This window comes from Rhineura floridana, chromosome 9 (assembly GCF_030035675.1).
Source record: "Rhineura floridana isolate rRhiFlo1 chromosome 9, rRhiFlo1.hap2, whole genome shotgun sequence".
NCBI lineage: Eukaryota > Metazoa > Chordata > Lepidosauria > Squamata > Rhineuridae > Rhineura > Rhineura floridana.
Window position 1 is genome coordinate 6,293,952 of NC_084488.1, and position 243,793 is coordinate 6,537,744.

The 243,793-nt window shown below is 41.5% G+C and overlaps 1 protein-coding gene across 4 annotated transcripts; it reads left to right on the forward strand.

The window, feature by feature from the left end:
* Window positions 1–123,929: 123,929 nt before the first annotated feature.
* On the forward strand, window positions 123,930–236,320 carry CPEB2 (cytoplasmic polyadenylation element binding protein 2). Of its 4 annotated transcripts, none has more exons than XM_061583824.1 (11): window positions 123,930–126,288; window positions 132,676–132,966; window positions 158,235–158,325; window positions 166,542–166,592; window positions 191,318–191,341; window positions 199,758–199,928; window positions 204,475–204,564; window positions 213,623–213,741; window positions 215,367–215,481; window positions 217,959–218,140; window positions 232,090–236,320. In XM_061583824.1, exons 1-11 carry the CDS (start codon window positions 125,695–125,697, stop codon window positions 232,315–232,317), a joined length of 1,956 nt encoding a protein of 651 aa, XP_061439808.1. In that variant the 5' UTR covers window positions 123,930–125,694; the 3' UTR covers window positions 232,318–236,320. The 4 variants fall into 4 exon arrangements, with proteins under 4 accessions (XP_061439808.1, XP_061439810.1, XP_061439809.1 ...); XM_061583825.1 differs by having other exon boundaries at window positions 123,934–126,288; window positions 132,676–132,957; XM_061583826.1 differs by lacking the exon at window positions 191,318–191,341 and having other exon boundaries at window positions 123,933–126,288.
* Window positions 236,321–243,793: the final 7,473 nt, after the last annotated feature.

A 243,793-nucleotide genomic window follows, 5' to 3' on the forward strand; every position in this document is an offset into this window, starting at 1 on the left:
AAATCTTGGCATTGTCACAAACACATTAAAATGAAAACTAAACTAAAATAGACAATTTAATACAAGCTCTAATCCTGTACATGTTAAATTATTGGCATGGTATAGGTCAAGGGTTGCCAGGCTTTTTGGACCAGAGGGCACATTTCACATTTTGGTCTGTCCCCAGAGACTAATGGATCTGGATGGTTTCCAAAGGGCTCTGGGGAGTTTTCCAGCTGACAGGGCTGGTGCTCCTGTCGAAACCTTGGTTGAACTGTGGAATACAGAAATGACCTGGGCGGTTGACATGATTGCTCCTCAGCACCCTCTCCTGTGTAGAGTTTGCACAGCTCCATGGTATACTCCAGAGCTGAGAGCGATGAAACAATACAGGAGATGGTTGGAGCGCAGATGGAGACAAACTCCTGGTGGATGCAATTACCACTGATAAGTGCCTATGATAAGCTGTATTTAGGGGCAGTGAGGGCAGCAAAAAAACCCACAATATTTTGCTGCCACTATCAAATCATCAACCTGCCGCCCAGCAGAGCTCTTCAGAATTGTCTGGGGGCTATTACACGCTGGCCCCAAGGACATGGTAGAACCATTTGAGGCCCACTGTAATGAATTTGCTAGGCACTTCCAGGATAAAATCTTTAGCATCCACCAGGACGTAGACTCCAGTGTTATAGCAGGTGAATCAAGTGGGGTATCCAGAGCACAGTCTTGTCCTGAATTCTTGGATGAGTTTCAGTTGGTAACTTGAGGACGTTGACAAGGTGCTTGGACAGGTTCATGCAACCACTTCTGTGCTGGATCCTTGCCCTAGCAAATAAAAGCTAGCAGGGATGGAACAGCCGGCTGGGCCAAGGAAGTGATTAATGCCTCTCTGCGAGAGGGGGTGGTCCCTGGCTGCCTGAAAGAGGCAGTAGTGAGACCACTCCTGAAGAGACCTTCCCTGGACCCAGAAATGTTATCAAATTCTTGCAAGCTACACAGCAAGTGGATTGGACTGTGAAAGTCCAACCCAAATGGTGTTTGCATTTTGACAAATTTGTAGGGCAGTACAATATCTCAGAGAGGAGGTCTCGTATCCTGCTACCCTGGTGCATTCACTATAGCCGCCCAATTTCCCTGCTTTTTAAAGTTTGATAGAAATATCTGTGGGCTATAGGTTCTTAAGCCGCAAGGTTTTTTGCCTATTAGTGAATTTCCCTGCTATTTAATCCAGGAGGTAAGAAATGGTATCCTGTCCAAGTTTGCTGAGAATGGATTGATCATCTGCATGCTTATTGAGTTCAGTGGGATTTACTCCCCTGCAATCATGCTTAGGATAGGTGAAACTGACCACAGGGGAGGAGGAGGAGGGAGGAGAGGAAATGCAGAGAGGAGGACTAGGATGGGAGCTGACAGGAGGGGGAGGTATGATCATTTGCATATTTATTGAATTTGCACAATCATGCTTAGGATAGGTAAAACTGACTGGGGGGAGGGAGAGAGGGCTGGAGTGGTCAGGGGAGGTGGAAGAAGGAAGAGGGGAGGAGGAAGGTAGAGGAGAGGGGAAGCAGGGGGAAAGCAGGTCTGATCATTTGCATGATTATTGAGTTCAATGGGATTTACTCCTATGCAATCTTGGTTAGGACAGAAAAAACTGACCATGTGAGAAGAGGAGGGGGAGGGGGAAGGGGAAGGAACGTATTGGAGGGGGGCAAAGGAAGGGGAGGGGAGGGCAGGTTTGATCATTTGCATGCCTATAGAGTTCAATGGCATTTACTTCTGTGCAATCATGCTTAAGACAGGTAAAACTGACCATGGGGAGGAGGAAGGGGAGGGGGAGGAGGGGGAAGAAGAAGGAGGATATTGGGAGGGGATGGGGAGGGAGGGGCAAAGGAAGGGGATAGGAAGGGAACAGTATCATTGCTTGTCAGGGTTTCCCTCACCTTATTATTCTACAGCAGCCACATTTAGCCTTCCACCCAAATTTAAACCAAAGCTGTCCCTGGCCACATCCACGCCAGGCCTTTAGTTCACTTTGGACAGTCATGGCTTATCTCAAAGAATCCTGGGAAGTGTAGTTAGTGAAGGGTGCTGAGAGTTGCTAGGAGACGCCCTGTTCCCCTCACAGACCTTCAATCAGAGTGGCTGACTGTTAAACCACTCTGGCCACTGGAGCTGTCTCAGTGGAACAGGAGTCTCCTCTCAGCACCCTTCACAAACCACACTTCCCAGGATTCTCTGAGGGAAGCCATGACTGTCTCACGTGAAATCAAAGTCTGGTGTGGGGGTGGCCCCCTGATTAACCAAGCCCAGAAGCTGTGAGTCTGGCTTTTAGAACTCTGACAGTTGGTTCTTTCTGAGCATGCCCCGCATTATCATAGGGTGCCAGCCAAAATTTCTTAAATTAATTAAAAATCAGCCAGGCATTTTTTTACCCTTTAAACTGCAGAAGATGAAGGTCAGAGTATGGGGCAAGGCCACTATTAGGATTACAGGTACTCTGTGAACATGGCTGATTTTTAATTAATTTCAACAGATTATGAGAACTCTGAGAGAAAAAAGTCCAAAAGGGCTCTGGGGTTTTTTCCTCTCTTTTTAGACTTTGAATTCTCAATTCTATCTGACTGTTTTGTGTATCACCATGAAAATTGAGAGGGTTGTTAAGCAAGTGTTTCTGAGTTCAGGACTATAAGTTTTGTAAGGTTTTGTTTTGAAATAAGCTTATGGGAAGGATCAGAATGGCATAGGGGGTATTTTCAATTTAACATTGCGGAATGTGAAAAATCTATGCTGGCTATAGTATATGGCCACTCTTGTGGCTGTATAATAAACACAGAAATTCCTACTTGTATGGGAACAGGTAAAGCACATTAAATAAGGCAGTCAAGAGATACTGTAAGTAGTATTCAAAATACCTAAGTGGTATTTCAGGTAAGGCATCCTTGTGCAAATTCTCCAGCCCACCCCCCAGTGCCAATTCGTCTTTTTTTTCAGCAGGACTAGATGGCTGTGATGAAGACTGTTATTAAAATATGGCAGTTAAAAGCAACAGATATCACAGTAGGAAGGCAAGACATGGCACAAACATCTGGCAATGATTTTGTAGCTTTTTTTATCACACCCTTCAATTTCACAAAAGGAGTGCATTCCTCCCATTCTTGCCCCTCTAGTCATAGTGCACCAGTTTTTTGTGGCATTCTGGTTGGAACTAATAAAGATATTGCCTAACTCTCATTCTGGAGGGGTTTTTTTATATAGACCAACATGGCTGTCTTTTCTCTCTCTGTGTGTATTTCGGTTTCTCCCTAACCCAAGGACTCAGGGCAACTAACAAAGCTCAGTGGTAGAACATGCTTTACATGTAGAAGATTCCAGGCTCAGTCTCTAACAGCATTCCTAATAATAGCAAACTTGGTTGGCTGAGTGCCAATTAATTTGAAAGTCAAACACAGTCACATCCTTGGGGGCGATTCCTAGCTATTTCAGAGCAGGCATCCACATGGTATCTTCTTCTGCCCCCTTACTCTCAAGGCACTCTTAAAGAAGGTGTTAGATGGCTTGGGTGGTGGTGAGGGAAGATGAATCCAAGTGCTACAGCTGTAGGTATATGCATTTACCCATCTCACCTGTCACATTGCATGCTTGTGATCTCTTGGGATTCTCTGTGGGAAAGCAAAAGGAAAGATTTTACATTTACTCTTGACTTGGAGACATGCCATTTTTTTTAATCACAGAAGGAACAGAATTCCTTGATCTCTGGCTAAGAATGCACATGGATTTTCTCTAGGGGGGGAAAGCACTTTGTTTCAAATTTGGCCGACACTGAAGGAAAGAGATGACAATATTGCCCATTTGGACCATTAAGGGACCTGGATTTCCAGCTTTCACTAAAAACAAACAGCCTCTAACTATTATAGACCCAGAGTTATGACACAAAATGTGTAGGCAGTGTTCCATTGTCCTTAGCAAATGAAGGCTTTAAAATGCTGCAGTAGATGTTATTACCATCCTTTCTGTTTCTTGTTGGCTTGAATTTTCAGCTTGGCTCAGCTCACAACAAAGGCCAATCTAGTTCGGTCCAACCCATCCACCTCCAGCCCTCCCAGCTCAAACATAGCACTCAGGGGCACAAAGAAGCCCTGTGCTCCATTGATTTGTCTGCACATGTATGCTTTATATTTTTTTAAAAAAAATTAAGTACATTTTTTCATACAATGTCTGCGCTAGATGTGCCTAATTAGTGAACAATTTGTATAGCATGCAAATTAGGCTGCCCAGATTTGGAGAAGTAGAAAATGGCAACTCTATGGTGAGCTAATGCAAATTGCTATTCTGTGGAATACTAAACACAGTGATGCTGCTTTTTGCCTCACACAGTTTAATTTAAGATGCCATACAGTTAAATCAAACAAAGAAATGGAGAGGTTTGCTGTAGGGATAAGGTGTAAAGAATGTGTTCACTTGGCAGAAATCATCCCTCCTCCTCCAAGGCAAGAGTAGAGATCCTCTGACATACCGACAGCTAGTAATGCACAGCACTCTAGCAATTAAAGCCTGCATTTGGAAAATTAATTAATGTTTCCCAGAGCAGAACACTTTCTGCTATAAACAGCTCTATTGTAAACACCCAAAGGTCTAATATTATGAACAGAAAGAACATTTCTATGTTAATTATCAAATTAGCTAATCTGGACACATTTAGAACACAGTTGTGCTCCTTTGCTTTTTCTCTTCTTAGTTTAGAATTCTTTTTCCATGGATATTTTCTATTGACAAGAGGATCATTTCCCCTCAAATCCAAAAGGTGGCTGGTCAGGAGGGAAGGTAGTCAGTCTTGAACAAAATCATATGACAGTAGCAGATCACAGAAGCTTTCAACAGTGACACACAAAATATTTAAATATTGTTATGCTTGTCCTGTGGAGTTAGGTTCAATAGGTGAACATAGAGGCACTAGTGTGACTTTTTGAAAAGTCACTTCCTAGATATCTAAAAATGATATATAAACCTTGCACTTTTTAAAGGCAGAGATTCAGTGGAACTGTGAGTTCAATAAAATGTTCATTATTTTTATATAAACTCATCAGTATCAGGTCTTGAATCTCCTGGCATCCATCTTCCTAGGCTAGCTTCCTATCGGCGCTATTATAAGCTGATGATGCAGTATGTCTTTCCCAGTCACCCATAGGTCTGAAAAGAGCTTCACGTGACCTTGCCCAATGTTGTCACAATGAACGCTTGCAAATAAATTACCAGAAAACAGCTGTTATGGTTTTTCCTAAAACACCACAGTCGTATAGATGGTTGATAAATGGCCTCAAGATAGAACAGAGAAAATCTTCCAAATATCTGGGCATTGTCTTCCAGGCAAATGGTTGTTGGAAGGCACATTCAGAATAAGGTGCCCAGAATATGACAACCAGAGGAATGCCTCTGCCATTTCAAACTTTTTTCACACCAGAGCAGGCCACTATGTACCAGCTGCAACTACTCTGTCTGAGGCCACATCACTCATCCAGCTTGTATATGGTGCACAACTTGGTCCCCATCCAAGCTTTACTTCTTTGGAAGCACTCCAGTGCAATATCTTAGGGCTATTCTATAAGTACATTGCTGTGTTCTAAATGCCATCTTGCAGCTGGAGTCTGGACTTCAGAAGAAGAATCCAAGATTTGGCTTGCCACTTTCAATCTCTGGTTGAAGATAATTTTTTTCCAATTGTTCTAGCCCCTTTAATTCTACAATGTGACTTACATTCAGTATGGAAGCAAACTTTATCTTTAAAGCGCCAGCTACACAGATTCTCTTTGGAGCATCTTGTTTCTTTGAGATATACAACAGCCAGAGTGACTCTGTCAAATTTGCACTTTGCAGAACAATATGAGAACTGAAACACATTCGCATTTATTTGAATTTTTGCAATGCAGTTCGCTAACCAATTAATATTTACAAAAATGGATATGTTAGGGGAAAGTGTGCAGAAAAATAAATATATGAATGAAAATAAAATACAAAAATGCACTATATGACAAAGACAGTGCATGAAAACATGGGTACATTCATCAAAACCGCCTACGAAAATATGTTTATTGGGAGAAATTTGCACTAAAATGCTAGATAATTTTCATGAAATTTTTTTTAAAAAAAAAGATTGAAAATTGCTGCAGAAATGTGGAGAACTGAATTTAAGATTGGAAAAATGAGAAACTGAGAAAACTGATCTTTCTGTCGCTCTTTGAGATCCCAAGCCTCTATCACAGAATGATAGCTTCCACAGTAAATATGAGTGTATATATGTGCATGTGATACATACACTGACTTTTATCCAGTTGCTGGCAAAAGGCTCTTTTATCCAGTGGAAAGGGGAAAAGTGATTTTCACTTATTCCCCCCCCTTCCCTCTGCAGGCCCTGTGTGTACCCCAAAACCTACTCCAGACATTTAGACCTTTTGGAACAGCAGGTTTGGTGGTGCAGGGGACTGCAAGATAAAGAATTACTTTGTTAAAATCACTTCCTACCCGCCCCTTTCAAATCATAGAAGCCTCTGCTGGATCAAAGAGCCTTCCATCCTTGGAGGAATGTAACTGTATACAATCCATACACATACATGCCAATCTCTCATTTGGCACGTCATTTAAAATGAGTGTGGGTGGGTCCTTCATGGTTTTCCTTGCAGGTTCAAAAATATCTAAGACCTGCAATGAGTAGCGAGTTCATTTCCACAAGAGGAATTACTCAGCAGTGTCAGTGAAGTTAATTTCCCTAGTAATTAAATATTCCACAAGAAAAATTAAGAAAATTGGTCATGAAGAAACATATCATGATTTTAGATATACATCAATAACATTAACATTCCAGCCTCCCACATAATTGCTAGGTGGTAATTATTTGGCAACATCTTGGGAGTTTATCTACAGTCCAGGGTTAAACTGGGATTCCAATTGCTATTAGGTATCGCAGATATAGCTGAAATCAATATGTACAAATATTTTAAGTTTGCACTGCTGTATTCTTGAATGCACAATTTTAGGTTTGAAAATAAAATTTTAGGCTGGTTGCTTTGATTTTGACAAGCACTAAAGCTGAAATTGAGATTTTAAGTTAAGTGAAGATGACAGGTATGCAGAGAAGGGATTTGATAAATGCTTATTGTCCAATGAAATAACAGTGAGGTTAAGGCAGGTTTTCTGCAAGGATAAAGCCATCAAATTTGCAATGGCCATGCATTTCTTAATATGTATCCAAACTCAAAACTATTACTCATTGAGTTTAAATTGAGTTTTTGACCCTGTCTCATAATACTAGAACATGGGATCATCCAATAAAGCTGAATACAGCCTGACCACTGTTGTCCATGCACTGGTAACCTCCAGGTTGGATTACTGTAATGCACTCTATGTGGGGCTGCCCTTGAGATTGGTCCGGAAGCTGCAGTTGGTGCAAAATGCGGTGGAAAGACTGCTCACTGGGTCAGCGTATCACCAGCATGTTACCCAGCTGCTGAAAGAATTGCAATGGCTGCCCATTAGCTACAGGGCCAAGTTCAAGATTCTGGTTTTGGTGTAAAAAGCCCTATACAGCTTGGGACCAGGATACCTGAAAGATCGTCTTACTCCTTATATACCCAGTCAATCACTATGCTCTGCAGGCGAGGGCCTCCTGCAGATACTATCTTAACAACATAGGAAGTGGACCTTTACTGTTGTGGCACCTACCCTTTGGAATTCCCTCCCCTTTAACATTAGACAGGTCCCATCTCTGTTGTCTTTTTGGTGTCTACTGAAGACCTTCCTCTTTCAACAAGCCTTTTAAGTAAAGACCTTGTCCCAGTCTGTGTCTGTCTTGGAATTGCTTTTTAAGATGTTTTTAAAGCTTTTTTTAAAAAGATGTTTTTAAACATTTTTTGTTTTAATATGTTTTTAAAGATGTTTTGTTTTAATATATTTTAAATTTTGTTTTTATGATGTCTTACAGTGTTTTTAGTGTTTTTATTTGCCTCCCATGGCTCCCACTGGGAGGAACGGTGGGGTATAATGATGATGATGATGATGATGATGGAAGATTCAGGACAGACAAAAGAAAGTACTTCTTCACAGAATGCATAGTTAAACTATAGAATTTGCTCCTACAAAATGTAATGATGACTACTGTCATTACATGTAATGAGGACCAAGTTATTAATGATAACTTTAGTAGGTGAGACAAATTAATGGATAATAAGGCCATCAGTGGCTACTTGCCATGTTCTTCCACTGTCAGAGGGAATATATTTCTGAATATCAGTTGCTGGGAATCGCAAGTGAGGAGAGTGCTGTTGGACTGAGGCTCCATTTTCAGGCTTCCCATAGCATCTGGTTGACCTCTGTGAGAACAGAATGCTGGACTAGATAGGCCTTTGGCCTGATTCAGCAGAATTCAACTTTTGTTCTTATGGGTTTAATTTTTAAAAAAATACTGTTCACATATGAACACATCAAGAGGGTATCCCAATAGAACCCCCCCCTCTGATTTTTAGAAATCTTGAAAGGGGACAGTTTTGAGGAGATGTGTGCCATACTGAGAGAGGGTTTTCCTTTTCTCATTCTCCAGAAAGCTCCCCACTTCTATTATAGCAATAAAGTGCCCTGATTTGGGACTGGAACTTTAGCACTATAAAGTACACTGTATGAAAGTTTCAGGAGAGTGGGAAAGTAAACAAACAGAAAAAGTGCCCTTCTCTCTATCCCTCCCCTTGCCCCCTCCCTTTTTCTGCAAGCCTTGAACAGACACTACAAGGTGTTGGAAGTTTCACTTCAATCAATGCATTGTCCGGCTGTGTGCTCTGAATCTATTGACCATTAGGGACAATAGATGTAATTAATCAACTGAAAGGGGCCCTGCTTGAATTCTCTCCTTGTTACTTTCCTCAAGTTTAAGCATGCCTCTGATTGATTAGATTGATATTCTCAGGGCTATCATTTTATTTTTTTATTTATTAGATTTATATCCCACTCTTCATCCCAGTAGGAGCCCAGGGCAGCATCAATTCCAGTTCCTCCTGCTTCTTCCCACAATTCTCTTTCCCTTCCTTTTGAATTCAGCTAGTTTAGATGATTAGGCTTTCCTTTCCACATGCAATTTCTTAATAAAATGATTTCTTTATTTAAGATAAACACCACTTTCTTTCATATTCTTTTACATCACCAATGAACTCTGCTGCACAAAGCAACTCTCTTCACAAGGCTCCTGTTCTAGTCAGTGGCTGATAGAATTTCTAACTTCCAGTTTCTAAATTACACCTTCTTGGGTTGTCTAGGTGACAGACAAAGGAAAGCTCTTGAGAAGCAAGACAGGCTTTTTGACTGATTCCCAAAGTGGAGTTTGGTCTTTATAAAATGGCAGTAGCTTTATCAAGCAACTCAATCTCATTGCAAGGTCTTCATAAAATGCACAATAGACCTATGGAATTCTTTGCCACAGAATGTTGTGATGGATGTCACATAAATGGATTTATAAAAAGGATGAAGAAACTCTTGGAGGACAAATCTATCAGTGTCTATTGCTACAACTGCTAAAAATGGAATTTCTATGTTTAGTGACCATTTTTACTAAATTTATGTTGCTCAAGTCCTTCCAACAAGCTCCTTCAGGACGATGTACACATCTCCTCCCATTTTGGCCTGTCAGCAAACGTGTAAAATAGGTTAGGCTGAGAGACAGTGAGTAGTCCAAGGTCACAGAGTGAGCTGCATAGGTGAGAAAGGATTTGAACCAGGGACAGCATTCCCTAGTCCAAGCCCGATGCTATTTGCTACATCTCAAGTGCCAGAGATAACTACGACAACTCTTCCTCCTCCTCTCAGATTAAGTAATTCAGCAGTACCAGGTGCTCCCAGACCATTTACTCTGCCTACAGATTTCCTGTTCTTAAAGCTAGGGTGTGAGAAATAGCAATTGTGCATAATTTGATGTTCCATGTAAACAGAACACATTCCACCAGAGCCTACTTAGAGATTGTAGAAAAAGAAGCTTTTAGATACTAAAACAAGCTCATGCTCAAAGCATATCTGATGACCGTCAGTTTCAGTCTTTCAGTTCTATATCCTTTACTGGAATTGAGAAAACTTGGAAATATCACATGCAGGAGAAACCCTTCTTAAATTAGGGATTCATGTTTAATGCTTCCCACACTATGTAGAAAATTTAAACCTAGAATCCACTGGGGATGGGCAAATACGTCAATGTTGGTTTCTCTCCATTTCTGATTCTTCCAGTCTTAAGTTCTCCACATTTCCCCAGCAGTTTGTGATTTTTTAAAAAGTCCTCATAAAAAATTATCAGCATTTTACTACGAATTTCTCCTAATATAGATTTTTTGCAAAGTATATTTCCCTAACGTATATATTTTTCCTAATATAATGCATTCTAATATTATTTTCACTAATATATGCATTTTATCCTAGTAGATGCATTCTTGTATGCATTACTTGGGTTAAGAACTGGACTGCAAAATTTGAAGAAGTGTGAATTTCAATGGATGGCTGTGTTTTGGGTTGTGTATTATTTCAGAAAGTGTAAATTAGGTAAATTCACCTTTAAATGTGAAGTGAATTTAATTTCTCCCCCATCCCTGGGGAATCCACACATCCTTAATAGTGAATCTTGATGAGTACATTAAGTCAAGGCACTGGCAATAATTTATGTTGATGGACTCAGCATATTCACTCCTTCTCTCCCTCACTCTTTTAATACATCTGATATATTGCTTGAGATTAGCTAGAAACAAACAAAAACTTAAAAACTTCTCTGGGGAGAGTGAAATGCGGAGAAAATGCCCATACTTTAGTCAAATGTTATAATTGAACAGCATGTTATCTTCCAAGAGTCTTCCCCAGTGGCTATAGCATCCCCTGAATGAAAAATCACCTTCATGGAAATCCAAAATTGTTTACACTTTGAATTACAAATGAAGGTTTCTGTTCCAGATTGTGAGAGATTCTGTTCTGAACCATGCTGGGGGACTCCTCAGCACCGAGAGGGCTGAACTGACAGGACACCAAAGAGCAAATGAGCAACAAGACTTGTATTTTCCTTTGACAGGAACTTTGTGATGCTTGGAAACTTTTTGTGATGCTTAATTGAATGTTCTTGTCCTTCCATAACACTGAAATCAGAATCTGCTGACAGTCAGACAGGATTTGAACTGGGTGCTTTCTGGTCTGTGAACACAAGGGCTGGCGTCTCAAGACTGTAGAATGGAGGTAGAGGGCATAGCTCTCCCAGCTTGCACGGGACCACCTCAACCCACCCACACATTGGTTCCATTGGAATGGGCCTGACTAGAAATGCTTCACGATCAGGCTTTTGTTTTTGTCTGGGCTTAGTAACCTCTGTCTGTCCCCTCCCACTCCATCAGTTAAATTTTTTATATATTTATTTTCTTACACTTATTGGATCCCACTTTATTCCATCCAAAGCAGGGTGCATATGGTTCCCAGACCTGCTTAGCTTCAGGAAGGTGGTGGCCTCATGTGTCACCTGAACAGATTGCTAGAATTGCTTAGTACAAGACTGGTGAATCAGAACAGATTTACAGTTTAAGTTTCAACTGATCCTTAAACCGGAAATATATATTGGTCAAAGGCAACAAACTGACACTGCTGTTTTTAAAAACATTTATCCTATATCTTTCCATAGTGAGAGAAAGCTGCAAGTGGAACAAAGCAAATATTCCAAAACCTGGATGCAGTAGTAACAGATAAGCAAATTTGAGTTAAAAACAACCAAATATGTGAAAATCAGTTTGTACTGAGATTGTCTAGTATAAGTGTATAGATTTTCAAAATGCTGCAAAAACTGTAACCAGATTCCAGAAACAGACCATTTTCCTTGTCAACTTTGTCAGACTTGCTTTTGAAAGGCAACCTTTTCCATCAAGGTAGTACTCCAGATCTTAAGTTGCCTCTGGCTGGCAGACATAAGGGTTGACCAGTTATTCCAATTTGAAGCTGGGGCCATCCTGGCAGCCACTAGAAAATAATAATGATAATGATAATAACATTTATCTGGATAACCCTCAGGTAGGCCTGTCCCAATGCTCAATTCAACTCTGATCATAATCCTGCCAATAATAGACTTGGATTCCTATGTATTAGGATATGGGGATGCAGCGGGAGGGTGGCATCAGGAAAAATCAGACAAGCTGCCTTGCACGGCAACCCCCACTTCACATCCCAGCCATACCTGAAGGTCCCCCAACTCAACTCACCAGAGGCTTTTTGGGGATACAGGGAGATGCAGGACGGAGAAAGGATACAGAATTCTCCTGGCACAGCACTGGATGTCCAACGCACAGAACAAGAACACACAACATCAATCAAATCACAAATTTGAATTTGAGGTAGTTCTGACCAAACTATTCAGTCCAGTTTTTTTCTCCAATTTCAGAAGGGGGGGCAACAATGCTGAAAAATGATGTTATTTTGGGGTAGATGGCAATTTTTTTTAAAAGGGGGGAATGGGAGGAGGTTCCATTTTGAGAAGCAGCAGCAGAGGAGTCCATTTTCTGAAAAACTCAGAAAAACTCAGCTGCTGTTTCAGGTTTGATCCCACACCTGTAACCATGCCTCTACTGGCAACTGACAATAAAAATCCTCAATCCTATTAGCACCCAATTCTATAAATATTCTGCAGTTAGCTCTTTCAGGTTAAAAAAATGCATTAAAATAATCAGAACCATGGTAACAATAACACTGCCAAAGCCAAAATGTATTCAGGGATGGATAGATGGCTTGGGTTTCTAGAATAATTAAGCAATGTATGTCCTATAAATCCACGGTTGAAAACGAAATGGCTTTTTTGCAGAGAAAGGAAGAAGATCTGTTCGTTGTCCTCAGGGGTGCACCTTAGCTGCTACTGTTTGTTTCTATCAGTCCTCTTTCTACAAAAACATGTGTGCAATCAGAAGAGGCTGCCTTTGGTTGCTGCTGTGCTGAAGGGCACTGCCTGTTTGGCCGCTGTTTGGCTGGCTAGTGTTGATTCTGCCTAGAGGCAGGTCTGCTGATAGCCATGCAGTAGGGCCCCACTTTACAGCGCTTCCCTTTAGGGCGCTTCGCTAATGCAGAGGTCTCAAGTAGACAGAATTAGACTAAAGCCTCACTCATATGGCGCTTGTTCTGCTTTGACGGTGGTTTTCGGGCATTGCACGCCATTCTATTCAATGGGTTCCACTTTACAGTGGTTTTCGCTTTACAGTGGGGGTCCGGAACATAACCCGCCATATGAGTGGGGCCCTACTGTATAAAAAAGGTCCATTTCTACTACGCACAGGACCAGCAGGGGGCCCAAACTCTTTGGTTTCATTTTTAAAAAAGTTAAGTTTCTAAGTGCTCAGGGGAAAAAAAGTTATAGACCAAATGTGAGCCTTACCCCTCCTACAATTTATGTGAAATGAGCTACTTGACTGTTCCAATCCCCGCCCTTTCAAGTTTTTAGCCAATGAGTGAAGTCAGAGCTGTGATTCACAAGGGCCTTTTTGAACACCAGGCAATAGCTAGAAACCTTTGCAAGTGCTGAAAAGTGTGCATGTCCACATCACGTGAGTTGTGCATGTTTTTCCCTTTCACTGCATGGGTTGTGAATATGATGATATATTTGTACCTTGTTTTTCTTCCTGGGTCCTCCTCATCATTTTATGTTTGCAACAATCCTGTTAGGTAGGTTAGACTGAGAGTTGGTTCAGTCAACTACACAATATTTTTTTTACCTCCTCGTCTCTTTTTAATGTTATTTTAATGTTTAAATGTTATTTAATAATTATATGAAAATAATGCCTTATGAAGGCAGAAACTCTGAAAGGCAGATTAATAATCTGGTAAATAAACACATCTTAAATCAAGATGTGGATTCAAAGTAAGTGTTCATATTGGTAATATATGTATATAAGCAGCAGTTCTTGCCAATAGATTTCTGGGAAGTGGGGTTGGTGGGAATGTAGGGGGCCCAATCTGCATAGAGTGTACCAGGCCCAGGAAATCCTGTTGGCACCCCTGCCAGAGGAGAGGGGAAGTTTTCTGTTGAGCCTGGAGGTAGACAATCAAGACAGCAGGAGGAGAAGCTGACATCATTGCCCTGCCTGAGGAGGCCCTTTTCTTTTGTCAGCCAGTGGCTGCATTGGGTCCCTTTCTCCCCTGGTAACAGAAGAAAGAGTGGCTGCCTTTTTTCATCTAATGGATTTTGGAGAATAGACATTACGCACTCCTCAAAGCTTCTGATTTTGAGGATGTTCTATTTCATTGGACTGAGCCAAACTGGAGGCATTTCATAAATTCCTGACATTTGAGGAGATCAAAGCAAACACTGGTTGCTGGTTGCTGGGAATCACTGGTGGGGCGAACACTGTTGTGCTCATGTCTGCCTTTGGGCTTTTCAGAGGCATCTGGTTGACTACTGTGGGAAACAGAAGGTTGGACTAGATGAGTCTTTGATCTGATCAAGAAGGACTCTCCTTATGTTCTAAAGCTTTGTGAAAGTGTTAATATTATGATCTCTGGTTGGCTAAGCTATCTTATATGGGAAGCAATGCTTCCACTCTAAGGGGGCTTCCATATGGATATTGACCATGGGATGGGTGTGTTCTTCACAGTATCCACCCAACATCATTGACATCAAAATGACAGCCCATATTTTCCCCCAAATAATCTGGATTTTCCTTTTCCAGGAAAAACCTATAAGTTAAATAAAGAAAACCTGTTGGGACTGATTCATTTATAATCTTAAGTCCCTGTCTGGAAGCATCCAGAATGAGCTTCATTTGCCTTTAGTGATGTCAAATTATAACCAAATCTGATTTCTATAGTGGCGTAATTTCTTCTCTTCCAGTACATGAGCCCAGATTGGGTGAGACGTCTTGAGGAGAGATGGAACAGAGAATGAAATGGTCACTGAAACAGCAGTGGGGAACCGAAAGAGAAGACCTACAAGCACCTGTGGAAAAGGATAAAGGTTTTTTTCCCAGTGGAGAGCTGACCTTCCACAATAATTACTTTCAAGTCCAAAAATAAATCCAGAGAGCTTTCATGTCAGCCTAGCCAATAGTCAATCCAATCCTCCACTTCAATAACATTTGCTCTGAAATCTTTTCTGCTGATTACATAATTGTAACATTAAAGAGGATACTTGTGACGTGTCCTTGTGAATCATCCAATATCTGCTTCACAAAATAGAAGTTAAAGGTATCACTCTTTTTTTTATATCACTAGAGCACCAACATGGCAGACGTTTTCTGCTTTCAAGATTTTTTTCTTAAATTGGAAGAAAAAGGTTTCTTAACTACCAGAAAGGCTCATCTTCTTTCCCAATGGCATTTGCAAATTATACTTTCATGCTGCTTGCGGACTGTGGTATATTAAAGAGGATACAGTCAGACTTGGCTGATCAAGCTTAGTGTAGCCTTATGTTTGTGTTTCTGAAACATGGTAAACAATTTCCGAGCATGTACATGCTCACTGACTTTCAAACAAGGAACATTTTTCTGACTTGAATAAAAATGAAGTCTGCAAACTCATGATCTGCATATCTTGCGCTCTCTTTGCTAATGGATAAAGCACTTGGGGTTTTTTTTCCCCAGTAAGTAATTTTGGTTATATATCTACTTGGAAGCTTTCTTGCACAGCACTGCCCCAATTGAACTGAATGGAAGTTGTGTTACAGTATGCACAAAGATGGAAATGTGGGAGAAGACTCCCTGAGAAGCAGGTGCAATATGACACAGGAGATCCTATTCTATTCCTGCTACCACTTCCCTGCTGCCAATGGAAAAGCAGCCAATCACATTAATCCTTTCAGAATTCCCCCCCCCTCTCTTTCATGCACACATGCACACATGCACACATGCACACACACACCTTTTCCTAGCTCACTTGCATTCTTTCTCTCAATGGGGTGTTCGGACAATGTTGTCAACTGCAGCAGGACACTTTTTCCTCCTTCTCCAAATGTTGTTAGCTTCAGGGCAGCGCCTTTGTCCTCCTTCTCGCTAAGGTCAATGGCTTGCCTCTTGGGGTGGAGGAGAAACTTGATTCAGTTTGCATTTAATGCTGAAATTTGTACTTTCCAAAACAATGAGAACTGAAACACAGCCATCTTTCAAAATTCACACTTATCCAAATTTTGCAGTGCAGTTCTAGAACCAACCAATGTGCTTTATGGGGGGGGGAATGTGTACTTTAGGGGGAAAGTGTGCATAAAAATGAATACATCAATGAAAATAATATGCACCATGCATTATGTTCGGAAAAATTGCTTGCAAAAATGAGTACATTAGTCAAATAGACATATAAAACATATTAGGAGAAATTTGCACTAACATGCTGATTAAGTTGCTTGAGGATCTTTTTTTTAAAAAAAATAGCACATTGTTGCAGAAATGTGGAGCATTGAAAAATGAGAAACTGAGAGAACCAAAATGTACACATCCTTCCATCCTTATTTGCATCTTTCCAGCACATTCTCGCTATGGAATGTTCAAAGAATCCTATTGCTAGCCCTCGGCACTCTTGTCTCCTGCTATCTACTACCTCCTAGGCTTGTCCACCTGACTGCTTGCCAGACCAACATCTGCTACTCTGCCATTGCAAAGTCTGTTGCTTTAACCTGCCCCCTTTCCCAGCCTACTTGGTGATCTCTCTTCCATTTCAAAGTCTGCCACTGAGGCCTGTTTTCCAATACCCAATGACGTGCTTCTGCTATTGTAAGGATTTCCACTTGCATAACAGAACTTCTCCTTTCTCTCTTACTGTGATTCCCCTGCATCCTCCCCAAATCTGCTCTAGAGGGTCAGGAGAACCCGCCACAGGCTACAAGGGGAGAGAAGCGGGAGGGAGAGTTCCATTGCACAGCCCAAAATCCTTGCACTGGCAGAACCACTTTGCTGAATATCACCCAATAAGTTTAGATAGCAGTTGTCATGGGCCCCACCGAGAACATATGACAAAGGGAGCAGGAGGAAGAGGAGGACTGGGATCCTGCACTAGTGGTCTGCAGACAGAGAGGGTTAAGACCAGAGAGGACTTCAGTAGTCTGGCCAGCAACAGCCCTGCCTCAGAGGCACCTGTTGCCACCAAAGAGTTAAAGCTGGCTAAGGAAGGACCTGCTGCCACACCTCCTGACCCCGTATGCTCTCCTGAGCTGCCTCCATTACAGCTTTCAAGAGGGGAGTTGGAGGCGCAACCAGAGAATTCCATGCCATGTCATGACAATATCACAAAACAGATAATTGTGACTAAATATTACAGGGAGCACAGAAAACCCACTACTGGGATGCCATTTTTGGAGGCGGTCCAAAGTGTCTGGTACTTCAGCTCCCATTCTTTCATGTCACTATATTGCATTGTCTTCCTTCTTCTGAAGTGAATCTAGACACATATGCCTTTGTAAGGGCCAATAGTAAACACTGCAAATGTTCAGACAACATTATCTGCAGTGTTTTATCATTTGCTAAATATACTTTCATATTTATAAGGATTTTAGGAGGCACAGATGAGAAATATTTCTAACATATTGTACATTCCTTTTAATAATCTATTGCAGCATACTCAATTCTATTAAATGTTATACTTCGAATAAGTAGCATGTGTCTTTTTCTCTCTCCTGTCCATAGCTTCGTCACAGCACTTACAGCCTAAGGAGAAAATATTGAGAATCTCATTTGGACGTACTGTTCAGCAAGTGCCAGGTTTTCAACACAGTGAGATTAGGCACCATGGTATTTGCCAAGAATCAACACAAATTAATGACTTAAATTACTGTTCATCTCACTTTATAAAAATCACACCTGGAAGCATCTGAAAACCCCAGGGCTTTCACATAAACAGATGTAGGCAGGCTTCTTGCATTAAGTCCATCACATCTTGGTCTGCTTTTTCTTTTTCTTTTAATGGTTCTTTACATTGTGGATTTTCAATGGCTAACAATGAACCAGGCACACAACAGAAGGTGTGAGGACTTTCAGAGTTAAAAGCTCTCTGTGCCACATCTCAATACACTCCATTAGTTCTAGGAAACCGAGGCTACAGCAAATGTGGCAGATGTGCCCTTACTCTCCAGGCTGCAGACAAATGCAATTAAATCTATTTTAATCATCTATGAGATGCAAATAGGTTTCACTGGTGCACTCGCAGGAGCCATTGTCTGCCTTACTGGAGTGTAGTACAATGCCAATTAAACAGGGTTCCTAATGTGATAGGTATCCTAGTTGCTTATATAAAATTGCCTCTGTTTTTTTCTGGAAAGAAACCATGTGAGGTCCATGGGTTTGCCCACCTCTTACCTTTGTGCAGTGAGTTTTGGGACCAGCAGAACCCCAGGAGTGGGGGCTAATAGCAAATGCACACATGATTTGGGAACATGCTTTAGCTGGGCTGCCCAGTTGAGAAGTTTTGGAGGTCATGCCCCTACCTTTTTGGAGAGTTGTTAGCATGTCCATGTGGCTTAATCTTAAAGTTGCTAATTATGAGACTTTCAATATCATCCCTTTTTATTTATTGGCAGGTCTTACATTTGAAAGCTCTACTATAAAGCATATCTGTCAACATTTCGCAAATGAGAATAGGGATGCTTTATTCTCACAGCACTCCACCTACCCACCCACCATTGCTCTTCTCTGCTGGTGTATGCCGTATTAGTAAGCAAACCATAACAGCTTCCTTTAAAAGAAGTAGTTGTTTGATCTCATGCTGGCTTAACACATTCAGGCAACATTTATTATTTAGGTAGCTATCTCCTACTACACACACACAGACACACAAAGAGAGAGTTCAGAAGGGACTGAAACCTCTCTCTCGCATAAAAAAGGCTATATATGTGTGCTATAATGGATAGCAATGTCTCTGTGTATCCCTCCATGCTTCTTTGCTATGCATTTGACTTTAGAGTGTGTTCCCAACTCTTCCTTTGACATTGGAGACCAGACATCATATAAAATCAGGTAAATGACAGGTGGGCAGCCCTGCCAGCCCACCCCTGCGTTAGACAATATTAAGCCAGATGACTCAATGGCCTGACTTTGTATATGGCAGCTTCGTGAATTTCAATTGACTAGTGGCAGGGTAGCCTACCAGCACCACCATAATAATAAAGGTGAATCTCTGAGTTCAGAGATGCCAGTCTGTGGTTGAATCCCAAAGTTGGTTGTCTCCCCAGGAAATCAACCATTCCCAGTGGCAGCTAGTGCCCTCAAAAACTGGTGGGGCTGCTATGAGGTCACAGGGACGTGACCAAGGTCTAGTTTTCCCCCCATCCTCGTGTACTGAAAGATTCTTTGGATGCTTAACGATTGCAGTTTTACAAATAGAACATCAAGAAACTGAAAAGTATCTTACTTTGGTTTAGCAGGGGTCCACAAAAGACAATAAAATTATCAATAAAATGAAACTGAGCAGCATTGGACTAGAATCTGGAAGATCCCCACTCAGCCATGAACAACACTAGGAACTCTTTTAAGCCACTCTGTCCTTCTGCCTGCCCCCCCCCCCGGCCACTCTTTTCTTTCCAGCTGCATCTTGTTAGATGCAAAACATCAATCACACATACATAGAGCAATCCATTTGGGTCCTGCTTTTCCCTCCTCTCACTCCCCCTCCTCCTCTACTCAGCAATAGGCCCATCAGGATCAAGGCCACCCCCTCCGCCACTGCCATCCTCCTCCTCCTCTCCCTCCATCTCCAACAAGCAGCAAAACACCCATCAGGACCAAGGCATACCATCCCACACAACTCTGCTGTTTTTTCCCTTGCTCCCCAGGCAGTATCATATACCCACCCATCTACTCTGCACAATCCAATACTGAACTGAACTCACACAGAAATGTTGCTGCTACTTCCAAAGGCTGGCTGCAGAGAAATAATGGTGCTTCCTGCTGCTTTAGCCTGCTGCTTGCAAAAGCGAGGGAATCGCAATGCAAACTCAGAGAGGAGCCAATGCAGATTGCAAATGCAGGCATTTGATTGGCTCAAATTGAAACGCATTGGGGAAGCTCTTCATAGTCCTGCCCTAATGCTATGGAACTTCCAATGCATTTCCGAGGGGCTCCTCCAGATTGGTTAGAGTTTATTCTATGGGAAATAAAATCAAAATGGAGGTCCTCAAGGTGCTGAGGGGACTCCTGCCCTAGCCACTCCTACCAGAATTTTAACCCTGGAGACAGGGGTGGGACCATAGCAATGATTGTGATTGGCTGTGCTATTCAGAGATGATTGGCCAGAGTTGAAGATGGACAGAAACAAGTCCAAAGTGTCTCTAAATGTGAAGTCCTGTGTTTAATATGAATGTAAGGAACAGAGAAGGGAATGGGCAATAAGTTTGGGGCTTTAAGGTGGTTAGTGTGGGCAGTGCCCCATCTGCCCTTAATGAGGGGCCTCCACTGGCCATTCCTCTGATGTCCTGATTACCTATTATATTTATTCAACCAACACTCCTTTTGTCTAGATTTTCTGAATTTAGGACGTGATTCATATAGCACCAGGAGAAGGGGCAACAGCCTTGTCAAGAGCAGGGGAGAGGCATTAGCAAGCAACACCTGACTCCTCTACTCCTAAGGAGTGCTGGCTGCTGATGCTGGAACTGCAAGGACATCTTGAGAACTGTGCTAAGGAGTCAGGGACAGCTGGAGTGGCTAAACTGAAAGACCTGATCCTAGTTCCTCGTGACTGCCAACTCATTGGCTATCACTTGTGGCCGAGTAAGATTGTCTTCCAGGGTAAGTTCTTTAACAGTGGGTTCGTAAGTGACTGTGGAGGCCAATTCTGGATCCACACAGCCTCCCACAGTGAGGACATAGGTTTCCAGATGGAAGATGGTCGCGATGAGGATTTGCTTGACGTGCCTTCCGCTTAGCTCGTTTGTCCCTTTCGCCCTGTACTCGTGCTTCTTCAAAGTCCATAGCACCTTTGATAATGGCCAACCTCCAATTGGGATGCTCATGGGCCAAGGCTTCCCAGTTCTCGATGCTCATGTTACATTTTTTTAGATTACGTAGCTTTAAGAACATCTTTAAACCTCTTTTGCTGTCCACCAATATTCCATTTTCCATCCTTAAGTTGGGAGTAAAGTAGCTGCTTTGGAAGATGGTGATCAGGCATTCGAACAACATGGCCAGTCCAACGAAGTTGATGTTGGAGGATCATTGTTTCAACACTGGTAGCCTTTGCTTCTTCCAATACACTAACATTAGTCCGCCTATCTTCCCAAGTAATTTGCAGAATTTTCCGGAGGCAGCGTTGGTGGAAACTTTCAAGAAGTTGGGAATGGCATTTATAGATGGTCCATGTTTCACAGGCGTACAGTAAGGCCGGTAGTACAATGGCTTTGTAAATAATCATTTTGGTCTCCCTGTGAATATCCCGATCCTAGAACACTCTATGCTTCATTCAGGCGAATGCGGCACTCGCAGAGCTCCGACGATGCTGAATTTCAGTGTCGATGTGAGCTTTTGCAGAGAGATGGCTGCCAAGATAAGAAAAGTGATCGACATTCTCCAGCGTCACACCATTAAGCTGGATTGATGGCGCTACAGCGGGATTGGTATGCACCTGCTGATGAAGCACTTTGGGTTTTTTGATGTTAAGCAAGAGGCCAAGCTTTTCATATACTTCTGTGAAGATATTTAGGATAGTTTGAAGATCTTCCTGTGAATGTGCAGAGACTACATTATCATCGGCATATTGAAGTTCTACAACAGAGGTTGTAATTACCTTACTTTTTGCTTTCACCCTACTGAGATTAAAAAGCTTTCCATCTGTTCGATATGTGATTTCCACACCGATGGGAAGTTTCCCCTGAACAAGGTGTAGAATCATGGCAATGAAAATAGCAAATAAGGTCAGAGCAATGACGCATCCCTGTTTGACGCCTGATCCCACTTTGAATGGATTACTTTGAGAGCTATTGTTATCCAAAATTGTCGCCGTCATGTTGTCATGGAGGAGTCGCAAAATATTCACAAATTTAACAGGGCATCCAATTTTCAGAAGGATGGTCCAGAGAGCAGTTGGATTTACAGTATCAAAGGCCTTAGTCAGATCAATAAACGCCATATACAGAGGTCGATTTTGCTCCCTGCATTTTTCTTGAAGCTGTTGTGCAATGACGATCATGTCCACTGTCTCCCTGGAATGGCGGAAACCATTTTGAGATTCAAGGAGTACATCACGACGATCTCTGGCACAGCTGTTGGGGCAGGTAGAAATTAAATGGAATAAGCCTTTTTTGTATGAAAATACAATTATGGGAAAGCTTCACCTGTTAGCATTCTATCTGTCAAACATCTTATTACTTGTGTGTGCCCCCCTCCCCAGATTTATTTTTGATTTGTGAATGCCATGACCATTGCCATTCCCTCCCCTCACTTATCTTTGCAACAACCCTGTGAGGTAGCTTAGGCTGAGACAATATATGTACATAAGCGGCAGTTGGTAGTTGTAGTTGGTACAGCATTAATAAAGTATAGCCCCTGAAATGCAGAAATGTATTCTGGTGGAGACCAGTCCTATATATGTCTACTCCAAATTAAGCCTCATTACATTAATTTTATTTTATTTATTTCTTAAACTTATATACCGCCCGACTAGCAATAGCTCTCTGGGCGGTTAACATAAAATACAATAAAATTACAGAATCTGATACAACAAGCATATAAAAACTACACAATCTAAAACCAAGTTACAAACATTTAACTAAGATTAAAATGCCTCAGAGAAGAGAAAGGTTTTAACTTGGCGCAGAAAAGATTATAGTGTCGGCGCCAAGCATACTTCCTCGGGGAGACTGTTCCACAATTCGGGGGCCGCCACTGAGAAGGCCCTAGATCTCGTCACCACCCTCCGGGCCTCCCTATGCATCGGGACCCGGAGGAGGGCCTTCGTAGTAGACCGTAGTGTACGAGCTGGTTCATATCGGATAAGTATATAGGATTGCAGATTAATTTTTACCTCTGAAAGGAACACACTGTCAGACATAAATTTAAGAGGCATACTTTTCTGGATGTGTTTGAAACAGATGGGTAGGTGGGAAGGGAGTTGTGTTGATCTAATTGGGTCTTCAACATAGTGCCCTCTAAATGTTGTTGGACTACAACTCCCATCAGTCTCAGATAACATAACGATGCTGAAATTGGTTCCTAGTTCCCAGTTCCTTATTTGCTTGAAAGTTAAAACCACTAAAAAAAGACAAGTTCACAGCTAGAGTAACTCCAAGCCAAAGTTAACATGTCTCTGAACCCCAAAATATCTGTTCTATCACCCTTCTTGAAAAGAGTGATAATTATGGCATCCCTAAAGTCTTCTGGGATCTCCTCCCTCATCCAGATTTTTTTGATGAGCTTATGAAGTTGTTGTGTAAATTCAGGCCCACCTTCTTTAAAGACTTCAGCAGGAATCCCATCAGGTCCATTAGCTTTGTTATTCTTCATTTGATTGATGGCTTTACTGACTTCATCCAAATTAGGGGATACTGCAAGCTCATTTCTTTGTTGTTGAGGGATTTGCGAGAAGATCTCACCAGCCACATAAGATTAAGGAGGTCGTGGTAATGCTCTTTCCAATGCAGTGCAATAGATTCTTTATCCTTAAGAAGTTTGGTACCATCTATTGAACGTAAGGGATTTGTACCGTAATTTGTTGGCCTTTGTGGCATTAAAAAAGCCCCATGCATCGTGAGCATCTACAAAATGCTGGATTTCTTGAGCTTTCTTTGTCCAGCAGGCGTTCTTAAGTTCTCTAGTTTATTTATTTATTTATTTCTGCGATTTATTTACCGCCCATCTGGCTGGAAACCGAGCCACTCTGAGCGATGTACAAAGTCATAATATATAAGTATCACAACATCAAAACAGCAATAAAAACTAAAACAACAGGTAAAGGTCACCACAACAAAGTTCAACAAAGCTTCTTTGGACCTCAGCCTTTGCACTGGCATAGATGTTTTTCTTAACAGCACAGTTAATGTCTTTTTGCCATATCTGGAAAGCTTTCCTTTTCTTGTCGATGATATGTTCAATCTCACTATCATTCTCATCAAACCAGTCCTGATGTTTCTTAGTTTGGTATCCAATAGTTTGTTCACATGCTGCAATAATGGAAGTCTTCAGTCTAATCCAGTGTTCCTCGACATTTTCAGGGAGTTGCATAGGTAGATGTTTCTTGAGAGTTGTTTGAAAGCAGGCTCATTTAATAGGATCTTGAAGGGCATGGATGTTCGTTTTACACTTTGGTTTTCTTCCTTGGAGCCTTTGTTGAGGAACAATATTAATGGCCATAGTGGATCGAATTAATCAATGATCTGTCTGGCAGCCATCAGCACTCGTCATGGCCAGAGCTTGGAAAAGTTACTTTTTTGAACTACAACTCCCATCAGCCCACTCCAGTGGCCATGCTGGCTGGGGCTGATGGGAGTTGTAATTTTAAAAAGTAACTTTTCCAAGCTCTGGTCATGGCCCTAGTGGGGAGTACATCACGGCGATCTCTGGCACGAACAATTACGTAATCCAGGAGATGCCAGTGCTTCAACAGAGGGTGCTTCCATGATGTTTTAAATTTATCTTTCTGGTGAAAGAGTGTGTTTGTAATAACAAGATTATGCTCTGCACATCTAGTCAGAAGTAGAATGCCATTCAGGTTGCTACTGCCAAGTCCTTCTTTCCCAATGGTTTCTGGCCATAAATCAATATCACACCCAACTCTTGCATTGAAATCTCCCAGGAGGATAATTTCATCCTCCTTAGGTATCTCTGATAAGATGGTGTCCAGCTGCGTATAAATTTTTTCCTTGATGTCTTCATCAGCATCTAATGTTGCTGTATAAGCACTTAGAATAGTTGCCTGCTGGTTTTTGGCAAGTTTTAACCGGAGAGTTGAGACTCGTTCATTAATGCCAATAGGAACTTCTGACAAGAGCTTCACAAGATTATTTTTAATAGCAAAGCCTACTCCATGTATTCATCGTTCTTGTTCAGGCAGTCCTTTCCAGAAGAAGGTGTAACCTCCTTTTTCTTCCTTCAGCTGTCCTTCTCCTGCTCTTTGAGTTTCTTGGAGTGCTGCTATGTCAATATTAAAATGTCTCAACTCCCTCACGATGATGGCAGTTCTGCATTCAGGATGTTCACTATCTGTATTGTCCAGCAATGTCCGTATATTCCATGTTCCAAAATTGAATTGTCTTTTGCGACCACTAAGTGGTGACCCCACTGGATGCGGTAATCCAGTCAGGGAGAGAGATGAAGCAGACTATATTTAGGGCACCTTTTCTAGCCCCCTCCCCATACGGGGTGACAGAGTGGATTCTGAATAGGACTGCTCAGTCTTGGATATAGCTGCTGAACTACTCAACTGCCTCGGTCCTTGAGCCAGGACGACTGAGTCTGTCTCCACCGCCCACGTGCCAGTCCATGACTAGGGGCTTCTGGATTTCACAGTTCTGTCCCGGTCACCATTTGCCGATCGCCATGGGGCTTTTGTTTTGTTTTGGTTGGAAGACACCTGTGCTTGAATTTGTTTTATGTGGGGAGATCGGTGCACAACAATCAACATACAATCTTGACAGAAAAAGGCTTTGATCCAATGGCAAGGATACCACGACAATTGGAAGTCTTTTATCTGCTGCAGCCTTCATCTGCCTTCACAGCCGTTGTAACATATACATTGTTATCCTCTGCCTGTTCTGCCGTTGAGGACTTTCTTGGATCGTTCTTTGTCTGGTTCCTCTCCCTTGACCTGACCGCCATGGGTGAGCCTGCTGGGAGTACATGACTCCCGACGGCATCGCTCACAGGGTTCATTGGAACACACAAGCCCACTCACCACTACAAGGTGAGGATCCAGCGAGGGGGACTGCCAACTAGCTGGGTGGAGACAAATAAAAAGGGAGCCGGCTGTGGGTAGCAGATTGCCATCCAGTGAGTGAGCCCAGCCACTTGGGGAGAGATATGGGGACAAGGGCATGAACCCCTGGCATGTGTTTACAGTAGACAGCCTTAATGAGAGAGGGTTCAGGTAGAGCAGAGTGAAAGCCTGGAACTGCATATGGGATCTAAGTGAGACAGGACCTGAGTGCAGGTTAAAAGATTCCACTGGTGAGAAACAGGGAATGTTCCAGAGTATTTTCCCAGAGGCATAACTGGTGCTTGTGTTGAGGCCCTAGTCTTACTGTAGAATGGCGAGATGGAAAGAGACCACACAATCACTCCTAAGCGGCACCTTTGGCCATCCAGGAGGCACCTTGGTTTCCCAAGGAGCTCTGCACAATGAAGTTATCGTCTGACAGCTAGAGGACAGATGGTGCAAGTCTTGGCATGAATCTGACCAAACAGAAGTACGAGTACATTGGTAGTAGCATAGAGAGCATACCTCTAAGCCTCTGTTGTATTCTCAGTGAATTCCCCAGCAGAGCTGTTTAGAGTGGTAAACTGGCTGGTTCACAGTCCAGGGTGGTATCATTAACCATGGAGCACTCAATAGACTGCTGTGAGAGACTTATGAAACACTATGAAGGTAAAATCACTCAGGTGGATCCATGCCAGACTTGATGCCACAATTAGTTTAAGTTTGTTAGAGGTCTCTAGAGTATCATCTAGTTACAATCTGTAGGACTAGTTTCAGTTGTTGTGGCCTGCAGAAGTGAACAGGACATTTGCAGCAGCGAGATCAACTATACATTTTCTTGATTCCTGCTGGTCATGGCTGGTAAAATCTGGTAGGAGGTGATTGTCCAAGGTATGGTTAATGTCTCGCTATCTGAGGAAGTTATGCCCACCACCTTGAAAGAGGCAGTGGTGCAGCCCCTCCTGAAGAAGTTGTCTGTGGATCCAGAGGTTTTGCAAAACTACCATCCAGTTTCTAATATTCCCTTCCTGGGCAAGGATATTGAGAGGGTGGTGGTTGGCAAGCTCTAGGTGTGTCTAGAGAAAGCAGATTATGCTTTAGCACCATTTTGGTCTAGTTTCAGGCTTGGTTTTAGCACTGAAGCAGCCTTGGCTGCCATGACTGATGACCTTTATTGGGAGAGAAAAAGGGGGAGTGTGACTTCATTGGTTCTGCTTGATCTCTCGGTGACTTTCAGCTTCATTGGCCATGGTGTCCTTGTGAAATGACTCAGGAGGTTGGGAGTTGGAGGCAGTGTATTACAGAAGTTCTGTTCCTACCTGTGGGATTGTTACCAGAATGTGACACAAGGAGATTGTTACTCAGCCCCATGGCTTTTGGCTGTGGGGTCCCTTGGGGATCCATTCTGCTTCCTATCCTATTCAATATCTATACAAAATTGTTGGCAGGTGTCATCCCAGGAGCACAATGTCAGGATGCTGATGACAGGCCTGTATCTCCCCATTTCATCTGAATCAGAAGAAGCTGTGAAAGTGTTGGACTGGTGCCTGGAAGCAGGGATGGCTGGATAGTGCCCAATAAACTGAAGTTGAATCCCTCTGTCTGGGAATTACATGGATGGCCTGCACTGTGAGGGTGGGGCCGCGCTCCTGCTGAAAGAACAGATACATAGTCTGGAGGTATTCCTGAATTCTAACCAGTCACTGGAATCCCAAGTGGCTTCTGTGGCTAGCAGTATTTATGTCCAACTTAGGATGGTCTGTCAGCTGTAGCCTCAATAGCCCATGCTCTAGTGATCTCCCATATGGCCTACTGCAACATTCTCTACATGGGGCTGCCCTTTAAGACAGTCCAGAAACTGCAGCTCATGCAGAATATGGCTGCTAGCTTGGTGAGTGGGACAGCCCAATGGAACCATGTGTCACTGGTCCTGAAAGTGTTGCACTGACTGCCAACAAGCTACTGTACCTAACTCAAGGTGTCAGTACTAATATACAATGTCCTAAACAGCTTGGGAGCCATGTACCTAAAATAGCATCTCCTTCAGTGTCAACCATTTATTTATTTATTCGTTTGTTTTATTGCACTTGTATACCCCCCCATAGCCGAAGCTCTCTGGGCGGTTTACAGTAACTAAAAACATTAAAACAAATACAATTTAAAACAGATCTTATAAAAACAATTTAAAAATTTAAACGGTATAAAACACACGCTAACCATCTCATGCCTTTCACTCACCAGGGGATGCCCTGTTGGTACCATTGCCCCTGGGTGTTGCCCAGTTGATGCTGATACGTGACAGGGTCTTCTCAGCAGTAGTTCCCCATTTCTGGAATGTCCTCCCTGGTGACATGTATCTGCCTCCCTCATTACCAACATTCAAATGGAATTTTGAAATATTTGTGTTCACCTAGGTGTTTGATGGCTTACATATACTGTTCCTGGCAACCTTAAAATAATTCAGGTGTGAAGATATATTTTTTAAATGTACTATCTTGTTTTTTTCTTGTTTGCTGCCCTAGACTCCTTTGAGAGGAAGGGACAGAAATTGTATATATTAATCTATGTCCTACATGCTTATTTTTTCCATCAGCTTCTATCTTTCTGAGAAGCAGCATCTCCAGGAAAGTGGGCAGCTGTTGCAGGGGTGGTCAGGAGCAGCAAAGTATGGGTGAAATTTTGTTTTATTTAAGTACCTTCTTGAAGGATGGATGTTACCTCGAAGAGGGTCTTTTATTTTATTTTATTGCTTCTGGAACTAAATTAATACATGGTGCAAAATTATCCTTAAAACATTCAGTCCCCTGCAAATATTGATGGGTAACCCGTTACAGTTGTCAAGAGCTCAACAGTCTGCTTTCAGGTGCAGCTTAACTAATTGTGAAACTCAGGAAGATCAATGGGCCATATTCTGTTCTCACCTATGTTGGTATAAGTGATACTTCATTCCAATGTCCCTTGAAAACATTGTTATCACACTGATTAGACAGGGCAGGGTTCAGTGGGTACTCATGTGTGCTGATGGGCTACCTGCTTCTGCCCCAATCCACTGCTATGTTGGGGAGGTAGAACCTGATACTCTACTAGAAGATATTGCAGGATGGTGGTGGTGGATGCATGGTGGATGCTGCTTCAGCACCATGCCATGTGGCTTGCACTGAGCATCTCCCCCATGCAACAGTGCTCCAGACAAGCTGACACTGAGAGGGTCAGGGCTCAGCTGCAATGCCATTTGAGAAATTGTGTGGATATACACATCCCCAGAGCTTGGAAAAGGTACTTTTTTTGAACTACAACTCCCATCAGCCCAATCCAGTGGCCATGCTGGCTGGGGCTGATGGGAGTTGTAGTTCAAAAAAGTAACTTTTCCAAGCTCTGCCATGTACACTACTTGACTTGGACTCACTTGTTGCCTTTTTGCTGAATGTACACATTGACTCCATTTACTACACCTATAGGCAGTGGTCTCCCACAGAGTCAAATCTGCTTAGCTTCAGCAGTAGCACTACATCATGTGTCTGCAAACCCCTTTTTGGGTCACTGGCTCCATTAAAAAGTATTGCATCTGAGGTGTGCAATGGAAAAGCCCTATTTTTGTTGTTTATTTCATAAGTCCTTGTAATGAAACCACTTTTTGGGAACTTATTAAATGTGTTACAGGTTTGAAGGAGTTAATGGAATGTCTGGGAGCATGAGTGATGTAAGACTGCCAGATGGGAGAGGGTGTGTGTGTGAGATTTCTAAGGGAGGTTTCAATAAAAGAGTTGGTTTTTTCAGTTAGTAGGTTTTGTTGTTGGGATTTGGAGCGGACAGAGGGAGGTTGTGTTGTGGGAATGAGCTGGGTAGATTACATATTAGTTAAAGGGAGGGTAGGACAGGTAGGGAAGATAGGGCCTATACATCAATATACCATTTAATATCTTGTATTTTAATAAAGTTATTCTGCTCATTTAAATTTCCGTATGTCTGCCTGGCCAAGTGTGCTACCATATCAGGGTCCTATTCAGTTCCTGTACCTACATCCTATTGTGCTAACAGGGCACACCAATGGTCACCTTTTGGGTGGGACAAAAGGTGGAAAGGCTGAAGGGTGTGGTGCAGACAGCACATCTGATTCAGGCTGAGGCAACCATCCCATTGGGTGGGGATTTCCTGAACGAAGCGTGGGGTGGTTCGGGAGGGATAATCCCTGATGAAGGGCGGGTTCACAACAGTTGTCTATTAAACCCATTTTGCTTTCATGGCTTGGAGATTGCTGACTCCCATTGTGTGGGAAGGGCCTCTGGGGCATTTGAGGGCCTGATCTTGATGACTCAGGGCCAGCGTTTTTTAGAAAGAAAGAAAAAAGAAACTGAATTTTATAAGGCCTAGAGAAGTTACATGCTTGCTGAAGCTTATCAGTCAAATACGTGCTTGGAAGCCGCTGTTGTAATGGCTAACTTGGAATGCAGATAGGGGTGGAGAAATTAATGTGCCGTGTGCATAAGAAATGGTGGGCATAGTTAGAAGATCAACCAATGGAAAGGTGACAGGTTGGCATTAAGGGGCCAATTAGAACATGCTATGAATTTTTGCTTGCAATGTATAAAAGTGTGGCACCCCATAAGGGTGTGTGCTTGTTTTGCAAATTATCGCCTTGCACCTCTTTCTGGCCAGAACGAAATAAAGTTTGTTGGACCCTTCAACCTGGGTGTGGTCATTTGACTGTACTGCGCACCGGGCAACGGACCCATTTGGGGGACAACAATCTGATGAAGAAGCTGCATGTTTTGAAGATAAAGTTGCTCATCTTCAGAGTAACCTTGATTCTGCAGTTGTTGCATCAATTTCCGTTTATACAGGGATTGGTTTCAGTTCATGTAGCTGGATAATATGGACAAGGTGCTTTCAGCTATATGTCTGACCACATGCCCTCATGACTCCTGCCTTTCTTGGATTATTAAATCTAGCAGAGGGGGTTTGACTGGTTGGGTCCAGAATGTGGCTAATGCCTCGTTGTGTGAGGGGGTGGTACTGTTGCCTTGAAACTTCCACTTCTAAAGATACCAGCCCTGGACCTTTTGGTTTGGAATAACTACCAAAGTGGGCAAAGTGGGTTGTGGTGGGGTAGCTGCAAGCATTCTTGGATGACCCAGATTATTCAGACACCGTCCAATCTGGGTTCAGGACTGGCCATGGGACCAAGTCACCTTGGTCATCCTGATGGATAACCTTTACGGAGGGTAGGACAAGGAGAGTCCAATCTTGCTCCTCATTCTTGATCTCTCTGCAGCTTTGAATACCATTGACTGTGGTGCCCGCCTGGACTGCTATATAGGATGGATCCTGGGTGCTTGGATGCAGTGGAGGGATGGATGAGGGAAGATAAGATGAGTTTAAATCCTGGACAGAGGGAGATGCTGTGGGTGAGTTGTTCCTGTGTCCAAGATACTGGCCAATTGCCTGCCCTGGATTGGGTTGCACTCCCCCTGAAGGAGCAGGTACACAGTCTGGGGTTGCATCTGGATCTAGCTTTGTCACTGGAGACTCAGGTAGCCTCATTAACTAAGAGTGCCTTTTACTCCCTTCAACTGATACAGCTGTGGCCTTTCCTGGCCTGGCAGAGCTTAACTATAGTAGTCTAGGCATTGGTGACTTGAAGACTGTACTACTGCAATATATTCTATGTGGGGCTTCACTGTGTTTGGTCCAAAAACTACAGTTAGTGCAGATTGATGCCAGGGCTGGCCCCAGGCATGCCGGGGCCCTTGGGCACCAGCCTGCCCTGGGCCCCTCCACTCCCCTTCTGCGATCCGCGGCAGTAGCCGCAGATCGCAGGACAGGAGCTTCTGAGCCACCCGCCACCCCCCCCACTTCACCTACCTTTGTGGTTGTGCGCAGTGCGCACACAGGATTGCCATCAATCAAGATAGAGGCCGAGGTTTCCCGAAGGGGCTGAAGCCTTCGCCACCATCTTGGTTGATGGCACGCACGCACAACTGCTCGCGGGAGTGAGATTTTTCAGTTTTTTACACCTCTGCTCAGAGATCTGCACTGCAGCTGCCAATTTGTTACCAGGTACCAGTTTACTTGAGGGGCTGCCCCAAATATGCCCACCTGATCACTTCAATCTACAGAACTGGTGCTATTACAAGTGCCACATAATATTCGTTTTGCACTTACAAGGAATCAGTCCTTCAATGTGGTAGCACATACACTGTGGAACTCCCTGCCCATTGATATTAGGCAGGCCCCTTAATTGTACTCTTTTCAGTGCCTGCTAAAAATGTTTTATATAGGCAAACCCATAGGGTTATATAGTGTTGTTGTTATGAGTCTTCAAGTCAATTATGACTTATGGTGACCCTATGAATCAGCGACCTCCAATACCATCTGTTATAAACCACCCTGTTCAGATCTTGTAAGTTCAGGTCTGTGGCTTCCTTTATGGAATCAATCCATCTCTTGTTTGGCCTTCCTCTTGTTACCAAATTCTTCCAAGCTACTCAGGAAGTGGATTGGACTGTGAAAGGCTAACCCAAATTGTGTTTTGCATTTTGACAAATTTGTAGGGCAGTACAATATCTCAGAGAGGAGGTCAGGTCTCCTGCTCCCCTGGTGCATTAACTGTAGCTGCTCAATTTCCCTGCTTTTTAAAGTTTGATAGAAATATCAGTGGGCTATAGGTATGTTCTTAAACTGCAAGGTTTTTTGCCTATTAATGAATTTCATCTCGGTCAGTCAGTGTGTTCCCCTGTTGATTATTCAACATACCTACTCTTGTTTTAAATTTCCCTTTAATTTCTCTAATCTTTGGGAATAGAGCTATTCTACCTTTTTTGTTGTCCTCTTCTATTTCTATACAATAACTATTGTAATAGTTCTCTTTGTCCCTACATACTAGTTGCTGTATTACAGTAGGGCCCCATTTTTCAGTGTTCCACTTCTCGGCTTCTTGCTAATACGGCGGGAGCATGTGATCACGTGGCATCACGGTTCTCTTACTTTTGGCACGAACTGGAGCCATTTTTTCTCTTGTTATTTTAGGGGTTGTTTTTCCCCGTTTACCTTTGTTTATTTTTGGCGCAGATGGGCACCATTTTTTCTCCCTTCATTCTTTTAGGGGTTGTTTCTCCCATTTAGCTGCGGAGGGCCACACAGGGTGCACCCCCACCTCGCAGATACAGCTGCCAGCTGTTTCTGGGCTCCCATGGTGCTGGTCAGCCTGGCTTTGGAGATCCTTCCCCCCACAGCCATGCTGTGTTCTGCGGCAGGTGGCTGCGCAGTTGCCCCCCCTGCAGCTTCCCCCGCTACCTTCCCTGCCAGCCACTCCCTGAGTCGGGGCTGGTTGATCTAAGCTGCGCTGCGATCAGCTGTTCAGTGCAACCAGCTGTTTGGCGGTCATGCAGCTACTGTCCCCCCCATTGCCGTATTCTGCACTCTTGGGGCTGGAAGGAGGTTTTTTCCTCTCGCAGGCTTTTACTGCTCTGATTTTTCCTTTTAAAAAGGGGGGGAAGGCTGACCTTTACCTGCTGGGTCAGTGGCAGCAGTGAGTTTGAAGCTCGTGGCGGCAGCTTCAACTCACGTCCTACTTAACTGCGGGGTCCCACTTGCCTTGCTTTGGTAGTGCCTTTTCCCTTTGGCTGCTACTGTTACCGCTAGGATCTTGCGGCCGCAGCTCCCTGCTGTTGCTCCTGTGGCACGTTTGCTGCTCGCGGCGGTGTCTCTTTCCCTCTCATCCTTTCTATGCCCCCCCCCAGGAGGCTGTCTCCTCCACCGTGACGGCCACCATTGCACTCCTTTGACCTATTTTCTCTTAATCTCCGTGATGGCCACCATTTTGTTTTTGGATTCTCCCACCTTTTTCACTGCCATTTTGATGGAGTTCTGCTTTTTGGTGACTTCCGCTTTTCGGCGGAGGTCTGGTTCCCAACCTGCCGTATAAGTGGGGCCCTACTGTATTGCATTTAGGGTTCTGACCGTGTTTCCATCTCCTTATACTGTTGCTTTCCTTCTTTCTTTAACCATTTTTAGAGTTTCGTCAGTCATCCATTGAGGTCTTTCTCTCTTTTTAACTAGAGGTATTGTCTTTTTGCATTCTTCCCGGATAATGTCTCTGACTTCACTCCATAGTTTTTCTGGTTCTCTGTCAACTAAGTTTAAAGCCTCAAATCTCTTCCCTATCTGATCTTCATATTCTTCTGGGATGTTATTTAAATTGTATTTTGGCATTATGACTGCTTAGTTGTTCTTCTTTAGCTTTACTCTGATTTTCGATACGACCAGTTCATGATCTGTACCGCAGTCTGCTCCTGGTCTTGTTTTCACAGAAAGTATGGAACTTCTTCATCTTCTGCTACCAATCATATAATCAATTTGATTCCTATATTGACCATTTGGTGATGTTCACATGTACAGTCGTCTTTTTGTTTGCTCAAAAAATGTGTTTGCAAGAAACAAATTATTGGCTTCATAGAATTCAGTAAGTCTTTCTCCTGCTTCATTTCTATCTCTTAAGCCCCATTTCTCCACAATTTCTAGTTCTTCTCTGTTCCCTACTTTTGCATTCCAGTCCCCCATGATAATCAGAACGTCTTGTTTTGATGTATGATCAATTTCTTCCTGTTGCTGTTGTTATGTGCCTTCAAGTCGATTACTATTTATGGGGACCCTATGAATCAGTGAACTCCAGGAGCATCTGTCATAAACCACCCTGTTCAGATCCTGGAAATTCAGGTCTGTGGCTTCCTTTATGGAATCAATCCATCTCTTGTTTGACCTTCCTCTTTTTCTACCCCCTTCTGTTTTTCACAGCAATATTGTCATTTCTAGTGAATCATGTCTTCTCGTGATGTGTCTAAAGTATGATAACCTCAGTTTCATCATTTTAGCTTCTAGTGATAGTTCTGGTTTAATTTGTTCTAACACCCAATTAGTTGTTTTTTCGCTGTCCATGTAATCTCTCCTCCAACACCACATTTCAAATGAGTTGATTTTTCTCTTACCCACTTTTTTCACTGTCCAACTTTCACATCCGTACACAGAGATCGGGAATACCACGGTCTGAATGATCCTGACTTTAGTGTTCAGTGATACATCTGCATTTGAGGACCTTTTCTAGTTCTCTCAAAGCTGCCCTCCTCAGTCCTAGCCTTCTTCTGATTTCTTGACTATTGTCTCCATTTTGGCTAATGGCTGTGGCTAAGTATTGATAATCCTTGACAAGTTCAATGTCCTCATTGTCAACTTTAAAGTTACAACTTTAAAGTTCTTCCTGTACTTTTGCTTAAAATATCTACAAATCCTTTTTTCTGTGTTTGCTGTTGTATTGTAGACTTGGATGATGGTTATGTTAATAGGTTTCCCATTTAATCTCATTGATATCACTCACTCAGAGCATTATAAGAGTTATAAGCATTATAGCTCTTAACTGCTTTTGCTACATCACTTCTCACTATTAAAGCAGCCGCGTTTCTTCTTACTTTCTCATTTCCTGCATAAAATATTTCGTAGTTGCCTGATTGAAAGTGTTCCATTCCCGTCCATTTTAATTCACTGACATCAAGTATTGTAATGTTGATGTGTTGCATTTCTTGCTTGACAATTTCTAACCTGGTTCATGCTTCTCACATTCCATGTTCCTATTGTGTATGTAATACAACTCCAGACTCTCCTTTCGCATCTGTGTGCATCAGCCTCTGGGCTTTAACTCAGTGGCGTCATTACTCACAGTGCTACTAGTACTTGTCTGTTGTTCTTGTCCAGTAGCTTGCTGAGTACCATCTGACCTGGGGGTCTCATCTTCCAGCACTATCTCGTGTTGCATTTTGGATACTCTGTTCATAGGGTTTTCATGGTAAAAGGCATTCAGAGGTGGTTTACCATTGCCTTCCTCTGAGTTTGGATGCATCTTAGTCTGCTATCTCAGCTTTGACCATTCTGCCTTGGGTGCCCCTGCTAGGAGTCTAGCCTCTTGGTCTAGACTCCTGACGGCATTGCTCTCAGGTTCTTCAACACTTTCACACCCCCTCACCAGGTTAAGATGTGCATCCTAGAGGAGGTTATAAAGTGTACATGTATTTTAATATGCATGATTTTATAATGTATATTTTAACTGCTCATTTTATTTATATTTTGAAATGTTTTAGGTCCACTTCTTCTTAACTTCTGACTTTTTATTGATAATTTTAATGTATATTTTACATTTTATGTAAACTGCTTAGGTTTTTGTACAATTAAGCGGTATACAAATTTTGTTAAATTAACAAATAAAGTAAAGAGAGGCAGGCTATCAGAAGCCTTTGGACAAACATCTCACTTCCTCATCTTAATGACCCAATCTCTTTAAATCTCTTTGGTAGAGTCTCTACTAAACTAGACATTTTAATCCCACAAGGGAATCTCAGTTGGGGAGTCATTTAGCATATTATATGAAGGGTAGATTCTAAAAAATATACTCCCACGATGCCTTACATCATGATCTTTGTGAACATTGGACAAGGCTGAAATTAGCATCTTAAATTGGTTCCATCAGTATAGTTCCCCAGAGACTAACCCCCTCCTTTCTGAAATCCCTTTGGGGGAAAGGAAGGCTTCCACCTCTGGAAATTGTCAGAACGCATTTTATTTGGTCTGTGGTCAAACTTTATAATTTTGTCCAGTGCCAAATTTTTGCCCTTGCATGGGGGAAATCTGTTAATTTCAATATGTCAGCATGTTTGCATAGTTACTAAGCAAGCTTGTGCACTGGCTTATAAAACCATCCACTCTAGGGATGCACAGATCTGTCTATTTCTGGTCTGTGTCAGTTTTGCATAAGCCCATTAATAAATTCATTCCATCCTGTTTCCACAGTTATCCTGTTTCCACAGTTATCTGCATTTTTTAAAAAAATCCATATTAAAATTTGTAGTTAATTATATAATTTTATCACAAAATACATATTTAAATATGTGAGTTATCACCATGTACTAAAATATTAATTTTAATTCATTTTGGCATGTTTTGGAGCCAAGAAAAATATCACAAGTGCAAAATCCAAAGAAAAACTGCATTCTGATTTGCATGCTAGTTCAAGAGGTACAGATCAGGTCAGTTGGCGTTGGACAGAAGTCAAATTAATGAAGCATTCCTAATCCATGCAAACCTATATCTAGCTCTATTTAACCTTTTGATTTTTAAAATACAATTATCTGTGTTCTTTAATGTTCTCCTATTGCTCTGTATGTACCTGGACTCAATATCCACAGCAAAATTTCCAAGCTGCCTCCAAACACTACAGGCACTTCTAGATGACCTGTTTGTTGAGAATTCACAGGCACAACATTTTGGGGGGTGTTATATGATGTCATTTGTTTATTGAGCATTCACTCTGATTTGTTTGCAGTGAGGTAATAAAGTGTCATGTCAAGCAATTTTTATCCCAAATTTTCCCATGCATTTTCCATCACTTTCCTGGAAGAGTTGACTTTTTTTTTTTAAAAAAAGCATGTTTATTGTGCAAGAGTGCCAAATCCACTTCAATTGCACAGCCTGAATTTGTAGTCTGGAAGAGCCCTGTATTCCTCAAACATGTCTGCAGTGTCTTCTGCTTTGAGGAGAACCTAAACTTTCTATAGAATGCTGGTGGAAGAATAAGAAATAGATTGGGACAAGTGCAAGTGAATGAGGTGGATGAGAATGTACAAGACAACAAGGAGATGTTTCCACTCTCTTGGGTGAGCATCTCCCTGACAAAATGACATTGGGGAGATATGAAAGTTCTGGCTCTACTGATCAATCTGAGAGGGCTAAAATAACCTTTCCAAGCTCTGTGTGCAGGATACATCACTTTGTTGCTTTACCCACCCAACTACCACCACCAGGGCCCTTGCATTATCATAGGCTCCTACACATATGCACAGTGAAAACATTTTTGGTAGCATACTATAATTATTAGCTGTGATACAAGCACATAAGCTTTCTTACATACTGCTATGTTAGAAATTCTCAACCTCCACCATTGCTGAAATCACCTTCAGAGCCTGAAGTAGGAGCAGGTAATTTAGTTTCCATGGCAATGCAGTTCTGGACCATTCTTAGGCAGAAGCTGCCAACTATGACAAATGGAAGGCGCCTTTTTTTTCTTATGTGAACAGCTATTCTGCTGGAATTGAAATGAGATTGCCAAATTCACTTTCCTTGGGATCTGAACGAGGGTCAAAAGCTAGGGTTACAAACTATAGTCTTAAAAATGGAGCTTTAAACTATCCTATTACAGAATGCAAGGTATAGAATGTTATATTTTAACAAACTTCATATGAGACACATCAAATGCTGGGACAGATTTATATCAGGTACATCTAAAATGAGTTATAAGCATGAATTAATAGATATGTAGTATCAATTGTTCATCATTCCCTTATGAGGAAAGATGCAGTTTTAAAACATTGCTGACTTCCATACTTTTCCTTTTATACATCCTCTGTTACTAGAATAATAAGTATTAATTTCTACTTCTGGAGACAGGCTTACAATGTATGTTCCCTCCAGAGTGTGAAAAAGTGGAAATGGACCTTTCTACTGATGCTAAATATCAATGTTCTAACGACACAGAATTCTGCTGCTTCTCAGAAGTGGCTATGAAGGAAAGCCAGCTGGTTGCCGCCCATTGTCACATGTCTCTGATTTGCTCCTCCCCTATCCATATTACTGAATGTGATTTTTGTGTGTGTGTATGCTAGCCAATATGCATCAATGAGAAGCTGCGAGGGTGCTACTATACTTGGCCTACTGCTCCCACTAAACATCTAAGGAAACAGATTTCTAGCTTTTCATGTATCAGCTTGAAAGCCTGCTTAATTATTTCACAGTAGAAAGGAAGCATTACGTAATTTAACATTTTTAATAACTGCCAATATCATTTTGATTGCACCTGAGGGGGGGGAGGTGGCTGATTTTCATACCATCCTACCTTACATACTGCATTGCTTAGTAGAAGTGTACAAAGACTTACTGCACAGTTATGTTTACTCAAATGTATGTTCAGTGATCTTTAAGTCACTCAGAGACAGACTTTTTAATGTTGCCTTTTGTTTTAATGATGATTTATTTTAAATGTGAACTTTTAAAGTTTTTTTTAAAAAAACAAATAGGGAAGCTGCTTAAAAGTAAGTCTACATTTGTAAATAATATACAGTCAGATTTTGCATCCATAGGTCATCATTGCATAATGAGTTACAGTCATTACAGTAATTAGCTGGTCCATCAGAAATTGGCCAGTGATCAACTGCAGGATCATGATCTATCATAGAAGGTCCTTTTGTTCTATCTCCTTTCATTTCAAAAGCAGCAATAGGACAGTTGTGATCAAAATGGAAAGACATTTAACTGTTTGCATGTTATTTTGACAGCTGATCAAGAAGTAACATTCAAGCTTACAAGAGGACAGATGGGGAAGGAGGAGGCATCAGTCACAATATAACCAGCTGTATGCAAATTAACTACACCTATTTCCAAACCAATGCTGATTGAAAGCATCAATACAACCAATCAGTGTTTGATGGAAGCTTCCTGTGGTGGTTGTAATGAACTGGCAGCCAATTGGAAGCCTGCCTATGATAGCTACCTCTGGATCAGTTTCTGTTAATGAAAAATGTTAATGGGGAGAAAATGGGGGCAGAAATCCAGGGAACTAACGACAAACAGGGAATGGTTAGTATGTGTATTTTAAGAAACAATGCAAAATTACTTGACTAACAAATTAAATATTAATAAAACTAGAAACTGTAGCTCAGTGCCAAAAATACGGTGTAAGAATACAAGATAATTAAAACACACACACTTTGCTTTGACTTCCATTGGACCGCAATACACTTTTAAATATGAAGCACAGATACAAATCATGTTTGTGCCCAGCTGTATTCAGCATCAGGACTACCCAAATAGTCCACTGACATAAGGGTTCCAGGCATATATTGGATACCAGAATATCAATAATGCTGGTGATATCAGTTGGCTAGGTGTTTAAGGCTGCAATCCAATGCATGTCTACTCAGAAGTAAGCTCAACTGGGTTCAATGGGACTTAATCCAAGGTAAGTGTATATTGGATTGCAGCCCTACTCACATATTACCCAGTGTTACAGGCAGAACATCAATAGGGCTTTTGACCTTGTCAGCAGGATTCTCAAATTCTGCAAATGAGACTTCTGTTGGCAGTGACAAAATGTCTAGACAGTAATACCTCAGCTAACAAATCCTCCAGGAAAGAAGCTCCTTTTAACAAGGTCTTTTTTTGGCTGTGTGTGGGAGGGCACATACTCTGACATAGTCAGAATGCGGCTGCTTGTCTACTGGATTGTGGCTGCTGCAGGCAGCTCTCTCATGCGTGGCTGGAATGGCACTCCATGCCAGGCGGAGCAGGCACCTCCACAGTAAGCAGTGCTTCAGGTGCCCTGGAAGCACTATTTACTGCAGCTGTGTCTACGCCAGAGCTTGGAAGATGACTTTTAAAAAGTAATAAATTACAGTTACAATTACATGGCCCCAAAAAGTAGTAATTGCCGTTACAATTACAATTGCTCTGGAAGTAACTGATTACTTTACTTTTCCTCAAAAGTAATCACTACAATTACTCCTATTTTGTTTGGACCCATGAGTGCTGGTATGAGTGAGTGTGTGAGTGTGTATAGATTTTGTGTTTTGTTATTTATTTTATTTACTATGTGCCTGGGCAAGAGGATAGTATATTGGGAGGGAAGACCAGTGGGGGCCCCAGTCAGCGTAGTGATGGGTAATGGGAGGTATGGCGCTGTGAGGGGGACATGCCAACTTAGGGGAACTCGACCCAGACAATTGGTGGCTGTGTCGTGTTCCGGTCCTCCTCACACCCATAGGATTGCTGGTAGTTCTATCAGCCAACTCTCGGATCTCCAGTTGCTGCTTTTTAATGCCAGATCGGTAAATAATAAAACCTCCCTCATCCATGATTTGATTGTGGATGAGGTGGCCGATCTGGCATTTATTACCGAGACCTGGGTGAGCGATCTGGGAGGTATTAATCTTACCCAGCTGTGCCCACCTGGGTACTCGGTTCAGCATCTGGGTAGATCCGAGGGTCGGGGAGGGGGAATCGCTGTGATCCATAGAAATTCCATCCCTCTTGTTAGGCACCCCATCCAAGTGGCTAATGGCCTGGAGTGTCTTCATATTGTGCTGGGTCAGCGAGACAGACTGGGAATACTGTTGGTGTACCGTCCACCCTGCTGCCCAACAGCTTCCCTAACTGAGCTGACAGAGGTGGTCTCGGATTTATTGTTGCGATCCCCTAAACTCTTGGTATTGGGGGATCTCAACATTCATGCCAAGGCTGCTTTGTCTGGAGCTGCTCAGGACTTCATGACCGCCATGACAGCCATGGGGCTGTCTCAATTTGTTACTGGCCCTACGCATATGTCGGGGCACACTCTAGACTTGATTTTTGCCACTGGGATGGGGGAAGGTGATCTGGGAGTAAGGAATTTTACATCTATTCCTTTGTCATGGACAGATCACCGCCTATTGAGGTTCAGGCTCACAATGTGTTCTCCCCTCTGCAAGGGTGGAGGACCAATTAAGATGGTCCGTCCCCGGAGACTGATGGATCCTGAGGGTTTTCAAAAGGCTCTGGGGAATTTTCCGGCTGATAAAACTGACGCTCCTGTCGAAACCCTGGTCACTCTGTGGAATACAGAAATGACCCGGGCAGTTGACGCGATCGCCCCGGTGTGCCCTCTCCGCTGCAGAACTCAATTGGCTCCTTGGTATACCTCGGAGTTAAGAGTGATGAAGCAAGATAGGAGACGGCTTGAGTGCAAATGGAGACGAACTCCCGACGCCTGTAGTCTTGTACTTGTGAAGGCCTCTACCAAACTCTATGTGAAGGCAATGAGAGCAGCAAAGAAGCAGTACTTTGCTGCCTCCATTCAGTCATCTTCTAACCATCCAGCGGAACTTTATAAAGTTGTCCGGGGACTTTTACACTCTGGTCCTCGGGACGCAATGATACCATCAATAGCCCGCTGTAATGAGTTTGCGAGACACTTCCAAGACAATATTATTAACATCAGCCGGGACCTTGACTCCAATATTGCTGCAGTTGAATCCATTGAGGTGTCCGGAGCACACTCTTGTTCTGTTTTATTGGATGAGTTTCAGTTGGTACAGCTCGAGGATGTGGACAAGGTGCTTGGACAGGTGCGGGCGACCACTTCTGCTCTGGACCCTTGCCCCTCGTGGCTAATAAAAGCTAGCAGGAATGGAACAGCCGGATGGGCCAAGGAGGTGATCAATGCCTCATTACGAGAGGGAGTGGTACCACCCTGCCTGAAACAGGCGGTGGTGAGACTGCTCCTAAAAAAATCCTCCTTGGACCCTGAAAACCTTGACAACTATAGACCGGTAGCAAATGTTCCATTCCTGGGCAAGGTTTTAGAGCATGTGGTCGCTCGCCAGCTCCAGGCTCTCTTGGATGAAACTGATTATCTAGATCCATTTCAATCGGGCTTTCGGCTGGGGTTTGGTACAGAAACAGCCTTGGTCGCCCTGTATGATGACCTGTGCCGGGAGAAAGACAGAGGGAGTGTAACTCTATTGGTTCTCCTGGATCTCTCAGCGGCTTTTGATACCATCGACCATGGTATCCTTCTGGGGCGTCTTGCGGATTTGGGAGTTGGAGGCACTGCTTGGCAGTGGCTGCGCTCCTATCTCGAGAATCGTCTCCAGAAGTTGGTGCTTGGGGAGCATTACTCGAATCCCTGGGTACTCCAATATGGGGTCCCGCAGGGTTCAGTTCTGTCCCCCATGCTCTTTAATATCTATATGAAGCCGCTGGGTGAGGTCATAAGGAGATTTGGAGTGCGTTTCCAGCAATATGCTGATGATACGCAACTCTACTTCTCCTTTTCATCTTCTTCAGGTGAGGCTGTTGATGTACTAAACCGCTGCCTGGCTGCGATAATGGACTGGATGAGAGCTAACAAACTGAGACTCAATCCTGACAAGACTGAGATGCTGTTGGTGGAGGGGCTCTCTGCCCAGATGGTTGATGTCCGACCTGCCCTAGATGGGGTTACACTCCCCCTAAAGGAGCAGGTCCATAGTTTGGGGGTCTTATTAGATACGCTCCTGTCACTGGAGGCTCAGGTAGCCTCGGTGGCACGGAATGCGTTCTACCAGCTTCGGCTGGTAGCCCAACTACGACCCTATCTGGACAGGGAGAACCTTGCCTCAGTTATCCATGCTCTGGTAACCTCTAGACTGGATTACTGTAATGCACTCTACGTAGGGTTACCTTTGAAGACGGTTCGGAAACTCCAGCTGGTGCAGAATGCTGCGGCCAGAGTCCTCACTCGGACTAAAAGATCTGATCATATAACACCTGTCCTGGCCACACTGCACTGGCTACCAATACATTTCCGGGCCAGATTCAAAGTGTTGGTTCTTACCTATAAAGCCCTTAATGGCACCGGACCGCAATACCTGATGGAGCGCCTCTCCCACTACGAACCTACCCGTTCGCTGCGCTCGACATCGAAGGCCCTTCTCTGGGTTCCAACTCACAAGGAGGCCCGGAGAGCAACAACGAGATCTAGGGCCTTCTCGGTGGTGGCCCCCGAATTATGGAATGCCCTCCCTGACGAGATACGCCTGGCGCCTTCTTTGATATCTTTTCGGCGCCAGGTAAAGACCTACCTCTTTGCCCAGGCATTTTAGTTTTAGTTTTGGTTTTGTGTTTAATTTTAATGTTATCATTAATTAGTTGTATGTTCTATTTTTGTCTTAATCTGTTTTAATGTGTTTTTATATTGACATGTTTTATCCACATTCACTGGTTTTAAATGTGGTTTTATCATATTGTTCACCGCCCTGAGAGCCTGTTGCTATAGGGCGGTTTAAAAGTGTAATATAATAATAATAATAATAATAATAATAATAATAATAATAATACATTTCAGTTACTTTAAAAAAAACTGCCTGCAAGGTGCTGGCCTTGGCTGCTGCACATCCAAGTAGCCTAAAACAACATTAAACATAAACAAACACATACAGAGGTAGTAGAATAATTATTTTTATTCATAAGATAGCAATGGTGGTCTTTCCGCTGGTAAGGGAGGTGGGGAGGGAGGCTGAGGCCACTACTCAGATCTTTGCATGTCAAACCAATTGCAAACCTTCCCCCCCCCCAGCCAGCCAGCATAATCTCTCTCACTTAACCACATCCCGGACCCTGCCCTGCCACCAACTAAGGGACACTCACTCAAGCAAACATTTTCCCCAGAGATGCAAAAAAGTTAAAATACTACAAATGCAGCACAGTAGACAGAGAGGGTGGTGGAGGCCACTTTGTGTGCCAAAACATGTTGTCATCTTTCACCTCCACAGTTCTTTATCTCCATTCTGCTGCTGCCTCCTTCTCCTCCTTCATCCATGTTGTTGACCTCCAGATCTTTTCCCCCTCCACTCCATTCTTCACCACCACTATCCGCTTTTTAAATAATTGTTTTCTCCACTCTACCCCATCTCACTCTCCGCCTCCTCCCTCGTTGCCTCCTACCCATCCACAGAGCATGAGGAAAGAGCGACGCTGTACAGAAGCCCAGTTTGAGGCACATGATTTTCATCCACAAATCAGAGGACCAGAAGACTTCCCCTGCTCCCCCCCCGAGTAATGCCCAAAAGTAATTCTGGAAACATTACAATTACTCCACAAAAGTAGTAAAATTACTCCTAGTTCTATTACAATCAAAATGTAAAGGAATTACCCACTCGTTACTCAAAAAAGTAATGAATTACAAGTCATTCGTTACTTGTAACTAGTTACTTCCAAGCTCTGGTCTATGCGAGTGTAGGAGAGGATGGCAACAGAGAGAGATCAATCACAGGGTGGTGGTGGAGGCTGCCCCTTGTCTGCCTGCTCAAGAGTATGGAGCCTTCAAGTGGTCTGTATGCAAGGCTTACCTGACCTGGTTGTTTCATTTCAGACATGTTAGTTTTGAATAATTTTTGCTGAAATACTGTATGTTGAATTGCTCTTTTCTGTGGTGTAAGAACCTATCCCTATTCTTTTCATGTTTTTCCTACCTCTGGTACCAAAGTTTCTGTTAAAGAAGTGTCCAGGAACTCATCTACTTCATTAACTGAGGTATTACTGTAATCCGAGTCAGATGTGCCACCCTGTGCATTTTTAATATCCAAATAATTACCAGTGTCTGGTTCTGTATTCACAGTTAACAGGGGTGATGATCTTATTTATCAATAAGCATGTATTGAAATGTTGGGAGAAATATCCTCTTATCAAACTTACTGTAGTTAAATTCTGTGATGTATAACTTATGTGCATTGTGACCTTCAGTCCTATGCACACTTACCTGGAAGTTCTTTGTATTAAATGGATAATTAAATTGATAATTACAATTTAGGGAAGGAAATATATAGGCATTATGGCTATAAACAGATAATGTGGCCCTCTAATTTACAAATAATTCATTTAACAAAAAAAACTTCATTTAACATTTGATGAGGGCTTTCCAAGTTTACTCAAGCTCTAAAATGCCAGGAAATTGCAGCTGTCAAGGGCTGCACCCTTAACAGACATGTTATTTAGGCAATGTGGATATGTTATGGCAACCTATGTTTTAATTGGTTCAAGCTTCACCTCTACCTTGGAGATGGATGTCTGTTGGGGCAGACCTAAGTCCCAGGTTTGTCTGATTGCTGGAACAGACACATGGAGACTATGCAACTGAAGTTATCATGCCACTGATGTTACAAGTACCTAACTGGAAACCTAATACCATCCATAATAAGAGTTAGAAGGGATTTTGAAAGTCATCTAGTCCAACCCTCTGCTTGGTGCAGTATAGCTTCAGTTAGATTCTACATTCCAAATTTCATACTGACATGATGAGTTGTTTTAATTTTACAAAGAATACAATTTATAAAGAAAGCCAATGTGTCATAGTGGTTAGAGTGTTGGACTAGGATCTCAAAAACTGGGTGCCTTTACGGTTCAAAACCCTACTCAGCAGCCATGAAGCTCACTGGGTGATCTTGGGCCAGTCACTGTCTCTTACCCTAATCCACCTAACAGGGTTGTTGTGATGATGAAATGGGGAGGGGAGGACCATGTATGCTGCCTTGAGCTCATTGGAGGACAAATTGGAAATGGGATTTTCAGAATACAAAAAAAAGGAAGAAAAGAAAAGCTTTGCCTTAATTATATATATATGAATTGCATTCTACCATTATAACCAGATTGGGGGGGGGGGCAGTATCATATCAGATGCTCCTGGAGGCCACTGATTCATAGGGTTGCCATAAGTCATAGTCGACTTGGAGGCACATAACAACAACAAGTATCATATCACATGACTAGATTTCTGGAAAGTTCCACACAAGCTCTCAGGAGGCAATATCTCTGCTGGGCCCAACAGACATGATTTACAGACTGAACACGGTAGGGTAAAAGGCTCATGACCTCCAGACCAACTGAAATACAGTCAAGTATTTTGATAGGTTGGGGCCAGGGACTATATTCTACACAGCACTCTAAAATAATTGATAAGTTCCTTATCATAGGGAACAATTATGCACTTTTTGAGCAGCCAAATAACAAATGGGAAAATTTCACTCAATTAGAAATGGGAGAGAAATTCAATTCAGTTTGCATTTAAAGACAAATTACTTAATTTGCACTTTCCAAAATAATATGCGAATTTATCTGAATTTTGCAATGCAGTTCTCCAGCCAAGGAATATGTAAAAAAAATGAATATAACGGAGTGTGCACATAAATGCACATATTAGAAAAAATAAGACAAAATGCATTATATTAGGGAAAATTGTTTTAATGTGCATGAGAACTTTTTTTATATAAAATGCAAGCTGATGTGGAAATGTGGAGAACTGAACTTAAGAATGGAAAAATGGAAAAGTGAGAGAAACCAAAATTGACATATTTGTCCATCCCTACTCTACACTGTACCTTGGTCTTTCATTTCAACACTGGGCTTGGGGTATGTGTGTAGTGGGTATGTGTCCAGACAGAAATTCATCAGATGAATTTGTAGTAATTTGAAGTAAGTGTTTGTGGAAGGTGTGTCCGTAGAATTTCTGTGAAGACATTCACAACATATGGCTGTGATGAGGGAACACAGTACATTCTATGAATGCGTCAGGCAGAAATTCTTAGCTGTGTACATAGCAAGTTTGGGCAAGCTGCACCCGTAGAATTTCTCTCTGGACATTCACTACATGTTGCTGTGGTGAGGAAACACAGTAAGTTTAATGAATTAATTAGGCAGAAATTCTTAGCTGTTTACATACCAAGAGTTTCAGGAAGTTGCACCTGCAGAACTACAGGCTCCCTATTAAATACAGGCATTAGTTATGGATGTATTCTGTTTCTGCTCTCCATTTTAAGAAGAATTTGTTCTGTAAGTAGAGGGTGTTTTAGCTTTTTCCTTCCCTCACTCATGCCTCCCAAACTGTTTTTATTCATCTCTTGTAATGTCTCCTCCACTTCTCCTTTCATGCTTAGCTTGCATCTTGTCCCCTTCCCACAAACCACCACTTTGTCTCATCACTCTTGTTACATTCACTTCAGTTTACTTTAAACACACACTTTTATCTCTCATTCAACACCTTCTTTGGCCTTTTCTTCAGAGGAGGGAGACCTCCTTTATCTGCCTCCCCAAACCTCTCTAACTCTTAGCCACATTTACACAATCTGCAGGGAACTGCTGGCATAGGGTCTAACCAAATGACTACAACTCAACTGAGGGGTTCCATTCAAACCCCCCTCCTTCACAACAGGTTCATACTGAACATGTTCAAGTCACACTCTTATGAATTCACATTGATTAACATCAGCCATAAAAATGCCTTTTTAATTTTTTTTAAAACTGCAAATTTGTTACAGTACCATTAGACAAAGGCATATGCTGGATGTTCCCCTTGATCTAACATGACAGCCCATTTTCTGAAAGATGCAGTCCAAATTACCACCCCAAAATAGTCAATGGAAGAAAAATGCATACCACCTGTCAGCTTCACAAAGTCTCTTGTCAAATGTATAACTCAAAATGAGCCATTACCCCAAATTCAGTATGGACCATCCTCAGACTTATTTCCCCTACACTGCCAAGTTGCAAATTAATCAGTTGATCCATTTTCTCACCATAAACTGTAGAACCTACTTTGCCCCACCCCCATTTCTGATTATAATGGAAAAATACAATTCACCTGACTCACCTTTAACCATTGGGCTATAACTATGGTCCTATCATTAAAAATACAGGATCCATCCCTCACCTTCAGTCATCTTGGATATATTAAGTACTTTTTTGCCTGCTCCACTGTAGAAAACATCTACTGGAGAGCTGTATGCATGAATTTAGTTACAACTAGTAGCTAAATTTATGGTTTGTTAGTATGATATCGTTTTTTCAGTTGCTTTAGAAAGATGAATAGCTGACACTTATTCCAGCTACAGAATGTTAAAAGTTGATTTCTACTTTCTTCCACAAAATTTCAATTTTACATAGCAATCGCAAATAGCCTGCACCTGCTGTTTGAAGATGCCTGTGAAATATGGCTCCCTGGTGTGTCTCAATGAGTTGCATTTACTGTTGTATGCAGGCTACAGAATTTAGCTGCTCATGCATCACCTTTCACTCTGTGTAAATCCAAGGCACTGAAAACCTATTAAACTTATAACTTAATTAAAGTTTGGACATGCTTTTAGGCTTATATGAGAGCTGCAGAATATAACAGTGTTGCATATAATGTATGAAGGATGGCACGCAATCCATTCTTAAGCTTAAGTGAGATGAAAAAGCAAAAAAGGATAAAATGTGAGGGGTAAAGCAAAAAGTGGCATTCCATGCTGTGATGATTACCAGATTCAATGAGGAAAATTTCTGTTCTTGCAAATAGAGTACTTCCACAGTGCAACCAAGAGAAGCCTGATTGTGTATGCTTTTATAGTCAGGTTTAAGATGGTGTGTTGTTGAGGCAGTCAGGCCAGTATAACAGAGGCAACTTAACTCCCTCTTATCTCAATGTGATGTAAGCAAACTATGTGCAAGATTGCCACCACACATACCAGTTAAATGGCTTGTGGGAGGAAGGATGTCTACATGGGTGTAGTCGTCCAGGGATGCGGGGGGTCATAGATGTGTTACTTTTTTGGGAGCAGAGTCCCAGCCAGGTCCCTATGTGTTAGCTAAAACCAATGAAAAGGGAGCATGCTAGCCACTGAGAAGACTCCTTGTCCTTTTATACTGATTGGCTTGCGAGACAACAGGGAGAGCAAGGGAGACGAAGGAAAGTGGAAATGGGGCGTGGCTGTGAGAGGTGTGCGGCATGACTATATGAAGGGACCAAAACCAGCTGAACATTGGAATAAATTGCACATTTAGAAGCCCTGAACAAAATCCTTCCATAAAACCTTGAACATTAAAAACTTTGCCTGACTCTGAACATTATGATGGGCTACAAAAACATTTTTGGAATATTTATATTTTCTCTGCCAATAAGATATGTTACACATTTTCTTTGTTTGTTTCTTTGTTTATTTATTAGATTTATATCCCACCCTTCCTCCCAGTAGGAGCCCAGGGCGGCAAAAAAAAGCACTAAAAACACTCTTAAAACATAAAAACAGAGTTTAAAATATATTACAACAAAACACCCTTAAAAACATATTGAAACAAAACATCTTTAAAAACATCTTTAAAAAAAAATGCTTTAAAAACACCTTTTAAAAATCATCTTAAAAAGCAATTCCAACACAGATGCAAACTGGGATAAGGTCTCTACTTAAAAGGCTTGTTGAAAGAGGAAGGTCTTCAGTAGGCGCTGTAAAGATAACAGAGATGGCACCTGTCTAATATTTAAGGGGAGGAAATTCCAAAGGATAGGTGCCACTATACTAAATGTCCACTTCCTATGTTGTGCAGAATGGACCTCTGATAAGATGATATCTGCAGGAGGCCCTCATTTGCAGAGCGCAGTGATTGAATGGGTATATAGGTCAGGGGTCTTTTAAACTCTGGCCCCCAGGAGGGTAATATAGACAACTCAACAGCCCGCTGTCAAGAATTTGCACAGCACTTTGCAGATAAAGTCGCTCAGATTCGCTCCAACTTGGATGCTAAAATTGATACAGTCTCAGGGGATGTAACTTTGGTTCCTGCTTGTCCAATAATAATGGATTCCTTTCCATTTGTACAGCCTAAGGATGTGGACAAGATCCTTGGAGAGGCGAGAGCCACCACATGTCTGCTGGATCCTTGCCCTTCCTGGCTCATCAAAAGTGCCAGAGGGGGACTGGCCAAGTGGGTGAGTGGAGTAGTTAATGCCTCTTTACAACAAGGCAGAATTCCATCGTGCCTAAAAGAGGCAGTTGTATGGGCTTGGTTGAAAAAACCCTCCCTGGATCCCTCCATAATGGGAAATTATCGGCCAGTCTCCAACATTCCATTTTTGGGAAAGGTAATAGAGCGTGTGGTGGCCGCCCAGCTCCAAAGATTCTTGGATGAAACGGATTATCTGGATTCATTTTAGTCTGGTTTCAGGCCTGGTTACGGGACAGAGACAGCTTTGGTCGCCTTGGTGGATGACCTTCACAGAGAGCTGGACAGGGGGAGTGTGTCCCTGTTAGTTCTACTGGACCTCTCAGTGGCTTTTGATACCATAGACCATGGTATCCTTCTGGACCGCCTTGCTGGGATGGGACTTGGGGGCACCGTGTTACGATGGCTCCATTCCTTTCTGGACGGACGAACTCAGAAGGTGGTTATTGGAGGACTCCTGTTTGACTCCTTGGCAGTTGTCCTATGGGGTCCCTCAGGGTTCAGTTTTGTCCCCCATGTTATTTAACATCTATATGAAACCGCTGGGAGAGGTTGTCCGGGGGTTTGGGGTTCGGTGCCATCAGTATGCGGATGACACCCAACTCTATTTCTCCTTTCCACCTAAAGCCAAGGAAGCTGTCCTGGTCCTGAACCAGTGCCTGGCATCAGTGATGGACTGGATGTGGGCGAACAAATTGAAACTAAATCCAGACAAGACAGAGGTGCTCCTGGTCAGTCGAAGGGCAGATCAGGGAATAGGGATTCAGCCTGTGCTGGATGGGGTTACACTCCCCCTGAAGACACAGGTTCGCAGTTTGGGTGTGCTCCTGGACTCAGCTCTGAACTTGGAGGCCCAGGTCTCGGCTGTGGCCAGGAGTGCCTTTGCCCATTTAAGACTGGTGCGCCAGCTCCGCCCATTCCTGGAAATGCCTGATTTGACTATGGTGATGCATGCCTTAGTTACATCCCATTTAGACTACTGTAACTCGCTCTACGTGGGGCTGCCTTTGAAGACTGTTCGGAAACTTAAACTGGTACAAAGAGCTGCAGCCAGAGTGTTAACAGGGGCTGGTTACAGGGACCATACCACTCCCTTGTTACAACAGCTCCACTGGCTGCCAGTTTGTTTCCGGTCACAATTCAAAGTGCTGGTTTTGACCTTTAAAGCCCTATATGGCCCAGGTCCAGGCTATTTGTCAGACTGTATCTCTCTGTATAAGCCTGCCCAGGCCCTGAGATCTTCAGGAGAGGCCCTTCTCTCAGTCCCAACACCCTCACAAGTGTGATTGGTGGGGACGCGAGATAGGGCCTTCTGGGTGGCTGCTCCTAGGTTCTGGAACTCCCTTCCTAGGGAGGCACGAATGGCCCCCTCCTTGCCATCCTTCCATCGGCAAGTAAAGACTTTTTTATTCCAACGGGCTTTTGGGATAGAAGGTGTTTAGGATTGGGCTTTACAAGGCTTGTTTTATTGTTTTATATTATTATTTGTATTATTTTAAATTGTTTTTAGATTTTTAAGTGCCTTTTAAGGTTTTAAGGTTGTGCATAGTTTAATTGTATTTTAATTGTATGGGTTTTTTTTAATGTTTTTAACTACATGTAGTTCTATTTGTAAGCCGCCCTGAAGTCCAGTTTGGAAAAAGGGCGGGATAAAAATAAAGTTTCAATCAATCAATCAATTCAATAAGTATAAAATTGGGTTTTATAAAAAAAACTGGGTAAAATTGGGTTGCCACAGAAGTTTTGATACTTGCATTTTCACTACAAAAAGAAGTGGGAACCATACAATCAATGATTTGTGCAAAGTGATTTTATGGTGTTTCTCCTCGTTGACAGAATGATTGGAATAACACCACATTTGTTGACAAAACTGTGATGAAAGGCCTTTTGTGAATGCTATAGATTAAGAAGATTGACAAAATGCATTTTGGCGATGGGATGAAATAAAAGTTTAGACTAAATGAATCTTGTCTTTCTGCTGTGTAGACTCAGAACGATGTTTGGCATTTTACAAACCCACATTCTAAGTGAGTAGTTTTATAAAAATTATCTAGACCTACAGAGTTAAGGGACACACAAAAAAGCCAATGGTATAAGGTTTTGTACTAGAGTGTAAAACAACACACACACAAACACACAAACCTAGCACTGTTATAGAAAATCATTTTTGCTGCATCATAGTTGTCTTTTATGTAACTGTGATGTTTAACTTTGTCACTGTTCTACTTTTGTTATACTGCAGCTTGAACATTGAATAAACAAACAACAGAGAGAAATTGAAGTCAGGCCATTCAACCTATATTTCTTTTTTTTTTTCAAAATTCAAAAGAAATATCATCACTGATGAAGATTGCACTGAGAACGTGAAGAAAGAATAAGAAGCTAAAATCTGCCCCAAGTGGACTTTTGCAGTCTATACTCACAAGAGATAACCTATGAAAATAAGGGGTGCTTCCAGATGCATGCAAGTTTTTTGCAGCATCCACACATGTAATAAGCCCAGCAAAAGGAGGGGTGGAGCAGTGAGGTGGCAGAGGAGGAGGAGGACTTTGAATGGACAGATGCTTCCCCTGCTGCGCCACCAGGCGTGCAGGGCTCTGAGACCTCTCTCACTCTGGCCAGTGACAGTTCCGGCCCTGAAGCTCCAGTTATCCATGAGGAGGCTCAGCCCAGTCAGACAGCTGCCACTCCACCTGATGCACCTCCTCTACCCACACCTGCTGTGCCACCTCCCCTGTGCATCACCCCTCCCTCTGATGAGGAGGGTCCAGTTGAGGCAGAGTGGCCACCCTCTTCTGGCTCTCAGAGGAGCCAATACTAGCAAGAACAATGCGCCCTAATGGCTGCACTGGGGTGGAGCACTCGGGTGCTTGTGCATTCTCAACAGTGACACTCAGTTCACGCAAGTAGGGTGCCCGCCCAACGTTACTTAAGCTGGGTGAGGGGGCATGTCTAGGGCTGCGACAACATCTTGGTGCAGTATAGCCATGTCTAGCCTAGCCTAGTAATGATGCTGAATCCCGTGTAACCTGTAAGTTGATACATGAAGCACTCTGAACCAAAATCGTTTAATAAACCTATTAAAGAAAAGCTCCTTGTTTGTGACAGACTTCAAGGTGTTCGGGCAGGACAACACATTGCTGGCATCAAAATGCCAATCCATATTTTTACTCCATTTAATCCAGATTTAGCCTTTCTGAGGGATGGGGGGGGGTCCAATATGTATAAAAAACCTGTTGCCAAAGACCAGTTCATGATATCTCTATCACCCATCTGGAAGCACCCTAGAAATAGCTAGAATCTCAGTGCTAGATAACTAACTAAATCCTTCTGAGTGAGCACTCATTTTATACTAGCTATCTAATGTCTGTCAGTTTTCCTTAAATTGCTTAGTTTACAATGTTATTTGTCATTCTCAGACAATAGCATAAATTCAGTAGTAAACTGAGAAGCACTGAGATTCAAACTGACCTAAAATTCATGTATTCGGCCCCAAAGGTTCTAAACACTGATTTCAGATATGTCAGTCTTCATTGAGAAGAGCAAAGTCTATAGATCTTCTCCAGAGCCTCTCAGTCTCACTAACCCCTTTAAGGTGATTGGACCAACAGGTCTTCTTTGTCATATATTCAGTGTATGAGGGATATATGCATCTTCCCTGCCTTACCCAAAGTGAAAGGATCAGGAGGACCACAGTGGAGAAGCAGAACAAGGTAGTTTCAAAGAGCAATTAAGTCCACCTTTCAGGCTATGAAGCAGTGAGTTCACGTTTACAGAGAGACTGAGCTTAAGACTACAGTTCTATACACACTTACTTGACCATTGAACTCAGTGGGGTTTACTTCTGAGTATATATATATATATATATATGATACATGTATAAGATTCTATATATATATAGAATCTTATACATGTATCAGCACAATCCTAACCATGTCTGGCAAGAGTCCTATTGAATTCAATTATTGCCTGGTAAGTGGAGTTAGAATTGCAACCTGAAGCTGCATATGCATAACATTTTATTCTAGAATCAATGGAGACTGTGTACTTGTTTTTTTCTGCGTAGTCCACATGCAATCTAGATCTATTGCATAATTTTTGTTTTTAACAAACACTTCTTGAGAAACTGGTTTCATCCCAAAAATTAAAGTTCATTGCACATTGATTCTGCATTACCCCCAGTGTGTCCATTTGAAAACAGATGTAGGCAGTCCTGGCAATGAGGGGTGTATCCACACCTGCCCAGTAATGTTATGGGTGGGTGTGTATACCAAGATCACAACCATCGCTTCCTTCTTCATTCACCTGGGCCATGCACAGGGAAGAAAAGGCATGGATAACATAATCAAGATGAGGGTTTTCAGATGTGTATCAAGTGACCTATCCTTGTGGATGGCAGGATTTAGAATCTATCTAGACTGAAAGCAGCATGTGCAGGATGAACATGAACAATTTCAGATTGAGAAAAACTTTATTTCTATGCTAGAAACAGGTTAGTGTGTATGCTGTGTGAGTCTCTTGGTTCAGTATCCTCCAGATATGAAAAATTCAGTAAACAATAACACCAACAATTCAAAGCTAATGTACTCAGTTCCTGCTTGTAAACATCTCAGATGAATCTGATTGGCCACTAGAAGAACAAAATGCTGGACTAAATGGGTCTTGGTATGATCTAACATGGCTCCTATGTTCCTGTTTTTGAGTCTTTAACATTTCCTGGTGATGATTTATCATTCATTTATTGCAGCAGGCTAAACCAGGTGACCTCCTTTGTGCTTCCCAGCTCTGTAACCTTTTTATTCAAATTGAATAAACTGAAATATTTCAAGAGACACCCAAACAGTTTTGATAGGAAAGCAAAACTCTCAAGGAGGTTTTTCATACTTCTAGATTGTCCCTAGGTTTTTCCAAAAGAAAGAGTTAAAGGAGAGGAAAAACTTGAGACGAGCTGAAGTTTCCCCAGGGAAGCTCTCTATTAAATTGTGTCTCAACCTAAATTCAAACCAAATTTAGATATTCCTCTTGAGGTGAAACACCAGAGAAATTTTAAGGGAAGCCAAATCAATGTCAATATGACTGGTGAAATGTTTGAGGAAATTAATGTGTATATCAGGGAGGGGTCCTGATCATCACTGAGTATTGCCATATACATCAGCTACAAACATCCCAGTATCGGTGCCTTCTTTGACTCTTCAAAGGGAAGGTGCTACTTGGGAAATTTTTATCTCTTAACAAAAAAAAAAGTCAGGAAAAAGCAGTAAGATAACACTGAACATTATTTTGATTTTCAGTCTCCAAAATGCAGGGTTTTGCATGCAAAAAATTAATGACACAAAAAGAGGGGAAATGTTAAAAGGCAATCAGAATGATGTGTTATAAGTAAAATAACAAATTACATGCAAAAACTATGCTAATGGAACATTCAGGTTCAGATTCTAATTGCCCAAAGGCAGGAAACTGATTGTTATGGTTCTCATTGCAATCATTGCTCAGGCCCTTGAAGATATTTAGAATTCTGTCTTCAGGACTGTACAGCATACGAAATAATAAGCTGTGTGCTATTTGAAAAGAGAAATGCAGATGGGCTAAAAGAAACAGACCCAATGCCCCATTTATATTTTCTAAAGGCAATGTTTGTTATACCCACACATGCCATGATGTTAATTGGCACATAATTAAGTTATCCTAGCTCCTATGTTTGGATGTATAAAAGAAATAAGCATGATAAACTGGGTTAGAAGGAGCTGTTTGCTTATAAAAAGCCGACTGAAAACACACCCAGCTACCCACCACCCAGTCATCTTAGAATCATAGAATCATAGAATAGTAGAGTTGGAAGGGGCCTACGAGGCCATCCAGTCCAACCCCCTGCTCAATGCAGGAATCCAAATCAAAGCATTGCCGACAGATGGCTGTCCAGCTGCCTCTTGAATGCCTCCAGTGTCGGAGAGCCCACTACCTCGCTAGGTAATTGGTTCCATTGTTGTATGGCTCTAACAGTTAGGAAGTTTTTCCTGATATCCAGTCGAAATCTGGCTCCCTGCAACTTGAGCCCATTATTCCGCGTCGCTGCCACAAAGACCATAGAGTTGGCAGGACCAACTACAAAGTTTCATAGACAGGCATTGTCATTGCTTGTTACATAATCACAGAATTTCTTTCCTTGGGGGTTCACCCAGTTTTGAACAGGGTTGGAGTTCACGTGTTAGAGCCAATCTGAATCTCTTTTCACCAGACTTGCAGGCGGTCCAGTTCTGTTGGGATCTTTTTCCCATTTATTATATGTTTTCCGATCCATTTCCCCCCCCCTCAAAAAAGTTATGTAACTGCTACTGGTAATTTAACCAACGCTATTATTCTTTCTGCTGATGCTCTATTTATTCCGGTATTAAAATGTAAATGAGTCATTTAATTGCCCATCAAGTCTGTTTCTTGCCTCAGGTATACAAACTCCCCCGCCCATCCCACCACAAACGTACCCTTCTTCTGTTGAATTTATTTATTTATTTTATTTTCAATTATGTGGTTGAAAGTTGAAAATGGAAACGCTGTTGAGCTCGGCTTCTTCTCTTTACATTTAACCTGCATGAAGAGTTAAGCAACCAAGGTTAACCAACGAGAATTTGATGTTGCTGGTCTGGATCGCCCACACAGCAATGAAGAATGATCACTGTTTAACTTAAAATAAGAACAACCTCCTTTCACATCCATGCTGCCAGTTTTTCTTCTTTAAAAAAAAAAAGAGAGAAACAGACAGAGAATGAACTTCCCATCCCAAGCCCATTTTCTTTTCCCCAAATACTTAACATTTTGGGGCAGGGGGGTATACTTTTATCTTACTAAAACAGTGTCCATGACATCCTGAAGTGAAAAGGCATGGAACCAAGACTTCAGTTACTGACAGCACAGTCCTAACCATGCCTACTCATAAGTAAACCTATTGAATTCAATTGGGTTAACTGCCAGGTAAGTGGAGTTAGGATTGCAGCCTAAAGTCCCATTGAATTCAATATGACTTACTTATGAGTAGACAGGGTTGTAGCCTAACACCACTGGGTCAGATGGTTTATAATCTTAAATTAACCTCATTTCTCATCCTCAACATGATATTAAAGAAACGTTTTGTTAATAAAATGTTTCATGTACACTAGCATTTTCTTGTATTTGTTTCAGGACATGTTAAACAGATAAATTATTAAATGAGCAACTTTGTATTTTTTCAAAAAATGAATCAAAAATGCCTTTTACTATTTATATGTATATTTTAAAAGTGAATATAACTTTCTTTTGTTAATGAGTAAGCCTTCTTCTAAACCGATTCGTTAATTCCATTGTCATATTATTTCTGCCAATGAGTCTTATTTTTGTGCATTTAAATAAATTGTTAATTTCATTTTTATCCTATAGATGTTTGTTATTACATTAATTCACATGCATTGCATTACAAACCTGCCTTTCCCCCTCCCAAGTTAAATCAGCAAGCTTTAGAGAGACATCTTGCAATTGGTTCTGTGTGCGTGGGTCCTTTTCTGTGTGATATGGTGGCTTTTGGATTGCCTCAAAGAGTCAGGGTGGAAGCAACTTTTGGATGCTGATATCTCTCTTCTTTGTTGCGTGGCACTGTGGCTGGGTCAGGTTTGGGAGGGAACTAGGGCAGGGGGGCTGGGTGATTATAGATTGGTTTTTGAGAACAGTAAGAGGCAGAGAGCAAACAGCTCCAGCCAGTCCTCCTCCACTTAATCTTCACAACAGCCACAGATTTAGTGGCTCAGTGCCCCCCTTCCATTTTATGCCAACAACAACCCTATGGAGTAGGTCGACTGGCTTCACAACATGTGGGGTAGGCTAAAGAGAGAGTGACTCAGACCTGCCCTCCATTTTATTGTTAAAACATATCTGTGTGAGTGCAGTAGTAGGCTTAGCTAAGAGCTTCCACCGCTTATTCCACCCCCCAAACACCCATGTTTAATCAGGGTTTTAAAAATCCTCATTAAACATGCGAGGGGAGGCGGAGGAGGACAGAAGTCAGATAGCAGCAAGAGCAACTGGTGAAGCTTCATCTGCCACTTTGACCATGTTTGCCTCCCACCTGCAGGATCGGTAGCCTGAAGACCCAGGAGGGATGGGATGAGGCTGGGCAAGGCCAGGGGAGGAAAAAATGGGTTTCGAAGCAGCTGCATCTCCCCCCTCCCCCAGCTCGGGCTGAAGGCAGGCTGATCAAGAGAAGAACCCTTTGGCTCATTCCTCATAAGGAATGCCCTTCACATGCTCAATGATCACACTTCACGTGTCACCACAGTAAGCACCTTGGCTGCTTGGAATGTGATCCTTCAGCCTGGCCCTCACTTCATCCCCAAGCCGGAGGGGGAAAGGATGCAGACTCTCCTGCTAACGCCACAATTGCAGGATGCTTTGAAAAAAAGGTTCTCCCTGGGCAGGAACAGTAGCCCTCCTTGGCTTCACTTCAGTCCCATCACATCCATCCTGGGACTTCATGCTACCAATCCTGCAGATGGGGAGGGGGGGAGAGATGGTTAAAGCGGTAGACACTGCTGCAGCCTCCTGATCCGCATGTTTTAAAATCCTGATTAAGCATGTGGGGAGAGGGGGGAGAGATGGATCATCAAAATAAAAATCAAAGTGATTAAAATCGAGCTTTATGCATTATAACTCTAGGCAGAATATTATCTGCAAAGGCATGGGGGGGGAAACAGAAACCTAATACATTAGATCTGATAAGGAAGTTGTGGGAACAGCTGGACATTGTTAAATTAACTGCTATGCTCAAGGAAGGAAAAAGAGATTCAGAGAAAGTATGAATAAGTGGCTGACAGTATATAAGAGGGAACTGAGATTTTCAGGGCAGGGAATTGATTATATTTGTGAAGAAATGAAAATAGTACACCCAACAAAAGGAGGAAAAGTCCCAGGGCTGGCACCAGACTTCGGGGAGCCTTTAGCGGCAAGAGCAGCAGCTCCACCACCGCTAGGGGCTTAAATAGGCCTGGCTGCATCAGAGTGCTACACCTACCATCACCCAAGATAGGGGGGTGTTGACGCCCCTACCACCATCTTGGGTGATGGTAGGCATGTGCATGCAGTGCACTGACATGGCATCATGGGGTTTTTTTAAGCCCACACTGGTGGTAGGGGGGCTGTTGTCTGGTAGGGTGGTTCCCACTTCATGATCTGGGTCACAGGGCACATGCTCTGTGACCCGATGCTAGCGTGGGTTGGGGAGCAGGAGCGATACCTGTCCAGCCCCAGCTGAGGGACCCTCAACCAGCGCCCGCCCAGCTTGACTGCCCGCTGGTGCTGGGCCTGAAAAGTCCCACATTTACAAGTCTAACATAGCTAAGAGAGATGGAATATGAATCCTTTTTTAAAAAGAAAACAGGCAATATTGATAAATAAAACAACATTTTGTCTCGTCTCCATCCTTTTTCACTTCAGGAGGTCTGGCAATGTTTTAGTAAGATAAAAGAATAACCCTCCCCCAATGTTAAGCACTGGGGGGGGGCAGCTTTGCATTTCAACAAAGTGTGGTTAGATGCGAACTTTATTCTTGGGTGGGTTTTTTTAAAAGAAGAATGCAGTAGTTGCAGGAGGTGTTGAGACTGAACTCAGCAGTGCAGCGCTTCAGTTTCCAACTTGCAAAATTACTGAAAATGAAATAAATAAAATAAAAAGGTCAGTTTAATAGCAAGGTGGTGGTGGTGAGGTTGTTGATAATCTAGTCTGGACAGATAGTAAGAGTGAGGGAGAGATATAAATGGGAGGTTAAGCTGCAGAAGCATCCCTTAGCCTATCACACAGGGCTATTGAAAAGGGGGGATTACCCACTTACTATCTGTGTAGCCTACCCCGCAGGCTGTAAGATGATAAGCCTACGCTACAGGGTTGTTGTGTCATGCCTGTTAGATTAGATGAAATCTTAGCCCAGCCTACTCAAAAGTAATTCCCACTGAGTTCAGTGGGAATTACTCACTGGTAAATGGGGTTATGATCACAGCCCCATAGAACACTGGTAGGCAGGGTGATTGTATGTGAATTAATGTAATAATAAGTCATAAGCATATATAGGATGAATATGGAATTAACAATTTATTTAAATACACACGTTAACTCTGGCAGAAATAATATAAAAATGAAATTCACTGATCAGTTTACAATAAGGCTTTTTCATTACAAAAAATGTGTTAGGCTCAACATTTGGAATATACATACAAATCATAAAAGGTTTTTTTTACATTAAAGAGAAGAGACAAGAAAAATTACCTCAAGTATACTTTAAGCAAACCTGAGACAGACACTGATGCTGACTGTAGATGTTACTGCTGTAACTGTAAATAGTTTGTTTTGTTCTTTTAAAGGGAGAGACAATGAATGCTAGTGGCTATCCTTGCTGTGAATTAAAAAAAGGGGGAGGTACTTTAAGAACAAAACAATGAATGTTAATGGCTACCATTATCACCTCAGTGACACAGAAGTTAAAGGGAATATACATTTCAAAGTTTAGAGCGAGGCTATTTACCTTCACAATAACGTCAAATTAACAGCCGCACAGGTTTGCAGCAAGCAAAGTCAGTCTGAAAAGATTGTGGACGTGTGAAATACAGCATAATTCAATAGCAGGTCCAACTTTAGTGCAATTCTCCATCATCCCTAGTCCTGAACTTGGATATCCTCTGGAAACAGTGGAAGACATTTGTTCTTGGGCTGCTAGCCATACAGCTGGTATTACGACCTGGGAGACCAGGGTTCGAATCCCCATGCAGCTATGAAGTTCACTGGGTGACCTTGGGCCAGTCACTGCCTCTCAGTCTCAGAGGAAGGCAATGGATACCACTTACCATTAAAATCCTATTCATAGGGTCGCCATAAGTCAGAATCGACTTGCAGTACTACAGTAAAACAGTAAAACTGTGTTTTGCAGTCTAGTGCTGAAATAAGATACAGACACCAGCTATTGGGTTAAATTAATGGGCCACTTTATTAAACACAATCCATTTAGTGTAATGAACCTGTAGAGGGGACATTAAGTCTGGGAACATCCTGATGAACCAGGCAAAGCCTGCTTGCAGCTATAGGGCAACCAAATTCTGTCTGAGCCAGGGCCTGCCCCTGTGCCAGTCCCCAGCTCAGGCTGTACCCTGAAGGTGCATAGGGGGTCCAACCCACAACACCACTCCTTGGTGCCCTGAAACTCCAAGCGGATAAGGCACGTTGGCCCCAAAGGTGGCACGTATTCTGGCCCTGAGCCATATAGCCCTAAGCTGCAGGCCTCCAGAGCCGCCTATCACCCCCAAAGGTGCCTAAAAGTATCACCTAGCTGCCCTTCCCCTTCAACCTTTTCCCGCACTTCTTTGCCCAAGTGACCATTTAAACAACATCAAAGCCAAATGAACCAATTGACCTGTTAACCAAAGGGGCACCTGTGCTAACCCTTGACCAATCCGGCTAACCACAGTGTGGAGTAGGCAAAAGAAACCCCGCCGGCAAAACAAATGTTCCTAGTCAGAAATTTAATCACACTACAACAGAGGGATGGTTGGGTGGGCACCAAGAAATCAAAGGTGGGAGGGAACCAGGAGGTGTGGGCTTAAATCCCCTCGGCTGCCCCACCCCCTTGTGGCATGCCACGTCAGCGTGACGTCGCTACGTGCACATACACACCCACCCTTCCCCATGATGGCAACTCTGGCTTCAACTTCGGCCGCAAAGCTCGCCCCACATCCCAGTAAGTCCTGGGGAGTGGAGCGGGATTGTTGTCAGGTAATCAATAATGGAACATTGGAAAGCAAATTAACTCCAGATTCTGCCAGGCTTTACCCATGACTCTCTGGATAGCCCATCAGGTTCTGCTCTGGCTCCACCCAAGACTTGAAAAATTCTGCCTGTGTTTGATCACCTGCCCACTGGGTTCTCTCCTGCCTGTACTCCTGACCCTCAGGGTCAGTGGAGGACACTAAACCATCAGACCAGTTGTCAGTCTGGTCAGCTTTTGTACAGAGAACTAGGGGAGGGACACCTTGCCCTTTGCCTCAGGTAACAAAATGTCTTGGGCTGGCATTACTTTCCTCCCTCTGTTGAATGTGCAATATAAAGTCCTTAAGACAAGGAATTGTCTCTTTTATGCTCACATTGCTCTGTAAACTACCACATATATTAATGGAACTGTATGATATTAAAAGTAAAATAATATGTTGTTGGATTACAACTCCCGTGAATCCTGACAACTGGTGATGGGAGGTGGAGTCCAACAACACCTGCATTGTGAAATATTCTGGCATGAGCTCAAGGCCACTTCCTCAGATGCAAGGCTGACAGTAGTTTTAGGACTGACATGGGAAGGGACATCTTAAAACACTGCATTAACTTACGTCACAAGATATGATGGCAACAGACTTAGTAGACCTATAGAAAGTGCTGCCAGAGGTATACTGATGGCCACTCGCTTTAAAAAGGCATTAGAGAAATTCATGGAGGATAGGTGTATCAGTGGGTGTCAGTCATTATGGTTATATGAAACCTCCTTTTTCAGATCCGATTTACCTACTGTGAATAAGAACTGCCGGGGGACTCCTCCAGGCAACCGGTTTATTGAGCATTCATCCTAATTTGTTTGCACAAGGGGGGGAATGGAGGCACCCCCCTAAAACTATGCCCCCCAGGGGATTTGGGGGGGATGTCTTTTTTAATTTGTGACATGACAGACAATGGCAACCTCCATTTAAAGAATGGCAGCTTCTTTTAAGAACAGGAGCAATTTAAGAATAGGAATCTCTGAAAAATCCGGTAAATAAGGCACGGCAAGTGCACGACAAAAGCCTCATCCTGGGGATCTCTCAAAAAAGGGTGAGACAATTTCAAAGATTAAACTTGATTCGTGTCAGTTAACACACTCTCTGCATGGAGGAAGAATGAGAGGAAAAGTCACTACCCTTCCGTCCCCTGTCCTGGCCCTCACGCCCTCTCCACGAGTGGGGGAGGGGATTGGTTGGTGCCTCCCCTGGAAAAATCCCCACCTAGAAATGTGGCTGCCCCACCTAACATGGAAGGCTGTGGACTACATACACCCCTGTTCTTATATAGGGCTGGACATAAGTTCTGATATAGATTGGACATAAATTTTTATGATTAGTTGGTTTTAATTTCAAAAATATAAACAGGGATGTGTCAGATTTATATGCAATTCATGATTGCAGAAGTTCCTCCTTAAAAAAATCCCACAACCTTCATATTCATGCAATAAATTAGGAAACAAGCAAGTCGCTAGAAACGTGGCTGTCTCCTCAGTTGCTATATACCTGTAAAAACTATGAATCAGCAAAAGCAGCTCATCCTTTAAACTAGAAAATCAGGCTTTCCTACATTACAAGTATATGGGCAAGCATATACAGTAATTGCTATAAATACTATATTGGATGTTTTATTTTTAAAAATAAATATTGTGCATTCATCTTTTTAATTGATAGATCACATCGCTCCCATTATTTTATATATATATAAAGAGCCATTCAAAGAGGTGAATATTATGCAATAAAAAAAATTGGTTCATCTAGAAGCTTGAGTGACACAATAAATTTCCTGACAGGTTGTGCTACAATCCAAGCACACTGTGTGCTTTCCTTGAAATAATTCCAGATCCCTCTTGTGTTCTTTTCCAGCAGTAATAATAGTCTATTTGGTCTTTCCTAAACCTTAATCCTCCAAAAGCCATCTATTACGGCAAGCCTCAATATCCCATGAGTTCTGCTAGAATGCACTTGTTTATATGCTCTGTACCAGTGCCTGTAACAATTCCAACCATTCCAAAGCAAGCAAAAAATGCAAAATTTTGTGGATAAATGCTGTTGCTGATTCACATAAATATAACCCAGATTGGATATTATTTTCTCCCCACCCCACTCAGCAGTCCTATCCATCAAATGTTATATAGGACACAACATTTTAACAGGACATGTAAAATGCAACACGAGCAGATTAGAAAGTGCAATCAAGTCTCTCGTGCAATTAAGAAATTGACTACCCAAACTGAGCCTACAAGTCTTGGATTTTTTCACACATATGCGCCATACACAAGGGCGGCCATAGGATAAAAAGTGCCGTGGATGAAGAGTGCCCCCCTGGTCAGCTTTCCAGGGCTATTCAGAGGGTCTCTGGTGCAGGTGTGAAGTTGGGGGCTCTGCTGCTGCCCCTACAAAGGACCCAGGCAGGTGTGTACAAAGCTGGGGGCCACATGTGAGCATTACTGCAAGCATGAACGACATGTGAGAATTTTCACCTGCAGCTGTTCCTTGCCCTGGAATCAAGCAAAATGATGGATGTACTACATTTTTTCTTACATGGGGATAAGGGAATAGGGATTGAGCTGTGTTCCCCTTAGGCACCTCCTCCAAATTCCAAACACCTTCTTCCAGACCCCCTTTCTGCTTCCTGGGGCTCAGATATCCTGGTTCCGGCCTGCTGCTCGGCTTCTCTACTACTCATTCAGGAAGGATTCCTCCCATAAGGCCTGGCCTCACATCTTACGCCTTTCTCTGTAGTAACTGCCACAGGAAATTACTCTATAGTAGCACCTGGCCTGGAAATCTTAGGTGGCATTCACTCACTCATTCCTTTAACTCTTTCCCCAGCGGACCTGGAGTTCTTTCTGTGACAAGAATAGGCTGTCCACTCTACCACATAATCTCCCCTCAAAGCCTTCCCTGTTCCTTCTCCCCTTACAACAAACTCTCTAAGCAGGGCTACTTGGTCTGGGCCAATCATAAGCCTGCCTGATCGATCTTATCTCTATTGTTGCCCAGACATGAAGAAAGATCCTACCTTACCATGATTGGTTTAAACTCCCTCACAACTGGGCTGCAGGCCTAGTTAATAAGCTGGCCCCTCCCTTCCAGCCTTCCAAGGATACATTTTACAGCCAGCTTAAGCCTCAAATTAGCATCTATTCTATTTCGTACTATTTATAGTATTTGAAGTGTAAGTGATTGATAACATTGCCTCAAAGTGAAATTGTGTTCCCATGATTTTCACCTAGTGCAAATGGCGTCAAAGTGAAAATTGAAAAAGAAACATACTTTAAAGCTAATGGAAAGATCATTTTTGTAGTTAGTACCCAAACAAACTGTAGAAACCTGGAGGGAAAAAAGGTTACACACTTTTTTTTTTGCAACCCTAGCTCACTGCATACAGTACATTTTTTAAAAAAAAGCTACTGAGCTCAGCTTGCCTCCCCAACTCAGCGTCCCATGTGACTGCCCAGCTTGCCCACCCCTAAGGCTGGCCCTGTCCATATAAAGGAAAACAGCCCTGTTAAAAGGAGGAGGAGAGTAGATGGGGGGCCAGCTGTTTGCTTCCCCACTGCCATCTTAAGGAACTCTGTTGCCAGTATCAGAGTGGCAACAAAGAGAAAAAATTAGAGACCCACCTAAATTAAGTTCTTCCAGCCTCGTACGACAAAATATCTGCTCACTCAGTTTAACCCATTCCATAGCCACCTAAATGTCTTCAAAAATAGCAGAACAACACTGAATAGAACTGGAGGAATCCCTAAACAGCCGCAGCAGCTAAATGAAACTTCCAGGTTCAGGGCAGTATGCTACTGACAGCAGACACTGGAGACAAACAACAAAGGAGGCTGTCTCTCTCTTGCAGGCTTCCTTGAAGCACCTGGTGGTTGACTAGGCTGGACCTTTGGCCTGATCAAGCTGGATTCTAATGTTCTTCAGTTCCGGATGATACAAAGGACTCTCCAGAAACTTCGGAGATTTGATTTCCTTTCCTTCTGCTTTTTGTATGTGTCCTTTTTGGTTTTCAGGTCCTCTCTAAACTTTCTGTGAAGCCACATTGATGTCTTCTTCCCCCTTTATTCCTTGACAGAATTGTTTGCCATTGTGCCTTTAGAATTTCCTCTTTTCCCTTTCCTGCCTTTCCTGTAGGCATCCTGTCTCCTTGAATTCTCTGTCTGAGAGCAAGACCTGTGTTTTTATCTCACGTTCAGCACCCAGTTGCTGTAGATGCATTATTATTATTTATAAAGCACCTTAAATTTTCTAGGCACTGTACAGAGATTAAAAATACAAGAAAGTCCCTGCCTGCAGGCTCAACATCTAACAAAGAGAAAACAAAAAAGGAATGGTGTGGGAAGAGCAAATGTTGATACAAAAATTTAAGATTACAAAAAGTTCCATAAAATGGAGGGATTTTTGTTTTAAAAAACACCTTCCTTAATTGCATTTATATACCACCTTTCTCCTAAGGCAAGTAAGGCAATTTGCAATTTAAAATCTTAACACAAAAAAATAGTACAAACTATGTTCAGGCCAACATCTGGAACTGATAGCACTAGATGCCTGGCCTGGGCTGTCTTTGATCAGAGTACACAGATCTTAAGCAGCCCCAGGGAGGTTGGGCAAATAGGCTGCCCTAACAGATCTCTCAGGACATTAATGGTCCCTTCGAGAGCTGGTGGTGGTTATATGATCACTGGCCTGGGCCTCCTCACCTGTGTTATATAACATCTTGGACCTGGTCTGAAGCTTTAGCTGGTGCAAAATGTGATAGCCAGACTGGTGATGGGAGCACATGGCCAAAAACATGTGACACCACTCTTAAAACATCTGCACTGGCTGCCCATCCACTTGTGAGCCAGGTTCGAGGTCCTTATATTAATTTACAAAGCCCTAAACAACTCAGGTCCAGGGTATCTTAGGGACCTCCTGAATCCTTATATCCCTGCTCACTGAGATCATCTGCAGGAGCACCTTTGATCATCCCCCGAGTTGGCAAGGCTCATTTAACCTTGACACAAAATTGAGACTTCAATGTCATTGGCCCAGTTGTCTGGAATGCTCTGCCAACAGATATTCAGCAGACACCTTCTGTTTTAACCTTTACACCCGCTGAAAACCTTTCTGTTCCACTAGGCTTTTGCAAGTAATCAAGAACATGCTTTTTTCACAACAAGTGACCTTTGTTTTTACTATATTTTTAATGGGTTTTTGTATGTTTTTTTGTGTGAACTGCTTTGATTCTTTTAAAATAACGTTCACATTTTTGCAAGCATATAATGTATTTTTGTATGTTACTTTCACTCATATATTCATGTTTATGCACATTTTCCCCTAACATACACATTTTTGTAACCCTGGTTGGCAAACTGCATCGCAAAATTCAAATAAGTGTGAATTTCAACAGATGACTGTGTTGTGATTCTCATATTGTTTCAGAAAGTGCAAATTTGATAGATTAGGCTTGAAATGTGAACTGAATCAAATTTCTTGCCCATTCCTACCCCATATTGGTGAGATATATTATATTTCTATAAAAAGTATAATATTTATTGTTTCTCAATTTGCATTTATACATATAAATTAGCAGATGCAAATTTTATGTCCTCTTTTTTGGTGATGTCCTCTCCAACACTAGAGGCCTTTAAGAGGCAGCTGGACAGCCACCTGTCATGTATGCTTTAACTTAGATTCCTGCACCGAGCAGGGGGTTGGACTCAATGGCCTTATAGGCCCCTTCCAACTCTACTGTTCTATGATTCTGTGTATCAGTGGCCATCCTCAGAGCGTCTCAGTCAATTACTCCTACTGGATTCCATTAGAGAACAAAAATAGTCTGATTAAGGGGCAGGCTTAGCTCTATATCCCAAAGGTGTCCCTGTGTGCACCCCTTCACTGTTTCCCATGCACACAAATAGTGCCAATTTATTGGTGGTGTAAACATTCCATTTTGATGCAGAAGTGTACATACCCTTGATGATGGGTAACATAGCCCCTTGGGGAAATGTTCCACAGTCTTGCTTGCACCGTTAAATACTATATGTCTTTAATGCTGAAAGGTGTTGCAAACCGAGAGTTCACTTGGTGGAAATTTTTAAATAAAGGAAATTAGATAAACCTTTCCCTTACAGACTCTGCAAGATGGAGGGTTTCCTCCACACATACCCCACCGATCATAATGATGGGCATTTCGCTAGTAAAACAGTTTCTCCATACTCCTGATTATATGTTAAGAGGCCAGAAGTGGACTGCAGTCATGTGTTTGCCTCCAATTTGCACAAGAAGTGTGGATTGGTGAGCATTTGCAGGGGAGAAGGGATGGATAGAAGAGAGCATGCTTAATGTTCCCTCATCTCACCACTTTTCTACTGCAATGTGTCCCTCCATTGGTTGTTCCCACATGAGAAAGAAGCACAGCCTCAGAATCCAGCTGGAACAAAAGCCTGCACAGGAAAAGTTAACGCACCCCTCCTTACATTTCTCCACCGCAATTGCAGTGATAGAAGGATGCTGAATCCTTCCCCTGCCCTTCAGCTGACAGGTCAAAGGTAAACAGAAATGGGAGTCCCATGTTTTTTCATCCTGATTTGTTTGTGGGGAAGGTTATACAACATCACAGCAAGTGATTCTTATCCCACCCTTTGCGGTACGTTTTCCCATCACTTTCCTTCCCGCAAAAAGTCTGGAATGTGTGTGGGGGTGTTTTTTTTGGGGGGGGTTAAGCAACTTTGTTGCTCAAGAGCACCAAACTCACTTTAATTGCACAATGTGAATTTGCTGGTATGCAGTTGAATCCCACCCACAAAATACTGACACTCTGGAAGTGGCTGAAATGTATAGTTGCTCCCAAGAGAAGCAACAGATATGACAGGGTTTTCCAGGACTTGCATGCCAATTAATGATGCATGTACCATGTGTGAATTTGATACCATGTGTGAATTTGACTAATGGAAGTGAAACGGACATTATTTTAAATAACATGCAAACAGAGAGCAGCAAAAGGATGGTAAAATATGCATGTAGCAGATAAGAGCAAACTACCTGGCATACACTGTTATGGACATTGCATGGTTTATAACAAGCAGACTCTGACTCACTCCCAGCCTCCTACAAATGCTTTTTCATCCTTGCAGATCAATGCGGAGCTATCGTCTTTAATTACTGTCTTATGTGAAGACTTCCCAGGTGTGGTTACAGTTTCATTTTTCACAACATTTAAAGGAAGCATACCAGCAGAATATCCATGGATCAGCAAACCGCTACAAATAAAAGCACCCACCAACAAATGTGAATATGATGCAATGCATGCCAGTCAACATTAACGTGTAATATTCTCTTCATAGCACAGTCATAATACCACCTGAGACCCCGGACAACTACACCCCTGGATGTGCCTTGTGATGTAAAACACTGTGATAAATCTGTAACTGTGTGGTCAAATCCACTGCAAAGCATAGTATGGATGTACCTACCACTAGCCTACACTTCATATCTTCTGTACAAGCTCAAAACACAGATATTTTTCAGACAATCATCTTTAAATGCCTCATTGTACTTGTCATGTTTGTTCCAACGCAATAGCGGTGAAACAGTGTTGTTATATTATTCATTTTTTAATAGAGCAATGTGCTCATTTTACCTATTTTTTAAAGGATATTCTATTTTTCAAAAGAAAAGTGCACAGCAGCTCATTGCAACAAATCCATCAAAAAATGAGTACAGTAGGGCCCCGCATTACGGCGTTCCGCTGATGTGGCGCCTTTCATTTTCAATTTTAAAGGGTTTTTCCCCCTTTTGCGACGATTTGCACCGTTTTCACGTCATTTTCGCGCAACGCGGCCCATTAAAGTCAATGGGGTTCCGCTTTACGGCGTTTTCCGCTTTACAGCGGGGGTCCGGAACGGAACCCGCCGTATAAGCGGGGCCCTACTGTATCTGTCCTCAAAAAAAATGCATAAAAGGGTCAAAAGCAAACAAACAATGCCAGCCTAAACAAGAAGGCATTTCTTCCCTTCCACATGATGCTCTGGTGGGTACCAAGTCAGACCTGATAGGTTCTGATCTTATGCTGGAGTTCTGATGTGCTACTTCTATGGTAGGTCCCAAATACAGCAAGAGGTTCATCCCACAAAGTCCAAAACCCAATGATGTTATATTTGCTGCTGCAAACTTTATAAAAATATGCCTTAGAAGACTGAAGTGTGTAATACTGTAGGACTCTTACAGAAACTAAACTCAGTAGGTGACATCCAGTGTCATGCAAGCAGATTTCTGTTTGCACAATGGGACTTTCCCTTCCTCTTCTCCTGCCTGGAACCCCCTGTGTGCTCCTAAACTCTGTTGGAAGATCCAGAGTAAGTTAGTTGAGTTTAGTTTCCATTGAGATCAATTGGACAAGTCATGACTAAATTATCCTATTGATTTCAGTGGGACCTAAATTCAACTAACTTACTCTGGAATCCAACCCAGTATGCCTGCTGCCCTAGATTTCGGTTCTCTGCTGGTGTTTCCCAGGACTACCCCCTCTATGCATCCAATAATGTAACACTTTGGATCCTACTATGTATCTATTGCATTTGTATTCCACTATTCCTCCAAGGAACTCAGGGTAGCATACTTAGTTTTCTTCCCCCCCCCCCCATTTTATCAGTTCTCTGAGAGTTAGGGTGAGAGGTGACAATTGCTCAAGATCATTCAGTGAGTTTCATGTATAGGTGAAGATTTGAGTGTGAGCCTCTCCAACAGTACCCCTACACCAAATTGTGTGGCTATTAGGGCCAGAGAACTGGAAAAGACCCAACTTTCAAATAGAGTTGCAGGGAATTTAAAAGAGTAGGTCACTGGCATGACTTTTCATATTAAGCCCTCCAATTTTTTCCCATAGGAGCATCTCAGAACTGAACACTCTTGGCTGGTGGTTGGCCTGATTCAAAAGTTGGAGCTGCCCCTCCTGTATGAGAGAGGTAACCTATCATCCTCTTTAGAGTAGTCTTTGGGGAGCTTGACCTTAGATTGCAGATCCAGAGGCCAGAAGACCTTTTAAGCAGCTGAGGGCCACAGTGTGAGGAATCATTAGCAACACCCTGAGAAAGCCCTTCCTCAGAAATGAAAGCAAGTGTCTCATATGTCCACTGGCTCAGCCAATTCCACCAGGAAAGGTAAAGAGGATTGTTAGAAACCATCAGACTACGGCAAACACTGCAATTTTATGTCTATTCAAGCTAGAAATGGTGAAAAGATGCATTAAATATTCATTATCTTATTATGATGGGCCTAAGCATTTCCTGGAAGCTAACAACTCAGCAGTAATAGGATAGCAATTGGAATCTAACAGTCTAATACAAAAAACCACAAGTGATATTTGTAGTGGTTTGCCCTAGAAATATTTCTACTAAGGTATTATAGTACTAAATACTAAGGTATTTCCACATATATTATATGGAAAACAGCAGCAGAAATGCAAAATATGGATCACAGCAAAACATCTTTTTTCATTTTCTTAGCACTTCAGATGTTGCTCAGTTCAGTTTCAATAAAACTTCAGGTTGCATGTATTCACAGCAAATGGGAGTTTGCAAATAATACACCTCCCTAATAACAAATACCTTTCTGCAGTGCACCTTCTGTGCTATGACACAAGCAGTTTGGACTGTATAGGTCACAAGCCTGCACAATTTGTGACTCACCAACTGTTTCCGTCCTCAGCAGCACTACAACATTTGCTTCTGTGGGGAGGGGGGCAGAGAAGAGTGTATATGCATTCACTGCATTTTTTCCTGATTCTATCCCAGTGTCATACCTCCCCCCTAAAAAAAAAGCTGTAGATTTGTGTGGACTCTAAAGCAGTTAGAGATCTCTGCTTCCCCCCCCTCTACAAACACACAGATTTACAATTCCCAGAGTTCCTTGGAGAGAAAGCATGGTTGCTAAACCATGTTGTCTTCAGTGTAGATAGACATTGCTTGACAAAGAGGGATACACACAGGAATCCAAAAAAGCACAGTGGATGTCATGGCAACTGTTTCTCTCATGGTGAACATCCTTTCCACTTCTCTGATAGACATGAACCAGCTGATAAGGATGAGACTCAGGCAGGCTTTAAAGTTTGCCATTGCTTAGTTTATTAGCGCAAATTCTAAAGGTGTGCGGAGGCACAAGCAGCTGAGCAAGTCACCTGGAGCACTTGGGATCATTATCTTTGTTAATCAAAACTAGCAGAGATTCCAGGTTAAAAACAAAGGTGTAAGCATACTGGGCTAGACTCCCCTCCCCCTTTTGGTATTCAGTTAATCACAGTTCAGCTAGCAGTTTGTAGCATTAGAACTGAAAGTGTTAATTCAGTTTGAACTCTAACTGAAAAAACTTGCAAACTCAGGAAAGTAGGGACCAATGAATCTGTCAGTTATGGTTTCTCTCAGTTTCTCATTTTTCCAATAGTAAGTCCAGTTCATTTCCTTTTCCGCATCAGGTTGCAATTTAAACAAAAGTCTGCCTGCAAATTTGTACATATTTTCATGTGCATTTCTACAAACATTTTTGAAACCACTTTGTATGTTCTTTTCACTCATGTGTGTGTTTACAGTTTTCCCTAATGCATTTTTTTGGTATGCATTTTTGGTTGGAGAACTGCAATGCAAACTTCAGAGAAGTGCACATTTCAAAGGATGCCTACGTTTTGATCTGCAAATTGGTTTGAGAAGTGTGAATTACGTAGGTTCACATTTAAAATAACCAAATTAAATTATCCACCATCCCTGTGAAACAGCGAGAAGAAAAAGGCTAGGATGGAGCTAGATATTTGTCTCCCTTTCTTTGACAAGCTCAGATTAGCAGTTTAACAGAGCAAATCCTATATGCATCTTTATTTAGAAGTAAACCCCATGATGTTCATTGTGTCTGACGTGGCTCTACTACTGCCCTTAACGTAAATTAAGAGAATTTGCTTGACAGTGTTTCATTTTCCCACATTAAATCCTCTAGTATATGCAAGGCGCTGCAATCATTCAGCAGACTAAATGACATGAAGGTCTGTATATAATATATCCAAGCCAAGGGGAGGAGCTAGGAGGGTGGAATGATTGGGATGGTTTGAATTGAATGTTTTTCCATGTCATGCCTCAGACCTGTGAGGGAAGGGTTTTTCTTGTTTGTTTTTAATCTGAGTATCTCTGAAGACTCTGGAATATCCTCAGCCTGCCTGTTGGTGTTATATTTTTTTTAAGTGTTGTATTTAAAAAACACTAGAGGAAGGGGGATAGTTCAAAGGTAGTAGATCATCTGCTTTGCATGCAGATGGTCCCAGATTCATTCCCCAGCATATCTAGGTAGGGCTGGGAAAGACTCCCTGTCTGAAAGCCTGGAGAATCGCTGTATCGTTCAGTCAAGACAATACTCAGTTAAAGGAACCAGTGATCTGAATCAGTATAAGGGAGGTTCTCATGTTCCTGTTAGGAACCTATTAGGAAAAATTAATATGAAAACATAACAAAACAAATCAACCACTTCAAAATTCAATAATCAATATTACAATCAATATAAGTGTTTTAATACACCAGCATCTCAATCCAACTTAATATTACTATTTTTACTTCAATAGTGGAAAAATATTTAAAATCTCCATGTTGTTAATTAACCTACCTTCTCTATGTTAAACAAAGATATGTGAATTTTATGTAACTGATAATTCCCCAAAAATTGTTTCCCCATATATTTAGTTGATGGAATATCTTCTTCTTTTGACTGTAGTGAGTTATTGCTGTTATCAGCAAATGAAATATTAGTTCCATTTCTTCCTTTGTTACAGATTATTTTAAATACCCCCCCCCCAAAATGTATTATCTAGTGGCCTGTATTGCTTCTTGGCCTTGACTAAGATCAAGTGAAGTGCGGTACAGTGGGAGTGTAATTCTGGTTATTTCCTTGGTTTTACTAATGATCTCTTTCCAGAATACCTGTATATGTGGGCTTGTTGTTGTTATGTGCCTCCAAGTCTACTACGACTTATGGCGACCCTATGAATCAGTGACCTCCAAGAGCATCTGTCATGAACCACCCTGTTCAGATCTTGTAAGTTCAAGTCTGTGGCTTCCTTGATGGAATCAATCCGTCTCTTGTTTGGCCTTCCTCTTTTTCTACTCCTTTCTGTTTTTCCAAGCATTATTATCCTTTCTAATGAATCATGTCTTCTCATGATGTGTCCAAAATATGATAACCTCAGTTTCATCATTTTAGCTTCTAGTGATAGTTCTGGATTAATTTGTTCTAACACCCAACTATTTGTCTTTTTTGCAGTCCATGGTATCCGCAAAGCTCTTCTCCAACACCACATTTCAAATGCGTTGATTTTTCTCTTATCAGCTTTTTTCACTGTCCAACTTTCACATCCATACATAGAGATCGGGAATACCATGGTCTGAATGATCCTGACTTTAGTGTTCAGTGATACTTCTTTGCATTTGAGGACCTTTTCTAGTTCTCTCACAGCTGCCCTCCTCAGTCCTAGCCTTCTTCTGATTTCTTGACTATTGTCTCCATTTTGGTTAATGATTGTGCCGAGGTATTGATAATCCTTGACAAGTTCAATGTCCTCATTGTCAACTGTAAAGTTGCATAAATCTTCTGTTGTCATGACTTTAGTCTTTTTGACGTTGAGCTGTAGTCCTGCTTTTGTGCTTTGCTCTTTAACTTTCATCAGCATTTGTTTCAAATCATTACTGGTTTCTGCTAAGAGTATGGTATCATCTGCATATCTTAAATTATTGATATTTCTCCCTCCAATTTTCACACCTCCTTCTTCGTCCAGTCCTGCTTTCCATATGATATGTTCTGCATATAGATTAACCAAACAGGGTGATAAAATACAACCCTGTCTCACACCCTTTCTGATGGCGAACCAGTCAGTTTCTCCATATTCTGTCCTTAGAGTAGCCTGTTGTGCAGAGTATAGGTTGTGCATCAGGACAATCAGATGCTGTGGCACCCCCATTTCTTTTAAAGCATTCCATAGTTTTTCATGATCTACACAGTCAAAGGCTTTGCTGTAATCTATAAAGAACAGGGTGATTTTCTTCTGAAATTCCTTGGTCCGTTCCGTTATCCAACGTATGTTTGCGATATGATCACTGGTACCTCTTCCCTTTCTAAATCCAGCTTGGACATCTGGCATTTCCGCTCCATATATGGTGAGCGCCTTTGTTGTAGAATCTTGAGCATTACTTTACTTGCATGGGATATTAAGGCAATAGTTTGATAATTACTGCATTCCCTGGGATCCCCTTTCTTTGGAATTGGGATGTATATGGAACACTCCCAGTCTGTGGGCCATTGTTTAGTTTTCCATATTTCTTGACAGATTTTTGTCAAAATTTGGACTGATTCAGTCTAAGTAGCTTGTAGCAACTCTATTGGTATGCCATCTATTCCTGGTGATTTGTTTCTTCCAAGTATTTTAAGAGCAGCTTTCACCTCACATTCTAACATTTCTGGTTCTTCATCATACGGTTCCTCCGTGAATGAATCTGTCATCCTTGCATCTCTTTTATAGAGTTCTTCAGTGTATTGCTTCCATCTTCCTTTTATTTCATCTCGGTCAGTCAGTGTGTTCCCCTGTGGATTATTCAACATCCCTACTTGTGGTTTAAATTTCCCTTTCATTTCTCTAGTCTTTTGCAACAGGGCTCTTGTTCTACCCTTTTTGTTGTCCTCTTCTATTTCTATACAGTAACTACTGTAATAGTTCTCTTTGTCCCTACATACTAGTCACTTTATTTTTGCATTTAGGGTTCTGACTGTGTTTCTATCTCTTTTTGCTTTTGCTTTCCTTCTCTCTTTAACCATTTGAAGAGTTTCTTCAGTCATCCATTGGGGTCTTTCTCTCTTTTTAACTAGAGGTATTGTCTTTTTGCATTCTTCTCTGATGTCTCTGACTTCATTCCATAGTTCTTCTGGTTCTCTGTCAACTACGTTTAAAGCCTCAAACCTGTTCCTTATTTGATCTTTATATGCTTCTGGGATGTTATTTAAATTGTATTTTGGCATTATGATTGCTTTGTCATTCTTCTTTAGCTTTACTCTGATTTTCGATATGACCAGTTCATGATCTGTACCGCAGTCTGCTCCTGGTCTTGTTTTCGCACAAAGTATGGAACTTCTCCATCTTCTGCTACCAATTATATAATCAATTTGATTCCTATATTGACCATTTGGTGATGTCCATGTGTATAGTCGTCTTTTTGGTTGCTCAAAAAATGTGTTCGCAAGAAACAAATTATTGGCTTCACAGAATTCAATAAGTCTGTCTCCTGCTTCGTTTCTGTCTCCTAGGTCTCATTTGCCCACAATTCCTAATTCTTCTCTGTTCCCTACTTTTGCATTCCAATCCCCCATGATTATTATCATATCTTGTTTTGGTGTGTGATCAATTTCTTTCCGTACTTCTGCGTTAAATCTCTCCAATTCCTCTTCTGCATTTGCAGTTGTAGCGTAGACTTGGATGATGGTTATGTTGATAGGTTTCCCGTTTAATCTCATTGATATCACTTGCTCAGACCTTGCGTTGTAGCTCCTAATTGCTTTTGCTACATCACTTCTCACTATTAAAGCAACCCCACTTCTTCTTAATTTCTCATTTCCTGCATAAAATATTGTGTAGTTGCCTGATTGAAAATGTCCCATTCCCGTCCATTTTAGTTTGCTCACACCAAGTATTGTAATGTTGTTGCGTTCCATTTCTTGCTTGACAATTTCTAACTTTCCCTGGTTCATCCTTCTCACATTCCATGTTCTAATTGTGGGCTTTGTACAACTCCGGACTCTCCTTTCGCATCTGTGCGCCTCAGCCTCTGGGCTTCCTTTCGGCTTTGACCCAGCTGCGTCATTAGTCACCATGCTACTCGTACTTGTCCTTTGTTCTTCCCAGTAGCTCGGTGAGTGCCTTCTGACCTGGGGGTCTCATCTTCCAGCACTATCTCGTGTTGCATTTTGGATACTCTGTTCATAGGGTTTTTGTGGTAAGAGGTATTCAGAGGTGGTTTACCATTGCCTTCCTCTGAGTTTGGATGCATCTTAGTCTGGTGTTTCAGCTTTGACGATTCTGGCTTGGGTGCCCCTGCTAGGAGTCTAGCCTCTTGGTCTAGACTCCTGACGGCATTGCTCTCAGCTTCTTCAACACTCTCAAACCCCCTCACCACGTTAAGGTGTATATCCGAAGAGGAGGGTATGTGTGGTCATTGTTACTATAACTGTATCAGATCTCCTTTAGTGTGATTACAGCTGCAATCCTATTTGCACTTAACCATGTATAAGCCCATTGACTTCAATTACACTTGAGTAGACATGTATAGGATTGGGTGTATGTCGCCAGCAGGATTCATCCATATTAGAAATTTGTGTAGGTTTTTTGGAGCTTCCATGATGATTTCATTCCTTCAGTCTATAAATACTGCCACACATCTTCTGACAGCCTCCCCCCCCCCAAATCCTTGTTCCATTTTGTACAATAGCTATATTATCTACACAGTTTATCTTATTTGATAACTTACAACCAGACTGGAAATAACACGTTTATTTGAACCCTCAATTATTTTCTCAGAATTTGTTTGCCCTCTTGAAGCATTTCCATTTAGTTTTGCATTTCCATTGATATAAATGAAAATACTAGGAAGCAGTTCTTATTTCTTCTCCTGATAAAGAGAAATTTATTTATTTAATTGATTGATTGATTGAGCAAGGAGCATTGGTGGTATATCTGGAAAACTGGGGCCATCTCTCCACACATCCAAAAGTTCTCCGGGAAAAGCTGAAGCCTAACCATGAAGGTATAACCCTCCTATTGTCTGAATTTATTGGATATCTCATTTGAATAACCATTTCTTTTTGAATTATGGTCCTCCTAAGGGTGTGTGTACTTGTTGACTTATGTTGTTGTTGTTGCACTTATATACTGCCCCATAGCCAAAGCTCTCTGGGCGGTTTACAACAATTAAAAACATTAAAAACAAATATACAAATTTAAAAACACATTTTAAAAAGCAATTTAAAAACACAAATGATGAGAATGTCTTTATATTAATTAGAGTTAATTAAACTTTATAAAGTTAATCTAATCTGGGTTTCACATTTTGCTTGTCTAATGCAGGGATGGAGAATCTGTGGCCCATCAGATGTTGTCGGACCACAGCTCCCATCATCCCTGACTTTTGGCTATGCTGTCTGGGGCTGATGGGAGTTGGAGTTCAACAACATCTGGACGGCCACAGATTCCCCATTCCTGGACTAGTGTGTGAACAAAACACACAGCACTTTAGACGAGGGTCTCAAGCCACATTTTAATTCCCCATTTTGAACCTGACATCCTTTGCTGCTATGCATCTCACAGCATCAATATTATGTTTATCTGATAAATCCTGCTTCACATTTCTCAAAAATGCAGAGCTAGCCAAGCAACCATAGCATGCGTATCGAAAGACAAATGCTTTCAGATGTGAATGCTGAGATAAGTATCTGGTTAATTATGGGTGTAGCAAACTGGGGCTGATTTCATGCAACTTGAAAAGTACTTGTAGTTAAAGCATTAAAATAGTGTTATGTAATATTGTGTCTAATTAAAGACTTGAAAGTTTCAGTGACTGGAACTTGAATTACATCACAGAACTTTGTGTAAGACTATAACTCTACACAGAACCATGTAAATATGCCAAATGCTTTCCTACTCATATTTGATGGTACTCTGACCCAACAAAGCACATCATAATTATTCTCATTTTTCAGACTAGGGATTTCAGTCTTAAAAACAGTGACATCCATGATTACCAAATGGGTTCATGCATAAACTAGGATCTGAATTCAACACACCAACCTTAAAACATAGAGCTAGTGTAAACCCTATTGACTTCAGTGGAACTTGCGCTTTCAGCTAAGCGGTTAGCATCACAGCCCAAGTCTTGATTCTAGAAGGCAGACAGTGATGCTATGCATGCTTACCTGTAAAAATGGGGAGGGGCTGGGTTAGGTGTTATGCAATGAAGTAATGAGTTTGTTTCCTCTTTTCTTCCTGTTGATGACAAGAAGAGACTCGTGCCTTTAAATAAACTGGGGAGAGGCAAGAGAATGAGGAGCAAACACTCTTTGCAAATAGAAAGTCCCGTGTTTGATCAATATTTCTCCATGTAGAAGAATCTGTGGGAGCAAGACTGGGATGGACTTCTCCCGAAGGCCTTGGGAAGGTTCTGCTGGTTATAGTTGATAATTCTGGCTGCAACGGAGACTGCTTTACTTAAGTGTTAGTGGCATCTCCAGTATTACATCGGCACTACTTGCTGCTTTGTGGTAATTTTAGTGCCCATCATGCTGACATTACTGATACAATGTAGGGATTTGCGTACAAATTTGATAGATCTTGCTTGACCTGTAAAATTTCAAATACAGCATTCATACTATTAACAGAAACTGTAACAAAATTAACAAAGCAAGTTACCACTTCTGTGCTGCAAAACATCCACTCTCAATACTACTTTGCAGAGGAAAAGTTGACGAGTATCTGAGGAACAGTGATTGAAAGAAATGGACTGCCTTAAAGTCAATCCGACTTATGGGGACCCTATGAATAGGGTCTTCATGGTAAGCGGTATTCAGAGGGGGTTTGCCATTGCCTTCCTCTGAGGCTGAGAGGCAGTGACTGGCCCAAGGTCACCCAGGGAGCTTCAGAGCTGTGTGGGGATTTGAACCCTGGTCTCCCAGGTCGTAGTCCAACATCTTAACCACTATACCACTGAAGTGAAGAAACAGTGGACTGGAGGAAGGATGATTAGAAATAGTGAAGTGCCAGGTGGGAACAGTGCCAGCCCAAGACATTTATCTGCCTGAAATGGAGCCTAAATGCCCCATTTTAAAAGGTGTTGATGTATCATTTGGACACCAATTCCTGCACTCGTCCTGCCCCCCACGTTACTGTCTGAAGCAGAACACTTCAAACTGCTACACTGCAGAGCCCATCCTGAAAAGGTAAAGGTGTCCCCGCACTTGTAGTGCGAGTCGTTTCCGACTCTTAGGGTGCCGTCTTGCGACGTTTACTAGGCAGACCGTATATATGGGGTGGGATTGCCAGTTCCTTCCCCGGCCTTTCTTTACCCCCCAGCATATGCCGGGTACTCATTTTACCGACCACGGATGGATGGAAGGCTGAGTGGACCCCGACCCCTTTTACTGGAGATTCGACTTCCTCCTTCCGTTGGAATCGAACTCTGGCCGTGAGCAGAGCTTCGACTGCATTACCGCCGATTGGGAGGAAAGATGCTTATTCTTTCCTGAGCTTGCCACTTTCTCCCAGCATGTCCCACATGAGCTGTCCTTCATCTCAGCCAAACCTGAGTTTGGGGTCCAGCTAGGTGAAAGGTTGCTGGCTTTCACAGGTGGGGCTGGAAGTAGCAGCGGGGAAAACCTGGAGAGCAGGAAGGATTGCACTCCCCACTTCCTGCTTGCCATCTCTCTACTGCAGATCTGTTCTTCTCTTAATGCTATTCTGCAATAGCAGAGAACAAGCAGGGAGGTATTTGCATATATATGACTTGACCATAATTCAAGCCCAGAGTGTGGATAGGATATTCTGTTCACTATTTATATAACACCATCAATGTATCAACTTGGCTATATTAGAAGAGACACTTCTAATATTTCCTTGGAATTGTTGATTCAGTGTAATTATTTTTTGTTAAACCTCCCCCAAAATTCAAAAATCCTAGAGCCTGTATTCCAAACCCTCTACTGTAAATTAGTGCACCCCATCCATTACATGAAATTTAAACCAATTTAACTTCAGTTTGAATCTGAACTTCAATTTACTATTTATTTATTTACCCACCCGACCTTTAACTTTAATTGGGTACTCAAGGCAGCTTGCATTCAATCATAAAGATAAAAACAATTTCTATAAATTATGTAGACGAGCAGGGCTGTTTAGTATACCTGCTTTATTAGACCTGGCATACCCCCAAAATACAGCAATATCTTGGGGACTGTTTGTAATGAGATGTATTTTTAAATTGGTGTACAAACACAGAAGAACCTATAAATAGCCATTTATAACACCATGTTATCAGTCAAAATGCAAGAAGTAGTAAGGAAAGCCAATTATCATCTAATTTCCATGGCTACCATGCCTTTTAATCACAAATGAGGTTAGCATTTCTGAAAAACAATTAACTCCTTATATTCTCAACTGTCTACTAATTATCTTCCATAACTTTTCCAGAGTCTTTAGGATTCGCAGTATAATGTTTGAGAACATTTTTAATGATCTGTGCTTCTTGTTTATAAATTTCATAACATTTCAGTCCCACAAAATTAAATTATAAAAAGTTTAAATCAAAATGCAAGATTTTTTAAAATGACAACAACATGACATGCGTTAAAACTGGATTGAACAGTAGTATCTATATAAACGGATTACTTAATCTCAGGATATGAATGGATGATGGATATGTGTTCTTTCAACAGTATTTCTGTCAGCTGAAACACACAAACAGAAAAATCAAGCGCTGCAATTTTGCTGGGTTATTTCAGACTGTAGAAAAACCTAATAAGAGCCATCCATGCTGGTTCAAATCAGAAGTCCATCTAGGGTTTCTTTCAAAAGTGGCCAGTGTTATGCTTCTGGGAAGCCTGCAAGCAGAGCTTGACGACAACAACAATCTCCTGTGCTTGCCTCCCACCTCAGCAAACAATATACAGAGACATACTGCCTCCCAACCTGTAGGTTCCATGTGGCTATCATGATTAGTAGCCTATCTGTCATTTGTTGTTGTTGTTGTAATGTGCCTTCAAGTTGATTACGACTTACGGTGACCCTATGAATCAGTGACCTCCAAGAGCATCTGTCGTGAACCACCCTGTTCAGATCTTGTAAGTTCAGGTCTGTGGCTTCCTTTATGGAATCAATTCATCTCTTGTTTGGCCTTCCTCTTTTTCTACTCCCTTCTGTTTTTCCCAGCATTAGTGTCTTTTCTAGTGAATTATGTCTTCTCATTATGTGTCCAAAATATGATAATCTCAGTTTCATCATTTTATCTTCTAGTGATAGTTCTGGATTAATTTGTTCTAACACCCAATTATTTGTCTTTTTCGCGGTCCATGGTATGCTCAAAGCTCTCCTCCAACACCACATTTCAAATGAGTTGATTTTTCTCATATTTGCTTTTTTCACATCCATATATAGACATTGAGAATACCATGGTCTGAATGATCCTGACTTTAGTGTTCAGTGATACATCTTTGCATTTGAGGACCTTTTCTAATAGCTGCCCGCCCCAGTCCTAGCCTTCTTCTGATTTCTTGACTATTGTCTCCATTTTGGTTAATGATTGTGCCGAGGTATTGATAACCCTTGACAAGTTCAATGTCCTCATTGTCAACTGTAAAGTTGCATAAATCTTCTGTTATCATGACTTTAGTCTTTTTGACGTTGAGCTGTAGTCCTGCTTTTGTGCTTTGCTCTTTAACTTTCATCAGCATTTGTTTCAAATCATTACTGGTTTCTGCCAGTAGTATGGTATCATCTGCATATCTTAAATTACTGATATTTCTCCCTCCAATTTTCACACCTCCTTCTTCTTGGTCCAATCCCGCTTTCTGTATATGTTCTGCATATATATTAAACAAATAGAGTGATAAAATACACCCCTGTCTCACACCCTTTCTGATGGCGAACCAATCGGTTTCTCCATACTCTGTCCTTACAGTAGCCTCTTGTGCAGAGTATAGGTTGCACATCAGGACAATCAGATGCTGTGTCACCCCCATTTCTTTTAAAGCATTCCATAGTTTTTCATGATCTACACAGTCAAAGGCTTTGCTGTAATCTATAAAGCACAAGGTGATTTTCTTCTGAAATTCCTTGGTCCGTTCCGTTATCCAACGTATGTTTGTGATATGATGTCTGGTGCCTCTTCCCTTTCTAAATTCAGCTTGGACGTCTGGCATTTCTCGCTCCATAGCCTTGTGGTAGTGAATTACATAAGTAAATTCATTAGAATTACTCTTTTTTTGGTCAGTGCTGAATCTACTGTCAATCAGTTAATTAATGATTTTTAGTATTGCCATGGATCATGAATGGGAGAGTGTTATTGTATTGATGTCCTACTTCTGGGTTCCCCAGAGACATCTGGTTGGCTATTGTGGGAACAGGTTGCTGAACTAGATGGGCTTTTGGTCTGATCCACCAGGGATGTTCTTATGTTCTTAAAAAGGGGGAGAAATTCTCCACTTCCTCTATCCCATACATAATTTGATAAACCTCTATAATGTCTCCTTTTAGTCAACTTCTTCTAAATTAAAAAACCTTTCCCCATAGGGAAAGTATTCTAACCCCTTGATGCATGGTTGAATATTCCTTCATATTTCTTAAAAATTCTCTGAACATTTCTTTGTTTGTTTAAGGAATTTATATGCTGTCTTTGAAGGAAAAAACATCCCCAGGTGGCTTACAAAAACTGGTTAAAACAACACAAAATATAAAGTACATGAAAACAGTCCAATTCCAAACTAAAAAATAAGTAGTCTTAAAACCCAGCATGCTTCAATAAAACATAGACAGAAACAAAAAAATTGTAAACGTTCGTTTAAAAATAAACATACAAAAGGATCATACCTACCTCCTTGGGGAGAAAGTTCCAGTGATGTGGGATCACTATAGAGAAGGCTGTGTCTTTCATGCTTGCTAATCTACTGGATCCTGATGTTAATCCACTGAGCAGGACCTTTGAGACTTACATGGATACAAGTTTAGGGGTTTATTTTATATTTATTTTTGTATTACCTGTTTTATATACTGTCTTTCAGCACACAATTGTCCCTTCTAGGCATTATACACAATTCCATAAAGTACAATAGCAATAATTATGATAAAGCATAAAGTTCCAAAGCAGCACTTTAATTTGAGATCAGATGTGAACAGGTATCCAATGTAACTGGTAGAGTATCTGTGTAATATATTTGGAATGCCTGGTCCTACAAACATTATCGTGACTGAATTCTTTACCAGTAAGTCTTTATTCCCAATTTAAAGACAGCTCCACATGGAAGGTATTCCATTAGTCTACTTTGCTTGTTACCAAAGCATGTATAACTGAGGCAAGGTTTACTTTCTTCAGATAAGGTCACACCTGACAAACCAGCCTGAGCTGATAAAAGGCACTCCTGTCCACTAATGCCATCTGTGCTTCCACAGATGGTGGCAAGTTCAGGAGAACCTCAAAACTGTTAATTTGGTCTTTCAGGGAGAGCGCACACCCATTCAAAACTGTTTGCAGGGTTCCATCCAGTTCTATCCCAACTCAGTAATATGTCCCCCAACTGTCGCCACAGGAGCATCTGCAGTAGAACCATCTTGACCCAAGAGGAGAGGAGAAGAAGCTGAGGAACTGTCACCATCCATCTGCCATAGTGGCTCTCCCTCCTTCCCCCAACTGTCACCACAAGGGCATCTGCAGTATAAGCATCTTGACCAGAAGGGAGAGGAGAAGAAGCAGTAAACGATTCTTCTTAACCAAGCTGTCATCATCATCAATCTTTATTTACAGTCAACTGACCACAAACATAAAACATAATGCTGGGAGTTATAAAATAAGACTTCTTCGTAACACAGGGTACAGCGAACAGCAAACTGGATTATATAAACAACTCAAGTTATTTAATTACCGTTGACAATCACACAGGGTCTAGTCGGGATGGCCAAGTTCAGGAATTTTGCCACTCGCTCAGTAATTGCCTTATCTGAACCCTCAAGTAAAATAGTCAAAAGGGACTCAAAAGAACAGCCTGGAAAAGACTGCATAATGGGGTATATTAGGTCTTTTCTGGCCCCTTCGTAATAACTACAATTAAACAGGACGTGTGAAATAGACTCCACTTCGTCATTATCACAGGGGCAACATCTGTTGTTTCATGGAGTTTTTTTATATCTGCCATGCAAAAGTTTAGAGGGTAGGACATTAAATCAAGCCAAAGAGAATGCCCTCCTGTACTTGGGAATAAATAACCAGCTTAGGTAGGGCATCCCGTCTTTGCGAAGAAAACCTGATAGACCCAGTGACTGGGGAGAACAAGGACTGTGTGCGGCTGCAGAGAGCTCTTGGTTATCAATATCCACTAGCCTCTGTTTGACAATCCCTTTGATGCTTTCAAAATCCATAGGAAGCAGATCAGAAGGAGAGAGGCCTACTGAAATAACTTTTTTCACCATTGTCTTTGAAAAAGATGACCCCGCGAAATCTCTCATTGCCTGAGATGTAAGGGAGCTGTGAGTAAGCACCAGACAGCAGCAAAGCCAGAGATGAATAGCATAAGTCCAGGCAAAGCATTTTAGGGAATTGATGCCAGCCTCTAGATTAAGGGTGGCTCCAGAGACACATCTTGGGATGTCAAAGATGGACCTAAGGAAAAAGGATTGAACTCCTTCGAGTGAACCCTTGAAATACGGAAACCAAAGTGGTGCCCCCAAAAGAATCAGAGGAACTATTTTAATTTTAAAAACACGGATGGCCGCTGGCAGAAATTTTCCACCCTTTATAAAAAAGAAGCGTGCCAATGCGCCCATGTTTTTCTCAGCTTTGGCCTTAACAATTTTTTCGTGGGTTCTCCAGCTAACCAAGCGGTCTTTTCCATTTTATTGTAACTTTTTTAAAAAATTATTTATTGTTGTAATAATCTTATGTAAACTGCTTTGTGAGGTCCAAAAAAGCTGCGGAGAGGTTCAGGAGAACCAACAGGGTTGCACTTCCCCATCTGTTCTCCAATGCAAGTAATCCACCAGGGTAACCAAGGCTATCATCATGGCATAATGTCATTTGCATGGGGAATTGTGTCACAAAATACAAAGGGAATACCACCAGGCGTCTGAGGATAGCCAAGCCATCACTTGACATGGCAGGAAAGCTTTTCTTTCTGCTAAAGAAAAGAAAACACACCTTCATCCTAGTATTTAAAGGTAAGTTCATCCCCACTATGAAAGTTCCTAATATTAACCCATTCCCTGAAAGTCACCAAATATCCACCACTTTCACTGGGATGAATGGTCTTGTAAACATGGGGAGGATATTTGGCCATCCCGTATTTGAGTTCCTGTTGCCAGAAACGTTTATTCAAGTTTGGATAGGGTATCTGAGAAGGGAGGTGAATCTTTATGGACTATAGCAACCTCTTCTGCTGCTGTTGGTGCTGTTGCATGTTATCATGAGCATGTCAGAAAGAACGGTCCTTGCTTACCCATTTATCACTCTAGTTTGATGCATATGAAGTGTTTTTATACAGGAGAGTGTTAAAAATGTGATACCACCTCCAGTCCAAAATGGTACAGCCTAGATGTGCTACATGATCCTGATGTTTCAGTTCAAAGATGGTGCCACTTTCTATAGGAATAGCCCATTTACACTTGTATAGCACTTTTCCTTGGGTATAGTCAGAGTAACTTATATGGAACTCCTTACAGTTTCCATTGCTGATCAGGTCCATACCAACTTAGCTTCAACAATGCTAGAATTTTGGGTACTCTAGTATCATTCACTGGGCTCATTCCAGTAGCAGCAACATCTTAGTTGTAGTCTCTAGAAACAAGAAACAGCTTGTGTCACTCAGGAGCTACATCACTCACAAGAAGTTGTTTGGTTCTATCAGACAGATGAGACATTTTTACTTGGCAGCAGCCTCTGGATACCTTTCCCCATGTGGCATGCAAGGATAACTAGTTATATGAAAAGAACGCCATGATGAGTATAGATCTGCAGCATGTTCATAGCTGTCAGCATTTTCTCATACATGCCATAATTGGTACGCTGGCAATCGGAACCCACGGTAAAAGCTGGCCCAACCAGTTCACCATGTGCAATGAAGTCTGCATGGATTGAAAAACAAGTAGTTGCATCAATAAGGACTAAGTTAGGGTGTATGCTTCCCACCTCTTTTGTTTGTTTCATTTCCCTTTTACCTTTCCTCCTTATTTCATTGACCATTTGCATTTTTTTAGAAACGTTCACATGCACCCATTGATCTAACACACATGGGCTGTAGAGCAATCACCACAGAATGTAATTCAACTCTTCCATTACCATATGCATATTATACCGACAGCATGTCTTGGACTGTAGAGCAGAGGACTGTCAGGTAGAGTTGACCTGTATCCCACCAGCCAGCTCTGCGTTAAAAAAAAAAACCAAAACCCTGCAGGGAGACCAGCTAAGGAAGCCACCGTACACTAAAAGGCCAAAGGAGATGAAGTGATATTCTCCGATTCATAAAAAGTGTTTTATTATTAATGCTTTTATAAAACTGTGTTTTCATTGCTATTCTTATGTTTTGTAAACTATCCTCAGGATTTTCCATTGAAGGTGCATTATAGAAACCCCTAAGATAAATAAAATATAAATAAAATATGATCAGGAAGATTGCTCAGTGGTCTGAGCATTTAGGTGGTCTGTCCCTCCTGAATACAGATTATCTTTGTTCTGTTCTTGGCTTCAGAGGAGGAGAGTTTGGCAAGAATTTAATAACTGTTTATAATAACTGTTCCTATCTCACCCATCCCCTGTCTCCAAACTCAGTATCTTGCCTGTGGGACAAAAGAAGGGGTAGGTGGAGGCAGGCTCTCCCAGAGCTCTGGCCAAATGTTTTTTCTGCCAGGAACTGGGATTATCAATCCAAGAATCCCCATTGAGAAGTTAATGGTAGTTTCAAATTCCCAGTAAAAAAAATCAATCTGTCAAGGCCCTAGGAGGATCCCTGGCAGCCTCCTTCTGTCCCAGAATTCTTGGGTTTGGAAGAGACAGCTCCTAAAATTGTGGGGAGCACAGGCTGTGAGCAGGGCTGTGTTTGCCTAATCCTGCTCACAAGCATTCAACCAGAGATGCTCAGTTTTGCAAATGATCCTGATTGAATGCTCACAATATCCCTACTGGCTAGAGACCACAGTGGGGCAAAGAACCTGAGTGCTAGTACCACAGGCAAGAGTAGCTCCATCACAGCCTAAGCCTCTGAAAAACACTGCCTTCAGAAGCCCAATAATTGCGAACTTCTTAAGGTATCCTACATTCCTTATGCTTAATTTCTCTTTTGCATACAATAGCTGAAACTTGGGAGTAACCCAAGAAACTCAGTGCATCTTATATGACAATGATTTAATTAAAATCTTGATGTCTAAAATAAGATCCAGCACGGAGCCTCTCCCTATTCCTTGGCAGCCAGCAAGACTGGTTGAGCTGTCTGAAATGTTGGGTAAATACAGATCTATGGCCAAGTTAAGGGCTTCCTCAGAAACAAGTGAACTAACATGATATAATAGTCAAACATGACATGACAGGTTTATAGAAAATACATTGTCCAGTCATCAACTAAGTCAGTAGTTTTTAGCTTCTTGGACTCAGGCTCCACCTTTCACATGCAACCCAGTTTTCACCTTCATTGTTTATTTATTCCTTTTCTCTCTCTTTGTCATCCTTTGCATATACCAGAGCAAGAACTCAGTCATGTAAAGGATCACCAGTACCCATATGAACTCCCCAGTGCATAAGATCATTATTTCAGATGCTGGTCTCTGGTCACCCTTTAAATCAAACTCATTTTGGGGAGTATCAGAGGCAGGGCCTTGTCCATAGCAGCACGTGGATTGCAAAACCCCTTCCCTAAGGAATTCTTGCAAGCCTGCCCTTTCTCTCTGCACTTTTAAACGAACTTTGACCATTTTTTTAAAAAAATGAAGACCTTTTATTACTAGCTTTTTAAAAAAAAAATGTATTCGTGCACATTTTTATAAATGTTTAGCAGTGCTGTTTTAAGCTTTGCCAGGTTGTGATAATATCTTCTAAAAGGTGGAGTGTAATCAATGAAATTATACAACCACGAGAGCGTCAGCATGGATTTTTCGCATTCCGCAATGTTACATAGAACCCCCCATGCCATTCTGCTGCTTCCCATAAACTCATTTCAAAACAAACCCTTACAAATCTTATACTACAGAACTCAGAAATGCTTGCTTAACAACACTGTAAATTTTCATGGTGATACATAAAATAGTCAGAGAGAATAGAGATTTCAAAGTGTAAAAAGAGAGGAAAAAAACCAGACCCCTGTTGAACTTTTTTCGGTCAGTGTTCTCTTAAATTTGTTGGAATTAATTAAAAATCAGCCATATTCACAGAGTACCAGTAATCCTATTACTGACCTTGCCCCATAGTCTGACCTTCATCTTCTGCAGTTTAAAAGTTAAAATGTCTAGCCAGTTTTTAAGTAATTTAAGAAATTAAAGTCAATGATAGCCGGGGCATGCTCAGTAAGAACCAACGGTCAGTGTTCTAAAAGCCAAACTTGCCGCTGCTTTGCTTGGCTAATCAGGGGGCCACACCCACACCAAATCTTTATTTCACTTTAGACAGTCATGGCTTCTTCCAAAGAATCCTGAGAAATGTAGTTTATGAAGGGTGTTGAGAGGAGACTCCTATTCCCTTGACAGAACTCCAGTGGGCAGAGTAGTTTAACAGCCGCTCTGATTGGAGCTCTGTGAGGGGAACAGGGCATCGACTAGCAACTCTCAGCACCCTTCACTAACTATACTTCCCAGGATGCTTTGGGAGAAGCTATGACTGTCTAAAGTGAAATAAAGGACTTGTGTGGATGTGGCCAGGGACAGCATTGGTTTAAATTTGGGTGGGAGGCTACATGTGCCTGCTGTAGAATAAAAAGGTGGGGGAAACCCTGAAAAAGGATGATACTGTTCACAATGTTTTCCTTTTGGAAAGGAAATGGGATTCCCCCCTGCCCAGTGCCCACCCACCCAATCTCCTCCCCTCCCTCCTTCTTCCCCCTCCCTGCCCCTCCCCCAGGTCAGTTTCACCTATCCTAAGCATAATTGCACAGGAGTAAATCCCACTGAACTCAAAAAGAGCAGAAATGATCAAACCTCTCCCCTCCTCCTCCCTCCTATCCCTTTCCTTTTGCCACTTCCCTCCCCCTTCCTTCCCCCTTCCCCCTCCCCTTCCCATCCCCTCCTTCCACTCCCTGTCCCCTCCCTCCTTCTCCTTCCCCATGGTCAGTTTTACCTATCTTAAGCATGATTGCACAGGGGTATTTCCCACTGAACTCAATAAGCATGCAAATAAGAAAATCTCCTCCCTTCCATCACCTTCCTTTTACCCCTTCCCTCCCCCTTTCTTTGCCGCTCCCGTCCCCTTCGAATCCCCTCCTTCCCCCTCCTCCTCCTTTTGCTCCCCTCTCCCCACTTTCCTCCCTCCCACTCACCTCCCCGCCCTCCTTCCCCATGGTTAGTTTTACTTATCCTAACCATGATTGCATGAGAGTAAATCCCATTGAACTCAGTAAGCATGCAGATGATCAGACCTCCTTTTCCCCTCCTTCCCTCTTCTCTCCCTTCCTCCTCCCTTCTTCCTCCCCCCCTTCCTGCTTCTTCCTCCCCTGCCCACTCCAGTAAGGGTTTTTTTGCCTATTAGTGAATATGAAATAAATTTAAAGTGGCAGCCACTTTGGAAACCCTACTTCAGTTGTTCCTAGTACTCTTTTCTTACATTCCTAACAATAAGCAGCAAATAAAATGAAACAGCACACAAACAAAAATGGCAGCTTTTGTATTGTCAGCTGTCCAATGAACATGTGTTGATCGGCATACATCTAGTATGGTGTGTATAAATAAGTAAGCTCCACAGGAGTCACCCAGCTTAGGTTAATTTATGACCCACATTTTAGTCATAACCAGCTAAAGACCAATTCACTCATAGGCAAAAAACCTTGCGGTTTAAGAATGTACCTATAGCCCACAGATATTTCTATCAAACTTTAAAAAGCAGGGAAATTGGGCAGCTATAGTGAATGCACCAGGGGAGCAGGAGACCTGACCTCCTCTCTGAGATATTGGACTGCCCTACAAATTGGTCAAAATGCAAACACCATTTGGGTTGGTCTTTCACAGTCCAATCCACTTGCTGTGTAGCTTGGAAGAATTTGGTAACATGTGCCTCTGAGCATATGGTGAGCGGTGGCAACACCTGCCATCTCCAAAGATAGAGAATTATATCTTTGTATGTTTGTTGGTGTTCTTCTTACTTTGCTTCTTTCCTGTTTTACTAATGTTTCCACAGAGAATCTAAGCCAGAAAATTTTATTTCCCTCATTATTCATCCTAGAAATCTGTGTCAAATTTATTTTTATTAATTTGAAAGCCTTTTTATTGGTCAATGTCATATGATGGTGAAGATAGCCTTTTGTGTTTCAAATTGGAGATTATGTTTTATTTCTATTTTGGGTGCATTAACAGTTGAATCTGAAACTGCAGTTTGATATAAAATCAGACTGATTACAATATGTTGCTACTTTAGCAATGAATCTTAGCTGTTGAAAAAAAGAGGATGCATGTTTTCAGGCTGCTGTGTTTAAACCACTTTATTTAAGTCAAGGTGAGCATGGTCAATTAAAAACATAGAGCACACTGTCGGGATAAAAATTAAATTGATCATGATATAAAATAATGTCGGTTTATTTCCTAATGACCTGACCCTTTTGCATTCCAGTGGCTCAGTGAATAAAGGCCGGTTTAAGCTGGAAACCTCCCCTCCTTTAATCTTGTATCACATTCATGCTTATTACCTCGCTCATAGTTACAAAGCATAACATGCATAAAAGTGTTAAAGTTTTCCTTTGCCCCACAAAGGAAAACTTGTGAATCTTTGAAATGCAAGACCAGCAATATTAAACCTGTCGCCACTTGAGGGGCGCCCGGTTGCAGCTGGGCCCCCTCCTATGTATCTCCCTTTGTTCCTAGTTGCAGAGTGCTTATCTCAAGGACATGTGAAATATGCAGACCCAGAGTCTGAAAGATATTTTAATGTTTCTACTTATGTTCTTCCTCTGCACCCTTTACCTCCTTTACATATCTTTAGGCTGTATACAAGCAAAGTGTTTCTTTATAATTTATGACGCTGCTCCCCAATATTGTAACCTCGGGGAAAGGCTATATATTCTCTGACCTGTCAATAAATCGGGTTCCCATTCTGACCTGCCTTTGGGCTAGTAAGTATTGGGTTCCCCTTTGCAAAGGAATTGTGGTGTGCTTACTTGATCTCTGATAGTGGGTTAAATTTGCACTCACCTCCGCACCCCCTCCTGGGTGAATGTGAGCTGAGGTAGACAGAGACAGCTCGCGTGTTGGGTTTGGACCTAACAACACTGTGACGACCTTCCCTGGTTCTCCCTGTCAGGTTCCCACCTGCTTGTGGCTACTGCCTTTCACTAGGCACCACCAGGGAGACCACCAGTCAGGACCGTCCTTTATATGGTTTCTCACTCCTCTCTAGCACAGATCTCACTAGATCCCACTGCTAGGCAGCACCACCAGTCACGTCCTATAACCAATACTCCCAAAGACTTTGCCTGAGTCTCTCTCTAGCTGGTTACTTTTGTGACTGAGTGCTTATGCTGTTCCCAACCCCCTTGTATCTTTATATAAAAAGCATACAACTCTGGGTTGCTCTGGATACTTGACTTGTTACAATTTCTCCCTTCACCGCTGCCACCATTAGATACTGTTTCTGTTCAGCCTTGGTCATTACCTTGCCCTCCCTTCTGGTCTGTATATTCCCCCAGCCAAGGATCAGACCTTTGGTAAACCTGAATAAGTATTTATTTACTAATAACAGGAAATAACAAGATTACTTTAGGAATGTTTCACAAGCGTATGGTTTCATATATGGTTACTCTTTATGTTTCTGTTCATATATATCCTCTTTAAATATCAACCAAATCCAATCCAAACTTCCCTCAGAACTCTGCCAACCAACTCAACAACCTCTCTCCAACCGACTCTCTAACCGACTCTCTAACCGACTCTCTCTCCCTCCCCCTCCTCATCACTCACCAACCTCCATTTATACCTTCAGCCAGCCAGCCACTCAGCCAATCATCATCCAGCGCAGTTCAGCTTCTCACCCATGTACTTCCCCTTTCTCTCTCAGTCAATTACCATACATCACCCAATAGACCCGCACTTACCATATTTACAGATGCTAACTTACAGGAACATCACACACACCTACAATTTTGCTAGAATATATTTCACCTCACACTGTTTTATCTTGTGCAAACTGAGATACTCCTGAGGTCCACTGGAGACTATTCTGCAGAAGTCAGTACCATTATTCCACAATCATGTCTGGAGTTTTTTTAGTGTAAATTTTGCAAAGTGTTGCTGTACTTCACATATTCACAGAAACAAAAAGAAAATGATTTCCTATAGGAAACGTCACTAAAATTGCAAAGTAAATCAGACATATTTAAAGTGACCATCTGAACTATATCAACTGTCTTCATAATGTTGCTTCCTCCCTACTAAAACAAGATCAGCACAGCACATGTCTTCTTTCTATTATTTGAGCTGATTGCAAGTGTTGCCAAAACTCACCATATGCTCAAAGGCACATTACCAAATTCTTGCAAGCTACACAGCAAGTGGATTGGAATGTGAAAGACCAACCCAAATTGTGTTTACATTTTGACCAATTTGTAGGGCAGTACAATATCTCAGAGAGGAGGTCAGGTCTCCTGCTCCCCTGGTGCATTCACTATAGCTGCCCAATTTCCCTGCTTTTAAAAGTTTGAATAGTCTGTGGGCTATAGGAATGTTCTTAAACAGCAAAGTTTTTTGCCTATTAGTGAATTTCCTGGCTTTTTAATCCGGGAGGTAAGAAATGGGATCCTGTCCACGTTTGCTGAGAATGGATTGATCATTTGCATGCTTATTGAGTTCAGTGGAATTTACTCCCCTGCAATCATGCTTATGATAGGTGAAACCGACCACAGTGGATGGGGAGGGGAGGAGGAGGAGGAGGGAGGGGAGGAAAAGCAGAGGGGAGGACTGCGAGGGGAGCAGGCAGGACGGGGAAGGGAGGACAGGTTTGATCATTTGCATGTTTATTGAATTCGGTGTGATTTACTCCCATGCAATCATGCTTAGGATAGGTAAAACTGACCAGAGGGGGAGGGAGAGAGAGCTGGAGTGAGCAGGGGAGGAGGAAGGGAGAGGAGAGGGGAAAGAAGGGAAAAGAAGATCTGATCATTTGCATGCTTATTTAGTTCAATGGGATTTACTCCTATGTAATCATGGTTAGGATAGGAAAAACTGACCATGTGGGAAGAGGAGGGGAAGGTGGAAGGTGAAAGAGCATATTGGAGGGGGGCAAAGGAAGGGGGAGAGGAGGGCAGGTTTGATCATATGCATGCTTATAGAGTTCAGTGGTATTTACTTCCGTGCAATCATGCTTAAGATAGGTAAAACTGACCATGGGGAGGAGAAAGGGGAAGGGGAGGAGGGGAAGGGGAAGGAGGGTATTGGAAGGGGATGGGGATGGGGAGGGTGGGGCAAAGGAAGGGGGAGGGAAGGGGCAAGAGGGAGGGGATAGGAGGGAGGAGAGGAGAGGCTGGGTTTGATCATTTGCATACTTTTTGAGTTCAATAGGATGTATTTCTGAGTTTGAAAATGGAAATGGACTGCCTTCAAGTCGATCCGGACTTATGTTGACCCTATGGATAGGGTTTTCATGGTAAACGGTATTCAGGGGTGGTTTTACTATTGCCTTTCTTTGAGGGTGAGAGGCAGTGACTGGCCCAAGGTCACCAAGTGAGCTTCATGGCTGTGTTGGGATTCGAATCCTGGTCTCTCAGGTCCTAGTCCAACACTGACCTGGGGAAGGGGCAGGGAGAGGAGGGGGAGGAGATTGTGTGGATGGGCACTGGGCAGAACGGAAGCCCCTTTCCTTTCCAAAAGGAATACATTGTGAACATTATTGCTTTTCAGCATTTCCCCCACCTTTTTATTCTACAGCAGGCACATGTAGCCTCCCACCCAAATTTAAACCAAAGCTGTCCCTGGCCACATCCACACCAGGCCTTTATTTCACTTTGGACAGTCATGGCTTCTCTCAAAGAATCCTGGGAAGTGTAGTTAGTGAAGGGTGCTGAGTGTCGTGTCCAGGACTGGACTCAGGAACCAGACCAGTTGGTGAAAGCAATTCAGTCTTTATTAAAGTAATATCCAAACAGAAACTACGCCTTCTCATGAAGCAACACAATAACACGTGTCCAGCGACATGCAAGAGAGTTGACAGAACAGGGAATCCCTGCTCCCCCTGACTCTTATAAAGGGGGCTTTCTGGTGCGAATTCTCTCACTCCGCCTCAAGGTGCTCTCTTCCATACCCCTCCTCTCCCCCTTCCTCTTTTTTGTTTTCTCTGGGTTCGTGGTGAAGGGGGAAGCGCTGCCCCCTCCCCTTCTGAGGATTCTACCTCTGGTATTGGGGAAAGAGGGGGTGGACACCATGCCCATCAGGCGGGCTTTTCTCTGGCTGAGGAGGGAGTTGAATTCCTCCTCCTTCCGTTTCTAACTGCTCCGGCCTGGGAAGGGGGGTGAGCGTGGGAAGTTCCTGGGAAGAGTCTGTGTCTGTGTCTGTATCGGCTAGAGTTCCAAGGTCTTTACTGCTGGGCAACACTAACTCTGGGATTCCTCCCCCCTCCTCTGGTTCTTCTTCACACAACTCTGGGAAAATGATCTCCTCCCCCTCCTCATCCTCTGAAGTGCCAGGACCCCAATCCTGCATCCTGACACCATCCTCTCTCTCATGCTGTGCCCTCCCCCCACTGGTCAGCGTAGGGCGATGGGGAAACCGTTGATGGAATTCTTTCACTAAATCTGGGTCATGCACATCCCTCTCATTTTCCCATGATCTGTCAGCTAGCCCATAACCCTTCCAGTGAATTAAGTATTGTAATTGATTACACCTCCTTCTGGAATCAAGAATCTGTTCCACTTCGAATTCTGGTTGTCCATCCACTAGAATGGGTGCCCCCGGAACCTCCACTGGTCGTAAATCACTGGGAGGGGCTGCTTTCGTTAGCAAGGAGCGATGAAACACAGGATGTATTTTGAAAGTAGCTGGCAACTTCAGTCTATAAGCCACAGGATTGATTTGTGCCTCTACTTCAAAGGGCCCCACTCTCTTATCCTGCAGCTTCCTACACTTGCCCGGCATCTGAAGGAAGCGAGTGGACAACCACACCTGGTCTCCTGGTTGGAGGGGGGGGCTCTCTTCGATGCTGATCAGCAATTCATTTATACTCAATTTTGGCATCGTTTAATTGTTGTTTAAGTACCTGCTGCATGGCCTGTAGTTACTGCAGAAATTCCCCTGCTGCAGGCACAAGCACACTCTCTGTACTACTGGGGAAGGCTTTGGGATGGAATCCATAGTTAGCAAAGAAGGGTGTTTGCCCCATGCTGGTATGCAAGGAGTTATTATATGAAAACTCTGCGAAATGCAAATAGGAAACCCAGTCATTCTGTTGATAGGACACATAACAGCATAAATACCTCTCTAAAACAGTGTTCAGTCTCTCCGTCTGCCCGTCCGTCTGGGGGTGATGAGCCGAAGAAAGTTTTAACTCCATCTGCAACTGTCTCCAAACTGCCCTCCAAAACTTAGCTGTGAATTGAGTTCCCCGATCCGAGACTAAGCTATTTGGTAAACCATGCAGCCGGTAGATTTCCTTTATGAACAGCTTGGCTGGGCAAGGGAGGAAATGTGCCATCTTTGTAAGGGAGTCCACAACAACCAATATGGCCGTAATTTCTTGTGACTTCGGTAAATCAGTTATAAAATCCATGGAGAGGTCCTTCCAGGGTTCGTTCGGAATAGGGAGGGGCTCCAGCAGTCCAGGTGGTCTTCCCGTGTCTGTTTTCGCCCGCATACAGACAGAACAGGATTTTACATAATTCTCAATGTCTCTGCGCATTTGGGGCCACCAAAAGTCCTTGGCTACATTCTGAATGGTCTTAAAGATGCCAAAGTGCCCAGCTGTGATAGAGTCATGACATTGATGCAAGATTCTGAGTCTTAGATCCCCCTTTGGAACATATCTGGTGGCTTTAAACCACAACAGTCCATCTTTCCAATGGAAGTTTACTTCTGGGTCCTGACTCTGTCCCATCTCCTGAAGATACTGTTGCATGCATGGATCCTCCTTTTGAGCCTTTCTGAGCTCTTCTTCCCAAGAAGGCTGACATGATCCCAACATCAGCTTCTCTGGCAGAACAACGTACTGGGGTTGGTTGTCAGTTTCACCTCCTTTGTATTGCGGTTGCCTGGATAGAGCATCTGCTCTCTGGTTTTTGGCATGGGCATGGTAAGTAATCTTGAAGTTAAACCTGGTAAAGAACTGCGACCAGCGTATCTGTCTCTGGTTCAGCTTTCGGGCCGTCTGTAGACTCTCCAGGTTCTTGTGGTCTGAACGCACTTCTATCTGATGCTGAGCTCCCTCCAAATACTGTCTCCAATTCTCAAAAGAATCCTTGATGGCTAGTGTGACGCCCTTCCCTGGCTCTCCCTGTCAGGTTCCTACCTGCTCGTGGTTACTGCCTGTCACTAGGCACCACCAGGGACTCCACCAGTCCGGACTGTCCCTTTTTATGGTTTCTCTCCTCGCTCTAGCACAGATCTCAACAGATCCCCCTGCTAGGCAGCACCACCAGTCACGTCCTATAACCAGTATTTCCAGAGACTCTGTGTGAGTCTCTCTATCAGGTTACCTCTGTGACTGAGTGCTTAAGCTGTCCCACTCCCTTTGTATCAATGCAGATAATTCTGGTTTGCTCTGAATACTTGTGGTGTTATATTCTCCCCTTCACCGCTGCCACCATTTGTTTCCCTTCAGTCTTGGTATTTACCTTACCCTCCCTTCTGGTCTGTGAAACCCCAGCCAAGGATCAGGCCTTTGGTAAACCAAATATATTTATTAAATAACAAAGATAACAAGATTTCTTCATAAAGGCACTTAAGCATATGGTTACATCTATTCCTGAGGTACTGGTCTTAGTATTAATCCGAACTCCACACTCTCCACCCAATCTCCTTTCAAAAACCCACCAAAACAACCCACTCACGTTCACCATCCACCCAGATTTAACTGTCATCCTTCCATTTATACACTCAGCCATTCTAAACACTCAGCCAATCATCCAGCATTCTACTGCCCATTCACTCCCCCTCCTCTTTCATTCCACTTACCATGTATCTCCTATACAAACAGCACTTACCATATATACACTAATACATGAACATCACAGCTAGTAACTCCTTTCCCCATACTGTGTAATTCCTTTCAGCATCCTTTAGTTTTCTGGAAAAATACGCGCAGGGGTGTAGCTCCGTTCCTTCCCCATTCAGCTGCAAGAGAACCCCCCCGATGGCAAAATCCGAAGCATCCGCTTCCACGACGAAAGGACGGGTAGGGTCGGCAAAACGCAAAATGGGCTCAGAGGAAAACTTTCCCTTCAGCTCTTTAAAGGCGCTTGCAGCGTCCTCTGTCCATTGAAATTTCCTCTTTCCCCTTAAACAGTCAGTGAGAGGGGCTGTTAACTTGGAAAAGCCTGGAATGAACTTTCTGTAGTAGTTGGCAAATCCCAAAAAACGTTGTACATCCTTTTTAGTGGCCGGTTGCCCCCAATCCAATATACAACTCACTTTTTCTGGGTCCATTTCCACTCCTTCTGCTGAGATGCGATATCCAAGGAAGTCCAAAGACGATAGGTCAAACCCACATTTCTCTAACTTAGCATACAAATGGTTCTCTCTCAGTCTTCCCAACACAGTTTTCACATGCTGATCATGGTCTTCTTGGTTCTTTGAAAACACCAGAATATCATCTAAATAACAAATTACATACTTGTCCAGGAGGTCTCTAAACACTTCGTTCATGAACTTTTGAAACACGCCACGGCTTCCACAAAGTCCGAATGGCATTACCAAATATTCAAATTGACCATAAGAGGTCAGAAATCCTGTCTTCAATTCATGTCCCTCCTTCATTCTGATCAAATTGTATGCTCCTCTTAAGTCCAGTTTCGTGAAGATTTTTACAGAGAGCAGTCGGTCTAACTTCGAAATCAGGGGCAGTGGATAGCTGTTAGGAATAGTGATTTGATTTAAGGCACGGTAGTCATTACAGGGTCTGAGTTCACCTCCTTTCTTCTTCACGAACAACAGGGGCGCTCCAGCGGGGGACTGTGAGGGACGTATAAATCCTCGCTTCAGGTTTTTCTCCAGAAATTCCCTCAGTGCCTCTCTCTCTTTTTCTGTGAGAGAGTAAATTCTTCCTGATGGAATGCTCGCTCCTGGCACTAAATCAATTGCACAGCCATAAGGGCAGTGGGGGGGTAAGATTTCTGCCTCTTTTTCATCAAATACATCTTTAAATTCCACATACTTCGAGGGAAGGATCACTTGCTTGGCTTCCTGCACTGCCCCTGCCAGCGTGTTGGTGGTTCCTTCTGGCTGACAGTTTTCCTGGCAGTACTGAGAAGTGAACCACACCACCGCGTCCTTCCATGCTATCTTTGGGTCATGCTTGACTAACCAGGGCATTCCCAGGATCACATCAAAGTTCGAGAGGTCTGACACATACAGCAAAATGAACTCTTCGTGCCCCGGGATTTGTAGTTTCAATCCCTCCGTGGCTCGCATTACCCCTCCTGATTTCAAGGGTCTCCCATCTATGGTCTCCACTGACAAGGGGGTGACCAATTTCCATTGGGAAATTCTGTAACGCTTTGCTAGCTCTGCATCAATAAAATTTGTGGTTGCTCCACTGTCAACGCTGTGGAGTTAAACATTACTCCTTTGGGAGTTATAATCCAAATAGGTAGCACCAAGACTCCTTTTGAAGGAGGTTTTGCCACCGGAGGCCCTTTGTACAATGCGGCCCCCAGTCCACCGGCCTGTACGTGGACTGGGTTCTTTAGTTTCCCACCGGCTCTGTTTTTCCCCCTTTCAGTCCGCAATCCCGGGCCACGTGGCCCGGTTTTGAACAGTAGAAGCAGAGGCGTTCTCGACGTCGCCTCTCCTTTTCTTCTTCCGACAGCTTTGGCCTAGCCCCCCCCTGTCCTTCGGTCGCGTTGCCTGATGTTCCTGGGGTTGAAAGGGTCTTGCTGTGAGATGCTGAAACTGAGTATCTCTGGATCTCCTGTTTCTTTTCCAGGCGCCTTCCTTCCAACTGGTGATCGATCTGCAGGCACAGCCTAATCAGTCCAGGCAGATTATTTGGGGGGGTAGTTCTAGCCAAGTCATCCAAGATTTCAGAACTCAGTCCACTCCTATACATAAACATCAAGGCTGCATCATTATAACCAGTTTCCTGGGACAGAATTTTAAAGGCATTAGTGTACTCTGACATGGTTCCTTTCCCTTGCTTCAAGGTGCCCAACTGCCTAGCCACCATCTCAGCCCTTTGAGGGTCCTGGAACATCTCAGTCATGGCTTGCATAAATTCTCTATATCTTCCCAGAAGGCCATCCTTTCTGACCAGGTACGGAGTTACCCATTTGGCAGCTTCTCCTTCCAAGAGACTGATCACGAAGGCCACTTTGGCCACATCACTAGGAAACTGCATTCCTGATGTCCAAATACAATTCACATTGAGCCACGAAAGTAGAGAGCTGCTCACTCTGTCCCGCATATTTTGGTGGTAATCCTATAGGAATCTTCACCACAGCAGCCGGAGGGGCTGTTCGCATCTGATCGATCGTGGTTTTCAAGGTCTGATTGTCAGTCTTCAATGTCCTGACCGCCACTAACAAGGTTTGAACATCTGCATGTAGATCCGCCACATTAGTTCTCAGTTGTCTCACTTCCTCTGTCTCAGAAGTGGGATTTGTTCCCCCTGCTCCCTTCTCCATCTTGTCACGTTCAAGCGGTGGGAGCGTTGAGGGTGAAGTAGGTGGTTCTGTCAACCTGTCGTGTCCAGGACTGGACTCAGGAACCAGACCAGTTTATGAGAACTCAGAGAAAAAAGTCCAAAAAGTCTCTGGGCTTTCCCCCCCTCTTTTTAGACTTTGAACTCTCTTTTCTCTCTGTTTTGTGTATCACCATGAAAATTGAGAGTGTTGTTAAGCAAGCATTTCTGAGTTCAGGACTATAAGTTTTGTAAGGTTTTGTTTTGAAATGAGCTTATGGGAAGCATTAGAATGGCATGGGGATATTTTCAATTTAACATTGCGGAATGTGAAAAATCCACACTGGCTATAGTATACAGCCACTCTTGTGGCTGTATAAAACATAAAATAGAATAAATATAATAAGGTAGCATATCATAAAATAAAGTATTACTAAAGTAGTTGCAGAAATTTCGTTAAAATCACAAGCTCCAAAAAAGACGGTTATAAGATGGCTAAGATTAGTTCTTGACAGATTTTGCACACCGCAGCACAGAATTTAGCTACACAGAAATAGCTGCATTTTGATTGGAAGGAAGTAAAGAGACATAAAATGCATCCGATTGACCTGGCAGTTTCAGTAGTAGAGGTTCAATAAAAATTGTGTGTGAATTTCGGTAAAAAAGGCAATATAGAAGGACACGAGTCACTGGTTCAACCTTTCCAGAATCACAGGGATGCTTTTCACAGTAAGGAATTATTTGGTATCTTCCCTCCAGGACTGATGAAAGGAGAACATTTGGGCATGCCACTTTAAAGGCTCTATGATGCTGTTGGACTGAGAGCATATAAAAGTAGTTTCCTGGTTTATTGAGCTAGAGTGTATAGTTGGAAGTTGAACCTAGATCTTGCTGGTGTTCCACATTTCCAGATGTTGCCTAAGAGTCAGTAAGTAGTTATGTTTTAATGCTGCTGGTTTAAATCTGCTGATATGGGTTACAGAACTATTGTAACGATTACTGAACTAAAGTGATGTGATGAGCTCCGAACACGCAAAATTAACTATATAATTGCTATGGTTTGTCATTATTATTCTAACAATGAAACTTGGCAGGATGCATAGCATCATGTTATTAAGCATTATAATAATGCCGTCTGGAGGGGGGAGCCCCAGAGCAATGCTTTTTGCCAGATATATGTTGCATTCAAAATTTTGAGCAGCTCAGTGCTCTTCTTCAAGTAGGCATATTCTGCTTTCACAAAAAAGAACATTGCTACTGTGCTGCTCTTAAAGATGAAGGGCAAAGATTCCTTTTACTAGACCCATACCCATTAGTGAGAGATGCATTTTGACTTTTGATACCATAAAATATGTGAAAAATAGCTCTGTGACCCTCAAAAGATCACACATCTTCAGGAAGGATATAGTTCAGCAAAATGTATCATCTTATCTCCTTTGTGTGCCTTTGGAATGCACTATTAAAATGCACCCTTCTTTTATATTATAACTGCAGGGAGATATGCGAGAGATAAAAAAGAGACTCGCGTTAAAAGGACAGCAGATGTGACCAGCTAAGAGGTGCAGTTATTACTCCCTATCTTGAGCTTTTGATCACTTAGGTTTTCTTACCTCCACACCTGTTTAATATTTCAGACTTGAAATACTGTCTTTTATGTCCCCTTTTTCTGCCATCTGTTGACACCATTCAGTTTGTGTTGCCTGGGTAAAGTCCAGCTGGCAAACACAGAAGGTGAATACATTCAGATCCCCTGAAATTGCAGATTTGGGTGGTGGGGAAGAAGGGGGGTAGGGAGCAACAACCAAAAAAGACCTGTTCCTTCACACTAATAGCTCCTGAGTTGAGAAGCCTATAGTGCCAAATGTTCTCAATGCACAGGCATCCTTTTCTCCCCCCTCCCCGCCCCACTTGTATGTTGTAATCACAAACAATAGGAAATGCAGCATACCAATCACAAAGATAACAGCTGCACTCTAGGGTCAGGCTTTGCATATTCCTCTCTTAACAATAGCAATGTGTAACTTCATCTCAGCACCCAGCTCTGAATAATTTATTTATAGATGCCATATCTATTTTCTATGACATCAGAATGCCTTTTCATAAATGGAAGGTCATTGAAACCATTCTGCACAACAGCCGTAAAGGATTACAAGTATCTGTTCTTAACAGATAGAATTTAAAATTCTAGGGGGAAATATTGGCTAAAGAAAATGAAATGTCTTCTAACACCAGCTTGTTTTTAAAATGTTGACATTGTTTTGTAACAATAATATCCCCATTTCAGGGTAGAAAAACTAAACTGAGAAGAATCATGAAAATGTTTAACTTTTCTCTTGTGTTAGACTCTTCCTAAAGCTGCCAGTTTTTCTATGGACCTTTACACATTGTGCAATTTCTGGGAAATCCAGCTAATACAATAAAATAAATCATTTACCTTGTGTAAAAAAGTTGTGCAGAGGTTCACTGTAGCTCTCATAAAATGCTTTTACAAAATGTAAATGTGCAAATTCTACATTTTGATTGAAAACTATTATTTCAGATCTGGGACAATTTATTCTGTAGTAATATATTTTATAGTATTTTATTTTATTTTTCTTCCATTCTCTGGTTAAGCATGGAATATGGGTGATATCCAGCTTAGTCATAGTCAGAGTAGACCCACTGAAATCAAGTTACTTAAGCCATTGACTCCAGTGGGTCTCCTCCCCTCTGAGTATGACTAACATTAGACATCACCCTATGTTTGCAGTTTGATTAGTAGAGAGAGAAAATATATGCATGCTGCAATTCCATCACGCTTATCTAGGGCTGAATCCCATTGAACAGGTTTAATCCCCAGCATCTTAGGTAAGTCTGGGAAAAGACTCCTGCCTGAAACTTTGGAGAGCCACTCCCAGTCAGTGGTGACAGTGTTGAGTTAGATGGAATAATAATGTGATTTGGTATAAGGCAGCTTCCTATGACTGGTTTACTTCTGAGCAGACGGTTTCACTGTTAGACCATTGGTAGCAACTTAACTCATCAAGTGAACCACCAAGTTAATTCATTTTATGTCTACAATTTTGCGTGCTCAGTGGGAAGAGAAAGAAGCTGAAGTCACAGCCCCTAAGCCCATCAAGCTCCTTTCTTGCTCCCCCTCTTACAATCCCATGCTGATATCAGACAAAGCAAGACCCTGCTAGAGTGTGGGAAAGACATATATGCTTTCTACTACTCCCTAGCACACTATGCTCTCTAAAAATCCCTAGCATGGGGCTGGGGCATCTTTGGCCCTCCAGATGTTGCTGAACTACAAGTGAAACTCCCATCAGCCCCAGCAAGTATGGCCAATAGCCAGGAATTATGGGAGCTGAAATTCACCAATATCCAGAGGGCCAAAGGTTCCCCACACGTGCTGTAGCACAAGGGACATCAACCTTTTTCAGGCTCATGGACACATTTGGATTTTTGAGTGAGTGCCATGGACACCACCCCCTCTGGTCAGTTCTCCCCCCTCCCCCAGATCTCATGCTGGGTATTTGTGTCTGGAATTCCAAGGTAAGAAACCTGTTAGAGTTCTAGGCAGAGAACTGTTAGCACTGTGCACAAGTTCCCATGGATGTTGTGAAGCCAGGCTTTCCAAGGTTGAGCCAGGCTGTTCTGTGCAAAGTGTTCCCTTTGTGTGCATGTCTCCATGGCTTCCCATCACCAGAGTTTCCCCTTGTGAGCCCTAAGTGTGTTTCTCCCCTGTGCCACCCACATCCTATCCCTAACTCTGCCATGTTTTAGCCTTGCCAGCAGAATGGCTCTTAACTACCAAAGTGTTATGCCAGCATATTGGAGGAGTTATACTGGTGTATCTGATGTATTTTCTTTTTCATAGTGCATTTAATCTGTAGGGTCTAAAGAGCTGCTGGGGAGAGCTGAGTTACTAGTACCTGACCTGTCCTGCTGGGTGTTTATGTGGCTGGGTTAGAAGTGCTCTAGGGCACCAATATACAGACTACTCAGCACCCACGAAGAAAGGTTTACAGTTGCCTCTAACATGGGGCAGGGGTGGGGAGAGAAGCTAGAAAATGCAAGCAAAGAAGAAAATAATGGTGCCATGGACAACGGGGGATGTGCCCTTTCTTGAATGAACCTCCATATAAGATCAACCCTTCTGGAAGGCAAAGAGCGAAACCTTGCAAAACCTTAGGAAGCCCAAGAATGATTAGATGAGCTCCCATCCTCAGGTCATCCTGATGAGTAGGAACATTTGGATGCCTGACCAGTGGTGTAGTGGTGAATTCAGAAGTGCAGGGTCCCTCCATGACAGTCACACCATGCTCCCTCACAGCCATGCCCCCTTTTCCATTTTCCCTTGCCTCTGCGTTGTTCATGTTGTCTCTGAGTCCACATTCCACTACAACAGACTTCCCTAGGAGCCAATCATCATTCTCTTATGTACACTGCCCAGAGAGCCGTCTGGCTTAGGGCGGTATATAAATGAAATAAAATAAATAAATAAATAAATGAAAGGGGACACTGTGTGTTAGCTACTGAGAAGAGCCTTCTCAGTAGCTGACTAACCTCTGCTTACTAGAGTGACGTTGGCGGAAGACTCGGAGTGAAGCTGATCGATCTCGGTCTAGAGCCTATTTGAAGGCCTACTCCGAGGCAGTACGGGCTAAGAAGAAATCTTTCTTCTCGGCCTCCATTGCGTCTGCTGGGAGCCGTCCAGTGGAACTGTTTCGAGTGGTTAGGGGGCTTTTAAGTTCCAGCCCCCGTGAGGGTAATTCTGACCACTCAGCAGACCGCTGTCAAGAATTTGCACGGCACTTTGCGGACAAAGTCGCTCAGATTCGCTGTGACTTGGACGCTAAAATTGATACAGTCTCTGAGGATGTAACTCGGCGCCTCTTTGTCCAATTAACATGGATTTTTTTCAACTTGTTCTACCCGAGGATGTGGACAAGATCCTTGCAGCGGTGCGTGCCACCACGTGTGTACTGGACCCTTGCCCTTCCTGGCTCATTAGAAGTACCAGAGGGGGACTGGTCGATTGGGTTAGGGGAGTAGTTAATGCCTCTCTACAACAAGGCAGAATTCCATCATGCTTAAAGGAGGCAGTTATAAGACCACTGCTGAAAAAGCCCTCCCTGGATCCCTCTTTACTAGGTAACTACCGGCCAGTCTCCAATATTCCATTTTTAAGCAAGATAATAGAGCGTGTGGTGGTCGCCCAACTCCAGAGATTCCTGGATGATACGGATTATCTGGATCCATTTCAATCTGGTTTCAGGCCTGGCTATGGGACAGAGATGGCTTTGGTCGCCTTGGTGGATGACCTACGCAGAGAACTGGACAGGGGGAGTGTATCTCTGCTGGACCTCTCAGCGGCTTTCGATACCATCGATCATGGTATCCTTCTGGGCCGCCTTGCCGAGATGGGACTTGGGGGCACTGTGTTACACTGGCTCCAATCCTTCCTGGAGGACCAAACCCAGAAGGTGGTACTGGGGGACTCCTGCTCGACCCCTTGGCCATTGACCTATGGGGTCCCTCAGGGTTCTGTTTTGTCCCCCATGTTATTCAACATCTACATGAAACTGCTGGGAGAGGTTGTCTGGGGTTTTGGGGTTCGATGCCATCAGTATGCTGATGACACTCAACTCTATTTCTCTTTTCCACCTGAAGCCAAGGAAGCCGTACAGGTCCTAAACCAGTGTCTGGCATCAGTGATGGACTGGATGAGGGCAAACAAGTTGAGATTAAATCCTGACAAAACAGAGGTACTTCTGTTCAGTTGGAGGGCAGATCAGAGAATAGGGATTCAACCGGTGCTGGATGGGGTCGCACTCCCCCTGAAGTCTCAGGTTCACAGTTTGGGTGTACTCCTGGACTCAGCTTTGAATTTGGAGGCCCAGATTGCTGCTGTATCAAGGAGCGCATTTGCCCAATTAAAACTGGTGCACCAGCTGCACCCGTTCCTGGAGCTACCTGATCTGACTAGGGTGATGCATGCCTTGGTTACATCCCGCTTAGACTACTGCAACGCGCTCTATGTGGGGCTGCCTTTGAAGACTGTTTGGAAACTTAAATTGGTACAAAGAGCTGCAGCCAGAGTGCTAACCGGGGCTGGTTACAGGGACCATACAACTCCCCTGTTACAACAGCTCCACTGGCTGCCAATTGGTTTCCGGTCACAATTCAAAGTGCTGGTTTTGACCTACAAAGCCCTATACAGCTCAGGTCCAGACTATTTGACAGATCGTATCTCTCTACATGAACCTGTCCGGGATTTGAGATCTTCAGGTGAGGCCCTTCTTGTGTTCCCCACACCTTCTCAAGCACATATGACGCGGACACAAGATAGGGCCTTTTCGGTGGCTGCCCCTAGGCTGTGGAACTCCCTTCCGAGTGAGGTGCGATCAGCTCCCTCCTTGCCGTCTTTCCGGCGACAAGTAAAGACTGTTTTATTTCAACGGGCATTTGGGATGGAGAACGACCAGGATTAAGTGTCATAGGTTTGGTGATTACGTTATATGATTTTAATATTTTAAATTGTCCGCTCTTTTTAATCTATATTTTATGGTTTTAATTTTTCTCATAGTTTAATTCTATTTTAATTGTATATTTCTGTATGTTTTAATGGTGTTGTTTTTAGTTGTAAGCCGCTCTGAGTCCTATTGGAAAAAGGGCGGGGTAGAAATAAAGTTTATTATTATTATTATTATTATTATTACTCTGGCTCCAGTCAGCATGAAAGGACAAGGGCTCTTTTCAGTGGCTAACACTCCCCTTTCATGATGATTGGTTCATACATAGAGATCTAGCTGGGATTCTGCTCCCAAAAAGGTAAGGGGTCTATGACACCCCCCATGACCCCAGATAACTACGCCCCTGTGCCTGACCAGTAACAATCCAGGGCTGGAGCTGTATCCTCTCAGGTCCCTTTTTGCCCTGGATATGGGTGCCATCACAGTGGGTGGTGAGGAGAAACCTGTGGGAGGCTACTACAGAGAAGGTCCTTGGAGAGAAGAAAGGGGAGGAAGAAATGAAGGTGGACAAACTGCCTTTGCCTATGCCCTGCCAGACTCACAATGGCAAAGGGGAGGTGGCATGCTTTTTTGTTTTGTTTTGTTTTCTGTTCTGGGTTTGTTTTTTGTTTCTGAAAATGATTTCCCTCCCATTGGAAAGAGTGAGAGGAAAATAAGACAGGTTACCTCCAGGGCTGGCGTAGTTTGTTCCCCATTCCAAGGGAGTGGGGTGTCAAGGAAACTGGAGGACTGTGGATCCATAGCCTCCCCCAGCATGCCCACAACATGCTCCGGGAACAACGCCTCTTTGCTCTCTCTGATGTTGGAGGGGAACTAACTATGGACCTTTCCACAGCCTCGTAGAAAAGGCATCCGATAGTGAATTTCCCTTGATAAGGGTGGATTACTCTGGGAGAGAGAGAGGAACAGAATCCTATGGGATGCCTTCCCTGGGACCACAGGATTGAAGACTTAGGAGCTTTAAATGAGTTTTAAAATTATTTAGGAATTCTATAATTGTTGACATGAATGATATATCATTCATAAAATAACGTGGCCATAAAAAATAAAGAAATTTCATAATTCATCAAAAACCTGAACATTTAGAAGACCATTTAGCATATAGATAGAGGTGATCCAGTGGACATAGTGTACTTAGACTTTCAAAAAGCGTTTGACAAGGTACCTCACCAAAGGCTTCTGAGGAAGCTTAGCAGTCATGGAATAAGAGGAGAGGTCCTCTTGTGGATAACGAATTGGTTAAGAAGCAGAAAGCAGAGAGTAGGAATCAACGGACAGTTCTCCCAATGGAGGGCTGTAGAAAGTGGAGTCCCTCAAGGATCGGTATTGGGACCTGTACTTTTCAACTTGTTCATTAATGACCTAGAATTAGGAGTGAGCAGTGAAGTGGCCAAGTTTGCTGACAACACTAAATTGTTCAGGGTTGTTAAAACAAAAAGGGATTGTGAAGAGCTCCAAAAAGATCTCTCCAAACTGAGTGAATGGGCGGAAAAATGGCAAATGCAATTCAATATAAACAAGTGTAAAATTATGCATATTGGAGCAAAAAATCTTAATTTCACATATACGCTCATGGGGTCTGAACTGGCGGTGACCGACCAGGAGAGAGACCTCGGGGTTGTAGTGGACAGCACGATGAAAATGTCGACCCAGTGTGCGGCAGCTGTGAAAAAGGCAAATTCCATGCTAGCGATAATTAGGAAAGGTATTGAAAATAAAACAGCCGATATCATAATGCCGTTGTATAAATCTATGGTGCGGCCGCATTTGGAATACTGTGTACAGTTCTGGTCGCCTCATCTCAAAAAGGATATTATAGAGTTGGAAAAGGTTCAGAAGAGGGCAACCAGAATGATCAAGGGGATGGAGCGACTCCCTTACGAGGAAAGGTTGCAGCATTTGGGGCTTTTTAGTTTAGAGAAAAGGCGGGTCAGAGGAGACATGATAGAAGTGTATAAAATTATGCATGGCATTGAGAAAGTGGATAGAGAAAAGTTCTTCTCCCTCTCTCATAATACTAGAACTCGTGGACATTCAAAGAAGCTGAATGTTGGAAGATTCAGGACAGACAAAAGGAAGTACTTCTTTACTCAGCGCATAGTTAAACTATGGAATTTGCTCCCACAAGATGCAGTAATGGCCACCAGCTTGGACGGCTTTAAAAGAAGATTAGACAAATTCATGGAGGACAGGGCTATCAATGGCTACTAGCCGTGATGGCTGTGCTGTGCCACCCTAGTCAGAGGCAGCATGCTTCTGAAAACCAGTTGCCGGAAGCCTCAGGAGGAGAGAGTGTTCTTGCACTCGGGTCCTGCTTGCGGGCTTCCCCCAGGCACCTGGTTATCCACTGTGATAACAGGATGCTGGACTAGATGGGCCACTGGCCTGATCCAGCAGGCTCTTCTTATGTTCTTATGTTCATTTTCTGTATTTTCCTAAAAACATGTATTCCAATAGTCAACAAATGAATTTCAACACACAACCTGAGTTTTCTTGTATTAGCCCATATTTCTCAAAATCATAGTAGATTTGTGAATTTTACCATATACAATGTGTTCCAAACATTTAACCAATCATTCATGTATAAGCCATTTGTATTCTAGCTATAATACTAAAGTCTGACACCAGTTTTTGGTTTCCTTTTAGGTACCAATATATCTTCAATATATCTATAATAAATCTTAATTGTGACTCACACACAGCAATTCTCTTGATAATTTCAACAAACTCCTTCCAAAACTATTGAATAGTTTCACATGCCCACCACATGTGAAAAGTATCTGCTCTTGGAGCATATCTCTAACAGACGTGCCTCCTTGAGATATTTATTTTTTCTTAAATATAAAGAAATTATTTTCTCTCAGAGCTGCTGAGATTGCATTGTTTTTCACTCATTCAAAAAATAGCTCTCCACATATAATTGAACAAGAAATGAAAGAAGATTTGTGGATATCCTTTACTCCTCTTCCCACCCTCTGCCAATCTACCATAATCTAAAAGATAACGTCTCATGACTGGCAGCTGGCTGGTTCCTTATTATCTGTGTTTCCATCAAGTCTGGCTAATTACAGCCTATGATTACCAGTTGCTGAACATCACTGTCACCTGCCATAGTTTGACAGGATTGTACCATCTGTGCCACATGGTCACAGTATGGAAAGCAGGTAAGAGGTCACAGAGAGGGGCAAAGAATCCTTAGGTGGTAAATGTATGTTGCAGACATAAAAGCTGAGTGTTATTAGAGCATATATATTGGAAAGTATGTATTCACAGCTGAAGATGCTCTCCTGGGAAAGAGTTTGTCTCTGTAGCATGACTTAACCTGAGATTGTTCACTCTGTGTTCCTCAACAGAATGCAGTTCAGACATCACCCTTGTTTTTCTTAACTGTGAGCACCTGTGCATAACAATTAAATCATAAATTATGATTCTTAAATAAATTTATTTATTTATAAATTTATATCCCACCCTTCCTCCTCAAGGAGCCCTGAGTAACAGACTTATTTACATATGAATGGAAATCTCTGTCATGTCAATAATAAAGATGTGATTTGGATTAAAGTAGGTTGGAAGGGGACTGTAGTGTACTATAGTGTTCAAAACTTATATAAATCTTGGCCAGGGAACACATAGCTCAGATAATAGTGGAGGCATGGACCTACATCACTCTGAACTCATGCCTGGAAAACCTCTGAGCACATGGGAGACTTTGGCGATGGGAAAACTGGTGAATGAAAACTATGCACAAACAATAAACCAGTTGGCCTAATAACACAGGTAAATAAGAGTGTGTGTGTGGGAAGAGATTTCATGCCTTATTGCAAGAGTGGGGAACTGGACCTGGCCAGTGGACTGGATTGTTACCTCCCCTGCCTGCACACCAAGTTTGACAGGTAGGTGGGGCACTCACCTGTCAGCTGGTATTAAACTTGTGTCAGTTGATCCATTTTTGCATGCACGGTTAAAAGATACAGCCCACAAAAGAGATCATCAGGTCTTGCGAAGTACTGTGCTTGGTATTATGTGGGCCAAGTGGGAAGGCCTGACAATTAGGCTTATTGTACCACCTACAAATGCCTCCTGTTCCCTCTTCTACCACACAAACATGAGGAATAGTATGCTAGCTAAATAAGAATTCCTCCTCTAACATGTAGTAACAATGTCTCCCACATAAGGGGCACAGTGTAAGTATGCACTGTACAGAAAGAGGAAGAGCTTGTTGGCCATGAAATCCTACACAAAGGAAAACCTCTTAACATGCATCAGTGAGGACAACTGGGATCACAACCACCTTTCTGGGTGAATACAAAGCTGCTGCTCTCCAGCTACTATTGGACAAATACTTGTGACCCCTTTTGTCTTGCATAGTCAGAGCCTGGGCACATGGAAGAGTTCAATCTGTAACTGCAGAGTCCTGCTAAAACTCTCTACAGTGGGTAGGTGAATATGGTCTGAGTGATGACATATTAACTACAACAGGGGCTCTTCCAGGTGTAGACGTGAAGGGCACTACTAAGGCAGTGGGGTGACTCATAGGACCTGCAAGATCACCAGGTAGTGTGGCACTCTTTCAATTAACTTGATACTATGCCTACATGTCATGTAAGCACAGGAACTATCTGCTGAAGTTTCTGGTGGCCATTAGAAATATCTCCTGAGTCTCCGGCAATCTTCCGGCAGGTTTAGAGGCAAATATATTCCCCACTCCTAGTGCAACACAGACAAGGCTTACAGTAAGACTAGCAGAAGTGACCAGTGTGACTACAGCTCTTCCTCTGTGGGGTTGCCACCTTTATGTTTTAGCATAATGTATATTTCCTATACATTTGAGTGTAGCTTTATGCTGAATACATGAATATCTAGCATGTGGATGTAGCAATAGGGACTTCTGTCTTTGCCATCTATCAAACCTGTGCAGCTTTCAAAGGGACAGAAGCCCAAGTGGAACATCCTTATTCATCTGTATTGCTTATAGGCTATTACTAATGTTCAATATGTGTTACATTATGTTTGTCCACAGCTGTCTTCATGATGGGACTCTGAGCAGAAGAACATCCAGGGGTCTTGCTACCACCACACTAGGAATTTCATCCATACATTGGTCACTTGAGCATCATTAAGGGCACTGGGTAGGCTTTTAACAGCTCACAGCCCCCTGCTTACTGCTGCTATGATAAACCTTGCAGTTCAGGATGCATAAAGTGGAGGGCAATTAATATCAAGGTCTGCTGAGATAATAAGCAGCAGATGCTGGAAATTCATCATTTGAGCATCGGCATGGCAGACTTGGATCAGATGAAGGGGACTGATCAAAATGCCATGCATCCATTTCAGAGCCAGGTAGTTGGCAAAATGGTGCATGCACCACTCCCTCTGGGCTGTCACAGATGTGACACTTCTCCTAGCATTCTGTACCAGATTGACTGCCTGAAAAGTGCTATTCCACAGGTTTATGACTCCATCTACAGCTGGGCCTATGGACTGGGCCCCCAGGATATTATGTGGTTTTATTGAGTGCTTTTCTTGTAACTGTCCCTGTGGCTAGTGCTTAAAGAGCAGACTTATGAAGTGGGATGTACAGTATATGAGTTCTAACCTTACTTAATGTATGTTCAAATTAACCAGGTAAATGTAAATTTGGCTTATAATTTTTTCAAAAAAATAGATATAATGAATGATTGTGCCTTAGGATTAATAAGTTCCAGTTTGGAAAAAAGGGCGGGGTATAAATAAAGATTATTATTATTATTATTATTATTAATAATAATAATAATAATATAGTTGACAAGAGAAAAGGCGATGTCTGATTTGATTCTAAGTAGTGTTCAGGATCAAGGCAGAATCACTGTCGAACCTTTTCTAGTGACCATAGTGTCGTTTAACTAGATATTTGGATGCACAAAATTATATGCAACCACAATATTGTATATGCCACCATAACATAGTCCATAAAGTCCAATATAATTACATTGGTATAGGATTCATCATAACAATGCAGAAAGGGGGAAATGGCCACTACATGGACTTGAATATCAAAAGAGAATATATTATACTATATCTTGCAGAATTCAGTATTACTATGATCAAGTTCTTATTGCAGATTTTAGTAATTAGTTCATCTCAGTCCATTTTTAGTAAATAAGGTGCAGATGATGTTAAAAGTTTTGCTGTTTTGGTGGGTGGGGTTTCCTAAACTGAATTTTTTGATAACAGAAAATCCAGTGGGTTTGTACAACTCAACCAAGTCATATTCCATTGTGAAATTAAAAATGCACATTGTGAAAAGCTGGGGCAGATCATATTCCATGAGCAAAGTGTTACATTCAAGGTTTATTGGCCTGGTTCACACATAACAATGAAAGCCATGGTTTGTTTAGATAAAAGTATGTTTTGTTTGAATGTCCAAACCCAACTCAAGAAACCCAAGATATAAGTCATAGTTTGTTGTTCACTTACGAAAATGGCTTGTTTTAACTATGGTTTGCTACTACATCCAAACCCAACGTCTTGTTTAACCATGATTTATTTGACCACTCCAGCAACTGGAAAACAAATCAAGCTTGTTTGCTTTTCTGTGAGATGACATGTGATATGTTGAACAACTATGGTTAAAACAAACTACAGCTTAGCATTATGTGCAAACCCAGCCATTATTATCATAAGAGATATTTCAGATGGAGCTTTGCTGCAAGATTAACCAGCACAATGACTTGTGATGCATCAAGCCAAATGCAGCCCGCCACCCACAAATAGTGTCAGAGCTAGTTAAAAGGAAATATGCCTCCAAAGGGCTCAGTTTTACAAACACTGGCATGCAAAAACGGACAGCAGAACTCCTGTTGCTCTGCTAACTTCAAGATTGGATTACTGTAATGCGCTCTACGTAGGGCTGCCCTTGAAGACAGTTCGGAAGCTTCAGCTGGTGCAGAACGTGGTTGCCAGACTATTGACGAGGACCAGTCGGTCTTCGCATATAACACCTATTCTGGCGCGTCTGCACTGGCTCCCTATTTGCTTCCGGGCGAGATTCAAGGTGCTGGTTTTGACCTATAAAGCCTTACACGGCGTGGGACCTCAATACCTTGTGGAACGCCTCTCTCGCTATGAACCTACCCGTTCACTTCGTTCAGAATCTAAGGCCCTCCTCCGGGTACCAGCTCATCGGGAAGCCCGGAGGGTGGTTACTAGATCTAGGGCCTTTTCTGTGGTGGCCCCTGAGTTGTGGAACAGGCTCCCCGAAGAGGTACGCCTGGCGCCTACACTTCTATCTTTCCGGCGCCAGGTAAAGACCTTTTTATGCTCCCAGGCATTTTAATCTTTTAATTTTCTTAATCTTTCTACTTTTAACATGTATCCTTCTTAATTTGTGTTGTATTTCGTTTTTGTTGTGCTTTCTGTTGTTTGTTTGTACATGTTTTTGTGATTTTTTACTATGATATATTGTATTTTATCTTGTTTCTTCACCGCCCTGAGAGCTATTCTGCTAAGGGCGGTATATAAATTGAAATAATAAATAATAAATAAATAAACAGTTAGGTCCAAGAAACCAGAAAGTGCAGGTTTTTCCATTCAGAATTGCACCGCATCTCACCCCTGGAATAACATCCAAACTGTTATAGAAGACCAGTTTAATTTCAGAAAACTGTCAAATGCATTTTGAGTTTGCTACTCTTTTTCAAGTATACTCTTGAAAAAGAGCAGCAAGCTTGAAATGTGTTAGCTCAATTCACAAGCCACCCAAGCAGCCACTTCAGACAGCCATATTTCAATATGGTTGTCAACAGATGAAAAACTGTTTAATTGATTTATCACCTAGGGAAGACCAGGGAGCAAGTTGCTTTCACTTCTGCCATTGCTAAGAAAAAACATCACAATGAAATTTTAAAAAGATAAGCTGCCATCTACACACTGGCTTGCCCTAGGAGTTTATTAGGCAACTGTCACCTCTGCACCACTCTGACTGGAAAGAATATAGCTGAACATTAAAAATAAAATTGTCTACTGAACATGGGAATAGTTCTGTGTAGGTGCCATGAAATCCAGGAGTATGCAATATATGGAAGAAAAGGTGTGCCAGTTGGCCTTACTACCAATCTCTACGTGTTGACTGCGTCTTTTGTCAGAGCTTTAGTCACAGGTGAGGATCTACTTGCAAGTAGGCTGGATGCAGCTCTTGGAACTTTGCCCATCTACAGTCTCTGCTCCTCCCACAGCACTGCATTTACACTTCAAAATACCCACCTATTGACTCCAGTAGGAGGATATTTTGAAGTGTAGATGTAGTGCTGGGGACATTTGAGGGGTGTGTTGCAATTGACAAATGAAGGGTTAACTCTCCCATCCATAGCTGCAACACCCCCATGCCACATTGGGCTTTACCCCCCATTGATTCATTACCTAAATGCAGTGCAGGGTCCCATTTTTGAGGGGTCATAAGTGGGGAATTAAAGGCAAATCCTTCCCTCCACAGCTGCAACCCCTCCATGCAAGTAGGATCTCTCCACCAAGTGTGCAAAGAAAACATTGCAAACATGTAGCTTCTCACACAAGAGCCAGTCACATACCTATAGCCAACAGATATTTCTATCAAACTTTAAAAAGCAGGGAAATTGGGCAGCTGTAGTAAATGCACCAGGGGAGCAGGAGACCTGACCTCCTCTCTGAGATATTGGACTGCCCTACAAATTGGTCAAAATGCTAACACAATTTGGGGTGGTCTTTCACAGTCCAATTCACTTCCTGTGTAGCTTGGAAGAATTTGGTAACTTGTGCCTCTGAGCATATGGTGAGTAGTGGCAACACTTGCCACCTCCAAAGATGGAGAACTACATTTTTGTATGTTGGTTGGTATTATTCTTACTTTGCTTCATATCTGTATTACTACTGTTTCTATAGAGAATCTAACCTAGAAAGTTATATATCTCTTATTATTCAAATTTATTTTTATTAATCTCAAAGCCTTTTTATTGGTCAATGTCATATGATGGTGAAGACAGCCTTTTGTGTTTCAAATTGGAGGTTATGTTCTATTTCTATTTTGGGTGCATTAACAGTTGAATCTGAAACTGCAGTTTGATACAAAATCAGACTGATTACAATATGTTGCTACTTAGGCAATGACTCTAGCTGTTGGAAAAAACAAACTTGGCCTGCCCAAGATTCTTGTTTTCAGCCTGCTATGCTTAAACTACTCCACTTAAGGAAACGTGGGCATGGTCAATTAAAAACGCAGAGCACACCTAGAAATCTACTGGAATATATTTCACCTCCCACTGTTTTATCTTGTACAAACTGAGACGCTTCTCATGTCCATTGGAAACTGCAGAACAGTCAGTGCCATTATTACACGTATTCACAGAAAAGGAAGCAAAAGAGAATGATTTGCTATAGGAAACTTCACTAAAATTGCAAAGTATATCAAACATATTTAAAGTGACTATCTGAACTATATCAACTTTTAATTTTGTTGCTTCCTCCCTGCTAAAACAACATCAGCACAGCACATGTCTTCTTTCTGTTATTTGGGCTGATTGCAGGTGTTGTCAACACTCACCATAAGCTCAGAGGCATGTTACCAAATTCTTGCAAGCTACACAGCAAGTGGATTGGACTGTGAAAGAGCAACCCAAATTGTGTTTGCATTTTGACCAATTTGTAGGGCAGTCCAATATCTCAGAGAGGAGGTCAGGTCTCCTGCTCCCCTGGTGCATTCACTATAGCTGCCCAGTTTCCCTGCTTTTTAAAGTTTGATAGAAATATCTGTTGGCCATAGGTATTTTCTTAAACTGCAAGTTTTTTTGCCTATTAGTGAATTTCTATGCTTTTTAGTCTGGGAGGTAAGAAATGGAATCCTGTGCAAGGTTGCTGAGAATGGATTGATCATTTGCATGCTTATTGGGTTCAGTAGGATTTAGTCCCCTGCAATCATGCTTAGGATAGGTAAAAGTGACCATGGGGAGGGAGGCCTGGAGTGGGCAGGGGAGGAGGAAGAAGGAGGAGGGGAGGAGAGGAAGAAGAGAGGAGGAAGGGAGAGGAGAGGGGAAGGAGGAGAAAGGCAGGTCTGATTATTTGCATGCTTATTGAGTTCAGTGGGATTTACTCCCATGCAATCATGGCTAGGATAGGTAAAATTGACCATGGGGGAGGAGCAGGGGGAGGGGACAGTAGAGGAAAGGAGGAAGGGCAGAGAGGGGAGCAGAAGAAGTAGGAGGAGGAAGGAGGGAACTGGAAGGGGAGGGATGGAGGAAGGGGGAAGGGGGAAGGGGCAAAAAGGATGTGATGGGAGGAGGGAGGGAAGGCAGGTTTGATCATTTGCATGCTTTTTGAGTTCAATGGGATTTACTCCCGTGCAATCATGCTTAGGATAGGTAGAACTGACCATGGGGGAGGGCGAAGGAGGGGGAGGGGGAGGGAATTGGAAGGGGAGGGGTGGAGGAAGGGGGAAGGGGCAAAAAGTACATGATGGGAGGGAGAAAGAGGGAAGGCAGGTTTTATCACTCACATGCTTTTTGAGTTCAGTGGGATTTACCCCTGTGCAATCATGCTTAGGATAGGTGAAACTGACTTGGGGGAGGGGGACGGAGGGGAGGAGGAGGGCAGGAAGGGGAGGGGAGGGAAGGAAATTGGGTGGGTGGACACTGGGCAGAGGGGAAGCCCATCTTCTTTCCAAAAGGAAAACATTGGGAACAGTATCATCCTTTTTCAGGGTTTCCCCCACCTTTTTATTCTACAGCAGGCACATGTAGCCTCCCACTCAAATTTAAACCAAAACTGTCCCTGGCCACATCCACACCAGGCCTTTATTTCACTTTATACAGTCATAGCTTCTCCCAAAGAATCCTGGGAAGTGTAGTTAGTGAAGGTTGCTGAGAGATGCTAGGAGACACCCTGTTCCCCTCACAGAACTTCAATCAGAGCGGCTGACTGTTAAATCACTCTGGCCACTGGAGCTCTGTCGGTGGAATAGGAGTCTCCTCTCAGCTCCCATCACAAACTACACTTCCCAGGATTCTTTGGGGGAAGCCATTACTGTCTCAAGTGAAATCAAAGTCTGGTGTGGGTGTGGCCCCCTGATTAGGCAAGCTAAGCAGCTGGGAGTCTGGCTTTTAGAACACTGACAGTTGGTTCTTACTGAGCATGCCCGACACTATCATTGAGTTGAAGCCAAAATTTCTTAAATTAATTAAAAATCAGCCAGAATTTTTTAAAACTTTTAAACTTCAGAAGATGAAGGTCAGACTACGGGGCAAGGTCAATAATAGGATTACAAGTACCCTGTAAACATGGCTGATTTTTAATTAATTTCAACAAATTATGAGAAGTCTGATAGAAAGAAGTCCAAAAGGGGTCTGGCTTTTTTCTCTCTCTTTACATTTTGAACTCTTTATTCTCTCTTGTGGCTGTATAATATTGCTCTTTAATCCAGCTATTAGTTATAGAGAAGAAAACTCACACATGCATCCTATCTTTCCACAAATGCAGTATGAAATCTTTCAACGAAGGGATCTAACAGGCAAGCAGATACCTTGTTCCAAATATCCTATCAGTCTGCTTTCTTTTTACCAGGTATAGCAATCTAAGACACCTTAAAATCCATTTTAAAAACATAAATCAGTTTTACCTGTGGTCCACTGCCATCACATTTTGTAAATAACTTATTGAGTATGCCCTAAGAAAGTCTTGAGAAACACAATTTCCATATGAATTGGCCAGTCCTGGAAGAGTTCATCTGACAGCTATATGAAGGAGTATGCAATGAAAGAACCCTCATATATCTGCAATACAGAAAAATAAGGGAAATGTGGTTTATGTACGAAACTGCTAGATCATTCAGAGTGCTGCTGCGTATAAGCCTGCCAGAAAAAACACACTGGGTTTTATGACAGAAAGATTTAGAATCTCATCCCCATTTTAAATTACCTATTAACAGACTATTCCTATTTTCTGCTGGTTCCCCCTGTCCTTTTCCTTCAGGGATCAAAGTGCGTCCCCATGTGATTCACCAAGTGAAACAGCAGCCATTGGCACTGCTGCTGTTTTTTTCAAGTTGGGGAAAATTGTCAGAGAGGGGAAGGGAGCAAATAGATACTGGGACATCATCTTAGGGTCCTCAAACCTCTGTCAGGAAGGATTGAGCTTTGGTTAAAAGGAGAGAGTTGCACGACCATTCAAACGTAAACGGGCCACTTGAATGGGCCAGATCAGAGGAGCTCATACTCCCAGAAGCACTGTTTCATTTCATGCTATGAGCAGACAAGCAGAAGAGATCTTAAGAGCCAGTTACAGAATTGAGTATACACACCTCATGTGGAAACTCAGCCCAGGAGCACACAGAAATTATAAGGACAAGCGTCTCTGACTAAAAAGTAGATTTCACTCCTCACTGAATAACCACAGACCAGGCTTCCGGGTCAGATATTTTGTCAGACATTCTCCTGGCCTAACCCCCCCCCCCCGAAAAACCCTCTCACCATCACCAGTTTAAATCATCATCCCTTGTGCTACCCAGAGCTTGCTCTCAGTGCTAGAGCTCAACTCTGGATCTGGACTGACCATCTACTGGCAATAAAGTGCATGCCTCTGATTATTCTTAGTGTGCATGTCCCAACTGCGTAGATAGCTGTAGGAGGCAAACCTCCAGGTGAGGATGGAGTTTCCAGACACATTTCAGTTCTAACATTTCTTTCTTTAGAGCTTAGCCAGAGAAATGAGTGAGAGATGGATTTTGGAAGCAAATGGAACAGGAAGTACAAGTCCATGATTCCTCCTATTTCCTTCCTCACAGCATCACCGTCAAAATGGCCATTAGGCAGAAGCTTCAGCTCATTTGTCACCCCCCAACTAACACTTCATAAGAACATAAGAAGAGCCTACAGGATCAGACCAGTGGCCCATCTAGTCCAGCATCCTGTTCTCAGAGTGGCCAATCAGATGCTCATGGGAAATTTGCAAGCAGGACCTCAGCACAAAAGCACTCTCACCCCCTACAGTTTCTGGAAACTGGCATTCAGAAGCATACTGCCTCAGGCAGGAGCATAGCTATCATGGCTAGTAGTCTTTGATACCGTTATCCTCCATTTGTCTAATCCTCCTTTAAAGCCACCCAAGCCAAGTATCACTGACTCCTCTGGGAGTGAGTGACATAGTTTAAGTATGCACTGTGTTTTGAAGTACTTTCTTTCATCTGTTCTGAATCTTTCAGCATTCAACTTCATTGGATATCCACAAGTTCTAGTGTAATGAGAGAGGGAGAAAAACTTTTCTCTATCCACTTTCTCTATGCCAAGCATAATTGTATAAAGTTCTACCATGTCACCTTTTACCTGCCTTTTCTCTGAACTAAAAAGCCTCAAACACTGTAAACTTAAGTCTGATGCCAAAGACAGATTTTCAGCAAACATTTGAAAGTTCATACAGGGCTCATCTACATGATGGTTTACTGTGTGGTTGGTGCTACTCACGTCCTTTAAATTTGCATGGTTCACTTGATGTTACCGGCAAACAGGAGCTATCGTGCAGTTTCCCCCCTGTAAATTTGTACTAACCCAATCCGCTGATAATATAAAAAGGGGAGAAAAAAAGTCTCCACTCCGTTTCTCTAGTGGTTGCAGACATTTTGCTCCAATGCTTTTAGGTGGGTGTATCAATCGTTCCTCTCTCCATGCCCACTATCTCCTCTTCCTTTCATTTTGTTTCCTGTGGGCTGACAAGCTCTCCTCTATTCTGCTGGCCTTTTTTATGTTGCTGCAAATTGTGCCTTTATTTTCTTTCCCCCCTAACTTGTGCACAAAAGTGTGACACTGCTCAAACTAAGGTCTGCATTTCAGCTGTATTCTACCAACCATAGGCAGGGAAAACAGATATTTGCACTTCTGGGTTTTTTAAAAAGGAACCTACTGCAGCTGGTAGAACAGACTGAGCATGTTTGGTCACCTAGCAACCAGACGGAGTGGAAATGTATAATTAGGGGGCGGACCGCAAGGAAACAGACTAATCCTTCCCAGAGGAATGCCTACGCATGAAAGGGAATAACTGATTGGCAGCTAACATTGAGAAGAAACTGCAGACAGTGCAAAATCAATAACCAAGGTAAAAGAAGTGTATTTGCTATGAAGAAATGCTCCCATGTAAATGAGACCACAAAAGGTGGCTGCTGAATCTCTTTTCGAAGAGCATTTCTCAGGAGTGGGTCAGTAACACTGAAGGCTTGGTTTCCTGGTGATGTGAAGTGAGCCTCACCAACTTAGCAGACAACCAGTGATGCTCTTACAGGTGATGTCAGTGATTGACATGAGATACAAGTCTTTATACTAGCTTTTATTCCAAGTTGTACACTTGTGTAAGGAACTGTGTAAATGTGTTCAAGTCTCCTTCCATCAGCATTGTGAACATTTTCAATAGAGTTATAAGCTCTCATGCCTAACTGCACTTCCTTGAGAGTAAACCTCATTGAATTCAACAAGAATACATGGTTAGGATTTCACTGTTAATCAGGGGTGTAGTGCTCTAGGGTTTCTGGGGTTCTTAGGCCCCTTACTTTTTTTGGAGCAGGCCCCCCGCAGGGTCTCTGTATCTCCAGCATCCCATGAGCCAATCAGTATGAAAGGAGTGTGTGTTAGCCACTGAGAAAAGTCTTCTAACATGCGTCTTTGTCCTTTCCTGCTGATTGGAACCAATCAGAGTGAAAGGAGGTGAGTCAGCTACAGAGAAGACTCTTTTCAGTAGCTAACACTCTCCCCTTTCATGCTTATTGGCTTCTAGGAATGTCTGTTGTGGGAGAAGGCATTAACAAGGATCTCATGTTCAACCCCACAGCAAAAAAAGGGGGGGGTGGCTGTGATTATCATGAAGGGACCCTGCACTTCTGAATTTACCACTGCTGTTAATTCAGAAAAAGTTTGCACTGGAACTTGGGAAAGTGCTTGATGGTGTTTTAAAAATATTTTTATTTAGATTGCTACAGGTTGATAAGAAATGATAGGGGTGCAGCAGTCATCAGAGGCTGAGCTAGTTTCAAGCAACATCAATACAGACTCCTGAAATCCATGAGCCCACAACAAACCAGTTAAAAAGATGCCAGATGATACAATGACTGAGTTTCCATATTCTGAATTTATTTATTTGCCATATGAAACTTCATTAAATAGTCTCCTCACACCAGTTGAGACAAAGTGTAAGCAGGTGTCACTGCATTCGCTCAGGACTAGTGTGTGAAATAAGTGGGTAGTTTACCTGACCAGGATGGTTGTAGTCAACCTTTTCTGAATGACGTTGCACTCTCAATAACATATAAGGCTTGCACTTTAGGGCGCATTAAATCTGGCCTTAGCTTTGGAGGTCCAAGTGGCATCCATGGCACAAAATACCATTCACCAATGAAGGTGAAAATACCACCCGTGGCCCCTCCTGGGCAAAGATAGCCTGGGCACAATTATCCATGCTTTTATAACATCTTATTTAGATTACTGCAATGCATTACACATGGGCCTATATGTGAAAACTTCTCGGAAACTTCATTCAGTGGGTGCAAACCAATCCAGCTAATGCTATATTATAGATGGGTCTGAACAAATAGAAAAAAATATTTCCAGTCTCAATCAAGTGCACAGGTTTCTGGTCAGTTTCTGGGCACAATGTGTGATCACCTGTGGAAAAATTACAGGAAACAATACGCTGGGGTCTCACTTGACTCAAGTGGTCAAGGTTTCCTAAGCTGTGCCATTTTATATTCTAGGTTAGAGATATGAAGGCCTAGGAAAAACCTGGATAGAGAAAAACTTTTTCCTCCAATTTTTCAGTTTTTTCATAGGTTTCACATCACTACTCCAGACGAAGGACTGCATGTTTGAATTCTCACTCATAAAAAAATGCCTGCACATACAAACTATCCTAAGGGTATGCTTTGCTTTCTCCACACATGCTATTTTAAAAGTGTGTTTTATCTCTGGGATAGATATGCAACCTCCCCAAAACATACCAGAAAAAGTAAAGTCATTGCTTTTCTGGTAAAAAAAAAAAAAATGGTGCCAGTATTCATGTCTTGATAAAAGTGCTGTGGCTGCCAGGACATCATGGTTGCCATGGGCAGTAATACTGATAATACTAACACTAATGGCGGGGCTACTACTGGCACACACTCTGTAAAGTCCAGGGAAAGCTTTACCACTTGATTCTGAAATTATTAACTGGTATTTGGTTGTATGAGAAAGGGCTGAAGCAGATGGCATATTAGAGACATGAATGCACATCTTGCCAGCGGGAGATGAAAAACTCAATCTTTTTAATTCTTTCTTCCCTCAGGCTCCATCGCCCGCCCGGTTTCACTTTCCCGGCTTGCGAAAAATGACTGATGACGTTGCAAAGCGAATAACTAGGCTTGCCCCCACCCCCCTGTCGCGCTACCAGAGCCCAATGCGAACGAGGCTTCGGATGGTTGGTTTCCTCAGGGGCGCTGATTGTACAGTTCTGCGGGGGAGAGACTATTTCCCAACCGCCTACCAACGTAGTCGGATAAAATACATTTAACTTTCTCTGTGTCAGCTAATATATATTTTCTCCAGTTAAAACTGAAAGCTAATCAGGCAGTCGTTTTAACCCCAATTGTTCTGTGTGTATCAGAAATATTACATGGTATCGTCCAATTATAGGGCCGAAGACGAACCAGGAAGAGCCGACGTTTAAGGAGAGGAGATAAACGAATGGGGGTGAGGGGACTATATGAATTATTAAAAAGGAGGCGCGGCCTTATGAAGTGTCGGGTACGTTGACAGGCCTAGCAGTAGGGGTTGGATTGTGATGTGTGACGGCAGTGACGACAGTTCCGGGTTCTTATGTGACCGCTGCAGCAGGCCGGGGCGCTGCTAATGGGGAAGGTAGAGCCGTAAACCCGGCTCCAAAAATAGGGAATATTGTGTGAAACAGGAATAGCTTGGAGTCTCCATTCCTTTCGATCAGAGTGGGAGAGAACGCTCTGATATATAGGGCCTGGATACTAGAACATGGAGGCAGCGACGGAGGTTTTTTTATACGGACTGTTACCAAAATAGGGGGATTTAATTTTATACATACAGACAGTGAAATCTTTGATATTAGGAAGGATTTTTTCTTTTTAAAAGGGTTTAATTTCTTTAAAGTGGGGACTATTTTTAATATAGGGAATTTTTTGTCCCAAAGAATATTTTAGTAGCATGAGGAAATTTATTCTATGGGGTGACCATCTAGTACAAACAGCTGCAGAGCGTATTTGTTTTTTTTAATACACCATTTTTTAAATCCTGTATTCTGGATCTTTATTCTCTGAAGGGTGTCTTTTGTCCTGGACAGGTTTTTGTTTGTGAAAATCTTTTTTAAAAGACATTTTATCGACCAGAGAGGTCGGTTTTTGCCATCAGCGGGTACTATAGGCACTGAGGGAGATCAGCTTCTTCCTTTAAAAAAAATTGGGTGGGGGGAGAAGGACAGCCTTTGTTTTTATTGAGAGGAACTGAAAGATTTGGACTCTACAGACAGCAAATCTGAGCAGCGGCACCAGGAATCCTGTTTTGGTGCAGGAGGCGTTGCCCTTTGCTAGCTCCTTCCCTTCTCTCTTGGCATCGGTAGCAGCTTTTCCTCATTCTTGCCCTTTTAGCCACTTTAACCGGTTCTTCTAGAAGCAGCAGCCTCAGCAGCTCATCAAAGAGGGGTAAGGTGGTCGTTACTGCGGCTGCCGCCCCCCTCCTCCTCTCCTCCTGTTTCTGGTCTGCCTTCCTCGCGTCATCAAAACATGAGCCGCTTCTGGGGTTGACGCTCGCAAAAGCACCCGCCGGGGAAGGAAAGGCTTGAGCGGGCGGCCACACTAGCAACACCGCCGCCGCCGCCCCCTCTCTCCCGCTTCAGGGGTGCCAAGGGGGAAGCATCCCCGGCTGACTCTCAACCCGAGTCTCAACCCGGACTTTAAACAAGCAACGGCAACAAACAGCCTCTTCCAGCAGAAGCCGAAGGAAGCCAGACTTTTCGGCAGCTGTTGCCCAGACCAGAACCAGCCACCTCCTGAATAAATCTAACCACCACCCTGAAGACTCTCGCCACCGTTAGCAACGCCCTTTCTCCCTACACCGAAGCAGAAGTAGCACAGTCGCCCCATTGACAAGAAGCGGCAAGCTGCGGCGGCGTCTTCCCCGGCTCCTCCTTAAGCAGCCAGCCCGAGGGACTTCTGGTTGCCTGTCCCTGACTGAGGGAGAAGAGCACGGACTGGTGTAACTTTGCTCGCCAGTTCGCTCGGGCGGCGGACCCCAATGTGGTACCCGCTGCTGCTGTTGCCGCCGCCGCCGTCGCCGCCTCTTCAACCACCGCCTCCGGCTGCTAGGTGGTGAGCCGGCGGCCGCCTTCCCTTCCTTCCTCACACCTGCTGGCTTTAAAGGCCACAGGGAGGAGAGGCTGCTTTCCCCTTCCTTCTTCCGTATGGAGTCTCCCCCCAACAACAGCCACTTGCTGGGCAGCGCTGGGAATCTCTTGCCCGGCGGGCTGGGTTCCGGCTTCAGCAGCCTGCAGAATCCTGAGCTCGCCAGCCCTCATCACGGCGGGGGCGGCTCTTCTGCTTCGGCAGCGACGACTTCGCCGCCGCCGCTGCCCGGCTTCGGCACTCCTTGGTCGGTGCAGACTTCGTCGCCGCCGCCTCAGCAGCAACCGCCACCGGGGCAGCAACAGCCGCCTCCGGCCACCAGCGCCGCCATGGCCCCTCCACCTAGTCCAGAGTCGTCAGAGAGCAGCAGCAGCAGCTTCTACGCGGCGGGCGGCGGGATGCCGTCGTCTCTCAACCCGGCTTTCTTCCAGAGCTTCTCGCCAGTGACAACTCATGCCGCCTCCGTCGGGCCTTTCAACAGCCCCTTCTCGGCAGCGCCGCCGCCGCCTCAGATTAATTTACCTCAGCAGCAACAGCAGAACCGGCGATCCCCTGTGAGCCCTCAGCTGCAGCAACACCACCAACACCAGGCGGCTGCGGCGGCCGCGGCGGCCGCTTTCCTACAACAGAGGAACTCCTATAACCACCACCAGGTTAGTACTGCGGAAAACGGAAGCCCGGGGCAGGGGAAGCTTTGAGATGTGGGGAAGCCCAGGCGGGGGGTCGGTATTGAAAATAGTGTCTATATACGCGTGAGTGTGTATCGTTACTTTTGATAATTATTTGTTATTTCGCTTCCCAGAAAAAAATGATCCAAATCATCTTAACATCTACAATAAAACCACTTAGCGTTAAAATAAAATGAAATGAAGGAGGGTGTCAAAGGAAGATGTGCCTCTGTGAATCCACTTACTGGAAGATTTTTTTTTTAAACCCTTGCATTATTTATTTCTGTCAAAAAGCAAACCTACAAACCCTTATGCTTTCAACTGGAATTCATAATAATTGACAAAGCCATTATGGTGGCAAGCTATACTCATCTGCTTCCATGTTCTAATAGCTTTTCAATTTCTGACCCTGCGGTATAGGGTTATCGAAGAGTTGCCCTGTATCCTGCAGCAGAAATTTTTGAGGATAGGAAGTGTCTGTTCATATGTACTGACTGCAGGGAAATGAGGTTGGGGGCTAAAAAGAACTGTGAATCTATGGGATTATCAATCTACTAAGGCAGGGGTTATCAAATGCACATGTTGAAATGTCATAGTAGTGACACTGTACCAGCTGATGTGGGAACATAGGTGGGGGGTCTTGCTGCAGACAGCCTGAGTTTTCCTGCGGGTGAGAGTAGACAAGATGTGCCACATCAGGCCTCCCAAACCTATGTGCTCACAAGGGAGCACTTGTGACAATGTATATGGCTTTTCCAGCGAAGAGGTTACCTCAGTGTAGGTACAAGGAGGAACAATTGTGCAATGTAATCTTTGGGATAATTTTGCAAGTTACAAAATTCCAACATAGAAAATATGTCAGTGTTTTAAATAAATGAATCCCGTGTGTGGATTATCTTGGGTTTGTTTGCACAGCATGGGTACATTGAATAATCAACCATTGCTTCCTACGGGTGAATTGTATTTTTTTAAAATATGAAATGTAGTTGTCACTGTGATCTGTACTGGAGTTATGTTATGCAATACATTGAAGTGCTTTCCTTGTTGGAATTTGGTAATGTGTGAAGAGGTCATATGTGCATCTTTTCTTAACTTACATTATTTACCATTAGAAACGGGTTTTCACAGTGAATTATTAGCATTCAGTCTGCTGACCTCTCCTCTTAATCCTTTTGACCAAAGCTGCAACCCTAACCTCACTTGTGTAGGAGTAAGCTTTATTGAATTCAGTAAAACTTACTTCTGAGTAGACATGGTTAGGAGTATGCCATTAGTCATTTATTTCCTGTATATAATATGGCCTCAACATATCTGAGTGTGTTACATTTAACAGTGCAATCTTATTCATGTTTATTGAGAAGTGAGAATTCAGAGGAGCTTATTGTCAGGCTGCCAGTGCAATTTTATGCATGCTTGCGTGTACATGAACTGGAACTTCTCTGCTGAGATCTGCTGGATTTTATTACTAGCTTTTTATTGTCTAGTTTGCATTCGCATTTTGCATTAGTGTTATAGCTGAATATTTGTAAATGGTTTTATATTGTATTTGTATTTTTAGTAAAGATGCGAGCCACTTTGTGGAGCACGTGCTCAAAAGGCAGATTAGCAATCTTTTAAATAAAATTAATAAGTTCTACTATATTCAGTAGGCTTACACCTGGAGTAAGTATGAATAGGATTCCATTGTTAAGTCAGTAATGAAGGGCCTACATCTAGTTGTTTATGTTTAATAAATATTCACTGGATTGTTGCATTGGCTGTATGTAGACTTTACTTGCTTTCATTCAGTTTTTCAGTGAATGATGGCACCATCAACAACTTCCTAACTACATAATGAACAGAACAGGGTAGTTCTGAACAACTGTTTCAGACAAGTGTCTTAGCTTATTTTGATTTTTTTTTAAAAAAACGTTATACTTACTGAAAGTCTTGTTTTAATCCATAATCATCGGTAACTCAAAATCTGATAGCCCAATCTATCTAAAGCAGCTTAAACCCAAGTATCTCACCTTCCAGGATGTGAATAGATCAATGCACAAATTTCAGCTTACATTTTATTTTGCAACTTTGAGCTATGTGCTAAGCAGCTTGCATAAGCAGCCATAGATGCCAAGAAAAGTTTCAGTGTGGTATTTCAGGTTGTCCCAGTCTTCTTGCAAGCAGTACGTACTGCTACTTTGTAGGTGGGTTAAAATCCTTTTCTCCTATTGGTTGGAAGTATGCTTGAAAAAAAGCCCTACATACTGACAATACAATGTGAACAGTTTCATGTATTTTTCTATAAAGGATAGCTTTATACTTCCTGGTCCATAGGATAGAGTATTGTAGTTTGCTTATGTTCTAGTATTAAACATTTTCCTTCTGATCTCATTACTGATCCCTTTTGAAGCCTTTCATTATGAAAGGTCTCTTGTGTCTCCTTCAAACAACCTAAGTCCAGTAAATTGCTGCTGCTCCCATTTTACAGATGGTTGAGAGAGTCAGTGGCCGTGTAGGGGATCGAAAGTGGATTGAGGTCAAATGTCACCCACTATGATTGTGTCTGTAGAATCAATTGCATTTCTGTAATAGAGAACCACAATTGCAAAACATAAAAGTATAACAAGTTGTATTTAATGAAGAAACTCAAATAAGAAAACAGTTTTTAATTTCATCTCCTCTGTTTTAAGAATTATAGAAATATAGAAACTAAAGTATTTTCTGCCTTTTGCCTTTTTAAGCTTTATAACTAAGAAAATGCTGGCTGATAAACATCAAACTAACAGCTGTAAAGATGAAAATCTTGTTTAAATTAGTTTACTGTCACTGATTAGTTTACAGCACAATGCATGTTTCTTCTATAATTCCAACATGAAACATTCAAGACTGACCATATAATTAGCTATAATTATATACTTCAGTCAGTGTCAGCTTAATTATCGTACCAAAATGGTTTATATATCTTCTCCACCAAGAGGTAGTACACTTTTTTAATATTATACATTGCAACAATTGTATAGTGCGGTGGTTCCCAAACTTTATGTGTACAGGACCCCCTTTGTAACTTCAAGTTTTGCAACCCTCACATGCTAATCGTTCTTATTTTAGTCTCTGTTAATTAAAAAACTACATAATGAAGCATTAAATAATGTCACTTTTTATTCATCACAAAAACAAATATGATAATGATATTTATTACCTGCCCTTCACCAGAAGGTCCCAGGGCAAGTTACAGCAATATAAACAACGTTAACAAATTTTGAAGGAAATGAAAGGAAGGAGATAAAGGTCAATCACCCATAGTGGTGAACAGAGCCTGGTTGATGCCAGGGCATTTAGACTCTGGTTTTAAGTGTTCCACTTGTATGAAATGATGCATCCTCTTCAGCACTTGGCTCAGGAAGCTTCATATGACAACAATAATATGTCTAACAGACAGAATGTCAACAGGTGAAGCTTTCCCCATAATTGTATTTCCATACTAGAAAATGCTTAATTTAATTTCTGTTTAATATCTGCCTGCCACAAAGCTGTTAAAGGTACAAGAGCCCTCCTCTCCCCCAGTGCCAACCCTAAACCATGCAAAGAACTCAAGTCAAGAGTAAAACCAACAAAAGTAGGCAACTTAATATATTTTAAAATATTTAAAAACATAATGAACATATACAACTGTATAAAAACACACTCAAAGTCTTGATAAACAGCAACAAAAATACATTGAGCATGTGCAATTTGACATTTTTAAAATTTACTTTACCCATCTTTTTTTGCTCACTTACTGCCTTGGGTCAGCCACTAACTCTCAGCCCAACCTATCTCATGGCTGTTGCTCCACTGAATTCTATAGGACTTACTTCTGAGTAGACCTGGTTAGGATTGCAGCCTAAGTCCTTGTATTATAGACATTTTTTTTACTTCCTTTAACTAGTCAAACCCCATTCCCCCCCCCCCAAAAAAAGTAGTACAGCTTCAGAACTTCATCAGAATCTTAGGCTGGTCTGATTACTGCAATTTGATTTGCCTGGGAGAAAGCCCCATTAAATATGAAGAGAGACACTTCTGAGTAGACATGTATGCATTGTACTATAAGTTAACTATATAGTAAATGTTTAATGTGCCCAGGTGTGTATTCGAGGGGGAATGCTCCAGGATTCCATCCGGTTACTTTTTTGGCAGGCAGACCCTTCCCAGGGTCCCTCCGTCTCTACAGCCAAAGCGAATCAGCTCAATTGCTTTGCCCTCACTGCAGTTGACAAAAGAGGGGCGGGGAGAAGTGTTAGAGTTTAAATAAGTCCAACTGGTCCCTTGATGCACTTGCTCGAGGACTGCTCAGCTCTCTGTGTAGTGGGAACTGACTGTGCCAGCTGGAAGGAACGAAGGAAGGAAGAGGAGGTAGAAGCAAATGCACATTCCTGTGAGATGTTTGATTCACATAATCACTCAGGAGTTGGTGCCCTGTAGCCCTCCAGATGATGCTAGAGTACAACTCCTATTACTCCTGATCGTTAGCCATGATGGCTCTGGCTGATAGCTGTTGTCCAACAATATCTGGAGGACTACAAGTTACCCCTGTGCTGGGAATATGTTAACACACAATAACCTTAAAATGTGAGGTGTTTTTTTTAAAGCCAACTGTTAAATATTGCAGACTGACACATTGCACAGCAATAAATGACTTACACGTTGCACAGCTATAAGTGTTCCCATATCAGTGGTATTGTGAAGGTTTTACTTCATACTTTTTGACATTAATTATTGTACCAAAAGCTGAAAAATGTATTATGGATTTTTATTCTGTGCACCATTTTTGTGTCTTTCACCCTGAGAAATGGATCTCCCTCTACCTTTCCTAGTGCTGTTATTCTGCTAGTTGTTTATTGATTCATCAACTACTTACGCTTTTATTGTATTAAATGATACATTATGGCCTAGCTATTGCTGTTTGATAAAAATCTCAGGTCTAGCTATCTTAAGTTTGTAAAAAGTAACTGACTAGGTCAGCTGTGAGAAATAAGAGTGTCTTCCAGATAACTAGGCGGGAAACCTTTGAAAATTGGAACAATTGTTTTTTTTTCTTTCACACTTTTGGTGTGACAGAAAGGAGTATACATAAGTACTATGGACAGCTGAGCTAACAAACACTCAGTTACCTGGAAGGAACCCATAATACTTACTTCTGAGTAGACTTGTATAGGACTGCACTGTAAGTCTTGCATACTTTTGTAATCGTGAAGTAATTATCTCTCATTATTAAAGTAAATGTATCTAGCAAGATACCATCATTGAAATAGGAATAAATACCCTTTTCTGTGTTAAATCTTTAGTTGCAGGTATTAAGTGAATGTCACATATTTAATTTTAATTATTTTTTTAATAGTGTCAGAGATACAGAAGTGAGACACTGGGCTAAGTTCAATTGAACATTCCAAATTGAGGAACCTTAAATGTTTCCAGGAGAGCCAGTGGTATAGTGGTTAAGGTGTTACGGACTACGACCTGGGAGACCAGGGTTTGAATCCCCACATAGCCATGAAGCTCACTGGGTGACCTTGGGCCAGTCATTGCCTCTCAGCCTCATGAAAACCCTATTCATAGGGTCACCATAAGTCGGAATCGACTTGAAGGCAGTACAAATGTATCCTAATTCACAAGAGAACAAGCCCGGTTGCTTCAGGATATTAAAAATCTGGGGTGTAGTTAGTTTTGACATTTTCTTGGGAAAATGTTTAAAACCTGATGCATCAGTTTCTGTCTCTGTCCACAAATACTGCCTCAAGGAAAGTGTTGAAATAGATTCTACTAAATAAGAAAATATGATAATGGGTTTGTTATTCTTTTGAACAGCCACATCTTTGCTTTCATTAGTATAGGGCACTGAAATGTTTCCCTAGAAAGCCTGTATATGTATGAGAGAGGGACACAGATCACACTGAGTGGGAGATGAAAACAAAAAGAGAAAAAGGGGCTATATTTCCTTTGCTAATATCAGATTAGCACTTAAAGTGCAGGGGTTCACAACTTCTGTCCTAGAAAAATGCATACAAAATTTGGAATGGAAGTAAGTAGAGCTTGACCTTTCATAGCAATTTCCAGTGTGTACTCAGGGAGTTATCTGTATCATTCTCATGTTATCACTACAAATATACTGGATTTTTTGGGAAATTAATGATTCTGCTCTTGGCCTGATCTCACTCTGTTATTCTGAAAAAAAGCCCCTTTGAAAAGTTGTAATATTCAAACTTGCTTGCTTGGGAGTAAGCCCATGAATTTAACATAAAATTTCTGAACAATCATGCATACGTTTAGGCTGTGTTACCTGATCATCTCACCAAATTCATCAGAAATATTTTCAAGTAACTTAATCTTTCTCTTCCTGCCCCTTCCCCTCCCCAGCCTCTTCTGAAGACGTCACCTTGGAGCAACCATCAGAGTACTGGCTGGAGCACAGGAAATATGTCATGGGGAAGTGTGCATGGTAGAGACCATCGCAGAACTGGAAACATGGGAATTCCCGGAACTATGAACCAGATCTCTCCCTTAAAGAAGCCATTTTCTGGTAACGTCATAGCACCGCCTAAATTTACTCGTTCTACTCCATCGCTAACTCCAAAATCATGGATTGAAGATAATGTTTTCCGAACAGACAACAACAGTAACACGCTCTTACCCTTACAGGTAAGAATGGTATGTAACTACAGCCTTTTGATGTTGTTTGACTTTTAATGTTATAGATTGATAAGTTTTTGTCAACATAATTGTTTTAAATAATAAATGAAATGGCCAAGAATGTATTTTTCAGCTGAAGTTACATCTCCTTAATGGCTCATGTTATTTAGTTCTTTTTCTCTTTAGTCAGTGAATGAGAATACTCAAAAGTTCCTTAGTGTAAAACTTTTTAAAATGTGACTCCATAGCTACATGTATTGTCATTGCATTTTTTAAAATCAGACTCTGCTTATGTATCAAATCCACAAATGAGAGCAATGTTTCACACCATGAGACTTGCTGCAAAGGTGAATAATTAGTAGCATGGAATACCTAGCATTGCAAATCTTGATATTACACCAATATAGCAATGACTTTATGCTGCCATTGCAAAAAGGGCATTGCAAATGTTTAGAATTGGAACGCCAGACTCTCTCCTTTTTTTACAGGTTACTTTAGTCATATTGGCCTTGGACTCCTGCTGGGAGGAAGGGCAGGATATGAATCAAATAAATAAATAAATATATTTTCTATGTAAATTAACTCCGGTTTCCTTGTCCATTTTTCCTGCATTTCATACCACTGAAATGAGCAACTTGGTGCTTAAAGAGTTTGGTGCTATTTATGCTGTTCATTGTTTTCATTAATGGGCTGTATAGAAAAATACAGAACACATTTACACTAGTAGATGTTGCAACCAAGGCTAGGCATAGGGTATAATAAGATAGTATCAAAAGCAATGTTAAAGTATTGCATATAAGGAAAATCAAACAGAGAAAGCAATTGAGCTAATTGCCTAGACAGTACTGAGAAAAGAACTTGTGTATAAGATCACAAACTATAAAGCAACTGTGTTATGTTGTAGCAAAAGGGAATTTCATTGTAGATCGCCTCAGATCAAAGATAGAGGAAGTAACTGTTTTATTTGACTCTGATTAGACTTCTGGTGGGCTTTTGTGCTCCATATTTAGCTTGGAAACTTGCATCCTGCAGTGTAGAAATGTGTAGAAATTATGTGGAAGTAACCAGATATAACTGCAGCAAATTGCATTGGACAGAGTTGAAATTGCATAAAACCATTTACCCTACTTGCTGGGGCTCTTGCAAACCATCTTTCATACACTTGAGTTTTAGGTTCATTAGATACTGTATACTTAAACTTAATAATATTGTTTTTGTTAGACCAGCTGTCCTTTATGAGTTTGTGAAACTTTGAGTGACACAGAAGCTTGAGGTGTATGCCTGAAAGCGATGCATGTGCTGCTGCAGATAATTTGGTGGCTTTTGAAGAATTTTGTTAAGGTTTCACGTGTCATAGTTTACTTTGTTTACTGCTTTGGGAATGCAAATTGAAAAGTAATTTATACATTCTGTAATTTTTTTTTAGAAAAAGTGCTATGGTCAATATGGCTGTGGTGAGAAGCAACTTGGATATTGTGTGTTGGAAACTAGGTAAAATTGTCATTCAGGAATTGGAGATCATACTCCATTTCACCTTGGACACTTCACTGCTAAACCAGTATCCCATATATCAGCACATATTTTCCTCTGCATTGGCTTCCTCTGTTGCGAAGTATTCTCAAAATACCAAGAAACCTTAATTTTACAATGAGAGTAGTGGTTGGTATGATCAATATATTTAGCTTGTGAACGTGTAGTGCCATTGCATTTACTGTGAGGAATCCAGAGATTGCTCTCAAGGAAGTCCCAGAGAGCTTCGGCTATGGGGTGGTATATAAATGCAATAAAATTAAGTGTTGTTATTGAGAAGAAATTGAGAAATACAATTCTTTGCTGTTGGGAAAACATTAATTTATTCCTTCTACTTCACTACTTAGTGCTTGCTATGTGAAGTAAGATTCATAAATGTCATGATCACCTATCTGTGACATCACTGATAGGATGCATATTTTATACCTTGCTCACACCATTTTATATAGTTTTTGAAAGTAATTTTATCATACTGAGGCTCCCAGGCTATAACACTAAAACATGGGATTGTTCACGCAGTCATTTTAAAAAAAGGGGGGGGGGAGAAAGGGAGTAAGAAGAGGAGGAAAGACAGTATCTACCCAGCTAGTAGCATCCCCTGCCAGGATGCCATGCCATTTTAAGAACCTTTTAGCTTTCCCACCCTTTTTTTCTTTTATGTAGGCGGTCTGCTCCGGCAGTATATCTTATTTGGGAGAGTGCTAACTTTTTCTGCTTTGTTTGCATACCATGCTGGAAACATCTTGGAAATCAAAGTTTTTAAATGGAAAACATGAAGAAGGGGTGTTTAATCAAGAGAGGGTAGGGACATAAATTCAGATGATTGACTGTTTCTCCTAAGTAGAATGCTAGCTACGTGTTAAATGAAAATGCATGTAACAAAGTTCTGATAGCTCCTTCTGTTAGGACACAGCAGTTTTGCAATGGAGGAAGAAGGGTTTAACCCTTCCTCCCCCTTTTCTGCTGCATTTATTCCAAACACCCTTTCCCCGCAATTTCCAGGTTTCCCTTTTCCAGGTTTCTCTTTGCAAAACCACATGTGTTGAACCACATGGAAGAAAAGTAGCTGTACTAGAAGAGTTGTAACAGATAAGTACTTAGTAGAATGGTTAAACACCTCTTTCTCACTGCCATTTCTTTGATCCAGTTTTCCTTCTCTGAAGCCTTAGATGACCATTGAAGGTCTGTGGTATACATGTGCAGTTCCAGCTTTACTGCTTGTAGATGCTTGAAGGTGAACAAAGAATAGGTTTAAGCTGAAGAAGAAATCATTTAGATTGCAAGCATTACAGACAATGCATACTCTCACCCAACTTTGTAGAAACTGAGAGTCAATATATATTGAACATGTTAAGTATTTGTGCCAAGGTCCACTTCTTTTTTAAATAATTTTAATGAATTTTAATTTATGAGATTGATAGTTGAAATAATTTTGTTCTATAGATAGCATACAGTTGTCTTATTATTTATAAGCAAGAATTGGACAATACTCTTCAGGTGTAGCAAACAGTTTTTGTACAGTTATGAATAGGGAGATCGACAACTGTTGTGACTGAGACAGCACCAGAACAGTTCAGCTGTTCCTCTGAGCATGGTCTGTGTCGTGATTATTCCTCATTTCATCATGGACTTGGCTGCATTAAGTGGGAATGATCTACATAGGCACCTGTACAGTGCTATCTTACAGCTAATTCTCTGCCTTTGTTCCATGACACGAGTCGTGTGCCATCCTGCTATGTTCTTGGCTGCAGCTATTAATAGCAACAGTGCAATTGTAAGAACTTTTCCTATGAATGCAAAGTCTGATCTTGAGATAACTGAGGCTTGATACAGAATGTCAATGTCTGTATTAGACCCCATACTGATTTGCTGTCCCTCTGTTGTGCAGTGAGGTCTGATTCTCCTTGCCTGTATTCCTCTGACACATATACCTGACTCCAGCTCATGTTGATTTCACTTTAGCAGCTTTGGATCCCCCAACCCAATGCAGGCAGTCTACCCACTTAAACAGATATTTGACTTTAAAAACAACAATCCATTTATTTGGTTTTTAAACTCTGGGTGAGGGACTGGCTTTGCAACTCTCATAAAGGCTGGCCAACAAGCATTCAGCATAGCTGGCTTCTCCTGTAAACAAGAAAAAGCAGTTCTAGGCCTAATACAATTTGGATGTCAGTTCAAAAAACAAGGAGTGGGCTCTGTGCTCAAGGTATTCTGTACAGCACAATTCTTTCATGTTTCATGTGGGTGTTGTTGTTATTGTTATTATTAATAATAATAGTAGCAGTAGTAGCATTAATAGTAGTAGCATTAACATGGCTTATATGTACCTTAGGGCTCACAAACTGCCACATTTTAATCAAAGTGAACTGTTTCTTTTCAGTTATTAACACATTGCTGGGTCTTTCCCCCCATACATATTTACAGCAAGACAAGTGTATGGAGTAATATGGCCTAGTGCTACTTACTTTTCCTCAATATATATAAGCCTCATTGCCTCTGGTGCCTGAACATACTACCCAGAAGCTAATATATTAGAACCTCATCATCTTCATTATTTTTAACAGATGTACAGTATAACCTTCTTTTCAAGGGACATTCTTCACAAAGTGAGTGACAAAATGCACATAAAACATAACTAATAAAATAAAATTTAAAACCATTTAAACATTTATTTCCTAATATTACTAAAAGCCAGCTCCAAATCAAGTAGCCCAGTAACTTAAGCATACAAAATCAGACCACAACCTCATTTCTACAGCTCAATTCAATTAGCCACTAAAGGGTTTTTTAAAATTCCAATGTGATGCATCGTTCACTTGTGTTGCATAGTGGGAATAGGATTTCAGTAAAAATGAGTGGGGACTATAGGAATTGGTTTAGTAAACTCAATCACATTAAGTAAATTGCATGATAGAGCCAAAACTTCTACAGGTCATAGCTGCAATTTCACCATGCAGACCTAGCAATAGGCTTGCTCAGCTGCTTGCTATGTATTCCTGAACCCCAGCTTTATACTCCTGGAGCCCCTAACATCTCCTGTTGTGCACTGATAAGGTTTTTATAGCTCTTTTACATATAACGAAAGGTTATCCAGCTACTTTGTGCTAATAACAATTTTATCTAGATTTACACAACAGTGACATTGAATAGCAACCCCCTGCTTTAGTTAATGCACATTTACTTAATAAAATCATAATGCATAAAAGGCTTAGCAATGGCTCAGATGTCTTATTAATCTCATCTTAGGAAATTTGCCATGCATTATAATTATACTGCTTTCCCGTATACTGTTCCATAAGGTCAAACTACATGTGATACAGGGAATCTGTGATAGGATTTTCTGACATGTGTTTTGTTAAACGTTGTGTGCATTTGTGGGTGTGATTTAGATCAAGGTGGCCACGGGGGGGGGTAAACAGTTTCCCCTATTGCAGTTGCCTAGTGTAAGCCCCCCTGAACTTCCTCTCAGTACATTTTTGAATTGTTGCCTCTTTTCCTCAAACTCCACCTATGTTTCCAAAAGAAAACGAGTCTAAGAAAGTTTAACTTCACTTGGACCTAGTCAATGTTTTATTATCTATGCCCCTCTTTCCCTCCCCCCTGCCTTTGTCCATCCCTTTGTGGACATTTAGACTGTAAGCTCCTTGGGACAGACACAGAAAGCACTGGATATTCTCTTTTGTGTGTTATAAAGTGTGTTCAAATAAAATATTCATTAAAAAACTCTTACAAAACAATTTTTAACAACAAAATTCCAAATAACTAATTAAACAGGGTATGAGTGGTAAGCGGCGGTAACGCAGCCGAAACCTCTGCTCACAGCCAGAGTTCGATTCCAACGGGAGGAGGAAGTCGAATCTCCGGTAAAAGGGGTCTGGGTCCACTCAGCCTTCCATCCATCCGTGGTCGGTAAAATGAGTACCCGGCATATGCTGGGGGGTAAAGAAAGGCCGGGGAAGGAACTGGCAATCCCACCCCATATATATGGTCTGCCTAGTAAACGTCGCAAGACGTCACCCTAAGAGTCGGAAATGACTCGCACTACAAGTGCGGGGACACCTTTACCTTTATGGTTAATTAAAATGAGTAACATTTTATAAAACCATAATATATGGCTTAAATTAAACAGAACCTTATAATCGCCATTGCAAAGCACCTTAAAAAATTCCTCCCCCCCAATCTGCGTTTGAATTTTTGTTTAAGAAAACTCCAAGGGCCCCTTTTTTATGTGCTGCCAAAGATTCATAAGAGTGTTAATCCTCCCCCAGGTCATCCTATAGTTTCAGGCAATGATTCAATATTAGAACCATTATCTCAGTTCATTGATTATTTTTTAAAACCATTCATTCTATCTATGAGATCATATGTGCAGGATTCCACACATTTATTACAAAAAATAGGTCCCATTAAGATTCAGTCAGAAGACATGTTGGTCACCATGGATGTTAAATCTTTATACACAAGTATTCCACAAGAGCAGGCATTGGAAATAGTTGTTGATATTTTACAGAAACGAGAAGTACGGAATCCACCAACTCATTTTCTGATGTCCTTGGCCGATACAGCTTTACGGAAAAATTATTTTTCATTTAATAAAAAGTTCTTTTAGCAGACCAAGGGGGTCTTTGAACAACAGTTTATTTTTGCCAACAATCCATATGGTAGAAATATGATCTCATGGCTACGATATATAGATGATATATTCATGATTTGGTGAGGTACAAATGATGAGTTGAAGGATTTTTTCAATGGATTAACTTCAAGATTCTAAACTCAGTTCTGAGGCAACTTCTAGTATTGAACAGGTCAATGTTTTGGACATTATAGTTAAAAAAATCTATAAAGAGTTTAACAACCACCATTTATAACAAACCCACTGGTAGAAACACTTTCTTCAAGTATGACAGTTACCATCATGCTAATCTCAAGAATAACCTTCCATCTTGCCAATTCTTAAGAATAAAGCGCAATTGTTCAAGAAATCTAGATTACATCCAGGAATCCCAATCCTTAGCACAACGTTTCTATGACAGAGGATAGCCTGTTAAGGTGGTGAGAACAGCTATGAACAGAGCTAATGTCTGCAAATGTGACACTCTGTTATGTCCTCAAAAAAGAACAGTGCAGACTATAGACCTATAACTGATCTGCGACAAATCGGAAGTCAACATTTTATTTTGTTGTATTAGTTATTAATTTTTTTTGTTTTTTTTTTGTTTTGTTTTTTGAAACTTTGAATAAAAATTAATGATAAAAAAGAACAGTGCAGAACTGCATAGCTTGCATTCTTCCATTCAATCCGATCACTAAAAGACTTCAAACACATATTCGCTCCAATTGGCATATGGTCCAGGACTTGCCAGGCCTAACAACATGACCCATGGTAGCATTTAAAAGAATGAAAAATCTCAGGAATCAGTTTATCCATACAGAATATGCAAGGAGCGACAATAACAATAGTCAAATCAATGATTTTTCATACTACTAAGCCAACAGGACACCATCCATGTGGCCACTGCAAATATTGCAAGTTTAATCAAAACAAAACAAAATATTTGTTAATCTCAACACTGGAAAACATATTCAAATCCAGGATTTCTTCACTTGTAACTCTGCAGAAATGGTGTATCTGATCTCCTGTCCCTGTAATCTGATCTACATTGGAAAGACATCAAGACCATTAAAACTTAGAATTGGGGGACATCTCTGTAATCTAAGACACCAAAGAATGGGTGCCCCATTGGTCAGACACTTTACTGAGAAACAACATAAGCCAAATGATATTACATTCTGGGCCATTGGAAGAATTGTGGGTAATGATAGATTACTTAGTAAGAGAGAGTTATTTTGGATAATCTCTCTGAAAAGCTTGGGACCTCTAGGGTTAAATGAGGACTTGGATTTTTCTGAGTTTAAATAAAATAAGAAACATGGTTTCTATATGGAAATTGGTTTACTGTCTGCGACAATTGTATATGCAAGTTATTCACCGTAAGTACTAGCAGGATCAGTAAAATGCATAAATGCAGTGATTATAACCTAAATACGCAGTATGAACACTAGCAGCCTCTTGAGTTTGATTCATGTCCAGCATGGGGCTTTGGTTAAGAATGTTTTTTGCTTTGACAAAGCCAAGGAAATATAGCCCCACACGTTAGTACAGGGCAATATTTGTTTGTTTTTCTGGGGGGAGGAGTTTTTTAAGCTGCTTTGCAACGGCGATTATAAGGTTCTGTTTAATTGGTTTTGTAAAATGTTAGCTTAATGCTAGTGATCAGGGATGTATTGTGAATTGTTGCAAAAAAAATTAAATGTTTTTTAAATGAATGTGGTCTTTAAAAATATTATGCTTATGTTCATGACCATTGTGCTGTCTCCACCACACTAATTTGAGTTTGTTTGAATGTTTTTAGCTCCTGAGGAAGGAAAGTATTTCCGAAACGCATAGACCATTACAATAAATCTACATTTAACACCAGAGCCTCTCTCTCTTGTTTTTGATCTTCGTTTGGTTCTTTTTCCCCTTTTTGTTCCTGCCCCTCTTTACATCATGAACATCTCTGTCATGCAATTTTCTGGCTTTATTCCTCCTCCCCATACTTTTAAATATCAATGTTAACACTGGCTACTTTCCGTTAGAATTAAAAACAGCTTCAGATCATTTATTTATTTATTTATTAAACTTGTATACCGCCCCATAGCCGAAGCTCTCTGAGCTGTTTACAATAACTAAAAACAAATACAATTTAAAAATACATCTTTTAAAAAGCAATTTAAAACACAATTTAAAAATTTAAAACAATATAGAACACATGCTAAAATGCCTGGGAGAAGAGGAAAGTCTTGACCTGGCGCCGACAAGATAACAGTGTTGGCGCCAGGCGCACCTCGTCAAAAAGATCATTCCATAATTTGGGGCCCACCACTGAGAAGGCCCTCTCCCTTGTTGCCATTCTCCGAGCTTCCCTTGGTGTAGGCACCCGGAGGAGGGCCTTTGATCTTGAACGTAGTGATTGAGAAATCAAAGAAGGTTCTGATTTACCAATTTAAATATCTCATATTGGATGAGAGTAATTTGTATAAGAACATAAGAACTGGAGTTCTAGTATTATGGAAGAGAGAGAAAATGGTTAGTTTAGTGATATATGACTGAGCCTAGCCTCCTCCCAAGCCTATGCACTCCCTCTTTTCCACTCACATGGCCAAAAGAAGTTCAGAACATTCCATTTCCATTCTTAGTTATGGTTTGAAGTTGGTCATTTGGGAAGTGAGGGAGAGCACAAAGCCTAGGAGGAGGCTAGACTAATTTATGTTGCCCTGAACCATGGTTTAGCCTGATTTATTATTTATTTATTTAAAATATTTCTATCCTGCCCTTCTACCCTGTAATAGGGCACTCAGGGCGGCTTACAAAAATAAAATCAAACACGTACATAATAAAATTGTAAACAATAAAATCACAAAACATTAAAATACATAAAATACAATTAGAATACATAAAATTCGGGCTTAGGGCGGTATATAAATTAAATAAATAAATAAATATGTGTGTGTATATATATATATATGTGTATATATATACACATACACACACACACACACATAGGGAGTGGTACTAAAGGGGACTACAAGGGTAAAATTTAATGTAGGAGATATGAAATCAGTGTCAGGTTCTATCTTCTATACCTTCATGATGTCTGAATGCACCCAACGTTTCTCCACTCTGTCCACTCTGTGTATAATTTTAAAAACTTCTATCACATCCCTCCCTCAGTTGTCCTTTTTTCTATGCTAAACAACCCCAAATGCTATAGCTTTCCCTCATAGAGAAGATGTTTCATTACCTTTACCATTTTAGTAAAGTTGTCCTTTTCTGTACCTTTTCCAGCTCCACGCTGTCTTTTATGATATGGAGAGACCAACTGTTTTATTTTCAGTCCCCATATTAATAATTCCCAGCATGGAATTTTCTTTGCTTCCCCAAAAAGCCAAGAGTGAATCAGAAAATTATTTGATAATACAGAATAGCGGCACTGTAGTACTAAATCTACAATTGCACTGTCAGTCATCTAAGCCTGTATTTTTATTAGATTGGCTCAATGTTCATTGTGATCCATCTTGGTGATCCTGTGAACAAGTGAAACACTTTTATTATAAACTCTATATTCAAAACTTTGAGCAAATATCATACTAATTTAGCTCCAGAAACTTTAACCTCGGTAGTTTAGTAGATGTGAATTTCATCTTAGAAATTTCAGTGTTTGAGGAAAACAGGGTTTAGTCAGACATAAAGATTTGATAGTTAATTATAGGCAGATTGCAGTATCGTTTCAGCAAAACTGAATCCCAAGACTGATTGAACCAGCAGTTTCCATACCTTGTACTATAAATCTTATGAATTTTTCAGGGTGCCATTGAGTTGTATCTTAAAACAGTTTCCCCATAGTGTCCCACATTTTATTAGTGAATGTGATACTGAGATTCTTTTTCTACTTCATCATGTAGCTTTTATGTTGTTGTTTTATCATTGTTTAACAAAGATTGTAAAGCTCACATAGTCAATTGTGGTACATTGGTAGAGCTATTGGGGCCTGTGACCCTTGTTCAGTTATTTGTTACAACTTTAGAACAGCCAACACTTTGAAATCTACAATTCCAAAAAGCAAAATATTTGACCTGAGTGACATCTATTATTTTTTCTGCATCTTAGTTTTGTATTCAGGAAATCCCTATTATTGTTCTTTTCGCATTGCTTTGATCTTCCAGATAGTTATCTTACTTATTTGGAAACCATTTGATGGTAATCAGAGGTTCTGAACAACAGAGTGTGTAAATTTGATAAGGAATGACATATTAATGTATCGCACCAAAAATAACAAAGATAATGTGGCACCCAAAAAACAGATTTATTGTGGCATAACCTTTGATGGCTTAGAGACCACTTTATGAAGGTGATGAAGTGAGCTTCCATGAAAACTTACATCATCAGTCACCAGTGGCCTCTGAGGCTTAATGTTCCTTTCATCTGCTTTGGCTCATACACCAGTAGTAACCCCATCTGGGTGAACATAGCCTGACACCAGTTATTCATGCTCTGTTAACCTCCTGCTTAAACTATATAGGGGTCACCAAGATTTTGGGATCTGGTTGGGCACACTCACACAAACTGAGTAGAATTAAATTGAATCATATTGAATTTGCATTATGTTACATGGGAGTCCCGTCCCCCCCAAACAGTTAAACTAAACCTTGCAGTGGTAGATTCCACAGTAAAAATTGTAGATCCAGTGCTTGTCAGCATCACAGAAATATTAATTCGCAGTACAGATCCTCATGGATTTTTTTTAAATACAGAATGACAGTAAAACCACCAAGAAATCGCAGAACACTTCTGGGAACACAGGCGTGAGCTATGAATTGACTATGGTTTTAGGGGGATACTTTGTACACATTATAAGGATCCATAAGAATGTGTCATGTTTTTGTGCCATGGCAGCAGTGAGAAGCATCAGATCCCTGATTTTTATGGTTCAGTCAATGGAGACAGCTGGGATATGTGATTTGATAGAGGTGAGGGAACCTGTGAAGATATTAAGAAGTTTCAAGAGGATCCATTTCACTGGATCCAACTTCTCTGTGGGGGTATTCCTTCTTTCTCTCTGTCTCTCATACACTTCATTCTCCTTTTTCTGACTTCTGTGAAACTTCTCCCTAGTATTCCAGATTGTTTCCCTTTCCCTCCTTTCCTTCCCACCTTCTTGGTTACTCTGCAGGTGCCAGTCCGAGCCTTGAAAAGTACAGAAAGGTGAAAGACAAAGTTGGAAAACTGTTTCTCTTTCCCACTGGCTCTTTTAGCTCTATGTGCTTTTTAAAGATGAGATTAGCACTTGAGCTGCTGATCTGACCCTTGAAAAGCACACAGAACTGAAAGAAAAAGTGGGAGTGTCACTCTTCCTTCTTCATCATTATGTGCTTTTCAAGGGAAGCAGAGGTATCCCCCTTTGCCACCACATGATGGAGAGGGCAGTAGGTATATGTGTGTTTTGTGTGTGCATTAGGAATAGGCATGTGCTGTCTCAAAAGCATTCCATTGGCCAGCTGGTATCGATTTGAAATGGTCTTTGTCCACAAGCTGCTGCTTTTATCAATCTGTTTTTCCTCCTCAGAAAAATGTTGATATTTTAAAGGAAATGTCAATAAATTGAAGGAAATAATTGAAGGAAATAATTGATATTAATATCAATATTTTAGGTGTATTTTTAAAAAACCCATTTCCAAAAACAGCTGCAGAAAATCACTGCATAAAAGTCAGATCCACAATGACAGTGCATAAGCAGATTAATGGAAACTTCGGTACCAATTCCAAATTGGATGGAATTCTACCACATTCCGTGTGTGTGTGTGTGCATGCGTGCAAGTGCATGCTCAGGAGCTTTGCAGGTGCCAGAGGAAGTCCTCACAGGTGCAGTTGTGCACAAGAATACAACATTGGCAACCCCAGGATTATTGCAGTTCATTGTATGTTGTTTGCCTTTTAAAAATGGTCTGTAGACTGGAGTTGGTTCAAAATAGGGCTGCAAGATTGTTAACTGAGACTGGAAGATTCAGTTGTATTATGCCAGTTGTCTTATCAGCTACACTGGCTCCCAGTCTATTTTTTTTTTATTAATTTTTATTCAAATTTTCAAAAACAAAAAAACAACACAAAACAAAAACAATTATACCAAAAAAATAAAATGTTGACTTCCGATTTGTCACAGATCAACCATAGGTCTACAATATATAACAATCCTATCTCTAAAATTGTATTACAAAATCACTTTCCTCCAGTAGTTATCTTAATTAATCATCAAATCTCATAAACATTACTTTATTCTTTCCACAAAAAGTCCAAAAGAGATTTCAATTCCTTGAGAGATATATCTTTCAATTTTTCTCCAAATAAACATGTCGCTTAATCCATCTTGATTCAAATCTATTAGGTCCAGTAATTTAAATAGCCATTCCTCCATTATCTATATTAATTCCATCTTCCATCTTCAATAATCCTGTTAAATCCAGTAATTTCAGTAGCCATTCTTCCATTATCAGTATCCCATAATAATCTTGTTGTCATAGCCATAATCCAAATAAACATATCGATTAATCCATCTCGTCGAATCTATTAGGTCCAATAATTTCCATAACCATTCTTCCATTATCAATATTAATTCCATCTTCCATCTTCAGTAGTCCTGTTAAATCCAGTGGTTTCAGTATCCACTCATCCATTATCAGTATCTCATGATGATCTTGCTGTCATAGCCATAGTCATATAACAAGAGTCTGATGGGAATTTCCCCCTTCACAAATATGTCCTTGCCATCAATTCTAAATATGTTGCTGAAATATTGTTGTAAAATCACTTCTCTGCTCTTCTTTTTTACAAAATGCACTGGCTCATCTCTTAAGAGTTTTTCCATTGTCACATATTTGTAATTAATTCCATAGATTTTTTCTATGTCAAGCTCCATCACATCATTCCAGTCAAGAAAATTATCCAAGACGTTGATAACTTTATCACTAATATCTTCATTAGTTTCTTCAGAGACAACGTTGAATTCCAAACAGTAAACTTTATTTCTAACATCCGTAAACTCCAGATCTTTTTCCAATTCCTCATTTGTTCCAGTCTCCATGGCTTGTATCTTCCCTTTAATATTTCTTTTCTCATCTCTAATCCCATCAAAATCCTCTTTCACAAAATCCCCTATTTTTTTAAACTCCTGCATCATTTTGCTAAGTTCAATTTTCATCTCCTGTCTGCCCTGTCTCAGGGTTTGTTTCATTATCTCAATCTCACTCATTATTTTCTGAAACATAATTTCTTCCATGGTCTCAGTCACTTTCCTGGTTGTCATTCTTAAAACCACAAAAACAAAAAATTATTTCAGCCACAATTGGGTTAATGTTTCAGGCTTGCAGACATCAATACAGCCTGTCTTATCTCTTATATATTCAGGAAAACAAAACAAGTTTAGTTCCCAGCTTCAAGCAGTTAGTGGCGTCGTGAGTAAGCAGATTCGTCAAAATGAAATAGACCAAAAAAAAAAAAATAGTTCCAGACATGATACTCCAAAGTTCATAAATCAAATTTGTTTATTTTTTTTCCCTCCTCAAAATAAAAATCCCTCTTCCGTTAATATCTTTAGAATGCACTTCCAGGCCCGCTTTTTGCAATAAAAACAAAGATAAGCTTTTTTCGATTTCTTTCCTCCTTAGTTTCGTGAGTGAAAGAGAATTTTTTTAACTCACCCAGTTCCTTATAGCTGATTCATTGACAAATCTCTTTTTGGTGCAACAATTTAAACCAAGTAAAAAAAAAATGGAAAGAAGGATGCTTGCCTGTTAGTTCGTTTTTCTTTGAAGAAAAGATAAACGTGTCTCTTAATCAGCAAGAGCTTTGATGGAAGTCCGTCCGGCATTCGCTGGCTGAACTTTCTCTCATAAATTAATGAAATCCAGTCCTCCCAACAAAAACAGGCTTTGTGGTTAATCTCACGTTTCTCCCTGACCAGGAGAAAATCTTAACCAGTCAAAAAAAAAAAAACATTCTGACTGATTAAAGCTGAAAAAACTTCATCTAAGACAAGAGCTTGTCTCAGAGGCAGCACAGTCGAATCACCCTTCCTGGAAGTCCTGGCTCCCAGTCTATTTTAACCATTAAACCTTAATGGCTTAGGGCCAGGATATCTAAAAATTCATTTTCTCTCACATATGCCTACCCAATTTTTGAAATATTCTCCAAAATCTCTACTCCGGGTACCACTGCCAAATTCAAAGAGGTGGGTAGCTATCTGGAGAGGGCCTCCTCATTGGTAGGACCTCAGCTCTCCCCAGAGAGTCTTGCCTGGTGCCTGCTTTATTGTCATTTTGGAACCAGGCAAAGACTTTTTTTACACTCCTAGGCTGTGATCGTATAATTTTTGAATTGTAATTCACTTTTTATATGTTGTGTATTTTATGGATAGTGTGAAACTTGATTTATTTCCCTCTCTTCTGAGTGAATTTATGCAGTAATTTGTTGTTTTATAATATTGTCTGCTAATACAGTATATTTTATGTCACGTGAGCTGTCCAGAGAAGGGTGTTATTGGGCAGTCTATATACATGCTACAAACAAACAAATGGATGGTGCTACAAGATTTAGTGCCATCTTACACTCTATAAACTCATTTCCTCTTTTTATGAAAACTTTAAACAAAATACCAAGAACTCTGATGAGCAATGTGGCAGGATAAGGGTACAGGGATTAATGGCATGCACAGGAACTGAGGCAGGAGCCTCTAGCTTTGTGAGGGCCTGGGGCAAATTGCCCCAATTGCCTCCCCCGGGCAGCTTTGCAGTATTGTCAAGTTGTATGGATTCTGCAGGATAGGAAAACATAGTAGTAACAGCCCTGCTACTCCCAGCAATGATATAATAGGCTTTTGCCCAGCAATGCCTATGAAAAAGTCTAGAGTGATCTACGTCTTATTTGCTACTGTGCTTTCAGTACACTCCTGCTGCAGTTCTAGGATCCCAGTGACATCGGTGGCTCTCAAACAAATACTGTCATTGAGTTGTAGGCCTATATTCTGTTTGGTATTTTAAAAATATATGTGAAATAGGAACAGTTTTCATGGTCCTATTTCTTAGCAGAGATATAAATGCAAGCAGCGGGATGAGAATCAACCAGTCCACCCTTTCCCTCAGACACAAATAATTACAGGCACAATCTTCTTAAGTAAAAGATAAAGAATGTTTACTCATGACCCTTCTTATGTTCAGGAAACATAGGCTCTAGCTTAGATAGAAAAGTAGAAGTCTCAGTCCATGATAATGGTCATCTTGGAAGAGAAGCCATGTGGATGCTTCTCTCTCCTCAAGCTTAATGGAGAATATGCAAAAATCCCAGACAAAGGAAGAGGAAGAGAAAGCCAGGTAACCCCACCCTTTAGGAAGTTACATCACTGGTAAACAGGTACATGAGATTTCCCAAAATATCCCTTAAAAGGGAACATGCATGTTTGCTTATTCTAACACTCCTCAAATTTGCATGCAAGAACCCAACAGCCCCATCTTGACACGAAGTCTCTGGAAACAGTCTCTTGGCAATGGCTTTGTCAAGATGTCAGCTGTCATTTCTGTAGTTGGACAGTAATTCATCTTGATGAATCCTTTCTCTGTCAGCTCACACACAATATGGTATTTTATAGCTATATGTTTAGTACGTGGAGTGATTCAGTCTGAGAAAGTCTAATACAACTTTGGTTGTCTACCATCATCTGGATTGGTCTTTGTACTCTTATTCCAAAGTCCTTTAGTAGTCTGTTAAGCCAAATGGCTTCTTTGCATGCTTCTGCAGCAGCTATAGACTCAGATTCTGTAGAAGAAAATGCTATTATGGTTGCTTGTGACTAGCCCAGGAGATAGGTCCATCTCCATACATAAACAGGAAGCCACTAGTTGACTTGGAGTCTGTGCTATCTCCAGCCCAGTCAGTATCAGTGTAACGCACAAGCTTTGGATCACTATTAGCTGGCAATCTCAGCTTAAAGTCTATAGTCCCTTTCAAGTATCTAGCCATCGTTTTGACAGCAATCCAGTCCTTTTGTGTGGGTGTGCTAGTTTTCCTGCATAGGATCCCTACTGTACTTGCTATGTCAGGTCTGGTATTTGTGATTAAGTATAGAAGCTTTCCTATTGCTGTTCTATACTTGTTATTTGGCAAAGGTTTACCTATATCATTGTCTTTAAGAAAGTCTTTTGCCAAGGGCATTGCTACAGGATAGGCATCTTTGAGTTCTAGAGTCTCTAAAAGTTCAACCATCTTTTGCTTTTAGTTGAGTAGATAGGAGCCATCTGCTTCCCTTTCAATCTGGATGCCTAGGTAGTATGTTGCAGTGCCTAACTCTTTGATTTCAACTTCTTTGTTTAAATGATGTACAATTTCTTTGTAGTCTTGATCTCTTTGAGTCACCACAATCAAGTCATCAACATAAATCAGGATATAAGTCAAATGTTCCTCTTTGCTTCTGGTGTACAGGCATTGGTCTACCTCACATTGCTTGAAGCCTTGCTCCTGGAGCATTTTGTCCAGTTTCTCATTCCAGGCTCTTGCAGCTTGAGTCCATAAAGGCCCTTTTTAAGTTTGCATACAAGATGTGCTTGCTTCTGGTTCATGAAGCCTGGAGGTTATTGCATGTACAACTCTTCTGTTATTTCTCCATGCAGAAAAGCAGTCTTGACATTGAGGGGTCTGACGTGCATCTGTTTGGAGGATGCCACACTTAGTAGCATTCTTATTGTGCTGTGTCGGACAACAGGATCAAATATAGCATCATTGTCCTCTCCATATTTCTGCAGGAAACCTTTGGCAACTAGTCTTGCCTTGTAGCGTTCAATTTCTCCTCCTGCATCTTGCTTCACCTTGAACACTCATCTGCATCGTGTGGCTTTCTTGCCTGGTGGAAGCTCTGTCAGAGTCCACATCTTATTCTTGTGCAGTGCATCCATCTCCTGAGTGGCTTTTCTCCACTGAGCACCCTGGGATGCTGGCATCTGCTTGATCTCCTCCCAAGTCGATGGTTCTCTGGGTAGTGCCAACTTTGCAAGGTAGGATAGGCGTAGAGGTGGTACACCTTTTTTGGTTCATGATGAGCATCTAGGAGCTTGTTCTGGGATCTGGTCTGGCTCTGCAGTATCTTCCGGTCCAGTCATCTCATCATTCTCATCTGTGTCTGTACCTCTCTCAGCCTCATCATCACTTTCTGCAGTCTCTGCCACTTCCTCTTGCTTAAGGCTCGGTTCAGGTTGTGCAGATATCTGTGGTTCACTGGTATTTCGTATGTGGGTACTGGCATATCTATGAGAGATTGGACATGGTGTCCTTGCTCTTCTGAGAAATCTAGCACAGTCCCTCTTTTGTCAGCTCTGCTTCATTCATCGAAGTAGACAACGTGTCTTGTGCTGACTTCACCTGTCTTTAGGTTCATAACTCTGTAGCCTTTGCTACCAGGAGCATATCCTATCAAAATAGTCTGTTCTGTTCTAGCATCTAGCTTCTGCCTCTTTTGTTTTGCTATGTAGGCAAGAGCAATGCTTCCAAACACTCTGATATGTGCCAGGTTTGGAATTCTGCCATGCCCCAACTGGAATGGTGTGTGTGTGGTGCCCTTGGTTGGCAGTCTGTTCTGGATATACATTGCAGCCATAACTATCACCCCACAGTCTTTTAGGTAGATTAGCGTCAGCCAGCATGCATTTAGTCATTTCCAGAAGAGATCTAAATTTTCTTTCAGAAATCCCATTGACTGACAGAACTCCTGTGCAAAATGCTTTGTTCCTCCAGAAAATTTTGTGTTTGGTGCGATATAAACTCACCACCATTGTCCGTCTGTATCGCTTTTGGCCTCCTTTCAAATTTTGTGCTCACCATGGAGATGTATTTCTCCAGCATCTCACATGTTTGACTCTTGTCCTTTAATAAGTAAGTCACACAGTACCATGAAAAATCATCCACAAAAATTAGAATATATCTATTCTTCCCAAGTGAGGGTACATTAAATGGTCCACAGAGGTCACTGTGTATGAGATCTAGCACCTTGGTGCTTCCCTTTTCAGTTCTTGATGGAAATGAGTGCCTAACACCCTTTTCCTCAATGCAATTGACACACCTGCTTGTTTTATCATTGCACTCTTGGTTTACCCTGATACCTGTGGCAAGGTTTTGCTCTTGTATTTGTAGGATCACCTTTGTATCGCGATGTCCCAATCGCCTGTGCCAAAGTTCTAGGCTGGTCTCATCCTTGTCCACAAAAGCTGCATTTGCTTGTTCAGCTGAAAGACTTAGTTCATAAACACCATCATTTTCATAAGCTAGTGCAAACAAAGTATCTTTGGTTACTGTACACTTTCCATCCTGGAAATGTATTGCATATCCTTTCTTATCTAAAGCAGTAACGCTTAGCATATTGCAACTCAATTCAGGAACAAATAAAACATGATCTGCTACATTTTCTATGGTTTCATTAGGTAGCTTGCACTTTACAGCAACAGTTCCAGATCCATTAATATTGATATATTGACCATTGGCAGTCTGAATTCTTCCTTTAGTATCACTATTTATTTCATCAAATAAGTCTTCATTATAACAACTATGGTTTGTACATCCACTGTCTAAAACCCAATTGTTTGATTTTTGCTTATAATTATTTGCCACAAGACCTTTATGCAGTAAAAGGAAGTTGCTGAGATGCGTCTGACACCAACATTGTTCACTTTTTGAAGCTGGTTAAAAATGCACTTAATGGAGAATAAGTTTCATTGGAAGGAAATTGTGCCCACTTCAGGGTAAACATGTTTGGATTACACTATATGAGAGTGATTGGATGCCTGCAAATGTGCCAAGTACTTAGGGCATGTTTGGGAAAATAACTTTGAATTAACAAATGTGCTTTAAGTACATAATGGTATTTAAGTTCTGTACTGTTCACACTGAATGAAGAGTTAAAATGAGGAAGGAACAAGAGTACGGGCTGCTCTGAAAGAGAAGAGTAACATTTCTGGCTCCTTGATTGTTTTTTGAACATTACAGGAATAAGGTACCTCTGTTCCCTTTTGCAGGTAGCACTGTCTACCACAAAGATTGTGTCTTTTTGCACTGTAGGCAGTGGAAGAAAGCATGACGTAATTTCATTAAATGTGTTCCTCCTGTCCTGCCTGAACTCGAGGGACTCAGACTCAGACACAGCTGTAGTTTTTTCTTTTATTGAAGTAAGAGAAAGTTTCAGTTCAGTGTGCTTCATAAATCTACTTACTGCTTACTCAGAACTCAGCATCCCTCTCTAACTAATTAGGCTCAACTTGGGGGCATTAAGACGTTGACTCAGCAACTAATCCTCCGCCCTCACCCAGCTTAAGTAGTGCTGGGCGGTCCCCTGCTTGCCTGTACCCCGAGTCACAGTTGGAGACTTGTTGAATCTCCCGCTGTGCCTGCTTCCTGGACCTGGGCAAAGGCGGGGTCTCGGCATCAGTCCTGTCATCTTCCTCTGCGGGGGGGGGGGAACAGCTGTCTGTGGTGGTGGCAGCGGCAGAGTAGTAGTAAGGGGCCAGTTCGGGAGTTCCTGTTGGGGGGGTGTCTGGGATGGCTGAAGGTGGCCTATCAACACCCGGAGCAGAGTCTGCTTCAATGTGCCCCCCATCACTGGGTCCTTCCCCAGCCAGGACGTTGTAGTCCGTCCCATCCCCTCGTGTGCTGGTCCACCCCAGGCTAGCATGGCTCATGGCACCTCCTTTGGGAGAAACATAGTTTTATGTACTGTTATTATTAAAATGTCTGTGATTAGTACAAAATTGAGGTATATCTCCCCCCCAAATAATCCCCACATAGTTTATCTTGTGTTCACATGAACATTGTCAGAAGCCATTATAGGTGTGATTCAGTGAATACTCAGTGTGTTTGGACATTAGTTAACATACAATGCAACCCTAAACGCATTTGTGTGGTTTACTTCCTAGTAAGTGAGTTTTAGATTGCAGCCTACAGATCGTAAACATAGATCTGTAGAGCCCAACAGAAAGTGCACATTTGTACATCTTTTGTTTTACAGTGCACTGAACACTCGGGTCAAACTCAGATTCAGAGTTTGGTGATTATTATAAAGCCAGCATGGATTTTTCACATTCCACAATGTTAAATTGAAAATTTAACCATGCCATTCTGATGCTTCCCATAAGTTCATTTAAAAACAAAACCTTACAAAACTTATAGTCCTGAACTCAGAAACGCTTGCTTAACAACCCTCTAAATTTTCATGGTAGTACACAAAACAGTCAGAGGGAATCCAAAGTGTAAAAAGCCATGTTCACAGAGAACCTATAATCTATCACTGACCTTGCCCCATACTCTGACCTTCATCTTCTGCAATTTAAACGTTAAAAAAAATGCCTGGCTGATTTTTAATTAATTTAAGAAATTTAACATTAAAGTCAATGATAAGCCTGGGCATGCTCAATAAGAACCAAATGCCAGTGTTCTAAAAGCCAGACTCACAGCTGCTTGGCTTGGCTAATCCGGGCCACACCCATGCCAGACATTGATTTCATGTGAGACAGTCATGGCTGCCCCCAAAGAATCCTAGGAAGTGTAGTTTGTGGAGGGTGGTGAGAGGAGACTCCTATTCCCCTGACAGAACTCCAATGGCCTGAGTAGTTTAACAGTCAGCCACTCTGATTGAAGGTCTATGAGGGGAATAAGCACCCTTAACTAACTACACTTCCTAGGATTCTTTGGAAAAAGCCATGACTGTCTAAAGTGAAATAAAGGTCTGGTGTGGATGTGGCCAGGGACAGCTTTGGTTTAAATTTGAGTGGGAGACTATATGTACCTGCAGTAGAATAAAAAGGTGGGGAAACACTGAAAAACAATGATACTGTTCCTAATGTCTTCCTTTTGGAAAAGAAAGGGTCTTCCCCTCTGCCGAGTGCCCACCCACCCAATCTCTAACCCTCCCTTTCCTCTCCTTCCCTGCCCCTCCCCTTTCTGCCCATCTCCCCTCCCTGCCCCTCCCCGCCCCTCCCCCAGGTCAGTTTCACCTATCCTAACCATGATTGCACAGGAGTAAATCCCACTGAACTCAAAAGCATGCAAATGATCAAACCTGCCCTCCCCTCCTCCTCCCTTCCATCACCTGCCTTTTGCCCTTTCCATCCCCCTTCTTTCACCTCTCCTCCTTTCCCTCCCCCTCCTTCTCTTCCTCCTTCCCTCTCCTCTCCCCTCCCCCCCTTCCTGCTCCCCCATGGTCAGTTTTACCTATCCTAACCATGATTGCATGGGGATAAATTCTTCCAAGCTGCACAGCAAGTGGATTGGACTGTGAAACACCAATCCAAATTGTGGTTGCAATTTTACAAAATTGTAGGGCAGTACAGTATCTCGGAGAGGTCAGGTCTCCTGCTCCCCTGGTGCATTCACTATACTGCCCAGTTTTCCTGCTTTTTAATGTTTGATAGAAATATCTGTTGGCTATAGGTACTTTCTTAAACTGCAAGGGTTTTTTGCCTATTAGTGAATATATATATAGAATTAGACTTCAGTTGCTTGATATCCAAAGGTCTCCAAGCGACTTACAACACTATTTATTTATTAAATTTGTTAGTCACTTTTCTACATACGTATGTGTACTCAAAGCAACTTAGTTAATGAAACATTAAAATAAAGATTACAGAATATATTAAAAAGTTGAAAACAAACAGTACGTAAGGTGATGGAGCAACCTTTCTTAGAAAGGCTACAACAAATGTTTTTGCCTGGCACCTAAAGATGGATAATGATGGCGTCAGGTGTATCTCCTTGGGGAGAGTGTTCCACAGACAGGGCCACCACTGAGAAGCCCCATTCTCATGTTGCCACTCTCTTCATTTTTTTTTAATGAAGAGTCAGTGATGCCACACATTTTTAATAAACTAGGATAAACAAGCATATGATATAATTAAGCCCCTGTTTTCTACTGACACTGATCAATATTGTATTATTATTTTGCAATTAATGTATATGCTGCTTTAAAGCAGGAATGGGGAAACTGTGACCCTCCAAATGTTGCTGGACTACATCTGCCATAATCTCTGATCATTGGCCATGCTGGCTGGGGCTATGGGAGTCCAAACACATCTGGAGGGCCACAGGTTCCCCAACCTGCTGTAAAGCAAAGGAAGGCAAGCTCCTGTCCCAAGGAGGTTTCCTTCATTATGTTGATGTTAATTTAAAAGTGTGAAAGAACTTGCTCAAAATCGTAGCTCTCCTTTTCTTGATGTAGTAGCAATGTAGGAGGCATTATAATACAGTAGGGCCCCATTTCTTGCCGCCCCGCTTTTTGGCGTTCCGTTAATATGGCGCCAGCAGGGCAATCAGCTGGAGGGGGGGCTGGAGCTCCCCACACTCCAGCTGATCGCGCTGGAGGAGGGGAAGATCAGCTGTAGAGCACTACAGCTGATCTCCTCCTCTTCGGGCATGATCAGACTCCCGCGCTCGAGCTGATCGTGCCGGAGGAGGGGAAGATCAGCTGTAGCGCCCTACAGCTGATCTTCTCCTCCGGCACAATCAGCGGGTTAGGTTCCAGACTCCCCCCCGTGCTACAGCTGATCCGCTTTTTGGCGTTTTTTGCTTTTCAACGGGGGTCTGGAACCTAACCTGCCATATGAGTGGGGCCCTACTGTACAGTTTAAAGGGTATCTGCAAGAGAAGAAACAAGTACAATACCAGAAGACTTCTTTAAAAATATTTATTACACTATCATTCCCTTGCATGAGGCTCCAAGAGACTGATCAGGTGTAGAATTGCTTAACTCTGCATTTAGACCATATATTGGTCTCTTGTTCAGATGACTATCTTAAGAAATAAGGAAGGATTACACGGAAGCAAATTATAGGAGGGAAAACAGAATGCCTTAAAAAGTTAAAACTTCAGACAGTTTTTTTAAAAGTAACTTTATATTTACTTTATAACTCTACCCCCACAGAATGGTATACACTCCATCCCTTACTGCAAAATCAGTGCTAACTTCCTTGAGCTGTAGTGACAGCTTTGAGCTGTAAGTCAAACTTTGAAGTCTTATCAATCAGATTTTGTTTTTGCTTTATTTGAATCTGCATAAACATTAAATTGTTAGATAAATGGATGGGATTGGCTCTCTGCATAATGCAGAATATATCCTGAAATACTCTTAAGTAGGCTATATGTGTGTCTGTTTCATGTGTATCTGTTTTTTTAAGCAGAAGTAGATGTTCAACCATAAAGGAAAAACTACATGTATGTAATCTATAGTTTTCTTTTCACATGATGTGAAAAATCTAAATTATAATTATTGGAGAATTACAGTATGGTGTTCTAGATTTAAATTAGAAACCAGTCCCCTACTACTAGTGTTGAACTACTGCTTATATGATACAATTTTCTACAAGTGGTCCTCATGTTTATTTTTTAATTCCACCCTTTTAGGGTAGCCTTATTCCTCTGATTTATGCTGATGTAATATATTATGGCTATAGATGGCAAATTAAAAGTTATTTTAGGATAGTGAATGCCATATTTATTTAAAGATTTCTAGCCTGATCTCCAGTTACAATAACATTGTAATGCAAAGCATTGTCTCTTTGGTACAGTAACGAAAACAGATACTGCAGGAACATAATGAAGCCTCTCCCTAGCTCTCTAATATTTCTTCTTCTGCTGCTGCTGCTATTCTTATAGGGCCTGCAGCAAACCCATGCAACATACTCTATGTGCTTCCGTTGCATATCACTAGGGGATGGGGCTTCTCCTCATACAAGATGGAACGTGGCTACTGACTAATCTCTTCATAGTAGGGTGGCTAGAAAGGACAGTGGGTAGACATGATGTTAAAGCCTCTTTCTTGATCGCTGTTCCTGTTCCAGTCCTTAGGGACCCATGGTAAGCCACAGAATTGTTTAATATTGTGCAAATAGTAACTGTAATTTATCTTCTGGATAAATTAGAACCTTGAACTTGGTCCGGTAGCTAATAGCCAACCAGTGCAATTCTTTCAGCAGCGGGGTTGCTAACTGAAAGATCAGATACAATCTGAAGGTATAGTTTAATGCAGTATGGTATGTCTAAGTAAGTGTTCCACCACTGGAAGCACCTGTGCCTGATCTAGCCCACTGAGGGATGCCTACTTCTCCCACCTTCAAGAAGCCATCTAGGCAAATTAGATGTGAAAGAAGTGGCATCCGTGACAACAAATCTTTAGTGGGAAGAAGTTGATGGCCTATTTCTCTCTCTTGAAGTCTCCTAGAAAAAAACTATTTGCCAACCAGGAAAACAAGTGCTAGAACAATCTGGAGATCTATTATTTTGCTCCTGCCAAATTGTGGCTGACTTTACAAGAAAATGTAATAGAATTAAAGCAATTTCTTCATTCTGTTTCGTACCTATTCCCCATAGTGTCATTTCCAGAGTTGTTTGGGTGAGGAATAATATATTAGTAGGAGCGCTAGAAACATTATAATTAATTCTTCTTACTCTGGGCAGTGAAGAATTCTAGGGAATAAATAATAATTGTGCCATAATTCCCTTACCGATTTTACTTAGTTGGTTCTGGTCAGATCTCCTAGGAGTCATCCTGTGATTGTCTGCTGAATGTTCACCATAATCCTCATTACAACCCTAAGTCTACAGAAACAAATTGAATGTTCTTTCTGAATGTTCTGATCATTTAATAAATATATATTTTAATAGGAAAAACACAGTAACTGTTTGAACTGTCATGTAAACAGAGCAGGATGCTTCTCATCAGCCTAACCTTTATAGATTTGATTTGACTGTGTGTTTGGACATATTTACATACCAATTCATGTACGCTCGTGTCTCTAATCCCAAAATAACATCTGAGCTATTTAGTTAGCTGCTAAATACACTTGTATGTAAGCCAAACTGATTTCAGTGGCACTTGCTTCAAAGTCAGCATGGCTATGTTGATGTGCCAATCTGTGAGGAAAGCACTTATAGCAAGATATTTCATGCCTCTGAGAAACATCCAGGTCAGCTGGAAATGCTTTATGTAGAGGTCTTGTAAAAATGACTTTATTATAATGCTAAATGAAGACTAGTATAACAGTAGCACGTTATCACTTATTCCACCAGAAAACCTGTCCCTTTCTTGTTATATATAAAATAGGTGTAACTCTAATACTATAGTTTTGTTCTCTTCTAGGATCGAAACAGAATGTATGACAGTCTCAATATGCATTCATTGGAAAATTCCCTCATTGATATAATGAGAGCTGAACATGATCCTCTTAAAGGTATGTTACTACTCTAGGTTAATGCTTCAGTCTGTAGCAGATCTCTTTCTACATAATTGTATTTTAGTTACTTGGTAAATTCATATATGTGTTTAATTATATATTTACACTGAATAAAGCAAGACAGCATATTCAGATGCCACTGTTGGATGTTATATCCCCTTTCCTAAATTCTCCCCAAGAAAAGATCTGGAGAGAGCTTTGGACTTCAGTGTGCCTTTTTCTGCTCTCACTACCACAGGAAAATGAATGCTCAAACGAGGAAATCCTGCAGTCAAAAAAACAATTAAAATCAATTTATTCCAAAAATGATTGAGGCTGAAAAGAAACTATAAACAGGAAGCCATTCTTTTATTACTCAAGTGGTTTCTCTTCCAATAGTGGTCACACTATTATCTCTTTTTTTGGCATGCTGGTGTACTTCCATCATAACAAAGTACATTAATATTTGTCGCCTGTGAAACCACTCTTGCCACTATGTCACAATGAACCTGCAAAGATATTGCCAACAGATAACACAAACTAGAATTGTCCAGGCCATGCCATTATTTGATGATATTCATGACTAGCCTCATCTGAACCATGGCATCTCAGTCAGAGCAGATGCAAGCAGTCAGCTAGAACAAAGTTGCCAACATCTAACTTCCCAGAAAAAAAGCAGTCTGCTAGGCAGAAGCCTGAAGTTTCTCTGGATATTGGTTGCAAAGTTTATTTGCAATTAGTGTGTTAACAATAAGATGTACAGTTCTCCAGAAAAAAGCTAAGTAAAAGCAACATACTGTATCTCTTTAGTAAATCTAGCACTGCAATGGTAGAATGAAGCATATGGAATGGTAAGTACAATTCAGATTTAGCTTCTGGCCGTGTGTGGAGTATGGCTAAAGTAATCTACTGTTTTTGTTTGTTTTTAAAATATAGTTATAGTACTATTCGGTACAAATCTACAGAGAAGTAAATCCCATTGGTTTCAGTGGAACTTACTCCCACATAAATTCATATAGTATTGCACCTCAACACATGTATTGACTACAATCCTAACAACACTCACTAGGGAGTAAGCCCAATTGAGCTCAGTGGGGCTTACTTTGGAGTAAACATGCGTAAGATGGTGCTGTTAGTTTAGTTTTGAGAATTACATTCATGTCTGAAAACAAGGCATTAAAAATAAATTGGATTGCATAGATAGTTTCAGTAGATTGTAAGGACATGGATTAATCTGAAGTCTTTTAGCCTCCAAAAAAGATAAATACTTTGAAAATTTAACATTTAAAATGTGTAGTTAAAAAACTTTGTAAAGTGAACCTCTATGTTTTTTTTAAAAAAAGGTGTTAACCTTCATGATTTTGTCAGGATTTAGAAAAGCAACTTAACAGAATGTAATGCTATGAAGTAACAGCTTGTTGCCTTTTCATCATTTGGTATCTGTTAATCATCTTAAAATAGATATAATACTCCAACCTAGTAAATAAGCCCACACAATTTTACTAACTTGCAAAAGTTTTTATTAGTCTGCTGGGGACTGGTAGAGAAGAAATCAAAAGTCCAGTTCCTCTTCCACCAGTCTGTTGGGGAGAAAGGAGCTGCCCTCCTCCCACAGCCTACTTGTTTTCTGTATTAGGTGCAGAAGATGGATGGTGCGCTCCATCCTTCCTCCTCCAACTGCACTGCCTTGTGGCTTCTGACACATGCTTAAATAGATGGATGTAAAAGTCTTTAATCCTTTTTAGCGAATCATTTATTTTATGTACCTGTGGTATTGTACTACTAATGTTATAGCCAACACTATACATTTTTTAAAAAAAGTTTGAGCAAAATCATGATAGATGGCCAATAGCAGCTGACATTTCTCAAAATGGTGTGAGAGTAATACCTATAATTCTTGGAAATCCTTAACTTTGTATTAATAAATGGGGACTACCATGGGTTGTTACTGTCCTTTGAAAGTATCTGGCACTAGTCATTATTTAAACCATAAGTGACAGATTAAATGTTGATACAATCTAGCAAGTCTTAAATGGGGCAAGGAGCCTTTTCAATAATTTTTGTTCACAATGACTTGAGCAACTTCTCCCAAAGTGCTATCATCGCCAGAGTTCCAGTCTTTCATCGCTGTCTTGATAAATCTACAAATGTCATGGGAACATCATTTTGTAATGCTTGGGGGGGAACCCAGAGATGCATGCACTAAGCTGGAGCTGTTAGAGGCAAGAAGGCTTCCTTTAGAAAATGGAAGTCTTGTCTAAATGTGGTGAACAAACAGGAACACAAACTTTGGCAAATGAAATGCAAGTACAGTAAGGCCCCACTCATACAGCAGGTTAGGTTCCAGACCCCCGCCGGAAAGCGAAAACTGCGGAAAAGCGGATCAGCTGTAGCGTGGGGGTCTGGAACCTAACCCGCTGATCACACCAGAGGAGGAGGAGATCAGATCTTCCCCTCCTCAGGCGCGATCAGCTCGAGCGGGAGTCTGACCGCCCCTGAGGAGGATAAGATCAGCTGTAGCACGCTACAGCTGATCTTCCCTTCTTCTGGCGCGATCAGCTGGAGTTCAGCGAGCTCCAACACCCCCTCCAGCTGATTGCCCTGCTGGCACTGTATTAACAGAATGCTGAAAAGCGGGGTGCCGAGAAGCGGGGCCCTACTGTAGACAATGAAATGAAATGAACTGCTTTCACATTGCTAAAAACATAGACGAAAGACAAAAAAATCTTTAAATACATTGGTAGTAGGAGACCAGTTAGGGAGGTGGTTGTATCCTTGGAGTAAAAGGAATCAGTGCTAAAAGAAGATAAGGAGATAATAGAGAAGCAGAATGCTTTCTTCACATCTGTCTTCACAGTGGATGGAAGATACAGAACAGATCCCTGTACCTGAACTAACTTTTACAGGAAGGGAATCTGAGGAACTGAGGCACATAGTGTGACACAAGATGAAGTTCTAGGCCTTAGTGACAAAATAAAAATTGACAAATCACCAGGTACAGATGGCATCCACCCAAGAATTCTAAAAAAACCCCTCAAACATGAAATTATTGATCTTCTAACAAAAATATGCAACTTGTCCCTAAGATCAGCCTCTTGAGGACTGGGAAGTGGCCAATGTAACACAATTTTCAAAAATGGATCTGGGGGGATCATGGAAATTACAGATTGGTCATCTTAATGTCTCTTCTGGGAAAACTGGTGGGAAGCATTGTTAAAGATAAAATAACCAAGCATATAGAGCAACAAACCTTGCTGAAACAGAACCAGTTTCACTAACCTATTAGAGTTTCTTGAGAGTGTCAACAAGCATATAGATAGAAGTGATCCACTTGACATTGTGTACTTGACCTTTCAAAAAGTTTTCAACAAACTACCACAGCAAAGACTCCTGAATAAGCTTAGCAGTCATGAAATAAGTGGAGAAGTCCTCTTGTGGATCAGGAAGTGGTTAAAAAACAGGAAGTAGAGAAATGGTCAGTTCTCCCAATAGAGGGGTGTAGAAAGTGGAGTCCCCCACCCCCAAAAGGATTTGTTTTGGGACCTGTGTTTTTTAAGTTGTTCATAAACTATCTAGAGTCAGGATGAGCAGTGAGGTAGCCAAGTTTGCTAATGATACTAAATGGTTCAGAGTGGTTAAACCAAAAAGGGATTGCGAACAGCTCCAAAGGGATCTCTCCAAGTTGAGTGAATAGGCAGTAAAATGGCAAATACAATTTACTGTAAACAAATGTAAAGTGATGTATGTCTGGGCTCATGGGGTCTGAACTGGTAGTGAACGACCAGGAACAACCCCTTGGGGTCATAGTGGCTAGCTCGACGAAGACATCACTGCAATATGTGGCAGCTGTGAGAAAGGCAGATTCCATGCTATGAATCATTAGGAAAGAAACTGAAAATAAAACTGCCAAGGTCATAATGTAATTATACAAATTATTGTGTGACTGCACTTGGAGTACTGTGTACAGTTCTAGTTACCTCACCTCAAAAAGGATATTGTAGAGTTGGAAATGGTTCAGAAAAGATGAAGGGGATGGAACAACTCCCGTACAAGGAAATGTTGCAGCATTTGATGCTTTTTAGTTAAGAGAAAGGGTGAGTAAAAGGAGACATGATAGAGGTGTATAAAATTATGTGTGGTGTGGAGAAAGTGGTTAGGGAATGCTTTTTTCTCTCCCTCATAACACTAGAACTCGGGAAATTCAATGAAGCTAAATGTTGGAAGATTCAGGATAGACAAAACTAATTACTTCACACAGCATATACTGTAACTATGGAATTTACTCCCACAAGAGACAATGATGGCCACCAACTTGGATGATGGATTTAAAAGAGGATTAGACAAATTCGTGGAGAATAAGGCTATCAGTGGCTACTGTAAGAGGCAATATGCCTTTGAATACTAATTGCTGAAAGTAAGAGGAGAGAGTGCTGTTGCTTTCAGGTCCTGATTGTGGGTTTCCCACAGGTATCTGGTTGACCACTGTAAGAATAAGATGCTGCACTAGATGGACCATTGGCCTGATCCAGCAGACTCTTACGAGTGGGCAGTGCAGAACCTGCTCCAATTCATTTTAATGGGACTTATGCAGAGAACTTTTTTCGTGGGTTGTTTCCTAAGAGCCTAAACTGCGAACTTCCTATTTCAACATAAGTGCATTGGATGGAGCATATTAGTATCACAGCATCACACAGCATTGTCCTGTTCTGTTAGTTCAGTGAAATATATAGGTGTCTTGAAAGCACATATTCCACGTCAAGTATTTAAGATCAAGATGTCAGAATCCCAGGCTTAAATAGAATTGTGCCATTGTTGGTTCCATCCCTCCCCCTGCTGGTGCTTCCCAGAGATTAGATTAGAGGTGGCACCAGATTTGCCAAATCTAAGTATTGCAAATAAAACATAAAGCTAAGCAGTCAGATTAGGGTCTTTTCATCTAAAATAAGGGGGTCTCACTTCTGTATGGTCTGGACACTGATTTCACTCAGTAAGGGTCTTCCACTGCCAGGATCTAAAATTATTTTACAAGCTATAAAGGCTGAAAAGTAGCTTCTTTTTATATTTTTCTTTTTTTGAAAAAAGGAGATAAATCCAAATAGAGAGTGCATTTAATTAAATAGTAAAAATAGAAATTATTACTTTCATATGTTTTTAGGACACCTGTTTTGCTCAGTAGTATTTTATACATTCAGTTGATATAAATTCTGTATGCCCAGTCCTGCATGAATGAACCCTTCATGATTTGTCAGCAACTTCCTGAAGACAGAATAGGGATTCTGAAAGCCATAGTATATTACTACATATTTGGGGATTATAGTAAATTTACTTAGTGCTTGAGGTAAAAAGCCAGTGTTCCATAAAAGAATTTGAGGAGCACATTGCTAAGAACATAAAAACCAACAACAAAAAATTCTATAAATACATTCAAAGCAGGAGACCATCTAGGGAGACAATTGGACCCTTGGATGATAAGGGGGTCAAAGGTGTACTAAAGAATGATAAGGAGATTGCAGAGAAGCTAAATGAATTCTTTGCATCTGTCTTCACAGTGGAAGATATAGGGCAGATCCCTGAACCTGAACTAACATTTGCAGGAAGGGATTCTGAGGAACTGAGACAAATAGTGGTAACGAGAGAGGAAGTTCTAAGCTTAATGGACAATATAAAAACTGACAAATCACCGGGCCTGGATGGCATCCACCCGAGAGTTCTCAAAGAACTCAGATGTGAAATTGCTGATCTGCTAACTAAAATATGTAACTTGTCCCTCGGGTCCTCCTCCGTGCCTGAGGACTGGAAAGTGGCAAATGTAATGCCAATCTTCAAAAAGGGATCCAGAGGGGATCCCGGAAATTGCAGGCCAGTTAGCTTAACTTCTGTCCCTGGAAAACTGGTAGAAAGTATTATTAAAGCTAGATTAACTAAGCACATAGAAGAACAAGCCTTGCTGAAGCAGAGCCAGCATGGCTTCTGCAAGGGAAAGTCCTGTCTCAGTAACCTATTAGAATTCTTTGAGAGTGTCAACAAGCATATAGATAGAGGTGATCCAGTGGACATAGTGTACTTAGTCTTTCAAAAAGCGTTTGACAAGGTACCTCACCAAAGGCTTCTGAGGAAGCTTAGCAGTCATGGAATAAGAGGAGAGGTCCTCTTGTGGATAAGGAATTGGTTAAGAAGCAGAAAGCAGAGAGTAGGAATCAACAGACAGTTCTCCCAATGGAGGGCTGTAGAAAGTGGAGTCCCTCAAGGATCGGTATTGGGACCTGTACTTTTTAACTTGTTCATTAATGACCTAGAATTAGGAGTGAGCAGTGAAGTGGCCAAGTTTGCTGACGACACTAAATTGTTCAGGGTTGTTAAAACAAAAAGGGATTGCGAAGAGCTCCAAAAAGACCTCTCCAAACTGAGTGAATGGGCAGAAAAATGGCAAATGCAATTCAATATAAACAAGTGTAAAATTATGCATATTGGAGCAAAAAATCTTAATTTCACATATACGCTCATGGGGTTTCTTTTGCCAGAGTTTGTGTTCTTTTTTATTTTCTTCATTCGGACAAGACTTCCATTTTTTGAAGGAAGACTTTTTGCCTCTAAGAGCTTCCTTGACTTTGCTCGTTAACCATGCTGGCATCTTCTTGGCCCTGGCGGTACCTTTTCTGATCTGCGGTATGCACTCCAGTTGAGCTTCTAATATAGTGTTTTTAAACAACTTCCAAGCATTTTCGAGTGATGTGACCCTCTGGACTTTGTTTTTCAGCTTTCTTTTTACCAATCCCCTCATTTTTGTGAAGTTTCCTCTTTTGAAGTCAAATGTGACCGTGTTGGATTTTCTTGGCAATTGGCCAGTTACATGTATGTTTAATTTAATAGCACTGTGGTCACTGCTCCCGATAATTAGGAAAGGTATTGAAAATAAAACAGCCGATATCATAATGCCGTTGTATAAATCTATGGTGCGGCCGCATTTGGAATACTGTGTACAGTTCTGGTCGCCTCATCTCAAAAAGGATATTATAGAGTTGGAAAAGGTTCAGAAGAGGGCAACCAGAATGATCAAGGGGATGGAGCGACTCCCTTACGAGGAAAGGTTGCAGGATTTGGGGCTTTTTAGTTTAGAGAAAAGGCGGGTCAGAGGAGACATGATAGAAGTGTATAAAATTATGCATGGCATTGAGAAAGTGGATAGAGAAAAGTTCTTCTCCCTCTCTCATAATACTAGAACTCGTGGACATTCAAAGAAGCTGAATGTTGGAAGATTCAGGACAGACAAAAGGAAGTACTTCTTTACTCAGCGCATAGTTAAACTATGGAATTTGCTCCCACAAGATGCAGTAATGGCCACCAGCTTGGATGGCTTTAAAAGAAGATTAGACCAATTCATGGAGGACAGGGCTATCAATGGCTACTAGCCATGATGGCTGTGCTCTGCCACCCTAGTCAGAGGCAGCATGCTTCTGAAAACCAGTTGCCGGAAGCCTCAGGAGGGGAGAGTGTTCTTGCACTCTGGTCCTGCTTGCGGGCTTCCCCCAGGCACCTGGTTGGCCACTGTGAGAACAGGATGCTGGACTAGATGGGCCACTGGCCTGATCCAGCAGGCTCTTCTTATGTTCTTAATAAAATAGAAAGCTTTTTGCTATGTAGTTCTAAATATTTAGAACTAAATTATTTTGGAAGCTCCCTCCTTTTTATCTTTTCCCTAGTATTTTGTAACATACATTCTGAAGCTTACCAGCAGGAAAACATTTATAGAACTTGTATCATGTTAGGTTATCTTAAAATATTTTTAAATGTTCTGCTTAAATGAAAACCAAATATGCCAAAACAAGTGGCATAGTTGGAATGCAGCTTCAAAATATGTATTTGAGATTTCAGACACTTGATATCTTTCCAGTGTAACTGAGTTAAGCTTAAAATTTCATAATAAGAATGAAAAAGACTTTGAATAGTCAGCACTGTTTCTGGATTTCTGAAAACAAAGAGAACCTTTGTCCTCTTGGAACTGATCCCAAAGCACGCTGCAGATCTTATGACTAGAGAATTAAGGTTAAGAAGTTCAGTCTTTCAACTTTAAGTTGATTCAAGGTTGGTGTTGGGTAATCAAGTAAAATATTCACTGGTTTTACTCCTGAACAGACTGGAGCTATAGTGTATATTCAAACTTATAAATAAGTAGTTTAGGCCTATTTCTTTTTTTCTTTGAATATAATAGCTAAATCCTCTGTGTATCTGCTTAGGTCGTTTGAACTACCCACATCCAGGAACTGACAATCTTCTCCTGTTAAATGGTAAGAGCTAATCTTCTAGCAATTATAATTATCTATTATCATAATAAGTTTGATTTTTTTAAAGAAAATGTACCTCTCTGTTCTATTATTAAATAATAAACATCCAAAAAGAACAGGCCTTTCTTTTCTTTTTTAGAACCATGACCATCTTCCACTTCTAAAAAGTAGTAGCTAATTTTACAACAGGTTTTTTATATCATTCTGTCATTTCAGATATGTTTCCTTCCTTAGTCTGCTTTCTCTAGAGAATGTCTAATGTTAACATCAATTTTTATAAGACACTGGGTTACATTCATTCTGGGATTTTAGGTTTTTTTAAATTGTTTTTAATGTTGTGTTTTGAAATAGTTGTAATGCACTCTGGGACCTTTGGGTGAAAGTCAGGTAATTGATGACGACGACGACGAGAATATACTTAGAGTAGACCCATTAAAATTAATGAATCTAAGTTAGACATATCCAGTAACTTCAATAGGTCTGCTCTGAATAGGACTAGTGTTGAATACCACCCACTAGTTTGTACCAATATATAACAATTTTTACTTTGTGGGTTTGAAATAAATGGGCTTTTCTGTGATAAATTGTACTTGCTATTAAAAAGATTTAGATTTAAGATACTCTTTGAGTGCATAGGATTGCAGCCTTACTTGAAAATAAGCCCTATTAAAATCAGTGGAGCATACTTCTGAGTAAACCTGGTTTGTGCTGTTAGCAAATATAATGAGGGCATTTGTAGTTTGATAAAAGTAGAATTTTGTGGTCTGTTGAACTTCTGCCATTCATGCCTTTATGAATAGTGAAGGGGGCGAGTTTGAACATTTCATGTAAGTGCAAGAAATGCAAAAACAAATCAAAATTGCCTTAACCATACAGAGAGTACATAGCCCTGTTATTTCTTTATCAGATATTATGTGCTTTCAAGTCATTTCAGCTTATGGTGACCCTATGAATCAGCAACCTCCAAGAGCATCTGTTATAAGTCACCCTATTCAGATCTTGTAAGTTCAGGTCTGTGACTTCCTTTATGGAATCAATCCATCTCTCATTTGGCCTTCCTCTTTTTCTACTCCCTTCTGTTTTTCACAGCATTATTTTCTAGTGAATCATGTCTTCTCATTATGTGTCCAAAGTATGATAACCTCAATTTCAGCTTTTAGTGATAGTTCTGGTTTAATTTGTTCTAACACACAATTATTTGTCTTTTTTGTGGTCCATGGTTTGCACAAAGCTCTCCTCCAACACCACATTTCAAAGGAGTTGATTTTTCTCTTATCCATTTTTTTACTGTCCAACTTTCGCATCCATAAATAGAGATTGGAAATACCATGGTCTGAATGATCCTGACTCTGGTGTTCAGTGATACATCTTTGCATTTGAGGACCTTTTCTAGTTCTCTCACAGCTGCCCTCCCCAGTCCTAGCCTTCTTCTGATTTCTTGACTATTGTCTCCATTTTGGTTAATGACTGTGCCAAGGTATTTATAATCCTTGACAGGTTCAATGCCCTCATTGTCAACTTTAAAGTTACATAAATCTTCTGTTGTCATTCCTTTAGTCTTCTTGACATTCAGCTGTAGTCCTGCTTTTGTGCTTTCCTCTTTAACTTTCAATAGCATTCATTTCACATCATTACTAGTAGTATGGTATCATCTGCATATCTTAAATTATTGATATTTCTTCCTCCAATTTTCACATCTCCTTCATCTTGGTCCAATCCCGCTTTCCGTATGATATGTTCTGCTTATAGATTAAACAAATAGGAGGAGTCTTAGTACGGAGGAACATGGGTGATGCCACCCCAATTTCAGTGATGATGGGTAGAGGGAAATATAGCCATGGGGATGTGGTGAATTACCGTAGAAGACGAGGGCAAGGCTATCTGCGCCTTGTTCCTTGCTGCCGCTCCTCTCATGGATAGGTTCCGCGTTGCTCATCTGCTGTGCCCACTGGCCTGTGTGTGTTGTTGTTTAACACCAGATAGGTACACAATAAGACCACTCTTATCCATGATTTGATTGTGGATGAAAGTACCAACTTGGTGTGCATTACTGAGACCTGGGTGGGTGAGCTGGGAGGAGTTGATTTGACCCAGCTTTGCCCACCTGGATACTCAGTGCAACACCAGCACAGGGACAGGGGGGGAGGAGTTGCTGTGGTCTACAGAACTTCCATCTCTGTCACCAGGAAACCACTCTGTCTTGGAGCTGGCTGTGAGGGCCTGCACCTGGTGTCGGGCCGAGAAGATAGTAAACTAGGGTTGCTGCTGGTGTACCGTCCACCCCGCTGCCCAGCAGCTTCTCTGACTGAGCTGGCAGAGGCTGTCTCAGCTGTGGTGTTGGAGGAGCCCAGAACGATAGTGCTCAGTGACTTCAACGTCTATGCTGAGGCTGCCTCTAGTGTTCCGGCTTGGGACTTCATGGCCTCCATGACGACCATGGGGTTGTCTCAAGTTGTCACTGGCCCGACGCATAGGGCAGGACACACCCTTGACATGGTTTTTGCTCCAGATGGAGGAAGGGGTGGTCTGGAGATAGGGGGGGTGGATGTCACCCTATTGTCATGGTCAGATCACTTCCTGGTGAAGTTCAGACTTATGGCTCCGATCCTTCCCTGCAGGGGGGGTGGACAGATTAAGATGGTCCGCCCCCAGAGTGTAATGGAATCCACTGGATTCCTGAATGCCCTGGGGGAGTTCCCAGTAGATAGAGCAGGTAACCCTGTTGAAGCCCTTGTCACACTGTGGAACAGTGAGGCACATCGGGCTCTTGACACGGTTGCCCCCGAGCGCCCTCTCTGGCATTGTGGAGCCCGGTCTGCACCTTGGTACACCAGTGAGCTAAGGGCAATGAAACAGGCTGGACGACGGCTAGAGCACAAGTGGCGAAAGACGTGCTGTGAGGCTGATCAGGCACAAGTAAAACATCATAACCGTGCCTACTGTGTGGCGGTGAGGGCGGCAAAGAAGGCCCACTTCTCTGCCTCCATCACATCCTCAAGCAGATGTCCAGTGGAGCTTTTTCGTATTGTCAGGAGTCTGTTGACATCAACTTCAGGAAATGGAGTTTTATACCCTTCGGAGGCCCACTGTGAATTGTTTACTAGGCACTTTGAGGGTAAAGTTGCTTGCCTCTGTAGCAGTCTTTATGCCCCCTCTACATCTACTGTAGTCCCCAATGAAGTGTCCAGTGCAAAGTCTGCTGCAACTTCTTGGGAACGGTTTCAGTTGATGCGGCCTGATGATGAGGGCAAGGTGCTTGCGATGATGCAGCCAGCAACGTGTCCTCTCGACCCTTGTCCTTCTTGGCTTATTAAAGCTTGCTGAGGGGGGTTGACTGAGTGGATCTAGGGTGTGGTCAACAAATTATTGCGGGAGGGAGTGGTTCCGGGCACCTTGAAGGAGGCGGTGATCCGACCACTCCTGAAAAAGCCCACCCTGGACCCATTGGTTTATGACAACTACCGACCGGTTGCAAATACCCCCTTTTTAGGGAAAGTGATTGAGAGGGTTGTGGTGCAGCAATTTCAAATATTCTTGGATGAAACAGATTATCTTGACCCATCCCCGTCTGGGTTCAGGCCTGGTTATGGGACTGAATTGGCCTTGGTCACCCTGATGGATGACCTTTATCGGGAGAAGGACAGGGGGAGTGCGACCCTGTTATTCTTACTTGATCTGTCAGCGGCTTTTGATACCATTGGCCATGGTATCCTTCTGGGCCGACTTGGTGAGATGGGTATTGGAGGCACCGTTTTACAGTGGTTCCGATCCTATCTCCAAGGTCGCTCTCAGAGAATAGCATTGGGTCACTGTCTTTCGGCCCCCTGGCAATTGTGCTGTGGAGTGCCGCAGGGTACCATCTTATCCCCCATGCTGTTTAACATCTATATGAAGCCCTTGGGAGCGGTCATCAGGAGATTTGGGGCGAGGTGTCAGCAGTATGCTGACGACACCCAGCTCTATCTCTCCATAACATCTGAATCGGGAGAGGCCGTGCAAGCCCTGGACCGGTGCTTGGACTCGGTGGTGGGCTGGATGAGGGCCAATAAACTGAGTCTGAATCCTAGCAAGTCGGAGGCGCTGTGGGTTGGTGGTTCCCGAGTTCGGATAATTGGTCAGTTGCCTGCTTTGGATGGGCTTGTACTCCCTCTGAAAGAGCAGGTCCATAGTCTGGGGGTGCTCCTAGATCCATCTTTGTTGCTTGAGGCCCAGGTGACCTCTGTGGTTAGGAGTGCCTTTTACCAGCTTCAGCTAGTAAGACAGCTGCGGCAGTTTCTGGACCGGGATAGCCTGACCACTGTTGTCCACACACTGGTAACCTCCAGGCTGGATTACTGTAATGCGCTCTATGTGGGGCTGCCCTTGAGGTTGGTCTGGAAGCTTCAGCTAGTGCAAAATGCAGCGGCGAGACTGCTCACTGGAGCAGGATATCGCCAACATGTCACCCCGCTGCTGAAGGAACTGCAGTGGCTGCCCATTTGCTGCCGGGTCAAGTTCAAGGTTCTAGTTCTGGTGTACAAAGCCCTATACAGCTCGGGACCAGGATACCTGAAAGACCATCTTACCCCTTATATACCCAGCCGATCACTGCACTCTGCAGGTGAGGGCCTCCTGCAGATACCACCTTATCAGGAGGTTCATTCTGTACAATATAGGAAACGGACCTTTAGTGTGGCGGCACCTACCCTGTGGAATTTCCTCCCTTTAATTATTAGGCAGGTACCATCTCTGCTATCTTTTCAGCGCCTTTTGAAGACTTTCCTCTTCCAACAAGCCTTTTAAGTTGAGACCTATCCCAGTCTGCGTCTGTGTTAGAATTGTGTTTAATATGTCTTTTAATATCTTTAACCCTTTTTTAAAATATGTTTTAAAAGTTTTTTTAATGTTTTTAACATTGTTTTGTTTTTAATGTATTTTAAGGTCTTTTTATGACATTTTAAAGTGTTTTTAGTGTCTGTTTGCCACCCTGGGCTCCTGCTGGAATGAAGGGCGGAAAATAAATAAAATAATAAATAAATAAAATAAAATAAATAGGGTGATAAAATACACCCCTGTCTCACACCCTACCAATTCTGTCCTTACAATAGTCTCTTGTCCAGAATATAGGTTGTTGATCAGAACAATCAGATGCTGTGGGATCCCCATTTCTTTTAAAGCATTCCATAGTTTTTTATGATCTACAAAATCAAAGGCTTTGCTGTAATCTATAAAGCACAGAGTGATTTTCTTCTGAAATTCCTTGCTCCGTTCCATTATCCAACATATGCTCGCAATGTGATCTCTGGTGCCTCTCCCCTTTTTAAATCCAGCTTGGACAACTGGCATTTCTCGCTCCATATATGGTAAGAGCCTTTGTTATAGAATCTTTACTTTACTTGCATGGGATAGTAAGGCAATAGGTCTATAATTACTGCATTCCCTGGGATCCCCTTTCTTTGGAATTGAGATGTATATTGAGTGCTTCCAGTCTGTGGGCCATTGTTTTCTTTTCCATATTTGTTGACAAATATTTGTGAAAATTTGGACAGATTGTAGCAACCCTGTTGGTATGCTATCTTTTCCTGGTGGTTTGCTTCTTCCAAGCGTTTTAAGTGCAGCTTTCACCTCGCATTCTAAAATGCCCGGTTCTTCATAATACGGTTCCTCTGTGAATGAATATGTCATCCTTGCATCTCTTTTATATAATTCTTCAGTGCATTGGTTCCATCTTCCTTTTACTTTATCTTGGTCAGTCAGTGTGTTCCCCTGTTGATTATTCAACATCCCTACTCTTGTAAATTTCCCTTTGATTTTTCTCATCTTTTGGAATAGGGCTCTTGTTCTATCTTTTTATTATCCTCTTCTATTTCTGTACAATAATTATTGTAGTAGTTCTCTTTGTCCCTACAAACTAGTGACTGTATTATTGCATTTAGCGTTCTAACCATGTTTGTTTCCTTTTGCTTTTGCTTTCCTTCTATCTTTAACCATTTTAAGAGTTTTGTCCGTCATCCACTGAGGTCTTTCTCTCTTTTTAATTAGAGGTATTGTCTTTTTGTATTTCTCCCTGATAATGTCTCTGACTTCAGTCCGTAGTTCTTCTGGTTCTCTATCAGCTTGGTTTAAAGCCTCAAATCTGTTCTTTATTTGGTCTTTAAATTCTTCTGGGATGTTGTTTAAATTGTATTTTGGCGTTATGATTGCTTTGTTGTTTCTTCTTTAGCTTTACTCTGATTTTCAGTATTACCAGTTCATGATCTGTACCACAGTCTGCTTCTGGTCTTGTTTTCGCAGAAAGTATGGAACTTCTCCATCTTCTGCTACCAATTATATAATCAGTTTGATTCTTATATTGACCATTTGGTGATTTCCATGTATACAGTCATCTTCTTGGTTGCTCAAAAAATGTGTTTGCAAGAAACAAATTATTGGCTTCATAGAATTCAATAAGTCTCTCTCCTGCTTAATTTCTATCTCCTAAGCCCCATTTTCCCGTGATTCCTATTTCTTCTCTGTATACTACCTTTGCATTCCAGTCCCTCATGATTATCAGAGCATCCTGTTTTGGTGTGTGATCAATTTCTACCTGTACTTCTGTATAAAATCTTTCTAATTCCTCTTCTTCTGCATTTGCCATTGGAGCATAGACTTGGATGTTGTTTATGTTGATAGGTTTCCCGTTAAGTCTCATTTATATCACTTGCTCAGATTTTTCTGAACAGAATTTCTGTTGGGAATCTGGAGCATAGTATTCAGTGATTGTTTTACTTCTTGTTCAGCTGATTCCAAAAGGTGGTACTAGGGGAGTACAGCCCATCCCTTGCCATTTGCAATATGTAGTTTTGTGGAATTCAACATATAAACATAAGAAAGTGCCTTATACTGAGTCAGACAATTGGCCCATCTAGCTCAGTATTGTCTACAGTGTCTGGCAGCTACTTTCCAGAGTTTCAGAAAGAAGTTTTTCCCAGCCCTACCTGGAGATGCTAGGACTTGAATCTGGAATCTTCTGCATACAAAGTAGTTGATTTACCACTGTGCTATGGCCTTTCCACACCATGCTTGTCTCCATGCTCTTTAACATCTTCATTAAACAGTTTAGTGAGGTTGTCTGCGGGTTTGGAGTTGGATGCCATCAACTCCAATCAGTTCTTTCTCTCACGTTTTACCTTTATATTTAGCAGTGGAAGTGCTAAATTGGTACTTGGAATTACTAGTGGACTCCCAAATAAACTGAAGCTCAGTTCTCACAAGCTGGATGTCTTGTTGAGTGGTTCATCTGCACAGGGTAGTGGAGTTCAGTCTGTTCTGGGTGGGTTTGCTCTCCCTCTGAAGAATCAGCTTCACAGTTGGGAGAGCTCTTTGCGATTAGACACCCAAGTGACTTCAGCAGCTCAGAGCACCTTTCATTACTTGTGGCTGGTGCAACACCTATTATAATGACTGCCTTTCTCAGAGATTATCCATAGCCAGGGCCGGCTCCAGGCATGCAGGGGCCCTTGGACATCAGCTTGCCCTGGCCCCCCGGTGGGTCAGTGGGTGTGTGCGCACGTGCATACACACACACGTGGCCCTCCCACGTGCCCCCCCACGGCCCCCCTACCTGTCTGGTCTTTACCATTGCCCTTAATGAAGATGGCAGCCATGGTTTCCCTAAGGGGAATGAAGCCTCCGCCACCATCTTTGTTGATGGCACACGTGCATGCTACATGCACACACCTCTGCCATCAGCTAAGATGGCGGCAGCGGCTTCAGTACCTTAGGGAAGCTGCAGCCGCCATCTTCATTAAGGGCAATGCTAAAAAGCTGGCTGACAGGTAAGTGGGGGGCACGGATTGCGGAAGGGGAGTGGAGGGCCCCTCAGGGGCTCCTGTAGCTCCGGGGCCCTCGGGCCAGTGCCCAACCTGGCCGCCCTTTAGCACCGGCCCTGTCCATAGCCATGGTTATCCATCCCTGTTCATTTCCAGACTATACTACTACAGTGCCTTTGAAAGCTGACCAGAAACTGCAGTTTGTATAGAATGTAGCTGCTACATTACTAACTAGAACTAGATTTAAAGTTCATATCTTACTTTTGCCTAATGAGATATAGTAGCTTTTGGTCCATTTCCAAGCACAATTCAAAGTGCTGGTGCTTACCTTAAAGTCCTGCATGGTTTAGGACTTGAGTGACTCCATCCACATGAAGGAATGACTCCTGCTATATCAACCTGTCTATGTACTAAGATTATCTTCAGAGACCACCACCAAGGAGCCCCACCATGGTGACTGGAAAGAAGGCATTTCTGTTGTGGTGCTCCATTTATGGAACTCTTTCTAGGGAGGCTTGCCAATTTTAATGTTGTTTTGGTGCCAGGCAAAGACCTTTATATTTTCTTAAACTTTTACCGTCTGAAAGAGTTTTTATTGTAGACTTTCACTGCTACTTTTATCCTGCTCTTTTTATGATTTACTGTGTATTTATTCTGTTTTTAACTTTTGTAAACTGATAATGTTATAGAAGGATGGTATTAAATTTTGATAAAGGAAGTGTTTGCTTTAAAGGTTGGCTGTGAAGCCCAGACTAGTATTTTTGTCCCGTTTTAAATCTTGATGGGAACAGGATATTTTAATATAATTCTTACATTTTGATAGTCTTGCATTTTGTAAACATTTCAAACTGTACAAATTGCATTTAAAAATGCTACTATATGAAGATTATCTCCAAAACTAATTTAGACCAGCGTAAGTATTTTACAGATCAAATGAAAATTTACAAAACGTATCATCTGGATACTGGAATTCAAGAACTTAGGGAATGAGCAGCAGATGTTTGCTGCTGATTTTAAAAAAAATTGAGAAGGAAAGATCCTATAGATTAAACTATTTTTCCTGGAAAGTATGGTCTGATTTAAATTTACCATGTGGTAAGGTTTTCTACCACTGTTTTGTTTGGCTATATTAATAAAAATGTGGGGGGTTTTCTTGCCGTGTACTCTAATGTATGGTAAAAGGATGGAGGCCTTAATCAGTTACTAACACTTTTTCATTTTATGTGTGTTTATTTATATATATCTTCTCTTACCAAAGTAGCACTCCAGGCAGCTTTTCAGAATAACTGGTAAATTGATCATCTATATTAGTAATCTGTGGAAGGTAGGAATATATTTCCCTGAGCTATAGAGTTGCAAAGCTATAGTTGTCTTTTAAGGAACACCTTCTCTTCCTTAGTTTTTCTGCAGTTTTCAGATTTTAAATGTACAATTTATGATCCAAGAATATATATTTTAACAATTCCCAACAAGCCTTTTAAGCAAAGATCTTTACTAGTCTGCATCCATATTGGAATTGATTTTAGAAGTTTTAATTTTTTATCACTTGTGTTTTGCTGCCCTGGGCTCCTTTGGGAGGAATGGCAGGATATACATCTAATTATATTATTAATAATATGAAGGACAATTTAAACATTTGCAAATTTTGTGAGTTTTCTGTTTGGGTGCTTTTGTATAAGAACAGTCAGGGCACAATTCAACTGCTGTTTATGCTGGGCTAAGGGGAGTTAGATATTGCAGGCCCCTGGCTGAGCCAGCAGGGTCCCAGCTCTGCCATGCTCTGCTGGCAGAAGCCCCTCATCTTGGCTCAGCCACAGGAGAGCTGGGACCGTGCTGCGTCCGCCAGGGAGGCCTAGCCTGGCAGAAGGGGAGCTGGGAGATGGCAGAAAAAGGGATGTTCTGGGGGGGTGATGGAGGAGGGGCTGATGGGGGGACTTAGGCCACATCCAACTCATGTTCGGAGCGCTCCTGCAGGCCCCAATCCAGGCAAAAGTTATTCCAGGGGGGAAAATTTAATGACCTCTTTGAAATAACGCTATTATTAGTATGAATAAACTTTTTAAGATTGTGATGACATATTAACAAACTGCTTCTCTAAATAAGTATTTCAGCACACATTTAAGAAATAGACTTTCCTCAATTTACCACTTGGTAATCTGTGTTCACCCTGGATTGTTATAAAGTCCACAACAGTAATTTACTGTGCAAGTCAAATAAATTAAATATGGATACTGCTGACCTTATTCTTGCATTTATAAAGTAGTAACTATTTGCATTGACCTAAATATAGAATGGAAAATTCTATAACTGCTGCTGCATTGCAAGCAGATACCTGCAGCATTTTATTTCTGATAGAAAGTAGAATCATCTTTTCACATAGCACATGAAAGAGGAATACATAATGGAGGGGAGAGGGTTAAAACACAACTGTTGTTGTCGTCCTCCTACTTGCTTTCAACCTTTGCTGAGCAAGTGAGACACAGGATATGTCCCCTTGGCTGTTCCTGCTCAACCTTTGAAGAAAGTATGGCACACTGTGATCTCAGTACCTCTTATGAGACAACCAGGCCACTCAGTTGACTGAGTTGACCTTATTGCTTGAGCAACTGAGATTTATTTATTCATAGATTTTATATACGGTTTAACATAAATAAGTCTCTAAGCCATTTACACAAAAACATTCAGAAAAACATCAGTGACAGTTAGTGTAAAAATACTATAATAACATTCAAATGAGACTCTCTAACAACTAAGTAGAAACAGAATAAAAATATATATCATAACTAAAACTGAGCAGGACACAAAAGAAGAATTTAAAAATTAGAATTCAGAGTCCAGAAAAGCTTGGGTAAACATACATGTCTTTCAGAGGCATTTAAAGCTGGCAACTGTGTCCACCTCTCAAACCATGCAGGGGAGGGCATTTGAACAAGTAGGGGGTATTCGAAAAAGTGGGTGTTACCACCAAGAAGGCCCACTTCTTTTTTGTCACCAAATGACGATCAGTTGAATGTGAAATGATCAGTAGGATCTCTTCAGAAGATCTTGACTGGCTTGTTTTAACTGAGGGAAGAGGTCTGCTAGGTACCGTGGTCCCAAGTTGTTTAAGGCCTTAAATGTTAGCAACAGGACCTTGAATCTAACTTGGTAGCTAATAGGCAGCCAGTGGAGATTTTTCATCACTGGTACAATATGTGTAAAGCTGGGTGTCCTGCTGAGCACCCTAGCAGCTCACCGCCCTGAGAGCTATTCTGCTAAGGGCGGTATATAAATTGAAATAATAAATAAATAAATTTTGCACTAGCTGAAGCTTCCAAACTAAGCATAAGGATAGCCTCAAATGCAGTGCATTATAATAGTCTAATTGTGAGATTATCAGACCATGAACCACCATGGCAAAAGAGTCTGTCCAGGAATGGTCATAGCTGTTGAACCAACCAAAGTTGGTAAGGAGCTCAGTGAGCCACTGAAATCAGTTGGGTCTCTAGTGACAATGATGAATTTAGGAACACCTTCAAATTAAGCATCTGCTACTTCAGGGGGAGACCAACCCCATCTCGGACAACCCAGTTACCAGACCTGGGAACCACCCATCCATAAGGACTCTATTTTGTCAGGTTTCAGTCACAGTTTAGCCCTCATCCAGACCATAACTGCATCCAGGTACTGGTATGCATGGCCTCTTCTGATTCAGAGGTTACTTAGAAATAGAGGTGAGTTTCATAAGCATACTGATGACACCTCTGTCCAAATCTAATGACCCCTCCCCCCCATCAGTTTCATATAGATACTAAAGAGCAGTGGAGATAAAATCCTGTTCTGTGGCACCCTGCAGATCATCTGGTAGTGGGCTGAGGCATAATCATCCAATACTGTTCTCTAGAACTGACACTAAGTGAAACTACTGTAACATGGTGTCCCCAACACTTGGACATGGCCTACAAGAATACTGTGGTCAACAGTATCAAAAGCCACTGAGAGATCAAGGAGAATCAGTAGGGTCACATTCACTGTTTCCCTCCTGAAGAAAGTCATCTATCAGGGCAACTAAGCTAAGTCCCTCCCAAACCTGAGCCTGAACCCATATTTAAATGTGTCAGGAAAATCAGTTTTATCCAAGAGTGTCTGCAGCTGAACTGTTGCTATCCTCTTGATCAACTTGCCTAGAAAAGGTGATAGCATAAACCTCTGGTGTTTGAAGATTGTTATTTTTCCAAAGACTCTGCACCACTACCTATTTCAAGCCAGTGGGACCCATTCCAAGGAAGCATTTGCCATGTTTTGAATCCACCCACTCAATCTGCCATGGCTGGTACAAACCAGGCTGAAGGGCATGGGCCACGACAACATGCGATATGTTGCGTAGCCTCAGGCATCTTGTTCATATTCTCGGGAGTCGTCAACAGTTTGATTTTAGGTTAATGCAGATTCTTGTATCTTTTTATTATATGTATCCGCTTTTATTTGTAAGCCGCCTTGAGTTCCAATTTTTGAAAAAGGGCGGGGTAAAAATAAAGATAATAAATAAATAAAATAAAAACTAAAACTGATCCAACAAAATAGGACAAAATGGTTTACTGGACACCTCCAAAGATCAGCAGTAGTATTCAAGCCTGCATGAAGGTGGGCAATTTTATCCTCAAAGTGACTCCCAAAATGGTTACAGTGAGCTTCCAAGAGCTTCAAAACTGAGTTTACGGGGGTACTACTTGTAAAAACTCTGCTGGACAGCTACGTGAGAATATGATAGAGGCAGCAAAGAAGCTGTCCTTGTTGCCACACAGCAGGCACAATTATGTCGCCCTGGGCTCTTTCTGGGAGAAAGGGTGGGATATAAATTAAATAAATAAATAAATAAATAAATAATGTGCTGTTATGTCCTCACAAAGTGATGTGCTCCAGCAATCTCCTGATCAGCTTCATCACCTGGAGGTCCCCAGTAAACCAAGGAGCAGCCTGAGCTCCACATGTGTAAGAGGGCAGTCAGGTGTTGTTTGGCTTTATTGCTTAAGTAGCTGGACAGACATGTTCCTTCCCTGCTCTACTTCAGAGCGGCTTAGGTGGTGGCTCCAGCAACCAGGGCAGTGTTGGCTGATGCTCTCTTAGCCTTTGCACCCACTAAGTGCTCTTGCTGGTGCCCTCTGGCACCTTATCAGATCATTAGAACTAGGAATGAAACTGAATTATGCATTATCACCATTCAGGTTGAAGTATAATCACTATTACTAAGAGCAATTTTGTTGTTGTTTCTAGTTCTTAAAAATGAGGCATTTGATTTACAGTTGCACTTTGTCTCATAGTAGGGGTATTTTGCATAGTGATAGATTACTTGATTCTGTTCAGCACCTGCACAGTCTCGTCTGATTCAGATGTTATAGAGAGGTAGATGTGGGTGTCAATAACCAGTGATGCTTTGCCTCACATGACCTCTCCAAGACATTCAGGTGGAAGGAAGATGGGATCACTATTCCTTCAGCTACTGTTACTGAGCTGGACTCTCTCTTTGTCTTTCCTGGATCAACCTCCTGTCATTTTACAAGCTACAAAAACTTGCTTTGACACAGCAGGCCTTTTAAGGATGAGAATCTTGCAGTCCTTACAGGACCTACCATAAGCATCATATTGGTAACTTTTAATGAGTAAATCATAACCCTTTACTGCTTATAGGGGTGATGAACCTCAGGCCCAGGGGCTGAATGCAGCCCTCCAGGCCTCTCTGTCTCGTCCTCAAGGATCTCCCAGGCTGCATCCCCCTCACCAGGACACATCCCTCACTGGCCCTGCTCAATGCCCTCCTTGAGTGCTTCTGTCAGGCTAGAATGTGTCCTTCAGCTGTGGCAATGCCTCTTGCTTGCCTGGATGGAGAGGGACGTGTAGAAACCTCTGACTTTCATAAGCTTAAAATGCAGCCAAATGTACACAGGTAAGAGTGACACCCATTGTTCTGCCCACTTTTTGCCTCCAGCTCCATCAGCTTTTGCGTTTGGGCCCATCTGCCAGTAGCATGTGGCCCCTGGAACGTTGTCCATGGAGAAATGCAGCCCTTTGGCTGAAAATGTTTCCCAACCCTGGCTTAGACGTAGACAAGGTGCTTGTGATGATGCGGCCAGCAACGTGTCCTCTCGACCCTTGCCCTTCTTGGCTTATTAAAGCTTGCCGAGGAGGTTTGACTGAGTGGATCCAAGGTGTGGTCAATGCATCATAGCGGGAGGGAGTGATTCCAGCCGCCCTGAAAGAGGCTGTGATACAACCACTCCTGAAAAACCCCACCCTGGACCCATTTTTCTGCGACAATTACCAACTGGTCGCAAATACCCTCTTCTTACGGAAGGTGATGAGAGGGTTGTGGCGCAGCAATTGCAAGTACTCTTGGATGAAACAGATTATCTTGACCCGTTCCAGACTGGGTTCAGGCCTGATTATGGGACTGAATCAGCCTTGGTTGCCCTGATGGATGACCTTTATCGGGATCCCGAAGGACAGGGGGAGTGTGACCATGTTATTCTTACTTGATCTCTCAGCGGCTTTTGATGCTATTGAGCATGGTATCCTTCTGGACTGACTTGGTGAGATGGGTATCGGAGGCACTGTTTTACAGTGGTTCCGATCCTATCTCCAAGGTCGTTTTCAGAGAATAGCATTGGGTGATTGTCTTTCAGCCCCCTGGCAGTTGTGCTGTGGAGTGCCGCAGGGTACCATCTTGTCCCCCATACTGTTTAACTTGTTCCCTATGCTGTGAAGCCCTTGGGAGTGGTCATCAGGAGATTTGGGACGAGGTGTCAGCACTCCGCTGACAATACCCAGCTCTATTTCTCTTTAACATCTGAATCAGGAGAGGCTGTGCAAGCCCTGGACCACTGCCTGGGCTCGGTGGTAGGCTGGATGAGGGCCAATAAGACCGAGGCACTGTGGGTTGGTGGTTCCCGAGTTCAGATAATGAGTCAGTTGCCTGCTTTGGATGGGGTCATGCTCCCTCTGAAAGAGCAGGTCTGTAGTCTGGATCCATCTTTGTCAATAGAGGCCCAGGTGACCTCAGTGGCTAGGAGTGCCTTTTACCAGCTTCAGCTGGTAAGACAGCTGCGGCTGTTTCTGAACTGGGATAGTCTGATCACTGTTGTCCATGCACTGATAACCTCCAGGCTGGATTACTGTAATGCGCTCTATGTGGGGCTGCCCTTGGGGTTGGTCCAGAGGCTGCAGCTGGTGCAAAATACATCAGCGAGACTGCTCACTGGGGCAGGGTATCGCCAACATGTCACCCCGCTGCTGAAAGAATTGCACTGGCTGCCCATTTGCTACTGGGCCAAGTTCAAGGTTCTAGTTTTGGTATACAAAGCCCTATACAGCTCGGGACCAGGATACCTGAAAGACCGTCTTACCCCTTATATACCTAGTCACTCACTGCGCTCTGCAGGTGAGGGCCTCCTGCAGATACCATCTTATCAGGAGATCCGTTCTGCACAACATAGCAAACAGACCTTTAGCATGGCAGCACCTACCCTGTGGAACTCCCTACCCTTAAATATTAGGCAGGTGCCATCTCTGTTGTCTTTTCGGCGCCTATTGAAGACAATTAAGCCTTTTACATTGAAACCTTGTCCCAGTCTGTGTCTGTGTTGAAATTGCTTTTTAATATGTTTTTTAAACCTTTTTAAAAAAATGTTTTTAATCTTTTTTCTTTTTTTCTTTTTTAAGATGTCTTCAGAGCTCTTTTAAAGAATGTTTTTAAAGATGTTTTGTTTTAATTTATTTTAAGTCTGTTATTTTATAATAAACTAAGTTTATTTTTAGTGTTTTTGTTTGCTGCCCTGGCCTCCTGCTGGGAGGAAGTGAGTGGGTGAGTTAGTGGGTGAGTTAGTGGGTGAGTTAGTGTGTGTGCGTGTGCGTGCGTGCAGTTTTAAAAGCAACAAACAGAACTTCCCCCAAGCTTGCTCTCCCTATAAGGATTCCGTTAATCATCTAAAAAATATATGCACGTAAATGCCAGCCTCCTAATTTGCGCAAACTGTTAGTGAGAGCTGTGCTTAAACCACCGATTACCAATCCTGGGTCTCATCCTTATTTCTCCAAACGCTGTATCACCTGTGTAACTCAGGGAGACAGCCACTTTTACAAGCACTAGGACAGGCAGGACATATTATATCAAACAGAACATCACCTGCAGGTCCTGCAATATGATTTACGTCGTCGAATGCAAAAGACCAGGATGTCATACCCAATACGTAGGAAAAACCACAACTGACCTACGCGCACATTTTAGAAACCACAAATCGGCAATCTTAACAAAAAAGGTAGAGCAACCAGTTGCAAAAACATTTCAGCCTTGAGGGTCACAGCCTGTTGGACCTTTCTATAACAGCTATAGAGATGCCAACAGATCCAGCAGCATTGACTAAAAGGGAGAACCTTTGGATATACACATTGGCACCACATGGCCTGAACCTGGAGGACGGTACCAGCATCACTTAGCTTCCGCAAATGAAGTCCCTCTGAACATTGCCTCCTCAAAGCTCTATAACTGCCACCTTGGGAACAGCATTTGTATGTTAGCAGGTGATGAAGGCGGAAGCCGAAACGTTTTGATAATACAATAAAAACCTCTGTTTTGTACATCACAATTACGTGTGTGTGTATATGTGTGTATACATATGTGTGTGTGTGTGTGTGTGTATGGACACACACACACCCTGCTTAAACTCTCATAAGAGCTGTTTCCAGTCACAGTTTTGTGTGCCAGTCCTGAATCTGACACCATGTGATATTTTTTCCAAAGATCTTCCCAATTATTGACAACAATCCATGTTGGAGTAGAGAACCTTTTTTAGCCCACAGCCGTATTCTTTTCTGGGCAATCTTCTGGAAACTATGTTCCAGCGGTGGGTGGGCAGTGTAATAAATGTGAAATTTACCTTTGTAGAGTAAGCTACACAGCTCACACTGCCCTCCATCCAGGCAAGCAAGAAATATTATCAGACCTCAAGGACACATTCCCCAAACAAGCAAGGGTGATGTAAGGGAAGATGTCTGTGGGATGTGGCCTAGGGAAGAGGGAGTGTGGCTGGAAAGAGTTCCATGGGCCAGATGCAGAGGCCTGGAGGGTCACAGTTGACCCTGTGACCTTACGTTCCCTATTTTTATCAAAAAGTGATCCATGTACTTCATGGTAACAATTTCCAAAGGCATAGACTATTGCAGCATAAACAACAAAGAGTCTAATATTGCTTTAAGGACTAACACATTTATTTTGGCTATTTCATAGACCACAGTCCACTTAATCAGATGCATGAGGTGCAATCCTAATTTAGGATTACAATTTAATGTTAGACTTCATACATCTGATCTGTTGAAATGGACCGTTGCCCTTGAAAGCTTATGCCATAATGCATTAAAGTTTAAGGTTCCAAAATACTCCTTGTTGGTTTTATTCCACAGTGAGATACTGGATGATATTTTTTGCTAATATCTTGCATCCTGATGCACATGCTCAAGACAACACAGCAATCTTTGTTTTGACATGAACAAAGATGTTTAGCAGGTTGGTGTGCCAGAATATCTGCTTTAGTTATCTTGCTTGCCAGGAAATGCCAAGTCAGTGAGTTCCATTTTAACCTCACAGGCTGAGTCCAGAGGAAGGGCACCTGTCAATAAATGTCGAGATGACTTGGTTGCAAGAATTTTTAAAGGTATATGGAGTGTTTGAAGAGCCTTTTTTGCACATGTATGTTTGTCTATTAGTCAAGGTGAATTTTTTTAGCATTCATCTCTTGTGATAAACCCTCAAAGCAGCGGAGGCAACAGGCTTCTCTATAGCACCTTGCATTTGCCATGTAACAGTGCTGTCAAGGGACTATATGGCTTCATCATGGAGACAGCAGTATCATCTGACAGATTCCACCGAAACCTTTTGGTGCTAACCATGTTTGTCCACAACTGATTATAAGTGAATTTCCTTCTCATTTTTGCAGTTAGGCTCCATGTAAGTGCCTTCCACAATCTGCTGCCTGTGGTTATACTTCGTGGTAGTTCAGCTGTACCCAAGCTTTGTCACTAGATCACATTTGTGGCTTGTGAGGGGTGGTGATGAAGGTAATATTGTCTTCCCAGTGATGGTGGTGCTGCCCTCATCAGGATGGGATAAGGTGGCGGTGATGAAGTTGTGGGAGAGCTGTTTTGGTAGCAGTAGCTCTGGTAGCAGTAGCTCCACCACCAATCCAGCTCTCCTCTGGCCTTGTCCCATTCCATCCTTATCCCAACAATTCCTGGGAGGATACCACTGTCCCCATCCCCCTCACAAGCTCCCGCTGGTAGACATTGTACATCATGGGCATTTTAACTTGTAAAAGTTAAAAGATTAACTTGCCTGTAATCTGTGTTGTTGAACACTAGGGACATTTCTAGTCTGCTGGGGATGAATTCTGTATCTTGAAGACTTTTCTTTTATGAACATGGATACATACATACAATATATAAAACACTGGTACCTTATTGTAAGTTTGAGGGGGAACACAAATTTTGTTGCATCTGTAGTTTTATCAGTTATTTTCCTTTTTTATCAAACTGTTTTGTTGGTTTACTATTAACTGTTGGGTAAACTGCATTTCTGTTTGGGTGATAATCTTTGGAGAGAAAGGGTGTACAGGTGTGTGCATGTATGGCTGATGATCTTTCAGAGGGGAGAAGACTTTGGGGGGAGTGATGGCTGACAGAGGTGAAAGGAACATATTACTAGTCAGTTGAACAAGGGGTAGGTAATAAATTTGGGGAAAATAAATTTGGGGTGATCTTCCTATTTGTGGTGAATAAATTAATTTTAGAGAAACTAATATGAGGTGATTTGGATATATTAATTTGTTTGCCTTCTGTGAGATGGGTGTTCAGTTTGCCGTAGAAGCTGGGATGAAAGGAGTAGTTTTGTGCTTTGGGAGTCAGGCCTGCTGACAGAGCTGTACAAATCCAGATTATCAGATGATTATCAGTGCTTTGCTCACAGAGCTATGCACGCCCTGATGGATCATTTGATTTCAGGGTTTAGGTGCTTTCAGCATGGAGCTATGCAAGCTGATTGTCTGGGCTTGCATAACTGCACACAGCACCTTACAAGTCCCAGTGGACAAAAATGGGTCTTCTGAAGTCATCAGGTGATTGACAAGTTGGGGTGCCCTCCTCCCTGTCAAACTTGGCCTGTGGGGGACATAAAGATCCAATCCACTGGCCACACCCAGTTCCCTATCCCAGCCATAAACCATGAATTACTGTGCACATGTGAACTTGCATCCACTTCATTCCACCCTGCTGTCACTGGAAAGAAACAAACCATGATTCCTGGTTTAGCAACATATCCAAACCAGAGATTGTGGTTTATTTAGCTTCCAAGTAACTACAAGCTATAGCTAAGGTATGTTCTTGGCAGACTGATCGTGATTTGTTGGAGTAAAACAAACCAAGATCCCAGGATTGGGTGTAATGCTTAACCAGGGATTGTGACTTATTTCCTCCCAGCTCATGCTGCAGCAAAGTGGGCACAGACATGTGACATGCAAACACAGCCAGTTTCCTATCCATACATAGGGTTGGTTCAGACCCGAAGGCACTATATCAGTTGCCTTCTGACATTTCTTGTGAGTTCTGTGACACAGATAGCTTGTTTGGAGTTCCAGTTGTGAGGGCCGGCCCCAGGCATGCCAGGGCCCTTGGGTACCAGCCTGCCCTGGGCCCCTCCACGCATCTGCTGACTGCAAGACAGGAGCTTCTGTGCCGCCCGCTATCCCCCCCCGCTATCCCCACACTTCACCTACCTTTCCATTGTTTTTTGCAGCGTGCGCAGGTTTACCATCAATCAAGATGGCGGCCAAGGTTTCCCTAAGGGGCTGAAGCCTTTGCCGCCATCTTTGTTGATGGCAGCAACGCACGCATGTAGCACGCATGTGTGCCATCAGCCAAGATGGTGGCAGAGGCTTCAGCCCCTTAAGGAAACCTCGGCCGCCATCTTAATTTATGGCAAATCTGTACGCCGCCAAAAACAATGGAAAGGTAGGTAAAGCAGAGGGATGGTGGTCCATGGATGCTTCCGTGTATTGCGGAAGGAGAGTGGAGGGCCCCCTGTAGCTCCAGGGGCCCTCAGGCCAGTGCCCCACCTGGCCACCCTTTAGAACCGTCTCTGCTAGTTGTTATCTGGGAAACTGAAAGCATGGGGTAAAGCATGAGAGGTGAAGACACTAAATAACCTGTGGGGGAAAGTGCACATCTTTATTATGAGAAAAATATTATTATGAGAAAAAATATGTTAACAGCATTTTTAAAAAATAAAAAACTTGCCGTTAATCTGAAAGACATAAAATTAAACCAAGAAGAGTATTTGAACTTCAGAATAATTTTCACAATAGGATTCTTTTCAAGGCCAAGAAGCTATTTATAAAATCAGAGTTGTAGGAGTTTTGTTAAAGATAATTGAATTTGGGGGAAACTAGCTACAGGAGATGCAAATATTCATGTTTTTGTTGTTTCCTAAGAACATACTAATCTGAAAAGGAGAATTTAAAGCTCGTAGAACAATACTGCCAACAAGTTATATACTTAATATACTGTTTGAAACAAATTCTTAACTTCACAGTAGCCTATTAAAAGACAAAAAAACAGAATGTTGACAAAGTTTTAGATCAATAAAATTGACAATGCGTCTTTAGAAGTATTGTAATTAAAAAAAACCTTATGATAACTTGTGATAATACGTTAATATATTTCTTGTTCTTTTTGTTCATACACTATTTCTGTGCAGTTTTTGGGGACAGTAGTACATCTGCATTGCAGCAATATATTAGATTTTATTATTTGATGGCTGTTCTGTTGTTCTTTTTTATAGTTATATAGTTCATGCACCACTTTTGTAATAGGAAAGAGAGGTATAGATATGTTGTAAAATAAATACATCAAACACCTTCACAAATTTTTCCTGCAGAAAAATCCATGAATTCAGGTATTATGAAACTTTGGTTCTAACTGAAAATGAGTCAAAGTTACTGTTTTGCATGTTAGGTTTCATCTATACAGATCCTAATCAGACATTATACCAACCAATGATTAAGGCAACATTAATTATTGTTTAGTACAGCAATGTGGAGAAGTAAATTTTCTGCTTTTATTTTTTGTATGGAAAAAATCAATTTCCAAAACTGCATTGTTTTCATAAAATTAATTAATAACATAATAAATGACTACAGTGCCAGTCAAAATTGGGCAGTTACAAATTTGCAAATAATTGTTTGCATGTAACTATTAATGGGAAACATGCATGCATATATAATGTGAGTGCATAGCTCTTTGGGTGTGCCAAAGTGAACCTGCAATCCTGCACACACTTAATTGGGAGTAAGTCCCATTGAACTCAGTAGGGCTTACTTCTGGATAGATAGCAATAAGTTTTTCTCAAAATGCAAACAGTAAGAAAGTTTATAATATTGAGTTATTTCTTAAAATATTTACAAGTATTCCAATACAAATAATTTCCAGATAAAGCTTTTAATTTGCCCTGACTGGGAATTGGTGAATACTAGCTTTTTTCTCCAGTCCTTTATCAACTATATTGGTTTCCAATCCATTTATGGGCACAATTCAAAGTATTGCCTTTGACCATTAAATCCTATATGATTTGGGTACTTGAAGAATTGTCTGTCTCCACATGTGCCTGCCCAAATTCTTCATTTAAAGCTCTCCTCCAGGTGCCAGTGGCAAGTGGCTACTAGATAAGGGGATTGGTTCAGAGGTGGCACCTGATTATGAAATGGTCTCTCCAGAGAGACTTCCCTAGTACTTACTTGGAATGTTGGCATTTTTGACACCTGGTGAAGACCTTTTTATTTTTGGACCTTTTATCTGTTTTAGTTTTTAGGCTGTATATCTGAATAATTTTATGATGCTTTCGTATGTCTTATAGTTGATACTGTTTTTTATGTGAATGTATTTTAAATTGTGTTTATCCTTGCCTGTAAGCCTTCCTGAGAACTTTGAGATATAAATACTAAGATATACCAAAAATAAATACAACATTTAAACCAAATTAGTTGTGCTTTTTTATTCCCCCCCCCCAATCATATCTTCAGTTTGAATACTTTCAACTATTGGAAACATTTTTGAGGTATTTATACAGCATATAAAATTAACATTGTATAATTTCTTAGTTTTGTCTGCTATGTACAAGTTAAACATGATAAAATAGATTTCATTTGTGGAGGGATCCACACTTCACTGGTTTAACGTGATGTCTGAATAGGCGAATCATGATTTGGAATTGGCCAGCATCTAGAACTAGAAACCATGGTGTTCAGTTGGCATACTTTCTTCTTTCAACAAGGCTTTTAAGTTTATTTATTTATTTATTTATTTATTTATTTATTTATTTATTTATTTATTTATTTATTTATTTATTGCACTTGTATACCGCCCCATAGCCGAAGCTCTCTGGGCGGTTTACAGCAATCAAAACCATTAAAACAAATATACAATTTAAAACACATATTTTAAAAACAATTTAAAACACAATTTTAAAATTTAAAACAATATAAAAACAATTTAAAATACATGCTAAAATGCCTGGGAGAAGAGGAAAGTCTTGACCTGGTGCCGACAAGATAACAGTGTTGGCGCCAGGCACACCTCATCAAAGAGATCATTCCATAATTTGGGGGCCACCACTGAGAAGGCCCTCTCCCTTGTTGCCACCCTCCGAGCTTCCCTTGGAGGAGGCACCCGGAGGAGGGCCTTTGATCTTGAACGTAGTGTATGGGTGGGTTCGTATCGAGAGAGGCGTTCCATCAGGTATTGAGTTGAGATCTATCCCAGTCTGCATCTGTGTTAGAATTGCTTGTTAATATGTTTTTATAATGTTTTTAACTCTTTTTAAAGATGTTTTTAAAGCTTTTTTAAAAATTGTTTTTAATGTTGTTTTGTTTTAATGTATTTTAAGACCTGTTTTTATGATGTTTTAAAGTGTTTTAGTGCTTCTGTGTGCAGCCTTGGGCTCCTGCTGGGAGGAAGGGCAGGATATAAATCAATCAAACAAACAAACAAACAAAAATAAATATAATAAAAGCACCATGCCAAGAGGAAATGAAAGCAGACAAGCAGCACTAAACCATGGTTTACCTGTTGGACATTTGGAAGTTCATACTGTGGCCTGGGTCCTAAAGTATAATTAACTCAAACTACTGGTTGACACGCTGCCTGAACTGAGCTACGTGAGTGACTCCCATACAGTCAATCCCTTGCACCATGAACGCTGCTCCAGTATTTTATTCTCTGATGTTTTAAATTTTGTATATTATATGTTTTTATTCTTTGTAAGATTCTTTGAGATCCAGATGAGATGAAAAGCAATGTATATATTTTAAGAATAAATAAGTACCTACACAACATGTCAGTTTTTTGTGCTAGAGTAGCTGGCAGAAGGAAACCCTGAGTTAGAAAAGACTTGGTACATAAGAAGCTGTCTTGTGTACCTATATGTGATGGGGATTTTTGTAGTTCATTGGACTGGGAGTCCTTGAGGGAATTGAAGACACAGGCTTGCAGCAAAAAGGTAGGCCTTTATTGGATGACAAGCGTACGCTTGGTCAGTCTCCTTCAGAGTGAGTGGAGAACTGCAACATGGCACTGGTTGCCTGGGGTTTTTATACATTTCAGGACAAAAACTTTAGCATCTACCAATCAGGAGGTTACACATCAGTATGACATAGGCATTACATAAACATTACATAGATATTACATAGGCATTGCACTGTCTATTTTATGTTCTAGTCAATTTGGCAATGTTCAGTACTTCACATACCAGTACATGAGGTAAGCATTTCAGTTAATGCAATCCTTCGTATGTTTTTGAGAGTACAGAAATGTTCAGTGTCTGGTCAGTGTTATGTTATCTTGTAGAGTTCTAGCTGTTCCATACAAACCAGCACCGTCTGGGAAGATAGCTCCAAGAAGAAAAGGTTCTGGCTGGCTACTAAACTTTTTAAAATATTATAAACCTTTATAGCTTTATAAAAAATATATTTTGCTTATTTGAAAATAAAAATTCTCCATCATATGTACTTATGTCAAATACATATGTATTTATGTCAAGTCAGGTAATTGATCATTCTAACTCTGTATTGTTGACACAAACTGGCAATGGCTCTCCAAGGTTTCATAACTACACTTCCAGAACCTTAAATGTCTGAGAGAACAGTGTGTGAAACACAATATTGTTATGTGGCTATTTCTGGCCAAAGAAGAGGGTCCAGGCAGACTTCTATTGCAACTGAATGTGCAACACTCCCAGCCGTTAAACTGTAAAAAAATGAGACCCATTTGGACACACCAGAGTGGTGATTGCCAGGCACAGGGATTTTTAAAACTTATCTGCAAAACTAATTTATGATCAAAAGGAGTCTTTTGTTTAGGACAAAAGCCTTTGAGTTAATTTTCTTCCAGCTGTTTTCATAGCAAATAAAGGTCATAGCTTATAGTATTGTATTACCACTGCAAAAGACAATACAAAATGTCCCAAGAGCCCGGACATTTCTCAGATTCATTTGCATATTTCTACACTGAAAATAATGAATGTGCTCTCTGTTAAGAGTAAACTTCTATCATCTTGTTTATATTCCATCATGAAAGCTGAAAATGGGAAACAGACACTTTAAAAATGTTTACACACAAGTCTGTATAGCTTATACAGACTTGATGAGGCATTAAAATGATAGTTTAAATAAAATTGTCCAAAACAATGTCCATATTTAAAAGTGTCTCCAGTGCTCAATATATTTTTATCGAATATAAGTAAAATTGCACATCATTAACAATCATTGTGAACTGAGTTTGGTGTAGCCCTTATGTGATAATTGTATTTCCAAGAGGGCATATATATCATTATTTGATGTTTTACAATTGTCTTTTGTTTACATGCAGCAAGGAGTTATGGGCGAAGACGAGGTAATTCTCTTCTGTTTCCTATAATAAATCTAATGCTGATTGGGGTTAGAGTGGGGTCTATTCTGGTAATTGACTATTACTCCAAATCAGCGATTCTGAAGGTGCCAATTACTTCTCATTGAAGTTGGTGGTAAACTACCAATTGATTTTTAATAACAGTTTGTTCCATTCATTTTGCATGACCTCACTTCAGCAAAATCTTTATCTACTTTAGATACTGATTTTTGTGTTATCTAAACGTTGGTTCTTGATTTTTTTGTATTTATAAACTCCATTCATGTTTACAGTGAATACCTTATGAACAGGCTTTTTAAAAACTAGAGGAGAGAAAAAGTTGGCATGATGTTAGCGCCATGACATCTTCATATTTTCACTGTCCCAAAATGGATTATAGGAGGAGGTGTGCAGTCTTAATTATATTAGTCTGTGCTAGGTGCTGAACAGATTTTCAGGTGTATATCATTTATTTATTTAATAGGCTTAGATTGCTTTTTAGGTGCAACTGTCTCCCAAAGTGTTTTACAACAATGTATAAATGGAAATGGAAATGGACTGCCTTAAAGTCACTCCCAACTTATGGCGACGAATAGGGTTTTCAAGGTAAGCGGTATTCAGAGGCGATTTACCATTGCCTCCTTCTGAGGCTGAGAGGCAGCGACTGGCCCAAGGTCACCCAGTGAGCTTCAGGGCTGTGTGGGGATTTGAAGCCTGGTCTCCCAGGTTGTAGTCCAACAATCTAACCACTACACCACACTTACATCCATGAAATGGAACAATCAATTCATTTAAATATTTAAAAATACACAGTTCTGTCTAAAAATATACAAACCATCCAATAAAAGAAAAACCAGCTAGCGCAGCAAAATCAGATCCTAGTCAGTGTGGTGCAGTGGTTAAGGTGTTGGCTTACAACCTGGGAGACCAGGGTTTGAATCCCCACACAGCCCTGAAGCTGCCTGGGTGACCTTGGGCCAGTCACTGCCTCTCAGCCTCAGAGGAAGGCAATGGTAAACCCCCTCTGAATACCGCTTACCATGAAAACCCTGTTCATAGGGTTGCCATAAGTCGGAATCAACTTGAAGGCAGTCCATTTCCATTTTTTCAGAGTAGCCCTCACAGGCCATAGTGAAATGAGTAGTCTTTAAGGTTCATTTAAAATTAGCAAGGCATGAGGCTTGATTTGGAATTGAGTTCCATAATTATCTGCTCAAAAGGCTCTGTTCCCTATATCCATCACCCTACCCATTGACCCAGGTAGGCATCTCTGAAGTTTAATGTACAGGTGGCACTGATACAAGTGCAGGGAGTCCTTAAGGTACCCTAATCCCAAAGCAATTATGGTTTTAAAGGTAATTGCTAACACTTTGAATTGCACCTGAAAACACACTGGCATCCAGCGCAAGTGGCACAAGATTGGTGTAATGTATTGCAACCACCTGGTCCCAAAGAGTAGTCAAGCAGCTGTGTTTTGTACCAGTTGACGTTTCTGAACAGTCTTCAAAGGCAGCCCCACATGGAGCACATTATAGTAGTCTAGCTACTGCAAGTCACTAGTGCATGGATAATGTTGGCAAGGTACGTTCTCCCTCTGTAGGTTCATAACTTGTGAACCAGCTGGTAAAAGGGCTTCTGGCCACTACCACCACTTGAGCACACTCAAGCTGTGCATTTGGTTCTTCAGGGGGAGTGCATCTCCCATCTAAAACTGATTGAGCACATCCATCCAGAGCAGACAGTTTCACTACCCACATAACCCACATCTTATCTGGATTAAGTTTCAGTTTATTCACCCTCAGCCAAACCAGTATACCATCTCCAGACATCAGAAGTTCAGCAGATAGGACAAGCAGATGGAATAGTGACACTTTTGTTTGTAGTTATTTGGATCTGTCTGCTCCCCTAATTGGAACACTTGAGTCCATTCTGAGGCAGAGTCAGAAGTAAAGAAAAGCATAATAATCATTGTCAAGCCCAACTGGATAGCATTACCTACTTGTTGGAGGTAATGCTCCCAAAAGTCAAGTCTCATATTCAGGTAGCTGAAAATCACCATCACCACCCAGGTTCAGGATCACTTGCCTGCACAGCTAAGTTTGGTATTCTCCAAGATACACAAAATGTATATGTATCCATGTTGGATTAACGTGGCTACATACGTTTTTGTCATCTTGATGCTTCATTGTATCGGATAGAACCAACACAACCTCACTAACTCCACGTAACCTTATTGAAAGGACCAAGCAATGCAAATGCATGTAATCCAGATGAAGCTCATGCCTTAAATCTGACAGTGACAGCTAGGCAGCCTTTAGGCCCATCGTTTGCAAAGCACAGCTAAAGATGAAATGCACAAAGGTACTAAGAGTCCTTTTAGGTTATTCATTTCCTTACCACAGTGGTCTATTACGTTATAATGTTGTCTGTTTACTTTGAAGAAATTAGACAATCAACCATTCAAGATCTCTCTGGCTGTGCACTGTTTCCTGTTTCTTAAATACATCTCTTCGTCACAGACATTTGAACAAACCTGCTCAGCATATACTACTTTTAAATCTCCTTGCTGAATTAGAAGGCTTGGATTCCTACCAGACTGTGTTCAAACCTTAGCTTGTTCGCTTTCTGGAGCTCTTCTGATGAAGCAATTCTTGAAGCAAGTTTCAGGAGTCCGTGTGAAAAATTGCTCGTACACCATATGTGCTATCACATATTCTCAGCACATCATATTTGATGCCCTACTCATTTGATTTCCTACTAGAAATACCTGGCCGATCACCGTACGAATAGGATACTGGACAAGGCAGATCCTTGTTCTGGTCCCACCAAGCTTCTCTTTATATTAACACATGTGACTGTTTTACCTTATTAACATGTCATTAGTGTACATTGTGATTTTTACCATAGCCTAAAGACAGACACACAGCTGTACAGCTGGAAGCCACATTGGCAACAGACTTTCTGGGTCTGTATGCTGTATGCATGGCAAAATGTATGTGTGCATTATTTTATATATATATATATATATGTCAGCTTTTGAGCAAGTTTGCTCGCACATGCATGTGCACACACACACGTGTATGTATAATATTTGTTAAGGGGAATACTATATACTGCATTGTAACCAGCCATTGTGCACATTCACCAGGTCTTATGGAGAATGTGCACTTAATACTTCCATGAAGGACATTTACTGGTCTATATATAATCTCCAACAGGCCTTGGAAAATGTACATATATCAACTGAATTTTGTATATTTTCCTGACATTATACATCATCTCTAACAGGCCTTGGGGAATGTGCATATATCAACTGAATTCTGTAGATTCTCCAACCATTATGCATAATCCCCAACAGGCTTTGGGGGATGCGTATATCTTGGCTAAACTTTGTTCTAGGACCAGAAATAGCAATAGGTAGGATCAGAGGTACTTCATACTCTTTCTCTTCCAGTCTTTTCCCTGCTAGGTAACCTTTCTTCAGCTGGTTAAATCCTCCCTCCTCCCTCCATGATGATTGACCCCATACAGCTATTAAGCTTTTTCCTTAATAGAAGTGGGGTTGGGGGAAATGGAGCAATTTCCATTGGAATCATGGGAGGAGGAGGGAATGCTTAAAACTTTATTCTCCCTTCTCCCCCCCCCCTCTTTGTGGTGCTCAGCTGACTGGGAAACAGGTGAAAAGGGGGCTGGATTGCAGAAAAATGTTAATATTTATCTGGAACCCTCCACCCTTCCTGCTGCTGTGCGGATCAGTGGGAGGGTATGTTGTGGGCCATATAAGATTAGACAGCAAGCCAGAAGCAGCCTAGGGCATGCAGATTGTACATTTTTGAACAAGATACAGAAAAAAGCATGTTTGTCAGAGATTAAACATACTGACCAGAGAAGAAGTATATTGCGAGAAAATGTACAAAATGCAGTTGAGATATGTACATTCCCCAAGGCCTGTTGGAGATTGTGCATAATGGCCAGATAATGTACAGTTTAGTCAAGATATGCACATCCCCTAAAGACTGTTGTGGGGCCTGCATGATGGCCGGAGAATGTACAGAATTCAGTCCATATATGTACATTCCCCAAGGCCTGTTGGATATTATGTATATTGATTGGGAATTGTCCACAGTTCCCTTTACATGGAAGGATTATGTGCACATTCTCCATAAACTCTGATGAATGTGCACAGTTGCTGGTTATTACTGCATTAACTGCTCAACTTAAATTTTCCTTTAACATATATACACATACTCACTGGGTAATATCCAACGTCAGCTTTCACTTCATTTTCTCTCCCCACCCTTCTGTCTTCTAAAATCTGCTCAAAAGGTTCCTCAATCCTCTAGAACAGATTTTGGGAGTGTGGGGAGGGGGGCTGAAGGAAGAGGGGGGGAAGAGGAATCCCTGTTGCACAAATGGAAGTCTGTTCTGCTTGTGCACAGACAGCATTGGATATCATGTGCTGTATCCAAGGGAGGATGTATCCTTGTTACTATGTATTGATGAAAGGTGTTATGTATACAAACAAGAGAACTTTTGACTCCTATTCTGTCCTTTGTTCTTCACTCTGTGGTGTTTTCTCAATGATGCGAGTGCTGTTGCTATGACAACATGGGCTTTTTGGGTTAGGAGGCCAGTACCATAGTACACATTATTTTCTTCTGTTCTCTAGAGTTAATATTCATATCAGTTCACCTTACTTTCGTTGATATTCTTTAGTTTGGATAATTCTTGAATTCCTTTTCCAAATCCTTGGTTCTTTCTTTGAGGGCAAAAGTGAATCTTTTCTACCACCTCTGTTAGGGTGGAAGCTTGCATAGCTTTGGAAGGAGCCTCCTGAAAATTTGGCTCCATAATGGTGAAATTACATCCCAAGTCTGTTTTTCGTTGGTTTGTTTAAAAGGGTTTTACTCTGCCTCTCAGCCTTCCAGGTGGCTCACATTCTCATATTAAATCATACTCATAAATAATAGTAAAATAATAATAGAACCTCACCAGTGGCAGACTAAATGCTGCAGTAAAAAACAATTATGGCAATAAAACAAATCATTAAATCACTAAAAGCCTAGGAGAAAACAGCTATTTTTTTTTCTTGGTGCCTAGTAACCACCAACTTCGGTGTTTTAAAAAACCAAGGTCCCACTACAAAAAGTTCCCCAATTCACTCCTATGGTGGAGAAATGAAGAATGAAGCCTTCAGCAAAGATTTTAACAGCCAGGCAAGTTCATATGGAAACAGGTGGGCCTTCAGATACCATGGTTCTCAGCCACAGGAGACTTTATAGGTCAAAACCAACACTTCAGATTGTGCCTGGAAATGAACTGGTAGCTGGTAATGGTCTTTAATTACAGGTGACATATACTCATTTCTAGGTATCCCAGCTAACATCCTAGTGTGCATTCTGAATCGGTTGTAGCCTCCAAATAATAGGTGTAGTCCCATGTAAAGCCCATTACAATAATCCAAACCTAGATGTTGCCAAGCATTAATGGCTTTAGTCAGGCCACATGTTTCCAAGAAAGATGGTAACTGATATATGCTGCCAGCCAAAGCTCGTTAAAAGCATTTCATCCCATGGAAGACATCTGCACATAAAGCTGCAAGGCCAGATCTCATAACATCCCACAAGTTGTAGACCCAATTATTTAGAGGAAGTAGAACTCCATCCAAAACAGGCTACCCCCCATTTTCTGATCTACTCTCACCAGCCAAGAGTACTTTGGTTGTTTCTTAGTTTTATCTAGTTTAAAATGTCAGTTTATTAGACTGGTACTAACTCCTGATACCTGTTCAGAATGTCCACAGCCCCACCTGGATTAGATTTAAAGGAGAACTGCAATGTCATCTGCATACTTATGATGCTTTATTCCAGATTCCTAAATGACTTCATTCAGTGGTTTTATGTAGATGTTAATAGCCTGGGAAACACAGTGCATCTTTGCACAATGAAGTATCATAGGACAGAGCAGCTGTCTCCCAGCACCTTTTCCATTACTCAAGGAACAGAACTACTAGGTAGTGTCCCTGCTACCATGTCAGAAGAATACCATAGTTGGTGGTATTGAAAACTTTTGAATGATCCAAGAAAATCAGCAGGGAAGGCTCCCTCTCTCTTTTCCAGTGTAGATCATTCATAAGGGTGGCCAAAGTGTTCCATACCCAGAGTGAAATTGATCTAGATAATCAGCTTCATCCAGGAGTGTCTGGAGTGAAATTGTCACTACCTGCTGAAACACCTCCCTGAAAAAAGGGCTGTTAGTGAACAGCCAAGTGTCACCAAATCATCAGGATCCAAAGACAGCTTTTACAGGAACAGCCTCATAACTATCCCCATCAAGGCAACCAAAACTAGTCCATCCCCATTGTCTCTTGGACTCGGCCAGTCACCCTCTCTACCCTGATCAAGTGAAGATGTGCAAGGGTTGAATCCCCTCCAAGCACCCTGTCAGCATCCTCAGCCTGCAATAATGGAAACCTATCCAAGCAGAAGTGACTAGGCAATCTTGGAAGCATTCTGTATTTGCATTGACAACCATGTGAAATCCATATAAAGAGTGCATCTGATTGTTTTTATCTGTGAAATGTTTTGGGAAGCCATGACTGTCTCATGTGAAATCAAAGTCTGGTGTGGGTGTGGTCCCCTGATTAGCTAAGCTCAGCAGCTGTGAGGCTTTTAGAACTCTGACAGTTGGTTCTTACTGAGCATGCTCCGTGCTATCATTGGGTTCCAGCCAAAATGTCTTAAATTAATTAAAAATCAGCCAGGCATTTTTTTAAACTTTTCAACTGCAGATGAAGGTCAGAGTATGGGGCAAGGGCAGTAACAGGATTATAGGTACTCTGTGAACATGGCTGATTTTTAATGAATTTCTACAGATTATAAGAACTCTCAGAGAAAAAGTCCAAAAGGTGTCCAGGGGTTTTTTCTCTCTTTTTATACTTTGAACTCTCTATTCCATCTGACTGTTTTGTGTATCGCCATGAAAATTGAGAGGGTTGTTAAGGAAGCGTTTCTGAGTTCAGGACTATAAGTTTTGTAAGGTTTTGTTTTGAAATGAGCTTATGGGAAGCATCAGAATGGCATGGGGGTATTATCAATTTAACATTGCGGAATGTGAAAAATCCACGCTGACTATAAGTATACAGCCACTCTTGTAGCTGTATAATTTTTTTCAGCACCTAGTGAGCTTGGCCTTTTGTTTGTTTGTTTGCTATTTTGTTTTTGTTCACATCCAGTTGCTGACCAGGCATAGTCTCTTGAGTTTCAGAATACCTATCAGGTGCTTTTACACCACAGCTGAATTACAATTTGTTTTAGTCCCAGAAACCTTTCCCAAGAAAGTGAGATATATCCTGAAATATATCTATTCTTCGTTTACTCTGAAGCAGTAATATAGGCAGCTAGGCATGGTGTCGTGTCTTGGATGCCCTTCAGCCTTGGAACACGGGAGATTTAGTTAAACCTCTGGTTTTATGTGCAGTTTAAGGATTATCAGCATATGGAATGTATTGGACTGCTTACTTACTTGGTTTTTAGTATGTTTTCATACAAAGTTCATTTTCTTCAGTCTAAAACACCAATAAATCATTCAGATTGCATTAATCATTCAAAATACATAATGCATTTTATGTATTTTAATAATATTTTATGCATTTTAATTTACTGTAATGTTTTGTGTTTTTATTGTGTATTTTATTATATATGTGTGCGATTTTATTGTAGCCATCCTGAGTGCCCTACTGTAGGGTAGAAGGGTGGGATAGAAATACTATAAATAAATAAATAAAATTTATTTTCTATGAAACAATGTACATATTATTAATTAATGCAATGTGTTAATATTTTGCCTTTTGGAATTTGCTCTTAAATTATTTTAAAATTAGCAAGTTGGTTTTTTGCCATTTGAAAACATGTAATTTCTTTAAAATTGCTTTTTCTTTTTGTATGTTGCAGTATTAGTATTTGTATTGTCCTTTTAAGTATTTAGAACATTTCACTTGTATGATCTTAGTAATCCTTGCAGCAACTTTATATGGGAGGTGTGCCTTTTTAATGGGAAGTCTGTGTTACTGTGTTCGTGTTGCAGGTGCGGAGGCTGAGTTTGAGAGATAGTAGCCTGCCCAAGACAATTAAGGGCCAAACTGCATGATGCATAAACTATGTGAACACGTTTTTCACATATCTGTTTTTAATCATTTAAATAATGGATGGGCAATCATGGAACCATCCCATGTAGGGAGTGTATTTTTAACCTTTTCTTCCTGCATCATGGTCCCAATGATATTCCCCAAAGCTGCTTTTCTTCTCCAAAGGAAAGCTTCCACTGACACCTCATTTTGCCATTAGTGAATTCATGGCGCAGTTAAGATTTGAATGACTCCATAACTCACAGTGTATTCCGTTCTCTTTCTCTTTTTTCCTAGGTCGTTCTTCTCTCTTCCCAATAGATGACGGCTTACTGGATGATGGTCATAGTGATCAAGTGGGTGTGCTGAATTCACCTACATGCTATTCTGCTCATCAGAATGGAGAACGGATAGAACGTTTCTCTCGGAAGGTGTTTGTTGGCGGTCTTCCACCAGATATTGATGAAGGTGAGTTGCTTGACATAAACACTGTGTATACAATAAATTTAAAGCATTCCCAAAGAATCCTGGGGATTGTAGTTTATCCCTCGCAGAGCTACAATTCCCAGCACCCTTAACAAGCTGCAGTTTCTAGTATTCTTTTTGGGCAAAGTGTGCTTCAAATGTATGGTGTGTATGCAGCCCTAGTGCGAGAGAGGGAACGGTCTTGGTTCTTGATGGAATTAAATTGGAAAAACCAAATAGATGTGAAATTCAGACTGCAATCCTATACCCACTTACACAGAAGTGAGCCCTATTGAAATCAGTGAGACTTACTTCAATGTAGAGATTATAGTACTGATGGGAAACGTCCAACCCCATTCAGCATATCAGTCTCTCCTCCCACTCTCTTTCTCCTTCTCAGCCCCTCCCCCTTTGCAGTCCTGGTTCTCATACTTCAGTTCTTTCCTGCCAATGAGCAGTGACAAGGGGAAATCACGGGAGGATCCCTTCAGCCTCTGTCTCCCCCCATGTCCCATCTGTTCAGAAGGAAGCAGCTGAGAAGTGGGGGAGAGAGCTCTGCAGTGAGACTCTGCAACCATGCTCTTTTCAGTCAAGGGAGAGACCATTCTCTTTCTCCATAGGCAAGTCTGTGCTGAGAAAGAATTTCTCAGTGCACAGCATGGAAATGCAGCAAGCTGCCTATGGAGGAAGAACATAAGAAGAGCCTGCTGGATCAGGCCAGTGGCCCATCTAGTCCAGCATCCTGTTCTCACAGTGGCCAACCAGGTGCCTGGGGGAAGCCTGCAAGCAGGACCCGAGTGCAAGAACACTCTCCCCTCCTGAGGCTTCCGGCAACTGGTCTTCAGAAGCATGCTGCCTCTGACTAGGGTGGCAGAGCACAGCCATCACAGCTAGTAGCCATTGATAGCCCTGTCCTCCATGAATTTGTCTAATCTTCTTTTAAAGCCATCCAAGCTGGTGGCCATTACTGCATCTTGTGGGAGCAAATTCCATAGTTTAACTATGCGCTGAGTCAAGAAGTACTTCCTTTTGTCTGTCCTGAATCTTCCAACATTCAGCTTCTTTGAATGTCCACGAGTTCTAGTATTGTGAGAGAGGGAGAAGAACTTTTCTCTATCCACTTTCTCAATGCCATGCATAATTTTATACACTTCTATCATGTCTCCTCTGACCCGCCTTTTCTCTAAACTAAAAAGCCCCAAATGCTGCAACCTTTCCTCATAAGGGAGTCGCTCCATCCCCTTGATCATTCTGGTTGCCCTCTTCTGAACCTTTTCCAACTCTATAATATCCTTTTTGAGATGAGGCGACTAGAACTATACACAGTATTCCAAATGCGGCCACACCATAGATTTATACAACGGCATTATGATATCGGCTGTTTTATTTTCAGTACCTTTCCTAATTATCACTAGCATGGAATTTGCCTTTTTCACAGCTGCCGCACACTGGGTCGACATTTTCATCGTGCTGTCCACTACAACCCCCGAGGTCTCTCTCCTGGTCGGTCACTGCCAGTTCAGATCCCATGAGCGTATATGTGAAATTAAGATTTTTTGCTCCAATATGCATAATTTTACACTTGTTTATATTGAATTGCATTTGCCATTTTTCCGCCCATTCACTCAGTTTGGAGAGGTCTTTTTGGAGCTCTTCGCAATCCCTTTTTGTTTTAACAACCCTGAACAATTTAGTGTCGTCAGCAAACTTGGCCACTTCACTGCTCACTCCTAATTCTAGGTCATTAATGAACAAGTTGAAAAGTACAGGTCCCAATACCGATCCTTGAGGGACTCCACTTTCTACAGCCCTCCATTGGGAGAACTGTCCGTTGATTCCTACTCTCTGCTTTCTGCTTCTTAACCAATTCCTTATCCACAAGAGGACCTCTCCTCTTATTCCATGACTGCTAAGCTTCCTCAGAAGTCTTTGGTGAGGTACCTTGTCAAACACTTTTTGAAAATCTAAGTACACTATGTCCACTGGATCACCTCTATCTATATGCTTGTTGACACTCTCAAAGAATTCTAATAGGTTACTGAGACAGGACTTTCCCTTGCAGAAGCCATGCTGGCTCTGCTTCAGCAAGGCTTGTTCTTCTATGTGCTTAGTTAATCTAGCTTTAATAATCCTTTCTACCAGTTTTCCAGGGACAGAAGTTAAGCTAACTGGCCTGTAATTTCCGGGATCCCCTCTGGATCCCTTTTTGAAGATTGGCGTTACATTTGCCACTTTCCAGTCCTCAGGCACGGAGGAGGACCTGAGGGACAAGTTACATATTTTAGTTAGCAGATCAGCAATTTCACATTTGAGTTCTTTGAGAACTCTCGGGTGGATGCCATCCGGGCCTGGTGATTTGTCCGTTTTTATATTGTCCATTAAGCCTAGAACTTCCTCTCTCATTACCACTATTTGTCTCAGTTCCTCAGAATCCCTTCCTGCAAATGTTAGTTCAGGTTCAGGGATCTGCCCTATATCTTCCACTGTGAAGACAGATGCAAAGAATTCATTTAGCTTCTCTGCAATCTCCTTATCGTTCTTTAGTACACCTTTGACTCCCTTATCATCCAAGGGTCCAATCGCCTCCCTAGATGGTCTCCTGCTTTGAATGTATTTATAGAATTTGTTGTTGCTGGTTTTTATGTTCTTAGCAATGTGCTCCTCAAATTCTTTTTTAGCATCCCTTGTTGTCTTCTTGCATTTCTTTTGCCAGAGTTTTGTGTTCTTTTTTATTTTCTTCATTTGGACAAGACTACCATTTTCTGAAGGAAGACTTTTTGCCTCTAAGAGCTTCCTTGACTTTGCTCATTAACCATGCTGGCATCTTCTTGGCCCTGGCGGTACCTTTTCTGATCTGCGGTATGCACTCCAGTTGAGCTTCTTATATAGTGTTTTTAAACAACTTCCAAGCATTTTCGAGTGATGTGACCCTCTGGATTTTGTTTTTCAGCTTTCTTTTTACCAATCTCCTCAGAGGGCAATCTGTTACTCCATAGGCAGCTTGCTGCATTTTCATGCTGTGTGCTTAGAAGGGGAAGCCTCCTTCTCAGTGCATAACGAGGAACCAGAGAGAGGAAGCAATCATTCTGAGTCTGAACAGCAGAAAGGGGGGGGATGGCTATGGGGGCCATCACAGTTTTGGCTTTCACTCCCACCCTCTTACTTCTGGCACGTTCCCCATAAAGAATGCTGCCCTTGGGCTGAAAAAGTTTCCCCACCCCTGACGTATATGACTGTTCTGGGAATGGGGGAGGGAGATATCAAATCGTTGTGTGTGATTTAATGAGGTCTAGTAGATCCTAAGCTTGGTATCAGTTCTTAAAAACAAAACAGAAAATGTCTCTGATATGATAGTGTAAGGTGTCCTTTTAATTAAAAAAAGATACACATTTTCCAGTGATAAAAGCAATAATATTGATTTTATCTCCATTGGCAGGCAGTGCATTTTTTCAGGGTGGGTACAGTCTGATGCAGTTACAAAACTCTCCTGGGTAGCCTTGGACAAGTTGCTCTGTTGTAACTACTACTCCTGAAAGCTGTTGTTGGCAGTACATGAGAGAAGAATTGCAATGTGGAAGAAAGTAACTGAGAACAATCAAAACTTTTTTTAATAAGCAAGTTTATAGAAGTTGCGTATTTTATTGCTGTATCAAAGCACATCTAATCAATTTAGTATTCATAAATGCATGAAACTGATTCCATGGCTGGTAGGCTCTTCTCTCCCTACTTAGCCTGCAACCAAGGAGAAAATGCTCCCTTGGTACAGTTTTAAAATAAAAGGTCATTTGTTAATATTGCTACCTGTGCATCGTCTGGCCATATCTTTTTGAAAACCATATCAGTTAAGAGGCAAATAAATGTATATCCATAGAGATTTGTTCTTAAGGTTCTAAGAATTTAGATGTTAATTATAGTTAATCTTGTAAATTAGTTATGCCAATAAAGTTTGAACAGCACAGGAAATGTGAAAATGGCATCTCATTTCAAGTCGGTCCCGGACTCATTTGAGTCAGGGGCTGACTTAAAATGGGGTCTGTTCTCTCTGCCAATTCCTTCTCCCCTTAAGCCCTCTCCCTTTGCAAAGGTAACTGCCAACTTACAACCAGACTACCAGACTAAGTCCCAAGCTTGAAGCAGTACTCCTGAGCACAGGAGCATTGTCCCAAGCTCAAGTCAGCATGGTCTGCTGTGAGCCTTCTCTGCCTCTTGTTACCCCATCTCGCTTTTACAAAGATGAGTGTGGGTTTTTTACTTGTGAAAGAGAGGGAAGGAACTAGTAGAGGAGGGGTCATGGAAACAATCCGAGGGTTTTGCAACCATTCATTACAAATGTGCAGTGTTCAAATGAATGTTCAACAGGAATGTTCACAAAACCCAAATGGTTTCACAGCAAGCTGGAAGAAGTTCATACATTTCTAATGTGTGCCTTTTAATATTATTTTATGTAAAACAGCAGTGAAGTAGATGGTCCACAAGTAGCTGTGGAAAACATTAAGAAAGGAAATACAAGCTAATATATTAACTACAATTATTTATATCAAAATTTTAGATGAAATTACTGCTAGCTTCAGACGATTTGGACCTCTGGTGGTTGACTGGCCTCACAAAGCAGAAAGTAAATCCTACTTTCCACCTAAAGGTATTGCTTTTCTGAGTTCTTCACTAAATATATAGTATTTTTGACCCTGGCTAGTTCATATATGTGAGCCAGTCACTTATTCTTCCCTCTATTCTTCATCTGTGCAGGATTGTGTGATGAAGTCTCATTGTAATTTGGGTTGTATTGCTATATTCATAGTAGCTAGAGAAAAGTGTCAGCGCAAGGGCCTTGATCTGAGGTCTGAACATGCACAGGAAGCAGATCTACTCCAGGAGAATTAGCACAAAGAAGCACTTATGGTCTGGACTGTAGAAGGGGAGGCATTCACACATTCATATATGTCCATTCCCAGGCCCCGCTAATCTATAGCTAGGTACTCCAGGCCTGGTACTCTGGTGTCCCACAGAAAGTCTTCATTGTGGTGCCATTAGTGATGTGGTCCTTATACAACCCAAAGTCCATTATTTTTATGTGTCCATCTTTATCCAACGTAAGGTTCTCCAGCTTGATGTAGAAGTAAATGACACCCAGGAGTGGAGGTACTCCAAAGCCGCAACAATCTCAGCACCATAGAAATGGGCATACTCTGTTTCAAGGAGCTTTAGATAGTCATTCATGGTTGCCTTGGTCATTGCCACCTCTATCTCCTCAACCCCCATGTTACTGGTAGTCTATCCTGTCCTCTTCCTGCTCCTGATTCTTTAAGTTGTTGGTAACCATCTGAATGCCCCATATCCACTCCTCTCACTCATCAGAGTAGTCCATGTGGAATATCATTTCAATGACTGTTGTCCACTGCAAACAGTGGATGATGAAAGTGTTGGACCTGGATAGCTCAACTTTCATCAACTGGCATTCTGCCACAGAGGGTGAGGTTGTGTTCAGATGTTTCTGGCTTCTCTTTGTACCCTGTAAAAGCCCCACCACTTTCAGGAGGAAGTAACTAAATATGCTGGTTTTGATGTATTCATCTCTCTTGTGTAACCAACCTTCCTTGACAGCCAGCACCTCATTCATGCTTACATTGCAGTGTTGAGCTGACACTAGACTGTGCCAACAGAGCTGTGGATGAGCTGGTGGCCTGCTGCTGCCACTGCCACTGGGGTCGCCTCAGGGCCACCCTTGCCACCGTGTCAGGCCCGATGGCACCTGTGTTCCCAGAAAGCATACGCCCACCAGGCCCACACATGTAGGAAGGGGGGCGCCAAAATAAGGTACCAAACAAAAGTGAGACATAATTTTAGGGTTTTTTTTTTTACAAAATGCTTGCCTAGCTTTTGTCTATGCAAATGCACTAATTTGCAACTCTGAGCTGAGAGTGTGCCACATTTTGGTCTGATGTGCCCAAAAGCAAGGTATAAAGCTTAACAAATGCCAAATGAGCTCCTACTGGGAGGAAGGGCAGGATTATAAATCAAATAAATAATAAAATTAATAAAAATTAATAAGTGTCTAAATTTGCCACCTTTGCGCTTGAGGCCCAGGCCAAATGGCCCTCCTGCCCCTACCCCCTCTGATTGCCCCTGGCCACCACCACCTATTTCAATTCCTCACTAATCGTAGAATAGTAGAGTTGGAAGGAGTCTGTAAGGCCATCAAGTCCAACCCCCTATTCAATGCAGGAATCCAACTTAAAGCATACCCAACAGGTGGCTGTCCTGCCGCTTCTTGAATGCCTCCAGCACTGGAGAGCCCACCACCTGCCTAGGTAATTGGTTCCATTGTTGTACCCATCTAACAGGAAGTTTTTCCTGATGTTCAGTCAAAATCTGATTTCCTGTAACTTAAGCCCATTATTCCATGTCCTGCACTCTGGGATGATAGAGAAGAGATCTTAGCCCTCCTCTGCATGACCACCTTTCAAGTACTTGAAAAGTGCTATCATATCTCCCCTTACTCTTCCCTTCTCAAAGCTAAATAAATCTTTCACTCTCTTCTCATACGGCTTTGTTTCCAGTCCCTTAATCGTCCTTGTTGCCCTCCTCTGAACCCGTTTCAGTTTGTCTGCATCCTTTTTAAAGTATAGTGTCCAGCAGTACTCAAGATGAGGCCTAACCAGTGCCAAATAGAGGAGAACTAGTACTTCATGCGATTTGGAAACTATACTTCTGTTAATGTAGCCTAAAATAGCACTTACCTTTTTTGTAGCCACATCGCACTGTTGGCTCATATTCAGCTTGTGATCAACAATTCCCAGATCCTTCTCACATGTAGTATTGCTAAGCCCAAGTATCCCCCATCGTATAACTGTGCACTTGGTTTCTTTTTCCTAGGTGTGGAACTTTGCACTTATGCCTGTTAAGTTTCATTCTGTTGTTTTCAGCCCAATGCTCCAGCCTATCAAGATACTTTGAATTTTGCTTCTGTTCTCCAGGGTATTAGCTACCCCTGCCAATTTTGTATCATCTGCAAATTTGATAAGCATTCCCTGCACCTCTTCATCCAAGTCATTAAAGAAAATGTTGAAGATCACTGGGCCCAGGACTGAGCCCTGCAGTACCCCACTCGTTACCTCCCCCCAGTTTGAGAAGGTACCATTGATAAGCATTCTTTGAGTATGATTCTGGAGCCAACTGTGGATCCACCTGATAGTTGTTCCATCCAGCCCACATTGAGCTAGCTTGCTAATCAGAATATCATGGGGCACTGTGTTAAAAGTTGTGCTGAAGTTGAGATATATTATCACAGCATTTTCACAGTCTATCAGGGAGGTTACCCAATCAAAAAATGAGATAAGATTAGTCTGGCAGGATTTGTTCTTGGTTGGCTTCTAGTAATCACTGCATTGTTTTCAAGTTACTTACAGATTGACCGTTTTATAATCTGTTCCAGAATTTTTCAAGGGATTATATCAGGCTGACTGGCCTATAGTTCCAAGGTTCCTTCTTTTTGAAGATGACAACATTAGCCCTTCTCCAATCATCCAACAATTCACCCATCTTTCATGATTTTGCAAAGATAATAGACAGTGGTTCTGAGAGTTCATCAACCAGTTCCTTCAATACTCTAGGATGCAGTTCATTGGGCCCTAGAGATTTGTCGTAGAGACTTGTTCAAAGTCTTTAAGTATTCCTTGACTATTTGTCTATCAAGCTCAAGTTGCAATTCTGCCCCTTCATCTTCACATTTGTCAGGAGGGTCGTATACCATCTTTTGAGAAAAAACTGAGCTAAAGTAGGAATTGAGCACTTCTGCTTTTTCTTTGTCATCTGTTATCGTTTTGCCATCCTTACTGAGTAACTGTACCACCATTTCTTTTCTCTGTCTTTACTATACATGATCGTGAAGAAAGCTTTTTTGTTGCTTTTAGCATCCCTCACTAACCTCAGCTTTAACCTTCCTGACACCATCTCTGCAACGCTGTGCTACCTGTCTGTATTCTTCCAGTGGCCTGGCCTTCCTTCCAGTTCCTATATGTGTCCCTTTTGGTTTTCAGAACATCTCAGAGCTTTCTGTGAAGCCACATTGGCTTCTTCTGCTGTCTTCCACCTTTTTTCTTTGTTGGAATAGTTTGCTATTGTCCCTTTAGAATTTCCTGTTGTAGAAACTCCCACCCATCTTGGACTCCTTTTTAGGGTCACTTGCCATGGAACCTTGTTTATATTGCTTTGAGTTTATTAAAATTGGCTTTCCTGAAGTCCAGGGTATGTTTATGGCTACTCTCAGCTTTTGCTTTCTTTAAAATCAAGAACTCAAGTATAACATGATCACTTTTCCCTCATAGTTTCTGTAACTGCCACTTCATCCATTAGGTCACCTCTGTTGGTTAGAATCAAGAGTGGCAACGAGTGCTGAGTACTGCCTCATCTCTATAAATGCAGATGGAGTTGAGTGGGGCCTGCAACAAAATGTTGCATTCAGGTGGAGCATCTGTCCTCTTGAATTTCCCTTTGTAGGCCCCTCTCGGGCTGGTAAGTTGGGGAGATGGTGGCTGGTTAATGTGGGAGTGAGCATAGCTTGTATCCCAAGCTCTTGCTGAGATTCAGCTAATGCCCTTCCTGGGCTGCGCATGTGTTCACTCTCTTCCCTTTCTTCCACACATCTGTAGACATACTGTTTTATGTTTTGTTGTGGGGATTATGTGCCACCAGTTTTAACAAAACAACAACTTCTGCAAACCTCAGAGTTCTTCTGAGTGTGCTGATACCTCTCTCTTGTGCACATGGTGTCTTTTTGGTTATGTAAAGATTGGCACTCACACCCCAGACACCACCAATAGGGTTAGTTTATCCATGGAATATATAAAATATATGAAAAGGGTGCCTTGGGAGCTATATGGTGGGATTCTCTGGGGGTCAATTTTGATCTCTGTGCTTTTTAACATCTATATGAAGCCACTGGGAGATATCAAGACGATTTCGATGTTGTCATCATTATGCAGATGACACGCAGGTTTATCTCTTCTTTCTGTCTGAATCAGGAGAGGCATTTCAGGGGCTTGACCGTTGCCTGAAGGCAGTAGTGTGCGGATGTGGATTAATAAATTGAGGCTAAATTCTGACAGAAGTACTGTGTGTTCAAGGTTTTTGAGTCCATAAAGTAAGAAGATAGACAATTCTGGATGGGGTTGCACTCCTCTGGAAGGAACAGGTGCATAGCTTTGGAGTACTCTTTGATCCATCTCTGTCATTGAGGCCCAGGTGGCCTCATTGGTTCAGAGTACCTATTTCCAGCTACCACTGATTCACCAGCTACATCCCTTTCTGTATAAGAAAAGCTTGGCCACCATGATCCACACTCCGATAACTTCCAGATTGGACTATTGCAATGCGTTCTGTGTGGGACTGTCCTTGAAGATGGTTCAAAATCTGCAACTAGTGCAGAATACACCAGCAAGGCTGCTGGTAGGTATCTCTGGCCAGACATATATTATGCCAGTCTTGAAATATCTGGACTGGTTACCAATTTGCCACTGAGTCCAATTTAAGGTGTTTACTGGCATATAAAACTAAGTGGCTTAGACCCCAAATATCTGAAGGAGCGCTCTTCTCACATCGCCCTGCCCAGGTGTTAAGATCAGCAGAAGAAGCCCTCTTGGGTTTGAGGAGTGGCAACACATGAGGGAGCCTTCTCTGTGGTGGCTCCCAGGTTGTGAAATGACCTTTCCTCTGAGGAACACCTTATCTCATCACTGTATGCCTTTTGACAAGACCTTTTTACACCTCTTTACTAAGGCTTTTGTTTGAGTAGATACTGGGGCTCCTCTTACATTATGCTGCTATTGGATGCCTTTGGGGGCAAGTGGGTATTTTATTATTTCAATTGTTCATTGTACTTACTTCAATTGCTGTATTTTTGTAACCTGTCCTGGGGCCATTAGACAAAGGTCAGGCTATAAATACAATAAATAAATAAAATTATCTTTTAATCTCAAGCAAGCAGACAGTGTTGGGGCTAGACCAATATGAAGAACATAAGAACATAAGAACATAAGAAGAGCCTGCTGGATCAGGCCAGTGGCCCATCTAGTCCAGCATCCTCTACTCACAGTGGCCAACCAGGTGCCTGGGGGAAGCCCGCAAGCAGGACCCGAGTGCAAGAACACTCTCCCCTCCTGAGGCTTCCGGCAACTGGTTTTCAGAAGCATGCTGCCTCTGACTAGGGTGGCAGAGCACAGCCATCATGGCTAGTAGCCATTGATAGCCCTGTCCTCCATGAATTGGTCTAATCTTCTTTTAAAGCCATCCAAGCTGGTGGCCATTACTGCATCTTGTGGGAGCAAATTCCATAGTTTAACTATGCGCTGAGTAAAGAAGTACTTCCTTTTGTCTGTCCTGAATCTTCCAACATTCAGCTTCTTTGAATGTCCACGAGTTCTAGTATTATGAGAGAGGGAGAAGAACTTTTCTCTATCCACTTTCTCAATGCCATGCATAATTTTATACACTTCTATCATGTCTCCTCTGACCCGCCTTTTCTCTAAACTAAAAAGCCCCAAATGCTGCAACTTTTCCTCGTAAGGGAGTCGCTCCATCCCCTTGATCATTCTGGTTGCCCTCTTCTGAACCTTTTCCAACTCTATAATATCCTTTTTGAGATGAGGCGACCAGAACTGTACACAGTATTCCAAATGCGGCCGCACCATAGATTTATACAACGGCATTATGATATCGGCTGTTTTATTTTCAATACCTTTCCTAATTATCGCTAGCATGGAATTTGCCTTTTTCACAGCTGCCGCACACTGGGTCGACATTTTCATCGTACTGTCCACTACAACCCCGAGGTCTCTCTCCTGGTCGGTCACCGCCAGTTCATACCCTATGAGCGTATATGTGAAATTAAGATTTTTTGCTCCAATATGCATAATTTTACACTTGTTTATATTGAATTGCATTTACCATTTTTCCGCCCATTCACTCAGTTTGGAGAGGTCTTTTTGGAGCTCTTCGCAATCCCTTTTTGTTTTAACAACCCTGAACAATTTAGTGTCGTCAGCAAACTTGGCCACTTCACTGCTCACTCCTAATTCTAGGTCATTAATGAACAAGTTGAAAAGTACAGGTCCCAATACCGATCCTTGAGGGACTCCACTTTCTACAGCCCTCCATTGGGAGAACTGTCCGTTGATTCCTACTCTCTGCTTTCTGCTTCTTAACCAATTCCTTATCCACAAGAGGACCTCTCCTCTTATTCCATGACTGCTAAGCTTCCTCAGAAGCCTTTGGTGAGGTACCTTGTCAAACGCTTTTTGAAAGTCTAAGTACACTATGTCCACTGGATCACCTCTATCTATATGCTTGTTGACACTCTCAAAGAATTCTAATAGGTTACTGAGACAGGACTTTCCCTTGCAGAAGCCATGCTGGCTCTGCTTCAGCAAGGCTTGTTCTTCTATGTGCTTGGTTAATCTAGCTTTAATAATCCTTTCTACCAGTTTTCCAGGGACAGAAGTTAAGCTAACTGGCCTGTAATTTCCGGGATCCCCTCTGGATCCCTTTTTGAAGATTGGTGTTACATTTGCCAGTTTCCAGTCCTCAGGCACGGAGGAGGACCCAAGGGACAAGTTACATATTTTAGTTAGCAGATCAGCAATTTCACCTTTGAGTTCTTTGAGAACTCTTGGGTGGATGCCATCCGGGCCCGGTGATTTGTCAGTTTTTATATTGTCCATTAAGCTTAGAACTTCCTCTCTCGTTACCACTATTTGTCTCAGTTCCTCAGAATCCCTTCCTGCAAATGTTAGTTCAGGTTCAGGGATCTGCCCTATATCTTCCACTGTGAAGACAGATGCAAAGAATTCATTGAGCTTCTCTGCAATCTCCTTATCGTTCTTTAGGACACCTTTGACTCCCTTATCATCCAAGGGTCCAATTGTCTCCCTAGATGGTCTCCTGCTTTGAATGTATTTATAGAATTTTTTGTTGTTGGTTTTTATGTTCTTAGCAATGTGCTCCTCAAATTCAGTTTTAGCATCCCTTATTGTCTTCTTGCATTTCTTTTGCCAGAGTTTGTGTTCTTTTTTATTTTCTTCATTTGGACAAGACTTCCATTTTCTGAAGGAAGACTTTTTGCCTCTAAGAGCTTCCTTGACTTTGCTCGTTAACCATGCTGGCATCTTCTTGGCCCTGGCGGTACCTTTTCTGATCTGCGGTATGCACTCCAGTTGAGCTTCTAATATAGTGTTTTTAAACAACTTCCAAGCATTTTTGAGTGATGTGGCCCTCTGGACTTTGTTTTTCAGCTTTCTTTTTACCAATCCCCTCATTTTTGTGAAGTTTCCTCTTTTGAAGTCAAATGTGACCGTGTTGGATTTTCTTGGCAATTGGCCAGTTACATGTATGTTTAATTTAATAGCACTGTGGTCACTGCTCCCAATCGGTTCAACAACACTTACATCTCGCACCAGGTCCCGGTCCCCACTGAGGATTAAGTCCAGGGTTGCCGTCCCTCTGGTTGGTTCCATGACCAACTGGTCTAGGGAATAGTCATTTAGAATATCTAGAAACTTTGCTTCTTTGTCATGACTGGAACACATATGCAGCCAGTCTATGTCCGGGTAGTTGAAGTCACCCATTACTACCACATTTCCTAGTTTGGATGCTTCCTCAATTTCATATCTCATCTCAAGGTCTCCCTGAGCATTTTGATCAGGGGGACGATAGATCGTTCCCAGTATTAAGTCCCTCTTGGGGCACGGTATCACCACCCACAACGATTCTGTGGAGGAGTCTGCCTCTTTGGGGGTTTCGAGCTTGCTGGATTCAATGCCTTCTTTCACGTATAGAGCGACTCCGCCACCAATACGTCCTTCCCTGTCCTTCCGATATAGTTTATATCCAGGGATAACCGTATCCCACTGGTTTTCTCCATTCCACCAGGTCTCGGTTATGCTCACTATATCAATGCTCTCCTCTAAGACCAAGCACTCCAGTTCTCCCATCTTAGTTCGCAGGCTCCTAGCATTAGCGTACAGGCACTTGTAAGCAGTGTCTCTCTTCAAGTGTCTTTGGCACTTGTGGTTAGGCCTGTGGTAATTTTGCTCTTCTGGATTTATATCCTGTGCCCCTGCTCTCACAATGCCTACTTCTAGGCCTACCCCTTTTAAAATTTCATCATTTCTTTGGTCTTTATCCCAGGGGGGAGGTTTATTCCGAACCAGACCTTTCTCAGCTCCTGTCGGGCTGAGTAAAGCACTAAAGCAGTGCTGCATCAAATATGTTTTTGACAGATATGTTTAAGGTTTCTCTTTCAGCCACTGACTAGAAGAGCATTTGTGTAGATTTTATTCATTTGTTCATATCTTTATATCCCAATTTTTTATTCAGAAGTTGTGTGCTTGTAGTGTATTTGTACTTTGCTTTTTCATTTTGACATGATCGTGTTTACTTCCCAAAAGTTTAGAATTATGGGCTGGGATCCTGTCAGTTAGCTTCAGCTTTGCATATTTCCCTTCCTCAGAGCAGCTCCACCAACTGCTGCAATGCATTATCTGATAACAGTGCCATGGATTGCAACCAGAAGCAAACATCAGCAAGATCTCATATGCACATGGAAGCACGTCAGGCATACAAATCCAAAGGGATACCCTGTGGGTTCTGGTCATGTTAAGCAAACATTAACTATATTCAGACCTTTTTTCCTCTGTGCTGTCTAGGTTATGCATTCCTTCTTTTCCAAGAGGAGACCTCTGTTCAAGCACTGATTGATGCCTGCATTGAAGAAGATGGAAAGCTTTATTTGTGTGTTTCCAGCCCCACTATCAAGGATAAGCCAGTAAGTAAACTCAAGATGGCCTTCAGGTCATGACTGCCATCTGACTGAAGGCTGCTTCAAAGAGGAGGAGGTGGAAAATAATTAAATCCCTTTTTAATTCTCCCCTTTCAATCAAATTTAAAGGCACCTAGCATAAAACCTCCCGCATCTATCCTTCTCAAATTTGGCAATATTCATCCCCTCAGAAGGAGCTACCATGCCTACAGATTTCATCCAATACTGCCAAAAAATGTTACAGATGGTTCCCTTATTTAAACAATCAAATTTTAAATGTGTCCAGAATTAAAAATACCTGCACTTTTTTAAATTGTTGTTGTTGTTGTTATTGTTATTTGATTTATATCCCGCCCTTCCTCCCAGCAGGAGTGCAGGGCAGCAAACAAAAACACTAAAACATTAAAGCATCATAAAAACAAACTTTAAAACACATTAAAACATAGAATCATAGAGTTGGAAGGGGCCTTGTAGGCCATCGAGTCCAACCCCCTGCTCACAGCAGGAAATCCACAGCTAGAGCATCTCCCGCAGATAGCTGTCCAGCCTCTGCTTGAAGACATCCAGCGAAGGGGATCCCACCACCTCCCTAGGCAGTCGGTTCCATTGCCGAACTGCCCTTACTGTCAAGAAGTTCCTTCTAATGTCCAATCTGAATCTACGCTCCTGCAACTTAAAACCATTAGACCTAGTCCTACCCTCTGGGGCAGCAGAGAACAAATCTGTACCCTCCTCTATGTGACAGCCCTTCAGGTACTTAAAGAGTGCAATCATGTCGCCCCTCAGCCTTCTCTTCACCAGACTGAACATGCTAAGTTCCTTCAACCTTTCCTCATAAGACTTGTTCTCCATACCGGCTTCAAAATGTTACTTAAAAAAAACTGTGAAAACATCTTCTAAGATTAAAATATTTTTAAAAAGAAAGTTTAAGAACATATTAAAAAGCAATTCCAACACAGATGCAGACTGGGATAGGTCTCAACTTAAAAGATTTGTTGAAAGAGGAAAGTCTTCAATGGGTGCTGAAAAGATAACAGAGCCTGTCTAATATTTAAGGACTGATTAGTCTGTAATTTCGCAGGCTTTATCCACTGAGAAAGGGCAACTGTGAGCCAATGTGGTATAGTAGTTTCAATGTTGGATTAGAACCTGGGAGACCAGGGTTCAAATCCTCACTCAGCTGTGAAAGCTTACTGGGTGACCTTGGGCCAGTCATGTCTTTCAGCCTAACCTCTCTCATTGGGTTGTTGCGAGGATAAAATGGGAAAGAGGAGAGAGTCATGCACACCACATTGAGCTCTTTGGAAGAAAGGTAGGATATAAATGTAATAAATAAATAACATAATAAATAATACCTGTAAATTTCATTCAGTTCTATCCAAATCACAAAAATGTAGAGCTATTTATTAATTTCTCCATGATAGCCAATGGAGATGCACAAAGCCTCAGTTTTTTTCTGAATCAGGGAACTGATTTGAACCCAATGCAAAGCAGTCAACTTCCGAAGCAGTCGAAGCTAAATCAGACCAATTTCCAAAGCACCAAATCACAGCCCAAACCAAATCTTATGGCTGGTGCATATCCGTTAGTTAAACGTAAGTATCATGCAGTTTTCTACTTTGTTTTAATAGGTCCAGATCCGTCCCTGGAACTTAAGTGATAGCGACTTTGTGATGGATGGTTCACAGCCTCTTGATCCTCGAAAAACAATTTTTGTTGGTGGTGTCCCCAGGCCACTACGAGCTGGTAAGTATAGAACTACTAAAGCACTGTGGCCAATCTTAACATTGCATTATCTTAGTAACCATTTCTCAAACAAATACACATACAACCCCTTTTTACAAGCTAGCTAACTAGTACTTTGATTTTAACCAGCAGCAGGCCACATAACAGAGATAAACAGAAAGACCAGATTCTGCAATTAACTGAGATCCCAATTTTGTCCCCGTATATACTCTGGCAATGCTATTACAGGACCTAATAATGTCACCCACAACATTAAGAGTTCATTCACCTGTTCATCTTCCAAAGTGATTTGTTATTTTATTAATTGCCTTCTGCACAATCATCTCAAGGTGACATACAATAAAAACAATAAAAAATGCCAGAGATATTTAAAACCAAGAAAAACAAAAAAAATTCAAAACAGATACTTGTAGCAAAGACCCATTAATTCAGATGAGGAAGCCTGTCAGAACAAAAATATCTTCAATTGTTTCTGGAAAGTACAGATAGTGGCCATCACCTGCTACCAATGCCTTTCTACCTTCTGCATAGATTTATCTCTGTGCAAAAGGATAAATTAATGCAAATCATGGCAATATCCAGAAACAAGTAGGAGAACATTTCAACCTACCAGGAAACTCTGTAAAATGACCATATTTGAACAAAGGAAAATACAAGGGAAGCTCCACTGAGTTAGGTCTGTGACCTGTAGTTTGAGTTGAAATTACATTTTTTAAAAATAATACTACATATTTTAATTAGATTACCAATAGAAGGATACATGTGCTTTCGCCAACACTGCCTTATTCATTGGCCATTGTACGTATTTTGCTTTCATGTAATCATCACTGCCTGTTCTTTTTGCATTTCATTTACTGCATTATATCTTCCCTGCCCCATGTGTATATATGCTTGCCAATTTAGAATTAGAATTACAATTCATGGGGTGTTTTGTGGCTCACAAAAGCTTATGCCATAATAATTTTGTTGTTGTTACCATAATTAATTTTATTTATTAACCATCCTACATCCTAAGGTCTCAGGGTTGGTCACATAAATGTAAAATACAGCAAGGCTAACATGTTAGTCTTTAAGGTGCCACAAGTTAGTTTTACATATTGTCAGGCACCGATAAAAAGTCTTTTTCTAGGAATGTATTACCAACCCCTGACAGCAGATGTTTCTGTGAGTGCATGATATTAATCAGGGGTGGAGTACGTTTTTGGCTCTGTGGATCAGATCCTTATCAGGATCTGCCAGGTCTTCCTCCCTCTTTAAGTCCCTGATTGCAGAGAGTTAAAAGGAAAACCCAGGGAGACTTGGGATGTGCTCTTGCAAGCCCCCCTTTTAACTCCCCAATTGCTAAGACTTAAGGGTAGTGCGGGGAGACTTGGAAGAGACTTTAAGACGATCTCCATGCTCCTGTTTGAGAAAATGCAGGAGCAGCTTTAAAGCCTTTACAAAAGTCTCTTTGGCATAGCTCTTGAGTGTGAACTGCTTGAAAGGGTGCTTTCACACAGGGTTTTAATACCCATTCATCAGGTAAGCAGGGGTTAAATCCTGCTGTCTTGACTGCAGTCTTGTTCTCTGCTGGAAACAGGATCACACAGCCAAGGCAGGATTAAACCTCCTTCCACCCATCAGCTGATGTCACTAGTGATGTCAGCTGGTGGGTGGTGGACATGGTTTAGGGGAAATGGCTTCACAGGCCAAATTGGATCACTTGGGTGGGCCATGATGCCCAGAGGCTGGAGGTTCCCCACCCCGGTATAGATTGCATAGAGGATTTAGCAAGTCAGGTGTAGTTAATGCATGTGTTGGATTAATGCACACATTTACTTGGCTATGGATTCTATATAAGCAGTGGAAAATCAAGTGTACACATGCCTAGTTTCCACACTCTTCCCTTTATAGCTACACAGTAACATATCTGACACAGGTACACTCCACATGGTTTCAGTCTGCATGATTGAGAAGATAGTGTTAAGTGGCCCTACATGCATATGATAGTACACCTATAGCACCAGTGTTACACATTATGGGTACAAACATAGTGACACCTTGTGTGCTCAAATTTACACAGTCTTAAAAATCCTTCCTATCACTGCAGCTTTTTGCCAACAGTCTAACAAAACTAGCAGTCTTGTGCTGGTACTCAGGACATTTAGCTGTGGCCTGTAGGACACAGCACAAGATGCCAATGGTAGTCCTGTCTCCTTTTCATCTGCAAATTGTCCCTTGCGCATTGCTCCTATATCACATTGGGTGTTCCACAACCACAGGTGTTGTTCTGGTGCCAGGGATTATAGCCTGGTACAAGTTGTCCTCTTGTCCCAGAACTGATAGCCTAGCCAATAATTTTATGCCTTGTTTTTGCTGTGCAGCAAAGTACAGGATCCAGATATTGTTTTTCCATTACAGCTGGTAAATATTTGTACTATTTAAAATATATCAACTTAATTTAACATGTTACTGCAATATTTTTTGTTCTTTTGTAGTGGAATTGGCCATGATAATGGATCGTCTCTACGGTGGAGTCTGTTACGCAGGAATTGATACAGATCCTGAACTAAAATATCCGAAAGGTGCTGGACGAGTTGCTTTTTCCAATCAGCAGAGCTACATTGCTGCCATCAGTGCTCGGTTTGTTCAGCTTCAACATGGTGATATTGATAAACGAGTAAGTTGTATCAAATTAATACCAAATTGCTTTCCACAGATTATAACATAATGCACTGTTACTGTATTTTATGGCAACTATTCTTTTCTATAGGAGCAATTAAATAGGTTATATTATGAAAAATAGAGGAGAGTCCATGCATTGGGTGGGCCACTTTGCCTGGGCCCAAAAGTCAAAGCGTTGGCAGGAGAGGAGGGGAATGGCAGCCTGGATTGCAGGCCAGTTTTCCTAAGGAAAAAAAAGGCTAAATTGTAGATCATGCCTTTGGATATTTATGCAAAACTTAATTCCCAGTATTTGTATGGTATGTCATATCTTTTAAGATCTTGTGAGATTAGCTGGATCCAATCATTTGGAGAGTTGATACTGCTACAATAGTGCGATAGACCTGGCTTGCAACTAGGGATGTAAAAAGGCATGATTTTGTGTTCCGCCCTGTATTTGCTGCATGCAGCATTGTTCTGCTGAAGTTTGTCTTCCACCAAAAACTATGTTATTCATCTTGCTGTCCACTGCAGCGAAGTTACATAATTTATGCACTTACATAAATTATGTAAATTATTTTATTATGTTATTCCACCCCATTTATTTCAATGCAAAGGAAATACAATGCATATGGGGGGGGACATAATCAGTTACGTATAATGTATGGACTAAAGCAATAATGACAGCAGATAGCAATCACATTAACTGGATTGATTTCAATTCCAGACATGGGACGAATAAGCAAACATCGGCAATTTCCACTGCCAATCCTATCTTTGTCAGAAATTCTCCAACATCCCTACTTGCAACTGCATTTGCTCTTTAAATAAAAAAAAACACCTTTGCAGAAGAGCCAATCACCTGTCTTCACTGCCCAAACCTGTCTTTTAAGATGGTTACTGTTATGTAGTGTGCTTTTGTCCAATATGTTACATCAATATGTGATTTCACTGAACATGTAGATCATTCCTGAGTCACACAGCATGTTTTTCCAGAGGCACATTCATTCCAGTGTTCAGTACTTGAAAGGATTCCTGCAGAACATTCAGCGACAGCTTTGAAAATTTCCAGTTGGATAGTCTCCTGCCTTTCCCAAATAGGTCCTAGACACTGTAAGAGAGCTGACTCTCTCCATGCTGGTTGTTCAAGTAAAGCTAAATCTTTGGGTAACATGGCCAAGAGGAAAATAACCTCCCCATGCAGCACCTCCAGCTCCTCTGGTTTCTTGAAAAACTCTTTTCTCTTTGAACCAGTTTAACGTGGTGATCATTTTTAATTGCTTTATATTAGTAGTCACTTTGGTAGATTCTTTGAATCACAGGGAGGTTCATACATACATAAATGCATGATTCAAAGAAGCAAGCCAAAAATGGACAGTCAGTCAGAAATGATCTCTGTCAAGGTTTGATACAAATTAGATCTGATCTGTCATTATCTCAAAGGGATTCTTAGAGGTGGACCAGTATGTGTTCTATCTGTGCTTTTGTGTTCTGCCTATATTTGTGAAATATATTTAAATTTCCTTTTGTTTCCTAAGAAGTGCCCTTGTTTAGTGAAAACACTCATTAGCATGACAACTTGCAAGTTGAGGGTGCCACAGTGGGATCTATGGACGCAGAGTGCCTGTGGATAAGATAAAGGGAGGGGGGTGTTATTTGGTCTACAGATCTTCTAATCGTATCAATCTGCAAGAAACAATGACTCACTCAAATCTGAGCTCCACAGAGATTTTGGTGTCAGAGAGGTTAAATAGAGAAGGAACTATGTATCTCCAATACAGGTACCATGCTTTTCAGGTGTTGCTTCTGCTCTCTTCTGAGAGTGAGCAGTAGGATCTCTTGCTTCCTGAAACAAATACTGTTCTGAGCTGTGGGAGGGCTACAGAGAGGAAGGATCACTGAAGAGAGGCTAAGAGAATGCTTTAAAGGAAGTTGCTCAGCCTAAAGACAGCTGCAGGAAAAGAGATTGCCAGGGAGTGGGCAACCTGAAGAAGAATTTTGGACAATAAGTGAGAAGGCAAAATGACATGAGCCTATCCCTGTTCTGCTGTGTGGTGGGACAAAGCTCAGCCAGGATGGTGTAGGATGGTGAAGTTCAGGCTGGACACCAGGCAAGGTGGGACAAGGTTCCAGCAGGATGCAAGGCAAGGCAGAGTTCAGGCTGGATACAAAACTAGGCTCTCGGAAACATGGAACTCTGAAGTTGCTCCAGTAAGGAGCAAACCAAGATTGAGCCTTCTATGGGAATGCTTTGATTTGGATTCCTGCATTGAACTGGGGGTTGGACTTGATGGCCTTATAGGCCCCTTCCAACTCGACTATTCTATGATTCTATGAGCCCTTTTATAGCTGTAAACCTGATTGTTAGCACCACCTGTGCTGCCATATGCCTTCTCATGTAACCTACTGCAATGGAGCAGGGGAGGCTCAGCTCTTTCAGGGTCTTCCATGGTCCCACAGGTTCATCGAGTGGCAGCACCTCTGCGGCTGGCCCTGCGTGCTCTTTACCTCCAGGCTCAGAGTCTTTGCCTCCAACACCTGATGAAGAGGAATCCAACTCCTGGTCGCTGACAAGCCTTATCTTTCATCTGACTTTTTTAGCCTGTATTTCATCTGACATTAGATAAATATAGTGCATAATGCAGCTTTTTATGCATTTTTTAAAGCAGATTGGAAATCTATTCATGTGTGGAAACATTTAGTGCATGATGCTGGTTAAAGGAAATGCTGGATATATCCAGACATAAAACCATAACCTCCTCTAGGATGCACACCTTAATGTGATGAGGGGGTTTGAGAGTGTTGAAGACGCTGAGAGCAATGCCGTCGGGAGTCTAGACCAAGAGGCTAGACTCCTAGCAGGGGCACCCAAGGCAGAATGGTCAAAGCTGTGATAGCAGACTAAGATGCATCCAGACTCAGAGGAAGGCAATGGTAAACCACCTCTGAATACCTCTTACCATGAAAACCCTATGGACAGAGTATCCAAAATGCAACACAAGATAGTGCTGGAAGTTAAGACCCCCAGGACAGATGGCACTCATCGAGCTACTGGGGAAGAACAACGAACAAGTACAAATAGTGTTGTGACTAATGACACCACTGGGTCAAAGCCAAATAGAAGCCCAGAGGCTGATGCACACAGATGTGAAAGGAGTGTCCGGAGTTGTACAACGTACACAATAGGAACATGGAACGCCAGAAGCATGAACAAGAGAAAGTTAGAAATTGTCAAGCAAGAAATGGAGTTTATCAACATTACAATAATTGGCATGAGTGAATTAAAATGGACAGAAATGGGACACTTTCAATCAGGCAACTACAAAATATTTTATGCAGGAAATGAGAAATTAAGAAGAAACAGGGTTGCTTTAATAGTGAGAAGTAATGTAGCAAAAGCAATTAGGAGCTATAACGCAAAGTCTGAGTGAGTGATATTAGTGAGATTAAATGGGAAACCTATTAACAAAACAATCATCCAAGTCTATGCTACAACCGCAAATGCAGAAGACGAATTGGAGAGATTTTAGACGGAAGTAAAGGAAGAAATTGATCACACACCAAAACAAGATGTGCTGATAATCATGGGGGACTGGAATGCAAAAGTAGGGAACAGAGAAGAACTAGAAATTGTGGGGAAATGCGGCTTAGGAGATAGAAATGAAGCAGGAGAAAGACTTCTGTGAAGCCAGTAATTTATTTCTTACAAACACGTTTTTTGAGCAACCAAAAAGACGACTATACATGTGGACATCACCAAATGGTCAATAAAGGAATCAAATTGATTATATAATTGGCAGCAGAAGATGGAGAAGTTCCATACTTTCTGCGAAAACAAGACCAGAAGCAGTCTGCGGTACAGATCATGAACTGGTAATATCGAAAATCACAGTAAAGCTAAAGAAGAAGACAAAGCAATCATAATGGCAAAATAAATTTAAATAACATCCGAGAAGAATATAAACATCAAATAAGGAACAGATTTGAGGCTTTAAACTTAGAGAACCAGAAGAACTATGGATTGAACTCAGAGACATTAATTAATTAATTAATTTGTATCCCGCCCTTCCAGCAGGAGCCCAGGGCGGCAAACAAAGCACTAAAACACTTTAAAACTTCATAAAAACAGATCTTAAAATACATTAAAACAAAACAGCATTAAAAACATTTTTAAAATAACTTTAAAAAAGGGTTAAAAACATTATTAAAAAACATATTAAACAATTCTGACACAGATGCAGACTGGGATAGGTCTCAACTTAAAAGGCTTGTTGAAAGAGGAAAGTCTTCAAAAGGCGCCGAAAAGATATCAGCAAAGAATGCAAAAAGACAATACCTCTAGTTGAAAAAAGAGAAAGACCTCAATGGATGACTGACAAAACTCTTAAAATGGTTAAAGAAAGAAGGAAAGCAAAAGCAAAAGGAGATAGAAACACAGTCAGAACCCTAAATGCAGTAATACAGCGACTAGTAAGTATGGACAAAGAGACCTATTACAATAGGTATTGTATAGAAATAGAAGAGGACAACAAAAAGGGTAGAACAAGAGCCCTGTTCCAAAAGATTAGAGAAATTAAAGGGAGATTTAAAACAAGAGTAGGGATGTTGAATAATCAATAGGGGAACACACTGACTGACCGAGATAAAGTAAAGGGAAGATGGAAGCAATACACTGAAGAATTATATAAAAGAGATGCAAGGATGACAGATTCATTCACGGAGGAGCCGTATGATGAAGAACCAGAAACTTTAGAATGTGAGGTCAAAGCTGCTCTTAAAATACTTGAAAGAAACAAATCACCAGGAACAGATGGCATACCAATAGAGTTGCTACAAGCTACTGAGACTGAATCTGTCCAAATTTTGACAAAAATTTGTCAACAAATAAGGAAAACTAAACAATGACCCACAGACCGGAAGCATTCAATATATATCCCAATTCCAAAGAAAGGGCATCCCAGGGAATGCAGTAATTATCGAACTATTGCCTTAATATCCCATGCAAATAAAGTAATGCTCAAGATTCTACAACAAAGGCTCTTACCATATATGGAGCAAGAAATGACAGATGTGCAAGCTGGATTTAGAAAAGGAAGAGGCACCAGAGATTATATCACAAACATATGTTGGATAATGGAACGGACCAAGGAATTTCAGAAGGAAATCACCCTGTGCTTTATAGATTACAGCAAAGCCTTTGATTGTGTAGATCATGAAAAACTATGGAATGCTTTAAAAGAAATGGGATGCTACAGCATCTGATTGTCCTGATGTGCAACCTATACTGTGGACAAGAGACTACTGTAAGGACAGATTATGGAGAAACTGATTGGTTCCCCATCGGAAAGGGTGTGAGACAGGGGTGTGTTTTATCACCCTATTTGTTTAATATATATCCAGACCATATCATATAGAAAGCGGGATTGGACCAAGATGAAGATGTGAAAATTGGTGGGAGAAATATCAGTAATTTAAGATATGGAGACAATACCATACTACCAGTAATGATTTGAAACGAATGCTGTTGAAAGTTAAAAAGGAAAGCACTAAAGCAGGACTACAGTCAAGAAGACTAAAGGAATAACAACAGAAGACTTATGTAACTTTAAAGTTGACAATGAGGGCATTGAACCTGTCAAGGATTATCAATACCTTGGCACAGTCATTAACCAAAATGGAGACAATAGTCAAGAAATTAGAAGAAGGCTAGGATTGGGGACGGCAGCTGTGAGAAAACTAGAAAAGGTCCTCAAATGCAAAGATGTATACCTGAACCCTAAAGTCAGGATTGTTGTGAAAAAAGTGGATAAGAGAAAAATCAACTCATTTGAAAGGTGGTGTTTGAGGAGAGCATACCATGGACCGCGAAAAAGACAAATTATTGTGTGTTAGAACAAATTAACCCAGAACTGTCACTAAAAGCTAAAATGATGAAATTGAGGTTATCATACTTTGGACACATCATGAGAAGACATGATTCACTAGAAAAGACAAGAATGCTGGGAAAAACAGAAGGGAGTAGAAAAAGAGGAAGGCCAAACGAGAGATGGATTGATTCCATAAAGGAAGCCACAGACCTGAACTTACAAGATCTGAACAGGGTGGTTCACGACAGGTGCTCTTGGAGGTCGCTGATTCATAGGGTCGCCGTAATTCACAATCGTCATGAAGGCGCATAACAACAACAACAACAATAATACCATAACTGGCGTCATTATTTATTTATTTATTTATTTATAAATTATTTAATTTATATCCCGCCCTTCCTCCCAGCAGGAGCCCAGGGTGGCAAACAAAAGCACTAAAAACGCTTCAAACATCATAAAAACAGACTTTAAAATACATTAAAACAAAACAACTTTAAGAACATTTGTTTAAAAGCTTTCAAGACTTTTTAAAAAGGTTAAAAACGTTGGGGGGGGGTTAAAAAAAGTTTTAAAAACATATTAAAAAGCAATTCCAACACCGGAGCAGACTGGGATAAGGTCTCAATTTAAAAAGCTTGTTGAAAGAGGAAGGTATTGGTGTATTTTTGCAGGTACTCCTCCTTACGGGATTTCAGTGCTGCTGTTGTATATAGATACCTTCATGGGTGTACAAAACAAATTAAACATTTCAAATAACGGGTAAAGGTTTTCAGCCTTGCATCATATTTAGGATAGGTTTATTAATGTCCTCCATGTTGAATGTAACTGAAGCAAACCATATTTCCATCTCTAGGGGATTTAGTATGTAGTATATTTTTCATCAATGTATTTTTAATTTTGTATTTTTAATTGATAGCTTTTGTCCAAATGCTTCCCATATCTATTGACTTGCTATCTAAATCCTCTCATCAATTTATCTCCAGTTAGACACGGTGAAGATTTGCTGTGAACTACATTCCTCTTTAAATTAATTCATAGATCTAATAAGTTTAAAGCTGTGCTTTTTAAACCTGTCCTCTAACCACATTCTGTAAAAATGTTCTTTTCCTTCACAGTTAGAACAACAGGGAATGAAATAATATCCCTAGAGAGCTACAACAAATATATTGGAATTTTCCTATTGTTTTAATGCTATGCAGAAAAAGGTCCCTATTCACATCTCAGTTTGTTTGTTTTTTACATAAATGCCTTAAGGTTTAGGATTGCAACCTACGGTGCAATCCAAGTCATATATATGCCAGGCTGAGTGGAAATGGATACTGTGGATCCCTGGTGAGCTGGTTGGGGTTCGGCTCAGCCAGGCTATGCCAGCAGAAGCCTCCACCCCCGGCGCAGCCGACCAAACCTGGTACAGCTGGTGATTGATTGGAGAAGTGGAAGCTGGTGCACAGTCCCCAAAAGGGGTGTGTCAGCGGAGAGGCTGGGGGGGACTTACCCTACATCCAGGTCCCATTCAGCTCCCTCTCACAGCCCTCTGTCCCCTCAGCCAGTATGCAGGGAAAGGGAGTAGCGGACCAAAACATGAATTTTATTTCCTTCCACAACGCCCTTTCAAAGGCCCCTGAAGTGTAGCTGGATGTGGCGGCCCCTTCCACTGGTTCTCCTCTGCCAGCTCCAGTCCCACCAGCTTCCAACAAGATGGATTGCTCTGTTTAATGTTTGTTTCTAAGAGGACATCTACCTAGGAAAGTGCATCTTAATCCAAGCACACACTGGTTGTTGGGTAGACCAGTTGCTCCTTTGTCCTCCGTATTACCAAATAAGCTTCCCTAGATGACAGCCATGTCTCCATCCAATATTATAAAATCTCTGGCCAATTTGTTTGTTTAACGCCTTTATACTCAATCCTTGAGCCAAAAAGGTTCTCAAAGTGGCTTACAAAAATCAGAACTAAAACGGTCCCTGACCTCATGCTTACAATCTAAAAAGATGTGACACAACAAGGAAAAAAGAATGGGGGGGTGGGGAAAACCAAGCTGAAGCATAGGTTCTTCAAGTTATAGTTATTATATAGTTCTGTCTATACAGATTCTGGCTGTCTAGCTGCAACTTCCGGACCTACGTCAAGGGCAGCCCCAAATAGAGCGTATTACAGTAATCCAGCCTGGAGGTACCCAGTGTGTGGACAACAATGGTCAGGCTATCCCGGTCCAGAAACGGCCACAGCTGTCTTATCAGCTGAAGCTAGTAAAAGGCACTCCTAGCCACAGAGGTCACCTGGGCCTCTAGTGACAAAGGTGGATCCAGGAGCACCCCCAGGCTACGAACCTGCTCTTTCAGAGGGAGTACGACCCCATCCAAAGCAGGCAACTGACTAATTATCCAAACTCAGGAACCACCAATGCACAGTGCCTCTGTCTTGCTAGGATTCAGACTCAGTTTATTGGCCCCCATCCAGCCCACCACCAAGTCCAGGCAGCAGTCCAGGGCTTGCACGGCCTCTCCCGATTCAGATTTTACAGAGAAATAGAGCTGGGTATCGTCAGCATACTGCTGACACCTCGCCCCAAATCTCCTGATGACCACTCCCAAGGGCTTCATATAGAAGATAAACAGCATGGGGGACAAGATGGTACCCTGCGGCACTCCACAGCACAACTTCCAGGGGCTTGAAAGACAGTCACCCAATGCTATTTTCTGAAAGCGACCTTGGAGATAGGATCAGAACCACTGTAAAACAGTGCCTCCAATACCCATCTCACCAAGTTGGCCCAGAAGGATACCATGGCCAATGGTATGAAAAGCCTCTGAGAGATCAAGTAAGAGTAACAGGGTCGCACTCCCCCTGTCCTTCTCCCGATAAAGGTCATCCATCAGGGCAACCAAGGCTGATTCAGTACCATAACCAGGCCTGAACCCAGACTGGGATGGGTCAAGATGATCTGTTTCATCCAAGAATACTTGCTGCACCACAACCCTCTCAATCACCTTTCCTAAAAAGGAAATATTTGCAACCAGTCGGTAGTTGTCACAAACCAATGGGTCCAGGGTGGGCTTTTTCAGGAGTGGTTGGATCACTGCCTCTTTCAAGGCGGCTGGAACCACTTTCTCCCGCAATGATGCGTTGATCTCACCCTGGATCCCCTCTGTCAAACCCCCTCGGCAAGCTTTAATAAGCCAAGAAGGGCAAGGGTCGAGAGGACACGTTGCTGGCTGCATCATCGCAAGCACCCTGTCTAAATCATAAGGCTGCAGCAACTGAAACCGTTCCCAAGAAGTTGCAACAGACATTGCACTGGACACCTCATTGGGGACTACAGTAGATGTGGATGAGGCATCAAGACTGCTACAGAGGCAAGCAACTTTACCCTCAAGAGCCTTGCAAACAATGCACAGTGGGACTCCGAAGGGTCTGAAACTCTATTTCCTGGAGTTGATGTCAACAGACTCCTGTCAATATGTAAAAGCTCCACTGGACAGCTACTTGAGGATGCGATGGAAGCAGAGAAGTGGGCCTTCTTCGCTGCCCTCACCGCCACACAGTAGGCATGGTTATGATGTTTTACTTGTGCCCGATCAGCCTCCCAGCACGTCTTTCACCACTTGCGCTCTAGCCCTCGTCCAGTCTGTTTCATTGCCCTTCACAATGTGCCAAGGGGCAAACTGGGGTCCACAATGCCAGAGAGGGAGCTCGGGGGGCAGCCGTGTCAAGAGCCCGGCACGCCTTGCTGTTCCACAGCGTGACAAGGGCTTCAACAGGGTCACCTGCTCAGTCTACTGGGAACTCCCCCAGGGCATTCAGGAATCTTGTGGATTCCATTAGTCTCTTTGGGCGGACCATCTTAATCTGTCCACCACCACCCCCTGCAGGGAAGGATCAGAGCCATAAGTCTAAACGTTACCAGGAAGTGATCTGACCATGACAATGTTCGGTATTATAAAAATACACACAGAAATAGGAACTAATTTGGTTGGTCCTATTTCTTAGCAGAGGTATAAAAACACAAGCAGCGGAGTGAGAATGTAAACCAGCCCACCTTTCTCTATATAAATAACAACAGACACAATTCTTTAGGTAAAAGAAAAAGAATATTTACTTACGATCTTTTCATATGTTTAGAAGAACATAGGCTCTAGCTTAGAAGAAAGAAAATATAGGTCTCAGTCCATCTTGGTGTTGGTAATGGATGCTCTTAGAGAGAGCATCATGCCATGTGGCCTCTCTCAAAAGCAGGAGGATCAGCAAGTAATGGAGAATATTCAAAATCCCCCAGGACAAAGGAGAAGGAAGTCAGGTAACTAAACCCCACCCATTAGGAAGTTACATCATGGTGAACAGGTACATGGGATATTTCCCAAGCATCCCTTAAAGTCACCATGCAATATTTGTTTACTCTAACACACAATGGGGTGACATCCACACACACCCTATCTCCAGACCATCCCTTCCTCCATCTGGAGCAAAAACCAAGTCAAGGGTGTGCCCTGCCCTATGCGTTGGGCCAGTGACAATGTGAGACAGCCCCATGGTCGTCATGGAGGCCATGAAGTCCCAAGCCGGAACACTAGAGGCAGCCTCAGCGTGCACATTGAAATCACCCAGCACTAGTGTTCTGGGCTCCTCCAATACCACAGCCGAGATGCCGAGAGAAGCTGCCGGGCAGTAGGGTGGATGGTACACCAGCAGTAACCCTAGTTTACTGTCTCCTTGGCCCGACACCAGGTGCAGGCCCTCACACCCAGCTCCAAGACAGAGTGGTTTCCTGGTGACCGAGATGGAAATTCTGTAGACCACAGCAACTCCTCCCTCCCCATCCCTGCAGCCTGTGCTGGTGTTGCACCGAGTATCCAGGTGGGCAAAGCTGGGTCAGATCAACTCCTCCCAGCTCGCCCACCCAGGTCTTGGTAATGCACACCAAATCAGCACTTTCATCCACAATCAAATCATGGATGTGAGTGGTCTTACTGTGTACCGAACTGGCATTGAACAACAACACACACAGGCCAGTAGGCATAGCAGATGAGCAACGAGGAACCCATCCATGGGAGTGGAGTGGCAGCAAGGAACAAGGTGCAGATATGTATGAATGTATGGACACTGAGTACAGCAAGGGGCCAGGATCAGTGAGCACAATGCCACCGCCGCCCCTTCACACATAGCAGTTCTACTTAGATTGAAAGTCTACACAGGGCTATAAAGTGCTCATATTACGAAAGATTCTTCTTGTGCATCTACTTTAAATAATCTACTTTACTTTTTTGGGGGGGGGTTAGATGTTTTTGTTAGAAACCATTGGCCAACACAAAAATACTTTAAATAAAATCTGTTCTTAATAATTTGTAGGATTTAGTTTATTAAATCTGAATATAGTCTTTTAAAAACTTCAGCAATGAATAAAGAATTCCCAGTGCCCTACCGAGTACCTCAGGAACTTGTGGGGCCAGCAACAAGATCAGAGCAAGACCATGTTAATACAGAGGAGCACCATTTATGTAAAGGCTGCATACACAGATGCTGTACTTTGCCAGGTTCTGCTATTGTAAAGTCTGCTTTTGTAAACCCACTCATATTTTTTTAATTGATGTTGTTCATGTTATATCTTAGTCTTTCAAGAGTCTTTGAAGTAAAGGGTGTACTTCAGGGTTATGTCACTTAAAGCAGGGAACATTTATTCGCAGATGCATTCTGTTATAAATGTTTTTGCAGTATTTTAGCATGATATGCAGCAGTGTTTTACCTGAACTCCTTTTGTTAAACTCTTGACCTTGAAAAATTAAAGATTTATTCATTGTACAAGAGGGAAAGAGAGAGAAAAAGGTGTCGTCTTTAAGTGATGTGTCAATTTATTTGCTGTTTGTTATGGGGTTCAATTTCCTTTCTTAGCACAAATTGCTAGAGTTCAGCCGCACAAATTAGGCACTGGACTTACGACATTTTTCCATTCTGGTAGTCAAATTTATGAGGAAGAAAACATGTCAGATAGGTGTCTCTCTCTGGCAGCCTGGGAATTCACATTGAACCTAAACAGACACCTTTACAAGAGCACGCTGAGAAATAGCTTAGTGTGTTACAGTTAGAGAGGTTAAAGTATAAATTAGACATAGAAAATCAAAGCCAAGAAGCGTAAAGTGTGAATTAATTTTTAAAAAAGTTTTAAAAGTGTATAAAGTTAGTTCTGTGTTGAACTAGGATTACGAATAGGCAATCAAGAAATTGTGTTAAAATGTTGTGAACATGCACACACATATGAACCTAATTTATAACTGTGTGTATATAACATTCATTTTACACTTTTAGTTTTTTAAAAAGTATTTATTTACTTATGTAAATGACTTCAGTGTTGCTTTTCAAGATTTTCTCTAAAGTATTGTTTTGTACTAAGTTTCATCCCCACTAAATAATCAGATGCTCCTAAATGGTCTGGTAATTAAGTTTTAACTCTTAAGCACATTTATTACCAGTTGTAGCAAAATTACTGGAGATGATATCAGTTTGTCTGGGAACGTGTCTTTTTGTGACAGATTTATTGATGAGTGTATATGAATGGTTCACTCAGTTCTTTGTACCTGAAGAGTATGCTGTCATCACCACACACAAAAATACATACTCATCAGTATCTATTGGACCAGGATAAGTTACAAAATTTATTTTTTGCCTAAATTTCCCCCTCCCCTTTAATTTTAGGTTCTAAAAAAACTACAAAAACCATTTTAAAGGTACCGTATTATGAAACTGACTGAATTACAGTCAGTTATTGTAGTCCAGATGTTTGTTTTTCATGTAAAAATGTAGGGGGGAGGAGATGATTTAATCGTTTACTCAAAGAAAATGTTTTCTGGAACATTCTCTTGTGAAAATACTTTTGCAACAAGAGTTTAATTAATTTATTGCATTAATTGGTCCAATAGATACCAAGTTAATGTGGCTGTGTCCATCTTCATGATGCCTTCACAATTATAAGCTAGACATGAAAAAGTGACATCATAGATATTTTTCAACTATAGAGGTTTAGGAAGCCATCTATATTTAGTTGTTAAAATAGCGACTGAATAGATTTTTCACACGTTATGCTTGCAGACCAAATGTAACAGTGTGAATTTCTTGGGAAAGGAGTCTTTTTGCACATGGACTGAATAAACACTACTAGTGGTCAGAAATAAAGAGATCCTATTATTAAGATTTAATTAGCAGAGGTTTTAAGAAAATACAGATTAGAAGGTTATATTTTAAATGTGTAAAATACTGTTTAGTACTATGGATGATACCCTTTTCTTACTTAAGTTGTAGTTAAATCAAATAATTTTGGAACATTTTCTTTTCTTGGTTAACATTTTTCCCCTGACCACTCATGGAAGGATTTCAGTGGCACTGTAGGAGGGTGAGGTGTTTTTGTTTTGTTGGCTAAAAAAAAAGCCTATTTGTTCTCTTGATCTGCCTTTGTTGATCATTACTGCCAGCTTGTTGTATCTGCCCTGACTCTGTAGATGTTGCTGTATTTGTAACGTATTTTTTATTGTTGTGAATTGCCTTGAGGTTTCTTATGAAACATAGAGGGGTGGATTAAATAAATAATTTCCAATATAAATTCTTGGGTTTTTTTAGTAGTAGTATTTTGGTGCCTCAGTATCTTCATTTTTAGTTTGTTTTTGTTTAACAGTTGTAAATAGTGCCTGGCAACACTGGAGAGGAGTTAAGGAAACAAGAGTGGCAAGTCGGATTGTTTGTTGGGAATTTTTTAGTTCTACCATTTTAAGCCCTGTGTATAGAAACAATGCTGTACACTTGTTTTGCTTCTTACTACTATCCTTGTTTCCCACCAAATATTAACTGCTTAATATAATGAGAGAACCAATGTGGTATAGTGGATAAATTGTTAAAGTTGAAATGAGAAGGCTTGGGTTCAAACTCCTGTTTGCATGAAGGTCACTATATTAATTTGGGCCAGTCACTATCGATCATTACTAAAGTGACATGGGCCATATTCACGGAATAAGCCCCTGCATGCCACCCAGAATCCAGATTTAACACGGTATATTTTAAGTACAAATATTTAAAGCTAATCAGATAACTTTTCATCTATACGTGTTTTTAAAACAGGTGGAGGTAAAGCCATATGTGTTGGATGACCAGATGTGTGATGAATGCCAAGGCGCACGATGTGGTGGAAAGTTTGCTCCTTTTTTTTGTGCCAATGTCACTTGCCTGCAGTATTACTGTGAGTTTTGCTGGGCGAATATCCACTCTCGGGCAGGACGTGAATTCCATAAGCCATTGGTTAAAGAAGGGGCTGACCGCCCACGCCAGATCCACTTCCGCTGGAACTGAGCCTGGATTTCCAGCATCTGTTTAAAGAACAAAGGGTGCATGTGGCTTACTGTGTTTGAAGATACTGACATGCAGAAGAAATAAGTGCATTCTTCTGCTTCTCACCCCAACTCTCAATACGTGCATCTTTTTCAGCAGCCAAAACACTACAAAGCCTCTTGTTTTTCACCAAAACCCTACATCTCAGGCTTACTAATTTTTGTGATATTTTCATGTTAAAATAAAAAAAGTTTTTTTGTATTTTCTCCAACTTATTTTTATATGTAAAATTAAAACTAGATATGAGAATGTTTTTTGCATAGGGGCACACTGTCTGCTGCTATACTTAGTGGGTGAAGCGTGCACTTATTTCTAAACATGGGTTTTTAACTTCAAGATCTGCCCCAGTAATTTACCAAAGGTAGCAAAAATAGTGAAGATGGGATATGTCTGCTACAAAAAAAAGCTTATTTTTATTGTTGTTGCTATTTTCAGTGTATACATCAATTTTAAAAAAATTAGGGTTGATTTTTTGCTCTCCATTTTGACTTGCGAGAAATAATACCTCAAGATAATCTGATTTATTAGCTATTTTTAAACATTTATAATCACAAGCTGTATTAGCTTTGCTGCTATATAGGTGTTGTGTGTAAAGCCACCTATTAATACGGGATTAAAACGTTTTAAGATACACTGCATTACCAATTAAAATGCAGGCAGCACAATATGGCATAAACTGCCATAGTTTTAGAATGTGAAAAATTGCATGTTTACTTACCTGTATACACCATATGCATGCACTAGATCTAACAAGAGACGAGTTATTACAATTTTTTTTAAAGGATCTGAAATCTAGATTGCATGAGGAAACTGCAAAATTTGTAACAAAAGAGACTTGCATGCATTATTGTGACTCAAGTTTTTTTCCCTAAAAATGTCCTACATGTGTACAATATGCAAATTAGTTTTAGATTAGAAAGTGCAGCCATTTTGTGACTTGGTTGGTAGTGGAATTCAATTTTTGCAGACTGGATGTAATATTGTAATCCCTGTGCAACTTTGTGATGTGTGGTTCTAATTAGTGTGGAGTGATGTAGCATAGACATGTTTGAGCAAAATACTAGAATTTTAAAAATTATTTATTTCAGCCCTCTTAATTTTTCATGGTTAAAACTTCCTTTACAAACCAAAGATGGCCAGCCCACTGCTAACCAGTCACCAAATGGGAAACTACTGAGAAATGAGCATTAAAATGTGTTCATACAAGAAAACATAATGCTTTAGAATTAAAATAAAGTCAAAATGGAGATAGTGTAATATACAGACAGCTAGTTGCATAAGCTAAATCTTACCTTTAAGACAACAGTGAAATCTGGCTTAAACTGTGTGTGCTTGTTTGACCTTAGGTATATTTAAGACTTCTGTCAAACTAGGGTCACAGTTGCATGAAATGTAGTTAGTTGACGGACAGTCAAGCATAGTGTTTTAATTTTGATGAAGGAATTCTAAGTAATGACATTGCTTGCAAGAATTTTTTTTGGAGGGGGGCTTTTTCTTGATACAAAATGCAAGAAATTCATTAGCAGTGTTTCTGTCCACCACAAAACATTTAATGCAACTAGCCCTTATGTTTCAGTGGAAGAAAGGCCTACTCTACAGTTTAAGCAAGCACCCAACAAAGGAAAATGCAGAATTGAAAATCTTATTCCAAGAGAAATTTACAAGGGGTGTGCTCTTGGCAATCCCTTGGGGACAATCCTTCATGTAAGCAAAGTGTTGCTCTGATATTGGTTGTCTGCAATGTGCTTTTTTGTACTGTTCAATGTGTGGTTCATGTCTAACTCTGCTGTTTTGTTGTGGTTGTGGTTCAAGTTTTTAAAGTTTTAAAGTTGATGCTGTTTTAAGAAGAGCTTTTTAACTGATTTGTTTGTCAGTGTACCCTATTTGTTACTTAACCATGATCCTCCAGATTTTTTGGAGTATTCTTTTCTAACCTTAAACCCTACCAGACCTTGATCCATTTTTGACATTTGTTATGCACTATTTTTATATCTCTATGAGAGATTTTTTTTCCAACTAGTCAGCTATTTTAAGGCACACTTTTTTTTGACTGATGACATCTCCTTTGCTATACCTCAATTTTTGGAATTTAGAAAAGAAAAGAAAAATCAGTAGTTTTGCAATGTTAATTATTTAGATATAATTTAATTCAGCAGATGTTTTTAACTTTATTTTCATATTCCTTGCTTGAAGTTTAAAATTAAAGAGTCTTTACATGTTTTAAATAATGAAAATGAATATGGAAAATTGAAATAATTGGAGATGTTGAAAAATCCTTTGTTCCTCCCCCCAAATAAAGCTATAAGAAAACACAATGATATCTTTTTTTCGGTATCGGTAAACTATTCTAAATATCAGGCTATGCTTGTCCCTTCAGTTCTGAAGCTGTTGAGGCTAATAACTCCGGTAACCTACATCTCTTTTTCTTCCTTTTTAAATCCATGTTCTTAGGGCACAATCCAGCTGGAAGGACTCCTACATCAGCACTCTCTGAAATTACTGGGCACAGTAGTTCTCTTACCTCCCATTCATTTCAGTGGAGGCTGATATGCTGTGCTCTTGCACACCTCCAGTTATTTCAATGGAAGATAATGTAAGAGACGTCCCTGCTGTATTGTGCCCTTAATTCTATTAACTGTTCAACACTGTATTGGTTTATGTTTATATAAATCATATTTATTTTACTATTTTTGTAGGAGATTGTTAATTTTACTGTATTTTTGTATTTTAAAGCTTTTTTGTTTCCCCAAATGCACATATTGCTGCCCAAACATATGACTGTGGAGGGAAAAAATACTTTAAAGTCCACACTTTTTGTTAAGAAGGAAACATTTAGCATTTATATATTTGTGTATGGAAAACACTTGATATTTTATTCCCTGTTGCATCTGGCTGCACAGAGCCTCTCCTCAAAGATGCTACAAAACTTGAATATAACACATTTTGGAAGGCTGACTAACCTCGATTCTGTGTTGTGACGTGCAATACTGTTTCTAATGTTTGTATAAAAAGAATAACAGTGTAAACCTTTTTAATGCAAATTTTATTTTTTTCATTGCATCTTTTGCAAATTTTATCCACAGTGTCATTTTTTACTGTCAGAAAAAGAAAACCCCTTTTGTCATTGCAAATATTTTTTAAAATTCAGAAATCTTTGTACTGATGTAAATGATCGTAGTTATTTTGGATAGTGTTTTGCTAACAAAAGGAGAGACTTTTTTCATGCATATTTCTATTTTGTTGTCGTTTTGGGTTTTGTTTGTTTGTTTTATTTCAAATAGTAAAAATACTTGGAATAATTTTTCATATTCTTGTCATTAATATTATTTTGTATTTTTATGTGGAAATATATAATTTTATGACGCTAATTGCTAAAAGTTTATTTTATGTTGAATTATTTTTGGAGGCTAAATCTTTGTAATATTAAAGCAACTAGTTTCTAAATTCCGAGTTTCTGTAAAAAAAATCGCACAAGTGGTTTATGGAGTGTTTGGATTGTAATTATAAATGGTTCTTTGATATGCAAATTAATATTTTCAGTTAATTTTATTTTGTATTCCTAATGTGGTGTTAAAACAGTTTTTTTCTAAATAAAAAGAAAACCCATGCTTTTTATGGACACAAAGGAACCAATGCACCAAGCACTGTTGCTTAGCTACTTCCACTGATTTCAGTGTAGCCCCATAAAAGCCCCAGTGAAATAAATGGGGTCACCCAGCAGCATTGTTGGTGGATTGCTTCCCTAGTTAATCGCCTTCAGCTTAAAATCTTCTGTTAAAATCTTTTAGTTCATTTTACTGTTATCTTCCAGGTGTCTAAATCTCCAGTCTGTCTGTTGTACTGGTAATTTAACTCTGTAATGGAATAGTTTGCTGCCAACTATTTATATAATAAGTAATTTTTAAATATTTGTAATATTGTTGACTGACTAATAAACTATTAAGTTATTGGCATATTTTTTCTCAGAATTGCATTGTTTTCTACTTGAGTCATGGACAAAAACTGCTTACCCCATCAAGTAAAGGATTTTTTCTCTCTCACAATTCTAAACTTCTTAGAATAAACGTTTTGTTACCTTCATGTAAAAAACTGCTCTCTCTATTAATTTCTCTTGAAATCAAACATTTGTAATATTTAAATCATGGGTGGGTAATCTTTTTCAGTCCAAGGGTCACATTCCCTCATTAACAACCGTTCTGGAGACCACATGCCAGTGGTAGGCATAGTCAGAGACAAAAGTGGGCAGGGCAAATGTGGATGGAGCAATGTGTGCGATTCTTACCTTTGTATAGTAGGCTGCATACCTGCCATGCTTGTTGGAGGTTCAAGGCCCTGCATTCAATTAACATAACACAGTTCACTTACTGATATCTCTGTGTGATAAGTAGGATGGTGGTAGTGCAAGAGAATGCCCTCAAGATGGACTGTTTTCTAGATTGAGATTCTCACCAAAAAGTGTCATCATTGGGGCCCCTCTGCATTCCTTATCATGCCATTATGACATCATGCCTTGGATTATAATTTTGTGTTCACATGCTGATGAACAGAAGAGTTCCCAAATATCTTTAAAGTAATTATCAACAATGGACACATTCTTTTGTCAGATTGGCGGGTACAAGAGAGAGGGCATTCTCAGTGGCGGCCCCCACTCTTTGGAATTCCCTCCCACAAGATCTCCGGCACACCTCTTCTTTAAATGTGTTTCGGAAAGCCTTAAAGACCTGGCTCTTTCAGCAGGCCTTCAGGGTATCTGGGGAGGGTTAATTGTTATAACTGAAATGCCTCCTGCCCAGTTTTAATATTGTTGCTGCAGATGTGTTGTTTTTATATTGTATGACTGTATTTTATCAATTGTATTTTAACAATTTTGTAAGTCGCCTAGAGTGGCCATTGGCCAGATAGGCGACGAAGAAATTAAATTTATTATTATTATTATTATATATTTTCATTTTGACCTCCATTTTAATCAGCTTTGCAAATCATCTTAGCCTTTGAAGGGTCAGGAAACCATGATTACCATTTTGGCATTTATTTTCCCACATATTTGGGATTTTTTCTCTCTCAAAAGGGAGAATGACTTAATAGAATGACAAAAGGTTCCATATGTTCCAGACTTGAAGATGGATTTAGGTTGACAGTTTGATCTAGTGTTGGATTATATGCACAAGCATTAGGCTTGGGCACTCCAGTCTCCTCCAGCATGGTTGCAAGGAGATTGGAAGCTTAAGCGTGGCTTGTTATATATGAACTTGAAACTGTGATTAATCTTGTTTGGAAAAACAAACTAGATCGTAAACTACATTTTGAAGTTGGCTTGTTTTCCTAAACCAGGGATAGGGAACCTTTCTTTTGTCCATGGCCGCATTCCCTCAAAGGTAATCTGTTGGGCCACATGCTGGTACTCAGCACAGCCAAAACCAAACCTCTCTCCCTTTTCCTTCCCACCTAGCTAGGGGAAGGACTGATCACTTTTGCCAGAGGTCTGAGCTGATTGCTGACAAAGAGCTTATTCCCCCTTGTACTTGCACCCATCCATTTTGGCTTTTCCCCTGCCTCCTCCAGCCTCCTCCTCCTCTCTCTAAACTCCCCCATCTCCATGAAAGGAATCTAAGGACCACATAAAATTATACTGAAAGCTGTATTACCCAAAACCTAACCACAGTTTCTCCTCTTTCACACTTAACAACTAGCCACAATGGAGGGAGAGGGGACATGCTGCAGTCTTCCCCAGTAAAGGCACTGAAAAAGATATTGCAAGGTGAATTTTGCTGTTTTGCTCATGCTACCTGAAAGGTACAGATCTCACTTAGTCTTTGGGGAAATACTTTGTCCAGTTGAGCCTCACTAAAAAGGACTGTCTGCTCTCTCTGCTCAGCTTCTGTATACATTGGTTCAGCTTCTCCTATATTGAACATACCATGTTGAACTTGCCCACATTTCATTGGTGCCAGGGTTTGACACCCACCCGCCCATCTGCTCTGACCAGAGCAGATGTGAAAGAGCTGCTCTCTGTGAGCAAGTGTGGCAGAGGCTGATGCAGGTGTCTTCCCATTGATAGCGGCCATGCCCATACACATTTTGAGTATGTGTAGACACTAGGTAAAATTTCCGTTCATTGTTCTGGCCACTTTTGCCTCTGACCTTGCCCACCACTGTTATGTGGCTGCCGGAAAGCAGCCCAGGCCCTCCCTCTCAAAATAGTCCCCACTCTTAAGGATGTCTGCGGACAGGACCCCTCTTGAAAGCACATCAAGCACAGGGCCCTAAGGTAATTACCCGTTTAAGTAAACAAAATATAGGTATCTACTGATGGGGGACAATACTGAGATGTGGGGTCAAAGTGGAAGTACTGGAAACATTTGCAAACTGTAGGGATGTGGCTCTAAAGCTATTTTGTTTCTGATGATGCTATCACATTTAAAGTGAGGCTTTTAAAAAGATAGTTTCACTCCCATTTTTTTAAAAAAGTATTTGCTACACCATGCTTGAGTATATGTGCTCAGTAACTGAAACCGTTACTGCTAGGTGCTGTCAATTTTGTTATAGAGCCTGACCAAATCCATGACTGTCATTAAAGTTCCAGTTGCCTGGACAGTTGAATAGAATCACTCCCAAGAATATGAACTGGCCAGTTCTCTTCCAGGCTTAGTTAAACCTGAGTATATGTTCATTCATTGTTTTTTAAAGAGACTAGGTGAATATGCCACTCTACAATGGGTAGGCATCCATTCTTTCAGTAAGGAAAGACTTCTTTGAGATAGCAGTAGATTCAATCTTCCTCGCTCTCCCACCACCCCAAGACCAGATCATATCCCATTGCTACAGTCATTGTTTTTGCCACACTAATTATTTTATGTATTGAATTTATATTCCACTCTTCCTCTCAAAGGAGGGAAGTATCTACTATTGTCTCAAAGAGGTCTTTTCTTACTTAGAGAGTAGATGCCTACTTGTGTTTCACTTCTCAATTGGCATCTATTGACTTCATGTTTTATTCTACCCAAAAGGACCTCAGGATGGCTACAATAATATTTATAAAATAAGAAATTGCAACAGATAAAGATGTAAAGCACAAACACAATCAGCAGCATGAGTAGTCAAGAAAGGACTAACAGCACACTCCTAAAACCTAATAAAAAGGAAAGCTTGGCTTGCTTTCTACAAAGAACTGGCCCTCTTAGGATTCCTTCCTTTGAAGAAAGCTCCTTCCTCTGGAAGAAGGGGATATTGGTTGAACAAAACTCATAGAGAATAGGTGTCTCAACAGTTATTAGGCAGGGTAGGTAAATGGGCCATTCATATTCAGAGGCAGTATACCTCTCAATTTTCCAAACTGAATGGCTAATTGGAGAAGACTTTCATGCCCAGCATCCGTCTGGCCACTGTTGGAAACAGAATTCTTGACTGTATCAACCTTCCATCTGGTTTAACAGGTCTCACATTGAAGGACAAGTAATGATTGTTAGAACATATATTTTAACTTTCCCATTCTGTCAGGCATCAAGACAGAGATATAATAAGATATTTTATTCCACACTGCTAACCTATTTTTGTATTTTTATCATCTGCTGCCTTATTCTGTTTTAATCAGTAGCAGACAACATGGTGGGGTGGCTTACCTGACCTCCTGGCAAGTGAGTCTCTGCTGCTTACCAGGAGGAAGAGAGGAAGGGCAATGAGATGCAAAAGCACTGGCAGGAATGCTGGCTTGACTTGGCTGGTGTATTTGCACCATGCTGATCTAACTACTACATTGTGCCTCCTTCCCCACCACCACAGCACCCACTTCTGATTTTAATTGCTGGATATTGGATGTGTTTTTACTTTTAAAGGTTATATTGAAAGCCTATTGGTAGGGGTACTAATAGAATTTTATGGTCCCCACTCACAAAAGAGGGCACAAAGTTGAATAAAGTTTGCATATGCTTTGTGAATATGCACTTTTATTTCTCTTTTGTGAGTGCCCAAAAACAAATAAGGAGCCATACTCTAATAAGATGCCTGACAGACAGAATGTCAAAGGAGGCAAATTTCCCCATAGTTATATTTCCATACTGGAAAAGGCTTAACCTGTTAATGTTGGCCTGCCACACAGCTATTAAAAAGAAGAGCCTTGCTCTCCCCCAGTGGAAGATTTGTCAATTTTAATTTTCTCAGTTCCTCATTTTTCCAATCTTAAATTCAGTTCTCATGAAAATTCTCCAGAAAATTAGTGCAAATTTCTCCCAATAAATACATTTTTGTAGGCAGTTTTGACAAATATACACATTTCTGCAAGCAATTTTTCATCATATAATGCATTTTAATGTTATTTTCACATATATTCATTTTTATGCACACTTTCCCCTAACATGCATTTTTATGAATGTCGTTTGGTTGTTGAACTGCACTACAAAATTCAGAGAAGTGCAGATTTCAAAGGACTGACATGTTTTGGTGCTCATATTGTTTCAGAAAGTGCAACTGACAGATTCAGCTAGAAATGTGAACTGAGTCAAATTTCTCACCCTTCCCTACCTTAAACCATGCAAAAACCCCAAGTTTCATGATTTAGAAACCACTTACACTACCATAGGTCTTTCATCAATTGATCTTAGGGGTGACAGTACTTTATTCAGTACAAGAACAGGCATGGTCTTTCAGATGGCATGGAAGGGCAGGTTCAAAAGTGATTCAAGATTTACAACAGGAGTGAGGAACCTTTGGCCGTTCAGATGTTGCAGAACTACAACTCCCTTCATCCCTGTCCATTAGCCATGCTTGCTGGGGCTGATGGGAATTGTTGTTCAGCAACATCTGAAGGGCCACCTGTGATTTACAGCAACAAAGGTTCTGATGCCCCTCCTTGAGTAAATTCAAGGTGAAATTGCAAGCAGTGTATTCTTTTTTTTTTAATGAATTTTTATTCAAAGTTTCAAAAAACAAAACAAAACAAAGGGAAAACAAATTAATAACTAATATAATAAAAAATATTGACTTCCGATTTGTCGCAGATCAGCTATAAGTATATAGTATATAACAGACCTGTCCCTTAATATATTGCAAAATCACTTTCCTCCAGTAGTTATCTTAATTAATCATCAAATCTCATTAACATCATATCATTTTGTTCTATCTGCAAAAAGTCAAAGAGAGGTTCCGCTCCTTGAGAAATATATCCATCAGTTTTTCTCCAGATATACATGTCAATTGATCCATCCCTACCAAGTCAGCTAAGTCCAGTAATTTTAATAGCCATTCTTCTATTATCAGTATTAATTCCATCATCCATCTGCCATCCTTGCACACATGTTAATTTTGCTGTCATAATCATATAGTAAGAGTCTGATGGGAATTTCCTTCATCACAAATATTTCCTTACAATCAATTCTGAATGTATTACTGAAATGTTGTTGTAAGGTCATGTCTCTGTTCCTCTTCTTTACGAAATGCACCAGCATATCTCTTGAAAATTTTTCCATTGTCACATATCTAAAATTAATTCTGTAAATGTTCTCTATTTCAAGTTCCATCAAATTGTTCCAGTCCAGAAATTTTATCAAGACAGTAATAACTTTATCTCTGATATCTTCACCAGTTTCTTCAGGAACAGCATTAAATTCCAAACAGTAATTTATTTATTTATTTATTTATTTAGTTGCATTTCTAAACCGCCCTATAGCTAGCAGCTCCCAGGGCGGTGTACAACATGATAAAACCACAATATTTAAAATACAGCAAGTGTGTATTGCGCAGACAATATAAACATTATAAACAAAGTGAAAGAAAACTAAAAAAAATAAGATTAAAAGCTTAAATACTTTAAAATGCCTGGGTGAAGAGGTGGGTTTTTACCTGGCGCCGAAAAGATGACAGAGAAGGCGCCAGGCGTATCTCATCTGGGAGGGCATTCCATAATTCAGGGGCCACCACCGAAAAGGCCCTAGATCTTGTTACTGTTCTCCGGGCCTCTGTATGGGTTGGGACCCGGAGAAGGGCCTTAGACGTCGAGCGGAGTGAACGGGTAGGAACATAGCGGGAGAGGCGTTCCATCAGATATTGCGGTCCAGTGCCGTTAAGGGCTTTATAGGTAAGGACCAACACTTTGAATCTGGCCCGGAAACATATTGGAAGCCAGTGCAGTTGGGCCAGAATAGGTGTTATGTGGTCGAATTTCTTCGTCCCAGTAAGAACTCTGGCCGCAGCATTCTGCACTAGCTGAAGTTTCCGAATCGTTTTCAAAGGTAACCCTATGTAGAGAGCATTACAGTAATCCAATCTAGAGGTTACCAGAGCGTGAATAACTGAGGCTAGGTTCTCCCTGTCCAGATAGGGTCGTAGTTGGGCTACCAGCCGAAGCTGGTAGAATGCATTTCGTGCCACCGAAGCTACCTGGGCCTCAAGTGACGGAAGCGGATCTAATAAGATCCCCAAACTACGGACCTGCTCCTTTAGGGGGAGTGTAACCCCATCTAGGACAGGTCTGACATCAACCATCTGAGCAGAGGGCCCCCCAACTAGCAGCATCTCAGTCTTGTCAGGATTGAGCTTCAGTTTGTTTGCTCTCATCCAGTCCGTTATCGCGGCCAGGCAGCGGTTCAGTACAGCAACAGCCTCACCTGAAGAAGATGAAAAGGAGAAATAGAGCTGCGTATCATCAGCATATTGCTGGAAACGCACTCCATAACTCCTGATGACCTCACCCAGCGGCTTCATATAGATATTAAAAAGCATGGGGGACAGAACTGAGCCCTGCGGGACCCCATACTGGAGCACCCAGGGACTCGAGTAGTGTTCCCCAAGCATCACCTTCTGGAGACGATTCTCAAGATAGGAGCACAGCCACCGCCAAGCAGTGCCTCCAACTCCTAACTCCGCAAGTCACCCCAGAAGGATACCATGGTCGATAGTATCAAAAGCCGCCGAGAGATCAAGGAGAACCAACAGAGTTACACTCCCTCTGTCTTTCTCCCGACAGAGGTCATCATACAGGGCGACCAAGGCTGTTTCTGTACCAAACCCTGGCCGAAAGCCAGATTGAAATGGATCCAGATAATCAGTTTCATCCAAGAGGGCCTGGAGTTGGCGAGCGACCACGCGCTCTAGAACCTTGCCCAGAAATGGAACATTTGCTACCGGCCTATAGTTGTTAAAGTTATCAGGGTCCAAGGAGGACTTTTTTAGGAGCGGTCGCACTACCGCCTGTTTCAGGCAGGGTGGGACCACTCCCTCTCGTAACGAGGCATTAATTACCTCCTTGGCCCAGCCGGCCGTTCCATTTCTGCTAGCTTTTATTAGCCACGAGGGGCAAGGGTCCAGAGCGGAAGTAGTCGCCCGTATCTGTCCAAGCACCTTGTCCACATCCTCGAGCTGTACCAACTGAAACTCATCCAATAAAACAGGACAAGACTGTGTTCTAGACACCTCATTAGATTCAACTGTTACAATATTGGAGTCA

What these genes read in the sequence shown, in the direction of transcription:
- CPEB2 (XM_061583824.1), top strand. Translation starts at nt 125,695, where the DNA reads ATGGAGTCTCCCCCCAACAACAGCCACTTGCTGGGCAGCGCTGGGAAT. An exon ending in CAATCTTCTCCTGTTAAATG is followed by an intron (nt 166,593 to 191,317) that starts GTAAGAGCTAAT and finishes GTTTACATGCAG; the next exon opens with CAAGGAGTTATGGGCGAAGA. An exon ending in GAGTTATGGGCGAAGACGAG is followed by an intron (nt 191,342 to 199,757) that starts GTAATTCTCTTC and finishes CTTTTTTCCTAG; the next exon opens with GTCGTTCTTCTCTCTTCCCA.